Source organism: Cetorhinus maximus, chromosome 6, assembly GCF_964194155.1.
Source record: "Cetorhinus maximus chromosome 6, sCetMax3.hap1.1, whole genome shotgun sequence".
NCBI classification, from domain to species: domain Eukaryota; kingdom Metazoa; phylum Chordata; class Chondrichthyes; order Lamniformes; family Cetorhinidae; genus Cetorhinus; species Cetorhinus maximus.
The window spans coordinates 59,449,243-59,737,600 of record NC_135884.1 but is presented as its reverse complement, the minus strand read 5'-3'; the positions used below and the strand labels follow the sequence as shown (position 1 = coordinate 59,737,600).

The 288,358-nt window shown below is 42.7% G+C and overlaps 3 protein-coding genes and 1 long non-coding RNA gene across 8 annotated transcripts; 3 read left to right on the top strand and 1 right to left on the bottom strand.

The window, feature by feature from the left end:
* The first annotated feature begins 69,294 nt into the window (after positions 1-69,294).
* On the top strand, positions 69,295-109,413 carry LOC144682283 (F-actin-capping protein subunit alpha-2-like). The gene is made up of 10 exons (XM_078544760.1): positions 69,295-69,345; positions 80,974-81,037; positions 84,279-84,330; positions 87,438-87,501; positions 90,477-90,683; positions 91,980-92,059; positions 94,583-94,661; positions 103,191-103,262; positions 104,232-104,294; positions 109,234-109,413. The coding sequence occupies exons 1-10, from the start codon at positions 69,295-69,297 to the stop codon at positions 109,411-109,413; spliced, it is 912 nt and encodes a 303-aa protein (XP_078400886.1).
* LOC144681779 (acylamino-acid-releasing enzyme-like) lies at positions 108,960-171,252 on the bottom strand. Of its 5 annotated transcripts, none has more exons than XM_078543773.1 (22): positions 171,118-171,252; positions 167,679-167,808; positions 160,755-160,881; positions 158,896-158,986; positions 155,136-155,211; positions 151,618-151,784; positions 150,281-150,418; positions 148,391-148,482; positions 144,795-144,835; positions 144,259-144,380; positions 142,797-142,857; positions 136,698-136,795; positions 134,615-134,666; positions 132,412-132,500; positions 131,258-131,396; positions 130,095-130,175; positions 127,521-127,601; positions 119,521-119,609; positions 117,133-117,323; positions 114,553-114,655; positions 113,308-113,414; positions 108,960-110,607 (listed from the first exon to the last, which is right to left on the bottom strand). In XM_078543773.1, exons 2-22 carry the CDS (start codon positions 167,806-167,808, stop codon positions 110,490-110,492), a joined length of 2,193 nt encoding a protein of 730 aa, XP_078399899.1. In that variant the 5' UTR covers positions 171,118-171,252; the 3' UTR covers positions 108,960-110,489. The 5 variants fall into 5 exon arrangements, with proteins under 5 accessions (XP_078399899.1, XP_078399900.1, XP_078399901.1 ...); XM_078543774.1 differs by having other exon boundaries at positions 171,141-171,249; XM_078543775.1 differs by having other exon boundaries at positions 171,168-171,230.
* Positions 119,111-129,907, top strand: LOC144681780 (uncharacterized). Its single transcript, XR_013576853.1, has 3 exons — positions 119,111-119,152; positions 122,629-122,711; positions 129,863-129,907. It is a non-coding gene; the product is annotated as an uncharacterized LOC144681780 (long non-coding RNA).
* A 158-nt stretch (positions 171,253-171,410) lies between the features above and the next one.
* Positions 171,411-260,772, top strand: LOC144681778 (acylamino-acid-releasing enzyme-like). The gene is made up of 22 exons (XM_078543772.1): positions 171,411-171,578; positions 187,684-187,813; positions 189,659-189,785; positions 191,138-191,228; positions 191,793-191,868; positions 194,557-194,723; positions 197,938-198,075; positions 199,741-199,832; positions 202,210-202,250; positions 203,933-204,054; positions 209,099-209,159; positions 213,807-213,904; positions 216,598-216,649; positions 216,789-216,877; positions 217,701-217,839; positions 220,700-220,783; positions 222,909-222,989; positions 226,478-226,566; positions 246,775-246,965; positions 253,702-253,804; positions 254,639-254,745; positions 258,769-260,772. Exons 1-22 carry the CDS (start codon positions 171,558-171,560, stop codon positions 258,866-258,868), a joined length of 2,199 nt encoding a protein of 732 aa, XP_078399898.1. The 5' UTR covers positions 171,411-171,557; the 3' UTR covers positions 258,869-260,772.
* The last annotated feature ends 27,586 nt before the right edge of the window (positions 260,773-288,358 follow it).

Below are 288,358 nucleotides of genomic sequence, written 5' to 3'. Positions count from 1 at the left end.
GATTAGCAAATAAAGCTAAAGATAACCCAAAGATGTTTTACCAATATATTAATGCTAAAAGGTTAGTTAAGGAAAAAGTGGGACCTATCAGAGATGAAGATGGAAACTTGTGTGTAGATGCAGAGGCTGTGGGAAGGGTTTTGAATGAATATTTTGTCTCCGTGTTTACAAAGGTAAGGGAGGATGTAGATATAGTAGTCCAGGAAGAACACTGCGAGATAATGGACGGATAATCATAAAGAGAGAGGAAGTACTCGAAGGGTTGAAATCCTTGAAAGTTGATAAGTCACCAGGGCCAGATGGATTGTTTCCAAGGCTGCTGAAGGAAGTCAGGGAGGAGATAGCAGATGCTCTGAGGATGATTTTCCAATCTTCACTAGATACAGGGGAGGTTCCAGAGGACTGGAGAAATGCAAACATAGTTCCATTGTTTAAAAAGGGATCAAAGGAAATGCCAAACAATTATAGGCCAGTTAGTCTTACATCGATGGTGAGCAAATTAGTAGAATCAATCCTAAGAGATAGGATTAACTGTCATGTGGAAAGTCAGGGATGGTCAGCATGGATTTGTTAAAGGAAGGTCTTGCCTCACAAATTTGATTGAATTCTTTGAGGAAGTGACAAGAAGGGTTGATGAAGATAGTACAGTGGATGTTGTGTACATAGATTTTAGCAAGGCATTTGACAAGGTCCCACATGGCAGATTGGTCACGAAAGTAAAAGCCCATGGGATTCAGGGTAATGTGGTAAACTGGATAAACGGTTGGCTTTGTAACAGGAAACAAAGGATAATGGTCGATGGATACCCTTGCGTATGGAAAGTTGTCCCAAGTGGTGTTCCACAGGGCTCGGTGTTGGGACCCTTGTTGTTTGTGTCATATATTAATGATTTGGATGTGAACACGGAGGGCACAATTGGGAAATTTGCAGATGACACAAAGATTGGCCGATAGTGGATAGTGTAGAGGATAGCCATAATCTCCAAAACGATATAGATGGGTTGGTGGAGTGGGCGGTAAAGTGGCAGATGGATTTTAACATAGAGAAGTGTGAGGTCATACATTTAGGGAGGTCAAACAGTTACAGGGATTACATAATAAATGGGAATATGCTAAGAGGGGTAGATGAAGTGAGAGATCTTGGCATACAAGTACACAGGTCCCTGAAGGCAGCAGTTCAAGTAGACAAGGTTGTAAAGAAGGCACATGGAATGCTTTCCTTCATTGGCAGAGGTATAGAATATAAAAGTAAGGATATAATGTTGGAATTGTATAAAACACTGGTGAGGCCACAACTGGAGCATTGTGTGCAGTTCTTGTCACCACATTACAGGAAGGACGTAATAGCTCTAGAGAAAGTGCAGAGGAGGTTTACAAGAATGTTGCCAGGGTTGGAAAAGTGTAGCTATGAGGAGAGATTGGCTAGGTTGGGGTTATTTTCCTTAGAACAAAGAAGGTTGAGAGGTGACTTGATTGAGGTGTACAAAATTATGAGGGGAATAGATAGACTGGACAGGGTAAAATTGTTTCCCTTGGTGGAGAATTCTAGAACCAGGGGACATAGATTCAAGATAAGTGGCAGAAGGTGTAGGGGGGACATGAGGAAGAACTTTTTTACGCAGAGGGTAGTGGGTGTCTGGAATTCGCTGCCCAAGTTGGTGGTAGAGGCAGAAACTTTAAACTCTTTTAAAAAGTACCTGGATTTGCACCTAAAGTGCTGTAAGCTGCAGGGCTATGGGCCGGGTGCAGGAAGGTGGGATTAGAAAGGACACCTGGGTGTTCTCGGGCTGGCATGGACAAGATGAGCTGAATGGCCTCCTTCTGTGCTGTAACTTTTCTATGGTTCTATGTATTATCCAAGCTGAAACAGAAACAGAAAATGATTCTGCACTGAAAACTAGAAACTCAGTTTCAGGTGCAGGCAGCATCTTTGGAGAGAACTTTTCAGGTGAAGATCCTTTGTCAAGTCTGGAGTACGTTACTGAGCAGCATTTAATTAAAAAGTAGTAGAACGGAGGAAAGGGGATTGAACATAGGAAGAGAAATAGAATGTCTAGTAAACTGCTTAAGTGGAAATTAGAAGCTGGCTAAATGACAAACATGATAATAGCAGGAGATAACAGCAGGCATAATGAGAGGGATCAAGGAAATAGAAGACCAATGGGAAACAGTGCGAACAACTGAAGGAAGTGAGAAATGAAACAAGTAAATATGGATGCATGAAAGTTAGCAAAGCACAGCAAGTTTCAGCAGCTCAGGTGCCTGGCAGCAGAAGAAAGCATGTCGCCAGCAAGGGTGCAGATCAATTCAATAGCAAGGTGTTTTGACAGAGGTTAGCCACCCTAAGGACTACCTAGCCCATCCCCCATTCCTTTGAAATGCCGGCACACCAATCCCACATTGGAAACACTACCTGCCAAAGTGAAAATAGGAGTTATAATTAAGGTCTGAGGTTATTCATCCAGCACCTCCTTGCTGTTCATAAGTGTAGCTCTATCAGTTTCCATTTCACTCCGTATGACACTCACATTCTGACCTGGCCTTTATTCCAATTATGCTCAGTGTAGCCTCAGGAAAAAGCACCTTATTTTTGGACTTGGCACTTTGCACTCTTTAATATTCACTCTATTATATCAATAATTCAACTCCAGCGCCCTGTACCTCCAACCTTCTTCTCTTTGGACTGTAGAACTTCGGCCAGGATTTTCCCATCGGAGACGGGGGGGGCGTTGCCCGCTCGCCAACGCATAAAATGACACGCGGTGACGTCGGGCAGAACTCCCAACATCACCACGCCACATTTAAATTTTCAGCTAGGTGGGGGCTCAGCAGAATCAGCTGACCTGTCAATGGCCAATTGAGGCCATTGACAGAGTCATTTAAGTAATTAATGGACCTGCCTGTCCAACCTTAAGGTTGATGGGCAGGCCGGGAGCCCTGGCAGGCATTAGAAAAAGCATGAAACCTCATCCACGGGCGGGATGAGGTTTCATGTAGGTTTTTAAAAATTTAATTAAAGTGGTTTTAAAAGTTTTGGACATGTCCCAACTCATGTGACAGTGTCACATGAGGGGGCATGTCAGGGAACTTTTTTTTCTATTTTTAATATTTTTCAATGTGCAGCTGATCTCCCTGAGGCAGCACTTTGCCTCAGGGAGATGAGCGCGCTCTTTTGTGCGCATGCACGAAAGAATGCACTATCGGGTTTAGGGATTCCCCCTCCGCCCGTACAGGGAGCGCACAGCGCTTCCATGCGAACGTCACACTGGGCGGGCCTTAATTGGCCCGCCCATGTAAAATGGTGGCGCACCCCTGATGGGGGGCCCCAATCGGAGGCGCACCTCCACGCGCCTGCTCTTCAACTTCCCCCCCCAACGGGGGGAAGATTCTGCCCTTAAAGTTTCTCTAATCTTCCTTCACAGCCTGCTCATTTTGCAATTGGGATCATTCTTGTTGCCCTTCTCTTGCAGCCTCTCCAATGCATCTGTTTAGAAACATGATCAGAACTGTTTTTGGTGAGGTCTGACCAGTCAATTATAAAGATCTGATATAATTTCTGTGGCATTTACTCCACTTCTCAGATTATATAGCCTAATATCCTAATTTCTTTTTTAATTACTTCGCCACATTGCCTCAATATTGTAAGTTACAGTCCTCCAGTTATTTCCCAGTCACTTTATGTCTCCCTGTACTAATTATATTCTCTTCATTATCAACTATACATAATACTTTAAATTTGTTGGGTGTTAAATTTAATTTGCCATCTGTGAGTCCTGCATTCCTTCTGAAATTCATCAGCTATATCCTACATCCCTGCTGTTCTCCATTTTTAAGTATTGTCTGGAAATTTAACAATTAGCTCCTGTATCCTGTTATGATCCCCATGGAGACCAATAAGGTGAAAGAGCAGAACTTTCCAAATGACCCTCACAGAAAACCCTGACAGACAAGATTTCACTATTAAAAACTTTTACTGTAACAATCAAACTAAAATCGACCTAGATTAAACATGAATTAACAGGCAAATGGTATTCCATACGAACAATACAAGTGCATTTTAAATAGCCCATACAACAAAGGCAGGTGTCCCAAATTTATTCAGTGGTCCCTTCACCATATACGACATTAACCTCAGCTGCAAAGCTCCACAAAACTTTGTTCTTCCCAGGGTTCAGTTTCTTTATTCAAGCAGGATTAGGTCCAGAGTCCCATCCAACAACAGCTTTACCACTCCCAGGTTTCACAGGTACAATGTCCCCCAAAAGGCACACCTGGCTAGATCCTCACAGTGCTTCCCCCAGAATCAGCCATTTTTGGTCATCTTCTCCAGCTGTGCCACAACGTCCCATCTTAGTTGCCTCGCTCGCAAAGCTTCACAGTCACTGTCCTATTATCCTTCAGCTGGAGAACCCACTGGCTCACTCACAGCTGTTTCACAGCCTGTCTGAACTGTTCTCTTTTTCTGCTGAACAGAAACTGCTTTTTCCCCTGCCTGTGACTGTCCACAGGCTGAAATTCGATACGCAGCCCATTTCTTCCAAATTAGCTTTCGTTCCCTGAGCAACTGAGTCAGAATCTGATTTCTCAGAAATAAAGGGCAGCATATTATGGGGGTGGGACTGTGGATGGCTCATGCACCACCCCCCCCACCACCAGAAGCAAAGTTGGCATTGGCTGGATGCCAGCCCGACCTGTAATGCGCTGCGGGCAAGCTAACTCGGCTGTCAGTGGGACTTCCGCCCCTCAAGAGTCCCAATCTGATTGGCTGGGAGCTTCAGCTGTCCCAGCAACACTGAAAGTGCATAAGTGGCTGCTGCTGGGCCTTCAAGCAAAACCAAGAAGAAGGCCCATGGATCCCAAAGCCAAGTAAGCCTGGGGTATTGAGTGGGGAGGGTTTGGCACTTTAGGGAGGGGGGTGGTGGGGGTTGGGGTGATGTGTTTTATACAGCAGGCAGGTGGGAAGAAAGGGAAGTACTATCTTAGGAGGATTGCCCCTGATGCACAAAGAGCAGCCCTGAAGATAGCACCCACCTTCATTCTCGCCCTTTCAAAAAGTTTTTTTTTAACAACAGCTTGCCCACTCCCGCCCAACTAGCCACATTAACCGTATTATGGCATGGGCAGCGTATTACTGGGCTCAATTGCCTTGTTAACAAGCTCACTTGACCCTTGATTATTTATTTAAATATGGCGGGTGGGCTGCCAATTTTGGCACACGTGCACCCCTGTATTATGGGGGTGAGCTCGGAGGTGGGCAAGAAGGTGGTGAGGTTGGCATCCATCCTATTTTATGTGCCCCCCCCCCCCCCCCACCAAAAATGTGTTTGGTGTGTAAAATGCAGCCCAAGGGGCAGAATTGACGTGGGACATGCCCACCAGTTAGAGAACCAGTGGGAAATCCGCATCGCTTCTGTGGGGCCTCCCAACCAAAGAAGCTCCTGTGAGGCACTTATTTGGCCAACATCAAGCTTTCTCCAGGATTTAGGACACTGGTGGTGGAAACCCTGCCCACTGAGAGCTGCCGACCAATCAGAGATCAGCAGCTCTCCATTGTCAGCAGTGCCCCTGGGCGTAGTGGCTGCTGCTGGTACTGCTCCAGGAACTTCACTAGGGATCGTCATTGGATCCCTGAACTAAGGTGAGTGGGATGGAATGGGAATCGTGGGACGGGAATCCTGGGAGAGGGGGGAAGTGGGTTGGCTTTCAGTGTCCCCTCTTTCCAATGCTGGGTCCCTCAGTTGGGCACAGAGTGCTTGACAATGCGGAACACCCATTGATAGATGATTGCTGGCAAACACGACAGGGTTTGCTGGACTGCCTTTGCTGGACTCCCACCACTTAATTCCAGCAGGTTCAGGGGTAATTAGTGCCAACTGACTCATTAATGAGCCTAATTGACATCCCACCACAAGCAGGTGAGTACCTCCCGCTGCCCCTTCCCGTCTCCAATTTAATTGTGGAAGGTTTTCCCAGTGCAGGAAGACTGAGGCACGGCCTCACTTGCAATTGAGTGGGCCCAGCCGCCATATCCCCCACTTCCCACCATGACAGGCTGGATTCTGCCCAACATCATAGCCAGAAAAAACCCTTCCAGAAAACTAAAACTTAGTTTCACTTTTGTTTGAGATTGTCCCAAGTATACAGGCTTTAAAACCATGTCATCACAAGGAACAAGGTTCAAGCAATGACCTCTGCAGGATTCCATTGACGCTTCCCCCAGTCGCTGCACCTCTGAAAAGTATTTCCTGTACTTTTCCAATTTCTGATCTAGTCCCTCATTCTGCCCTGAATTCCCCTGGTTTCTAAACTGATTGGTCTGACCTAAAGCTGAGTGAAAATATAAATATACTGTATTGGGAGGAACCCTTTGTCAGAAAATAACATATCCTCAAAACACGCTTCTGGGGCAGTATGACCCTATTGTTTAACACAGCAATCAGCCTGCAGACTGTACACATGGTTCTGTTTCTATTTTGCCAAATTGGGATATCATTTAGCAAAATTTTTCTAAGAGGTTTAACAATTGTTGCTCTCAACCCTGAACCAAAATGCACAAGATTGAACACTGCACGGAGTCTTTGGGTAGAATTATCCCTGCCCGCTGGCAGCGGGTGTGATAGGTGGCATACATAGAAAATATGATGGGACCCACTTCATGATGGCGTGAAGCAGGTCGCGATCTTCCGCTCAGCCCGCAAACGGCGGGCCATGTTTCCCGCCATTGGTCGGCGGGGAGCTAATTGTAATAAATTAGCATATAATTAAAAGGCCATCTCGCCAGTCTCTTGGAACCCCACAGTATCGTCTGTCCATGTTGACGAGAAAGCACGCCAACGTGTTTTACAACAGCATGCAGGCGACATGCACTTGGCAGCCTTCAATTTGGGGGAACTGAGGTGAGTGAGCAGCAGCGTTCTCCATTCTCCACAGCTCGTCTGTTGTTTACAGGCCTGAGGGGCACCGGGTGGGTGGGGGGGGGGGAACAGATGCCTGGCCTCAGAGGCAACTGCTGAAGGATGGGGGTGTCTGGGGCAAATGCTGGCCAGCCTCGGAGGCGGCTGCTGAGGGGTGGGGGTCAAGTGCTGCCCTGGTGCTGCATCCCATACGCAGGCAATTGAGGTGGGGGGCAGGGTAAGCAAGGGAAGTGACCACGCTTTAGGGACACCTGTATAAACTGACCATGCCTCTGCAACTGAGACAGGTCAGGTGCAGCCAGAGTGATATAATTGGGGTCGGACTCTTAGCCTGCCCGCCCATGCAAGCAATGCGGAGGCACCAAAGGGCCACCATGCGCTCCATACCTTACCCCCCACCACAAGCCCCCACTGCACCCCAACCCCCCGGCACAGGCTTCAAGTCCACCACCACTTTATTGGACAGCGGAGCAGTTGGACTACACGCGTTGTACAATCTCCTCGCCAACGCCGGCCATGTAGCAGTCACTGCTGGAGGTGCTCACAGCCCCTTGCAATCTCAGTGTCCTGGTTTGGACCAGTGTCCCCCATGTCACAGGTTGACAGGGCAGCCATGCAGCGCACTCATCTCTGGCCATCTGAGGGGTGACCAGCACTCTTCGGGAAGCATTAAGGGGCGGTCACACAGGGCCAGGAAAGGTGCTAAGTACAGCCATGATAACCACGTCTCTCTCTCTCTCCCTCTTTCATGCTGCAGGAGGACCACATCAGGATCATGGATCCTGGTGACCTAGCTGTATGCCTGATGGCCTATAGAGACCATAAAAGACAGAGGAGAGAGCGACTGAGGCACCTGGCCGTGCAAAGGCAGGAGCAGCAACTTCATGAAAAAGGGGCACAGGGGCTCCTGCACACCCTGCCCAGGATCAAGAGTGAGCCATGGCTGGTTGGTGCCTAGCAACACCCAGGGTCTATAGAAGCCGCCTGTCATTCCTGCAAATGACTGAGAACCAGTGTCGCCGATGGCTGCACATGTCTCAGGACCTGGTGTCTCACATCTGCCACTTACTGCAGGATATGGCGCCAAGTGGTCATGGAGGGCATCCACTGCCAGTGGCTGTGAAAGTGACCGTGGTGCTCAATTTCTATGCCAGTGGCTCCTTTCAGGGCTCCACAGGTGACCTCTGTGGGATTTCACAATCTGCCACCCACAAATGCAGCCATGAGGTCACGGATGCCATCTTCTCCATGGCATACAACTTTGTGCATTTCGCCCAGGACCGGGACAGCCAGGATGCAAGGGCCATCGGATTTGCCCTGATCTCGGGATTCCCACAGGTGCAGGGTGCGATTGACTGAACTCTTGTGGAGCTCAGGTCTCCATCGCTACACTCAATGGACTCCATCAACCGCAAAGGCTTCCACTCACTGAACGTGCAGCTAGTATGCGACCACCAGAAATGCATCCTGCAGGTATGTGCGCGGTTTCCAGCGAGGGTGCACAATGCCTACATCCTGGGTCACTTGCAGATCCCTGCAAGAGGCTGCAGGGTTGGCTTCTTGGGGACAAGGGCTACCCGCAGAGCCCGTGGCTGATGATACCTGTGCGGCGGCCTCAGACTGCAGCAGAGCGACGCTATAATGAGACTCATGCAGCAACTCACAACTTGGTGGAGCAGACCACTGGGATACTGAAGATGCGGTTCCAGTGCCTGGGCTGATCTGGTGGAGCTCTGCAATACAACCCGCAGAGGATGTCATGCACCATTGTTGTCTGCTGCACCCTTTACAACCTGGTGCTGCAAAGGGGTGAGGAGCTGACTGAGGAGGAGATGGAGGAGCTGCATGTCTCCTCCACTGAGGAGGACGCTGATGGGGATGAGGGTGAGGGGGTCCTTGGTAGTGAATACAACAGGGATGAGGCTCTCTCACTGGCTAGGCAAGGCAGGAGCACTCGGGAGGCCCTCATAGCTGCCAGATTTGTGGAGGATGAAGACAACATGCAGTGAGGGCACTCCATAGATCTTCACGTAGCCTCGGAGAATCTCTGACTCCTGGCTGGCCGAGGGCAGCTCGCTTGCGCTCCATGATCAGGGCGATCTCAGAGACGCAGCCATAAAACTTAAGACGCATCTGATGCTGTGTCCGTCTTCAGCACCTCAGCCCTTCAGGAGCTGGTGCACAGCATCACTGGTCACAGATGCTGATGTGATGGGGGCCAGCCCCACCTTAAAGGTGCTGAGAGCACACAGAGTATGAGTGAACTCTGTGGCGCCTGACCACTACATTCTGGCAGCAATGACCAACACTGCCGAGGTGCAGGCATCGGTAATGTTTCCAGGGAGTGTGAGGCTGGACCATCACTGTGGTCTGAAAGCTGCACAAAGCACAGGGAAGAGGCCCTGGACTGAGAAACTTGCCTTTTATCCTGTGCAGAAAGGCTTCACATCTGAGTGACAAGAACACTGCTCATCTGAACAAGGAGCCACAGGCAGGGAGACATTCTTGGAAGTTTATTGACAATAGTGAACATTATGCTCAAGTGATCAATACCCATGCCCAGGCTGTGCAACTAATTCTCCTTAGCTGTCCTAACCCTGCCGCTACGTCTTGGTGCTCCCCGGACATCCACAGTGGAGGTGGAGACAGCCTGCTGACTGTGATGTCCTGTCTGTGATGACTTTGGCCGGAGCCCTCTGGAGGACCAAGACTTGGAGGGCCCCGATTTGTTTTCGGGGTCCTACTGTGTGGCAGTGGCACCCTCCTTAGCCTGTGAAGCTGGATCTGCGGAGGTCACAGGAAGAGGGGAGTCAGATGGTCCGGTCACTCCCAGAGTCACCAGGGTGGATGACCCCAGAGCGTGCACCTGCTGATCCTCCTCCCCATGGGTGCCCGAGGGCCCTTTGCTGACTCCGTGGGTGGAAGGTGTAGCTGGAGTGAGATCAAACTGCCCAGCACCCCTCTCGCGTACACACTGTTGGAGGCCAACTATGGCATCAGTGATGGAGTTATGCCCACGCAGCAGTGCAGGAGTGACGTCCTGGACCAAGGTCTCCATGGCGGCCGCCATCCTGCCAGTGTTGACCTCGGTGCGTTGCAATTCCGGCGCTATCACCTCAACCTGAAGACGGGGGGGACTCCTCCATCGTGCCTTGCAATCTGAGGAGTGCACCAGACATCCCTTCCTGATATTTCCAAGCTTGCCTTTGCAACTCCAGCAACTGTGACATGACCGAGTCCAGAGGCTCATCATCTGACTTAGAGTCAGCAACATTCTAGCCTCCAACAGTCCTCTGAGTGCCAGGGACGTGGGAAGTCCCTGCCCCTGCCTGCTGTGGATCAGACAGTGCGATTTGCTCACCAGATTGTGATCTTGTAAAGCTAGGTCCCACCGAGATGTGTGTGTCTTTGCGCTGGTGGAGGGTGTGGGGAGTGCTGTGAGGGGACTTCAGGGGGGGATGCCTTCACATTCCTCTTTAAAGGTTTCTTCAGAGCTTGCTTAGAGGCTCTGGGTCGTGGATTACATCGGTTGCTTCCCAGATGTGCCTGCGAATGCAAGGGGAGATAATTAGTGCATGGCAGTGGCCTGTGAAAGAGGACACATCACTCACAGCATGGTTATCTGATGGATGTTGCACTGCTGGATCCTCACTTGGTAGAACAGCGCCGACTTCACCGTCAGCACAGGACCGGTCCCGGTCATCACCGGCCAGCTGGATGGCTCTGTTTTCGAATTCTGTCAGAACTTTGAATTCTGGCATCCCTCCACCTGTCTGCGACCTTTCCCTCCTGTTGTGAGCCAGTTTGTCCTGCATGGATAGAGATGGGGAGAGTGTATCAGGACACCTGCTGGGCCAGATGATAAGTATGCCTGGCCTGTGTGGGTGATGAAAGGTCCCATGGATGGGATGAGGACAATGACGGTGTGTGTGAAAGAGTGAATGGTGATGTCCCTTACACTGGCAGTGAGTGAGGGCCCTGTGAATGTGTGATGGGTTTGTGAGTGTTTGAGTTGGGAGTGATGAAAAGATTGACACATCCTGGCGAAACGGAGGAGAATATTCATCCTTTTGCGGCACTGGTTGGCTGTCCTCCTCTGCAGGGTGTTTGTGCAGATCACCGCTGCCACCGCCTCTCAAGCCGGGTTGGTGACATTGCTACCCATCCTGCAGCCAGAGCGGGGATAGAGCACATCCCGGCGGGCCTCCACGGGACACTCGAGGGACCTGTCATTGAAGCCGGGGGGGGGCTGCAGTCTTTTTGCCTTTGCGGGCCGTGTCTCCCGGGCAGCGGTGGCGATGAGCGCTTAGTTGGCGGCTGCCTTTTAAAGATGGTGGCCAGAGTGATGCAACATCGGGGTGATGGTGCACGGATGAATGAGAGCCCGCCCGTCATGGAAACGTCTGTTTTCAGGAATGAATATATAATGAGCTGGGCTTGGGAAGATACGGCACGAAAACCTGTCATTTTCATCGGCAGGTAGGACTCCATTTTACACGCCCACAACCGCACTTAGTGTAATTCTGGGAAAATCCAGCCCTTTGTAACTTTATTAAATCTGAAATGTCACAATAATCCTGTCGCACATTTTTGCTCTGTAGCTATAGGACTGCTTTATTGATCCATTAAGATTCTTTACTTTTTATAATCCATTTTTTGATTCAAATGCACAGAAAACTTCTCACGGGCACATAGAATGTTATTTAAACTTTTTTTTCAGTCAGTAAAAGTTATATTTTCACCAATTTTTCAACAATCATTTGATAAAAGCCAGTTTGTGGATTTTCATCTGGTGTGTTGATTTTTTAATCTGTGTTTTTTGATTTATTCCAGAAACCAGAAGCCCTACCGGAATCATTGTGCTGCTGGAAGTTTGCAACATGATTTGGGTTATATAGTCATTTTCTGAGGCATCAACAGCTGAACTCAAACAATTAACACAAGCAACATATGTGCTTTGTTCAAATTCATGACATTGTGTAGGGCTAATAACTATTGCACAATGTTAATATTCATTACAATATTGTGACAGGATTATTCTATCATGAAAACTGTATGTGACTGTAAAGCGAGGAGGTCTATTAATCTGGGACACAGTATGAACCAGCTTCACCAAAGGCTCGGAAAGCAGTTGGTGCAAAGCACTTAATGTGAGTCTGAAGTGGCACAGCAACTATATTGGGATTTTCTCCCCCAACATAATTCACATTTGAGGAGAAAAGGTAAAAGTATTCTTTCTTAGCAGGTCCCTTCAGCAGACATGCTTACATGTCAACCCGTTTCAGTAGCCGCCGTGTGTCCTTCGATTCGAGGATGACATCTACTCAGGGTTGCGAGTTCCTGATGTGGGTCTTCATGTGACTCAACAAGTTGATTTTCAACCTTTTTTTTTGCAAAAATATACTTTATTCACAAAATATCTTCAACAACATTTCAAACCATTTCAAAATCACCAACACAAAAATACAATCAGGTTCAACTTTTACAACGTGTATCACGAAATGCATCGATACAATAAATGAATATTACAATCATTTGCAGACATTCATTTTGAGCTGTACAGCCCGAGGGGATTTAAACAGTTCCCAGTCCCTCGGTGCACTGTGGCAGAAAGGTCTTAGACAGCGACCCTTCCCCATTGCGCCTTTGCGGCGGCTGCCCCAAGCTTTAGTGCGTCCCTCAGCATGTAGTCCTGGACTTTGGAATGTGCCAGTCTGCAACACTCGGTCGGGGAAAACTCTTTGCGCCGGAAAACCAACAGGTTTCGGGCAGACCAAAGAGCGTCTTTCACCGAGTTGATGATCCTCCAGCTGCAGTTGATGTTTGTCTCGGTGTGTGTCCCTGGGAACAGCCCGTAGAGCACAGAGTCCTGTGTCACAGAACTGCTCCGGACAAACCTCGACAGAAACCACTGCATCTCTCTCCAGACCTTCTTTGCAAAGGCACAATCCACCAGGAGGTGAACAACGGTCTCTTCCCCACCACAGCCACCTCGAGGGCAACGTGCAGAGGGGGTGAGACTCCTGGCGTGTAGGAAGGATCTGACGGGGAGCCAAACTACGTCTTGGTGCTTGTTGGAAAGTTCTGGCGATGAGGCATTCTGCCAAATGACTTTGACAGTCTGCTCGGGGAAACATCCCACAGGATCCACCCTCTCCTTTTCCCTCAGGGCCTCTAAGACGTTACATGCCGACCACTGCCTGATGGACTTGTGGTCAAAGGTGTTTCTCTGCATAAATTTTTCCACGAGGGACAGGTGGTATGGCACGGTCCAACTACTCGGAGCGTTCCGCGGCAGCGTGGCCAGACCCATCCTTCGCAACACCAGGGACAGGTAGAACCTCAGCACGTAGTGACACTTGGTGTTTGCGTACTGAGGGTCTACACACCGCTTGATGCAGCCGCACACAAAAGTGGCCATCAGTATGAGGGCGATGTTGGGCACGTTTTTTCTCCCTTTATCTAGAGGCTTGTACATCGCGTCCCTGCGGACACGATCCATTTTCGACCTTCAGATAAAGCAGAAGATGGCTCGGGTGATCGCCACCACGCAGGAGTGTGGAATGGGCCAGACCTGCGTCATGTACAGCAACAGCGAGAGTGCCTCACATCTGATGACCAGGTTCTTACCCGCAATGGAGAGGGAGCGTCTCTCCCACATGCCCAGTTTCCTCTTTACCATAGACACTCGCTCTTTCCAGTTTCTAATGCATGCTCTGGTCCCTCCGAACCATATCCCCAGCACCTTCAGGCCGTCAGCCCTGACGGTGAAGGGGACAAAGGATCGGTCAGCCCAGTTCCCAAAGAACATGGCCTCGCTCTTCCCACGATTTACCTTGGCTCCCGAGGCCAGTTCGAACTGGTCGCAGATGTGGATCAGTCTGCACACTGGTAGCGGATCCGAGCAGAAGACGCCGACATCGTCCATGTGCAGGGAAGCTTTGACCTGAGTGCCTCCACTGCCTGGGATCGTCACTCCTCTTATGCCCAGATCCTCCCTGATGGACTCAGCAAAGGGTTCTATGCAACACACAAAAAGAACAGGCGAGAGAGGACAGCCCTGCCCGACTCCAGATTTAATAGGAAAGCTATCTGATTCCCACCCATTGATTGAGACTGCGCTACTGACGTTAGTGTAGAGCAGTTGGATCCAATTGCGAATTCCCTCCCCAAACCCCATTTTGGAGAGCACATCCACCATGTAGGTGTGCGATATTCTGTCAAAGGCCTTCTCCTGATCCAGGCTGATGAGGCAGGTATCCACACCCCCATCCTGTACATAGGCAATCGTATCCCTGAGCAGCGTGAGGCTGTCCGAGATCTTCCTGCCCGGCACAGTGCAGGTCTGGTCAGGGTGGATCACCAATTCCAGAGCGGATTTGACCCGATTGGCGATGACCTTGGACAGAATCTTATAGTCCACATTCAACAGTGAAATGGGTCGCCAATTTCTAATTTCCTCCCTTTCCCCCTTGTGCTTGTAGATGAGGGTGACGTTGCCTTTCCTCATGGATTCTGACATACTGCCGGCCAGGAGCATACTCTCGTACACTTCTAGCAGGTCTGGGCCGATCAAGTCCCACAGAGCCGAATACAACTCCGCCGGCAAGCCGTCGATTCCGGGAGTTTTACTCTTCTCGAAAGACTTAAGGGCCTTAGTCAGTTAATCAAGAGTTAGCGGTTTGTCCAGACTCTCCCGTGTACTGTCGTCTAAGACCTCCGTGATAGAGGACAGGAAGGACTGGGAGGCCGTGCTGTCTGTGGGCTTCACGTCATACAATCCGGCATAAAAGGATTTGCTGATCCTCAAAATGTTGGACCGTGATGACTTTACTGATCCGTCTTCTTCCTTCAGGCTGCTGATCATAGAGCTCTCTCTGTGTACCTTTTGGAAGAAGAAACGTGAGAACGTCTCATCCTGCTCCACGGAGCGGACTCTGGAACGGAAGATGATCTTGGAGGCCTCCGAGGCAAAAAGCGAGGCTTGTTGGCTCTTCACCTCTTAGAGTTCCTCCTTGACATCGACCCCCATCGACTGCAGCTGGAGCAGATTCTGCATGTTTTTCTGGAGTCGGGACGTTTCCCTCTGTTCCTTTCTAGCTTTCTGGGTGCCTTTGAGGATGAAAAACCTCTTGATGTTTCCCTTGATCGCTTCCCACCAGTGTGTCAGGGACTCAAAGAGGGGTTTCACGGTTCTCCAACCTTTGTAATCCCTCTTGAGCTCCTCAATGTTTTCTGGGGTCAGCAGTTGCACGTTTAGCTTCCATGCACCCCTGCCCACCCTCTGGTCCTTCTCTAAGTGGCAGTCAGCCAGTGGTCAGAGAAGAACACTGGCTTGACATCGGTGGATCTGACTGCGAACGCTCGGGACACAAACAGGAAGTCTATCCTGGAACGGATGGACCCGTCTGGCTGCGACCAGGTGTATCTACGCTGCGCTCCGTATGCAGGGTTGCTGAAGACGTCATGCAGCTTGACATCCTTAACTGTTTCCATCAGGGATCTGGACGTAGTGTCCAATCTGCTGTCGGCCCTGCTGGATCATCCAGCTGCATCGATTATGCAGTTGAAGTCACAGCCCAGAATGACCAGCCTGGAGGTCGCCAGCAGCAGTGGGAGCTACTGAAAAACCTCCAGCCGCTTGGCCCCTTGTGACGGGGCGTACCATTAATTAACCGGAGTGGAGCATTCTTGTACATTACGTCTGCTATGATGAGGCATCCGCCCACCACCTCCTTAACCTCGGAGACGGTGATGTTGCCTCCCCGCAGCAGAATACCCAAGCCGGAGGAACGAGAGTCGTTTCCGCCCGACCAGATCGATGGCCCGTGGGACCATTATCGTGACCATTGCCTGTAGGAGCTGAGGTGCGGTATCGCACACTCCTGCAGAAACAACAGGTCAGCTTTGACCTTGGCAAGGTAGTCCAAGGTCGCAACACATCGCGTAGCAGATTTAATGCTACACACATTTATGGATACAATCTTTACACCCATTTTAAAGCGTTTATTCTCTTACCAAACCTGTTGTCTCTGAGAGTCCCAGACCTTCAGTCTGCTCCTTCATACCCATAGTGAGCTCAAATTGCTTCACTTTGGATGGGCTGAGGAAATGGTCCTGAAACTCCCCATTGGAGATGTTCCGCTCAGGTGGCATCTGGGGGTTCGTGTCGAGAATGGAATTTGAACTGTCCTCTGTTGGAGAAGCTTCTCCAATCCTCTCCCCCTCTGGGGCGTTGCTGCTCCCGGCTTCCCGGAGCTGGGGTGCGCTGAGCGCCTCATCGCTCCCGGCTTCCCGGAGCTGGGGTGCGCTGAGCGCCTCACCGCTCCCAGATTCCTGGGGCTGGGGTGCGCTGGCCTCTTCGGGTTGTGGGCAAAGTTGGGGTGCGCTGGTCTCCTCATTGTCTCCAATGTTCTGGAGCTCGGGTGTCTCGTCCCCCAACTCCCTAGAGTTGCCGCTTCTTCTGTGGGTGCCGCCCTGGCCCTTCTTCATCCAAAGAGCTGCTGCCCTTGTCATCCGCGTCGGATGGGAGACGCCTCTTGCCACTTGTCTGGGAAGTGGCTTGGTCCCTTCTTAGCCCCTTCTTCCTTTTGGCTCTTTTCACCATCTGCCACTCCCCCTGCTGCTTTCCCACTACTGCCTCCTCCTCCTCCATCGATTCACTCTCCTGAGGAGTGGGAGGTTCAGGGGGCCGTGCTGTTGATAGAGGCAAACCTGTTGCCTCACTCTTTTCCTCCACCTTGTTTCTCTCTGTGTCTTCCTTTGTCCCATTGTTCTCCCTGGGGGCCTTGATGGTTGGAGTGGCGCGAAGCATTTCTTCTGCTTCCCCCTCATTGGCTTTGGCTGCCTGTGCATAAGTACGGCAGCGTTTGGGGCAGGTCCTGTAGAGGTGATCTGCCTCGCCACACAGGTTGCAGCACTTAGTCTGTTTGCAGTCTATTGTCTGTTGCCCTTCCTGTTTGCAGTTCTTGCAGAGGACGGCGCTGCAGTTGGCCGCCACATGACCAGACTTGCCGCATGAGCGACAAAGTTTGGGTTGCCCAGCGTAGACAAGGTAGCCACGGCTTCCCCCGATAGCGAATCTGGAAGGAGGGTGGAAGATGGCTCCCTTACCGTCGGTCTTGAGCGTGACCTTAACCTGGCGTTTGCATGTCCAGATCCCCAAATCGTCTCTAACCGCGGTGCAGCTCCCAACCTTATCGAAGTACCTGGTGAGGAAGGTGAGCACGTCGGCGACAGGGACAAAGGGGTTGTAAAGATGCACCGTCACCACACGGTCCCGTTGCAAAGGCAGAGCAAAGAGCGGCTCCGCTGTCAGGATTTTCATCTCCGGCAGGTCACTCTTCTCCTTGAACACCTTCAGGAGCTTGACGCAGTCTGCCACTCGCTTGAACGTCATGTCAAAATATCCAGCGCTGGGGAAATCCTGCAGGCAGTAGATCTCCGCAGCTTCGAAACCACACACCTTTGGCAGGATCCTCCTGGTGAAGAAGGCCCAGTCCATAGCTGCTCCTCCTTCTTCACTGCCCTTCACCGTGACTCGGACAGTGTTAGGTACCCCATGGTATGGGGTTTGATTGGTTATAGCCAGTTGATTTTCAACCAGCAACTCTCAGTGCACATGATGCAGCTTTATGGTCAAATTGTCGCCATTCTGAGGGATAGGTAGCAAGCTCCTCCCAGTCATTAAGGTCAATGCAGCTGCACTTCAAGGAGAGCTTCAGAGTGTCTTTGAAGCATTTTTGTTGTCCTCCTCTAAAATATTGGTCATTTGAGGATTGAGAAAACAGGGCATGGCAGCGGCTAGATGGGGTTAATTCACAGATCAGCCATGATCTCATTGAATAGCAGATTAGGCTCAAGCAGCAAAGTGGCCTATGTTCCACTAGATGACACAGATGTTGATGGGGCTGGAATGCAGACAGTCTGCATGCAACATTGATTCAAAACAATCCAACAGAGCACACAATGTTCCACCCTTAACAGCTCAATCTTTTTAACATTTGAATAATCACTGCTAAACTTTAAACAGAGCATTCTAAATGTAAAAGTAAAATACTGCAGATGTTGGAAATCTTGAAATAAAGACAGAAAATGCTTGAAAAACTCAGTGGGTCTGGCAGCATCTGTGGAGAGAGAAATAGAGTTAATGTTTCGAGTTGGCAGAGGAGAGCAGAGCTGGCAGAGCTCTGAAGAAGAGTCACAGAGACTCGAAATATTAACTCTGTTTCTCTCTGCACACATTCTAAATATAATAAGGCAAACTAAATACACATTAATAAAGCGGGGGAATCAACTCTGTCCTTTGTCATCAAAGCACTATTCACAGATTTGAAGAGAGCCATCATTATATACTCGGCATGTTTTGGGAAGTTTTGGTGAGAATATAATCCAGCAGATCCGAGGCTATGCTTCAATTTGAGGCTGAAAATACCAGTTTATAAAATTAAAGGTATACAGATAGATCCTTATCTGGTTTTGAATTTGATACTCAGTGGACAATAGAAGAGGCAATAGAAGAGAGTAGTCAAATACAAGAACAAACGTTATCAGAGAAGAAATCTCAATATCTGCATGGTACGGCATGAGAAAGCAACAGGCTAGTTAGACAAAGATTTCTGATACCATTTAATAGCGATAGGCTTGATTTATCGCACATTCCCAAAGGATGTGACAGGATGAGTGTCTCCAAAAACAATACACCGATTCCCACAACAATCACTCAACACTAAGAAATTCAAACAAATAAATGCCAAGCACACGGCTCTACGCCAGTTGTAGCCTATCCAGCCTCTGCCTGCCTCCGATGTAAGTTTCATAATCGTTTTTAGCAAATCCAGAAACTGCAGAACCACCACCAATGTTGGGTAAAATAGTGCTTTGATGCTCCTCCTACTGGGCCAAATGAAAAATCAGAGGGCCGTGTCCTGGCCTGTTCTTGGCAATCTCCGAGTGAGTGACTTGGAGCAGGATTCCTGTCTACTGACTAAGGAATGTTACAGAGCACATTGCAGGAAGAAAGAAGAATATGTGCACTCAGAAACAGAATTTGGAAACCAAGTGGCCAATACTTGGTCAATAGGGTTTGGGTTAGGTTTACTTATCTGATGTCCAGAACAGAGCCATATAATTCCCTAGGAATAAATAACAGTTAATTAACTGTTCACCATATTTTACATCAATACAAATAACCATTTTTTTCCATTATTGCCACCTGTACAACTCTTCGTTAAACCAGTTATCTTTCTGTTTCTGTGACACATTTCAATGAAGATTGGCTGTCCATAGCCCAGCAGTTCAGTGCCAATGCCAAAGAGAAAATGCCAGTAACTCCATCTGAATTATGCATCAGGAAAATCACTGCACGGAATCCAGTTACAAATTAGCATGCATTATTCTTTGTCAAAATTGAATCCTATCTGACCATTAACAATATTATAAACTCAATTTTAAGTATTCACTACTGTATAAAATTGCCTTTATATGTGCAGATAAAAGGAGTAAATGTTTCTTTCATTGATATTTCTCACATCTGCTCTCTTTATGAGTTGGGAGGATAAATTGGTATAGATATCTGCCATCTCTAATGAAATTTTACAGTGAGCTGAGAAGAGGAAACTGAGGGGAGACAGTGGAATGTGTTGTTTTACCAAATTTCCATCTCACCATCCCAGAAGTGATGGTGTGATTGACACCAGGAGACATTAACACCGGGGAAGCCCAATTGACAAGCAGGAAACCTCATCCATTGGGGATAAAAGAGTTCAACTTGAAGCCCAGGACAAGTTTCAACACAAGCCTTCATAACAAAACAGAGCACGCTAAACATTACAGCTTCTTGCAGCAGTGATAAAATGATCCGGGGGTCACCCTGATACTTAACAACTATTCTTTGCACAAATCCTAACAAGACCATCCAAACAGATTTCTTTAGAGAGTATTTATACATAGGAAGAGTTTAAACCATTTTAATACAGGTTGCCAAGTAATGCCATCAGGAAATGTTATAAAATATATTTTTTTTACAAAGTACTGAACTGATGCAAAACTGTTTTTGAAAGCGCAAAATAAAAAAAAAAGCTGTGCCATATTTTATTGAAAGAAATTTAAAGTTATTGGCTAGGCGACTGCAAAGAAAAAAATACAGAAACTCTTCTGCTCTAACTGGAACATTGAGTGCAGAGCAAATATATACTTACACTACTAAAAATCAAAGACTGATAATTGATATCTGAATTCAACCCTATCTAACAAAACTGTGGAGCTTTCCTTAAGTTAAATTGTTGCAGCTTTACTCTAATATCTCAGGTAGCAGAGGCAATAACAGTCACATAGACTAGGAGGTCCCAAGTTTGTTTTTCAATCTGTAATTAGCTAGCTTTTGTCGCTGGAATGATGGGTGAGGGGACTGTAACTGGCATCAGTGTTCTTAGGGGAGGGGAAAATATACTTGGGTTCCTTCTCCGGATCATCGTCAAGGAACCCGGACTGTAAAATACATATAACATTGAGGGGTAAATGGCCTAAAAGCACCACTCAATATAACAGCAAATCATATAGACCAGAAGGTGCTGTTCATGGTCTGTGCTGCGCTAATTGATCTCATTCACGGAAGCAGCTGGGATCTCCAACTGGCTGTAGTGCTCCTGGGCTAAGGAGGAAAACAATTTAGTCAATATTCCCATTTTGGACTGCCGTCCATAGCTGTTGCTGAAAGTCCACAGCTGATTCTCACTACCCACTACTCTTAGAACTGCGTCCCAGAAAAAGTCGATGCGATAAATGTTTACCTTCACTGCCTGAGTGACAATTGACACGTGAGATCAGCCATTGATTTCAATGGAATGAAAACCAAGCCATAGCAGGACCCTAAAGTTCTGCAGTGGATGGGTAATCCCTGCTGCCAAATTACCAGCCAACGGTGAAGGCAAAAAAATGTACCTCAGTACCTCCCAGAGGAGTAAAGAGGAAAGGCTAAAAGGCTCTGGACAAATAAAAAGGTGAGATTTTCTCAAAAATCTATCTGAAGCAACAATTTCAAATTACACAAGAGTTTTACAAAATCTAAAGTTTCACTAGCATTCATATGATGGATTTACAATGTGAACCACAGTGGTGTACCAAAAATGAAAACTGCAGAGGATGGGTGACCCAAGTCATCACATTGTTGTGATTGTGTCAGAACAAATGTCCATAAGGGGAAACAGAATAACACAAATTGAAGTTTTGAACAGGGCCTCAATAATGTTGGACACCTAATTGGTGTTAAGATTATTTTTAAAGAATACTACACATCAGCGTACTGTGAACTGTTTTGGTCTCTGTATTATAAGAAGGGATATAGAGGCACCAGATAAGGTGCAATAAAGATTTAGTAGAGTGATGCCAGAACTGAATGGTTACACCTGTCAGGAAAGATTGAACAAGCTAGAAAAGAGAATGACCTGCGACAGTTCGTAAGATTATGAATGGGTTTGATTGGGTATATGTAATGAAGATATTTCTATTTGCAGGGAATACCAGAATGAGGGAACATAGGTATAAGACGGTCTTCAATAAATCCAACAGGGAATTAAGGTGACACTTCATTACCCAGGGAGTGGTTAGAATGTGGAATTCACTATGACAGAGAATAGTTGAAGTGAATAACACAGATGCAATCAAATAAACGCTAGATAAACACCTGAGGGAGAGAGGAATAAAACAATGAACAGGCTGAGGAGTGACATAATAGAGGTCTTTGAAATTATGGAAGGTTTTGATAGAGTAGATACAGAGAGAATGTCTCCACATGTGGGGAAGAGCATAACTGGAGGCCATCAATATAACATAGTCACCAAGAAATCCAAGAAGAAACTTCTTTACCCAAAGAATGGTGAGAGTGTGGAACTCATGACCACACATAGTGGTCCAAGTGAATAACATAGATGCACTTAAGGGGAAGCTAGACAAATATGCAAGGGAGAAGGGAATAGAGGGTTATGATGAAAGATTTGGATAAGGAAAGATGGGAGGAGGCTCAAATGGACCATTATCACCAGCGTGGAGCCAGTGAGCTGAATGGTTTGATTCTGTGTTTTAAATACCATGTAATATATTTGGGATCCTCTTTTGTTAGAATCTATCAGTTATACTTAACTCATGTAGAGAACAGCATCCAGCACTTTAGCCGGCTAATATATATGCAATACAAGAGCAAAATATTGCATACGCCAGGAATCTGAGGAGAGACAGGAATGCTGGAAATACTGTTTATTTATTCATTTATTGGATGTGGGTATCACTAAAAAGGCCAGCATTTATTGTCCACCCCTAATTGTCCTTGAGAGGGTGGTGGTGAGCCGCTTTCTTGAGCTGCTGCAGTCCATGCCATATAGATACACCCACATGCTGTAGGGAGGGAATTTCAGGGTTTTGACCCAGTGACAGCGAAGGAACAGTGATGTCCCCCAAGTCAGAATGGTGTGTGACTTGGAGGGCAGTTTTATTAGAGAGAAGCAGAAAATGCTGAAATTACCCAAAAGGTCTGGAAGCATCTGTGGAGCAAGAAACAGAGTTAACATTCTAAGTCTATCCATAGTTGCCACCAGACCTGCTATTTCCTGCATTTTCTATTTCTCTCTACTTTATATACACAGACTATATTAGGAACATTGGGAGGCAAGATTGTACAAGCAATGCAGTTGTTCAGTTATTATTAAACCATCCCGAGTGTCATCTATCAGATACAAAAGACTGAAATGGTTTGGGTTCAAGTTGTAGAAGTCTGACAAGGAATGGTTACCAGAATGTTTTTTTTGACTGGGAGACTGGACAGAGAAAAGCCTGGGAGAGAAATACTGACTGTTGCCCTCATGAGGGAATTGTGAGGTATTGGCTTTGACCTTGAAAGAAGCCAGCATCCCAGCTAAAGACAGATCTATTGTGTTCATGTTATGCTGCCATGACAACAAGACTTGCTGATAAGAATGCTGATGATGTCAGTGATATAAAGCTAAATCTTGTAAAACAAACTGTGCTGATCATTTAAACCCCTTGCAACATCTTGTAAAACTTTGGCTATTAATTAAATGTTTGAAATAAAAAGAAAAAAATGCTAATGCTGGAAATCTCCAGACAAAATAATAAATGATCTTCTCGCTTTTCAGGTGCTGAGGGATTTGCTGTGTATTTCTGTTGAAGGCTGCAGGGTTACCGGGAGAAGGCAGGAGAATGGCACAAGGTGAAATGCCCATGTGGAGAGCTGGTACAGGCACAATGAGCTGAATGGCCTCCTTCTGCACTGTGATAATTCTTTAATCATGTGGTTCTGCTTTGATAGGCTCTGGAAATCTCTATGTAAATGACTTGTCTCCTATAAGAACACCCTATTGGCAATCATCTCTTCCTTATTAACTTTGAAAACATTGAAAGATTTTTTTTTAAAAATCATTTTTATGGGATGTGGGCATCGCTGGGTAGGCCAGCATTTACTGCCCATGCTTAATTGCCCTTGAGAAGGTGGCGGTGAGCTGTCTTCTTGAACCGCTGCAGCCCCTGTGATGTAGGTACATCCACCGTGCTGTTAGGGAGGGAGTTCTCAGATTTTGACCCAGCAACAGTGAAGGAATGGCGATATATTTCGAAGTCAGGATAGTGAGTGACTTGGGAGGGAACTTGCAGGTGGTGGTGTTCCCATGTGTCTGCTGTCCTTGTCCTTCTAGATGGTAGCAGTCGTGGATTTGGAAGGTGCTGCCCAAGGACCCTTGATGAGTGCCTGCAGTGCATTTTGTAGATGGTACACACTGCTGCCACTGTTTGTTGGCGGTGGAGGGAGTGAATGTTTGTGGATGTGGTACTAATCAAGCAGGCCGCTTTGTCCTGTGTGGTGTCAAGCTTCTTGAGTATTGTTGGAGCTACACTCATCCAGGCAAGTGGGGAGTATTCCATCACACTCCTGACTTACGCCCTGTATAAGTGGTGGACAGGCTTTGGGGAGTCAGGAGGTGAGTTACTCACCGCAAGATTCCTGGCCTCTGACCTGCTCTTGTAGCCACAGTATTTATATGGCTAGACCAGTTCAGTTTCTGGTTAATGGTAACCCCCCAGGATGTCGATAGTGGGGGTTTCAGTGATGGCAATGCCATTGAATGTCAAGGGGTGATGGTTAGATTCTCTTTTGCCTCACTTTAGGACAAAATATAAATCAGGAAACAATGGAGGTGTGTAAAAAGGGCACTACAATTGTCATGGATGATTTTAATCTGCATATTGACTGGACAAATCAGATTGGCAGGGGTAACATGGAAGACAAATTTGATTAGGGTGCATTAGGGATTGTTTCTTAGAGCAATATGTTGCAGAACCTACCCAGTTTAGATCTAGTAATGTGTAATGAGGTGGGATTAAGAAGAGATATCGTAGTTAAGGATCCTCTAGAGGGTAGCAAACAACAACATGGTAGAACTTCAAATTCCATTTGAGGGCGTGCAACTCAGGTCCCAAACCAGCATCCTCAACTTAATTAAGGGCAATTACCAAGGCATGAAGAAAGAGTTGTCTTAAGTGGGCTGGGAAAATATACTAAGGGAAAGTCAGTGAACGAGCAGTGACAGACATTTAAGCAGAAATTTCATAACACTCAGCAAAAATTTATCCCTGTCAAAAAGAAGGACTCGATGAGAAGGATGAACCACCCATGGTAAACAGAGGTGGCCAAGGAGACTATCTAATCAATAATTAAGGCATACAAAGAGGCAAAAACTACTGGTAGGCCAGAAGATTGGGAATTTTTTAGGAACCAGCAGCTGATGACTAAAAAGCTAATAAAGAGGGAGAAAAATTATTATTGAAAGTAAAATGGCAAGAAATATGAAAACAAACCGCAAGAGCTTCTACAGGTATATAAAAAGTGAGCAGCTAAAGTGAGCGTGGGACCCTTGGAGGATGTGACTAGAGAATTGATGATGAGAAACAGGGAAATGGCTGATAATTTAATCCAATATTTTGCATCAGTCTTCACAGTGGAGGACATTAGAAACATCCCAAAGATATCAGATAAGCAAGGAGCTAATGGGAGGAAAGTTCTTGTAACAGTCTCTATCACAAGGAACAAAATATTTGACAAACTAATGGGACTAAAGACAGACAAGTTGCCAGGACCTGATGGCCTGCGTCCAAGGGTTATAAAGGAAGTGACTGCAGTGATAATGGAAGCATTGGTTGAAACTTTCCAGAACTCACTGGATTCCAGGAGGTTTCCAGCAGATTGGAAAACCGCTAATGCGATGCCCCTGTTCAAGAAGGGAGGGAGACAAAAAGCAGGAAACTATAGGCCAGTCAGCCTAACATCTGTTGTTGGGAATATGTTACAGTCCATTATTAAGGAAGAAATAGCAGGACATTTAGAAAAGCTTAACATAATCAAACAGAGTCAACATGGTTTTGTGGAAGGGAAATCATGTTTGACAAGTTTTCTAGAGTTCTTTGAGGATATAACAAGCAGAGTTGATAAAGGCGAACCGATAGATGTAGTGTGTTTGGATTTCTAGAAGGCATTCGATAAGGTGCCACATAAAAGATTATTGCACAGGATAGGAGCTCACAGTATTGGGGGTAATGTATTAGCATGGATTGAGGATTGGTTAACACGCAGAAGACAGAGAGTCAGATTAATGGGTCCTTTTCAGGCTGGAAAGACGTTGGAGTGGGGTGCCACAAGAATCAGTCCTAGGGCCTCAATTATTTACTATCTATATTAATGACTTGGGGGAGGGGGCAGAGTGCAATGTATCCAAATTTGCTGATGATACAAAAATAGGTGGGAGGGTATGTTGTGATGAGGACATAAGGAATCTGCAAGGGGGTATAGATAGATTGAGTGAGTGGGCAAAAACTAGGTAGATGGGTTTAATGTAGGAAAGTGTGAGGTCATGCACTTTAGGAAGAATCAAAAGGCAGTCTATTATTTAAATGAAGAGGAACTCCAAAAAAGTGCAACACAGAGGGATCTGGGTGTTCTTGTGCATGAAACACAAAGTTAGCATGCAGGTGCAGCAAGTAATTAAGAAGGCAAATGAAATTTTGGCTTGTATTTCTAGCGGGTTGGAGTTTAAAAATAGGGAAGTCTTGTTACAACTATACAGGACGTTGGTGAGGCCGCACCTGGAGTACTGTGTACAGTTTTGGTCCTCGTATTTAAGAAAGGATTTATTGGCATTGGAGGCAGTTCAAAAGAGATTCATTAAGCTGATTCCTGGGATGAAGGGATTGACTTATCAAGATCAGCTAAATAGGTTAGGCCTTTATTCATTAGCGTTTAGAAGAATGAAGGGTGATCTATTTGAAACGTACAAGATTCTGAGGGGGTTTGACAGGATAGATGTTGAGAAGATGTTTCCACTAGTGGGGGAATCTCAAATTCAGCGACATAGTTACAGAATAAGGGGACGCTCATTTGAAAGGAATTTCTTCTCTCAGAGGGTAGCGAATGTCTGGAATTCTCTACCCCAGAGAGTTATGGAGGCTAGGTCACGGAAAATATTTAAAGAGGAGTTAGATTTTTGAAATATCATGGAGTTGACGGTTATGAGGAGCCGGCATGAAAGAGGAATTGAGACCTGGAGCAGATCAGCCATGATCTTATTAAATGGTGGGGCAGGCTTAAGGGGCCAAAGGGCCTACTCCTGCTCCTATTTCTTATGTCCTTGTTGGAGATGGACATTACCTGACAATTTGTGTGGCACGAATGTTATTTTCCACTTGTCAGCCCATCCTGGATATTGTTCATTTCTTGCTACATTTGGACATGGACTGCTTCAGTATCTGAGGAGTCATGAGTGATGCTGAACATTGTGCAATCATCAGCGAACATCCTCACTTCTGACCTTATGTTGGAAGGAAGGTCAATAATGAAGCAACTGAAGATGGTTCGGCCTAGGACACTACCCTGAGGAACTCCTGCAGTGATGTCCAGGAACTGAGATGATTAACCTCGAACAACCACAACCATCTTCCTTTATGCTAGGTATGACTCCAACCAGCAGAGAATTTTCCCCCCGATTCCCATTGACTCCAGTTTTGCCAGGGCTCCTTGATGCCACACTTGGTCAAATGCTGCCTTGATGTCAAGGGCAGTCACTCTCACTTCACCTCTGGAGTTCAGCTCTGTTGTCCAAATTTGAACCAAGGCTGTAACAAAGTCAGAAGCTGAGTGACCCTGGTGGAACCCAAACTGAGCATCAGTGAGCAGGTTATTGCTAAGCAAGTGATGCTTAATAGCACTGTTTATGACCCCTTCCATCACTTTACTGATGATTGAGAGTAGACTGATGGGATGGTAATTGGCCAGGTTGGGTTTGTCCTACTTTTTGTGTACAAGACATACTTGGACAATTTTCCACATTGCCGGGTAGCTGCCAGTGTTGTAGCTGTATTGGAACAGCTTGGCTAGGGGTGTGACAAGCTTCGGAGCACAGTCTTCAATACTATTGCCGACTTGTCAAAAGGACATGCAGGCAATAGACCATACGCACTGGTCTCCTGCTGCAACGTATATAAATCTACAAGGGTTTTTATTATGAAAGTAATTAAATTCTATTTCCCTCATTCAATGTTAATAAACTGAACATGTGACTTTACTAAAGTATTTCGACTTAATTTTTGGATGAATATTTCACACAGTATTTTGTAGCAAATTAACGTGAGTTCAAATTATTATTCACTGAGCCTGGCTTTTGTTTTCTGCCTCAAAAAGACAGTCAGTCAAACCTGACAGTAACTCTACGAGTATTCATTCTTGCAATATGAAGTGATTTTATTCTTACACTGTTAGGGTGGTAAGACATCCTAGTTTTCCCAAAACAGTCCCAGATTTTCATTGAACATTCCAATGTACCTACAATTTCCTCAAAATGGCTCAATCGTCCCGGTTTTCAGCTTTCAGGTTTATTCTGTAGGAGCGGAATGAGCTCAAATTGAATCGCTCTATTTGGATTTTGCGGATGCATCCTAGATTTGCCGCTTTGCCCCACAGCACGATATTACACTTCCAGGTAAAGCAAAAATCACTTCTGGGTGAGATGGGCAGAAAATGGGCAGCAGGAAGGCAGGAGGCGCTTGCCTGGGTTGTTTGCCTCCACAGAGCACGGTTTCCTTGGGAGTTGGCGGGGAATTGACTTTGAAGAGAAGAAAGCACTGATTTACTTCACTTCACAGAGGAGGTGTTGCACTTGAAGAGCTGCAAAGGGAAATCTCTTTGTGTTGTGAGGGAGCATTACCTCAGGGAGTAGGTAATTTGTTTTATGAATAATAATTTTCAATGTGTTCTAGTTTTTCCTTTTGAAAATCCGGTCACCTTATACATTATAGTTTTTGTTTGTATGTCTTTCTCTCCTGTTTCTTTTCCCCAGCTTTCCTGAACTAAGTGTGTGTGCCCACAATTAGTTACTCTTCACATACGTACAAACACACGAACATGTGAATTAGGAGCAGGAGTATTGGGCTCCTCATTCTTATCTGCTACAAAGCAGGTGGAAAAAAGTGGAAATTCCTATCCTAGGGGTCAAACCAGGAATATTCAACCCTGTATAACTTACCACCTGAATCATCTAAAGAGCTGCTGTCATTTGATAAGATCATAGCTGATCTGATTGTGGCCTCAACTCTACTTTCCTGTCTGCCTCCCATAACCCTTGTCTCCCTTGTCAATCAAGAATCTATCTAACTCAGCCTTAAAATTATTCAATGACCCAGCCTCCACTGCTCTCTTGGAAAGAGAATTCCACAGACTAATGACCCTCAGATAGAAAATATTTCTCCTCATCTCCATCTTAAATTGGAGACCCCTTCATTTTAAACTGTGTCCCCTAGTTCGAGTCTCTCCCACAAGGGGAGCAGCCACTCTGTCAAGTCCCCTCAGGACCTTATATGTTTCAATAAGATCACCTCTCATTCTTCTAAACTCCAATGGATACAGGCCCAACCTTTCCTCATTGCATAACCCCTTCGTCCCAGGAAGCAGTCAAATGAACCTTCTCTGAACTGCTTCTGGTACATGTGAACCTAAAACAATGAGCATTGGCAGGCTGTTCAACTATGAGATGCATCCTCCCAATGATGCCCCCCACGTGTGTTTTACAGCAAGACTTACTAAAAAAGAAACAAGTCCAGGAGCCCTGCTGATTTTTATCCTCCCTAAAGGACATTCAATTTAATTGCAGGGTTTGCTGCTAATCTGGCTGAGGTCCTCAGAGACCATGACATAGGTTTTCTTCTGTGTTGGAGTTCCCATGAGTATTGTGTCTGGGCCAGACTTCCAGCACTCAACCCCCTGAGCTTTACTAAGTCAAGCTAAAATCCATGTGGATCCCAAGGCAACCCCCAGATTCCACCAGGGTAGGTCACACTTCTCACGCTCTCAACTCACACACTCACAAACCCATCTGTGGTAATCTGAGGTGAAATACATCTTTAAGAGAAGGTGAGCTATTTGACCACATGATTGTATTACCAATTGCTGTGTAGCGCGTACTATATTGTTAATCAATAGTTTTAGAATGGGTTTTGGTCTGAGGAGCACACATGTGTTAGTTCTCCGTTACTTATGTGAATAAACAGCATTTGCTTCATTTTACAATGGTCTCTTCGTCTACATCGTCTTGATTACCAACTCACTCGTTAGCAGATAGGTGTGCAACCGTGTCCACTGTAAGTCCGGGACGTCGACTAATGACATGTTAAGAGACCGATTACTATGCGGGATCAATGAAGACACCATTCAAAAAAGGTTGTCAGAAACAAATTTAGACTTCAGCAAGGCGCTGGAGTTGGCACTCACAATGGAAAGCGCAGTCAGGGATTCAGAAGCAATTAAGGGAGCACAAAATGGCGCCGTCCTTCACGTTGGGAGGGAAGCACCGGTCAGAAATGGCGCGAAAGCACAGGGTTCCGCGGAAAGGCAGGAAACAGCCACCATTAACATACCAGCAAAAAACAACAGTTTAACAGAGAAAACTTACAATAATAATGACAGAAATGGAACCAGACAGCCTGCAAACGGACAATTTAAAAGAATTGAATGTTTCTTGACACATTGTGTGATATTGTAAAGACAGATTAAGACAAAACTTTAAGCAAAAAGGTAGAAATCATGAAATCAACATGACAGAGGAACCAGAAGAAACAGAGTCAGATATTTACTCACTATACAACTTGAAAATGGTGCCTCACAAATAACTTTCACCTTTTCTTCTACTGGGTGAAGGCTTATCGAGTCAACCCTATGGCTCAGGTAAACCACCTCTGTTGCTTGGAAGATACATTTTTCTTTTTCTCTTTTCAAATGTACTCCTGCTTGTGAGAAATGCTTTAACATCTCTTCCAGGTTAGCCAGGTGTTCTTCATCAGCTAATCCTGTTACTAGGACATCATCAAGATAAACCGAGGTGTCAGCTGTGGCTCAGTTCATAGCACCCTCGCCTTTGAATCAGAGGGTTGTGGGTTCATCTCCCACTCCCGGAAACCAAGAACTGTGATTGTACTCGAAAAGAGTTGCAATCTGTGACTGTTGATAACTCGAAAGAGTATCAAGATAAACCACAACATGGGGCAGTCCTTGAAGTAAATTTTCCATTGTCCATTGGAAAATGGCATAAGCCGATGAGACTCCGATGGGTAACCTAATATGTTGGTATAGTCCCCTGTGTGTGTTGATAGTCACGAAATCCCGAGAGGCCTTTTCTAGCTCGACTTGCTGGTAAGCATGGTTTATGATGAGCTTCGTATATGCGGTTCCCCCTGCCAGCTTGGAGTACAATTCATCAATTTTCGATATAGGATGCTTGTCTAGTCTGGCCACTTTGTTAACAGTCAACTTGTAGTCCCTGCATATTCGCACACTCTGGTCAGGCTTTAGAACTGGAATTACGGGTGCCACCCATTTGGAAAATTGTACAGGTTGTAAGACACCCCAATCTTTCTAGCCTGTCTAATTTGCCATCAGCTTTTTCTGTAATACATAGGGGATTGACCTGGCCTTCAAGAATCTGGGGGTTGGCTCGGGATCCACATAGATTTTAGCTTGCAGCCCCTGAATATTTTCGAGCTCCTCCCTGAAAACGGAGGCATATTTCTGTAATAATTCTTGCAGATGTTTTATTCTGAGTTGAAAAATCTCAGTCCTCTCCAACTTTATTTCCTTAAGCCAGTTCTGACCAAGTAGACTTGGACCCTACTTGCTGCTACCACTATCAGTGGTAAATTAACAGACTGATACTGGAACCTTGCCAATAATTCTTACTCGTATGTCTTCACCGGTATACATCTTTAATTTAGCTTCTGAATTTTCCAGATTTAATGAGTGGTCTCCTCCATTCAGATATTTGAATGTAATTTCCCCTATAATTGTTGTGGATGCCCCTATATCCACCTTTGTTCGGATGGGCTTCTCATTGATTTTCATTGTCACGTAGATTGGCTCTGTTTTGGTCTGATAATGGAACTGCATTCACCAGAGGCGAATTCCAGTGATTTACAAGTCTCAATGGCATATCACATGTTAAGACCTCACCATACCACCCTGCATCCAATGATATGGCCGAGAAGGCAGTCCAGACCTTCCAAGTCTGGAATTAAAAAACTGGTTGGAGACTCTATTGCAACTAGATTATCACGTTTCCTACTCAGCTATAGGACTACGCCACACACGACCACAGGTATTGCTCCTGGAGAGTTATCAATGAAGAGACGTCTCAGGACATGTTTGATTCTCATAAGGCCGAATTTAGAGGGGGGCGTAGAGAGAAGCCAGGAGGCCCATAAAAATGGATACAATTACCGCAGTCATGGAAGAAACTTCACTGTTGGAGACACAGTTTTTGCAAAGAACTTTGGAAATGGGCCCAAATGGCTATCAGGTGAAGTTAGTGCAGTGATAGGACCCCTTTCCTATCACACATCGGTCAAAGGTTGGTTAATTAGGAGACACTTCGGTCACCTCAGGAAAAGGGAAACAGATCTACAAGAAAGGATGCGCCAAGCATTCCCGTTTGAGTCTACACCACATGTGGAAGGAACTCCACTTGGTTTGGAAGTACTTGTAGAATCCACTGAGCCTGAGATTGTTAAAGAAACAAACTTACAGGTTCCTACTGGAGAGCCTAGTGGGCAGATAACTCTGGAGAGGGAGGCCTCGGGTAAACAATCCAAAGTTGTAGTACTACGACGCTCAGCACGTTTGAAGAAGCCTCCAGAGACACTAAATTTGTAAATGATTTATTTATGTAAATAGTTGATATATTGTAAAGGTAGTAATTTGTACCTTCGAGTAAAGGGGGAAGGATGTGGTAATCTGAGGTGCAATACACCTTTAAGAGAATGTGAGCAGATTGACCACGTGACTGTATTACCCATTTGCTGCGTAGTGCGGGCTACATTGTTAATCAGTAGTTTTAGAATGGGTTTTGGTTTGAGAAGCGCACATGTGTTAGTGCTCTGTTACTTATGTGAATAAACAGCATGTGCTTCATTTTACAATGGTGTCTTCATCTACATCATTTTGATTGCCAACTCACTCATCAGTAGATAGGCGTGCAAACATGTTCACTGAACAAAGTGACCTGATAGAAGAAACATGACACTATCACACATTCACAGGGATCTCACTCACTACCAATTCAAGGGACATCACCATTCAATCTCTTCATTGTTCTCATCCCATCCATGGGACCACTCACCATGCACACATGCCAGGCATACTTATCATCTGGCCTGGCAGGCATCCTACTTACACTCTCTCCATCTCTATTCATGCAGGACAAGCTGGTACCCAACAAGAGGGAGAGGTTGCAGACCAGTGGAGGAATGCTTGAAATCAAGGTCCTCATGGACTTTGAAAACAGAGCCATCCAGTTGGCCAGCGAGGATCTGGACCGATCCTGTGCTGATGGTGAGGTCGGCGGTGCTCCACCAAGTGCAACATCCATCAGACAACCATGCTGTGAGTGGTGTGTCCTGTTTCACAGGCCACTGCCATGCACTAATTATCTCTCCTTGCTTTTGCAGGCACACCTGGGAAAAAGCCAACGGAGTCCACAACCTAGGGCCTCTAATCAAACTCTGAAGAAACTTCTGAAGAGGAATCTGAAGGCACCTATCTTGAAGTCCCATCACAGCGCTCACTCATACCCACCACCAGCGCAGAGATACACACCTCGGAGGGATCTAGCTTTAGGCTAGCCTCAGGATCACAATCTGAGGAACACATTGCACTGTCTGATCCACTGAAGGTGGCGACAGGGGCTTTCTGGGTGTCCGGCACTCGGAGGGCTGCTGGAGGCCAGAAATTCGCTAAGTCCGAGTCAAATGACAAGCCTCTGGGCTTGGTCATGTCACAATTGCTGGAGCTGCAAAGGCAAGCTCAGGAACATCAGGAAGGTATGTCCGCTCCACTCCTCAGATTGCAAGGCACAATGGAGGAGTCCGTCCACCTTCAGGCTGAGTTGATAGCGCCAGCATGCCAATGTCAACACTGGTAGGATGGCAGCCACCATGGAGACCTTGGTCCAGGACGTCTCTCCTGCACTACTGCGAGGGCTCAACTCTATCGCTGACACCATAGTTGGCCCCCAACAGTGTGTACGCAAGAGGGATGCCAGGCAACTCGATCTCACTCCAGCTACCCCTACTCCTCAAGGAGTCAGCCAGGGGTCCTTGGGCACCTATAGGGAGGATGGTCAGCAGGTGTTGCCCGCAACCCCCCCCCCCACCCCGCCCCCCCAACCCTCCCCCCACCCCCGCCGGAGCCATCCATCTGGGTGACTGCAGGAGTGTCCGGCCCATCCAAATCCCCTCTTCCTCTGATCTCAGCAGCTTCAGCTGCACAGGCCGAGGAGAGTGCCACTGCCACACAGCAGGACCCCGAAAGCAGGCTGGCGCCCTCCAGGTCTTGGCCCTTCAGAGGACACCCACCAAGGTTGTCACAGACGGGGCGTATCAGTCAGCAGGCTGCCTCCACCTCTGCCCTGGATGGCCGGGGAGCACCAAGACATAGCGGCAGGGTTAGGACAATTAAGAAGATGTAGTTGCACAGCCTGGGCACAGGGGTTAATCACTTGAAAATACTGTTCACTATTGTTAATTAGCTCCCAAGAATGTCTCCCTGGCTCCTTGTTTTGATGAGCAGTGTTCGTGCCACTCAGATGTGAAACCTTTCTGCCAAGAAAAATGTATGTGTCTCAAGTCCAGGGCCTCTTCCCTGTGCTTTGTGCAGCCTTCAGACCAAAGTGATGGTCCGGCCTCACTGGACACATTATTGATGCCTGCACCTCAACGGTGCTTGTCATTGCTGCCAGAATGTCGTGGGCAGGCAACACAGAGTTCCGTCATTCTCTCTGTGTGCTGTCAGGACCTTTAAGTTGGGGCTGGCCCCCACCTCTTCAGCGTCTGTGACCACTGACGCCATGCTCCTGAAGGGGTCAGGTGCTGAAGATGGACAAAAGACCAGGTGCATCTAAAGTTTCATGGCTGTGTCTCTATGATATGCCCCTGATCACAGAGCGCAAGTGAGCTGCCTTCAGCCAGGCAGGAGTCAGACATTCTCAGAGGCTATGTGAAGATCTATGGAGTAACCTCACCTATTGTCGCCACCATCCTCCTGCAATCGAGCAACTATTAGGGCCTCCATTGCGTCTCCATGACAGGGACATTATCATGGAGTGTGTATGCGCTGCCATAAGCCAGACTGGAGTCAAACATTCGCAGATGCAATGTGAGGATCTATAGGGTCTCCTCAATGCATGCCGTCATCATCCTCCATAAATCTAGCAGCTATGAGGGCCTCCCTAGTGAGCCTGCCAGGTCCAGCCAGTGCAAGGGCCTCATCCCCGTCATTGCTGCCCTCGAGGACCCCCTCACCTTCATCACCGTCATCATTCTCCTCATCCGAGGAGACTTCCAGCTCCTCCAGTTCCTCCTCAGCCAGGTGCAGCGCCAGGTTGTAAGGGGCACAGCAGGTGACGACATTGCGTGACACCCTCTGAGGGCTGTATTGCAGGGCTCCACCAGACTGGTCTAGGCACCGGAACCTCATTTTCAGCATCCTGATGGTCTGCTTCACCAAGTTGCGAGTTGTAGCATGAGCCTCACTATACCTTCGCTCTGCTGCAGCCTGAGGCCACCGTACAAGTGTCATCAGCCGCATCCTCTATGGGTAGCCCTTGTCCCCGAGGAGGAACCCTGCAGCTTCTGTGGACCCTGGAATACATCAGGGATCTGTGAGCACCCCCACCAGTGACTGCTCCATGGTCAGCTTTAGCAAGGAGATTGTACAACGTGCCCAGTCGACCAATTGTTCTGCAGTCCACTGAAATGTTCATTATTTTACAGTCTGTGCCTGACGAGTGAAAAGCTCTGGAGCACCTGGTGGCACCTTGATGCCTCTGCATTGCTTGAGTGGGCAGATAAGCTAGAGGCCCGACTCCAATCATATCAATGGCTGCGCCTGAACTGTCTCAGCTGCAGAGGAATGGTCACTTTATACACGTTTTCCTAATACGTGGCCACTTCCTTTGCCCAGCCTAGCCCCCAGGGCTGCCCTTGCTGCCCCCCCTCACCGCCAACACTCCTCAGGCTTGAAGTCCAACAGGCGACCCTGGTGAGCGCTGTGCAACATTACTGTACACTCACCTCTGAGTTCCCCTCAAAGTGCATCCCGCCAAGTGCGCGCCTTATATATGCTGTTGTGAAACATGTCAGTGTGCTTTCCTGCTGATGTGGATGGATAATCCAGCAGTGGGGGATGATTCCAGCGGGCTGGCCTAATAATGATATGCAGATATATTACAATGAGGTTCTCAATGTCTGATGGTGGGAAATGTGGCCTGCCATCGGCTCACGCCACCAAACTTGACTGACACCAGCGGGCATGGAAAATCCCGGCCTTTGTTTTAACATGTTTTGATAAGCTAGTTTTAAGCTTTTCTTCATAACCTACAGCTCATGCATCACAACCCTGGCTCCCCCATGCTCCCCCACCCCCCGTTGCAACAGCTTTCTCCCCCCAACCTCCCAAGCAATATTCTTCCACCCATCCCCAAATCCCCCAGACCAATTTACTCCTCCACCACTTCCCACCCACCACGAGCAATTTTCTCCCGGACCACACTTTCCCACATAGCCGGGCCAATTTTTTCCTTCCATCCCCCCAGATGTTTTCTCCCCCACCACCTCCCTGAACCAATTTTCTTCCCCACCCCGCCCCCCAACTCCATTGCACCCCAGGTTGTAGCAGTTCTCTTACTCTATCTCTCTCTCCCCTCCCCATCTCTTCCCCCTCCCCTATCTCTCTCTCTCTCCCCCTCCTCTTCCCCCCCACTCTTTGCCCCTCCTTTCCCCTCTTCCTCTCTCTCCCCCTCCACTGTCTTTCTCTCTCCCCCTCCCTCCCCCTCTCTCATTCTCTCTTCCTCCCTGTTGTAGGGTGGCCGAGTAGTACTATTAATGATTGAGTTGATCTGCAGACACTTCTTGGGTGGTTACAATAAACTCAGCAACATCTACACTGTGCTTTCAATTCTAACTCTATCTCTACACTGACTACTGAGGTAGCCCAAGCTACCAGTTCACAGGACAGGAATCACCAGTTAACTTTTTCATACCTGCCATGAATATTTGAACTGCCCTTTCAGCCAGTCCATTTGAGGCAGGGTGGTACAGTGCAGTTTTCACAAGTGATACCGTTGAGGCTGATAAACCGTTGAAACTCAGCGTTCATAAATGCCGTGCCGTTATCAGAAAAGACTACTTCTGGTAGTTCGTGAATGGTAAAACTCTGACATCGTTTCTCAATTGTAGCTGCCAATGTTGGTGACTTTATCTCATATATGTCCAACTATTTTGAACGGGCATAGACAATGAGCAGAAAATTGTTTCCAGGAAAGGTCCAATGCAGTCAAAGTGTAATCGCACCCAGGGTCTACCTGGCCACTCCCATGGGTGTAACGGAGCTGTCACTGGCAATTTTTGCAGTTGCTGACATTGCACACAGTGCTTTACTAAACTCTCAATTTCGCAATCCATCCCTGGCCACCATAGATAGCTGTGTGCTATGGTCTTCATTCAGAAAATTCCTGGATGGGCACCGTGTAGTTCAATTAAAAGTGGCTCCATGGAGGGACTATCACTCGTGCTCCCCACAATAAGATGCCATCCTGACTGGTTATTTCATTCCTTCTGCTGAAGTATGGTTTCATTTCGTCAGATACGGGTTCCTGTGACCAACCATGTAGCACTTGTTCTCGTACCTGAGATAGGACTGGGTCCCAACTTGCCCAGTCTCTGATCTGTCAAGCACATACCAACGAGGAATCGAAGAAATTTAACAGTAAAACAAGTTTCTGTGGAACAGGGATGTGCTCATCATTTTCTTGTAAAGGCAAGCGACTAAGGGCATCAGCGTTTGCTATTTGATTGCCAGGCCTATGTACGAAAGTGCATTCGTATGCTGCCAGAATTAAGGGCCATTGTTCTATTCTTGCTGAGGTTATGGGTGGTACAGCCCTTGTCCTCACTAAACAATCCTAACAATGGTTTGTGGTCTGAAACAATTGTAAAATGGCGGCCGTGTACATACTGGTGAAATTTCTTGACACCAAAGATAATGGACAGGCCTTCTTTCTCTATCTATAAAAGCGTGTATCCCTTTTCTGCTGTGGTAAGCATCCTTGATACATAACCTATTGGCTGTTCCGTGCTGTCATCCATCCGATGAGAGAGCACTGCTCCCACTCCATAGGGAGATGCATCACACGTCAGCACCAATTCTTTCGTCTGGTCATAATGCACTAATAGGTTGGACAAGTGCAACAATTGTTTCACCTTTATGAAAACTTCTTTCTGGGGCACCTTCCAAGACCAACATTGGTTCTTTCTGAGTAGAGAATGCAGGGAAGTCAGCACTGTAGACAAATTGGGTAAGAACTGCCCATTCTTAGAAATTATTTGAGCTCTGAGGTGTTCTTTGGTGCAGGTGCCTCTCTTATGGCTCTCACTTTCTCCTCAACCGGGTGGAGGCCCTATGAATCGACCCAGTGATCCGAAGAGATTACCTCCCTTGCTTGGGATGTGCACTTTTCTTTTTTCTAGCACAGACTTTAACCTCGGCCTTCTTTTTGACTTCACTGTAAGCCAGACTTCTCTCAGACGCAAGCTCAACTTGTCTGAGCTCAGTGTCTGAGTCTCCCAAAATTTCTTTATCTGTCTGCTTCATGGATAATTCTGCGACTTTGCTCCCAAAGTCTCCATGGCTTCATTTAGCTGATTTTTCAGTTCTTCCGTATCATCTTTTGTATTTGTTTTCTGCCTCCTGGAAAATTGAACATTGTTGTGTCTTCTCTGCCAACTCATTCTTCAGTTTGTTCAGAGAATTCTTTCTGTTTCTCTTCATATTTTTCCAGAGGTACAAATTTTGACTTGAGGGAGCCTTGTAGTGTGTGAAGGTCTTTCAACAGGTTTTCTTTTTCCCTTCGAAGGTTGTTCACCTCATCTCGGACTCTGTCATCAAGCAGGGTCTCTTCGAGTTTCTTCTGCTGTTCTTCCAGATTTTAGCTTAGGACAGCCTGCATTTCTTCAGGTTGTTGAGTCCTTACACACTCCTTTTTCAAAACAGAAACACTTCCAGCTTCCTTTTGGAATCTCAGTGGCCCATCAAGGTTGATTTCCCTTAATCAATTTTGCCCTCTGCCTCTCAATACTAACACTAGAAGCTTTGCCGATTGGTTTCCGTAATGGACAGTTACTCTGCTTATGCCTTTTACTTGAATATCTTCACCCATATATGTTTTTAGCTTGGCATCTGTTTCACCTAACCTTAATTGATGTTCACCATTATTCAAGTATCTGAAGCTATATTTCCCAATTACTGTAGTGGAAGCTCCCGTGTCCACTTCCATTCTAACAGGTTTGCAATTTACTTTCACTGTGATAAATATTGGTTCTGTCTTTCCAACTTTCAGATTAAACAACGAGTAAATATCTGAATTGTTTCAGGCTCTGTAGATTTCATTGGGTTTCTTCTTTTGTTTACAAGCCTGCTTGAATCTTTCCTTGCATAGCCTCATCATATGTCCATTTCTATGGCAATAGTAGCATTCGATTTTTTAAACTGCCAACTGCTAAAAGATTGATTGTTTCCACCTCTATTAAAATTATTCTTCAATTTCGCTGCTGTTATTTTTCTTTATCCTTTGGCTAGTAGGGGAGCTTTCCTGCTTCTCGCTGGAGTCTTGCTTCTTCGCGTTTCTTTCGGCTGAAGTTTCCCGCCCGATGTGGAGGATGGCGCCATTTTGTGCACCCTTTATTGCTTTTGAATCTCTTACTACGCTTTCTATGGCTAGCACTATCTCTAGCGCCATCTTGAAATCCAGATTCACTTTGGACAATTATCTTATCTGAATAGTGTCCTCTTTCACACCACACACTAAACGATCTCTTAGCATGTCTTTAAGCGTCATACCAAACTCACAATGCTCCATTAGCTGCTTCAACTTTGTTGTGTAGCATGCAATTGTCTCACTCAGGGCTCTATTTCACAAATTAAACCTGAACCTCTGCATCGTGACTGAGAGCTTTGGTTGAAAATGACCCTTCACAAGGTCCACCAATTCATCGAAATTCTTTGAATCTGAGGCACTGGGTGCCGTCAAAATTTGAATCAAACTGTACGTTTGCTCCCACAGGTACTCAAGAGGATTGCTCACCTCTTCTTTTCCCCAGTAATCTCGTTCGCTTAAAAAAAGAATGTGAGGAATTCTATGTATTGAGACCAATCATCTGTGGCTGGATCAAAAAGATCAATTCTCCCAAATTGTGGCATTTTAAGAGGGGATAACTTCTTCAATTCTAACGGGGCTCACTACTTACAATCACTGGGGGATTTACAGTGCCGATTTTCTTTTTAACTTGATTTCTTCTGTTCAATCCTGTTTTACCCTCATCGCCAGTTTGTTGTAGGGTGGTCAAGTTGTACTATTAATGGTAGAGTTGATCTGCAGAAACGTCTTGGGTGGAAACATTAAGTTTATTTACAATATACACAACAGCAATTGCACGTGTACTTTCAACTCCAGATCTATCTCTGCACAGATTGTTGAGGTAGCCCAAGCTACTCTCCTATTGGTTACTACAGATCATGTGATCTTCTGAGCAAGCATTATTCTTAAAGTTACATTACGCACTAAATAAAACTTTAATTACTACACTCCCTCTCTTTCCCCTCTCTTTTACGCCTCCTCTCTTCCAGCCTCTCTCGCCTACCCACTTCTCTCTCTTTCCCACCAGAGCTAGAGATCAGTTTGCAGGGCTGGCCGGAACCAGGAGTGATTTTGCAGTCAACGTTGGAGCAATGAGGTCATTATGTTGGGGGTGGGGGAGGTGCATGTGGAGAGAATCGTTGGGGGGGTGGCAGAGTTCGGCAGGGCTTGGACCCTGCAGTTTGGCGGGGCCTAGAGTTCAGCAGGCTCAAAATTTGGTGGGACGTGGGGGCCCGGAACTCAGCAGGGGGGACGAATTTAGACCCTGAAACTGGGGAGAGGGAAAGAGAGAACAAGAGTTTAGACCCTGCGAGTTGGGGGGTGGGGAGATTTTAGATCCTGAGACTAGGAGGTGGGGTTGGGGGGAGTGAGTTTAGGCCCTGAGACTTTGAGGGTGGATAGATGGAAGTATAGACCCTGAGACAAAAATGAATTAATAACTGTTGGAGATCTGGTGGGTGCTCTCAAACATGAGTGGTATAATGGAAAGATTTTTTGGTCTAAATGAAAAACGGAATAATTCAGATATTATTTAAGTAATTAATTTCCTTGTATTTTTCAATGCAGGTTGCTTAGCATATTTGATAACTTTGAGTGCATTTGATATCTTTGAGCACCCTCAATGCTTTTGAGCGCCTTTTGCCATTTGATTGCCTTCGACGTTAAAGATGGCAAAACATTGCTGATCTGCAATCAAACTCATTCCAAATTAAAACATTTGATGTTAAATGATTGCTGATAATTTTTGAGTGCAGTAAACAAAAAATGATGTCACAATTTTTGGGTAAGGGCTTCTAAAACCTCCTCCAGCACTGTCCTATAATCATGCCCTCTGCCCACCAGTTTTCCTCTAAACATCTTTGCTTTGTTAACTCTCTGCATGCCATCTCAGCCTCCATAAAATCTCTTTTTAACTTCGATTCAGCTACTCACCTAGTTCTCCTGTTGCCACTCAGTCCATCTCCAAATGATGGCCCTTAAGATCAGATTACTATATCAAAAGTGCAATATAAGTTAGTTGGCGTTGAAGACTACAACTCCATCTATTTTCAAACCCAGTTTAACCAATTTTTGCTTCTGCATTGACAACAACAATTATTGAAGCCCTTTTAAAATGATATTGCAAAAAAAGCTTCCAAATTGGTCCAAATCAAAAGCTGAAAATGACAAAAATAAAAATGGAAATCGCATGAGTACATGTGAGTACATTACAAATATATTCCAAAGTCTTGAGGCATCTAGCAACATAGGACTTAGGAGTAACCCATTCACCCCTTCGAGCCTGCTCCGCCATTCAATAAGATTATACTTGACCTAGCTGTGGTTGCAAATTAATTTTGCCCTCTGCCCCCCATAATCCTTGACTCCCTAGTCTATCAAAAATCTGATTAACTCTGCCTTGAATAAATTCAATGACCCCGACTCCACTTTTTTCTGGTGAAGAGAATTCCATAAGCTAATGACCCTTTGAGAGAAAAAAAATTCTCCTAATCACCATCATAAATGGTATACCTCTTACTCTTGAACTGTGTCCCCTAGTTCCAGTCTCTCCCACAAGTGGAAACATCCTCCTGGTATCTACCCTATCAAATCCCCTCAGGATCTTATATGTTTCAATAAGGTCACCTCTCATTCTTCCAAACTCCAATGGGTATATGCTCAACCTGTTCAACCTTTCTCCATATGATAAGCCCCTCATCCTAGGAATGAGTCAAGTGAACCTTCTCTGTGCTGCTTCTAAAGCAATTATATCTTTTTTCAAATGAGGGAACCAAAACTGTTTCTTGGAATTGTGAGGACATTGATAGACAATGCACAATTTATAATATTATCTCTATCCCACCAACATATTACTTTTGGAGATAAAGGTGATAGCTTAAGTCTCTTGAATGAGACAAGGGAAAAAAAGGCAAGCCAGATGTAAGAGTGGCCGAAAGTGCACAAGGTTGCTTCAGAGAGCCATGGAGACAGTATATGGAACAGACTTGGGATTACAACAGCTTTCTTTTGACGTAATTCTACTTCCATGATTTGGTTTTTAAATCAATGGCAAATTACTTTCCACCAGTCTTCCCCCCTCCTCTCCTTAAGGCATGAATTCCTTGCTGGAGTTTGGTTTCACTAGCACCATTGTCACCTGGCCTAAGTACCCTATCTTCATAATGAAGCTTTATCATTGTCATGTTCCAGCATATTATGAACTTTCAGACCATACGTTAAAACTTTGAACAAAAAAAAAGCCTCAAAATGGCCACTGGAAACCATGTGACTTTAGGTAGTATCAGCTCCAGACAGTTCTGAGACTCAAGCCAATATCTAATTACATATGGACATTCATAGCCATCTAGGAAATCAGGACCATCAGGACATTAATCTGAATCTGATCATTCTTCCTCTCTCATAATTTTGCTTTCCATACCTGTTTTGACATTTAATTCAACATTCTAACTGACATTTCCTGGTCCAGACTCTGTGCTGTTCATTAATTTCAATTGGGCTGATTAAGGAAATAGGTAGCTGCTTTCCCTGATCTTGTAAATCCTATAACCCTTGTAGAGGTTGTTGTGCTGAAATGCCTTTCTAAATACTGTAAATTTAAATGCAAAATCCCATAGAAAGTCTGTGGGCTAAGTGTAAGTGGAAAGAATAGCTGGGGCAGGGTTTTTACCTCGTCGGGCGGGCGCAGCGGGCAGGCCAGGGAGCAGTCGCAAAAGGAACCGCCTCCCACGAATCCCTGGCGCGATTTCACGCTGGCTGGCCGTTAATTGGTGCACTGCAATGCTGAGCGCTGCCAGGGTGGAGGCAGGAGGAGCGCGAGCGCAGAAGTTTGCGCATGCGCATGGGTGCACTCACCGAAAGCTCCCTGAAGGCAAAGAGCTGCCTCGGGGAGCTGAAGGTTTTTTACAAACATAAATTAAGAATTGAAAAATGGTAAAAACATGTCCCCTCATGTGACTCTGTTATAAATGAGATTCACACATCTTTATTTTATTTTTAATTCCTGTTGAAAGCCTCATCCCGCCCATGGTTGGGACGCTGGCTCGATGTCATCGCACGCCATTTTATGCTTGAGCGGGTCAGGCGCACGCTCGCCCACTCAGCGAAAAGTCCTGCCCCTGGTGTTTTTCGTTCACCATTGAAAGCAAAATGTGGCCCATTAGGTGCATATATTATATGACATCACATATGCAATAATAGGAGTTATTGGCATTGTTTGACATCCTTCCATCTGTGAGAGATAATGTGAATGCAGCCTCAGAACTTTGGTAAGGTCAGGTGGGATTATCTGCTGCCCTCTTTTTAATGGCTAAACAAGCCAATTTAAAGGTGAAGTGTCTCCTCCATTTGTTTTTTGGCTGCATATCCCGAGCAGGGTTTGGAGATACACAGTTGCCTAGCATCTGCACCTCCCTCTCAACTTTATAGAGGGGAGAATTTTCTGCATGTCAGGCGGGCCAGTCGGAAGCGGGCGCAGGTGAGCCCGGAGTCGATCGCCGCCTGCAATCGGCTGCGCACTGCCATTTAACGTGGGCAGGCCAATTAAGGCCCACCCAGCGTGACACATGCCCATTAGCGCTCAGCACTACCTGTGCGGGTGGGGGGAGGAGGGAGAGTCGGGGCCTGCACTCTTTCACGCATGCGCATGAAAGAGCACAAATATCTCCCTGGGGCATGGAGCTGCCTCACGGAGATTAAATACATAATAAAAGTTTTTATGTAATAAAGTTAAAAATTATTTAAACATGTCTCCTCATGTGACAGTGTCACATGAGCTGGGACATGTTTGTGAACTGTGCAAAAATTAATTAATAATTTTATAAAACCTTCAGGAAACCTCAACCCGCCCGTGGATGAGGTTTCCTGAAAAACGCGAAAGCCACCTGGGCTCTTCGCCTGCCCACCAACTTTATGGTTGGACTGGCAGCATTGATAATTACTTTAATTGGTTTTTAATGGCCTTAATAGGTGGTTGACAGTTCGGCGGGTGGCAGCTGCCTCTGCCAAACGTAATATCTAAATGGCGCATGCCCAACATCACTGAGTGTCATTTTATGCTTCGGCGTGTCAGGCCAGCCCCCGCACACCGATGTCAAAATTCTGGTCAGAGTGAATTCAGAGGAAGTTCTGAGAGCCCCTATGCCCTAAGCCCACATGGTGCCAGGAGTTGCCGGAAGGTATTTGCTTAAAGGGATCACCAGCCACCTGTAGGACTCCACTTCAGTGCCTTTGACTCACCTGAGTCGGACCTACGAGGCAGTAGATATTATTTGATCCATAGCTCATGGGACATGGTTGGTGGATGCTGGGGTGTGGTCACATGCCAACAGGTCTGCATATCACATCTCTGGGGGCCAAGGGTTCCTCTGAGATCCTTTGCAGTTCAGCCTAGGGCTCTAGGGTGCCAAGTTGCCATGTGTCACCATGAGAAGGCACTATGGGGATCTTAGTGATGCAAAGGCTGTGTGCTGGAGGAGAGATTTACGCACTCGGCTCCCTCTTTGCAGTAGGGTAGTCAGCGGCAGTGGATCATGCACTCGACACATAACATCACCCTGCGATAAAACCACGGACACACAATAATAATAATAGTACACACAGTATAAAACAATGAATATGTATAGCAGATAATTAAGGCACATGGCATTTCTTCAGTACTACTGCCAGCTACTCCCTGTGATATTAGGATGCAAAGTCTCCACAGAATTTTAAATCATAAACAAGTGTCATGCATATTTTAGATTTGGATTCACAACAAGGCAGTTCAGAGGGTATTCAGTCTGCATTCATTTTAAAGTGCTTTGAAACACAGCCAAAGCATCTCCCTAAACAAAAAGGAGGTTGTTAGAATCAATCATCAGCGGCTGAAGTATGATGACCAACCTCCACCACACCCTTTCATCATGGAAGATTGTCTTCCCAGTGACACAGTGAAGTGGATCACAGCAAATGCAGTCTACCTGTCAGCAGCATCAGCTCTCTTTTTCTCCCCTGATCAAAGAGGCTCAATCATTTTTCTTGACAGTCTATTAGAAACTTGTCATCCTTAACAAGCACTCTCGAGATGGTTTTCAATTGCAGTTCAAGTTAAACACCTCAGTGAAACCATTGTCCTGATTTCTAGCTAGCTGGTTGAACAGGGCAGATTTTTCCCTAGTATTTTGATAAAATGTGTATTGTGCATTTGGGGAAGAGGCTTCTGTCTATTGAAGTAAGTGTTTGTCGGAATGTAGAAGCTGTCAAATCAGACTTTAAGCATGTTCTGTCAAGGTGAGACAGCTCCTGATTCAATATTCTAAAGTCAAAGGCATTATTTTCCAGTTGCTATGAATTCACAAATGTGTTGTTCCTGATATATTTTTAGTTTTGCTGCTGGATGAGACAAGACACCATAAAGCTGTTTTTCAGATAGAATTCTGTCATTTCCCCAGTGAAATTCTGTCTCATCAGTTGGGGAGATTTAGTTACTAAGATTTATTTAGGTTTCAATAGATTTTTTATCATGAGCAAGGATCAGAACTCCAACCACGAACCTACCTTTTTCCTCATCCCATCCTGCGTGCAATGTGGTTCTGGGCTTTGCAATAGGTGGTAGCTCAGGGAGTTTCCTGCAACACAGGTTGCAATGATTCTTCATCTCTCTCTCTCTATCTCCTGACAGTTGTAATTTGCTTTTTATGTATTCTCTTTAATTCTTTGCTGGGCTGCTGCATCCAAGTATTCATTATGTATTATGACAATGAATTTCAATAGTCTATTCAACTGTAGAGCACATCATGACTGAGACTGAGTCTGTCCATATCTGACATCTGCACATACGCACACATATATTCCCAGCAGGGGTTGGTGGTAGTACGTAATAGGTTCTGTTTGATGGATGTTAAATACTTAGTAGTTTAAGGTAATGAGGTGAACAAGTGTTGTGTATTGATTTGTTAATTATCCTCAAATGTGTATATAAGGAAGAGTCAGCCAGCATTGGGTGTCTGATGTTAGGGTGGAGAAGTAAGCTCTGTGGTGAGCAATAAACAGTCTCTACCAAAGCTTCTGAGTCTCAGTGTGTTCTTCGCAACTACAAAAACCGAGGGGTTCGGGAAAGATACCACTGCTTATTAAAAAGGAAACAAATCAAAACACCTTTTTGTTTATGGACAGGTGGGGACAGAAAAATTAGTGCTGCTTGAACAGACCCACCCTTCACCCCACCCCCTTGTCCCATCTTGCCATCAACTAATTGCTGATTCAACTTATCGTCTATCATTTTGTGATATCACTGACCTTGGTAGCAGAGGATGGCTGTGAAAAAGACACTGAGACTAGGAAGCTTTGGTAGAGACTTTATTTCTACATTCTTCCAACTCTGGTCTCATTCCCATCCACCACTTTTAGTCACCTGCCCTAGTGTCTCCTCCTTTAGCTTGATGTGGTTTTTTTTTGTCTTGTATGCTCCATGCGGATCGTTGACATGTTTTACTATGTTAAAGGTACTGTAAATTTTAAGACTGCTCCAAATAATTATTTTGATATTCAACAAATTCTTTGAACAGTGAACATTGCTTAATGTGCGATTGGTTGCAGCAGAGGGTGGTTGCATTTATATAGTGCCTTTCACATGTGTCCCAGAGTGCTCCACAGCTAGTGATTACTTATGACATGTTGTCATGCAGCAAAGAAGTTTGTAGGCTCAAGTCCTACTCCAGAGACTTGAGCACATATTCTAGTCTGACACTCCAAAGAAACCCTAAAGGGAGTACTGCATGGTCAAAAGCACCGTCATTTGGATGAAATGTTGAGGTCAAGTCTTGCCTCCCTAGTAGATGTAAGAGATGCTGCAGCACCATTTGAAGAGCAGCAGGGAAGCTCTCCCTGGTATCCCTCAGCCAGTCACATTAATAAAAGATTATCTAGCCATTAGCACATTGCCGTTTGTGGGACATTGCTGTGGGCAAAGCTGCCATATTTTCTACATTACAACAGTGAAGACACTTCAAGGAAACATCATTGGCTGTAAATTGCTGTGGAAAGTTCCAAGGGTGTTATAAAGTGCCTTACAAATGCAAGTTATTTCTCATAATGCAACTTTTCAAATAAAAAAGGCAAGGGGATCTAGCCTAATTGCAGTGGAGCAGCGAAGATGGACAGAAAACAACAGGAATCATGCCTTTCCTAGTGTAAACTGCCCAGACATTGGCAAAAAATAAGGAACTTGCTGTTTTAATTGGCCTGGCCTTATCTCACTGAGCAGTCTGTGTTTCCAGCCCTGTAAAATTATAGTTAAGCCACTGTCACATCAATTCTATTTTTTAATTAACTGATTACAATCATCATTGCTTCAGAATGAAATCAAGATTGGAGATACCTTCTCTTCAAAAATTGCCAACTCATTTCAAAAACAATGTGTTGAATAGAACCAAGAGAGGCAGGTTCTGAAGTCAGGATTATGGGATGTTTGCAAGCTTGCTGTTACAAGTGGTCAAAGGGAATGTGGTGGTGAGAGCAGGACTATCCCATTGGCCTTGCACAATGGAAAGTAGGACAACCCATTGCAGTTTGAACACAAAATCTCACCTGTGATCTCCTAATGCATGCTGCCAATGAACAAGTCTCCCCACCAAAATCAGCCCAAGTAAATATATTTAATTTTATTCATCAATAACACCCCCAATTCCTCCTGACCTACCAATTCTGAGATCCATGAATCATTGGCTGCTGTGCCCAAATACCTTTCTGTTGTGTGACAGGTGTACTCTCTCTTTTCCAGCTGTCTGTCTGGGACTAGAGTAAAGAAATGACTCAGTATCTAAAAAACTGAAGGTTGGTTTGTATTGCAACAATCAGCCTGAAATTAGGATTTGCAGTCTCCCTTCCAACCTACAGTACCTTCTTCACACTGCTTGACTCAGATCAGACTATTCCTCCCCAGGGCATAGCTCCAAGCACAGGCGTTTGATCAGATCTAACCTTCCTTCAGTTCAAATTCCTATTCTCTGTGAGTGTGAACATGGGGCAGAATTTTCTGGCTGGCGAGGGGGAGGGCGGAGCAGGAACGGGCGGGCACGGACTCGATTGCCGCCCGCGATTGGGTCCACTCAGGCATTTTACGCGGGTGGGCCAATTAAGAGCCATCCAGCGTGAATCGCGGCTCCCCGAGGACAGCGGGAGTGGGCGGGCGGCAGCGGGACTGCAAATACTGCTGAGTCCAATGGCGACCCGGGAGCCTGTTTTAAACAGCTGCTGCAGCCTTTCAAAGGCTGTGAATCATAGCCAGTGGAAGGGCTCCCCGGAGCGCTGCTGGTGAGCAGGCCAGGCAGGAGGGTAGGGCAGGGGAGCACTGTGCCCCTTGTTTTTCTGATGATTGCCTTGCTGCCCTCCTTAAGGAGGTGGCAACACAGCGGGAGGCCCTGGTACACCAGGACAGGAGGAGGAGGCCCCCCCCACATGACCAAATGTGCCTGGGAGGAGGTGGCGGGGGTGGTGAGTTCCCACAACGTGGTGCGGTGCACCTGCATCCAGTGTCACAAGCGCATCAACGACCTGTTGCGCTCAGGAAAGGTGAGTACCATGTTGGCATTCGTCACTTAACCCAGCAGGTAGGCTTTCCCCCCCTGGTGCCCCCCCCACAAGTCCAAGTGTAGTGACTGCATTGAATCATTGATGGCATGTGTCCTTCGTTGGGTGGGCCAGCAGATATTGCCCATGCTGAGGTCACTCTGAGAGGGTGGTGAAGAGATGGGTTCTGCCCCCGCAGCATGTGGGACACTGAGACCCACATTACTGTTTTGGGGGCAACCTGGAGGAGCTGCACCTAGGAGCAGTGCTGGAACTGCAGGACATGTCAAAGTCAGGGTGATGACATGCTGGGAGGGGAGCTTCAAGGTGGCATTGGCACCGATCGATCTGCTGCCCTCTGCGCTCCACGTGCTTGCACCTCCTTGCTATGGAAGGTTAGACTGTGTGGTGCCTAATGTGATGTTGGCAGCATTTGGCCAAGGGGCGGGGGGGTGGGGGGGAGGCGGGGACAGGCCTGGCATCTTTGTGTTCGGCAGCAGTGGGGTGAGAAGTCACTGGAGCCCTGCAGTGTCCCACTCTGGTTGGGGTGGGCCATCCGCAAAGAGAATCCAGGTACAAGTAGCACTAATCAATGCTCTTCTCTCCTTTTCAGGAGAAGAATGTACATAATGCCGCCGAGCAGGTGAGGACTGGTGGAGGGCCAGCCCAGTTGGCGATTCTCAGCCGCTTCGAGCAGAAGGCCCTTGATTTGGAAAGGCGCCATGCACCCAGGTCCACCGGTGTCGGTGAGGCTGGGGTGCCACAGGCAGGTATGTATGGCCAGCAGTGAGGTCACCATTGTTCTCCCAACAACAATGGCAGGTCTGAATGTTCAGTGATTGAAGTTTGCAACATGGTTTGACCATTGCTTATGGAAGGATGAGCGCATAATGATCTGGGAGACAGGGATGCACATTGACATTGTCTCCACGTTAACTGATCCAATGTCCTTGTTCTTCCTTTCAGCATCAGCGGAGCAGAGCTGGGAGGAGAAGCAGCAGAGGCTCCCTCTCACACCTGAGGGCCCTGGAGTCTCACCAGCATCACACCATCTCTGCCAGGCAGGCACCGGTACAGATACCAGCACCTCGGTGGGAATTAGAACATCGGCTCGTGTCCTGGGGCACAGCGGTGAGGGCACTTCACACTTGCTGGAGGAGCTGGCAGAGACAGAGAGTGCCCATGGTGCCAGCAGTTGGAGGACTGCAGGGGACCAGGCACATGCTCAGTCAGTGCCTGATGTGCCTCTGGAGTCGTCCGTGATGCAGCAAGCACAGGAAATGCGGCCAGGTGTGCGGGAGCATCTGGTGGAGATACATTGAGGCTATGCTTGGCTTGGTCTCCGTGGTGGAGGAGTCTCCGTGGACTATCACCAAAGCAATGAGCTTCATGGCCGAGCGCCATGCGTCCTCCATGGAGAGAGTGGCAACTCTCGTGGAAAGGCTCCTCCAGGAGACCCATCAGGGCTTCCTGGGGATGTGCTCGGACCAGCAAGCCCTCACATCAACATTGACCTCAGCTGGTCAGTGCCAGTGTGGGAGATGGTCTGGGCACAAAGTTTCCGAGCTCAGTGCTCGTCCATCCACGGTGAGCAGGAAGGTCCACAGCAACCTCACGTCGGCACAGCAGCTGCCTATCGTCTCTGCGGGCACCTCTCAGGGTGCTCCGGATGAGGGCAGCAGCTTCTCTGTCCTTCTCCCAGTGACCGTTGCATCCAGTGAGGCTGTGACAACTGGGGAGATGCCAGCTGTGGAACTGGCAGCTCCCTCCCAGGCGAGGCCAGCACAGGCTTCACGGGCCAGAGGACGACCGCCAAGGTCATCGAGGCCAACAGGACAGCAGAGTCAGCAGGCGAGGGGGCAGAACCAAGACATAGCACCCAAAATGTAAACATAAGGCACCTTAGGCACAGCACGGGTTTATCACTGGTGCTTATGTGTCGGCCCACAATGAGGTCTTTACGAGTTGGTGTGATGTTGAACACTTTTGTCATTTTGTTTCCTAAAGTTTCTTTGCTTATAATATTAAATTTAGACATGTCACCATGTCTGAGGGTGCCTCTTTTCTTCTGCAGGTGGATGGTTTCCAATAATGTAATGAGTGATTTGTGGGACATTCAGCTTTATTAACAAGGCCCTTAGTTAATGTTCCTAACCAGGCAGGTTTTGCACTTAGGTATTGAATATGGATCCTAAAGCCCAGGCTTGTCCTGGAGGTCCATTAGTGGTGTGCTAGCTAAAGATTCATTGGATTAAAGCCTCCCGGGTGTCCCTGCCTCCCTGGAGTATGCCCGGGTCAGCATCTATCCCCTCAGCATTTCCCTGTGCATGCTCATCCTCGGACTCAGTGCTGGACTCATCGTGTGCAGCCTCATCCACTGCGTCAATGTCTTCATCGCCTACTGCGTCCCCCCTTTCCAGCACAAGATTGTGGAGAGCGCAACATGCAACCACTATCACCAAGACACGATCTGGGAGGTACTGGAGTGCGCCACCTGATGGTCCAGGCATCGGAAGCACATCTTGAGAAGACTAATGGCTCTCTCTATCACAGCCCTTGTGGAGGCGTGGGTCCTATTGTACCGCTGCTCAGCTTCTGTTCTTGGATGGCGGAGAGACGTCATGAGCCACCTTCTGAGGGGATAGCCCTTGTCACCCAGCAGCCATCCATCCAGCCGGGCTGGAGCACTGAAGAGCCCCGGCATCTGGGAGTGTCTGAAGATGTAGGCGTTGTGGGAGCTGCCTGGGTACCTTCCACAGACTTGTAGAATCTGCATCCTGTGATCACACACTTTCTGCACGTTCATGGAGCGGAAGCCCTTCCTGTTGACGAAGGCACCGGGCTCACCTGCTGGCGCCTTGATGGCCACATGTGTACAGTCTATTGCACCCTGGATACGGGGGAAGCCAGCAATGGCCGCAGAGCCTCTGGCTCACTGTGTCTGACTTGCCAGGTCCCAACAGAAGTCGATGAAGGTCAATGCCCATCTGAAAAGAGCGTCTGTAACCTGCTTGACACAAGTGTGGACAGCTGATTGGGAGACACCGCAAAGATCAACCACCGACCCCTGGAAGGAGCCAGAGGCATAGTGGTTGAGGGAAGCTGTTACCTTTAGAGCCACTGGCATGGGGTGTCCACCCAAACAGTTCACGGAGATCTCAGCCCCAATCATCTGACAGGTATAATTGACTGTCTCCCTTGAGAGACAGAGTCTCCTTCAGCACTGCACCTCAGACATATTGAGGTAGCTGCTTCGCTGCCTGTTGTACCGCTGCTCAGCTTCTGTTCTTGGATGGCGGAGAGGCATCATGAGCTACCTTCTGAGGGGATAGACCTTGTCACCCAGCAGCCATGCATCCAGCCGGATGGCAGCCGGATGACCTTGGCAGCAGGATAGTGGCGTCTTCTATGGCCCCTTCCGCATTGGACTACCTTTTAGCCCTGCACCCCTTGTGCCTCTCCTCCCAAAGGTGGCTCCCCTGGAGGCTGAATGTGCACTCCTGGCCTCATCCCTTCCTCCTCAGAGGAGCTGCCTCCAGTGGAGATTTCAGCTCTTATTCCCAGGCTAAGGGGAGGCTTCCTGAAACCTGCAGGCCCAGAAAAGGTTCTTCACTGCAGAGTGCTGACCTGAAGGTTGTGAGTCCAAACCAAGCAGCTGGTGTGCGTTTTGAAGTATTCAGCAGCTCTCACAGGCAAGTATCAGTAATTTTGAAAAATCAATATTTGACAGTGCGCATTCACTACCCCATTGAGCCCTCTTATCCCGCCCGTGGATGAGGTTTATGCAAATATGTCCTACCCGCCTGCCCATTGCGCCCGTGCGCCAACCCAAAGATTGCACTGGCACCGTAAAATCGCTGTCGATTGGCACCTCAAGGGCCTTAAGGGTCCCGTTAATTAATGGTGGGCGCGCATCAGACATCAACGCCCGCCCAACGAAATATTACAATGTCGCGCGGTGACGTCAGGACACTCACCCAACTTCACCGCGCGTCATTTTACGCACGGACGTGCAGGGCCCGCCCCCACACGCCAACGGGAAAGTTCTGGCCGTGGATCTGGACTTCGTGATCAGTGTAAATTTCTCCATGGTCTCGCCCTCTCTGTCTCTCTAACCTCCTCCGTTCCTACAACCCTATGAATAACCTACCTTCCTCCAACTCTGGTCTCATTCCCATCTGCCACTTTCAGTTACTTGCCCTTGTGTCTCCTTCTTTAGCTTGAAGTTTTTTTTTGTCTTATATGCTCCCGTACATGTCTTTGGCATGTTTCACTATGTTAAAGGCACTGTAAATTTTAGGACTGTGCCAAACGATCATTTTAATGTTCAACAAGCTATTTGATTATTTGATACTTGATATACATTCAATGAAGATTTTAATTAAATCTGTATAAGTTTATAAAGAGCCTAGAGAAGGTCCAAAAGACATTTAAACCAGATTTGGGACTGCACAGAAGTACAATCCACGTAGTGACAAAGCCAAGTAGTACGAAACTGTTCCCTCACATCCCTCCACTTTGCAGGTACTGAAATTGCAGGAAAATGCACTCCTAGACCCAGATTTTCACCCCCAGGTTGAGCGGCAGAGTCAGAGAATTTCCTGACTCGGCACACCCGACCATTAAAAATGACTGCCTGCAGCTCGGATTTTCAGTCAGGGGGCTGGGGCTGAAATAGGAGTCAAGGTTGGTAACCCCCGAATGAATGCACAGACTGCCAAGTGCGGAGGCTAGCTGGGCACAAGGCCTGCCTGCATGCTCCAGCGTTGTATTTAAATAAATAAAAACAACAAAAGAACACCCCTCCAGCCCTCACCCTTCACCCTCCCCCTACCATGATGTCTATGTCCCATCCAAGCCAACCTAAGCCCCTCTACCCACCCCCCATGGCCCCTCAAACCCCCTATGCCAACTTAGTGCCCACTCATGCCAAATCATGCCCCCCCGCACACCAGCCTTTGCCCTTACCCTCTCCATGCAAACTCACCTAGTATCCTTGGACAATTCCTGGACAGCTTTAACAGCTTTGACATTTCCTTAACAGCTTGACAGTTCCTTGACAGCTGGACACTTCCAATGAGTTTATGCGTAGAATGTGCATAATCATGTTTAATTATAACAATTCCAAAGGGTGCCTTGCCTCCCACAAAGGTGTCCCAGAACCCTAGCCAAAGGAGTACCCTGGCTATCCAAAGAATCCACCAAATTCAGACTTCCTCTCACCTGGTCTACTCTGTGCACTCGGGATTCACACAGCTAGGGTTCAAAAAGAAGAGGTCAGTGGATGCAGCTGGTGATTTAAATGGCCAGTTGCCTCCACAATCCACGCATGCATGAACGCCGGCCCGATTCCAGTCCCGCCCCCGCAAAAGTGGAACATGCTATGGTTGGAGACAGGGCCTAGAAAATTCGGCCATTTCCAGGATTTTCACCATGACAGAAAGAAGGCTCTCCACTGTGGTGAAAATCTGGGCCTTCATCTTCTAAATAGAGATTTCATTCTCCAACTCTGGCTTCAGAGTATCTAGGATCCAACCAGCAGTATGCATTTAACTTGCTGACAGCTTTGAGTTGGAATTGTCTCTCCTAACTCTGGGTTGATGGAGTAGCAGTTGGTTCCTTCTCATTTCATCTTTATCATTCAAAGCCCCTTTTACGTGTTTTGTGGACTATGCCATTCTTTGCTGTTTTGTGCCTCTGTATATTTATCTTGTTGACTGGAAAGTCACTGTCCTTTAAAAAAGAGGGCAGAGCTCCTCTGATGTCTCGTGGATTAAAGACCCTGCATGTGCTGCATTATATGGCCAGAGGTACTAGAAGCTTTTGATTGCTGATCTCTCCTGAGTTAGATGATCACAGCCAAGGAGCAGTTGAGGGCAGGCATACAATTCACCTCAGGGCCTGGATTAAAGGAAAGAAATGTTTGTTAAATTCCTGCTCCCAGTGAGTATTTCAGTGGTGCTGATGAAAAGCGTGATACTCTATGTGATCAAATAGACCATTGATACTATCTGGACTCAAACATGAAAAATGAGCACTTAGGAGCAATAGTGGAGGACTGTTAACACCATGGAAACATGACCTAGCTACATACAGCACCTTTAGAAAAAGAGAGGAGAAAACTGGCAAAACACAAATTAAAACAGATAATGTTTCAAAATAAAAATTAGGTCAACAACTGTGATGCAGGGTCCTATGAGTTACATAATGGTTGCTGAGCATTAATCGTCAAAGGTGATTTCTTGGCATCCACGACTGTACAAATAAAGCCATCTGTTTTCTGCTGTTCAGTCATAACAGAAGCCGCACTGACTCCTTTCTCCTGGGAACAGTGGGCTTTAGGGTTTTTCTGGCACACTTCAGCTTGGTTCTGAATGTGGAGAAGAAAGACTTTGAAATATTTTCAGCAGTCATTCCCTAACTGCATCAGCAACTTGAGATGAAAAATATCTGCAAGAGTAATTGTTGAAAGCCCTCGCGTGCTTTGTGGGCAAACCTGCAGAATGCTGTTGGTTCAAAATGAATGTCTGTCCTGCAGGGGAGTTGTCCTGAGACATCAGTGAAACCATGAGACAGACTCCTATGTTAAATTACTGAGGGGGGTCCAAATTCCTGCCTCGCCTACTATAGGCAAATGCTGCTCCATCATCAACTTCTGTCACAAGGGAATTGAGCACAGTAGCCAGCCTGGTTTTCTGATCCATGCTCAAGTTAGTTGACCTCAAGCAGGGCAGAGATAAGTGATTGACAATGGGTTTAGACAATTGGCCATCCCTCAATAGTCTTCCTCTATGTCTTGACCAATCTTTTTCTACTACATCTTGGTTTTTTTTTCCTTCTCTTTTAAGCCAGGATTTTTGCTACTGCACAGACTCTTGTTTGGAGTACATTCCAGGGTTGGCTAACTGCACCTTTCCCATGTGGATGTTACCAATTAATCCAAAGAGTAGGTTATTTGAATATGGATATCAATTTGGCTGAGTGTGATCCCCTGTTTGTTCAACATCAACACTTGCCCTTCCAAGTAGAAATCCATAGATAACAATCAGGAATAGAAACTGGCTGAATTTTTTATCTCTCTAACCTGCAAATGTTGAGGTTAGCCATTGCTGCATTGAATTAAATTAACTAACAGACTGGAAGTGGAACTTGGGCTTTCTGGTCTGTCTACCATGCGTTACCTCATTGATTAGATAATTCATTGTGAGGCAGGACACAGAGAGTAGGGATAAAGGATTTATTCTCAGATTGCTGATACGTAAGAAGTATGTTTCCTAGGTACTTCCACTGGGGCCTCACCATATTCATTCATGGCGGATGAAGAATTAGTTTGCAGGTGATACTGTTAGGAGGCACAATAACTTGTGTAGATAGAAGCAGAAAGTAAAGACGTAAACAGACTAAATGAGTGGGCAAAACTACAGGAGATGTCATCTACTTTGGATCCGAGAGAAAACATTGGTACATTTTCTTAATGGTGAAAGATGAAGAGCTGTGAAGGAGCAAAATGATCGAGTGTCCATGGGAACAGACCACTAAAAGCTAGTGCGCAGGTACAAAAAGTAATCATGATCAAAATAGACTAATAGGATGTTGGCTTTTATCTTAAGGCGGAATACAAAGGGAATGAAGTTATACTTCAGTTGTTCAGATCCATCTGGAGTACTGCATTCAGTTTTGGGCATCAAATCACAAAAAAGATAAAATGGCCATGAATCAGGCACGGTGCAGATTCACCAAGGGTTAAATTATAAAGATAGTTTACTGAAACCTTGTAACCCTTTGAGGTGAGATGGTTGAAGGGTGATTTATTAGAGTTTTTAAATGATTAAGGGATTCAATAGGGTAGATCCTCTTGGGGAAATCATAGGAGGAAAGAATATTAAAATTAGAGAGAAGCCATTTAGGAGTAAAATCAGGAAGTACTTTATCACAGAAAGGTTAGTGGAAATCAGGAACTCTCTTGCCAAAAAGGCTGTAGATAATGAGTCAATTCAGAATTTCAAGACTGAGATGGATAGATTTTTGTTGGGTAAGGATATTAAGAGATAATAGATAAAAGAAGAGTAGATGAGATACAGGTCAACTATCATTAAACTCTATCAGTTACCATTGTTTTGATCCAAAATATAAAGATATATATATATGTATATAAATGTGTGTGTGTATATATATATATATATATTAGAAACAGCCTACAGTCAACGAGCAGGTTAAGGAACATTCTGAATGGCAAAAACAGCCTGAATAAATTTAAAAGAAAACTACTTTCAAATCTACACTAGGATTTGTTTAGACGCATGGCTTTATTTAATGCAGAACTTCATCCTCCATTGCATCCATCTCCATTTAATACTTTCCATGCACAAGTCATATAACCACACAATCCTTTCATTAACACAAACATAAATCTACTCTGGAGAGTTGTTTCCTGAGGGAGATAGAGGTGACCGGGTGCAGAGTAAAGAAAAGCACTACAAATTTCTTGAAATAAGCTAATGTTCTCGATGAGATGAGGCTTATATGCAACATTTTTTGGAACATTAACTTATGACTGTCACTATTGTATTCAGAAGGGAGCATTTAAAGGGAATCATGGTTAATGCTTCTCTGAAATGTCCATTTTTGTGTTGCTTTTTCAGATAATACAAATGTTAACTATCGATAAAATTCGTAGGGAAACTGGCTAGGCTGAGTTATACAGTCTGACAAAGCAAAAAAAAGTGAATTAACAGCTGAATCTAGCAGACATTGAGTTTATTTCTACTGATGGTTCCACCACTGCTAGTGTCCAGTTGCTCCGAGCAACAGCAGTAAGGTCATTGAGCTCTACCGTAATACTGTAATAAAATCAACAGAGCATCATATTGGTAGTGTTGGTCAGGGAGGGTGGCACATGTTGCTGCAGGGCCCGGGAAAGGTTCCTGATGGTAATATCATAAGAAATTAGAAAAGGTATAGGCCATCTGGCACTTCATGCTTGCATTGCCATTCAATAAGATCAAAACTGATCTTCTAACAAGAAAAAAAGCAGGAAATGACAGAGATTTTGAGCAATTATTTTGTATCTGTCTTCACGATGGAAGATGCTAAAAGCATCCGAAGAATAGTAGAAAATCAAGGGGCAAAAGGGAGGGAGGAACTTAAAACAATCACCACCACTAGAGAAAAAGTACTAGGTAAACTAATGGGGCTCAGGGCTGACGACTCCCCTGGACCTGATGGTCTGCATCTTATGTTTTAAAAGAAGTGGCTGCAGACATAATGGATGCATTGTTGGCGTTCTTCCAAAATTCCTTAAATTCTGGAAAAGTCCCAGCAGTTTGGAAAACTACAAACGCGATACCTCTTTTCAAGAAAGGAGGGGGCTAGTAGGAAACTATAGGCCAATTAACCTAACATCGGTCGTTGGGAAAATGCAGGAATCCATTATTAAGAAAGCAGTAGCAGGAAATTTAGAAAATCATAATACAATCAGGCAGAGTCAACATGGTTCAATGAAAGGGAAATCGTTTGACAAATTTATTAGAGTCCTTTGAGTATGTAACATCAGTGTGGATAAAGGGGAACCGGTAGATGTAGTGTATTTAGATTTCAAAAATGCATTTGATAAGGTGCCCCATAAAAGATTATTGCACAAGAAAAGAGCACATGGTGTTGGGGGTAATATATTAGCATCAATAGAGGATTGGTCAACTAATAGCAAACAGTCAAGATTAATGGGTCATTTTCAGGTTGGCAAACTGTATCTAGTAGTGGGGTGCCATTGGGATCAGTGCTGTGACGTCAGCTATTTACAATCAATATTAATGACTTGGATGAAGGCACTGACTGTATTTTAATCAAATTTACTGATGATACAAAGATAGGTAAGAAAGAAATGAAAACAGAAAATGCTGGAAAAACTCAGCAGGTCTGGCAACATCTGTAGAGAGAGAAACAGAGTTAATGTTTCAAGTACATATGACTCTTAGTCATACAGGTTTGAAACGTTGGGGGGAATTTTCTGTATGTTGGGCGGGCCGGATGAGAGTGAGTGCAGGTGGGCACGTGATCGGCTGCGCGCCACCATTTTACGTGGGCGAGCCAATTAAGGCCTGCCCAGCGTGATGCATGGCTGGTAGCGCTCAGCGCTACCTGTGCGGGTGGGGGGAGGAGGGAGAATCGGGGCCTGTGCTCTTACGCACATGTGCACGACAGTGCACAGAAATCTCCCTGATGCATGGAACTGCCTCAGTGAGATTAAGTACATAATAAAAGTTCTGAAATAATAAAGTTAAAAATTATTTTGACATGTCCCCTCATGTGACAGTGTCACATGAGCTGGGACATGTTTATGAATTGTGAAAAATTATTGATTTATTTAACAAACCTTCAGGAAGCCTCATCCCGCCCGTGGATGAAGTTTCCTGAAAAACGAGAAGGCCGCTTGGGCTCTTCACCTGCCCGCTAACCTTAAGGTTGGACAGGCAGTGTTGATGGCTACCTTAATTGAGTTTTTAATGGCCTCAATAGGCCGTTGACAGTTTGGCGGGCGCGCGCCTGCCAAACGTAATATCTAAATGACACGCACTGACATTGGGATGCATGTCTGACATCACTGCACATCATTTTACGAGTCGGAGTGCCGGGCCCACCCCGGCATGCCAACATCAAAATTCTGGCCGTTAACTCAGAGCTGAAGAAGGCCTCCTCCTTCCCAACCCCAGGGTCTGTGTGTGCCTCCGGGTCCTCACCAAACACCCTTGCAGTCCCTTCTACCGCAGCCGTTGAACCCGCACCGTCGCACCCTACCGCCTCACTCTGCCCTCGGTCATTCCCACCATTCCCTCATACCACGGCCACCCTCAGCTCATTCCCCAGGAGGCAGTCATGGACCCATCAGACCCCTCCCTTGCACATTTACCTGGATATCCCTCCCTCCGGACCCCTTCTCCCCCGAACCCTTCCCCCCTAGCCTTAGCCCTCCCACCTCCCAGGACTCCACCCACACTTAGTCCCTCCCCCTTCCTGACTCCCTCAGACACCCTTACTTCTTCCTCCACCCTTAGTCCCTCCCATCTCCGCTGTCCTTCCTCCTCCCAGACTCTCTCCCCTCTCCGCACTCCTTCATCACCCCGTACTCCTTCCCCTCTCTGCACTCTTTCCTCTCCCTGAATTCCCTCCCCTTTCTGCACTCCTCACCCACTCCGAACTCCTTCCCTTACACCTGCCTCCCCAGTTGCCATCTTCTCACCAATTACCCCCTCCTCCCCTGTACTCCCTCCCACGTCCAACCCCACCCCAGCACCTTCACTCCCCCCCCCTCCCAACTCACCCCCCGGCACCTTAATTCCTGCTCCCTTCACCCCCCGACACCTCCTCCTCCCCCAGCCTATCCTAGACCTTCCCCTCCCACCCCCTCAACCATCATCCGTTGTGAACATCAATGGTGACTTTCCAACTTCAGTGATCTGCTTCACAGCAGAGCCATGTCCATGAGAATCCACCCAGCATGCCATGGACGTTCCTTCAGTGTGCCGTTGGTGTTGGGCTCCAGCATCTTCTGCTACTCGGATGTCCGCGATGTGAGCAAGGCCCTGGCGGCAAGTTCCGACTTCTGCACGTCACATTTGTCAAGAAGTATTCTGCACCGGCGTGTTTTCCCGCTAACATGAGCAGACGATCCAGCGGATGGGCATGAGTCTGAGGGCTGGTCTTATAATGATATGCTGATGTATTACACTGAGGTTCCCAACGTCCGATGGCGGGGAATGAGGACCGCCATCGATGGACTGAGCAAACAATCGCAAACTGGTTTCACAACGTCGTGAAACTGATTTTTGGCCTTCTCGCCATATTGTCTGCTCACGCCACTGAACACACCCGATGCCAGTGGGTACAGATGATTCCGCCCACGGTCTCGGACCCACTCCTCTCTTCCTCAAACTGAATGCAAAATTCAATCATATTATGATCGCTGCTACCTTGGAGCGCCTTCAATATGAGATTATTAATTAAACCCGTCTCCTTGCACAATACCAGGTCTAGCATAACCTACTTTCTGGTTGGCTCCAGAACATGCTGTTCTAAGTAACTATCCTGGAGCATTCTATGAACTCCTCATCTAGGTTACCTTTGCCATTCTGACTTTAAAATCTCCCATGATTATCGCCGTGCCTTTCTGACAATCTCCCATTATTTCTTCCTTTATACTCAACCCTACCATGTGGTTACTGTTAGGGGGCCTGTACACGGCTCCCACAAGTGACTTCTTGCCTTCACCATTTCTCATCTCTACCCAAACCGTTTCTACATTCTGGTTTCCTGAACTTAGGTCATCCCTCTCTATTGTGCTAATACCATCATTAACTTTCAGAGTCTCCCTTCCTCACTTCCTGTCCTTCCTAAATGTCCTGTCTCCTTCATTGTTCTGGTCCCAATCTCTGTCCTCCTGCAGATATGTCACTGTAATGGCTAACAAATTGTCTTTATTTATTTCTATGCTCGCTCTCAGTTCATCTGTTTTGTTTCGAATGCTTCATCATTCAGATACAGAGCCTTTAGTTTTATCCTTTTATTCTTTTTATAACCTCTAGTTTCATCTGTTGATTTACTGTTAGATTTGTACTCTCTGGGAGGAATCATCTGTGTCCGCTGGCATTGGGTTTGCTCAGTGGCGTGAGCGGACAATATGGCGAGAAGGCCAAAAATCGGTTTCACAACGTCGTGAAACCTGTTTGCGATCGTCTGTTCAGCCCTCCTATGGAGGGCTTCGTTTCCCACCATCAGACGTCGGGAACCTCAGTGCAATAAACCTGCATATCATTATAAGGCTAGCCTGCCGGACTCATCCTGTCACGCTGGATCATCCAGCCACGTCGGCATGATTTCACACCGACGTGTTTCACAACTGCACATAAGCGACGTGCACCTGGCGAGCTGAACTTCACTCGGGACTTTGAGGTTTGTTTTCCTACGTTGCTTTGGGCAGCCCTTAGAGTCATCAGCTCCAGCAGACAGCACCACAGAAATTTTAGGGGGCTCGCGGGCAGGTCTCTACCTACCAAGTCTCTAGTTTTTAGGTGGGGGTGGTTTTGTAGGCTGCAGGGCTAGGGTTTGCTTTGTGGTAGAGGGAGAAATGGCCTCAGGCAAGGGAAGAGGCTGCAGGGTGAAGGCTGTACTGGGGAAGAGGGGTATTCCAGGGTGTGCGCGAGGGAACAAGTTGATCTGTGCAATTGGCCTCAAGATGGTGAGGGCTGAGGAGGCAGTCTCCAGAGGAGATGGGGCCAGATGGAGATGTAAGGGTGTGATGGGTGAAAGAGTGAGTGGTGATGTCCTTTGAGCTGGCAGTGAGTGAGATGCCAGTGAATGTATGATGGGCTTGAGTGTGTGAGTTTAGAGTGATGAGATGGTTGCCATACCCTGGCTGCACAGATGAGATCATTCATCCTCTATCTGCATTGAATGGCCAACCTCTTCGGTGCAGCATTAGCACAGGTCCCCACTACCATTGCCGGCCAAACTGGAGTGGTAATATTGCTGCCCCACTTGTGGCCAAAGCGGGGGTAGAGAACATCATGGTGGGCCTCCACAGCATCCAACAGGCACTCAAGGGATGTGTCACTAAACCTGGGGTCTGCAGTCTTCTTGCCTTTCAGGGCCATGTCTTCTGTGCAGCGGGAAGCTGGAAGCACTGAGAGGTGCTTTAAATGTGGCGCCTGGCGTGATGAAGCAGCGAGGTGACAGTGTGGCAGGTGAATCGGAGCCCGTCTGCCATGGAAATTAATTAATGTAGCGGGTTTGGGACAATACGGTGTGAGAAGCCGCCGTTGCAGCCAGCCGGTGAAACGTCATTTTACCCGCCTCCTATTGCACTTAGTGCAAATCTGGGACAATTCTGCCCTCTATTCCTTCCTGTCATGGGTCTGTTTTACATTTCCCCTAATAATACCTTCCTGCTGAGTTTTTCCAGCATTTTCTATTTTTATTTCAGATTTTCAGCATCCACAGTATTTTGCTATTACTTTAGGTAAGAAAGAAAGTTGTGAGGAGGATACAGAGTCTGCTAAGGCATATAGACAGGTTAAGTGAGTGGGCAAAAATTTGGCAGATGGAGTATATTGTGGGAAAATGTGAGGTTTTCCATTTTGATGGGAAGAATAAAAAAGCAGAATATTATTTACAGTTATTTAAATAGAGAGAGATTGCAGGACACTGTAGTTCAAAGGGATCTGGGTGTCCTCATACATGAATCACAAAAAGCTAGCATGCAGGTACAGCAAGGAAGACAAATGGAATATTGGTCTTTATTGCAAGTAGGGTAGTCTTGCTACAATTGCACAAAGCATTGGTGAGACTATGCTTAGAGTACTGTGTACAATTTTGATCTCCTGACGTAAGGAGGGATATGCTTGCAGTGGAAGCAGTTTGGAGAAAATTCACTAGGCTGATTCCTGGGATGAAGGGGTTGTCTTATGAGGAAATGTTGGGCAGGTTGAGCCTATATTCACTGGAGTTTAAAAGAATGAGAGGTGATCTTATCGAAACTTATAAGGTTCTTAGAGGGCTTGATAGGGTAGATGCTGAGAGGATGTTTCCTCTCATGGGGATATAGAACTGGGGGCACAGTTTAAAAATGAGAGGTCTCCTATTTAAAGTCTCCTATTTAAAACAGAGATAAGAAGGATTTTCTTCTCTCTGAAGGTCATTATTCTTTGGAATTCTCTTCCGCAGAGAGCAGTGGAGGCTGGGTAATTGAATTCAAGGCTAAATTAGGCAGATTATCGATCAACAAGGGAGTCAAGGGTTATGGGGGGCAGACAGGAAAGTGGAGTTAAGGCCACAATCAGATCACCTATGGTGGAGGAGGCACAAGGAGCTGAATGATCTACTCCAGCTCCTAGTTATTATGACCTTATGTTCTTGACTCCAATGGCCACACAGACCACATTTCCCTAATTCCCTTAGTACCAAAAATCTAGCAACCTCTGTCTTGAACATACTCAGTGACTGAACATCCACGGCTCCCTGTGGCAGAGAATTCCGAAGATTCACAATCATTTTATTGAAGAAATTTCTCCTCATCTCAGTCCTAAATGGCTGACCTCTTATTCGAAAACTGTGACCCTGTGTTCTAGACTCCCTGTCAAGGGAAAGATTTTCTCAGAATCTACCCTATCAAGCCCCTTAAAAATTTTGTGTTTCAACTTTTACCCCTGCTGGAAAGTAGGTGTTGTGCAGGTTGGGTGTAGACAGTACTGAGCATGCTTGTGCGGTTCATCTCTGCTCAGCCTGCCTATAGCCACTGTCCTGGAAGAACAGGCACACATGAGAGAGAGCTGATGGCTGCTGCCACCTGCAGTGCCAGACACCAAATGGACTTGAAAAAGATCTCCCTTTGACGTCATGTAGGTTGAACGAAGAATTATTAGTCCTGGTGGTAGCAGGATCTGGACAATGATACCATCCTTGGCACAAAAAGCCATTTGTCCCTCACCCTTTTTAATAAAAAAAAACATGAGCAGCATGTTACTGCAAGAATGGTGAGGTGCACCTCCCCATCCCATGAGTCACCCATATAGTGAGGTCTTCATATCTCCTGTTCTGTTGCTGCGAGGTGCTGATTGAAGACCGCATTCTTCCCAGTGAGGAGTGAGGGAAATCACTCAGAGGTTGTCACTCCAGCCTTCTACCATGTGCCACTTTTGGACTGATTTCAGCACTGCATTAGTGGCAGCTTAGGAGAAAAATTGCAGCACTCCAGCCTCAGCCAGGTATTGTATTCACCATTCTTTCAAATCTGAACAGTATAATTTTGGCCAACCTTTTCTTGATGTGTTTTCATGCTCCAGAGAGCAGTGGGAAGAAGCCAGTAAAAGAAATAGCGGAAAGTGAAGCATAGATTGCATTAAAAACAGTGATTGGGAGGTCCCGATTACATTTCACTAACCTCTATTGTGCATCAGGCAGTTAAACTCTGGCCCTGCATAAACCTTTCCTGAATTTAACCCATCTAATATACAGTGTGTAATTGAGATAGAAAGATGAATCCCAGGCAGGTTTTAGTGTAACTCTGGACTTTTATCGCCATCTACTGGCTGATATAATGCTTGCTGATTGTGACAAATCCTGATGTAAAGCAGGGACATTTTCATAAACGACAATTCGTTCCTGCTTTATCTTCTTCTTTTAAAAGCCATAAGAAAATAAGAAGTCAAGGACCAGAAACTGTCATTTGGCAGTCAAACTCATCTGTCAATCTCCAGCTATATTTGTTTTCCATCTCCTAATGTCTCCATCTCTGCTACTTTGCTTAAGCGATTATCACAATTCCCACTTCCTGTTAGAAAAAATGTATTTATCCTCTGGACATCTCTCTCACATGAAACATTCTGCTTGTTCATGTGGACCATGGAACTATTTGAAGAGAAGATGGTCCTGATGTCCTTAGTCAACATTATTCTCTCAGCTAATACCATCAAAATTAGATTATCTCATGGCTGTTTGTGTGATATTGCTAGATGGAAATTAGCTACCATGTTTGCATTCAAAATAATAGTGGTTAATGGTGATTTCATATAAGATTCTGAGGGGATTTGACAGGGTAGATGCTGAGAGGATATTTCCCCTCATGGTGGAATCTAGAACTAGGGGGCACAGTTTAAAAATAAGGGGTCTCCCATGTAAATTGGGGAGAAGGAGGAATTTCTTCCCTCAGAGGGTCATTAATCTTTGGAATTTTCTACCCCAGAGAACAGTGGAGACTGGGTCATTGAATATATTCAAGGATGGGTTGGACAGATTTTTGATCTACAAGGAAGATTGGGGGGCAGCAGGAAAGTGGAGTTGAAGCCAAGATCATCCATGATCTTATTAAATGGCTTGGGGGACAAAATGGCCTACTCCTATTCCTTATGTTCCTATGACTACACTTCAAAAATAATTAATTGACTTTGTAGTGCTTGGGCGGTCTTAATATTGCTAAAGTGCTACACACATAGCAATAGGGGAGCTGGTGGCATAGTGGCATTGTCACTGGCCTAGTAATCCAGAGACCCAGGGTAATGCTCTGGGGACCCAAGTTCAAATCCCACCATTTGAATTCAATAAAAAAAATCGGGAAATAGTAGTCTGACGATGATTGTGAAATTGTCAATTGTTGTAAAAACCCACCTGTATCACTAATGAAGGGAATTTGCTGTTCTTATCTGGTCTGGCCTACATGTGACTCCAGACCCACAGCAATGTGGCTGACTCTTAAATGGCCTAGCAAGCCACTCAGCTCTCAAGGGCAATTAGGGATGGGCAATAAATGTTGGCCCAGCCAGTGGTGCCTACATCCCATGAATGAATATAAAAACCATATAAGTTTCTTCTTCTCAGCCATCTGGCCCTACTCTGAATCAGTATTCTAGATTCCCTTTATGAAAACCCTTGATGAGGAACTGCTTCAACTTTTTCTCTCTGGACCTGTTGGGCTACAGAATGACATGCTATGCTGTCCAGAGATCAAAGTAACAGGTTTGGTTATTCCATCACTACCAGCCAACCCCCACTGATAGTTAGAAATGAATTCAGAATCACTAAATAGATATGAACACATTCCCACAACCCAATTTGCAAATTAACAGTTTAAATTTATTGAGATTGTTGGAATTTAGCAGGATTGTTTAAACTTGCAGGGATTAGAGTTTACCTGGGTAGTATAAATTTGCTGGAATTATTTAGACATCTCTGCTCTAGACTGTAAGACTTGATCCTCCTTAATTTCATTTTGCGTTAAATCTTCATTCCTTTGGAAAAATTATTTTGTACTTTTCTTTATCCAGATCTTGTCAGGTATGCCAGACCCCAAATGCAACTGAAACAACAGATGAGATGCTCTGCTTTTGCATCAGTTCCAAAGCCACCAAGGTGCGTGTGAGAATAGAGAGCCTATTCTTCGATTGTCCCTTGATGCTTTTGATGAAACACTGATCTCTGCTCAGTGCCTCTCTGCCTGCTTGAAGATGCAAATGAGAGCACGCTGGAACTAGCTGAGGACATAGTAATACCCAGCAAGTGGCCCTCATCAGTCAGGTATTTCTACTCAGTTTCTAAGCTGATCCCAAGTACTGGTTTCTGTGTTAATTCTGTAAATTACTCTGTGATGCAGTAACTCTGGGTGGCATATATATTAATGGGAGAATAATGAGTACCCCAGGATATCCTGAGAAAGTAGGAGAGACATGTATTGAACTTTTGTAAATTAGATTGATGGGGAGTTACCCTTTAAACATAATTACTTAGCTTGCCCTACTCATTTAATGCATGGTTACTTAAGCTCAGGCATCCTTAAATTGAAGCAATCATAATCAAGGCTGATACTCCAATGCATTACAGAGGAGGTGCTGCAATGTTAATGGTGCCATCTTGTTTTAATGAGATGTTAAATTATGGCCCTGATTTCAGTTATGCAGATAGAATAGAGAAGTTGGGACTGTTCTTCTTGGGGAAGAGAAGATGAAGAGGAGATTTGATAGAGGTGCTCAAAGTCACAAGAGATCTGGACACAGTAGATAAGGTGAAACTGTTCCCATTGGTGGAAGGGTTGCAAACCAGAGGTGGTAAATCTGCAAACCAGATTTAAGGCGGTTGGCAAAAAAAGCAACAACGATATGAGGAAAATATGTTTCATACAGCAAGGGGTTAGGATCTGGAAAGCACTGCCTGAGATTGTGATGGAGGCAGATTCAATCATGGCTTTTAAAAGAGCATTGGATCATTACCTGAAGCATAAAAATTTTCAGGGCTATGGGGAAAAGGTGGGGGAGTGCGACTATGTGAGAGCAGGTACAGACAAGATGGCTCAAATTCCCTCCTTCTGTGCTATAACCATTCTATAATTTTAATAGTTAATCATCAATCAACATCACTAAAGAATGATTATTTTGCCATAGGAAAAACTAGTTTGTTCTCCTTAAAGCAGAAAAGATTAAGAGGACATTTGATAAGAATAAATCAGGAGAACCTGTTTCCAATGACAGAAGTGTCGATAGCCAAAGGGCATAGATTTAAGACGGTTGGTAAAAGAACCAGTGATGATGTGAGGTGACATCTTTTTTACACAGTTGTTGTAATCTGGAATGCACTTCCTGGAAGAGCGATGGAAGCATATTGGATGGTAACTTTCACAAGCAAGTTGGACAAAAGCTTAAAGGGAAAAAAATAGAAAAGCTTTAGGAACGAACAGCGGTGCGGGATTAATTGGACAGCTCTGTCAAAGAGTCGGTATAGGCATTGTGGACTTAATGGCTCTCTCTGTGCTGTATAATGCCATGATTCTCTGATTATCACATTGCTGTCTGTGCCCACATTGCTTGTCATGTGTCCTACATTACAACAGTGATTACTTTTCAAAAGCAGGTCATTGGATGTATAGCGCTTTGGGCCGTCCTGAGGTTGTAAAGGGTGCTATACAAATGCAAGTCTCTCTTTACCTTTCCTTTAGATTATAAATACATTGAAGGCAGAACAAAGGGTGAAGAAAAATAATTAAAATGAATGGCCAAAAGTTAAGGACGCCACCAATCTGGCACGCTGGTCTCTGGAACCGATTCCTCCTTCCCTGCCTTCATTAAGCAAAGCTTCAGGCAGCGAACTTCGCAAAATTGGCCCTTGAAAATGCTGATATAATGCAAATGAAATTGTTGGCTCTAGTTCAAGACACAGAGAACCAAGCTGACTCCATTGTGAAGAAAGTCAATGAAGTTATGAAAGATGCCAGTACTGACAAGACAACCCAGATGCAGAACATAGTCTGTTGGAGTGAAGCAGAGGTGTCTGACATCAATGTGGATTTGTGAAGCTGACAGGAAGGATCTTATTTTCGCTTACATTTTATCATTTCCCATATCTGAAAAACATTAAATTTAAAAAGCAATTCCCACGGGTGCGCCTGAAAATCTAAGCCACTACTATATTTGAAATTAATTCCTACCGCCTCAGCATCGGCCAGTTCTTTCATTGGCAGAAGACGTTCCTGCTATTTAATTGTAATTAGAGCCAATGACACAAAGAGCTTGTCCAAAGAGGAGCTGAGTTACATGGGCCAGGATAGCCCCAGGTTTGAATCTTGGCCTTTGCTGAATGATGTTGATATCAGCGGACAATTGCCTCAGATTCCACGGATGTCCCATTCCTGATCGCTGATCCAGGAACTATAGCTGGAACAAGGCTTTGGATGCTGGAGGACAGGATTTGATTTGGCTGTAATGTCTCTCATTAGTGAGCATCACATCAACGCTCACAAATGAAAAGTGGCCAATTGATGAAGATACAGGAGGGCTGCAGGCGCCCATGAAATTTTACCCAGTGGTTTCTGGTCAAGAGAGTGAATTGGTGAGGAAAACAAATCTAGTTTGTTTTTATTGGGAATCTTTACATTTAAAACAGATTTTAACTATCAAATACACCTGATAAATACTTTACAGCCTACGAAAAGCCTAACGACAGTTTAGAATTCTTTCTATTTTGACAGAAGCTCAAACAATAGGGGGGCATGTCTGGAAAAGAAAGAAATAGAAAACAAACATGGTTGGATATGCGGAACAAAACAGAAATGGCAGCAATGAGAAGGGACAGGTGAATCATGGACTGTGGATATCTCCCAATACTATGATAGATCATCAAAGTTTCTCAGTGTCTGCTGATGTCCGAGTGTGCATCCCCTCTCGACTGCCCACTTACCCCCCCGCCGTCGTCCCACTGTAAAGAAAGAGCATGTATTTACATATCGTCTTTCAAGTCCTCTAGATGTTCAAAGGCACCTTAGCTAATGTAGCACTTTCGGGACACATGGCAGCCAATTTTGTGCACAGCAAGCTCCCACAAAGAGCTGCGATAATGACACAAAAAACAAGATACTGTGGATACTGGAAATCTAGGAAGGATCAAGCAAAGATGCAGTTGACATCATGGGTGCGGGGCAGGTTTGGTGGATCAAGTAGTTTCCTCCCTGTTTGTCAATTTCACATGTCGCCACACAGGGAAAAGCCTACTTCACAATGGCACTGCCCAATGCCATGTGCTGTGTGTAATTCAGCATTCACAGTGGGGGAAGGGGGAGAGTTGGGGGGGTGGTGGGGGAAAGAGAGGGATTGCCTGTGCTACGGAATCTTGTAGCCCTTCAGCTCCAGAACACTTGGAACCTCTGACTGTTGTGGTTTGAAATTGTCCTCCACCGGGTTTTGTTTTTAAAAATAGACTTAGTTTCTGTGGAGATGGCAAAAAACCTGCCTACCATCTCGAGAGAGAGAAAAGTAAGAGCTAAATTCTCTTTTCTGTTTGATTTAGTGGTGGTGACAGTTTTAATCATTCCAGCTTATTATGTAGTCCAAGGTGCGCGTAAGGAGCTCTGTTGTGATGTTTAAACAACCAGCTAGAGTTTCCTATGTTAAACAGATGATGGTGACTTCTTTGCTAGCTCACCTTCACAATTAACACCCTTCTGTTGACTTCCCACATCACACACCAATATCCTGTGAGGTTCTTTATAAGAACATAAACAAATAGGAGCAGCGGTAGGCCATATGGCTGATCAAACTGGCTCCACCATTGAATGAGATCATGGCTGAACTTTTTACATCAATTCCACTTTCCCGCCCTGTCCTCGCATCCATCCATTCCCCCAGTGCCCAATAACCTCTTGATCTAATACAATCAGCGAATGAGCATCAGCAACCCTCAGGGCTAGAGAATTATAAGATTCACAACCCTCCCAGTGAAGAAATGTCTCCTCATCTCAGCCCTAAATGATTGATCCCCTTATCCTGAGGCTATCACCCCTAGTTCTATCATGGCCCAATATCCTGTGTCATACCCAATGATCCACGAAGTCCAGTAATGCACTTTGATACTTTCTCAGGACTGATATCAAAGCTCCATTAATCATGATTTGGACCAGTCCGTTTCATTTCTAAATGCTTTCCTCATTGAGCTCCTGACTGCCACTTATCTCAACCTCAATTTTTAAAGAACATCATTCTTGTCCTCAGTTGTCATCTTAGGCCTCATCCTGTCTGATTGATCTTCTTCAGCAATGTATCCCACAATCTCTCCTTGTCTGACTTTGCATTACTACTTATTCCTTATTTGCTTCCACAATCATAAGGTGATGGGTGGAATCTTCTGGAGGCAACAGGGGTCTTGGCCACCTGCTGGAGAGCCTGCAAGAGCCTCACATCGCCTCTTTTCAGGAGAGCCTGTTGCACCTTCTTCCACTCAGCCACTTGATAGGCCAGCAGTAGGCCTTCCCTGGGATCAAGGACCCCAGCGACAGACTGTCGAGAGTTGCTGGTCAATCAGAAGACGGAAGCTCTATCGAATGGCAGAGCCACTGGGTGGGGACAGTGGCTGCTGCCAGTACAAGACCCACCTGAGGCCTAGGATCATTGCTGGGTCCTAGGCCACAGGTGGGTGGACGTTGCAGAGGAGGGCTGTTGCACCAAGGGCAGGGGGGTGGCTCTCAGTTGAAGCAGAATCTTGCCAACTTAGTCTTTTCACAGGCAATGCAATCATTTCCTGGTTGAAAATCTGAACACGCATTTGGTGGGTCCTCCAGTGCAACCATCAGGAAGGCATCCAAATAGGAACCTGCCTCTGGGATTGTTGTCCAGCTACGGATGGTGGGCAGGATGACGAGTCAGAAGCATTAATGATGCAAGATTTAAAAGTCACAGTGGCTGCAGTAAGATCAATGATGAATAGATTTGGGGAAGCAACATCTGCAGGATAGGGAAGTGCATTGGCGAACGGCTGCACTATGTTTCACTGATGCCTCCATGTTGGAGTGAAAGTACGGAGGCAAGTTTCCAGATGATGGGAGAAGGAAGCCAGCCAGCTGGACCAAGTAGGTATGGCTGCGGGTAGCTGAGGGGATCAGCAGCTGCAGTGTCATGAATATGATCTGTATATAGTGCAGGAAGTACTTCAATGACCTCTCGAGGACTGGCAAGCTGAGTGCCCTGCAACTATCAGCCATGACACTCTCATCTTCTTAGCAGTCCTCCATGCAGGATTAGGCACTCTGCATCGACACTGGGGAATGACTCCCTTTGTCGTCCTTCATATACACCAGCAACACTCTCATTCAGCCCTAAAATGATGACCTTGTGCCTCATTCCAAAGTGAATTCCATCAAATGTGGAAGTGTCTTATAATCCACACATGGAACCTTCATATTCCTACTCTTCTTTTTCTCATGCAAGGTAAGAGAGTGGATAACTCCCAGGAGAGAATCACAGAATTTTAATGGCATAGAAGGAGGCCATACAGCCCATCGTGTCTGCACCAGCTTTCCAAATGAGCATTATGGCCTAGTGCCATTGCCCTGCCTTTTCCCTGTACCCTTGCACATTGTTTCTATTCATTAATCATCTAATGCCCTCTTGAATGCCTCGATTGAACCTGCCTTCACCACATTCCCAGGGAGTGTATTCCAGAGCCGAACCACTCATTGTGTGAAAAAGTCTTTTCTCACATCACATTTGCTTCTTTTGCGAGTCACTTTGGATCTGTGCGCTCTCGCTCTTGATCCTTTTACGAGCGGGAACAGCCTCTCCCTATGTACTCTGTCCAGGAGGGGCGTCAAACTGGGGTGGAGTGCACTTACTGGCAATCCTGATGCCAATGGAGGAAGAAGCCCCACAGATTGGAAGGATGGCTGCAGGCAAGGCCTTTGCTGAGGGGAGATTGAAGAGCAGCGAGTGAAAGAATGACATATTAATAATTGAAATAAATATGAGCAGCTTCTCCAGTTGGACAATGGTATCCATAAGTATATAGTTCAAGATCAGCAGCATGTAAGGGTCTGAAACCACTATTGCCTATGTTCTTCATTAACTGAGGTTTCCTCTCTCCAAAACGGGCAATGCCAGAGATCACTGAGGAAGAGCAGCACTTTGACGATACACCAACACGTGTCATATGCGCCCTCCAGCAGCGCAGATACACTCACTTTGATGGGGCCTCATTCGTGGATAGAATGGGTGGCACAAGGCAAGGGGGATTTCATATGTAAGCTGGAGCAGTTGATAGGGGCAGTGATGACTGTGAGAATGCCTGCTGGAGGACTGAGAACAGCTCCAATCATGCCCAGCTTGAAAGACATGCTGAGCTTTGTGCGGGGAGGCAGGGGAAGTGAGGGGGCGGGGGGCTGAGGGTGGTTGGGTTGGTGCATATATACAGCAGTTTATTGCGGGGCAGCAAAGAGAGATGTGTGGGCATCTGTCAGAGTTTCCTAAGACAGTGCGCATCCTTCTGCAGAAAATAATGGAGTCCTTCCATGCTAGGAGTGCTGCGGTGACTCAGGCATATGAGCACACGCCTCCTCCATTGAAAGAGTGGCCACCCTCACCCTCATGGAGAGTCATATGTGGCAGTCCATGGAGTGGCTGCAGTGCCAGCGCAATGGCCCCACAGTATGTCAGCAGCCATAAGCAGTTTGATCAGTCAATGCAGGGATGGCTCAGAGCAGCATGGAAACCCAACCTGGTGGTTGCCCACTCTGGGTTAGCAGGGAAGTACAGGGGGGTCCTCAAAGGGCAGAGGGAGGCAGGGATAATGGCAGTGGAGGCTCTCCCCAAACCATCTGGCCCCCTCCCCCACATCCACAATCCCGTGTCTGTAGCCGACCCCTCAGCCCCTCTGACATAGCCCCAATTGCTATGCCTACCCCTAAGACTGAGGCTGCCCATGCACAGATGCAGGTGCGCTAATCTATGGTGGGGCCTTCGCAGGCACTGCAACCCAGAGGGCGTGTACCACGGGCATCTCATTCGATGGAGCAGAGAGATAAACCAGCGTTTTCCAAGTCTAACAGCCATATAAGTAGTACCATGTAGAAGTACGAGGAAGACAATGCAAAAACACTCTTGTTTGCACAATGGGATTCATTTAGGTGCCTTCTTTCATGATATTGTCATGATGGATAACTTTATTGGAATGAAACTATTTCCCTTGGCCACCAGTTTAGCCTAATATCATTCTTAGTGCCCCAGGAGTGCTGGGTTTGGCTGCAGCAGAGAGCTTTATTTGGAGATTAGTGTCTGAGGGAGTTTAAGGGTTAAATTAAGGGTTAAATTCTATCTAAAGTCTAGGCTTTCTTTAATTTAGCAATTAATTAAAAGTTGCTGTTGGGGTTGGAAGAATGTGAGTTTTAGACCAGAGAGGAGAGGCATACCCTCAGGACCTTCAGATGGCGGAATGTGAAGTGGTGTCATGATTCAAAAAGTGACATGATGCAGGGGAGGCAGCTGATTGGTAAGTAGGGTCAGGGGAGTACTTCTGCTTCTACTTTTTCTACTAATTAAACTGCTGAGCTTAAACAAAATAAGGTGAGGACTTTGGACTGTAGCGGGAGTATTTGGAGTGGAATAAGGCCCCTAGCATAGTTAATATTCTTTAAAGGGAGTAACTAACCAGCTTAATCGGAAGGGAAGAAGGCAAGTCATGCCAGCAGAGCTTGCACCAGTGGTATGCTCCTCCTGCGCTATGTGTGAAGTCATGGACACTTCCAGTGTCCCTCGTAACCATGTGTGCAGGAAGTGTGTCCAGCTGCAGCTACTAGCTAAATGCATTTTGGAGCTGGAGCTGCGGGTGGATTCATTGTGGGGCATCCACGATGCTGAGATTGTCGTGGACAGCACGTTCACACCGTGGTCATACCGCAGGTAAAGACTGAACAGGCAGAAAGGGTGACCATCAGGCAGAGTGGAGGAAGGCAGGTAATGCAGGAGTCCGCTGTGGCCGTCCCCTTCTCTTACTGATATATCGGTTTGGATACTGTTGGGGGGACTTCTCAAGGGAAAGCAGCAGGAGCCAAGTCCATGGCACTATGGGTGGTTCTGCTGCACAAGAGGGGAGGAAGAGGAGTGTAAGGGCTATATTGATAGGGTATTCTATAGAGAGGGGAATAGACAGGTGTTTCTGTGCCTGCAAGAGACTCCAGGATGGTATGTTACCTCCCTGGTGCCAGGGTCAAGGATATCTTGGAGAGGCTGCAGGGCATTATAAAGGGGGAGGGCAAACAGCCAATGGTCGTGGTGCATATTGGTGCCAATGACATAGGTAAAAAAAGGGATGAGGTCCTACAAGCTGAATATAGAGAGTTAGGACATAAATTAAAAAGTAGGACCTCAAAGGTAGTAATCTCAGGATTACTACCAGTGCCACATGATAGCAAGAGTAGAAATAACAGGATATATCGGATGAATACGTGGCTGAAGAAATGGTGTAGAGGGAAGGGATTCAAATTCCTGGGACATTGGGACCGGTTCTAGGGAAGGTGGGACCAATACAAACAGGACGAGTTGCATCTCGGCAGGACTGGGACCAAAGTTCTCGGGGGGGTGGTGCATGGTTTGCTAGTGCTGTCAGGGAGAGTTTAAATTAGAATGGCAGGAATGGCAAAGACAGAGGAGGAGGAAACAAGGATAGAAACAGAAGATAGAAAAGTAAGAAGCAAAAGTGGAAGGCAGAAAAAACAAGGGTGAAAAACAAATGGGGTCATAGTGCAAAATAAAGCTAAGATGACCAACAAGGTTAAAAAGACAAGTCTAAAGGCATTGTACCTTAATGCGCAGAGCATTCACAATAAGGTAGATAAATCAACAACGCAAATAGGTATAAACATTTATGATATAGCTGCAATTACAGAGCCATGGCTGCAAGGTGACCAAGGATGGGAACTGTACATCCAAGGTATTCAATATTTAGGAAGGACAGACAAATAAGGAAAGAAGATGGGGTAGCGCTGTTAGTAAAGGAGGAAATCAATGCAATACAGAGGAAGGATATTGGCTCGGAAAGTCATGATGTGGAATCTGTTTGGGTGGAGATAAGAAACACCAAGGGGCACAAAACATTGGTAGGGGTTGCCTATAGGCCCCCAAACAGTAATGGAGATGTAAGGGAAGGCATTAAACAAGAAATTAGAGACACATGTAATAAGGGTACAACTGTAATCATGGGTGACTTTAACCTACGTATAGATTGGACAAACCAAACTAGCAATAATACTGTGGAGGAGGATTTCCTGGAGTGTGTACGTGATGATTTTTAAGACCATTACGTTGAGGGACCAACTAGAGAGCAGGCTATCCTAGACTGGGTATTGTGCAATGGGAAAGGATTAATTAACAATCTTGTTGTGCAGGGTCCCTTGGGGAAGAACGACCATAAAATAATAGAATTGTCCATTAAGATGGAGCGTGAAGAAGTTGAATCCAAAACTAGGGTCATGAATCTAAATAAAGGAAACTAGGAGGCTATGAGGCATGAGGTGGCAATGATGGATTGGGGAACCTTACTAAAAAAGGGTTGACAGTGGATAGGCAATGGCTAATATTTAAGGAACGTATGCATGAGTTACAACAATTGTTCCTTCCTGTCTGGCGCAAAAATAAAACAGGAAAGGTGGCTCAACCATGGATTACAAAAGAAATTAGGGATAATATTAGATCCAAAGACGAGACACATAAAATTGCCAGAAAAAGCAGCAAGTCTGAGGATTGGGAACAGTTTAGAATTCAGCAAAAGTGCACAAAAAGATTGATCAAGAAGGGGAAAATGGAGTACGAGAGTAAACTTGCAAGAAACATAAAAACTGACTGTAAAAGCTTCAACAAATATGTGAAGAGAAGAAGATTAGCAAAGGCAAATGTAGGTCCCTTACAGTCAGAAACAGGGGAAATTATAATGGAGAACGAAGAAATGGCAGAAGAATTGAACACATATTTTGGTTCTGTCTTCATAAAAGAGCACACAAATAATTTCCCAGAAATGTTAGGAAACCAAGGGTCTAGTGAGAGGGAGGAATTGAAGAAAATCAGTATTAGTTAAAAAATGATGCTAGAGAAATTAATGGAGTTAAAGGCTGAAAAATCCCCAGGGCCTGATAATCTATGTCCCAGAGTACAAAAGGAAGTGGCCCTGGAAATATTGGATGCATTGGTGGTCATCTTCCAAAATTCTATAGACTCTGGAGCAGGTCCTGCAGATTGGAGGGTGGCAAATGTAACCCCACTATTTAAAAAAGGAGAGAGAGAAAAAACAGAGAATTACGGACCAGTTAGCCTAACATCAGTAGTGGGGAAAATGCTAGACTCTATTATAAAAGACCTTTTAACAGAACACTTGGAAAGCATTAACGGGATTCGACAAAGTCAGCATGGGTTTATGAAAGGGAAATCATGCTTAACTAATCTACTGGAGTTTTTTTAGGATGTAACCAGTAGAACAGATAAGGGAGAACCAGTGGGTGTGGTGTATTTGGATTTCAATAAGGCTTTTGATAAGGTCCTACATAAGAGGCTAGTAGGCAAAATTGAAGCACATGGGATCGGGGGTAATATACTGGCATGGATTGAGAATTGGTTGACAGACCGGAAACAGAGAGTGGGAATAAATGTTTTTTTTTTCCAGATGGCAGGCGGTGACTAGTGGTGTACCACAGGGATCAGTGCTTGGGCCCCAGCTATTCACAATATATATAAATGACTTGGATGAGGGAACCAAATGCAATATTTCCAAGTTTGCTGATGACACAAAACTAGGCGGGGTTGTGAGTTATGATGAGGGTGCAAGGAGGCTTCAGGGCGATTTAGACAAGTTGTGTGTGCAGGCAAAAACATGGCAGATGCAGTATAATGTGGATAAATGTGAAGTTATATGCTTCAGTATGAAAAACAGAAAGGCAGGCTATCATTTAAATGGTGATATATTGGGAAATGCAGATGTACAAAGGGATCTGGGTGTCCTTGTACATCAGTCAATGAAAGTAAACAGGCAGGTGCAGCAAGCAATTAGGAAAGCAAATGGTACATTGGCCTTCTTTGCAAGAGGATTTGTGTTCAGAAGTAGGGATGTCTTACTGCAGTTATACAAGGCCTTGGTGAGATCACACCTGGAGTATCATGTGCAGTTTTGGTCTCCCTACCTAAGAAAGGATGTACTTGCCTTGGAGCGGGTGCAGCGAAGGTTCACTAGGCTGATACCAGGGATGGCAGGACTGTCAACTGGGCCTGTATTCACTAGAGTTTAGAAAAATGAGAGGGAATCTGATTGAAATGTTTAAATTCTAACAGGGCTAGACAGACTAGATGCAGGGAGGATGTTTCCCCTGGTTGGGGAGTTTAGAACCAGGGGCCACGGTCTCAGGATACGGGGCAGGCCATTTAGGACTGAGATCAGGAAAAATTTCTTCACTCAGAGGGTGGTCAACCTGTGGAATTCTCTACCACAGAAGGCTGTGAAGGCCGGGTCACTGAGTATATTGAAGAAGGAAATTGATCATTTTTTGGATATTAGGGGCATCAAGGGGTATGGAGAGAAAGCGAGAATATGGCGTTGAGATAGAGGAACAGCCATGATCATATTGAATGGCGGAGCAGGCTCAAAGGACCGAATTTCCTACTCCTGCTCCTAGTTTCTAATTCTATGTTTCTATATTACACAATGACCATTTGCAGCTGAATGGATGTGAGCACATAGAATGTGATTGGTCACATTGTTAGAGGGTGGGGGAGTTGTGGCTTGGATTTACTTGAGGCAAAAGAATTGGTATGTGGGAAAGGGTCAGAACAGTTGCCATGGGGGCACGGGTACTAATAGTGTATTGCTGCATGCCTTGGACTCAGGTGAATCTTGCCTAGATGGCAGTGTCACAGACTTCCCTGCATGCAAGTTAATGGACATCAGCAGGATTTCTGAACTGACATGTTCTGTCTGCCAATCGGCATCTTTCACCTCCTCCTCTGAGGATGATGAGTGCTCAGCATCTTTCTCTGGCATCAGTTCCACTCTTCTCTGTGGTGCCTGGTTGTACAGAGTGCCGCACACCACCATAATACGGGAGACCCTTAAACAGCCACATTGCAGGGTACCCCTAGACCAGTCAAGGGACCAGAACTGCATTATCAACAAACAAACAGCCTGCTCAATGGTTCTCCCAGCCATAAAATGATGTCTCTGTGGTAGGGTTCCTGCATGAGTGACATCAGCCATGACTTCAGCAGATATCCACTGTCAACCAGGAACCATCCATCCAGGAACCATCAGTGGGCTGAAGAGTTGAGACACCTGAGACTGCTTCAGTATCAATGTGTCATGGCAGCTACCTGGGAACCTTGCACACACTTGCAGGATCCTTTTGCAGTGATTGCACACCAACCACATGTTGAAGGAGTGGAATCCCTTCCTATTTATGAATGCACCTGACTGATCTGATGCCACATGAGTACAGTCTATCACTGAGAGAATCCTGTCACATAGGCGAAGCCACCAATCCTCTGGGCTTGATTGGCAGCATCTATTTCAAATGCAATGTAGTCTGATGCCCTCGCATTCAAGGCATCCATCACCTGAGTGAAACAGATGGTGACCTGCTGCAGATGTTAGCAGCCTACCCCTGGAATGATCCAGATGCAAAGAAATTCAGTGTTACAGTCACCCTGACCACCATGGGCAATAAGCATCCACCAGTTTCTTCTGGCCTCAGGTTCTTCTCCAAAAATCACCTATTACTAGAGCTGCAGCCTTTGCAGGCACTGCTGCTCCAAGAGGTCCAAGAAGTTAATTCTATGTCTGTAGGCCACATAACAAAGGTAGTGCCTTCTTCTATCTGCCTACGTTCAGCTGTATATGGGTGCTCTATATGTTGCAGTTGATGCTCCTTTTCCAGTTCCTGGCCCTTCTCCCTGGGGTGAGTTGGGTGATGCTGCAGCTCCTCCCCCATTGAGAAGAACCTTCAGCAACTTCTTTTCCTCAACCCTATCAGTAACTATCTATCAATATATATTATTGTATATAATATATTAACTATCAAGGAGTTCCTTCTGAATTAGCATGCCTCTACCAATGGCTGACTTCAACCTTGACACTTTCCCCTTTTATAGTTCAATCAGTTTCAGGCCTCAATGATTTCCTGCTGTGCACTCTCCTCCCCTAACTTGCTGAGTTCCAGACACTAGGTGTGATCTGTGCACTGCTGGTAAAAAGCCACTGCCAAAAAAACAGGTTTGATTGCTTCTGGTACTGTTCAATTCTTTAATCTTCTCAGTAACTTATCCCACAGATCTACTGCCTAATAATGGAGGTTTCACCTCACTTACTGTCTTAGCTCTGTCTTCCAAAGTTTTAAATTTCATGGCTGGTTTTTAACTCCATAGTTACCATCATTGTTAATGATTTGCCACTGTCAACCTTGTTAATTCCCTCAGTAATCTGGGAAACTTGAATTAGACCATCAACTTGAATTAGGTCACCTTGCAGTGTCCCCTTTTCCAATGAATGCTGGCACTGGGGGTCTCCTTAACCTTTCCTCATAATCCAAGGCACATTTACACTTTGAGCAGTGGCTGAAGTTTGGGCTCCCACTAGTCATGCATTGACACAATCAATGACTGCATTCCCAAACTGATGGTGATATTCATCTTAAACAAAAACACCTGGAAAAACTCAGCAGGTCTGGCAGCATCTGCGGAGAGGAGCACAGTTAACATTTCGAGTCCGAATGACCCTTCAACAGAACTAAGTAAAAATAGAAGAGAGGTGAAATATAAGCTAGTTTAAGGGGGGTGGGACAAGTAGAGCTGGATAGAGGGCCAATGATAGGTGGAGATAACCAAAAGATGTCACAGACAAAAGGACAAAGAGGTGTTGAAGGTGGTGATATTATCTGAGGAATGTGCTAATTAAGGGTAGAAAGCAGGACAAGGAAGGTACAGATAGCCCTAGTGGGGGTGGGATGGGGTGAAGGAATCAAAAAAAGGCTAAAAGGTAGAGATAAAACAATGGATGGAAATACATTTAAAAATAATGGAAGTAGGTGGGAAAAAAAAAATCTATATAAATTATTGGAAAAAAAGGGGGGGGAATCTGAAAGGGGGTGGGGGTGGAGGAGAGAGTTCATGATCTAAAATTGTTGAACTCAATATTCAGTCCGGAAGGCTGTAAAGTGCCTAGTCGGAAGATGAGGTGCTGTTCCTCCAGTTTGCGTTGAGCTTCACTGGAACAATGCAGCAGGCCAAGGACAGACATGTGGGCATGAGAGCAGGGTGGAGTGTTGAAATAGCAAGCGACAGGGAGGTCTGGGTAATGCTTGCGGACAGAAAATATTCATCTTACTCCAGTGCATTGCATGAATGACATGGAATGGCTCCCTCTGTGTGAAATTCTAGCTACTACATTTTGTAATGTTGATTGCTTTTTTAGATTGACATCCTGAACAGCATTCTCTCGCAGGCCCCTCCTGGCGAGTTCAGCGAAGTTGTCAATGGTGAGTATCCATACTTGTCAAAAATTTCAGAGGTCTGCACCAGCACAGTGTGGCATGCAACAAAAATGGCGATTTTATATTTGAATAGCATAGAATGCTTTGATGGGAAGGTTAAAGTTGGATGTAAATTTTAGATAATTGAAGGGGGATAAAGACATAAATGAGGTTTACTCTCTTCTACAATCCCATAGCTCTTTAGTTTCCAACTCTCTAGACTACAAGTCTATTGTTAAAAAAGGAAGAAGTCCTTTTCATCCAGAGTACTCCAGAAGAAAATAACTCTTTAGAGATTTTTTAATAAAATGACCCCTGTACCTGCAGGCCAACAATGTCTAGGTAAGAGTCAAAATCTCTGTCGGCTGAACTCATTGAGATTTGGAATTGCACTCTGCTACTGGGACTGAACTTTCTTTACAACTATTTTTCTTATCAATTAAGGGCCAGGGTGCTGTTGCCACTCAGGTTGTTGTGGATGGAGGACATAAATACACACTGAGTTTGTGCTCCAAGACCTGGAGTACTCCTAAGCTATTTTTGCTACCCCAGATATATTGTAAAAAGGCCAATTCATGAATCTTGGACTCCTAGGGGAGTCAGCAGTAAAAGAAATAGAGGCCAGAGAAATTGCAATGTAGAGAAAGTCCCTCTGAAACGAATAACGTTTGACCATTATAATTTCACCTCATAGCCTTGTGTTTTATTGCAATTCCAGCTGGTAAGAAAAGTCTCATCCCTCTGCTGGCATTAAGAGGCACCTTCACAACCTCAACAGTGATTCGGCAGAGGGGTGAAAATCCAGTGGCTTCAATGACAGATGGGGGATCAGCCAGGCAGTGAAGGTGAAAATTACACCCAGGATTTTATGGCCGCGCACGCCGCTGGGATCGTCTGGTCCCACCGAAAGTCAATGGACTTTTGGGCCACCAAATCTCCCGCAGCAGTTTCCATCGCGATGGGGCTGGAAAATTCCAGCCTCTCAAGAGTGTCTTTATATTAGGTATCCTTAACTATTCAATTGTCCATCCCATTCAGAGGTGGCTGGTATGGGAATAATTGTGTCCCACTTTGTCTAACTGGGGAGTTCCCCCTTTGATCCTCAAAGACGCCTTATTTTTATTTGTTTGATAAACACTCAGATGCAATAACACCATGGACAACAAAAATCCCTTGCACCTGACATTGCCATGATGAAAACTATACCAGCTGATCAGCTGTGTCCTTTTAAGATACATTTTTTGGGTGGAGTAGAGAGAGCTTCACAGCACTTGTAGCCTGGATTGTACATGAGCTCAGAGTGTTTAATAGTGACACTCAGGGCAGAAATTTTCCAGCTCATTGGAGGTGGGTTTGGGGATGAGCAGGAGGTGAGAAAGTGCCAGAAATTGATGTTGGATCAGGATCTGGTCATGATCCTGCCCTCTTCCAGCTTTTCCCGGGGTGGCATTGAGGAAAATGGGGAACCCTCTTGCATCTGTCAGGTGAGTAATTAAGTGTTGAGGTTACTAAGAAGGTAATTTTGAGGTGCTTTAGCCCTGAACCCTGGATTTTCCAGCCATGGAAACCTCTTCCCCAATGTGTCAGAAACTCCCAAGGATTATCAAGGCGAGTGCACAGCGGGAAGAACTTCAGTGAAACTGACAAGCTGGAAACATTTTGATCAGTTACACTGAAGAGCTGCAGCCACAACCATTGAGAGACTTCTCCTCAAGGTACTTTGTCTCTCAGAGTGCGCTTTCACTGCTTGATAGGTGATTGTCCAATTCTTGGAAGGCACTTCTCCTGTTTAACACTCTACCTACCTTCAGCTGCACTTCTCTGTTGCCCACCTTCACCAAGGCATGGAAACAGCTTCTGCTGTTCCACCTCCCAACTCTGCTGAGGAGGAAGAGCAGAGGTCAAGCAACCGCTAACAACTCCAGCAGCCTTCGCCTCAGCCATATGCCTCTCCACGGGGTAGAGAAGATGGACAAAGTTTCAGCTGGATGGAGCCAACACAGGGTCTACAGGCAGAGGATCAGCTCTCTTGAGATGTCTGGAGGCTGAGGCTCTCACGGCAGGTCACTACTAACATCTGAGGCCCCCTGGAATTAGACTTCCTTCCCAGTGAATCAGTTGGGAATGCACTGCCACAGGCAGATAAGGTGGCAGTCATTGGAGGACCACCCATCCACCCCCTGCACCACTGCCTCTGGCCAAATTGTCTGCTCCCTTCTGCTGCAAGGAGAGAAAGCAGAGAGCTATGAGTGTTCATGATGGTTTGTGTGCAGAGGAAAAAAGACACCATTTGTGGAGGGTTTAGGAAGAATGGGTCCGAAAGTGCAATGCTGGAGATGAATGTGAGTGTTGGCTGTTCAGATGGGGATATATGGTGCCTGCAGAGAGGGGAACGAATGGAACCGCAAGGTGTGCTGTTCTGAGGAGTGCTGTGCAGGGGAATGCTAGGACAGTGAGAATGAGAGGTTTGGCACCTGAAATTGTTATGTCACTCATCTTTCCTGCCCTCTTGAGGTCCTGGATCAGTGCACTGTCCCCAGGTTTGAGGGAGCACACGCCTGCTGTGGACTTCCTCAGTCACTTCCATCCACATCTGCTTGGCTGGAGAGGTTGCCTTTTCTTGCTCTGGTAAAGAGCAACTGCCGGCCGCGCTGTGTAGAGGGTTGGATTCTAGACCTGAGAATGGTCCTGCCATTGCAGCAAGGACTAAGGTGGTAAGATTCTGCCCATGTTGTCAAAAGTTGATGATTGTTTAATTCTGCCAGAATGCCACCCCACATATCAACGAGCACAAAATGTATTCTGTTCCCCGCCGAATAAATGTTATCTTTCAAACTAAAAATTAGCACCACTTATCAGTCAAATTGGGAACTGCAATGCAAATGCTGCATCAATCAATGAAGTTGCCAGCTTTTCTATTCAGTGGTTGCTTGTGTGTATGCCTGAAGCTGGTGATACATCAGGGGACAGAGATTTGACTTTACTCTGGGTTCTATCCACAAATTCTTCTGCTCAAATTCTGACAAAGGCAACCCAATGTGTCTATCCTACAGTCCATTCTGTTTTCCTCATAGCTCCATTTGCAAAGGTCCGAGTGACATTGTGGTATAAACCCTGACGTTGAAGGCTCTCATTGGTGCCAGTGAATAAGATCTATCTTGAGGATTAAGTTCAGGCCTGAGCCACTTGCATGATTGTTGACATAATACTTGGTATAGTTTAGCAATTCTTCTCTTGGTTTTTGCAGATATGCGAACTTTGCTAAATGATGATGAACTGATATGTGAGAACATAGAACGGTGAGCATGAGCTGGAATAATATCTCCTGTATTTTGTTTTTTATGCAGTTGTCTACATTTATTTTATAAATTATATTAAAGGTGGACAAGGACACAAGGAATAGATCTCATAGATTTAATAGTATATCCAAAGTGATTTATCCCCCTCTAATCTGCACACGTTGATGCAATAATGTATAGATTACAGTACTTTCCAACAATGTCCCGTCTGCAATGTCATATGAACCCTGTTTCATTTCTGATAGAAGCCCCCATTGTCCGCTCTTGTTAAAGGCCTCCTCACCCATCCTCAACTGACATTCAAATAGGGTTTAGAATATGGACCAATTACATCAATTTAGCAAATGGCAATCCATAACCAAATTAACATCTCCAGACTGCCAGATAACTTATACTTACCAGACAGCACCTCTATACAGACCTTCTGGAACACTTTTGGAGTGTAGGAAGCCATGCATCAGCTAGATAACTTCCTATAGAAAAAAAATTGGTTACCAAAATTACCTATAGTCATTAGTCTGGCAGTAAATAAATCGCATGCCTTCTCTGAGGATAAATGTGTAAAAAGGCTGCGCTTCTCTTGACAGCCGGTTTGAGCATTGCGTCACCTCCTATAACAATATCTGCCACCCACAGCTGGCATTGCACTACCTGTGGCAGTCTAAGTCACTGCGGTCCTCAGCCTCTTTGTCTCTTGCTCCTTCCTGCCTGCCACGGGTACATCAAGCAACATCAGTCAGTCTGCCCACATCAAGCAGGTGACTGATGTTTTTTTTTAAAACAGGAGCAAGCACCTGTCTCATCTTTTCACCATGGGTATCTGGAATGATAGAACTCTGGGATTTGCATAGGCTGCAGGCTTCTCCTCAGACCAAAACCTCACTGACTGTACCCAAGTCATCCTATGGTGTCCTGCAAACACGCTTTCTGTCTTCATGAATCACGTCGGCTTCCAGTATAACGGCAGTGTGCTCACCAGCAGAGCATCATGCAGGTCTTGCAACAATCTTCCATTTATCACTCCTTGGCCCTGCACAGCAACTGGTTTTTTGAACATAAGGCCAATCCCCTACACAATTGGTTCATGGTTCCTCTCAGGAGTCTATACTCAGCAGTTGAACTGCAGTGCAGTCAGATTTATGGCTCCACTACAGCCCTCACTGAGCATAGTATTGGAGTCCTCAAGCAATGATTCCAATGCCTGAAGAGATCTGTAAAATAGCCTAGAAAGAGAATGAACTATGATTGTGATGTGCTGGACTCTGCATAATTTTACTCTGAAATAAAGACAACCCATGGAGTCACCACTGGAAGGTGTTCAATGCAATGAGGGAGATGACACGGATGACAGAGAATAACACAGAATACAGAGGACTCCAATATTTACCTACAGCTAAAGCTCTTTGGCTTCAACATTAGCACTTCAGCTGAACATTCCCTTCTATTAACAGTCATGTGTTCCGGTCCTTCTACCCTCAAATAAATTGTATTCATCCAAAGACCAACATTGGTATACATAAGAACATAAGAAATAGGAGCAGGGGTAGGCCATTTGGCCCCTCAAGCCTGCCCCGTCATTCAATCAGACCTTGGCTGATATGTCCCAGGCCTCAACTCCTTTTTTGTGTCAGCTCTTCATAACCCTCAACTCCCTGATATTTCAAAAATCTATCTACCTCCTCTTTAAACACTTTCAGTGATCTAGCCTTCACAACTCTCTGCAGTAAAGAATTCCAGACATTCACTATTCTCAGAGAAGAATATTCCTTCACATCTCAGTTTTAAATGAATGTCCCCTTATTCTGCAACTATGTCCCCTAATTCGAGATTCCCTCACTAGTGGAAACTCTTCTCAATATCTAGACTGTTAAGCTCCATCAGAATCTTGTACGTTTCAATAAGATCACCTCTCATTCTTCTAAACTCTATTGAATAAAGGACTAACCTGTTTAGCCGTTCTTGATAAGTCAACCCCTTCATCCCAGGAATCAGCCTAGTGAATCTCTTTTGAACTGCCTCGAATGCCAGTAAATCCTTTCTTACATACGGGGAGGTGTGGTTTCATCAACACCCTGTACAGTTGTAACAAGACTTCTAAGGCTTCTGCCATCTAAAATTGCAGAGCCATCAACTACTTCAGTAGCACCCCTGTGCACACAAAGATTTCAAAAAGGTTTACCATTTTCATGTCTTATACAAAGACCTAACCCTAATTATCACCCAGCTCTAAGACCCTGCTGCCTGTCTTGAGTGCCTTCTTACTTAGCCTAATGCTTCTACAAGGTGATTCTCCAGTGAATTTAGCATAAAGATGGAGTGTTGTTGTTGCTCAGTCAAGGGCTCTTGAGATGTGTATGGCCAGTGACCTCTCACAGATTGGGCCTATGAGAGTCTGACAGTTAACTATAGCATCTTAGTGGCTGCATCTGGCCCAGCTGACATTCTTGAAGGGACTGTGAGGGTCCAGCCACGTTGTTAACCTCAGAGATGGCAACGTGTTTCCTTCCCATTGCATGACTGCTCTCGCTATGGAGCTGCAATTGGCCTTAGAATGGTTATTATCGTGAAAGGTTAAGATGGGAGAAAATCAGTCAGAGTTCCTAGCTCACTCATTGTACAATAACAAATGCAGTAAAGTATTTGCATATGGATGTCTGATGAAATCTGATGATGTTTTGTGTTTGGTGGTCAATTATCCTGGGAGCACTCACTGTGTGGCTCACATACAATTGAGGTACCAGAGAGCTGCCAAGGGCTCTGAGGCACCACTCCAGCACGAATGAATGATTTCAAGAGGGGAAGAAAATTGTAATAAGAAACGTACAAGCAATCTGCAGTAGTGTTAAATTTTGAAGTGATTTGTATAAGGTGATATTTGACATATGCCAAAATTGAACAATAGGTTAAATGATAAAGTCCCTGGATATGTTGTGGGAAATGGATCAATACTGGGAATTAGATTTAACTCTGGAGCGTGATGTTTCTGGCAGCGATTGACTGATGGGGTGAATCTGACACTTTCTCATTCACCAAAGGTCACGATCCCTGTGTCTCAATCGTAACCCAAAGAAAGAAGCCCAGTGCACTGACGGTGTGTTATTTTACAGAATCACTGCAAAGTATAACCTGGAACAATTCATTCCTATTGCAGTAAAGGAACATAAGGGAAAGGTAGGTGGACAGTGATCGAGATTAATCTTTATTTACCGTTCTGTTTTAACTAAAGAGACTGAAAGTTAAAGCCCAACTAAATAACCTAAAGATCTGCTCAGTTTTTGTTTTGTTGCCTCTCACTTTTTATATTGTCTCTTTTCCTGACCCAGTAAACTGACTTTGTTTAAATATACTCCTTTCTTTAGACAGACACCTAAAACCAGTCTCCCTGTCCCCTGCCTGATGCCCGCCTATCATTAAAGCTGGGATGGAGCAAGCAAGATAGCTAGATCCAGTAAGGGGGAGGGGAGCGGAAAATGGTGGAAGAAGAAAGTGAAATCTCACTCCCAAAAAAGGCTTCTAGAACAACCACCTGCATTTATATAGCACCTTTAATGTAGTAAAATGGCCCAAGGCGCGTCACAGGAGCATTTTCAAGCAAAATTTGACACCTAGTCTCAAAAGAACATATTAGGGCAGATGACCAAAATCTTGGCCAAAGACAGAGGCTTTAAGGAGCATCTTAAGGGAGCAGCAGGCAGGAGAGAGGCAAAGATATTTAGGTGGGAATTCAATCCAATACCTTTTTCTCTCTAATCATTTCCTTGACTTTTTCACTAAGATAGAGTTTGATGTTTATTTTGTTTGGGAATGGCTCTAAACGGAATCCATCTGTACTCAATACTCGGTTTCCTATCTAATAGGGTTGCCCACAGTGAACTTTTACCAGATCTTTAGCAATTTTTGTAAAATTAGCCCTCCTGAAATCTGGGATAGCGTTTGATTACCCAATAGGATTAGGCCTAATTATATTACAGGGGCTGGGCAGGTATTCCATTCGCCCCCATTCCCCCTATCCACACACACACACACACACACACACACATATTAAGGCCTGATACAACAAGACTTCCATTTATGTGCAGTGGCCAGAATTTCCCATCCACTGACATAACTAGGGTCACAGCTAATAACCAAATCTGAAATTTGGCTAATGCTAGTCTTCTCAGCAACATAACTGTATCCAGCTTGGACTCAGCAACTCTAGATGGTTCACAATGGGATTATTTCAGCAAAGACTGAGAACTGAAGCTGTCGTCTGCACTGCTGAATAAATTTGCTCAGTGGTCAGTTGATCTGTTAAGATGATCATTGTGGGTAGGAGGGTGGGGTTAGTGAAGTTGCACCACCTTTACTTTGACCCACTTCTTTAAACTCTCAATGGGCTAATGAAATTCCTGTAAGCAACACAAAAACACAACTGCAGGCGAAGTGTATACCTGGGATACACAATTTTAACCAGCCACTGTTGTTTTGACATTCTGCCACAAGATGGCGAAAATAACAATTTGTGACCAAAAATCAATAGGTTTCAAACCTTTACCTAGGCTGGGACTTCCTACAAATATGAACAAATATTAACACATTCTTAGGGAACCCTTACAAACATTAATTAATTTCCATGGAACCCCTTGTATTAACAAACACTTGGTGTTTTCCTACAAATTATTAATTAATTCACAGAGAACCCCTTGCAAATATTAGCACATATTCAGGGACTTTGGTAACAATTAACACATCCTCAGAGATTCAATTTAAATATTAACACACCTCAAAGTCTCCCTCTAAACACACTATGAGCCCCCTGGACATATCTACACATTCTCAGAGACCCCTGCAAATATGAACACATTTTTGGAGACTCCCTGGAGATATTAACATCCAAGGGTTTAAATTTTAAACCCTTTTTTAAATTTTAAATTAAATTAAATAAAAATTAAATTAAATTAAATTAAAATTAAATTTTAAACAAGATTTAAATAGCAATACACCCTAAAGCACCCCCTGAAAATATCAACACTCTCCCAATGCCCCCTTGCAAATATAAAGACATTCCTGGACTTCATTTACAAATGTTAATGTGAGCTGCCCTAATTTTTTACCAAAATACAACAACAGAAATTAGATATTGATCGATCAAAAATGCTAAAAGATTTCTCAAAATGATGTCTTCTGAAACTCATCAGAGGTCTAGGAAATAAATCTTGCACCATCAGTACTTGTATCTCCTTTCAAAATGTCTAAATTGGCCATTGATATACTTTTGTACTTAAATGTATTTTATCTGAAGAACACAATTGATAGGGTGTTGTGGGCTCAAGTGGCTTCATTCAAAAAAAACCCATGTCTCACTGTAGTTTAAGTGCAGTTGCATGTTAGATTTTTGTACAGGGCTGTGTTTGAGGTAACAGCTTTTGAAGCTGCTAGTTTTTATTTGTGCTCCAGGTTAACCTATCTGCATCATTTTTAAATGATCCATGTGAAATGGGAACAAGGGAAGAAGTTCTGACTCCCCAAAGCTGTACACCATCTACAAGGCACAAGTGAGGAGTGTGATGGAATACTCCCCACTTGCCTGGATGAGTGCAGCTCCCACAACACTCAAGAAGCTTAACACCATCCAGGACAAAGCAGCCGCTTGATTGGCACCACATCCACAAACATTCACTTCCCCCGCCATCACCGACACACAGTAGCAGCAGTGTGTACCATCTACAAGATGCACTGCAGGAATTCACCAAGGCTCCTTAGACAGCACCTCCCAAACCCAACATCTAGAAGGACAAGGGCAGCAGATAGATGGGAACATCACCACCTGGAAGTTCCCAACAAGTCACTCACTATGCTGACTTGGAAATATATCACCGCTCCTTTACTGTCGCTGGGTCAAAGTCCTGGAACTCCCTTCCTAACAGCACTATGGGTGTACCCACACCACATGGACTGCAGCGGTTCAAGAAGGCAGATCACCACCACCTTCTCAAGGGCAACTAGGGATGGGCAATAAATGCTGGCTCAGCCAGCAAAGCCCACATCCCGTGAATGAATAAAAAATAAGTTATTGACATTCAAAAATAGGTAAGCAATACAAATGGCCTTATGATTCTGGAAAATCAGTTGTTCAGTGAACTCATGATCTGTTTATTCTTTAGGTGCTAATCACTGAACACGGTGACCTTGGGAACGGATATTTTCTGGATCCAGTGCAGAAGGTTTCTTTTAAGTTTGATCACTTGAACAAAAATGTTTCTGACATCCAGCCGTATGCATTAGATATTTCCATGGAGAGCTGGAGGGGAGCTATAGAAAGTGCACTCACTAGTTATGTGAAGAAGCATTACCCAGATGGAAACTGCTCTGTAAGTAGCCTCCAGAAACGACACTGTTCCCATTACCATACCCTGATGTTTGTCTGTGTGTGTGTATAGCCTGGAAAACCATGCTATGTGGTACCAATAAAATATGCTACCAACAAGGAATGTAGCAGTACTCAGGCTATAGCCTGAAGAAAAAAAAACCTTGCATTTATATGGCACTTTTCACGACCAGCAGATGTTTCAAAGCGTTTTACAGCCAATGAAGTAATTTTGAAGTGTAATCAATGTTGTAATACAGGAAACACAGCATCTAATTTGCATGCAGCAAACTCCCACAAACAGCAATGCAACAATGACCACATAATCTGTTTTTTTCTTGATGTAGATTCAAAAAAATGCCATGGGATTATTTACATCCATCCAAGGAAGGGAAGAGGGGGGCTTGGTTTTAACATTTCATGCAAAAGACAGCGCCTCCAACAGTGCAGCACTCCCTCAGTACTGCACTGGAGTGTTGGCCTTGATCCAGAGTGTCAGCTTTGATTTTTGTGCTCAAGGCCTGGAGTCGGACCTGAAAATGGAACCTTGTGACTCAGAGGCAAGAGATGCTACCAACTGAGTCATGGCTGACATACCTTGTTAAAATATGGGATTAACGGAGCAATCTCCTATCATCTTGCAGCCAACTCAGCCTCAAAAAGCCTTTACATGCCTCCCCAGCCCATGGAGAATAACCACTAGATAGTCATAAGATAGTGTGCTCTATGTAATGATGCGTGATAATATCCAAACCTGAAAGATTAATAATTATATCATAATCATTAGATCTTTGCCCCTTCTTCATCCTTTTCTGCCAATTTTTATCTCATCACAAGATGCTGGATCCTCACTGAGGTACATTTCCACCCTACTTCACATAAGTCGCTATTCCTCATATGTTAGCCTAGACAGTGAGTGTGTGAAGGTAGAGGAGGTATAGGGCCAGAGGGAAGACAAAAGAATCAAGCCCAATAATATCCTCACCCAATATTGGCACACAAGCACTTCCAACAGGAACTGCTGATTGGTAATCAGGAGGGGGAATGCTAACTGATTTTCACCTCTCTAATCGGAAGCGCTCAGGCCAATTGTACTACCACCCGACTGAGATCATTTAACTCAGCATTGATTGAACCAGGGAAGTCCTTGCTGATGTGGTTCAACAAGCAATTTCCCTAGGTGGGTGAGCTTTCAAGAGACCATTTCTATTTCACCTCATCGTGCATGATTATTATTTCATATTGCTTTTGATACTACTTGCACTCACTTCTGCTGAATTTTTGGCATTTTCTTTGGCAGGTATATGGGAAAACCTATGGCAATCAGAAAGTTATCACTGCCTGCATTGAATCTCACAAATATCAGCGAAATGAGTTCTGGTAAGTTGTATTTATGAAATGCGCTTAATTCCTCGCAATCTTGTATATTCTACTTGACATGGACTAAAAGTGATCCAAACAACTTTGTTATGTAATCGGTTAGACATCTCTAGTTCTTGTTGTCCCTTCTCCTCCCCTGATGGCATCAATTTCCTGCTGTTGTACATTTCCACCAGTGAGAATTTCCCTGGGGTACCCCATCCAACTCATGTGTGAGCCAAAACTGAGAGTGTCAAAGGGCTATACCACCTCGTGGGGCATCCAGGCCATCCAAGAATTAAAGGGGAGGAGCAGTCATACCTTGTGCCTGGCTAGAGTAGGAGCTATGGTTCTTCCTTGGCATGATATTAGCTCTTGTGCAGAAATAAAGGTTTTAACTAGTCTACTGTTAAAAATGATGAAACACTCATGATGGATGAATTCCACTATTGATGGGCTGAATGATCCCTTGGTACTGAGAACGCAATCGTGCCAAATGCACACAAGGTTTCCTCGCATGGAACATGCCACCAAAAGAAATCCAATATTAAATGATTGGCTGCAGCCCACCAAAGATATTTATAGGGCCAACATACGCACTGCTTGGGAAAGTTAAGTATAGCTTTTGTTGTTAAGGTGGTATTCTTCATGTTTAAGTGTTTAATGCAGAATACAGTCCCTAAACATCCTGGTGCAAGCATATCGCACTGCTTACCTGTCCAGCACAACATAAAACAGATTTAATATCGTTGGGCAAAAGACTTCCTGGCCATTCTCTTCACTTACTCCAAGTAGTCTATATGTTGTCAGTGCACAGTATCTTGATGGTATTCAGACCCTCCTTTCATCATCAGGTCAGAAGTGGGGATGTTCGCTGATGATTGCACGATGTTCAGCATCATTTGCAACTCCTCAAATACTGAAGCAGTCCATGTCCAAATGCAGCAAGACCTGGACAATATCCAGGTTTGGACTGACAAGTGGCAAGTAACATTCTTGCCACACAAGTATCAGCCAATGACCATCTCCAATAAGAGAGAATCCAACCATCGCATCTTGACATTCAATGGCATTACCATCGCTGAATCTCCCACTATCAACATCCTGGGGGTTACCCATTGACCAGAAACTGAACTGGACTAGCCATATAAATACTGTGGCTACAAAAGCAGGTCAGAGGCTAGGAATAGTGCGACGAGTAACCCATCTCCTGACTCCCTAAAGCCTGTCCACCATCTACAAGGCACAAGTCAGGAGTGTGATGGAACACTCCCCACTTGCCTGGATGAGTGCAGCCCCAACAACATTCAAGAAGCTTGACACCATCCAGGACAAAGCAGCCCGTTTGATTGGCACCACATTCACAAGCATTCACTCCCTCCACCACCAACGGACAGTAGCAGCAGTATGTACCATCTACAAGCTGCACTACAGGAATTCACCAAGAATCCTTAGACAGCACCTCCCAAACCCAAGACCATTACCATCTAGAAGGACAAGGGCAGCAGATAGATGGGAACACCACCACCTGGAAGCTCCCCTCCAAGTCACTCACCATCCTGACTTGGAAATATATCGCCGTTTCTTCACTGTCGCTGGGTCAAAATCCTGGAACTCCCTTCCTAACAGCACTGTGGGTGTACCTACACCACATGGACTGTCAGCGGTTCAAGAAGGCAGCTCACCACCACCTTCTCAAGGTCAAATAGGGATGGGCAATAAATGCTGGCCCAGCCAGCGAAGCCCACATTCCATGAATGAATAAAAAAAGATACTGCACTTGGAGGAGGGAGATTACGGATTAAAAATCTCACCCTAACTTCTCTTTACAAGCTCAGAAGATTTCTTAATCTTTTCCGGAACTTCCTGTGTCTGTCCAACATTAGGTTCTCGCATCCGATTTTTTTTTTAAATGTGGCATTACTTTCACTAATTGAAGACTCAACCTATATGCCACCCGTAATCAAACATGGAAAACCCAGCATCTGTCTCCACCTTAACCATAAATCTGATACAATCTCTGGAATCTCCTGGTTGTAACCCTGCTATCTTTCGTTCCCGGGCAATTGAAAACATGGAAAGATGACAAAATAGAAAATATCTAGTTAATTTGTCATCCCATTGATTACAGCAAGGCAGTATATCTAGGGATCAGTTAGAAGTTAATTGCAGATTGGGAAAGTCTTATGAATTCCAGCTCCAGGTTGGAAATCAGCATGAAATGGTGTTGTTTTTCATACTTCTAACATTATGAAGTGTTATGGACTCAATATTATATTTTAAAGGATTATCCCACTCTCTTTGACTAAGAACTGAGTAAGAATTGAATTATTTCAGCCAAGCTTCCCCCAAACTTATTTTTCATCCCTGTCACTATTAATAAGTAGGTTAAGTTCATTATCATGTATACTGTAGCTACTGCAGTTGAGCACACTTCCCTGAGAATGCTCAAAATCTATCTCAGAACCTTGCAATCACTTCCTTGCCCCCTCAGTGTTTAATAGATAAACTGTAAAATGTTTCTGTTATCAATTTTGCTTTTAGGAATGGCTTTTGGAAATCTGAATGGAAACTTGTGTTCTCCCCACCAAATGCTGAAGTCTCAGGCGCAATTAAGGTGCAGGTAAGTAAGAGGTCAGCAGTGGGTTACTGTTTTGGGGACATTGTGCAAACATTGTGCTGCTCAGGACTAATAATCAAATAGCGCCACTTCCCATCCAACCAGACAGAAACATTTCACAGATTCAAAGGGAGCTTGAATTACTGCTGCTGTTGCCCTTCAGTACATATAATGACAGAATTAACTTATTATGAGGGGAGTACTGACAAGCACACACATTTCACAGCAGTCACCTTATTGTCACTTTATTGTTCAATATCATGTAGTGATTCATACAATTGATGCCTTGCAAATATTAATAAAAAATGTCATTCATCAATACCATATCTTTCAAACCTATACCATGAGAGCTACAGCTTCAGAGGGCGGAACCAATTGTATCCAGGCAGGAAACATTGATCAGAAAGAATCCTATCAGTGTAAATTCTAAAATGGTGTTACCAGGATGGAAAAAATTTCCCCAAAGATTGTGTTGGTTTGGCAGAATGGATTCAGTGGACAAAACCTGCTGTAGAACAGTTTAGTTACAAGTCAGCATACATCAGAGAAACAACCTGCTTAAGTGTTGTCAGCAAGGCTGTGCTCGCAATAAGAACTTTGGGGAGGTTTTCCGGCCCTGCCCCGCCCGCTGCCAGGATCATCCAGTCCCACCGAAAGTCAATGGACTTTTGGCTGAGTTGCTGAATCTCCCGTGGCGGGGACTCATTCCTTTCTTCCATTAACTTTTCCATGCCCGCTTCCCCTTGGAGACTTTGATTTCATGGTTGGTCATGATTTCCTGGGGAATTCTGGTACCTCACTGAAGTGACCATTATTCACATGAGCACAATAAGTGTCAGCAAGTAAGTCAAAGTTCATACACGAGAATGTGTAGCACATGTCACCAGATAGTAATCAAGAGTGGATATCATACTTAGTTGAGCACACCCTAACCTAGAAACACAGATCTATCAGAGCCCACTTTTGACCACCTCAGTGGAGATCAACCAACTCTATACAGACCAGAAATCAAACCTGAGACATACGTTTTTTTAAATTAATTCCTGTGCTGTGAATATCACTGGCAAGGCCAACATTTAGTACTCATCCCTTGAGAAGGTGGCATTAAAACATATAAGATTCAGAGGTGGTTTGACAGAATAGATGCTAAGAGGACTTTTCCCCTTGTGGTAGAATCTAGAACTAAGGGGCAGTTGCAGAATATGGGATTGCCCATTTAAGACAAAGATGAGGAGGAATATGTTCTCTCAGAGGGTTGTTAATCTTTGGAATTCTCTACCCAAGAGAGCTGTGGAGGTCAATTTGTTGTATAAGTTCAAGACTGAGTTAAACAGATTTTTGAGGAGTCAAGGATTATGTGGGACAGGCAGTAAAGTGGAGTTGAGGCTAAAGTCAGATCAGCCACAATCTTATTGAATGGCAGGACAGACTTAGGGAGCCGTATGGTCTACTCCTGCCCTGATTTCTTAAGTGGCAAGCTGTCTTTTTGAGCCACTGGAGTGGTGTAGTTATGCCCACAGTACTGGTGGGGGAGGGTGTTCCAGGATTTTGATCCAGGGACAGTGAAGGAACACCATTATATTTCTAAGTCAGGATGGGGTGCGACCAGGAGGGATATTTGCAGGTGGCGATGTTCCCTTGCATATGCCACCCTTGTCATTCTAGGTGGCAGAGGTCATGGGTTTGGAAGGTGCTGTCGAAGGAATCTTGGCAAGTTGCTATAGTGTATCTTGTAGATGATATACACTGCAGCCACTGTGTGCTGGTGGTGGAAGGAATGAATGTTTAAGGTGGTGGATAGGATGCTGATCAAGCGAGCTGCTTTATCCTGGTGTTAAGCTTCTTGAGCATTGTTGGAGCTGCACTCCTCCAGGCAAGTGGAGAGTATTTCATCACACTCCTGACTTGTGCCTTGTAGATGGCAGATAGGCTTTGGGGAGTCAGGTGAGAATTCTGCAGAATTCCCAGCCTCTGACCTGCCCTTGTGGCCACAGTATTTATATGATTGGTCCAATTCCATTTCTGATCAATGATAAACCTACCCAGGATTTTTTGCTGGACAATTTAGCAATGGTAATGTCATTGAATGTCAAGGAAAGATGGTTAGATCTCTTCTGTTGGGAATGATCATTGCCTGGCACTTAAGTGGCAAAATAAAAATTCACACCACACATCAGCCCAAGCCTGAATGTTGCCCAGGCCAGTATCTGAGGAGTTGTAAATGATACTGAAAACTGTGCAGTCATTAGTGCACATCTCCACTTCTGACGTTAGGTTGGCAGGATGAGTTGAAGCAGCTGAAGATGGTTGGGCCTAGGACAATAACCTGAGGAATTCCTGCGGTGATGTCCTGAGACTGAGATGATTGGCTTCCAACAACCACAACCATCTTCCTTTGTGCCAGATATGACTCCAACTAGTGGACAGTTTTCTCCAATTCCAACTGACTTCAATTTTGCTAGGTCTCTTTGTTGCCACACTTGGTCAAATGCTGCCTTGACATCAAGGGCAGTCACTCTCAGTTCACCTCTGGTATTCAACTCTTCCTTTCATGTTTGAACCAACACTATCATGGGGATTGAACTGTGCACAGTCTGTACTGGGAGGCCATGCTGACTTAAACTGTGTTGCTTCCCCAAACTTATTTTCTACAGAGACTACAGAGAGATCTTTTACCTAAGTGCTAATAAACTGAACTTAAAACTAGGACCTAATTATCTGTGCTAAATCACTATCCTACCCTATTTCCCTCTCAAGGACTTTTTTTTTTTAAAAGATGACCTAAAGACTTTACATTTAAAGAATAATTATTTTCTTGCAGTAAGTTTCAACAATTTAGAAGCTACTGCTGACATTAATAATCTCTAACCTCTAGAGTTAGTACCTAATAATTTAGTTAGCCTTTTGTTGTTCTTTAAGTCTTTCTTTCATTTATTTGTAATGGCATCAAACAGCAGTGGACAAGAAAATGTATACAAACCAGCCTATTGTGGATTTTATCCAACCTATATAGTTTCCTATGATATGGTTCACAAAGCTAAAGTAAATAAAGCAAAACTCCAGATACCTATAAACCTTACATCTTATATTGTAAAGGCCTTCACTATTTCCTTTCTGGTTCCCAAGATTATGGAAATCTAATGTCCCAAACAGCAGTATCATGAAAGTATAATGATTCTCATAACATTATTGTGATTTATTGTAAAAGTAGGTTAATAGTAGGGTTTGGATAGTTTCTGTCTGCGCGCGTGGGATTTAATTGAATTGGAGACAGCTAGTCTGGAGGCTTTGACTCATCAAAATAAGCTAGGTTTGAAATGCTAAATATGTAATCATGGCTAAAATCTTAGAATGTATGGTGATGAGAATTTGCATTTTTAGATAAATCAGGGCAATTTGAATTTCAAAGAGATGGTAGGATGTTTACACCTAGCCAGAGAAGCTAGGCCAAGCAGTGTGTATATTTTTCCCAAAGGTTACTGCCAATATTAGCACCATGAAAAGATTTATATTATGAGAAAAGTCAAGTTCCAAAGACATATGGGAGCAATGGAATTTACATTAAAAGGGAGAAACATGTATAAAGGAGAATAACGCCATGTGTCAGGAAAGGCATTGTAAGATCTAACAGAAATGTGAGAAGCCTCCAGTATTTGGGCATTAAGCCTGCCGTCTACAGAAACCAAAGCTGAAAAAAGCCACTTTGAATTCTACTGTCCACGGTATTGTATTGACTTGCCTGGATCTGGTTAAAATCTTTTTTTTTTACTGTCGCCTTAATGGGGGGGTGTAACTGGAAGTAGATTGATCAGGGGTTTTAGGAGTTATTATATTAGTAATTTGTAGATCTTTGTATGTGCTTGAAATCTTTTCTTTTGCTAATAAATGTTTAATTTAATTTTTTTTAAATCTCTGAAGTCTCGGTGGACTTATTACTTCTGAATTCAGGGCACGCATCTCAAAATAAATACAAATTGCAAAAACCGTTGTGATAGTGGGATCAAATGGATTTGATCCGCCTGGCACACATCATCTGCTGCAGCATAACAGCAGTCATCTTTATCTGTGTTCGTCCTTATGACCTTTAGTTTTATTTCTAATGTGCTATCTTTAGAGTTCTTTTAAGTAACATAACATTAACTGTTTTATGTGAGTGTCTGCATTTAAGCACAGGTCTCTTGACTGTCTGCTAACTGACTACCCTATTCAATTCCCTATTGCACAGCTGTAAAAATGAATTTAGATGAAGTGCATGCTATATAAGAATAATAAACGTTTGGCTGTAAGTTTCAGATGATCATTCTTAGATTAGCTTATTCGCTACGTTGTGGAGGCAGGAAGAGTTTGTTCACTAATCTTTAGCTGTGCCTTCACTGCTCAAGTTAAGTAGCCTGCTTGCACTTACAACAGGTATTCCAGTCAGTACTTTCAAAACCAAGATCATTGGGGGTAGATTTTTATCTTCACAATCCAGCTGGCAATCTGTTGGGGAGATTGGATACCCTTGCTAGAACCTGTCTGATTTTCCTACCATGGAATAGAATAAAACTGGGCTGAGTCAATAAAGAACAAGAGATCTGACAACACCACCCCCCTCCCTCCAACCTCCACCATGTCAAACACTATCTCTGTGATGAAGACCAAAATCTAACCTAACTCTTCTATCATCTTTTGTTTTGTATAAACAAATTCAATTCTGTAAAACTCTCATTATGACTAAGGGCATTTAGTCTTTTCAATAGATCAATTTCCTTCAGAAGTGAAGGGGAGAAAAATCATATTGGGTAAATGTTGTGATTCCGCACTTACAGCAGGAAATTATTGATGGAGAGCGCTTGGGTTGGTAATGGGATTATGTTGTTAAAAAGATGGATGTTTTCTTTTTACTTTAGTATCAAAAATAGTCAATGCTGAGAGGTGCAATGCCTCAGCTACTTCAGCAAACAATTTACAGGCAGAGTAGCTATACAGAGAGAATATGACACATGCATGCTCTCGCTGTACTGATTTACAAAGCACAATATGTTGTCTTTTTTTTTACACATTGCAGACTTGATTCTGCTTCCTTTCCATTGATTTGTTTTCTTCTGCCACCTGACCTCACGAGTCTTTCCTTATTTCTTTTCCACTGCTTCCAGATGGGTCCAAAGTCCAAGTTATTCTGCACGTATTCTATTCCCTTGTCTGCCTGCTCTCACTCCCTATCTTTTTTATGTGAAACTGCAAAGGGGCAGCTATATCTTTAATCACTCTTTTGGCTTTCAAACTTTCAGAGCCATTTGATACAGCTGCGCATAAGGGAATGTTAGCTAAAGTTGAAGCTCATGGAATTGAAGGCCAATTATTGATCTGGATAGGAAATTGTCTGTGCTGGAGGCAGAAAGTAGTGGTATTGGGCAGGTTCTCAAATTTGCAGGATGTGATTAGTGGAGTACAACATGGATTTACCAAAAAGATACTTGGACTCCATGGGTTAAACTAAGAGGAGATTAGACAGAATCACTGAATCTTGACAGTGCAGAAGGAGGCTATTCAGCCCATCGAGTCTGCACTGTCTCGCTGAAAGAGCATTCTACCTAATCCCATTCTCTGTCTTGTCCCCGTAGCCTTGTGCATTCTTCCTTTTCAGATAGCAATCCAATTCCCCTTTGAATACCTCAATCAACCCTGCCTCCACCACCCTTTCAGAAAGTTCGTTCCAGGCTCCAACCACCCTCTGGGTGAAAAAAATTTTCCTCACATCACTTATACTCCTTTTTGCCCATTATTTTGAATCTGTTCCCTCTCGCTCTTGATGTACTCTTGAGTGGGAACAGGTTCTCACTATTTACCCTGTCCATGCCCTTTAGGATCTTGAACACCTCTAACAAGTCTCCTTTCAGCCTTCTTTTCTCCAAGGAAAACAGACCCAACCTCTCCAATCTATCCTCATAGCTACAGTTGTTCATCCTTGGATCATTCTTGTGAATCTCCTCTGTATTCTCTCCAATGCCTTCACATCCTTCCTCAAGTATGGAGCCTAGAACTGGACGCAGTACTCCAGATGAGGCCTAACTGGTGTCTTACACAAGTTTAACATGACCTGCTTACCCTTGTACTCAATGCCCCTATTAATAAAGCCTAGGATACCATATGCTTTATTAACTGTTCTCTCAACATGCCCAGCCACCTTCAATGACTTATGTACATATACACCAAGGTTCCTTTGTTCCTGCACCTCCTTTAGAATTCCTCCTTACACTTTGTATTGTCTCTCCACATACTTCCTGCCAAAATGAATCACCTCACACTTCTCTGCATTGAACTTCATCTGCCATTTGTCTGCCCAATCCACCAATATGTCCATATCACCCTTCTTCAATCTGAAGAAGGGTCATACAGACTCTAAATGTCAACTCTATTTTTCTTTCCACAGGTGCTGTCAGATCTGCTGCGCTTTTCCAATATTTTCTGTTTTTCTTTTAGATTTTCAGCATCCACTGTACCTTGCTTTAACCACCAATATGTCTATGTCCTTTTGAAATTCAAGACTATCCTCATTACAATTGACATTGCTTCCAATCTTCATATCATCAGCAAATTTTGAAATCCTGCCATTCACACCACAGTCTAGGTCATTAATATATATCAAGAGCAGCAAGAGTCTCAACACTAACCTCTGGGAAATTTCACTACAAACCTTCTCCAATCTGAAAAACAACCATTTATCACTACTCTGTTTCCTGTCACTCAGCCAATTTCTTATCCAAGTGCCTATTTTCCCCTTTATTCCATGAGCTAGAATTTTGTTCACAAGTCTATTGTGTGGCACTGTATCAAATGCCTTTTGAAAATCCATATACACCACATCAACAGCATTGTCCTTATCAGCCTTCTCTGTTACCTCAAAAAGTTCCAGCAAGTTAGTTAAACATGATTTCCCCATAATGAATCCATGGTGGCTTTCCATAAATATCTCACACCTGTCACTTGACGATTGATTTTGTCCCAAACTATAGTTTCTAGAAGTTTCCCTACAATTGAAGTCAAACTAACTGGTCTGTAGTTGCTGGCATTGTTCTTGCACCCCTTTCTGTACAAGAGTGTAACATTCGCAATTCTCCAATCCTCCAGCAGCACCCTTGTGTCTAAGGAAGACTGGAAGATTATCACCAGTCCCTCTGAAATTTCTACTCTCACCTCCCTCAGTATCCTCAGATGCATCTCGTCCAGTTCTGGTACCTTATCAATTTTAAGTAAAGATAGCCTTTCTAATACCTCCTCCTTAATTATAAATTTGAGTGTACCAGTTACCTCCTCTGTCATCCTCTTCTTTTGTAAAGACAGATGCAAAGTACTCATTTAATACCTCTGCTACTTCTCCTGCCTCCACATGCAAGTCTCCTCTTTTATCCCTAATTGGCCCTACCCTTTCTTTTACCACCCTTTTATTATTTATATGCTTATAGAAGACCTTGGGATTCCCTTTTATGATAGCTGCTAGTCTCTTTTCATGCTCCCTCATTGCTTTTCTGATTAGTTTTTTGATTTCCCCTCTGATCCTTCTATATTCAGCCTGATTCTCCATTGTATTTTCTACCTGACATCTGTCACACACGTACTCCTTCCTTTTCATCCACCTCTATCTCTCTCTCGTCATCCAGGGCGTTGTATATTTATTTGTTCTACCTTTCCCTTTCAAGGGAATATACCTTGACATTGTTTGCAATATTATCTCTTTGAAGGTAGCCCATTGTCCAGCCAGCATCTTTTCTGCCAACATTTGATTCTACTCACTTGACTCATGCGCATTCTCATTCCATCAAAATTTGCTTTCCCCCAATTAATTATCCCTGCTCTGGGTTGCTCCTTGTCCTTCTCCATGACCAACCTAAACCCTATGATACAATGGTCACTGTCCCCTAAATGCTCTCCCACTGTTATTTGATCCACTTGGGTCAACTCATTCAGTACTGTTGATTATACATCTTGAGCAACAAATCATGATACAGAAAGCTAGATTGCCATTTCATCAAAAAAATCATGGATTTAAAAGATTCTCCAGCTCTCCCTTTACCAATATCCATCTTGTGGATGATGCTTGGAAAGTATTGTTTCTCTGTCCCTCAACTGTCCCAACCCAACTTTTATATCACTCTTTGTTTCAGTTTTAATTAACATAACATTAACTCATGGGAGAGAATTTAGAGAAAACAATTTTCTGGGTGGCAATTCAATGTGACATTGCAGGAATGTAGGGTCAGTTCCCAGTTCACTGAGTTCCAGATCCTTGCCTCGCTACACAAGCAGTGTTGAATTCCTCACAAGGGGAATGGCTGTATCAATGGATAAGTCATCCTCAGCCCACTCTTGTTTACCTTGTGCCAACAGCTTGACTGTTAACATCGATCAGAATGTGGAGAGCAGTTTTCCCAACTCTCTTGGTGAAGTTAACTTGTAAGGAATATTGGTAGAGAAGAGAGGAAATGGAAAAGTTTACTCTTATAAACAGATTAAGTTTTTCAGTTTTCTTTCTAACTTTTCCTCCCTCAGGCTCATTACTTTGAGGAGGGTAGCATCAATTTGACCAGTAATGTTGATCTGAAACAGAATCTTTCTCTAAAGGTAAGGAAAGCATGCATTACACTTAAGAGTGTGTACATGTAATTTTACACATCAGTGAAGGATATGCTGTTATATAACTAGTTATAAACCCTATCTCATACAGCAGAACCTCTGACTAATCAGAGTTTCCAGACTATTCTGCACACAAGCAGCAATCCTAATCCTACATGTGCACTTTGTTCTCATATCCTTTTATTCACCTTTCCTTGAACCACCTATCTAATGTGTTAATTGATGTGGTCGCTGCTTCGCGAACACTGGCAGTGCATTTCACAGGCTCATGACACTCTGTGTAAGAAAAACCTAAAACTCTTATATTTAATTTTAGATCAACATGCCCTTAATCACTAGAAACAGTTTGAAAGTGGGGCGGGGGTGGAGGTGAAGGTAGTGTAGAGTAAAATATTAACTCTACCACTCCTCTAATAATAGCCACTGAGGATGTGCATAAGGAGATATGTCATAATAATATGTCTGAGAGAGAAGAGTGAGAAGAATCTAGGAGCAGAGCAGCAGCTCTGTCCTAATGTTCTGGAATCTTGTAAACAGTTAATTATGTAAATAGAAGTACTTTGAGGAAATGACAGGGGGGGAGGGGGTGGTTGGGGTGAGTTGTGCCAGGTGGAAGAACTACAACTGATCATGGGAAGGTGGAAAGGGACCCACATAAGACTCCCATTTTTCCTACAACCGCCACCCCAAATGCAATTATTGGTGGCACCTTATCCTGCCACGCCATAGCACATCATCTATCACCTTCCAAACAAAAGGAAAGAACTAAAAAAGGTAAGGGGAGAGAAGCAGCAAAGAGAAAAAAAGAGACAGAAGCAGAAGAGGAGGCAAAATCAACAAGACAAAGACAGCTGACAGGTATGAGTGTGCTCACATTCTCTCACTCGCTGTGCAATGCCATGGGAGGTTGACTAGTTGTCTTAAATTTCCATCTTTAACTTTTCTTTCTTCCACCAGAATGAATGCGAAGGAGCTGCAGAGTTTGTGAAAATGGTTGAAAATGCTGAAAATGAATTCCAGGTAGCTCATGGCTGGTGTTTGTATATTTAATACACACGTAATGGGTGGAATTTTACAGCAGTGGGATTTTACATTCCCACCGAAGCTAATGGAGTTCAGGATGGCTCTCGCATTTTTCAGCCCTGTCCCCGCCACAACGGGGATATAAAATTCCGGCCAATATTTAGGTGGTCCTTGGTCAAGCCGCATTTAAAAAACAAAGCACATCTTATCTTGGCCTTCAAAATATTGCTTTGCAAAAACTGATCTTCAGATGCATTGATGACCTGTTTATTATGTTATATGACATTCACCAAGTAAAAAAGCTTTTTTAATGGCACTCATACTGGTGTTATCATTTTACCCAGATGAATGGAATCAAGAAAGAGGGTAATTAGGAAATAGGGTGACAGAATTATTGCCCATCCCATCTCTCTCATTTTATTGGAATCAGTGGTGACAAAAGTACATAGAGGCAGTCTTTATCAATACATCATTATTAGAATTTATGCTTTAATGGTCCTTCCTTTTTCAGTACAGTTAGTCATATGCTTAAAGAGTATGACTTCAACCATGTTTTTACATGGCACTTATGGTTAATAATACATTGAAAATTGTGTGTTCTGTCACGCACCTCTCTACAGACCTTGCCATCAACCCACCTCTTTTGCACTGCAGCTTTTTTTTTGTAGTTTTAGACATTTAACATTTATAACATAGGCTAACTGCCAACTGAGTGAAAAGACTCTCAATGGTGATGTTAATAAAATGCTGCAGTCCACCAGCCTGTTTAGAGCTAGGATTACAGTCTCTACTAGGTAATAAATTGTTGGATAAGTCTCATGGCATCAGGTCAAACATGTGCAAGGAAACCTCCTGCTGATTACCGTGTACTGCGCTCCCTCAGCTGATGAATCAGTACTTCTCCATGTTGAACACCACTTAGAGAAAGCACTGAGGGTGGCAAGGGTGCAGAATGTACTCTGGGTGGGGGATTTTAATGTCCATAACCAAGAGTGCTTCGGTAGCACCTCTACTGACTGAGCTGGTTGAGTCCTAAAGGACATAGCTGCTAGACTGGGTCTGCGGCAAGTAGTGAGGGAACCAAGAGGGAAAAACCATACTTGACCTCATCCTCACCAACCTGTCTGCCACAGATGCATCCGCCCATGACAGTATTGGTAGGAGTGACCACCGCACAGTCATCATGGAGACAAAATCCCACCTTCACAGTGACGATACCCGCCATTTTGTTGTGTGGCACTACCACCGTGCTAAATGGGATAGATTTCAAACAACTCAACTCAAGACTGGGCATCCATGAGGCACTGTGGGCCATCAGCAGCAGCAGCAGAATTGTACTCGAACACAATTTGTAACCTAATGGCCCGACACATCCTCCAGTCTACCGTTACCATCAAGCCAGGGGATCAACCCTGGTTCAATGAAGAATGCAGGAGGGCATGCCAGGAGCAGCAACAGGCATACCTAAAAATGAGGTGGCAACCTGGTGAAGCTATAAAACAGAACTACGTGCGTGGCAAACAGCATAAGCAGCAAGTGATAGACAGGGCTAAGTGATCCCACAGCCAACAGCTCAGATCTAAGTTCTGCAGTCCTGCCACATCTGGTCATGAATGGTGGTGGACAATTAAACAACTCACTGGAGGAGGAAGTTCCACAAATATCCCCATCCTCAATGATGGAAGAGCCAAGCACATCAGTGCAAAAGATAAGACTGAAGAATTTGCTACAATATTCAGCCAGAAGTGCCAACGGATGATCCATCTCGGCCACCTCCGGAGGTCCCCAGCATCACAGATGCCAGTCTTCAGCCATAAGACCATAAGACATAGGAGCAGAAATTAGGCCATTCGGCCCATCGAGTCTGCTCTGCCATTCAATCATGGCTGATAAGTTTCTCAACCCCATTCTCTCACCTTCTCCCCGTAACCTTTGATCCCCATACCAATCAAGAACCTACCTATCTCGGTCTTAAATACACTCAATAAATTCACTCCACGTGATATCAAGAAACGGCTGAAGGCACTGGATGTTGCAAAGGCTATGGACTTTGACAATATTGGACTGAAAACTTGTGCTCCAGAACTTGCCGCACCCCTAGCCAAGCTCTTCCAGTACAGCTACAATACTGGCATCTACCTGGCTATGTGGAAAATTACCCAGGTATGTCCTGTCCACAAAATAAGGCCAAATCCAACCCAGCCAATTACCGCCCGTTCAGTCTACTCTCAATCATCTGTGAAGTAATGAAAGGGGTCATCAACAGTGCTATCAAGCGGCACTTGCTTAGCAATAGCCTGCTCACTGATGCCCAATTTGGGTTCCGCCAGGGTCTCTCAGCTCCTGACCTCATTACAGCCTTGCTTCAAACATGGACAAAAGAGCTGAACTCCTGAGGTGAGGTGAGTGTGATTGCCCTTGACATCAAAGCCGTATTTGCCGAAGTGTGGCATCAAGGAGCCCAAGCAAAACTGGGGTCAATGGGAATCAGGGGGAAATCTCTCCACTGGTCGGAATCATACCTAGAACAAAGGAAGATGGCTGTTGTTGTTGGAGGTCAGTCATCTCAGCTCCAGGACATCAATGCAGGAGTTCCTCAGGGTAGTGTCTTAGGCCCAATCATCTTCAACTGCTTCATCAATGACTTTCCTTCCATCATAAGGTCAGAAGTATGGATGTTTGCTGATGATTGTACAATGTCTGCCACCATTCGCGACTCCTCAGATACTGAAGTAGCCCATGTCTAAATGCAGCAAGACCTGGACAATATCCAGGCTTGGGCTAACAAGTGGCAAGTAGCATTCGCACCACAAAAGTGTCAGGCAATGACCATCTCCAAAAAGAGAGAATCCAACCAGCACCCCTTGATGTTCAATGACATTACTATCACTGAATCCCCTACTATCACCATTTCTGGGGGTTACCCATTGACCAGAAACTGAACTGGACTAGCCATATAAATACTGTGGCTACAAGAGCAGGTCAGAGGCTAGGAATCATGTGATGAGTAATTCACCTCCTGACTCCCCAAAGCTTGTCCATCTACAAGGCGTAAGTCAGGGGTGTGATGGAATAATCCCCACTTGCCTAGATGAGTGCAGCTCCTACAATGCTCAAGAAGCTTGACACTGTCTGGGACAAAGCAGACCGCTTGATTGGCAACACATCTACAAACATTCACTCCCTTCGCCACCGACGCACAGTAGCTGCAGTGTGTACCATCTACAAGATGCACTGCAGAAATTCACCAAGGCTCCTTCGACAGCATTTTCCAAACCCACAACCACTACCATCTAGAACGACAAGGGTAGCAGATAGATGGGAGCACCACCACCTGCCAGTTCCCCTTCAAGTCACTCACCATCCTGACTTGGAAATATATCATCATTCCTTCACTGTCACCGGGTCAAAATCCTGGAACTCCCTTCCAAACAGCACTGTGGGTGTACCTATACCACATGGACTGCAGCGGTTCAAGAAGGCAGTTCACTACCTTCTCAAGGGCAACTGGGGATGGGCAATAAATGCTGGCCCAGCCAGTGAAGCCCACATCCCGTGAATAAATAAAAATAATTTTAATAAAAACTCAGTCACGTAGAATGCCTTATGCTGTAAATCTAATATACATTCGAGAGTAGAATTTGTGTTTTGCTGCATCTAAAAATCTGCAAGGACCAAAATCCTCTTGCTGCCTATGCAATATTGCTTTCTTCTATCAGAGAAAATAAATCAGTTCAGCTGCAAGACAACAGTATTTCTCCACCACCACCACCCCCCAAACCCGCTTTCTCCACTTTTCTTAGAATACAGCTCCGGCTTCCACCTACATGGCCCTTCTCCGTGTATGAGCTCAACTGTGTTCCGAAGATTCAACGAACAGGGCATCACAACTGAAGCTACTGGGCCTCTCATAAATATACATATTCACCTCCAAGTCTCAATCCATCCATCCAAGATGCTGGAACTCTCTATTTAACAGCACTATACAAGTACCTTCCCCACACAGACTCCAGCTGTTCAAATGGGCCACCAACAGCTTCTCAAGGACAACTAGGAATGAACAAAAAAATGTGAGCCTTTCTGGCGACACTCTCATTCTGAGAAGGACTTGAAGTCATCATATCTGATTAAGTAGTTCCAGATGGCTGCCTGTCAAATTTGAGCCAGCTAACTAATTGGTATTAAAAACACAAATTTCTGGAACTACATAGCATTTGCAAAAAGAAAAGGCAGGTGACTATGTTGCAGGTGTGTACCTTTACGAATCTGTTCTTTGTTTTATTTCCACATTTCTAGATTTTCCTTTTTAAACAAATATTTTAGCCAGTCAGCATTGTCCAGGTGATGAACAGTTCAAGCTAACTTATTAGACTTTATATCATCTCACCCCCATAGATTGGCTCCTTTGTTATTTACTGGCACATATCCTCCTAAAGACTAGATTTTAAGATTACATTTTTAAAGAGGTCACTGTTTTTATTACAAAGACTTTCTTCATTTGGTCACAAAGGTAGGACATAGTGATATAAATTGTGTAGAATGAAAGTGATTATATAATTTGCATGTAGAATCATCCCAATGATGATGCACAAATCATTTCCAGCCTAATACCAAAGTGCTTTGCTTCATGAAGGCAGAAGCCTAAAAAACTTTAAAAGCAACAACTTTGTCAAAAAGAAGAATTGTTTATTCACATATATTTGATATCTTCAGCTCCTCTTCACAGTTCCAAAACTCCAAATGACACCAAGAGGGACATTAGCATCTCAATAAATAAAACTGTAAGGCTTCCAATATTTAGACGAAGCTTTGTTTCTTTTATTATAACTGAAAATCATTGTAATTGGCTGAAAGCTTGAAACTTTGCAATGATAGAAGTGCAATCTTTTCTATTGAGCAGCAAATGAATATCCTCTTATTCTCTGTCTCCCTCCAGCTAGGCCTAATGGAGAATTATCAAAAGCTGGATTCTCTGCTCAAGGGTCTTCGGCGCCAGCTGCCATTTACACACACGACAATTGACTGGAACAAAATCATCAATGCCAAGATTGTCAGAGAGATGGACCTGGCACAGGCAATGCAAGATTCTAAAGCTGAACGTCCAAATTTTCATTGATATCTTTGACTCATAACATTACAGTCATTATAATGCAAAATTGAAGTGCATGAACAGAAATAAAATATGATCTTACCTTCACTTCTACATTTATGTCATCCATGTGCAAGGAAAACATGATACATTGAAAAAATAAACTTTGTACTTAAGGTCAGGCATCAACTGTGGGAAACAAACTCTTTTCCAATGAGTCGAACTTTTGGTACAGTCATCAGTTATAATACAGGTTAATGTTTCCACTGATTCAACCCCAACCATGCACTAAATATTAAGTTTTGGAAAACCACCTTTACTACACTACAGGAGCACTTCCAGTGCTATCAGTTAGAAAGGGAATTTTTATTCTGTAATTTAATCTGGATTTTGAACATTTATGCTGATCTGATACACTCATCCAAAATAGGACATTAAGGCAAACAGAAGGATGGGTCAACTACAGTCAGAAAGATTAACATGTTTGAAATTTGCAGGTTTATAAAGACAAGAGAGACAGTGTATTTATATAGTACCTTTAACATCTTCAAGATGTTCCAAAGTGTTTCACAGCCAATAAGTTTCTTCTAAGGTTAATCACCATTTTGTAGGAAAATATGGCACCCAGCACATGCGCAGCCAGGTCCCTCAAAAAGCAAATGATCATATAATTTCTTTGTTGGTTATGGCTGAGGGATGAATGTTGGCAAGGACACCAGCAGAACTTCTTGATCACCTTCAAATAATGGCATGGGATAATTTCCACACACCTGAACTGGCAGATAGATCTCTATTTAACATCTCATGTAAAATAGCCCACCTCTAACAAAACCCTATGCACACGCTATCACACAGAAGTGCCAACTTAGATTATCTAATCAAGTTGTAGAGTAGGGTATAAATTCATAATCATTGCTTCAAAGGAAAGGGTGCTACCTTTCAGCCAATCTAATAGTTGAATGAATTTCATATAAAGACAAAGGGTTGTGCAGTCCTACCATATGACTAAAAGGAAATCCATTGTAGACACCTTTTCATTAGACTAAAATTAGCTGCACACACATTCAAATTGAGTTGGATTGTCATCCACATGTCAGATTGTCTCAAGCTGCATTAGTAATGTCCAGCGCAAAGACAAACCACAAAGCAATATTCATAAACACATCAGCTTCGGTGCCAACTTTGGAGAGCGAGTGGTTGTCATCAGGATACCACAATAACCTGAGGAGAAAAGGTCAAATATTTTATTTCTTATAAGGAGGAGTCCCTTTCTCTTTCCTGCCCTTTTTTTATTTTGGTCATCCATTATTTTACAGGATCTCTGCCAATCGGCCAATCTTAGATGCTTAGGACTGGCCTCAGAGATGACGACCTCATTTAAGGAAGCTCCTGGTATTTAGTTTTCAATCAGGTTTCTTCTCCCAGTACAGCCAGGATCAGAAAATCCGCAGGCTGAGAAGGGAGCTAAAGGCACAAATCCAAATGGAAGTAGTCGTCATCAAACTGACCAGAGAACTACAGAACACAGCACAGGTTTGCTGTTGTACAAGGATAATATTCTAACATATTTATCAGTTGAATATTTCCACAGATCACATGTTAAAATAAGGTCTGAGAGTTAAAAATACCCATGCTAACAAATACCTGGGATCTTGCGTCCTCATCAATCCCGAGCCAAGTTAAGATTAGGGCTTTGGTCACATACGAGGCAATGGCCAGCGAATAATAATAATAATGATGATAATAATACAGATAAGGGGAAAGTTTCTTCAACAGGATCTTCCAATTATAAGACGTGCATGGTACAACTTCACTACTCTTTTGAGATTTATTCACTTTTGCTATCTTCAGTTAAATCTGAGTGACAAGTTTTTTACTTTGTAATGGTTGGTCAGTATCAGGAATTATTAACAGTCGATCACAAAACAAGTGTTTCTCTATGACTGCATTGCCAAAACACTATTTGGGGTTTTATTTTTTTCTGGCACTTGATTGTGATTTAATGAGGCTTTGTTCTTTAGCACGCCATTATGGATTTAAAAGATTGGAACTCCATTGTAAGCCTTGGAGCTGATAAGATTTGCTCAGACAGTAATGTCCTGGATCTGTTCAACGACAATTACATACTTTCACTGTGATGACACTTTTTACTTTAATCAGAATCCAAGCAATATTTGTCCTTTTTTGCAAATAGATGGGATGTATAGTTATTGCAACTGTAAGCACGAAAATGTCCAGCTCTTGTACCTCTTCCACCCCGCTCCCCCTGCCATAGGCTGTAAACTCAATTAATGCATAATTACCACACCTGTTGGCACAAGTACACAAAGTAAATCAAATGTGTGATTCATTCATAAGAGCTGATTGAACTCACTAATACCATGCCTTTATCTGCACGTATGCCTCAAAAATTAGATTATTAACAGCACTTTGGCTCACCTATACATGTTCCTTTAACCTTGACTGTGCACAGAGGAAAATAATGTGGGCTGAGTTTCAAGATGGGAGGGCTGGAAATACCAGCAGTCTTAGCATTTTCCTTTACAACAGGCCCAATTGACAGTGTAAACGAGATGAGACAATTGAATTTTCCTCTTTCCCCCTTCTGCTTTTACATAAGAAATCAGGTTGATAATGAGCTTGTCACAAAAAAACTTGGTTTTAAATCTGAGGTGCTGGGCTATCAATAATTCCAACCAGAAAAAGGCATCCATCCCATAAATCCCTTCTCAACCTGTCATTACTTGCGGTTCCTCACCATTCAAACTGTTACTGATCTTGAGTAACAATACAGAGAAAGGCCTGTTCTCGCTGCTCAGTGGATCAGTGTGCCTTATCGTAAGTTGCGAGGACATGGGCTCTCTTCTAATGATTAGTCCTATGAGTTCCCAGTCTCAGCCAAGCAGAGAGAAGGGGTTTCCCAAGTGGGATGAGGGACAAGATGAGATGGTGAATCAGTTACACCACAATTACACAGTCCCTGATGGCTGGTTTATGAACAGCTTTGGCCAAGGTTTGCAGACCAAGCTCTGCAAATGAAGTCACCCAACCCTCCCTTTGGTTGCTTAATAGTAGGAGGCAAATGAAGATCTAAAGTGAAGGAGACATTCGTTTAAAATAAGGAGAATTTAAAATGAAATTCACTGCAATGCTGTCTCAATCAAACATTGTAGGGGGAAACTTCAACTTCACCAGAGGTACAAATGGACTGTGGCAGATTGGTTGCACGTTTAACCTCTTGCCTGATATTCCTCTTCATTGCCTTCAATAGGAGTGACAATTGAGTGGGATATATAACCGGTGGCAAATCCATTGCTGCCCATTTTATGCCCCGACCACAGTGAATTTTACCACCCCTCCCCACCACTGACCCTTTAGCTGGCAGGAGCACAGTGAGTCACTCACTACCTGTATGAAGCTGAACTGTGTAGCACAATTTCTGAACAGAGACTTTCGCCCTCAGTAAAAAATAAGCTCTTTTATTTCTCTTGTTAAAACCTCACTGGGAATGTGCCATGTATTAAAAATATAAACAAAGAAAAAGAGTTGAGATTTAATACAGGAACCATTAGTTGAATCACTTGTCACAAGATGATTCATTAGGAAATATTTTTTCTACTGGACTTATAAGCTTGTGACAACCTCCTGTGTACTGGATCACTCAAAGCATTGAAACACAGCTCAGACCCACAGGCTGAATATGTTGGCAAAGTGCTATTGGCTTTGAGCATTCATGGCTAGGGTTAATAGCTGGGCAAAGTGTTCATAGACATTGGTTTACTGTGTGGACAAAGCATTCATAGCTTTGGGTTTCATGGCTGCTGGTTTAAAATGAGTAAGAGTCCTTTACTGCCAGCTATAATGCCTGTCAGCAGTTTCATGAGCCCAAAGGAAAGTCACATGTCCCACTCTTTAACTTACCGCACAGGAGCACTTCTGGCTCTCAGCGCACGATAGAGCTCAAGACCTTGTGTTGGGTGAATGCGTTTGTCTTTTTCACCCAGCATTATCAAAACTGGAGTTCTCACCTGAGAAAACAAATGTAATACATTTACATACCACAAAGAGATACAGAACTACATTTAATACGATTGAAATGCAATTCCCAGGAATTAATACCCTTTGATATTAATTTTGCTCAAAACTGAAAACCTAATGACTTCCCCATCCCCCACTGCCATCTCCTCATTGTTGAAGTAATAAGCCCTCAGTGCTCAATATGCGCTGAAGGTGGAGACAAAGTGTAAAGGAGTGTGATTTTATTTCAGTAGTTTTAAGTGGTTTTATTCCACGTTGCACATTTTGTTTTTCAGTCAAGTGCATGTGTGATGTTCCTTCAGGGGAAGCTATGTAGAAAATCAATTGAACCTGATTCTGTTTCTAAATGTAGGATCATGGCCAAAAAATGCAGTAATATTTTAATGAATGTCTGTCAGTCAGTATAAGTAATAACTTATGATTTCAAGACTGATGGGAAAATGGCTATTGAAGGTTTGCCATCTCTGGGATTTTGTGTATAGGTTATGCTGCATCATTCACACATATAATGGCCTCAAATCAACGTCCTACTGCGCACACCATAAAGTTTCCATTGGTCTGTCAATATGTAAAGATAAATAGGTACCACCTTAGCTAGGCAATTACCCACAGAGTTCCTCCTGTCTCATCAAAGATATATGCTTACAGGTACAGTTAGCTTTCCCTTTAATTCAAACAGCATTTGCATCAATTGACATGCATTTAAAACCACCATATAATTTCACTTTGTTACTATATTTAGCTTGTTTGCAGGCTCTTGCTATCTTGCTGTCAGTAGATTTGAAAGAATGACATGGCATTCTTCTTTCTCCTTCAGGACAGGCCTTCTGTTTATTTGGATTGTTTTCCCTGGATGGCCTATTTGTAATCAGTATTTCACATTGTTTAAAACTGGAGCTGGTGGGGTGGGTGGGGGGCGGGGGGGCACGATGGCTGGACGGTGCTTAGGATTCAGTCAACAGAACTTTAGACCACAATGAGACTGCACACTGCAGCATCATGCCACAAACTAGGAAATTCTACACTTTCACTGAAACATAAGCTGTCCTCAGTTCAGATAAGTCTTGCAGCTTCCTGTAGAATAAGCTCTTGTTTTAAGTGCAGCAAGTACAACAGTTTACTTCTTACCTGAGAGACACGGGTGATAGGTGATTTGCTCAGCAGTGCTGTCAGCACAGAGGGAGTTGGCAATTGATCTGGGGCAAAATCAAAGCCAGCTTGCACCATGGTACTGTTGGGAAAGCATAGCAAAAATCACAACACTAGGCTTGAATCAGAATTTCCATTTTTTTTTGCATTTATTATTCCATGTATTTTGCAGCTGCACTTTAAGTTAAGGTTGGCCTGAACTCATGTCTCTCTTGCTGAAATTAGCAATTAGCTCAAACCTCTGCAATGCCCTTTGCCCCAGGAGCAGTAAATGTCAGCCAGACAGGAAAACTCCTTTCAATTTGCCCTGCCTCTGTGAATGGTGTGAGTGGAGCACTGCAGCCTACACCAAGTACCTTCCCAACCAATATGGTCTAAATTAGGAACAAAGTTAATATTTTGCCACTGTTGGCTTGATCCGGGGGGGGGGGGGAGGGGGGGAGAGAGAGAGAGAGGGGGCGGGGTTTGTTCACTGCTGTAGTGCACTGTACTATGGCGCCACCAGCATAGTGGCTCTTAGCATAGCCAGGACCCAATTCAATAAAGTTACTGAACTGATACAGGGGTGTTTCTGGAAAAATGAATCCCATCCACCTTTAAAATGTATAAACAGTATGCACTGTTGCGAAGTATTTACAAAAAACAGTAGAAATGCAATCAATTGACAATAGTGGAGTTGGTAAAAGTGCTAGAGACTGAAGACCTTCATCCACAGCAAGCTAAAGTTATTGTAATAATTATGAATGCAGGCCCCTTGGAGTCCTATATCCAACTATTGGAAAGCAGTAGATATGCTCAGTGCAGAGCTTGGCAATTCCTTTGTGGTATGCTGGTTCTGTACCACTGCCATCAGTTGGAGTGATCTACTTGGAAGTCAAATGGGTTTTCGGAGGCAATTTTTGATCTCATTTGAAGATTTCTAAGCTGCACTTATTGAAACAAAATTAAACTCCCAATGATTGGTCTCTGAACATGAATAATGAAATTCAGCCTCAGAAAGCCCTGCAAAGAGAAGATACTCCTCAGGGATGCCTTGGACAATATTTATTCCACTGGGGGTTCTGGATCAAATAACACATCAAGTATCAGTTTCTTCCGTTGGGTAATCATGTCTGAGGGAATATAGTAATGTTCATAATGTAATGGTCCCTGTCCCTGATGCAGGAGCTAAAGGGAAAGAAAGAGAGAGAAGAAAAAAGGCATACCCTAAAGGCAACATCATTACCATTACCCTGTCAATTTAATCCAGGGAAATATCTTATAGAAATACTTACTGATCACCAAAGTTAATTAAATTAGTTTCTTCTGAATTCCAGGTTTACTTAAAGTCTGTGCACCCAACTCAAGCCAAATGGCCTGCTTACATCTACATCACCTACATCTCTCACCATTGTGAAGACCTGCCCATTCCCAACTTTCTTAATGAAACGTTCAGCTATGCAAGCTTTTTCTTTCAACTTAGAACCACAAGTTCCAGAATCATCCTTGTCACTCTACACTGGATCCCCTCAAATGCATCAATGCCCATTTGAAGGTAGAAGATAGAAGGGAGTTCCATGGAAGAGTCATATTTGATTCGAAATGTTAGATTGTTTCTCTCTCCACAGATGCTGCCAGACCTGCTGAGTATTTGCAGCACTTTGTTTTTATTTTATATTGTATTGAAGGTAGAACTTCCTTTTTTAAATGTGTGCTTTTCCCTTGGCGTATGGGCATGTAATGATTGGACGAACAATGATGAAACAAATTGGTTATACGCTGAAAGGGTTACTAACCATTTAAACACCCAGGCATACTTAACATAGCTGCAGATGGTACAATACATGGTAACAACTTCAAAGAATACAATGCATACTGAAAACATTCCAGTAAAAATCATAGCTCATGGTCTCAGCAATGCAGTCTGTGGTATACAGTAGTTATAAATATTACGACAAGTCAAGGAGGTGGGGAAGTGCTTCAACTACTATTTACTAGTGACAGGTTCATTCAACTCCTCGCACTTTGGACAAAAAAAGGGCTTTTTGTGCTTTTTATAATGAAAGGTTTCCCATTTCAGGCACATGGTGATGCTGTTGTTAACACTGAAGAATTCCAGGTCAGGTCAGGTGCAGCCAGTTAACCTTACAGCTTGAACAATTTGCCTTAGCTTGAAAATGAGAACAGCACTTGATGACACCAGTGTGACATCTCCCTTTCCTGCACTAGCCATCCTTATGATTCCTTTGTGTTAGACTGCCGATTTCAAACAATTTAATGCTATGAGCCCAAACTGTGTTGTAACTTTTTCAAGTTCAGTTCACAGAAGAGGGTCCTTAGATCCAACAGAAAGAGGCTTTCATCAGACTGCACTGGGCTGGAATAAAATCTAGGTCCCTGGGGTGAAAGACTGGTGTTAACTCAGTAAAGTGCCAGAATCTTACTCTTCACCAGAGCAGGAATCTACCAATGAATGCACTCTTTACACAAGCATTTATACCTGGCAACACCCCTGGAAACAAAATCTAAAGTATATTATTTAAAAACATACTGAATCCAGGAAGGAAAGTCTGCACTCACTGGTCAGGAATGTCTGTTGTCCCCAGCTTGGAAACCAGATTAATGACAGGATTCCTTGTCGCAAATGCCTTGTAGAAGCCAGGATATTGGCTAATCAGATGACAGCCAATAAAGCCTCCGTGTGAGCCACCAATCAGTAACACCTTGTCAGAATCCACACACCCTTCTTTTAACACACTTTCGACAGCATACTGAAATAAAAGTGAAGCTTTTGGAACAGCAGTACAAGAACAGACACTGTGCTGGAGTATTCACTCACTAGCACCTCACTGTAATACTCCGGTCAAACCATGACTGACATGCATGGCTGATTTCTTTTTCCATTCTTTGTGAGGACAAGGTTTCTTTCCAAACCCTCCAACCAAACTCCTTTAGCCAAAGACAACTGGCGTGACATTGAAGAAAGTTTCTTTGTAAATTTACACAACTCCAGTTCCCATAATCAAGCTGGAATTGTTGGTGTTCAATACAATATTACATGATTTGGGTACAAGACACAGGCTCTGGTTTTCCCTGTGAATGACTAAGCTCTTTATGCAAGTACAAGCAGGTTGTGACTGAAGTCAGCATCAAGGAGTCTCATTCTAATTCCATGGCTAATGCAGGTGCCAACGCTCTTCTTCTCTTCACCTCATGCACATGCATATATTGATTTCAGTATTCTTCAATGTACTCAATTTTAAAGCTTCATTATACATTCTATGGTATGATAATAATTGCAAAATGAAAACCACCAGAAAGGAAAAAGCACACCTGTAATGCATCTCACTGAAATTAAATAAACGTTGTAAATTTTCATAGTTGCTCTCCATGTCCCTCCCCTTCAGAACTCACCAAAGTGGCCATTATTCATATGTGAAGCTTGGCAATGAGTACTGATAGGCAATTCAGTCATAAGGAGCACTGCAAGCAAGCCCAACCATGTCCTAAACTGACATTTCTCAAGCATAAGTCCAACAGAAGTCAGTAGATGGTGGTCAACCCACCAAGTATCAATGTACCAGTCCTACTATTGCCCAGCAGGTACAGTGGATCAAAAATAGGATTTTTCTGGTCTGTATGGATGAGATACTCGCTGGATAAACTATGAACCATCAAGGAGGCTTTTCCATTAGTTAGTCCTGGGTTGATGGGGCACACATTTATTTCACTTTCCGCACAGTCACTGCATAGTGGTCAGGAGTGGAAACTCTTGACCAGGACAAAAAGTGCCTCCTAAAGCACCCTCACTGCTGTGCAACCCAAGGTCAGAAAATTTAGCACAAACCGAGGATCAAACCTGAGACCATGGAGTTAGCAGGAACAAGTCAACATAAATTTAATGTGGCACAGGAAGTGGTACAAATGAAATTTCATGGAACATTCTCCGGCATTTGAATCTCAGTAACCCATCAACTCCATTAATTCTTAAATAAGCACACGCAGGGCAGGGGGTAAAGACAACTGGGTAGCAATTCTGTGATTTAGTTTTAAATTAATCGGGAGCAGTAACTCCTCTGGACCCAAGCACCTTTTCCAGCAAAATCTTCCTTGGACACTGGGGGATTGACACGCTCTAGAATTAAATCCTAATTAACTAAAGTTAATGTGACTGTACTATAGAATAAAACACATTGCTTGTGTTGCAGCACTCAAATTAATTTGGAATCTATATCCGCTCCACTCTTATACCCACACTGTGCAAATAAAATCTCATCTTACTGCCAACAGCTATACAGTCAACAACTAGAATTCTTGGAACCGTCTATTAATAGGAATGCCTGTGGAAGGAGGACGACAACATTATCAGATATCCAGTCATATGACTAAATAGGAAAAGTCATGCTCTAAGGTACTGCACTCTGCAGAAACAGTAAAGAATGTTGATGTGCTCTCCTACAATAACAGCCACTTATAGACAAACTAACTGTGTGCCTTGGCTCCATGCCTTCCTTCCAACTCTTAACAGCTGGCATGAGAGGTCTCTAAGCAGGCAGACAGCAAGTGAACAAAATTTGCTACTTCTCCTAATGAATAATAGGTAAGCCTACAAATTATTTGATACAGGAGGGTAATGCTTCCATAATGTTTCTGTTTAACTGTTAAATCATGGTAAAGGAGCTATAATTTAACAGACTGCATTTACAAGTTGAACAACAATGCTACACAGAAACCCAGCAATAAATGTTAGTGCCCTCATTTTAATCTTTAAAGTAATTGGGTCAGCTTTACTCACTAAAATAATGTATAGGATTTTGTGTTTTCCTCTTTTAATACTGCGACACAGCAATTTATCATTGGCCCACCATACCTAAAGCAAACATATTTATTGTTGGGTTGAGCTGAAACTCTTTTGCAGTGTTATTCTGTGTTATCTACTCATGTGAAAGCTGTTGACTAACTCCTTACCTGTACATCCTTCACATCTTGACTTCCTATGTTACCAGGCAGTGAGCGAATGCTGTCTTGTCCAAAGCCACTGGATCCTCGGTAGTTCACTGCAAAATACATAAAATAATCCCATTAAGAAATGGCCTGACTTTTGCTGATTAAAGAAATTTCTCACAGAATATACACTCAACCTCCCTAAAGATAATAAGAAAGGAAAAAGAATGTTTCCACTGCATCATAACTGCATCGGTCTGAGAACTGACCAAAAGCAAGCAACATGCTACAAGAAAATTATTTTTTCAGCTTTTTTAAGGCTTTATCAGGAAATTTAAGAAATTAAGCAGGCTGTATTTGGCGTAATTCAATCCCCATAGGGGAGGCGGTGGCATAGTGGTATTGGCACATCGTGGTATTCCAGAGACCCAGGGTAATGCTCTGAGGACCAGGGGTCGAATTCCACTATGGTGAAAATTGAGTTCAATAAAAATCTGGAATTAAAAGACTAATGATGACCATGAAACGATTGCTGATTGTGGTGAAAACCCATCTGGTTCACTAATCTGCTGTCCTTGTCTGGTCTGGCACATGTGACTCCAGACCCTCAGCAATGTGCTTGACTCTTAACTGCCCTCTTAACAAGGACAATTAGGGATGGGCAATAAATGCTGGCCGAGCCAGCAATGCCCATGTACAAATAATAAAAAAAGAATGTGGTGGGGAAACTATTGGAAGCAATTCTGAGGGACAGAATTAATCTACACTTGAAGAGGCAGGGGTTAATCGAGGACAGTTAGTATGCTTTTGTTAAGGGGAGGTTATGTCCAGTTTGATTGAATTTTTTGAAGAGGTGACCAGGTGTGTAGATGAAGGCATTTGATGTAGTCTACGTGGACTTCAGCAAGGCTTTTGATAAGGTCCCGCATGGGAGACTGATAATGAAGGTAAGAGCCCATGGGATCCAAGGCAATTTGGCGAATTGGATCCAGAATTGGCTGAGTGGCAGGAAGCAAAGGGGTGATAGTCGAGAGGTGTTTTTGTGACTGGATGCCTATGTCCAGTGGGGTTCCACAGGGATTGGTGTTGGGTCTTTTGCTGTTTGTGGTATATATAAACGATTTAGACTTGAATGTAGGAGGGTTGATCAGTAAGTTCACGGATGACATGAAAATTGGTAGGGTGGTAAATAGTGAGAAGGATAGCCTTAGATTACAGGAGGATATAGACAGGCTGGTGAGATGGGCTGATCAATGGCAAATGAAATTTAATCCGGATAAGTGTGAGATGATGCACTTGGGTAGGACAAACAAGGCACGGGAATACACGATGAATGGTAGGACCCTAGCAAGTATCGAGGGTCAGAGGGACCTTGGTGTGCATGTCCACCGGTCCCTTAAGGTAGCGGGACAGATAGATAAGGTGGTTCAGAAGGCATATGGGATACTTGCCTTTATTAGCCAAGGCATAGAATATAAGAACAGGGAGGTTATGCTGGAACTGTATAAACGCTGGTTAGGCCACAGCTAGAGTATTGCATGTAGTTTTGGAATCCACATTATAGGAAGGATGTGATTGCACTGGAGAGTGTGCAGAGAACGTTTACCAGGATGTTGCCTGGGCTGAAGAGTTTTAGTTATGAGGAGAGATTGGACAAACTGGGGTTATTTTCCCTGGAGCAGAGGAGATTGAGGGGATACATGATTGAGGTGTATAAAATTATGAGGGGCATAGGAAGGAACTTTTCCCCTTGGTGGAGGGATCAATAACCAGGGGCATAGGTTTAAGGTAAGGGGCAGGAGGTTTAGAGGGGATGTGATGAAGAATGTTTTCACCCAGAGGGTGGTGGGAATCTGGAACTCTGCCTGAAAGTGTGGTAGAACCAGAAACCCTCAACATTTAAGAAGTATTTGGATGTGCACTTGCGATGCCATGGCATACAAGGCCTAGTGCTGGAAAATGGGATTAGAATAGTCAGGTACTTGTTTGACTGGTGCAGACTCGATGGGCCGAAGGGCCTTTTTCTGTGCTGTAGACCTCTATGACTCTAATAAGTTCATGTGTCCCAGTTCTTGCTATTCACAGTTGTTATAGTTCAGACAAGATAGGTTAGATCTGTATTGATGTTACAGCATAACTGCAATTTTATTTAAATTAGTTAGCAGCTGGCTTTTAAGAGCCAAACAAGCACAGATGGAGCGAATTATCCAAATTGTAACACTTATTACAAAGCTCGGAGGGCAGGGTGGGGCCATATGGTAATCTACAAGGCAAGCGAACATTACAAGAAAACACTGTCAGGGTATCAGTTTCTGCCGTTCAGATCAGAATAATGCATTGTATCTGAGGGAAGTGGTGAATGTTTTATTTTTTACTGCCCTGTTTGATTCCATTTCTCCACTGCTTTAACTATAGTTTTGAAGGAGTGAAGGGGCATGGGGAAATTAAGGCTTCATGGTAGCACAGTAGAACTAAGCTAGACTAATGATTTAAGATTAAGATTTCTCAAGGGTCCCACAACAAGGTCAGGCAAATAATTTACTTCCCTGGGCTCGACAGTCAATCAAAATTATATGTTATAAGGACTGCCCACAAGAGTAGTTTAATTTAAGTCAGAAATAACCCTAGTTGCCCTTGAGAAGGTGGTGGTGAGCTGCCTTCTTAAACCACTGCAGTCCATGTGGTCTAGGTACACCCACAGTGCTGTTAGGGAGGGAGTTCCAGGATTTTGACCCAGTGACAGTGAAGGAATGGCGATATATTTTCAAGTCAGGATGGTGTGCGGCTTGTAGGGGAACTTCTAGGCAGTGGTGTTCCCATGCATCTGCTGCCCTTGTCCTTCTAGATGGTAGCAGTCATGGGTTTGGAAGGTGCTGTCTAAAGATACTTGGTGAATGCCTGCAGTGCAGTTGTGTGGCAAGTGGAATGTCAGTGTTGGGCAATTGCATCAACATCAATGCAAAACATACCTAGGTTACAAAACAGAGTTGTCCAACCTATGACCAAAAGGTAGTTACCTATCACATAGCACAGCCCTAGGATAGCTATCCTTTCCTTCCTCAGCAACTCTTCATCCCAATGATGTTGATCTTCATCTCCATACATCTTATCCTTTTTTTCTTCAATTGACAGCCGCTCTCCTACCCATATTCATGGCCACCTCCTTGAGCTTGCTTTCTTTTAGGGCCTCTCTACTTCCATGGTCTCAATCATAGGTAAGGCCATTTCCAATCACTTCCCCGTTTCCTTCACCACATACAACCCCTTATCTCCTTCCAACACCATTTCCTCCACATTTATCCCTGGAACAAAATGTTCATCCAAATGCCAAATGTTTGGCATTTCCATTCACCATTAAACTTCTGCAGTCACTGATATTTTTAACCAACTCATTGGAGTTCTTTGAAGATGCAACATGTGTTGTGGATAAAGGGGAACTGGTGGATGTACTGTACTCAGTTGTCCAGGAGGCATTTGATAAGGTGCCACATCAAAGGTTATTGCAGAAAATAAAAGCTCTTGATATAGGGGGTAACATATTGGCATGGATAGAAGATTAGCTGGCTAGCAGGAAGCACAGTAGGCATAAATGGGTCTTTTTCAGGTTGGCAAAGGTGTAATGAGTGGTGTGCCACAGGGATCACTGCTGGGACCTCAATTGCTTACAATTTATATACATGACTTGGATGAAGGGATGGGTGGGATGGTTGCCAAATTTGCGGATAAGACAAAAATAGGTAGGAAAGTAATTTGTGAAGGGGACATAAGGAGGCTACTAAAATATATGGATAGGTTAAGTGAGTGGGCAAAGATCTGGCAGATGGAGTATATTGTGGAAAAATGTGAAATTGTCCATTTTGGCAAGTGAGTCCACATCTGGAGAACTGTGTACAGTATTGGTCACCTTATTTAAGGAAGGATGTAAATGCGTTAGCAGTTCTGAGAAGATTTACCAGACTAATACCTGGAGTGGGCGGGTTGTCTTACGAGGAAAGGTTGGCTAGGCTTGTATCTACTGGCGTTTTAAAGAGTAAGAGGCGACTTGATTGGAACATATAAGACCCTGAGTGGACTTGACAGGGTGGATATAGAGAGGATGTTTCCTCTTGTGGGAGAATCTAGAACTAGAGGTCACTGTTTAAAAATAAGGGGTCACCCATTTAAAACAGAGATGAGGTGAAATTTTTTCTCTCAGGGGGGTCATGAGTCTTTGGAACTCTCTTCCTGAAAAGGCAATGGAAGCAGAGTCTTTGAATATTTTTAAGGCAGAGGTGGATAGATTCTTGGTAAGCAAGGGGGTGATAGGTTATCGGGGATAGGTGGGATGCAGATTTGAGGTTACTATCAAATCAGCCATGATCTTATTAAATGGTGGAACAGGCTCGAAGGGCCGAATGCCCTACTCCTGCACCTTGTGCGTATGTTCAATATGCTAAACTATCGCCATACCTCCACTATTGATGTGCTTGTTTCCAGAAAGATCTTTACCCACTTCTATCCTGGTCATTCCCTTAGTATGCCCATCTTTGCTTCCTCAGTTCCCAGTGGTGCAGACTTAGGAGTGATCTGGAAAGCAACTGATAAAGCCATCCATCACTAGATGTAGCTGGACCATATCAAGCCTCATCCTCCCCTACTAAAACCATTCACTACAGGTGGTACATCACAAATCCAGCCTTTCCAAAACTGAAATTTTTGAAAATATTCCATTTGATATTCAGTTAAATGAAATTCGGACTTATTGCCCAAATATCGGGACAATTCAACTAGGCGCTTATTCTTGGTGATGAGGCAGGCTGGTTATCAGCTTCACCGCTTGTCTACAGTGGCAGCTGTTCTAGTTTCCACACTCTAAGTTGACCTCAACAACCTGCAACCCCACCCCACCCAGCCTAGCCCGAACTGCTGTTGCTGTACCGGTATCATTTTCTGTGATTTCCTGTGCTTTTTACCATTGCAATCATGTCAAAGGCCAGCAGATATCCTCATGGGCAGCACTGAAAATATGAATCATAATTCATGGTCTGTAGCTAAGAAAGTGGAATTACTACAGAAATTAGATAGCGGTGCGTCCATGCGAAAACTGAGTGAGGAGTATGGGTGGGTACCTCCACCATTTCGGATTTAAGAGAAAGACCAGATTACAAAAGTTTTATGCTGAAAGTCATGTTCAGAAAGAATTGAATAAATGAAAAATGATGCAAAAATCTGGAAATGATGATCGAGACAGAGTGCTGGTGGAGTGAATGTGACAGTGGAAAAGTGAGAGGATGCCATTCTTTGGCAGATGTTGGTTAAGCAAGCCAAGATTTTCTGCAATTAACTGAATATTTCAACTCCATGAGACTACATTTCAGGTTGGTTAACCAAATTTGAAAGGCATCATGGAATATAGCAACTCAAGGGGCAGAATTATCCCCTCATTGGGGGGTAAGGGTAAGTTGATGAGCTGGCGCGTGCGGGCGTGCTTCCGATCGGTGCCCCCGATCGGAGGCGCAGCACCAATTAATGTGGGCGGGTCAATTAAGGGAGCTATGCGCTCCCTGTGCGGACAGGGGGAATCCCTAAAATCGAGAGTGCGCTCTTTCGCGCATGCGCACGAAAGAACACACTCGTCTCCCTGAGGCTAAGTGCTGCCTCAGGGAGATCGGCTCTACTTTCAACAATATTAAAAATAGGAAAAAAAAAATTCCCTTACATGTCCCCTCATGTGACAATGTCACATGAGCTGGGACATGTTCATAACTTCCATAACAACTTTATTCCAATTTTTAAAACCCTGCATGAAACCTCATCCTGCCAGTGGATGAGGTTTCATGTTTTTTCTAGTTGCCGCCGGGGCTCCTGGCCTGCCCGCCACCTTAAAGTTGGACGGGCTGGTCCTTTAATTGCTTAATTGATCCTGTCAATGGCCTCAATTGGCCACTGACAGTTCGGCGGGTGTGCAGCTGATTTTGCTACACCCCCGCCTTCCTGAAAATTTAAATGGGGCGGGGTGATGTCAGGAGTTCCACCCGACGTCATCCTGCTTCGGCGAACGGGCCCCGCCCCCGCCTCCGCTCGCCAACGGTAAAATCCTGCCCAAGATGTGCGGAGATAAAGCCTCAGCAGATCGTGAAAATTAGCTGATGAGTTCGCCAAGTTAATTGCTGATGAAAACCTTTCAGCTGAACAAATCTATAATGCCGATGAAAAATTCCTATTTTGGCATTACATATCAAGGAAAACTTTAGCAACAACTGATGAGATGGCACCAACACATGTAAAAGAAAAAGATAGGCTTACTGTGCCTGGTTTTGCTAATGCAGCTGGGATAAATAAGTGTAAGCATCAGAAAAAACCAGCGTCCAAGATGTTTCAAGGGGGTAAAAATATTTCCAGGTCATTATTATGCTAACTAGAGAGCATGGATAACCAGGCAAATTTGTTTGGACTGGTTTAAGAAGTACTTTGTTCCTGAGGCTTACGCTCAGTCAGTTGGGCTTGATGAAAAGTGTAAGGTATTGTTGTTACTTGACAATTGCTCAGCACATCCTTATGCTGAACTTCTCATGAAAGACACTGTGGCCAAATATTTACCCCAGAACATAAAATGACTTGATCCTTGGCTGTATCAATGATATTAAGGTCCATGTAAGTATAAAGGCAAAATGATGAGGCAAATGCCTAGTACTGTGAACCGAGACCTGTGGACAGAAAGGTTCCAAAAATAATTTTCAGTGAAGGATGCCATCTGGTCTGCGGCACATGCGTGAAATCAAGTGACTAAAGACACCATGACTAACCCTTGGCACAACCTGTAACCGGCAACTATGTTTGATGCTGATGAAGATGCTGCTGCTGATTTTAAGGATTTCACGTCTAATGAGAAAGAAATGATTTCTGAACTGTTAGAGCATGCGAAAGGGTTGTCTTCTCAAGCTATGCAATCATTGAATGAAACATGAAATCGAAGAGCTTATGAACATAGACAACGATGCTCCAGTTATTCACACACTTATGGTGAAATTGTGGAAATAGTTTTACATCCAGATGAACAATTAAAAACAGTGAGAATGACGATGATGACACTGGTGATCAAGCAGAGAAAGTGTCCATAGATAAATGTATAAGTGTGAGTGAAGATTTAATTAATGCTCTAGCTTCATATTGGAACAAGAGATAATGTGGGTTGACAAGATTCTAGAGAAGCCAATCAAAGAGAAGCCAACATTTATGAAGCAAATTAAATAAGCTGATCTCTTTAATAAAGCATCCCAGCAGAGTACTATTGACCTGACTTCAACTGCCACTTCAAATACAATTTCCTGGCTTGGAAAATCCTATTGCTGGCCTGTCATCAACCCCAGACATCTCAGCTGAGCCCTCTCCCTCAAGAGCTCTCTCAAGCTCAACCTTCAGTGAGATGTAAAGGACTCAGTGGCCATTTTTGTGCATCTTACTTTGGAAGAGGATCACAGGAAGAATATTTGGTAAATACAAAAAACATTTTCTTTCAAACTTTATGTATACATTATTATGCATTCTTTCTCATACTTTATTAAAAATATATTGGTTACTCTTTTACAAACTGTATGTAAACGTTTGGTTATTTTTCATCCATCTCTTATTCATTGAATTTGGCCTAGGATAGGCTACCTGACTTTATTGTCCAAACCCCGGGAAAATCCAAAATCCGACAAGGTCTCAGTTCCGAGGGTGTTGGATTTTGGACATCCAATCTGTACATGGGAATTATCCTGGAGAGCAAAGATAAACCCCCAATTGCAATGTCCTCAGAGCCCCTAAAGCAAAAAAGGAAAAATAAACCAGGTTTCCCACTTGTGACTCACTGACTGGTCCCTTTTGTGCATTTGCTGAATGAAGACAAGGCTGGATTCAGCTGTACAGCCCCAGGGATCGAATTATTTTTTGGATAAGGTACTATAGAATGCTTGGCTAACGCAAAACCACACCCAAAGTGGATACAAAATGGAGTAAGGGGGGAAATTGTCAAAAACAGAATTACCAAATCTGGTACTAACCGAGCAGCACTGCATATCCCAGCTTACAAAGAGCAACAGGCAGCAATATCCAACTGACAACAAAGATCGAGTTAGGTCCCCCTGCAGAATGAAGCAAACAGACAGAGAGCTGGCATTAAAATGTATGTTAACATGGCTGAGTGGGCTACTGACACGAGGATAAACCTGCAGCTCCTTTCCATTTCTCCTTTTTGGTTTGTCTACAAATGGATAGTCACTGCACCCCAAATGGCAAACAATTGTGCGAAATGTGAAGTCAAAATCCCACACAAAAAATATTCTTGAGGAAAGATTTCACAAGGCTCTATTAGAACTGCCCAGTACAGCAGGCATATACAATTATTGGTTTGCTCATTATTTGCTAAAAATGACAATTGTAAAATAGGCAATGCCATATTATATACATTTTACATCTATTTTCCTGCTAAACTGAATGAATGAGAAAAATGTATCTCATGGTGACAGCTATAAAGTCCACACTAATTTCTGTAATGTTTCTCCTGCCGTGAGGGGGGTGGAATTGACCCTGTTTGTTCCAGCAGTACAAAGGTAAACTCATTGTTTAGGCTTTCAATGTCCGCAGAGGCAAAGTATCAAAAAATGTCCCTTCCTTATGAGAGGGGACAAGGAGAAAACAAGAGGGTAACAAAAAACATTAAAAAGTGATAATGTGACTTCACTAAACACAATGTAAAACCACAGGTCAGAGGGATGCAAAAGGAGGGGTGCTAAAAGCTGAACAGTTAGAAGAGCTGTTTCAAAATGAAAGGATATTTAACTAAAATCTTCATTTAATTGATGCAATTTAGTTGAATAATCTCATTGGATCAAATAAGCAGTGCAAGCAAGGGATTCTACCTTGGACATCAATGGTAAAAGTGTTCATTATAAGCAGGGGTGAAAACATTGGTCAATAATGTACATTGAGGAAACTTATATTTTAGGTAAATCCTCACGAATGACAAATGCCTGGAGGCATGATCCAACAACATGAGTTCAAATCCTACCACAGCAGCCGGAAAATTTAAATTCAATTGATTAATAAATATGGCATAAGAAGCCAGCATTCATAACGGTGACAATATAATTACTGCATTGTCATAAAAATCCAGATGTTTCACTGGTATCCTTTAGGGAATGAAACTTGATGTCCTTACTTGCATTGTAGCCAAATTTGCTGATGATACAAAGGTAGGTAGGAAAGCGTGGGAGGAGGATACAAATAGTCTGCAAAGGAATATAGGGTGGGCAAAAATTTGGCAAATGGAGTATAATGTGGGAAAATGTAATTTTGTCCACTTTAGGAAGAATAGAAAAGCAGAATATTGTTTAAATGGAGAGAGGCTGCTGAACGTTGCAGTACAGGGGGAACTGGGTGTCCTCCCATATCAATAACAAACAGTTAGCATGCAGGTACAGCAAGTAATTAGCTAGTTATGTGGAATATTGGCCTTTATTGCAACAGGGATGGAGTATATATGTAATGGGGTCTTGCTACAACTGTACAGAAAATTGCTGGGGCTACACCTAGAGTACTGTGTACTATTTTGGTCTTACTTAAGGGGGGATTATACTTGCATTGGAAGCAGTTCAGAGAAGGTTCATTTGGCAGATTCTGGAATTAAGAGATTGTTTTATAAGTAAAGGTTGGGCCTTTAAGAGGTGATCTTATTGAAACTTATTCTGAGGGGCTTGATTGGGTAGATGCTGAGAGGATGTTTCCCTTCATGGGGGAATCTCGAACTAGGGGTACAGTTTAAAAATAAGGGGCTGCCCATTTCAGACTTAGATCAGGAGGAATTCCTACTCTCAGAGGTCGTTTCTCATTGGAGTTCTCTTCCACAGAAAGCAGTGGAGACTAGGTCATTGAATATACTCAAGGCAGAGTTAGATAGACATATAGATAGATTAGATAGATTTGATCTACAACAGTTATCGGGGGCAGGCAACAAAGTGAAATTAAGACTCCAGTCAGTTCAGCTATGATCTTATTGAATGGCGGAGGCAGCACGAACTACTCTTGCTCCTATTTTTATGATCTTACTCAGTCTGGCCTGAATGCAGTTGACTCTTAACTGCTCTCTGAAATGGCCTAGGAAGCCACTTGGTCGTCAAGAAGGAAGCTCACCTCCACCTTCGCAAGGACCATTAATGCTTAAGAATGGCCCATAAACACCAGCTTTACCTTGCCAATGATGCCCACATCCCGTGAATGAATTAAGTAAAATTTTTACTTTTCTGAGAGCTAACAGACAAGTCCAACAACTCTCCTATAGTTTAAATATTCCCAAATTTAAATATTAATAAAATCTGTATTGCTTCTCATAATCTTTAATCTGCAGTCTTAATTTAAATGGAGGAAGAACTTCAGGTATGGAACATGAGGCAGATGATCCTTCCAGGTACAATCTACCTTAGTATGAGGAAGTTCTACAAGGTTTCTCCCCATCACCCAAAGAGCAGCCCCTATTTAACCAAGAAACAAATGTAAACAGGACAACAGTTCAACATTTTACTCCTGTTTCCTTTCATGCACATTTTCCAGAGCAAAGTGTGGCATGTGCTTCTACTCACCGTGTGGAATTACAACGAGTGGAGGTTTGACTTCCTTTTCATGTCCAGGTATGAGTAAGATACTTTCAAATTGGAGGCCAGCTATCAGCAAATCGAGAAAGAAAAAGCAGTTAAAATAAAACAAAATAACGTGGATGTTATGAAATAATTCTCAGCTCATTTCTAGGTGACTCATGGTGTCCCACATCTCCCTATTCCTCAAATTAAAAACAATTTGACTGTGAGCACAATATGGGAAGTCACAATGGATCTTTTGTGGTGGTGGGAAGTAAATCAGGGCTTGAGTTCTAACTGTGCACATTAACCAGTTTCTGGCATTCCAGCATAAGCAAATCATGATTGTGCCAGATAAAAGGATCTAGGCAAATTCTTGCATGACAGAGCTCAATCTCAATCTTTCATCCTTTTAAAAAAAATATATTGATGGGATGTGGACATCACTGACAAGGTGAGCATTTATTGTCCATTCCTAATTGCCCTTAAGAAGGTGGTGGTGAGCCGCCTTCTTGAAACACTGTAGTCCATGTGGTGTAGGTACACCCATAGTGCTTTTAGGGAGGGAGTTCCAGGACAATAAAGGAACAGCAATATAGTTCCAAATCACTGGTGTTACTCCTTTACCCTATTAGCAAACAAGACCAAGAATATGAAATAATAAAAACAACATGAAACTGATTAAGAGCTGTCTCCTGATGACCCAGTAAGTAATGGCTCATTTGGTGTAGTATTATGCCAAACAGACTAGATGTTTCTGGGAACTTCTTGCTAATTATCTAGTGAGCCCTGCTGTTGTGTACATGTATGAAGGTTGGGAGAACATGGGATCAAGCTTGGCTGTGACACCTTCCACAATCAAATAACCCATTAATGTTTGGTCCATCATATAAATATTGTCCTAACTTCACAGGTACAGACATTTAGGAATTAATCATGTGGAGAAAAACGGCTCCGAGCAATTTATGCGTGGGTGTGAAATTGGCATGTGAGGCAATTAAAACACAGCAACTTGGAAAAATGTCAAGTTTTTCATGAAGTAAGGTTATGGGTAGCTGTGAGCAGGCACGGATAATCGAGGGATAAAAAAGATTCATTAATAGAAATATAAATAACCTCAGAATTAGGGTCTGCCAGAATGGCAATGCAAATGGTCCCAAGCTACTTACGGAATTTAGGATTCGCCTGTTCAAATGGAGGTGTAAAAGTCAGGATTTTCCAGTCTATTTCGGGCAATGGTTCCGCTTCACCTAGCGCCACCCAAGCGATCCCTTGTTCTTTGCCTGCAGCTGGCAGGAAACCTACTTTCTATAGAACCAAAATAGCTTTTACGCAACTTAGCAATTATGGTCTGTTATGTCCTGTCAAAAGTGTGTGGTTATGGCTTTGGCGTGTGCTGTGTTGAGTTAGCAGGTCAAGGTCAGGTTAATGGGGAGGAAACCATTCTCTGCAGTGTTGGACCTTTGATGCTTCGATAGCGACTCACTCAAATTCTGTAGAGCTCAATAATTATTCATGCCATGCAGTGAAATTAAAGAGGCTAAGCAATGCATTGTAGGGCATTTTGCAAAGCATTTTGTGTACAGGGGCACATGATATTGTCATCGGTAATGCACCTTTTTCATTGTCTCAACAACTGTGACTTCTTTTTAACTGAAAACACATTCAAAAGTTTACATTGCAGGAGCATTTTTGGCTTATGATGGATTTGCTTCTTTGAAGTAAATGTGAGTATGGAGATACAAAAATAAAAGTTTCTTGTGCAGACTTGGGATGCGACACAATGAGATTCTCACCATTGTAGCAAACATCATGTGGCATTGGTGTCTGGAACCAAATTACTGGAGTTGAGCAGCCTCTCAAAATGTTTTGTATCCTTTTCATTGAACCTTTGGACTCAAGGTGAGGTCTGTTAGTGCTGAGGACTGGAAAAAGCTCAGGTGCAGCACAAGAAAGATGTAATAATGAGCCTCAGCTTAATCTCAGGCTGCCATCTGTCAGCACATAAGGAAAATTGTGCTAGTGCAGGTGCATTACTGAGCTAATTTGCCTAATGTGAACATTCAAAATTCACAAGTGCCACAGACTGGGATAAAAAAAAATCAATAAAACACTGCACAGCGAGTTTTAATATCATTTGGCTAATAAATGATAAAATTGAATATTTAAAAATGTATACTTGGTTAATATTGTCAGACTCTTTATTACCCCATACCTAGGTGCTTTCTGTAGTTACACTTGCGATAAGTATTATATTTCAATTTTCATACCATCTTAAAAACATAAGTAGTATGGGTCCAATTTAACCCAAAGGCCTCCTCACCAAAGTGGGCGGACAGTTAGGGGACGAACAGCTGACCACCATCAGGTCTTGGTGAATGTCCAACAGCGTCCAGCTCCCAGCCTCTGAATCTGTAGTACACAAAACAATGTTCCGGGTATTCATTGGAAAGATATCAGACTCAGCTGCTTGCATGTTTTAACTTAAGAATGGAGCTCTGTAAATATTCAGAATTTTTCTATGTCTACACCAACTGAATTCGGAAGATTGCTGCATCCAAAGACTGAACAACACTTCAAATGGGGTTTCCTTCCTGGGGTTGAAAACCTTAGACTTGATCAAGAGTTAGCTCAGTTACGTGATTGGGAAAAATGCAGGTTTTTTTTGGGACGGGCCAAATATATCTGTCTAATTATTCAGACAACTGGTGTGATCTCAGTGCTAAGGTTAAATCCTTCTTTTTAAACTATAGAGCCTGGGGTGAGAAGGCTGCATTGAACATATGATAACCTCTCCAGGCTCAGAAGAAACACACCAGGTGACATTAAGACTGTACCACTACTGCCTTGAAGCTTGCCAGCCCCATCTCTTGAACAATTCTCTGTAGGCCTATGCTGCTCAGCATGCACACTTGCTCAAAAAAAACAATCAACTATTGTAATTCTTTCACAGGATGTGGGCTTCGCTGGCTAGGCCAACATTTATTGCCCATTCCTGATTGCCCTTGAGAAGGTGGTGGTGAGTTGCCTTCTTGACTCTGTCATGAAGCTACTAATGTACATGTTATTGGAAAATATTTTTCTTTCAAAATAGAAGTTTAGTCTGTGGGTATGTCTTCACTGGATTAAAGCCAGCTAGTCTGGGTGTTTTGATGTGTATTAGTTTTGATATGTAAGAGAAATAGAGCATATTTATATTTTTTGAATCGAGCATTCAAGAAGTGGGGTGAAAACTGACATCTAGCTAGCAGACACCAAGCAATATATTTATATTACTAATAAAATTGGTATGATGAAAAGGGGTTTTATTGTTAAAAGGTGGAGTTCAAAGAAGCTGGTGATACAATAAGAATTTACATTCAAAGAGCAGTGCTAGGTATAACTTCAGCAGTTTTGTGTGTGCAGAGCTGAGGCAATGCGAGATCAAAAGGCAGCTGCAAGCCTCCAGCTGTCTCCACAGGAACCAAAGTGAAAAGAACCTCATTTTGAATTTGTAAAGTGAAAATGCTTTGCCTGGTTTCTGGTTAAGTCTATGGGTTGCTGTTGCCTTAATGGAGATTAGTTTGGGAATTTGTTAAAAGTTATGATAGTAGTAATTTGTAGCCATGTGTATATATATTTTAACCTCTGTAAATTAATAAAATGTTTCATTTAGTTTAGTGTAAAGCCTTAAGAACTGGTGGTCTGATTCCTGAATTTAGAGTTGCATCTCAAACATAACACTTAAAATTATAGATTAAGTGGTTTGCTTAAAATTTCCCTCTGGAATTTTTAAATAACTCAGCTTTACCAACTGCTCAGTCATAACAAATCACTGCAGTCCATGTGGTATAGGTTCACCCACAGTGCCATTAGGGAGGGAGTTCAAGGTTTTTGACCCAGCGACAGTGAAGGAATGGAAGGAAGAAGAAGCTGATTCTTGAGAGTGTTGATGATAGGATTGTAACGTATGCAACAAGTTATCTTACATTTTAACAGCTTTTGTTTAAACTTGGTTTAAGATGGTTTTGTAGAGCACGATTAATGTTGAAGCAATCAATTTTAGGTCCAGTGGGCAAGCTGCGATATTTGTTACATACTTCCAAAGTGGCATTTTAAACCATACACTGATGCAGTCTGCTGTTGGATTGGAAGATGACTGCGAAAAAATCCTAAACTGTGTACTTTAAAAAAAAAACTGTGCTGTGATGTTCAAAATTTGATAAATCATTTCCATGTTACGATGTATGGACCTGTCAATCTGCAATTTTTATTTATAAGAAGAACTGGAATTAAGGTCTACATTTGAGGTGGCAGCGCCCATTTTTGTTGCACAAGGTACTTTTGCCAGCTTGGAATGTTTACATCCTGTTTCTTCTTTTAAACAGCAGACTGTGACTGAAAAGGGATAGTGAGAAGTGTATTGAGGAGATAAGATCAGCGGCATGTAAAAGGCAAGGCCTGTATCATGAAATTTTCCTCCAAATAACTCTAGATGCATGTGGGGATGCAATGGAAGATAAACAAGAGGGACAGGCAATGCTTACCAGTAATGAGTGATGTCACAATTCCTGTTGCACTGTTCACTATGATTAGATCCTGAGAATGTAAGGCACAAACACAGATCAGCATTAGAGATTAAGCCATGTTCATTGAATATGTGAATATTTTCTTCATCATGCGTGAGTTCAAATAATGAAATATTTTCCACATCTTAGTCAAGACAGCATTTAGGAGCAATTCAATTTTCACCAGTACCCCTGGGCTAGTGAGGAGGGAAAAGAAAAAAGTAGCTCATATTCTCACTTTCCATGACATGTCTGGAAAGTACCATATATAGATGCTGGGTGAGAACAGAATCAAACAAGCTCTCCATAAAGCAATAGCTATCAGTTACTCATTGCTAGGGCTCAGATATAAAGAATGGCCATTTGGGTGAGGAATGAGATTGTTGGTTGCAACAACAGAATAATATCCGCCCCTATTCCTCCAATGTCTAGCAAGAAGATCATGAATTGTTCTGTGATTCAGCCCATGACTGAGCATCTTCTCCAGATGATTCAAGCGTGATGGTGAAGTCGAAAGTGACATAGCTCCAGTGTATGATCCCACGAGGCCTAATTCTGAAATAAAATCCACATTGTGAAGCTGGCATATTATTCATGCCAGTTGATAGGCCCAGAATGCTGACACAATTCAACCAAAGTGAAGTGAAATAGAAAATCAAATCAATGCATACATTCATTAAATTGAATAAATATAAATTTGAATTGAGCTGCTTTTAATCAACATTTGATTATAGAGTGATTTTTTAAAAAAGGGAACAGTTGCTCATAATTCAATCTTCATGCACTTGCTTAATTGGAATGATTAAACAAAGGGTACAATTTTACTCAACCACAACTTATATTTGGGTTATGCCTTTAATGTAATAAAATGTCCCTAGGATCATTACAAAACAAAGTATGATGCCATGCCACATAAGGAGATATTAGGTTAGATAAGTTTGGTCAAAGTGGTAGGTTTTAAGTGGTCTCCTCAAGGAAGAAAGAGAGGCAAGAGGGGTTTAGGGAGGGTATTCCAAAGCTCAGGACCTAGGTGACCATTGTCTTCAGTTGTCAATTTGTTGAGCAATCAAAATCAGGGATGCTCAAGAGGCCAGAGCTAGATGAGCGTAGATATGTTGGAGGATTTTGAGGTCAGAGAAGATTACAAAGATAGGGAGGGTGAGGCCAAGGGAAGATTTTATAACGAGGGTGAGAATTTTCGAATCAAGGCATTGCTTGACCAGAAGCTAATGTAGGTCAGCAAGCACAGGGTGATAGGTGCATGGGACTTGGTGTGAGTTAGGACATGAGAAGCAAAATTTTAAATGACCTTAAGCTTATGGAAGGTAGAAAGTGGGAGGCCAGCCAGGAGTGCATTGGAATAGTTAATTCTCAAAGTAATAAAGGCATGAATAAGGGTTTGATCTGGGGGAGGGGCAAAGCTATAAAATGGAAATATGCGGTCTTAGTTAGGGTGTGAGTATGTGGTCAGAAGCTCATTTCGAGGTTAAATATGGGTCATCCAGGTTGCAAAACGCCAGGTTAAGTCTCAGACAGTTGTCAGAGAAAGGGATGGAGTGAACCTAGAATATGGAAATTGCAGCGGGCACCAAAAACAATGGCTTCAGTCTTCCCAATTTTTTGCTGGAAGAAATTTCTGTTCATCCAGTACTAGATGTCAGATTAGCAATAATTTAGCAATATTGGAGGAGTTGACAGAGGTGGTGGTGAATTGGAGCTGGGTGTCGTCAACGATATGTGAAAACTGACCCTGTGCTTTCTTTCGGATGATGTCACCAATAATGAATACTCGTCAAACATTGTTCACATTAAGAGTAGTGTGGGATTTGCCAATGCACTTGGGCACATTATTCAATTTTCTCTCAATATTGTACTGCTAATTTATCTATTTTTCCTCAATTTTTTCGATCCTCTTCAGAAGCTGTGAAACCTTGTTGACATACAGGGAGCATTATCTGGAGCCTTCTGGTCTGCATGAGTGAGTATCACAACATGCAGGGCCTCCCTCTGTCTGCAATTATGAACATAACTCTGTGGCCCCTTTCCGCCGGGTCCTAGTTACCTTTCTGCTTCTCTGGGCTGTGTCAATTATGACTCTTTGGCTGTCACTTGCCCAGCAGTTCAGTGCCAGCTCCGAGGAGTAAATGCCAGTAAATCCATCTGAAACATATTAATGGCTATCATTAATCAAAAATTATACCTCATAGCACCATCAACTTGAATTTGTGTCCTACAGTTCCTAATGTTCAGTGGGTGACTATTTCCTCTATGTAACAGATTTATAGATTTGTTCTTTATAAATGGGTTTAGGATTTTGTTACACATAGGGCAGAATTTTCCCGTAGGCGTGCGGGGGCGGGACCCACACACCCATGCGTAAAATGACGTGCGGTGACGATGGATGAGCGTCCCGACGTCACTGCATGCCATCGCGATATTTGGGATGGTGGGCGCACTTTAAGTTCAGATGCGCACCCACCATCAATTAACTGGCCAGTAAAGGCCCTTGAGGCAGCAATTGATCTCGATTTTTGGCAGCCCATGCGATCTTCAGGATGTCGTAGGACGTCAGGCGGGTAGGAGACATTCATATAAACCTCATCCACGGGCGGGATAAGAGGGGTGAGTGGGGTTGCGAATGTGATGTTTGAGGTACTTAAGTGTGAAAGTAACTTTGTGTGAGCAGGTAAAACTCATACCAGCTGCTAGGACAGGAGCAAAAGCCTTGGTCAGAACTCTACAGTAAAGATCAACTCTGGGGCCTGCAGCTTTCAGGGAGCTTCCCTTAGCCTGGGAATGGGAGTTGTGCCTCCACTGGAGGCACCTCCTCTGAGGAGGGAAGGCCAGAAGTGGGAGGAGGCCAGGGGTCCACATTCAGCCTCCAGGGGAGCCACCTTTGAGAGGAGAGGTGCAGGTACAAGGGGTGCAGGGCCAAGAGGAAATGTAAGGCGGAAGGGGCCACAGAAGACACTAATATCCTGCTGCCAGGGTTTACAGATGGTGATGCAGCTACCTCAATATGTCTGAGGTCCAGTGCTTAAGGAGGCTGCATCTCTCAAGGGAGATAGTCACCTCCATCTGTCAGATGATAGGCCCTGAGATCTCCGCAAACTGTGTAGGTAGGCACCCCATTCCAGTGGCTCTAAAGGTCACAGCTGCCCTCAACTTCTATGTCTCCAACTCTTTCCAGGGCTCGGTGGGTGATCTCTGCGGAGTTTCCCAATTAGCTGTCCACACTTGTGTCAAGCAGGTGACAGACACTCTTTCAGGCAGACATTGACTTTCATCCACTTCTGCTGGGACCAGGCCAGCCAGACAGAGCGAGCCAGAGGCTTTGCAGCAATTTCTGGCTTCCCTCGCGTCCAGGGTGCAATAGACTGCACACATGCGGCCATTAAGGTGCCAGCAGGTGAGCCCGGTGCCTTCGTCAACAGGAAGGGCTTCCACTCCATGAACGTGCAGATAGTGTGTGATCACAGGATGCTGATTTTACAAGTCTGTGCAAGGTACCCAGACAGCTCCAACGATGTTTACATACTCAGACAGTCCCAGGTGCTGGGACTCTTCAGTGCACCAGCCCGGCTGGATGGATGGCTGCTGGGTGACAAGGGCTATCCTCTCAGAAGGTGGCTCATGACGCCTCTCCGCCATCCAAGAACAGAGGCTGAGCAGTGGTACAATAGGAGCCACGCCTCCACAAGGGCTCCACATCGGTCTTCTCAAGATGCACTTCCGATGCCTGGACCGCTCAGGGGGGGGTGTACTCCAATACCCCCCAGATCGTGTGTCGCTGATAGTGGTTGCATGCTGCACTCTCCACAATCTGGCGCTGGAAAAGGGCGACGCAGTGGACGAGGAAGACATAGACCCAGTTGCTCCGGATGCACAGGATGAGTCCAGCAGTGAGACCAAGGATGAGCACGCACAGGAGAACGCTGAGGGGGTAGACGCTGACCCGGGCATACTCCAAAGAGGCAGGGACACCCAGGAGGCTTTAATCCAAAGAACCTTCAGCTACCACACCACAGATGGACCTTCACATGCCACGGATGCAGGCTCCACACTCGATACCTAAGGTGCCTTAAATTTACGCTTATGGGTGCTACGTCTAGGTGCTATCCCCTCGCTGGCACTGGCATCTGAGACAGCCTGCTCAATGTGCTGTCCTGATGGCCTCGATGACCTTGGCGGACGTCCTCTGGCCTGCGAAGCATTTGATGGTCCGGCCTGGGAGGGAGTGGCCAGTTCCACAGCTGGCTTCTCCCCAGTCGCCGCAGCCTCATCGGATGCCATGGACACTGGCAGAGGGGCAGAGGAGATGCTGCCCTCATCCGGAGCGCCTTGAGAGGAGCCTGCAGAGACAACAGGCAGCTGCTGCTCTGACGTGAGGTCGCTTCGGACCTCCTTGCTCACCATAGATGGATGGGCACCGAGCTGGGATACTTGGTGCCCAAACCATCTCCCACACTGGCACTGACCTGCTGCGAGGGCTTGCAGGTCCGAGCGCAACCCCAGGAGGACCTGATTGTTCTCCTGGAGAAGCCTCTCCATGAGAGTCACCACTCTCTCCATGGAGGAAGCATGACGCTCAGTCGTGAGGCTCATTGCATCACTAATGCTCCGCGTGGACTCCTCCAGCACGGGCACCATGCCACGCATAGCCTCATGTATCTCCGCCAGATCGTCCCGCATACCCTGCTGCATTTCCAGCATTCACTGTCTCACAAACGACTCCAGAGGCACATCATCAGCCACTGACCGAGCATGTGCCTGGTCCCCAGCAGTCCTCCGACTGCCGGCACCCTGGGCATACTCTGTCTCTACCTGTACCTCAAGCGAATGTGAATTGCCCTCACTGCCATGCACTGGGACACTGGCCAAATATCTAATTCCCACCGAGGTGCTAGTATCTGCGCTGGTACCTGCCTGGCTGAAATGGTGCGACGCTGGTGAGTGCATTTGCTCGGGGGTTTCAGGGGTGAGAGGTGGGCCCTCTGTCTCTTCCTTCCGGCCCTGCTCAGGTGACGCTGAAAGGAAGAAAAAGGACATTTGATTAGTCACAGTGCAGACAATGTCAACTTGCATGCCACTCCCCCAGATCACTATGCACCCATCCTTCCATAATTAATGGTAAACCCATGTTGTTAAGTTCACTCACTGAGCATTCAGCAGTGCCATGGCTTCTGTGACACACATGGTGACCTGAGTGCTCACCAAACATACCTCCTCATGGCACCCCAGCCTCACAGCCACCGGTGGACCTGGAGGCATGGTGCCTCTCAAGATCTGTGGCCTGCTGCTCGAAAACCGTTAGGATGGCCAACTGGGCCTGCCTTCCACCAGTCCGAATTCATTCCAACGCATTGTCCACAGTCTTTTCCTGAAAAGGGAGAAGCATTGATTCGTCCAGCCTGCACCTGAATTCCCATCGCATCCCTGCCAACCCAGCTAGAGTGGGACATTGCAGGACTCCAGTTCTTCATCACCCCGCAGCTGCCGCACACTCACCCAAGCTAGCCATGTATGTGTCACTTTGCTAAGCAAAGGGGCACAAGCATGTGGAACGCAAACACCAGCAGATGGGTTGGTGCCCCACCAACTGAAAGCTCCCCTATGACCTACCCTCCGGGCTTGCGTCACCAACATTGCCCCTCTGCTGAGCCCTTCTCCCAGCCACAGTGAGCAGCCTTTTGAAGGCTGCCAGGCCTTCATTTATACAGGCCGCTGGGTCGCCATTGGACCCAGCAGTCTGTGCATACCCACTGCCCCCCCGCCCACTTCCACTATGCATGGGAGTTGTGAACTAAGCTGGGCGGGCCTTAATTGGCCCGCCCGCATAAAATGGCGGCCCGCCCATGGGGAAAATTCTCCCCATAGTGTGCAGAGAAATTCTTCCCCTCTGAAGAGGATATTTTCCATGCATTCCAGACATTGTTGTTTCTGACAATGGGCCACAATTCCCCAACGAGTGTTTCCATTCCTTTGCTGCATCATGTGGATTTGTCCACATCACGAATTCACCGAGGTACCCTCATACCAATGGAGAGGCAGAGAAAGGGATACGTACCATAAAAGGCCTTCTCAGAATAAAAATAAGGATTTTAAGTTAGCCCTGCTCAGCTACTGCTCTACACCATTGCAGAACAGCTTCACTCCACGGACCACAAGCTAAGAACACAACTTCCTTCCCTTCCTCACACATTAACACCAAGCATCACATTGGAGGACCATGACTGTGCCTGACAGGAGGAAGAAGGTTATACAGGAGGCCAAGCCTGCACTTTCAACAGTGAGCTTTTTAATCAGTCTGTGTGGAGGCAGCTAAATGGAGTAGTACGTGGAACCTTCTGGTCTGTGTGACTGAGTGCCACAACAAGCAGGGCCTTTATCCTCTACACTAGAGCAGGGCCTTTATCCTTTACATTAAAGCAGGACTTCCTCTATCTGCACTTACGAACATGATTCTGTGGTCCCTTTCCATTGGGTCCTAGTTACCTTTCTGCTTCTCTGGGCTGTGTTGATCTTACTCACTGGGAGGGAGGAAAAGAAAATCTGTGGGCTACTACTCCACCTGCTCTTGTATCTCCCATAGTAGTTGAGGTACAGATGTATAAATGTTTTTAGGGAGAGGATAAATAAGTATATGAGGGTGAAGGAAAATAGAGGGTTATGTAGATAGGGTTAGATGAGGAAGGATAGCAGGTGGCTGGAATGGAGCATAAACACCAAGATTGACTGGCTGGGCCGATTAGCCCATATCAACAGCTTTTGTGGATGCTTTCCATCAAGAATAATAAAAATGTTAAAGATATGTGGGAAAAACACAGCAACTTGTATCTAGCAGAAAAGAAGGGCATATTTGTCCTAATGTATATTTAAAAAGTGAGATCGAGTAAGTCCAGAGAGCTATAGAACTAGGGGCCATAAATACAAAATAGTGACTAATAAATCCAATAAGGGATTCAGGAACCACTTCTTTACCCAGAGCGTGGTTCGAATGTGGAATTCACTATCGCAAGGAGTAATTGAGGCGACTAGCATAGATGTATTTAAGGGGAAGCTACATAAAGACACAAGGGAGAAAGGAATAGAAAGATTAGATGGTTTGTGCTGGCTGATGTGGGCCGGCTGGTTTTTATAGGCTGAATTTATTTTATGCACCTGCAATAACTAATCAGTGCAGCCTTGCTCGTCCAGGTGCTTTTATGAGTATACTAATTGACCAAACTCTTCTTCAGCTTTACAAGAAAAAGACAGGTCACAGCTGGCATCAGCGACTGGTGTGCAAGGAAAGACTAGTTGATTAGTCATTTATTCAAGTAAAACCGAATGTTAAAAGTTACATACATGTCGACAGATCTTTTTTCAGAAAAATAAAATTTTGGATTACGGTATACAAGCAATTTCAGTCATGATGTGTTGAACTGCAGCAATCATGTGTAGACAAAGGTGACTTTGGATCAATGATTCCCAAAGTTCTCACCACTGGGATTTTCCTTGCACCATTTCTGGGTCTGTTGCATACTAATTGATGGAGGTTGATTGCCCTGATTAGTCTACAACTCCATTATCATTATATCAGGTGACGAGCAGAATGGGGGAAGGAGAACTAGATAGACCTTGGTCTTTTCTTGCTTGGAAATCCCTACCTTCCAATGGTTTCAGCACTACCAGTTCAGAAATAAGAAGTCAGAAATAGAAAAAACTTAAATAGCAATTTAAATAAAACTTGGAAGTCTACTCTGTTTTAACTGATGCTGACTCAATGTGTAAATACACTTTTGGCACAATAATGACATCTGGCAGGGGCTGGGTTCATTCTCTAGTCTGTGTTATGTTGTCTGTGCTGAGTCAGGTACCTGCAGGGACACCCTCATTTACCTATAGTGCTGTCAGGCTTGGGAGTGAAAAACATGCCATGGTTTCTGCTGCTGATCATTGTCCTGTGACTTCACCTGGAAAATGTGCATATGAAGTACAAACAAATTGGCTGCTGCCAATCACCTTCCAGACTCACAAGTGCACATTGGCACTTACAAGCACTGAGGGGCATCTGATACTTGTGGAACAGTATCGCAGTACAACTTACAACTTCTTTAAAGAGAAAAGACGATTGCAAATTTACAAAACAAAATAAAATGATAGACTTCTCACCACTCACCCACAATTGGATAATCCACAATCTTCACCACAGTTGATATTACTTTATTGTCCAAGTTATACTGAAAAAAATACATGATCCATTACAAAAAGGAAAACTTCATTCCTAACATCCCTGAGCATACCTACAGCAGATGGACTGCAACAGACAGATCAACGCCACCTTCTCTAAGGCAATTAGAGATGGGCAACAAATGCTGGCCTTGCCAGTGACACTTACATCCCAGGAATAAATTTTTTTAAAAATCTCAGTTCTTGCAGTAGCCGTTCAATGCATGTGCAGCATAGTTGAATTAATCCATGGCCCCAGTCATGTTGGGATTGGGTGAATGTCATCAAGACAGTTTTAATATCAACAAGTCAGGAACTCATTTCAAAAGTTTTCTTCTCCAATATTGAAAAATTAAAACAGCTAGAAAGGGTCATTGTGAGTGTCTGAAATTCTTCTATTGGAAGGATCAAGTTCAACTCATTTAACTGGAGATCAGCAAAGACATCAAGAGGAGAAACAAGGGATTTGACATCTTGACTGGGAATTTGACTTTATGCCAAAAACTGACAAACAGTTAGAGATGCACCTGCAGCAAGTGCCTGGAGTTGAAAGCCTTCAGCTCACTGGAAATTGGTCCTCGGACCTCATCTATACAATACCAGTGAGCCAAGGACACCAATTGCATGATCTGATGCGATTCTGCTAGGGCCCTACAAAATTCACTGGCAGCAATACAGGCCTCCAGGTAAATTGTTGGAGGAGAGGTGGGGGAAGGTTGTGGGTGGTGGGGGAAGGTTGGGGGTGGTGGGGGAAGGTTGTGGGCGGTGGGGGAAGGTTGGGGGTGGTGGGGGAAGGTTGGGGGTGGTGGGGGAAGGTTGGGGGTGGTGGGGGAAGGTTGGGGGTGGTGGGGGAAGGTTGGGGGTGGTGGGGGGGGGTGGAGGGGCAGCTGGTCACAAGCATGGCCAGCAGAAATTGCTAGGTGGCTGTAGAGCCAGGAGGAGCACCCTGTTCCACCTCTTTCACTAAACGTTTGCTCACCCCTCCTAATACCTCCTGTGTTGAACGAGAATGCATTTTTTCTCCATTTTAAGTATGTGGGAGATTTTTGAAGTTGTAGACGCTATATAGGTTGTTGATTTTCACAATTATTATAATTGTTGCAAGTTCAGGCAAAAATAAAGAGCCACTGGAAGCTTTAAGGCTCATAATTCCTGTGGCTGAATTCTACGGTAAAAGCATAGAGTTTGAAAAATTCTCCAATATAGTTTTTTTTTTGTGTGATTATTACTGGCACCCGTCCATCTCAGGAGATGATAGACTGCGCCCAGGGTGTATGTCACTTCTGTATTTCCAGAATTAGAGAGGTAATGTTAAATATCCAGATGCTTTCTTATATTTTAGAGAACTGTAGAAGATTTATTCATTCACAACATTCTTGGAATAAATTGGACACATCAAAAAAGATACGAACCAAGGACAGGCTGTGACACTGATGGTGGGTCTTAACATTGCCACCTTCCAGGTAAATAACATGACGCTGGTCAGGACTAAGGCGTGGGGAACGTACAGAATTTACTCCTGAAGAAATCTGCACTGTAAAAGGTAAAATCAGCAATGTCAGAATGTCTTCACAAACAGGATTACAATTCACTATGCCACAAAAGCAAGCCAATTTGCCAGGAATAAATGTGTCTAGATAATTTGGAGGGATTGTGGGTTTGGTGTTTGGGAGGCGGAATTAGCATTTGAAAGTGAGTCCATACCGATTACTGGGTACATGTTAGTAAGTTTCACTGAACATACTTTGAATGGAACTGAATTACAAGGCATCCAATGCATAACTAAATGTAAATTACATAGCGTGTACATGGAAGTGAGGGAGTTACACTAGGCCTATTCGGGTTCCCGGAATACTTCTTTACATGGAGGTAATCGCATTAAAATTGTCAAATTATTCATGGTCAACTGGACACGAAGTGCACAATGTGGCTGAGAAACATCACTTACGACATTCACTCCCCGTTAGGTCGACACAGTAAAGTGCTGATCTGACATGGAAACAGAAGCGTATGAGGTCATAAGACAAAATGGTAAATCAAGTGACACATTAATAATAAAAAAAATAGAAATAGATAGAAGTGTAATCCACCAATACACTGCATCATTGAGTTTGCACCCTTGAGTCTCTTACACACCATGGGTTTCGATCATGCGTTACCACCCAGGCCGTTCTCACCATGGCATGTTATAGAACAGCATTGGTAGATTCCTGGAAGGCAGCTGACTGCCTTTTCTTTCAGTCAGATAATCGTACACGCTGCAGTAAGAAGCTAGGGAAGAAATACCATTCAAGTTTATATTTCCTGTTGTATTTTTCTGTGTGCATAAAATGATGCACAAAGGTGATAATGCTGAAAGACTTACACCTGTTGATAACATTTAGGGGAGATCAGAGCTAATTTTGGCAACTATCAGACACGTTAAAGAGCGGGCTTTCTGTCTCTAAACAACATTGAAAGTGCTGCTCCTAGGATTCAGCTTCTTTCCCACAGTTCTTCTGGTGTGTTTTTTGAGTCTGTCAAGAAATCAAGATGACAGATATCAGTGCTGGTGAATTAACCACTATTTCATTTCAGGCAATTGATGTCAGCATCAAGATTGTCAGGTCAGATATAGCACAGCCATCTGCAAGATAAGGCTTCCTCTGATACAAAAGCAAAATACTACAGATGCGAGAAATTTGAAATAAAAACAGAAAATGCTAGAAATACTCTGCAAGTCTGGCTACATCTGTGGAGAAAGAAACCATCATCATACTGAAAGGTTAACTCTGTTCCTTTCAGTACAGATGCTGTCAGACCTGATTATTTTAGAACATTTTCTGCTTTTAAAGTGTCCTCTGTTCTGTCTTAGCAATGTATCCCCAACTAGATCTTAGATAAGCTTCCTTCAACAAAGATTTGGTATCTTTTCATTTCCCAAACTAGGCATTGCCATGGTATTTCAGTTTTAATTTGTTCTGTCTATACATTCATCTTTGCAATTTTATTCATTGACTTTGTTGACTGAAAGCTAACTGTTGCTGACTCTCCTAAATTTGCTCAGGAGTAAACAACGACAATAGATAACAGTATTGCCAGACAGGTCCAGCGTTGATGTTTTCTTTTTGCTTATTAGCTGTTTGTTAAACAGGAATTAATGGAAACATGCAAATTTACTCTGAATTTAGCTAATTTACACTTCCCAATAATTTTCTATAATTTTGCAGGGAGAGTTTGAGAGTTGAGTGAGCAAAACATGAGGTAGTTTCTGGTCAAGGAAGAATTTTTCTTCCTTTGCTGAAGATTTTGGAGAAGCAGCAGCTAGAACAAAATATGATCACAAATCTGGAAGTTTGGGGGATGTACCAGGAAGATCTGCAGAACTCAATTAACTAAGCAGCTTGAGTACTGCCAACATGCCATCAAATTCTATCGCAATGAGGAACAGGAGACAAGGAGGCTACGCTGACAGGGACATGACCTATAACTTGTGCCAACTTCTGACCAAGACCAGCAACAAAAGGAAATTAGCCAGACAATATTCTCTGTAAAGTGAAAGTGTCTAGTACATTAAATTTTCAAACCTCAGGAAGAGACAAGATTCAGACCATCATGTATGCAGTTCACCAATGGAATACATTATTCCTGCCTCTGTGCAGGGTAGGGGGTGGACACCCACTCCATCGGTTTGGACCATGAGAAGGCTTTTGACAGATATGCACACCTTCTCTCTAAAATGGGGAGGGAATCGACAATTAGATCCAACTGCTCTCCTCAAATATCAGCAGTTTCAATGTGTGGGAACCGGAAAGTTTTCCAATCAAACCTGGAGTCAGACCGGGCTATTCTCTCTCCCATGTTTTGTTTGTGTGCTGCATTGAACCTTTTGCTCAGTCCATCAGGAAGGATGCATACATAAGAGGGGTGACCATCCCAGACAGCTGAGGCACTCAGGTCAAACCCTACCTGTACATGGGCAACATCACCATCTTCTGCTCAGATCCACTATCAGTGTGCAGACAGACGACCACCTGCGACCAGTTTGAATTGGCCTCAGGAACCAAAGTAAATTATGGCAAGAGCAAAATCACATTCTTTGGGGGCTACATCAATCACAGTAAAACAAATCTCTAGACAAGAGGGGGGAAAGATGTATCCAACATCACCCTCATCCACATGGCCATTTCTGTGTGCAGCTGCATCAAGCTGAGTGGACCCTTGGAAAGCAAACGTCAAGTGTCACTGAGCTGAGCTTCCATCTGTTGTGAAGGATGAGTCTGGCCACATTGCTGCGGAATGCCCCATTCAGTTGGACTGTGCTGTACCACTTCTCCCTCGTGGAAAATCTACGCAAATAAGGCACCTTTGAACACAAGTCCATCAGGCAGTGGTCTGCACGCAACTTCCTTGAGGCCCTGTGGGAAAAGGAGTTGGCGGATGCTGTCAGATAGTTCCCTAAGCAGACTGTCAAAGTAATTTGGCAGAATGCCTCATTGTCAGAACTTTCAAAGCACCACCAAGACATGGTTTGGCTGCTGGTCAGAAAGGTCCTCCCTGTCAGATCCTCCCAGCACGCCCAGAGTCTCACCCCCTCCGTCCCCTGCCCTTGCAAAGAAGGTCTGCAAAAAAATGCAATGGTTTTTGTCGAGATTCATGCCCAGCAGCTCCATAACACAGGACTCTGTGCTCTATAGGCCATTTCCAGGGACACACTCCAAGACAAACATCAATTGCTGCTGTAAGACCATCAACTCAGTGAAAGATGCACTTTCCTCTGCCCAAATTTTGCTGGTCTTCCAGTAAAAAGAGTTGACCACAATCGAGTGTTACAGACTGGCACATTCCAGGACCCAGGAATATGTGATGAAGCTTGGGGCAGCCGCCACAAAGGCTCAGTGGGGAAAGGCCACTGTCTGAGACCCTCTTGACATTGCACACTGAGAGGTTGGAAATCCCTCAGGCAGTATCTTAGTCATAAAATGTATATTGTAAAGATCACGTGTAATTGCAATTCTATTGAGGCACCTCAGAGTGCAACATACAATATGGAAAGAACTTGAACTGTCTTGCACTTTCAGTAATGCCCAATTTGAATGATTATGGAATGTTAATTTATAATTTTTTTAAAATAAAGGACATTTTTGGAAAAAAATACTTTATTCTGGTCTCAGTTTGCACCATCATCCAAAAAAATTGCTAATAATTAGAAAGTTAAACCTCTGATTGGAATACAGAATGATGGCAATGTTACTACCAGTTTGATTAGCTTGGGAGAATTGCTACATTGAAAGGACTCAACTCAAAAATCAGGCGCCCTGGTCAATATTTACCCCTCAACCAACATACTAAAAAACTGGCCATTGGTGCTTGTGGGGACTTGCTGTGTGTAAATTGGCTGCTGCATTTCCAACATTACAACAGCGACTACACTTCAAAAGTACAGCATTGGCTTAAAGTGCTTTGGGGCATCATGAAGTCATGAAAAGCACGATAGAAATCCAGTATTTTTTAAGACTTTAAGTGTTGCCCGAACTGCGTTAGGGATATCATTCAGTGACTTACTTGCGGTTGGTGCAGTACTTGAGACCTAGTCGCCAAGGCATATGCCACCAGCCAACAAATATGATGCCAGTGTCCTTCGGGGCCCAGATTGCCTGAAAAACATAGCAATAAGCAGATCTGCTTATGTTGTCCATAACCTTTGAGATACAGAAAAAGTATATTTGTAGCCTTCAAATTTTTGGATATAAAGGAACATTTATTTGTTACAACCATATTCAAATTTTGTCCTCGGTATTCTGGAAGCCAGTCAAGAACTTGGCATTATAGAACTGGCATTAACTCAAATGTCATACTCCTAATATTAACCTCTTGCTACAAATTGCTTTATAGCAATAGCTGCTCAGATGGCCTCCTATAGTCTCTCACCCATACATAAAAATAAATTCCAACAACAGATGGACAATGTCAGGTAGAGTTTCACTTTGGGCACAATTGGAGATCTGGGCACAAATTGCGCTACTTTTCAGAAGAGTGTCTTTTTGGCCAAATTGCTGCTCAAACTCATTTGAATATCGCCAAACGTAAAAATGTTCCATGTATCAGTGCAACCGGGCAGTGTTTTAAAACTTAATTTCTTTGCATTAAAAATATTCTTGGATATAACATGGCACAGCTTTAATATTATAGCTGAAAATGGGTTTATCACAAAAAAACAGCATTTTTAATCAGTGTCTAGTGCTTCATCGGATTTTAAGTAACTGAAAATAACACGAAGAAATGATACAGTACCATTTATTGGTTTCATTGATGTACTACAGTCGGTATTTCAGCTGAGTTGCTCTATAATTCCTGACTGTTAATAAAAGGACATAGCCAAATCCCTTGTCACTGCCCTTGCTATTTTTTTATACTTTGTAATCAGAGGCAGTCAAGAAGCAGTAATTTGCAACTCCCTCCTTTCCAGCTCCACTTCCGGAAAGGGGGAAGTGGCCCTCTACTGCTGATGTCAGAGACAAAACTTTATGTCACAAATGAACTTGCTACAGAAAATATCTGCTAACAGTTCTACAGCACGAAGCACAATGGAAGTGTCTTAGACAGCGCAAGGAACAGATATATCTTCGTGTAAGACTTAGCATTGTGGGAAAATTCATTGTTTAGTTCACTATAAACATTATCACAGATAAAATTAAATGTTTATTTTGACCTTCAACATGTATAGAATACCAATGGTGGAAGGAATACAAACTACTTTGAACATGGCATCTTTTTGTTACATTTTTCCTACTTAAATTACATCTCCAAAATGTTAATGGAGGTATCTGCTTTCTAATCTGCAACTAAGAATAGAGGGAACAGTAAACAGTCTGGTGCAAAAGCATCATCTGGCATTGCTGCTGTCATATCAACTCCTGCAGATGGTCAGTGTACATTCAAATGCTCTCATCATTGGAAATAACCAAGGCTCCTCTAGATACTGAAAATGGTGAAAAATCAAAGACAATCAGAGGCCGCAGTAAGGTTTTACTAATTAGATCAAATTCCAATTTTCTACCTCAGATGAACAGATTTTTTTTGTAATTGGTATAAGAATTTCATTCCTGTGACGTTATTTTTTTCATTCACCCACGAGGACAGGCTGCAAGCATGCACCAATACTGTTGTAGGCCAGGTAACTCAAGGACGTTCTAGTCTATGTCTGGGTTACCAATACTGTAATGTTTTACATCTTACGTGGTGTGGTGAGGGAGAACAGAACCTCCACTTAGGGATAACACTGACTGTATGGGAGAGATCAGAAAACACATAAAACAATATTATCAGTCTATCCCACAGCACATTCATGCTCTTAATATATCTTGCCACCTCAAAGAGCACAGTTCTGATTTATGACGTTAACACTTGAAGCCTAATAAAAGAGAGATGTGAACAATGAAGAATTACACCAACCTGCCCAGGAGAAATGTGTTCAGGAATTCCTTGCAGTATAAAGATGTTGCCACTCTCAACATCCAATACACACAGTACCGGGGTGTTCCTTTTCACCAGGGTTTCCCCCCAGTCCTCCCAATACAGATACTGATCCCCCTGCAAGATAAGATCACAAAGATCATTTGGCCAAGTAAGAATGCTTCACATGTAAACTGTCTTATTCCGCACACTACTCAAGCAGATCAAGCAGCTCTCCTGTGTTTGACAAGATCATCAGGCAAAAGACCATATTCTTCCATCTCCTTCCTAATGATCAAGAGCTCCCAAGGGTATGCACTGTGGCAGTAATTCCCTGACATTCTTCTTGATGGAGGATGTTATGACCAATGCAGTTGATAAAGCAGAGTTATTTAAAAATCCCAGAGGGAAACTTTAAACATCTGTCATAACCTATAACTTTAAGTGTTATGTTTGAGATGTGACTCTAAATTCAGAGTCAGGCCACCAGTTCTCGAGGTATTACATTAAACTAAAGGAAACAATTTTATTAATTTATACAGCTTAAAAAAGATATACACATGGCTACAAATTACTACTATCATAACTTTTAACAAATTCCCAAACTAATTTCACCGTACGAATTCAAAATGAGGTTCTTCTCACTTGGTTCCTGTGGAGCCAGTAGGAGGCTTGCAGCTGCCTTTTGATCTCAAATTGCCTCTGTCCTGCACACCCGAAAACTGAAGTTATACCTGCCACCACTGATTGAATTCAAATTCTCATTGTCTCATCAGCCTCTTTGAACTTCAACTTTTAACAATTAAACCCCTTTTGTAGTACCAATTTTATTAGTAATATAAACATATTGCTTGGTAGCTGCTAGATAGGCTTCAAGTTTTCACCCCACTTCTTGAATGCTTTATTCAAAAAATGCAAATGCACATTATCTCTCTTACATTCAAAACTAGTACACATCAAAGCACCCGGGCTAGCTGGCTTTAATATAATTAAGATACACCCACAGACTAAACCTCTATTTTAAAAGAAAAATATTTTCCAAAATATTATACACATTAATAGTTTCATGACAGAGAACAAGAGATCACTATGAAGGCAGAGTTAGCCCAGTATTTTTAGTTGTAGTGAAAATCAACTACCAAAACACAGACAGAAAGCTAGAGGTAGTTCATGCTGACTTGTAATTAGCTAGCCAACAGTGAGTGAGAGGTTAAAGATTGTTCAGGGAACATAGCTCCCATTTGTCTCTGAGCTAACAAATGGCAGTCTTGTGGAATAAGAACATCAGGTCTAATGTTTTTCTGGAGGCATGTCTATAAATAATAACAGCACTGTACTTGCACAGGTTTCTGACATTTTTTCGATTTATCGCTGTTGTAATTCTCCTCTTCAGCACTGAACGCTGGTTTAGTTTGGAAGAAGGATGCTGTTTTGGGTCTTTTCTTTTCAGCAATGTACAGAATATGAGTCTCAGAATGAGACCATGCAAGACAACCAAACTGATCTGGGTGGTGAGAGCAGAGGGAAAGACAACAAGAGAAATCAGTTACTGGTTAATATCTAGCAAAAAAGACAGCACACACGCCAATCTTAGAAGCTGCAATCAAAATAAATGACAAAGGACCTCGAGAAAAACAACAGATATTCCCTCATTAAAAATGTAACCAAATCTTTTGATAATCATCTTTGGAAACCTGAATAAAATATTTAAAATAGCAAACTGATAGTGTAACATATAGATCACAGCACAATTTCTTCCCTAAAAAGATTCTATTCTTATAATTACATTAATTGGGTTGTGCAGAATTAGATATTACTGAAAAAAACAGACAAACTGTCGAAGCTTTCTGAAGTGCACCCATCAGGACAGAATCACAAGAATACCAAATCTCAAAGAGAACAATAATTTATACTGCATGAGAAGAGGGTGCTGATTGGTTGGCAAGTAGACTCTGATGGGTAGCCATGGAGAATGCACCAGTGAACAGTTAGCTGCCAAGCTTTTGTTTAAATTAAAAACAAGGAAGTTGACTCTGATTGGTCAAGGCATTGCCATTGGGAATGTCCCCCAAGCTTTTGTTTAGTTGAAAAAGGCGCAATGCAGCCCACCTTCACTTCTCAATACATACGTTGAGATTCCTATAATTCCATGTGCTATAAGATTGGCTTTATTGGCAACCTCGTAAATAGGGCCTGAGCCATTTGCTCACTGTGCAAGCTTGATGCTGAAATAGGGCACAACAAAGCTATCCTGCAGAATAATAGCTACCTCGGTCAGATCATTGCTTGCCATATCTCACACAAACTCATGGATGGGCCTAAGGCTGCCCACGTTCCTGAACAGTGCCCAGTTTACCTCAGATTACCCTGGAAGGGTAAGGTATGTTAGAAAGAAACATGTCTAAGCTTTTTGTCTTGAACTCATTAGGACATTTGCAAGAACACCATTATATGGGGGGAAAGCAACAATTTATACTGTATGTGCTGATAGATTGGCAAGTGGCATTGCCAAGGAGAATGCACCATTGTTGGTGACTGACATGTCATTTATTCAGCAATACTCAAGTTCTGTACTAGCAAACAACTATTTGTATCTCAAAAATTTAAACAACAGATGTAGCTAGCTGTTTCACGCTGCTACTATGCAGCGGCAACAAAAGTGGTATGTTCCAGTAACAGGATCCTGTCATCAAGCCAAATGACACTCTGCCTATCACACAGATGAGTAATGTGGTAAATGAATTTCAATGCCGGTGTGATACCAGGTATATAGGCCGTATTCCCTAACGATAGGTGGATCATATGAAACAGTGCATCCCTTTGGCTGCTCGCAACAGGCAAATTACTGACTGTATTCAACGAACCCGTGTTTGCAAAACTCAGAACAGTGCCCAATTTTAGATGTGATTCCGCAATTGGACAACACTTACTAAACAGTCCTGATTGTGTTAAGAATTACATGAATAACCAATTAAAGCTCAGTTGGGCTCGCCGTATGGCTCACTTATGTGTGCTAGAAGCTACATATATTCACACACAGGGTCCTGCCCTTTGCCAGCACAAAGAACATGTCCGTGCATTGCTACTTTTACTACCAAATTAAAGCTTCGGGGACATTCTTGCAATTCTGTCCTAATGAGTGCAAGGCAAAAAGCTCCAACATCATGTCTCCTTTTTTTTCATAATACTCAAGTTCTGTTCTACCAAGTGACTAAAATTAGATATCCCACAAGTGTGCATTCAATAAGCTAATTTGATAAGATGTAAATGTGTGTTCAGGGAAACAAAATTGTTCCAGACTAAACCAGTGAACTATGAACAGACTTAGTATCAACAACAACTTATATTTATATGGCATCATTAACATAATAAAACATCCCAAGATGCTTCACAGGAGCAGTACAAATTAAAACATGTAACCAAGGCACAGAAAGATATTAAATTAGATGACCAAAAGCTTGGTCAAAGAGGCAGTTTTTAAGCTATTTCCTCAAGGAGGAAAACGAGCTAGCGAGGTGAAGAAGTATAAAGATGGTATTCCAAAGCTCGGTCTCAGAAGCTGAAGGCACAGCCACCAATGGTGAAGAGATTAAAATTGAGAATGCTCAAGAGGCCAGTATTAGATGATTGCAGATATCTTGGGACTCGAGGAGATTACAGAAATAGGGAGGGGCAAGGCTATGGAAGGCTTTGAAAACAAGGATAAGAATTTTAAAATCAAGACATCGCTTGACCAGAAACCAATGCAAGTCAACAAGCACAGGTGGTGTCAGGTAATCGAAACTTGGGGTGAGTTAAGACACGGGCAGCAGTGGTTTGGAAAACCTCAAGTCTACAATAGGTAAAATGTTGGGGACCAACCAAGAGTGCTTTGGAATAGTCAATTCTTGAGGTAACAAAGGCACAGGTGAAGGGTTTCAGCACGAGGTGCGACTGGAGCGAAATCAGACAATGTAACAAAAGAGGAAATAGGCCATCTTAGCTTTAGGTGCAAATATATGGTTGTAAGCTCAGCTCAGGGTCAATTTTTTTTTATTCTTTCATGGGATGCGGGCATTGCTGGCTAGGCCAGCATTTATTGCCTATCCCTAATTGCCCTTCAGAAGGTGGTGGTGAGCTGCTTCCTTGAACCACCGCAGTTCATGTTGCGTGGATACACCTTCAGTGCTGTTAGGAAGGGAGTTCCAGGACTTTGACCCAGCAACAGAGAAGGAACAGCAATATAGTTCCAAGTCACGATTGTGTGTAGCTTGGAGGCAAGCTTGCAGGTGGTGGTGATCCCATGCATCTGCTCTCCTTGTACTTCTTGGTGGTAGAGGTCATGGGTTTGAAAGGTGCTGTCAAAGGAGCCTTGGTGAGTAGCTGCAGTGCATCTTGTAAATGGTACACATGACTGCCACTATGCATCAGTTGTGGAGCAAGTGATTGTGGAAGGTGGTGGGTGGGGTGCCAATCGGGTGCGCTACTTTGTCCTGGATGGTGTTGAGTTTCTTGAGTGTTGTTAGAACTGCACCCACCTAGGCAAGTGTAGTGTTCCATCAAACTCCTGACTTGAGCCTTGCAGATGGTGGACAGGTTTTGGGGAGTCAGGTGAGTTACTTGCCACAGAATTCCCAGTCTCTGACCTGCTCTTGCAGCCATGATACGACACAAAGATTGCAAAAAAAAAAAAATTGGTTTAGTCTCATACTGTTGCCAGCTGGAGGAAAGGAGCTGTAGCTAGGAGACAGAGTTTGGAGTGGTGACCAAAAACAATGTTCAATCTTCCCAACATTTAACTGGAAGAAATTTCTGCTTAACACTACGTGGCTCTCAGACACTTGCAAAGTGTGGAGATGATTGAGTAAACACATACCATCTTCATACACTTTGCCATGCTTGTCAAGTGCTGTCAGGTTTATGCTCCTCTCCTTTGAGGTTTTGCTCCAGATCTGTGGGTAAGAGCAATCAATCCACAGCAAAAGTATTAAGACGTTATGCATGGAACATTATAGCTAAATAACTGTACACTCTGCTTTTAACATTGCCAGGAAAATGGTTGCAACATTATGCCAAACGACTGAGAGCTCCCCTGTGTTGACTGGGCAACAATGAAGAGAATTAAGTAATAATGAAGTACTTTACGTTACAATAGTTCTTCAAATGTAATGTGGCAACCAATCAGCATGCAGCAAGGTCCCACAAACAGCAGTGAGACAAATGACTGATCTGTTTTAGTGTCGTTGGTTGAGGGATAAAGGTTGGCAAGGGCACCAGGAGCATTCTGGTGCTCTTCTTCCTAATAGTGCCATGAGATCTTTTATATCCACCCAACAGGGCAGACTGGGCTTCAGTTTAATCCAAAAGACTACATTTTCCTGCAGTGCAGTCCTGTAATACTGCGCTCAAATATCAGTGTAGATTGAGCGCTCAAATCCCTGGAATAGGGCTTGCATCTATGACCTTTGAACTCAGAGGTAAGAGTGCAAACATGTTCAAGCTTGACACTATGGGCTGAATTATCAATGGCCCATGGCAGAGGGTCTGGAAGCAGGGAAGCCAGAAAATGGGAGGAAATTCCTATTGGGCTAACTCCCCGCTCCATGGGATTTTCAAGAAGAGACGGTGAGAGAAACGGTTACCAGTCCAGCTGTGGTAGGTACTTAATTCGGGCACTCTCCCGACGTGAACTGGATTTTTCATCCAGTGCACTGGGGGTGGGGGGGGACTATCGTGTTCGGAGGTTGCCCATGAAATCATGGTGGCCCTCCAGCAGTTGAGCGAGCAGACAATTTGGAAGCCTCCGCTCCGAGAATTGACCACAACTCTAGCAGTGCGCCTAACGGTGGGGAATTTCCCACTTATCTCCGAAGGCCCTATCTGGCTTTGTGAATTAGTTGATCTATGGCCGGTGACCAGGAATGGAGGCACACTTGAACCTCCCTACATACTTGTGTAGCGTCCATCTCTGATGGCTTCAACATGTGTGATTTCACAACCCACAATTCCTCCAGATGGCAGGAGCAGAACTCAGGCAAGAGAATTCAGCCCTATATGCGAGGCTTACAACATACCCTAGATAATGTGCATTGTGCTGAATTTAACTTTAACGCTATGCAAAATGTGGTGGGAATCCTATGTATTCTCCAATAAATAATCTTGTGTGATTCAGGGCTGATTGTTAAGGTTCGAGTCACACAAAACAGGACATACATGTTGACTGACTTCAAAGACCTTCAGTCCCATAGCTTCCCGGATTTTTTTTTTTTGTCATTCAGGTATCTGAGATTCAAGGGTACCTGTCAACATATCTAGAAATCCACAATCATCGTTTTGATTTGCCTGATGTAGAGCTCATCCTTTTCCTACTTAAGCAAACAAACTTGGGTCCAAGTTGTTAAAAGTCAAGGTCAAAGCTGATCAAGGTTAGGGGCTCAAGTATGCAGTCACTGCTAGAAATTGAAATGCTTTTTGGCAGCTTTTAAGTAGCCTTTGCTTCCTACAACTTACAGATGTGCTTCAAAATGGTTCAAATCCACAATTACAGTCAAATGGCAGGAGACTCATGGGGAGCATAAACACCAGCATAGGCTTGTTGGGTCAAATGGCTGCTTCTGTGCTGTCAATTCTAAGAAAAACACTTAGAAAAATTTTATCAATTTTCTCTCCTCTTCTTAAGGTAATGACTTGGAGTGCATACAGCTACAAGTGCCGGGAGTGCTGTGAAATCTTGCCAGATAATCAATCTTCATGCAAAAATGGACAGTGAATGTTGGTGGGCTATTCATTCATGGGTGGCATCACAGCTGAACCGTTTTCATGAAACACTCCTATTTGTGCTCATTCCACTGTAAAGTATTAAATATATCAGATGTGGCAACACTGGCTGTCTTTCCACTTTCCTAGCTCAGGGCATTCAGATCAATTGATACTGTCTTGGCTGAAATCAGCCAACACAGCATAGGCAGGTTTTCAAAAGCAGGGCCTTGGCATTCTATCTGGCTCACTACCATGACCAAGAAGTGCACTTGTATACTAAACCATCAGGAGAGCTTTATTTATTTTTAAACTCTTAAATTTATCCAGACAATTATACATGACGCTCATACATTATGGCCAGGAATTTCCTCAGAGCTGGTCCAACTCCGCCAATATAGCAACCAGAAGTGCTGTAATCGGGGTTTTCACTTCATTTTTGATGATGTTATAGCAGCAGAATGCAATATCTCAATTAATCAGCATCAGATGAAGGAAGCAGTCAAATCCGAGTTCAGGAACAACATGAATTTAAAACAAAATTGGTATGTTTATTCCCTGAAGCAGCTCCCCCCTCAACAATGAATGCAAGCAATTATCATTAAAAAGAACCTGGGGCATAGGAAAGCAAAAAAGTGTACAGCAAGAAAGACCATTTTGGACAATCAGGGCATCAAGCCTGCTCCTTCCACAAGTTACAGTGTCATGGATTCTTTCCAGCCACTTCATTTCCTGAGGAAATGTTTTGCAACAGTTTGTCCATATTCAAACTTAAAATCAATAAAATTCCTACACTACATTATTCATCGCAGACCAACTGCCTTCCTTGGCTGATAGTCCCCAGTATTTAAGCCACCCACCTTGACACTTGCAGTCATTTACATTAGCCAAAAAGTGCTAACAACTTCCATTTCCATTATAATCAATGATAAAGTTGCTACTTACAGTGCATTAGGTGCGCTGGGTATATTGGGTACAAACATGGGTTCACTCTGGCAATCTGAAACTCTCTCCTCCAATAAGTTGTTGAGGCAAGGTCAATTGTAAATCTTAAATTGAGACTGATAGGTTTTTGTTTGGTGAGGGTAGTAAAGTTTACCAAGCTGAAACAGGTAGGCAAAATTAAGATACAGATCAGCCATGGTCTAACCGAATAACTGAGTAGGCTCGTGGGGTTGAATGGCCTATGTGTATTCCTATGTTCCACTCAGTAGTTGACAGCTTGTTAAAGTGCAACCTCTTTATATATTTAATCACCTGTAACTGGTGCTTGGTTACAGTTTACACTACTCAGCAATCTTTGTAGTAATAAACATGTTCAATAAACAGATAGTACCTCATTAAAATCCAATTATTTTGTGTGCTTAATCCCCTCTAAATGGTGTGGGATTACAGCTTCCATTGTGACTTTCAATAGTAATAGTAGTATTTCTTCCAACCTTCCAATGCACATAGCAGGCAAGTCGCATTAGCGCCAATGCAACTACTAGAAGTGGTGAGGGCTGTACTTTCATAATCCCAGAAAATCAAAAACCATCATGTTTCACATAGCAAATGATGGTTCCGAGTGGAACATGTCCTTACAGAATAATTTTATAAATTGAGACATTCCTCGTGGCTTTTCAGGAGTTGATGGTGAATCTGCACAAACTAGCACACGTTAAATCCTAGTGAGATATAATTTGATTTCATCTGGGAGCCACCTTCAGCCTTAACAAGCTTTTTTAGGGGACTTGTAGGGTGGAGGGGAGAAAATATTCCGTCAATTTTAATCTTTTCTGCTTACTCCATCCAGTGCTGCAGTACATTCCAGCAGATAATGCACCCACACACTTAAACTAAGCTCCTTCCCTTCTTCATGGTGCCTTAGCCTTAATTACCTCCAGATATTGCTGTTCCTCCCCCTTCTTGTTGGTATGCCCCCTGAGGACAGCTTTCAAAGTGCCAGAGGGTGAATCTCTATTCAGTAATCTGTGGGTCAAAGTTCAGAATGATGTTAATTCTGATGTAAAATCTAACAAACTCATTGTCGTAATGCTAATTCATAATCCTGTCAGCTAATGATTCAAGCATTCTAATATAGAAAAGAACATCAAAATCCTTTCATGGAACAGAAGAATTAGATCTAGAATTGTTTTATTCCTTCACCCCCATTCTCAACAATTCTACCATAACATCAAGACAATAAATTGACCACTGTATAAGAAATTATCACAACTATGCCATTGAACCATATACACAAGGAGCTTCGTAGAAACATACAAGAAAGAAGGCTGTTTTACCCATCATGCCTGTACTGGCTCTTTGAAAGAGCAGTCATATTTAGTCACACACTCTCACTTTATGTCTGCAACCCTGTTAAGTTTGTCATTCTCAAGTGCCTGTTCAACTGCCTTTTCAAATTATTTATGGAATCAGCTTCCACCACCTTTTCAGGTAGATCATTCCAGATCCTGACAATTTAGCGAAAGAGATGTCAGGTTCCAATCCCTGGTCTGTATTATGTCAGTTGATATCACCCAGTATGGTAATAGATACCACCGCTCCCCAGATGAAGCACTGGAGTTAAACTTGCCAGAGGTAGAGCTTAAATCAACAGTCAATGACCTTAAGTATTGCAGAAAAAAAGAGACACCCAATCAAAGCTTTTCATCTTGCATTCATCAGAACAGCTATGCAAGATAAACAGTAAAAGGAACAACAATTTATACTGCATGAGGAGAGAGTGCTGACTCATTGAACGAGGCGTTGCCATGGAGAATGCAGCAGGGAATAGTTAACTGCCAAACTTTTGCTTCAAATTCAAACCAGGCAGGTCAACTCTGGTCAAGGCACTACCATGGGGAATGAACCAGGGAATGGCTGTCCCCCAAGCTTTTGTTTAGTTGGAAAAGCCATAATGCGCAGGCATGCTCCTTCTGCCTGCAAAGGACAGAGCCCTATGTGCGAATATATGTGGCTTCTAGCATGCGTAAATGAGCCATACTGTAAGCCCGACTGATAATCTTAAATTGGTTTTCAGTGCAATTTTTAGCATCGCCAGGACTATTTAGCAAATTGCACCAATACAATGTCGTCTATCTTTGTATCATCAACAAATTTGGACATGAGGTTCCCTATCCCATCATCTACGTAGTTAATACTTCACCCACTCAGCTCACTCCAGATCTCTCTCAGACATTCTGCAACAGAAATTAAGCATCATTTCCCATCTATACATGACATGAAGCAAAAGGCAAACTTTCAAACTTTAAAAAGGACAAAGACATTTTTGTGGATCTGTGCAAAAGCCACATATATTCACACACAGGGCCCTGTCCTTTGCAGACAGAAGGAGCATGTCCACACATTCCGCCTTCTCCAACTCAAAAAAAGCTTGGGGAAACCACCATTCCCTTGTTCATTCCCCATAGCAATGCCTTGGCCAGAGTCAACTTGCCTGGTTTGAATTTGAAACAAAAACTTGGCAGTTAACAGTTCTCTGCTGCATTTTCCATGGCAATGTCTCTACCAATCAGAGTCCACTTGCCAACCAATCAGCACTCTCTTCTCTTGCAGTATAAATTGTTGTTCCCTTTACTGTTGGTTTATCTTTACTGTAGCTGTCCTGATGATTGCAAGAGAAAAAATTTCGACAGTATATCTTTTTTTTTCAGCAATACTCAAGTTCTGTATTACCAAACAACTATTAGTCAATGATCTCTTGATCTGTGCATAGCACTGCCCTGGTTATACTCACTCGCCCTGGAATTCTGTGCATTTTCCTGAAGGGCAAGTGTGCACAATGGAATTTTCATCACAGAATACAATGTACTCTCGGCAGAACTTCACCCACTCAGCTCGTTCCAGATCTCTCTGAGACCATTCTGCAACAGAAATTAAGCATCATCATTTCCCATCAATAGATGACATGAAGCAAAAGACAAACTTTCAAACTTTAAAAAGGACAAAGGCATTTTTGTGGATTGGGAAGACAAGTGGCAGATGAAGCTCAATGCAGAGAAACGTGAGGTGATTCATTTTGACAGGAAGAATATGGAGACACAGTATAAAATAGAGGGAGAAACTCTAAAAGAGATGGCCTCAGTCTATATGTACATAAGTCATTGAAGATGGCAGGGCATGTTGAGAGAACAGTTAAGCAAACATATAGTATCTTAGGCTTTATTAACAGGGGAATTGAATACAAGAGTAAAGAGGTAATGTTGAATTTGTATAAAATACTAGTTAGGCCTCATCTGAAGTATTGTGTCCAGTTCTGGGCACCATACTTGAGGAAGGATGTGAAGCCTTTGGAGAGAGTACAGAGGAGATTCACAAGAATTATTCCAGGGATAAAGAACTGTAGCTATAAGAATAGATTGAAGAGCTTGGAACTGTTTTCCTTGGAAAAAAGAAGGCTGAGAGGAGATTTGGTAGAGGTATTCAAGATCCTGAGGAGTATGGACAGGGTAAATAGTGAGAAACTGTTCCCACTCAAAAGAGCATCAAGAACTAGAGGGCACACGTTCAAAATAATTGGCAAAAGGAGTAACGGTATGTGAGGAAAATTTTTTTCACCCAAAGGGTGATTGGAGTCTAGAATGAGCTTCCTGAGAGGGTGCTGGAGGGAGGTTCAATCGAGGTATTGGATTGCTATCTGAAAAGAAAGAATGTGCAAGGTTACCGGGACAGGACAGGGGAGTGGGACTAGGTAGAATGCTCTTTCAAAGAGCCAGTGCAGACTCAATGGGCCAAATGGCCTCCTTATGCACTGTAAAGATTCTGTGATTCTGTGTACCTCCAGTGGGGTAAGAATAGGTCTGGTTGCTATTTGCTGTGACACTGTAAATGTGTTAGGCACATAGGAACATGAGTTGGTAATTTAGCCCTTGATCCTGTTCTGCCATTGAACGAGATCAAAGCTGATCTATGACCTAACAGCTAAGTTGCCTTTGCCCCGATCTCCCTTAGCACCTTTTAGTAACAAAGTCAATCAATCTCAAATTTAAAATTTACAAATTATCTAGAATCAATTCCAATTTGCAGAAGGGAGTTCCAAACTTCTACTATCCTTTACATGTAGAATTGTTTCTTAAATTCACTCCTGAAATGTCTAGCTCGAGTTTGTGTGATCTTGCCTCAGAATTTAACCCTCGGAGTCGAGATATCATTCTGGTCAAGCTTACGCTGTCTTCCCTCCAAGATCAACATATCCTTCCTAAGTTGTGGTGCCCAAAACTGCTCACAATGCTCTAGGTGTGGTTGAACCAGGGGTTTATATAGTTGAAACATGACTTTTACCCCCTCCCCCCTTCTTTGTATTCTCACCCTCTCAATACAAAGGTCAGCATTCCATTGGCCTTTTATTTCACTGTATGTACCTGTTCATGACATTCTAATAATCTCTGTACCCCCAAGTCTATTTGAACCTCCACTGTTTCGAGCTTTGCACCATTTACAAAGTGCCTTATTCTACCTGTTATTGGTCCAAAATGGAAGACCTTACATTTGCCTAAATTGAAATGCATTTGCCAATTTTGCCAATTCATTTAATCTTGCAGTACCTCTATAATTTTATGCTTCCACATACACTCCTTACAATTAAAGGAAGTGTCTGCAGAGATAGTGGAGGCATTGGTCAAAATATTCCAGAACTCACTCGATTCTGGGAGGGTCCCAGCAGATTGGAAAACTGCTAATGTGACGCCCCTATTCAAGAAGGGAGGGAGACAAAAAGCAGGAAACTATAGACCAGTCAGCCTAACATCTATCGTTGGGAAAATTCTAGAGTCCATTGTTAAGGAAGAAACATCAGGACATTTAGAAAAGTTTAACGCAATCAAACAGAATCAACATGATTTTGTGAAAGGGAAATCATCTTCAACAAATTTGATAGAGTGCTTTGAGGGGGAACCAGTAGATGCAGCGTATTTGGATTTCCAGAAAGCATTCGGAATGCGGAAAAATGTGAGGTGTTACATTTTGGAAGGTCAAACCAAGGTAGGACATACAGAGTAAATGGTAGGGCACTGAGGAGTGCGGAGGAACAAAGGGATCTGGGAGTTCAGATACATAATTCCCTGAAAGTGGCGTCACAGGTAGACAAGGTTGTAAAGAAAGCTTTTGGCATACTGGCCTTCATAAATCAAAGTAGTGAGTATAGGAGTTGGGATGTTATGGTGAGGTTGTATAAGACATTGGTGAGGCCAACTTTGGAGTATTGTGTGCAGTTCTGGTTGCCTAACTACAGGAAGGATATCAGTAAGATTGAGAGAGTGCAGAGAAGATTTACTAGGATGTTGCCGGGTCTTAAGGAGTTGAGTTACAGGGAAAGATTAAACAGGTGAGGACTTTATTCCTTGGAGCGTAGAAGAATGAGGGGAGATTTGACAGAAGTTTACAAAATTGTGAGGGGTATAGACAGAGTAAATGCCAGTAGGCTCTTTCCACTTAGATTAGGAGAAATAAACACGAGAGGACATGGCTTTAGGGTGAAAGGGGAAAGATTTAGGGGGAACATCTTCACTCAGAGAGTGGTGAGAGTGTGGAACGAGCTACCATCTGACGTGGTAAATGCGGGCTCACTCTTAAGTTTTAAGAATAAATTAGATAGATACATGGATGGGAAGGGTCTAGAGGGTTATGGACTAGATGCAGGTCAATGGGACTAGTGGAATAATATTTCGGCACAGACTAGAAGGGCCGAATGGCCTGTTTTCTGTGCTGTAGTATTCTATGGTTCTATTCGATAAAGGTGCCACATAAAAGGTTATTGCACAAGATAGGAGCTCATGTGATTGGGGTTAATGTATCAGCATGGATTGATGATTGGTTAACACACAGAAGACAGAGTTGGGATTAGTGGGTCTTTTTCAGGTTGGGAAGATGTAACTAGTGGAGTGCCACAAGGATCACTCCTGGGGCCTCAATTAGTTACGATCTATATTTATGACTTGGAGGAGGGGGCAGAGCGTAATGTATCCAACTTTGCTGACAATACAAAAATAGGCATGAGGGCATGTTGTGATGAGGACATAAGAAATCTGCAAGGGGATACAGATAGGTTGAGTCAGTGGGCAAAAACTTGGCAGATGGAGTTTAAGGGAGGAAAGTGTGAGGTCATGCATTTTGGAAGGAAGAATCAAAAGGCAGACTATTATTTAAATGGAAAGAGGCTGCTTAAAAAGTGCAGCACAGAGGAATCTGGGTGTTCTTGGCATGAAACACAAAAAGCTAGCATGCAGTGCAGCAAGTAATTAAGAAGGCAAATGGAATTTTGGCCTGTATTGCTAGGGGGTCAGAATTTAAATATAGGGAAGTCTTGTTACAACTGTACAGAGTGTTGGTGAGGCCGCACCTTAAGTACTGTGTACAGTTTTGGTCCCCGTATTTATGAAAGGATATAATGGCATTGGAAGCAGCTCAAAAGAGATTCACGAGGCTGACTCCTGAGATGAAGGGATTGACTTATCAAGAACAGCTAAACAGGTTGGGCCTTTATTCATTAGAGTTTAGAAGAATGAGGGGTATCTACTTGAAACATACAAGATTCTGAGGGGGCTTGACAGGGTAGATGTTGGGAAGATGTTTCCACTAGTGGGGGAGTTGCGAACCAGGGGACATAGTTACAGAATAAAGGGATACTCATTTAAAACTGAGAAGCAAAGGAATTTCTTCTTTCAGAGGGTAGTGAATGTCTGGTATTCTCTACCCCAGAAAGTTGTGGAGGCTAGATCACCGAAAGTATTTAAAGAAGAGGTAGATAGATTCTTGAAATATTGGGGAGTTGAGGGCTATGAGGAGCTGGCACGAAAGAGGAGTTAAGGCCTGGGGCGCATGCTTGTGGACTAAATGAAGGTGTTCTGCAAAGCAGTTACCCACTGTGAGCTTGGTCTCCCCAATGTAAAGGAGATCATATTGAAGGATGAATACAGAATACTGAATTGAAAAAAGTGCAAATAAATTGCTGTTTCACCTGGAAGCAGTGTTTGGGGCTCTGGATTGTGGGATGGGAAGAGGTTCATCTCCTGCACTTACATGAAAAGGTGCCATGGGCAAAAGATAGAGTAGGAGAAAGTGTGGTCTAGGTAGTTGTGGGAATCAGAGATCTTTTCATGGATGTTGGTCAATAGCCTACCCCTGAAATGGACATGGAATCAAGGAAGGAAAAAGTCAGAAATATACCATGTGAAGACAAGGGAAGGGTGGAAATTGAAAGCAAAATTGATTAAATTTTTAAGTTCATGGAGAGAGGGAAAATGGCATTGATACAGTCATGAATGCACTGGAAAAGGGTAAGGGAGGGGATCCATGTAGGACTGTAACAAAGAACATTCCACATATCCCACCAAAAGACATGCACAGCTGGGACCTGTAAAGGTTACCACAGCAACACCTTTTATTTGGAAGAAGTGAGTGAAGTCAAGGAGAAGTTATTCAATGTGAAAACGAAGTCAGGCAGGCAGAGGATGTTTGATTAGGACTTGTCTTACATTCAAGGAAGCAGTAGAGGGCCCCTCAAGCTGTCATGAATGGAATTGGATTCATAGAGGGATTGTACGTCCATGGTGAAAATGGAGATAGTTAGGGCCAAGAAACTGGAAACGCTTGATGTGGAGGAGAGTGTCGGAAGAGCTGTGAATGTGCGTGGAAAGAAACAGGACAAAGGGAACAAAAATAGGGTTGAGCTGGACAGTTTTGTGGAGCTAGAACAGGCTGAAATGATAGGCCTACCAGGGCAGTCCTGTTGTGGAAAAGAATGGAAATGGACTGTGCGGGGCTTCTTCCATGAAACTGGAGGCTGTCCGGGGTGTCTCCTTGAGGAGATGAGACCTGTGACAGTCTAGGAAATTCTGGCTTGATGTTCAGTGATTATGGCCAGGAGGAGCTAGGAGGAGGTGGCAGTTTTCTCAAGGTAGAAGGCGGTTTGTCAAACAACATCATCACCCTTGCCTGCAGGTTTAGTGACAATGGTGTGAGAGAACGAGTGCTGCAAGCTCAGCGGGAATTAGGTTAGTATGAGTGAGCAGAGTAGAAAAACAGATGGCCAATTTACAACGGCAATGAAAAGATCTAAAAAGGGTAAGAAGCCAGAGCAGGGCCTAGAGGGACAAAAATTCTGAAGAAGAGAGAAAAATCTTACTGTGCAGGAGGCGATGAATACTGGCCAAAGAAATGGGTGCAGAGGCAAAAGTGTGGAAGGAGAGCTCAGTGCCATGTAGAGCTCGAAATTCATTGAGATGACAACATAGGGGATGAAGTTGAGGCCTTTGCTGATGCACCTCAAAGCCTTGCAAGTTTAACAATTTCAGATCATAACCACTGCCCCCATTTTTCCGGAGAGCAATTCTTGGTCACAATTCTGCTATTATCATTAAAACGTCCCATGAACATCTCCTTTTGCTCTGCAGCATCATTCCTTTAGTCATTTAATCTCTCCTGCCTTCCAGCCCATCACAGATCTTCCTCTTTATTTCTTTCCCTGCCTCTGTACTTACTTGAAACTAGTGAACCTCATAACTTTATCCACTTCTGAAGAAACATAAACTCTGTTTCTCTTCCACAAATGCTGCCTGACCTGAGTATTTCCATTATTTTTTCTTCTTACACAAACGTGGACACTGCTGAGTATCACAGTGATGTAAAACAGGGCTTTTTGTTAATAAGAAGGCTAATCCTCTCAAGTTAAATTCAAACCCAAGACACAAATCATTCTGAAATATGAAGGCATTAATTTGTGTTAGCAAAACTGTGCCAAACTTGTTTTCCATTCAGCCAATGCCCCTTTAATTTTCATTGACATTACTAAATAAGGTTTTATCTTACTACAGAAGAACTCTTTTCAGGAGTCCATCCAAGAGATTTAATGATTTTGAATGCATTATCCCATCTCACTTAACCTCAAACCAAAGAAATTCATAATAGTGTCTGTAAATATCCACATGCTAACACAAAACCCAGTTATACTTTCACTGCATTTATAAGATCACCATACAAGATCAAACAAGCACTTCTAGGTGTCAAACAGAGAAACTGTGTTAAGGTGCCTTAATTCCCTTTCAGGTGAAAACATTCAGTTTGAGAACCCAAAGCTCAAATAACTCTTGTAATGAGATAGGTGGAACAACTTCAGAGGATTAGCTCATACATTTTCCACACCTTAATTTTACTGAACTTGTACACAGAGTTTACATAGAAGAATATTTTTTATTTATTCTTGGATGGAGATGACATGGAAAAGGCCCATCCTTAACTGTTGAGAACAGTAAAAAATCATAAAATGTGGGAATGGAAATACATATAACTTATAGCAAGGATGGCTGATTCCATGTCCTTAAGGACATTGATGATCACATGGATTTTTAATCCAGCATTTTTCATGGTTATTCTTCTGATACTAGCCCACAAATTATCAGGTTCATTAACTCTAATTTTACAACTCGACATGTTGTAATATTATCTCATGCCATAACCACTCTACTGTATTATTCTTCAGTGCCATAACCACTAGGTTACCCATTGTTGTGACTCAAAAGAATCTATTTAAAAACAATAAAGGCACTTCATCCCTTGCAAGGCTTATTTCTGGGATTTAAGGGAGGACACCATAATTACATAAGGCACAATCTAATCAACACATATACCTTGATGCTCCCCTTCTTCAAATCAATCATTCTAATACCTGAGTAGATAGTGCAGTATTTCCCCCCATGCTTCAAAGAAACCTGTGGTCCAATCCAGCCTTTCAGTGGGTTTGGGAATTTGCTGATCTCTTGGTAGATCCCAGCAATCTCTTCTGAATCAGTTAGCATCTGCAATAAAAAAGCAAAAACAGCTTATTTAGCAAGTTAGTCTGCATGCCTGCACTTATTACTGTATAACAATTACAGCAGCTACAATTTAAATGCTGCTTCAGGTCCTAAACAGCAAGCAGAATTCAGAAATTGTCATGTTCCTGCTTAGAAACAGTTGCCAATTTTTTTTTTGTATCTATAAAGCTCAACATTTCAGATTTGAGGATTATTTGTACAATAACAACTTGACACATGGCAGCAACATGGTTTTGGAAGAGGAAAGTTTTGTTTTTATCTTAATTTACTTTTCAGGTGGTAATATTTGAAATGAACTGTGGAAAACTTCATGTTGTTGAGTGTTTGGCTCTTAAGAAAGACTTTGACAAAGGTGCTCATGAAAGGCTGCTGCATAATCTCAAAGCAATGGGAATTCAAGGAAAAATATAGAAATAGATAAGAAACCAGTGGAAAGGAAGGTAGCAACGGGGTTTATTAAGGGAGTGATCAGAACATAGGAAATACTGTGGATTATCCCAGTGCTCTGTGCTAGGAGCTCTGTTGTTCCTAATTTACATCAGTGACATGATTAAATTTGCTGATGATATGGCAAGAAGAATTCATTGTGCACGTGAGAACAATCTGGTGGTGAGTTTGTGTCGGGGAAAAGAGCATTGGAGCAACAGAAGTTAGACACAACCTGTGAATGGACAGAATAGATTAAATTTATTACAAGTATAAACTGCTACATACTAAAATAAAGGACAGGTGATGCCACTTGGAATGGCTCAACATGAAAACCTTGAACAGAGATGACTACAAAAAAAGGCCATCTGTCACCTGCAAATTGAACCACCTTGTTCTGAGTTAAGCTCATTTATATGAATTATAACTTAGTACATTTCTTAGCATGGAGATAATCCACAGTAATTCTTGTAGAGGCATATAAGATATTAAATCATAGAGAATATAAAACTAGAACATGACTTCAAAGTAAACCAGGAGGAAAGGCACAGGGCAAGCAGATATTCATTCAAGCCATGTAAGGGCAAGTTTAGGACTGACATCGGGAAGGTTCTCTTTACCCGAGAATAGTTAGCACTTAGAACAGACCTGCAAAAAATACCTTATAGCTATTTAAGAGTCAGTTAGATGTGGTGGTTTAGGGGGAGACAGTGGCACAGTGGGAACGTCACTGGACTAGTAATCCAGAGGTCCAGGCTAATGCTCTGGGGACGCGGATTCAAATTTCACCATGGCAGCTGGTAGAATTTAAACACAGTTAATAAATCTGGAATATAAAGCTAGTCTCAGTAATGGTGACTGAAACTACCAATTGTTGCAAAAACCCATCTGGTTCACTAATGTCCTTTAGGGCAGGAAATCCGCTATCCTTATCTGGTCTGGCCTACATGTGATTCTAGGTCCACAGCAATGTGGTTGACTTTTAACTGCTGTCTGAAATGGCCTGGCAAACCACTCAGTTCAAAAGCAATTAGAGATGGACAGCGACATCCACATCCAATGAAAGAATAAAGAAATAAAAGTGAGAGACCATGTTAGATAAATAAGTTAAGCGGGGCCAAAACACCTACTTTATCTGTACTCCTTTTGTTATGTTAGGGAAGGTTTTCAAACCAACTAACCCATGTGTTTGACAGGGGACCTAACTTTAAGTGATTTCTTAACCCACCAATCTCAGTTAAGTATGAGATATGTCAATTAATCTCAGTATTTCTGTTGCATTCTCTCTTTATAGAGAAAGAGTTGGGAAAAGATAGGGCTTTACTAGCATTCATAACTGTTGTGAAAATTCCCTATTAATATCTAATGACAAGAATAAATAGACAAATCTAGTAATGCATGGGCTGTAGAAAAAGAAATACCAGAAAATAATAAAACCAAATTGAAGATAGAGAAAACAGGATGCATCTATGCATGAGAGAGAGAAAAAAGAGACCTAATTGCCATTTCAGTATCCCTTGCAGCCATCTGAAAAAATGCAGCTTCAAACAAATTGGTAGAATGAAAATCAATCACAGCCTAAAATTCTCATTTAGGGTTAGTCATCAACTCTGGAAGATTATGTCACATGAATAACCAATTAACAACCTTTCCACATTTTGGATACACTAAAATTCCAAGCAACACACAAATCCAAGTGGCGGAAGATAAAATGAAATAGTCACATATCTGAATTCTCTGGTAGTAACTTGTGAAGTCTATCATATTTCCTTGCCCTTATTCTACAATTAATCTCATTGTTTGTCATACTACAGCAGTTCAACACTTCAAATTAGATTTTTTTTTACAGCAAATGACAAATACCTCTGAACAAACTTCATACAAGCCTGAAAGTTTATTTGCAAACCATTACTTACCCAGTGTTATTATCACTTACCACCTTAACTGACAAAACCAAAGCAAATAGAATAGCAGAATGGGAAGGGGAGGTACACCACTTAGACTGCCCTGAACCAACCAGCATGAAACATATTGGGGAAAAAAATAACAGGAATTACCACAACAGACTTCAATGTAAGCCTCCAAAATGAGGGGCACTTGGATGTGACAAAAGTAAGGTTTTAAAAGCCCGTAAACAATAAAGAGATATCTGAATTAAAAAGAGTGTCTTTAAATCAGATGCAGGAGAATGTGGACAGTTCATATCACTTTTGTAGTGATGATGAAACACTAAGAAAGTGTGTCACTGAGTCGAAGTGTTTTACCAAGGGTTAACATTAACTGGTCTGAGTCGGGATAGAACAAGCCTTCTACAATTACCAGTGCTGAGGAAAGATCACAACAGCTCCTAATAAAGGATAGAACAATCTTGCACAATATAGTGATTTTTGATAACCACCAGATGTTTCAATGCACTTTACACCCAATAAGTAGTGTTATTGTTTATTGTTGTTATTATACATTGTATTATTACATATATATTATGCATATTATTATATATTTATTACTGTTGCAATGTAGGAAGCACAGCAGTCAATTTGTATCCATCAAAATCCCACAAACAGCAATGCACTAACGACCAGATAACCTGTTCTTCTGTGATATTGATTGAGGATAAATAAATATTGACAGAACACAAGGGATTGCTCTTCCTCCAAATGGTGCAATGGAATCTTTTACATCCACCAGAACAGGCAGATGGAGCCTCAGTTTAACATCTCATCTGAAAGACTCCCTCAGTACAACTTGACTTTAGTACTTAAGCCCTAGAGTGGAACTTGAACCCAGGACTTCTGGTAATGCCCACCGAAAAGTTATCCTGTGGCTCTCAGGGGAACAAGCAGACACTAGCAATTCCTCCCGTACCTATTAGCGTGCCCAAAACTCACTTTCTGAACTCGCAACAGAGCAATAACCGGTTGAGCAGCCAACACCCACAAGGTGACATTACAACCCTCAACACTGAGCCAGCTGACTCTCCTCCCCACGCACTGCGCCTGCGTCAGCTACCGCCTGCGACGTCTCCACAAGGAGACGCATGCGCAGAGCAAAGGTTCGGACTTTCCCACAGAGAAAAGGGACTTAATCTGCGAAAGACCGTATTGCAACATACAATGCTTAACGATAGCATTCAAAAATATTTACAACTGTAAATGAATAAACTTCAGTGAAAAAAGCCATCATGAAATACTTGTTTAACTAGAGATTATTTTACAGTACATATTCCTGGTCTCCCCTTCCCGCCTGAGTGTTGGTAAATCCTTACTCCTCTCCCAGTGGCGGGGGCTCCGGGTCGCTCAGTAACCATGGAAACTATGGCCTCGGAGGTAAGAGAGGAGCGAGGCTGCGGCCTGCTCTGTGCTGGGAGCAGCGGCTCGGCTCTCATTGCGATGTCGTCGGAACCTGCAGCAGCGCCCCACCGCCCACCTTCCCTCCCCCCACCCGAGACCTAGGCCGGAGGCATCGCCTTTCATTTCACTGCAGTTTGGAACATGTCCGGCGGCTGTTGGCCCCGGGATCGCTTCCCCAGGGAAGGAGGGGATGAGGCGGTTGTCCCGGGAAGGGAGGGGAGCCTGAGTAGTTTGAAAAGCCCAGCACCTGCGGCCCAATCTCTCACCATTGATTCGAGGTTGGGGAGGAGGGGGAAACCCCAAAAGCACACCTGTTAGCTCCAGCTTCAACCACCCACCTCCTAAACCAGCTCATTAACAGAGGTTGACCCTGAATCGCTCTGTCCAGTGTTTATCCTTCAACCAAGCATCACTAAAGCAGATTATGTGAGCATTATCCCACTGCTGTCTGCAGGACCTTTGCTGTGGCCAATTTAGGCTGCATTACAACATTGACCACGTTTCAAGGTTGTAACATGCATTGGGACGTCCAGAGGTCGTGAAAGACCTTATATGGGTGTACGTCTTTTTTCATAGATCCCCTTTCCTTTACTGGAAATAATGTGTTTTGCTGCAGAGCCAATCCAGGACCAAAACTCAACTTGGCCGAGTGAAAAACAGTCACATTTGGGTTGAATTATTGTACTTTTCTGTTTGGGGTAGGGTAAATTATGGGTTTCATAGTATTTGTCAGCTATCCTTTGGGGGGCACCAGCTTTTTTGCTCCCAACTATGCTGTTCAGCCACCGCTGACTGCACCAATTTTTCATGCTTCCCATTTATCTACCTAACCCCCTTTATTTATTCTCATGTGTTGTTTTTTATAAGTTTTTTACTTGTATAATGATGTATGCTTTTGTCTTGTGCATATTTCGCTTCTCTTTTACCATATCCTATGTTCATCTAAGGATTTTACAGATCAATTTTTTTTCTATCTGTGCCTTTAGCTGTGTTCCCCAAGCCTGCCGCCCCTTCCTTTGATCTGTTTCTTTTTAAATACTGTTCATCTAAAATACTTTGCACTTCTGAGGAAAAGTTCCATATCTATAACAGGACTTGTGTTCTCTTGACAAATGCCTGATCTGAGCATTTCCATCATTTTCTGATTTTGTTTGATCTTTCAGTATCTCTGGTATTTTGTTTTTTGGCCGTGCATTTATTCTCCTGCCCATCTTACTACCTCTATCTACCACATTTTTAAAAATTAATTCCTAGGATTTGAACATCGCTGGCTGTTGCCTATCCCTAATTGCCCTACTGCCAATTCTCATCCATATCCAGTGTCTAATGAAAACCCTTAATCATCTTTTCTGCTTGATATAATACTTTTACTGAAACTTTGGATGCTTCAGTGTATTGTTTTCACTCAAGGCACAAAATTAAATGAATATATATTCATGTCAATGGAAGGACTAGATGGTTAATGGCTAGCTCTTTGCAATGACTGCAGCAGCCATGTGGTGTGCAATCTGCTGGCAGTAGTTGTAAGCGAATCCTAGAATTTACAGCATAGAAGGAGTCCATCTTGCCTTGCTAGCATTTATGTAGTCTAATCTTACTTTCCAACCCTTGGTCCATAGCCTTGTAAGTAATGGCACTTCACTTGCACATTTTTTAAATGCCACAAGGGTTTCTGCCTCTACCACCTTTCAGACAGTGAGTTCCAGACCACCACCCTCTGGGTGGAAATATTTTTCCTCAATTCCTGTCTAATCCTTATAGCAATTATTTAAAGTCTATGCTCTCTGGTTATTGACCTCTCTGCAAAGCCAGATAGATCATATGAAATGGGAGCAGAAGTAGGCCATTCGTCCCTTTGAGCCTGCTCCACCATTCAATAAGATCATGGCTGATCTGTTTGTGTTTTGAATTCCACATTCCTACCTACCCCCCGAAACCTTAGATTCCCTTGCCCAGCGAGAATCTTATCTACCTGTGCCATAAAAATATTCAATGACCCTGCTTCCACTGCCTTCGGAGGCAGAGGGTTCTCTGAGAGAAAAAAATTATCCTCAACTCTATCCTAAAACAGCAACCCCTAATTTTAAAACATGGTCCTTCCTATCCACTCTATCGGAGGCCCTCATAATTTTTTACACCTCAATTAATTTGCCCCTCAGCTCCCTTTGTTTCAGTGAAAACAATCCCAGCCTATCTAATCTTTCCTCATAGTTAAAATTTTCCACTTTAAGTGACATACTCGTAAATCCTCTCCGTACCATCTCTAGTGCGATTATATCCTTCTGGTAATGCGGTGACCAAGACTACATGGTACTGGACAGGGGAACTTTTCAAGAGTTTCTGCCTAGACAGGAAAAATTGATATTGTGGTAACTCCTGAGGTGAAGGATCAGGCTCTCTCTTGTTGAGAAGCTGTAGAATGGGAATAAGTTGAAGGTGAGTTCTGAGGCTTGGGTTTTAAAAAATTACAAATTATGAGAGACAACAAAGACTGAAGAAGTTAAGGGGTTCAAATTTGAGGTCTCAAAGAAGTTCAGGTCAGATCGTTAGTAGAATAAGTGAGGATGTGGACAGATTATAAATTATCAATAAAAAAGCAAAACACTGGATATTGGAAATTGAAATAAAACAGAAAATGCTGGAAATACTCAGCAGGTCTGGGAGCACCTGTGGAGAGAGAAACAGTTAGCTTTTCAGGTTGATGGCTCTTCATCGTTTCATATTTTATATATTACCGTAAGCTGCTTTTACCAATATACAGCCTTAGGAATCATACTATTTTAAAGAGTGTCCTGGTCAATTGTATAACTAGGACTGTGGATATCTGCAATAAGATAGATGAATTAGTGGCACAAATAGGTAAATGATTTAGATCTAATTGCCATTACAGAAACATGATTACAAGGTGCTCAAGGTTGGAAAATAAATATTCCAAGGTGCACAATATTTTAGAAAGACGGAGAATGGTCAAGTTGGGGTGGGGTAGCCTTTATAGTAAAGTATGACACACGAACATTAGCAAGAAAGGATCTGGCCTCTGAAGATCATGAAGTTGAATCAGTACGGGAGGAAATTAGGAATAGCAAGAATCAGAAAACGCTGGTGGGAGTAATTTATAGGTTCCCTAACAATAGTTATACTGTTAGGCAGAGCATTAAGCAAGAAATGATTGGAGCCTATAACAAAGAAATGTAGTAATTGTTTTTTTCCATTAATTTATGGGATGCAGCAATCGCTGACTAGGCCAGCATTTATTGCCCATCCCTAATTGCCCTTGAGAAATTGGTACTGAGATGCAGCCTTGAACTGCTGTAGGTACACCCACAGTGCCGTTAGGGAGGGAGTTCCAGGATTTTGACCCAGCGAGAGTGGAGGAATGACGATATACTTCCAAGTCATGATGATGAGTGGCTTGGAGGGCCAGGTGGTGGTGTTTCCATGTATCTGCTGCCCTTGCCCTTCTAGATGGTAATGGTCATGGGTTTGGAAGGTGCTGCCTAAGGAGCCTTGGTGAGCTTCTCCAGTGCATCTTGTAGGTGGTACAGTGCTGCCGCTGTTTGACAGTGGTAGAGGAAGTGAATATATGTGGAAGAGGTTCGACTCAAGATGGGTGCTTTGTCCTGGATGGCGTCAACCTTTTTGAATGTTGCACTCCCAGGCAAGTAGAGAGTATTCCATCACACTCCTGTCCTGTGCCTTGTAGATGGTGGACAGGCTTTGGGGAGTCAGGAAGTGAGTTACTTCCTACAGGATTCCTAGCCCCTGACCTGCTCTTGTAGCCACAGTATTTATATGGCTAGTCCAGTTCAGTTTCTGGTCAATGGTAACCCCCCAGGATATTAATCTTTAATCTTAATATAGACTGGGACAATCAAATTGGCAAAAATGGTCTAGAAGATGAATTTGTAGAATGTTTTTGTGACAGTTTCTTGGAGCAGTATGTAGTGGAACCAATTAGGGATAAAGCTATCGTAGATCTAGTATTATGTAATGAAGCAGGGTTAATTAGAAATGTCACAGTAAAAGATCCAATGGGAAATAGTGACAGTGCATTCAATTCCATGGTAAGTTTGAAAGTGACATATTACAGTCGCAAACAAAAATCTAAAACTTAAACAAAGCCAATTACATAGCTATGAGGGGAGAACTGGCTAAGGTTAATTGGGTAAATAGATTAAAAGGTATGGAGGTAAATTAACAGTGGGAAAGATTTAAAGAATATTTCAAAACGTTCAACAAAAATACATACCATTGAAGAACAAAAACTCAGCAAGAAACTCACTTAGGGAATTAAGGATAGTATTAGATTAAAAGAGGCTTACAATGTTACATAAAAACAGTAGCAAGTTTGAGGATTGGGAGTGTTTTAAAAAAGGGCCACCAAAAAGTTGATGATAAGGGAAAAAATAGAATATGAGAGTAAACTAGTCAGAAATATAAAAACAGGTTATAAGAGCTTTTATAAGTATATAAAAAGGGAGGGAGTAGCTAAAGTAAACATTGGTCCCTTAGAAGCAGAGATAGGAGAAATTATGACAGGGAATGAGGAAATAGCAGAGGCATTGAACAAATATTTTGTCTGTCTTTACAACAGAAGACACAAGTTCCATATGAGAAATAGTCAATAGACTAAGGGCTAAAAAAAAATGAGGAAATTTCAGAAATTAACATCAGCAGCGATAAAGTATTGGAGAAACTTAAGGGAATAAAATCCGACAAATCCCCGAGTCCTGATGGCCTTCGCCCTGGGGTTCTAAAGGAGATAGTTGCAAAGATAATGGATGGTGCTAGCTGTGATTTTCCGAAATTCCTTAGATTCAGGAATGGTCCCAAGAGATTGGAAGTTGACAAATGTTACACTGCTTTTCAAGAAAGGAGGGAGAGAGAAAATAGTGAACTACAGGCTAGTTAGCCTAGCCTCAGTCGTTGGGAATATGTTGGTATCTATGATTAAGGAAGTCTTGTTATGCTTTTCTAAGTGCATTATTATTAGAACAAATCAACATGGTTTTACTGAAGTGAAACCCTGTTTAATAAATTTTTTGGAGTATTTGAGGAGGTAACTAGTAGAGTAGATATATTACACAGATTTCCAAAAGCCATTTGAAAAGGCGCCACACAATGGTTAATAGGCAAAATAAGCTGGAGAGACGGAGTTTTTTCAAGTTAGCAGGCAGTGGATAGTGGAGTGCAGCAAGGATCAGTGTTGGGGCCTCAGTTATTTATAATCTATATCTATGACCTGAATGAAGAGATAGAGAGTAATGTATCTAAGTTTGCTAATTATACCAAAATAGGTGGAAAGGTAAGCTGTGGGAAGAACAGAGAGGCTACAAAGAAATATAGGCAGGTTAGGTGAGTGAGCAACATGATGGCAGATGGAGTATAACATCGGGAAGTGTGAAGTTATTCACTTTGGTCGTAAGAATAAAAAAGCAGAATATTTTTTTTAAATGAGAAACTTGTAAGTGTTGATATTCAAAGAGACTTGGCTGTGCTTGTACGAGGAACACAAAGTTAGCATGAAGGTGCAGCAAGCAATTGGAAAGACAAATGGCATGTTGGCCTTAACTGCAAGGGGATTGGAGTACAGGAATAAAGAAGCATTGATACAGTTGTACGGGGTTTTGGTGAGACTGCACCTGTAGTAGTCTGTGCAATTTTGGTCTCCACATTTAAGAAAGGATACATTTACCTTGGAGGCGGTACAGTGAATGTTCACTAAATTTTGTCCCTGGATAAGGGGGTTGTCCTATAATGAGAGGCTGAGTAAATTCAGCTTATATTTTCTGGAGTTTAGAAGAATGACAGAATTGAAGGGGCATGAAAGGGTGGATGCTTGTTTCTGTTAGTTGGGGAACCTTAAACATGGGGTACAGTCTCAGGATAGGGGGCCGATCATTTAGGACTGAGATGAGAAATTTCTTCACCCAAAGGGTTGTGAATCTTTGGAATTCTCTACCCCAGTGGATTATGGATACTCCATCATTGACTTGGATAGACAAAGTTTTAGTGTCTCCGGGAATTAAGGGATTATGGGGAGGGGGTGGGAAAATGGAATTGAAGCCCAAGATCGTATTGAATGGTGGAGCAGGCTTGATGGGCCATGTGGTCTACTCCTGCTCCTATATCTTATGTTCTTAGTTCATGATTGCGCAACATTTTTTTGACATGCAGAACTTGAGTCCACTTCTTCAATTATAACTGGAAGTTAATCTTTTTGAAAGATTAAAATTATTTTTATATTGCTCCAGTGCTCTGCACAATCAAGGTAATTAAAAAAGGACCTTTTGATCTCATCACATAGCAAGTGCTTTAGATTCAGGAATTTTCCCTTTAGATTGGAAAATTGCATATGTAATGCCAATATTTGAGAAAAGTGAAAAACCTGCTCGCCTAACATCTGTTGTGAGGAAGATATAAGGGGGGGTTGTACGGGGGTGGGCGCGGACCCAATCGGCGCCCCCAATCGGGTCCTCGCCACCATTTTACGTGGGCGGGCCAATTAAGGCCTGCCCAGCATGACGTGCACCCGAAAGCGCTCTGCGGTCCCTGTGCGGGCAGCTGGGGGGAAGGGGGGCGGGGGGGGTGGGGGGGGGTGGTCCCTGAGTCGGGAGTGCGCTCTTTTTAAGTTTGAAAGATAAAGAAAAAAAATTTTTAAGACATGTCCCCTTATGTGACAGTGTCACATGAGATGGGGCATGTCAATGAACTTTAATGAAAAATTTATTTAATTTATAAACCCTTCATGAAACCTCAAGCCACCCGTGTATGAGGTTCCATGAACAATGCAAAGGCCCGCCTGCCAACCTTAAGGTTGGATGGGCAGCTTTCTCAATAGGTTTAATTAGTTAATTAATGGCCTTAACAGGCCTCTGACAGTTTGCCGGGCGAGCAACCGAGTCGGCTGCACGCCCGCCAAACTGAAAATCTAAATGACGTGGGGTGACGTCAGGACGCACGCCCAATGTCACCCCGTGTCATTTTACACCTCGGCGAGCAGGCCCCGCCCCCGCTCACCGAGCTGAAAATTTTCCCCGTAGAAATCTGTAATTAAGGACAAAGTGACTGAGTGACTTAGAGAAATTTGTACTGATTAGACAGAGCCAACATGATTTTGTAATGATTAAATCATGTCTTAATGAACCTAACTGAATTTCTTTTGTGAAATCAACTATAATAGTGGATAGGGGACTGTTTATGGATGTAATTTATATGGACTTCCAGATGGTATTTAATAAAGTTCTAGCCAAGGGACTGTTAACTAAAATTAAAGCTCATGGAGCTGAAGGCAAATTATTGACCTGGTTAGGAGATTGGGAGATTTGTTAGGCAATAGAAGACAGCAAGTCGAGATAATGGATGTGCACTTGAAATGGAAGGAAATGATTAGTAGTGTTCCACAAGGACCTGTGCTGGCATCTCAAGTATTCACTATTTATGAATGACTCAGCACAATTAACCACATATCCAAGTTTGGCGGTGGCATAAAGAATGGTGGCATGCTAAGTAATGCAGACAGGAGCATAAAATCACAAAGAGACAAGGATAGCTTCATTAATATTCATCTACAAAAGTTTTGCCCACTCAATGCAGGCAAGTATGAGGTCATTTGTTCTGGACCAAAAAGCATAGATGCTAGTGTGTTTTAAATAGTAAAAAACAAGAACAGTGGAGGCACGAAAAGACCTGGGCTTCCCTGTACGTAAAAATGTAGTGGTCAGATACAAAAAATAATTAAAATGGCTAATCAAATGTTGTTATTTATACCCAGAGGCCTTGAATGTGGATGGGAGGATGGCTGGGTACAGCTATACAAATTCCTGGTGGTTCTTAGGCTGTCTCTTGAAGTCAGGGATGACTTGCTTCCACTCCAGTTCGATGGTTTCTGAGGTATCTGAGAGGTCCAATGCATGATCTACAGGCTCTTCTGCGTGTGAGGGCAGGTGGTGCTTGAAGGATCAGGTAGATGAGGTTCTTAGAGACTTGTGCATTCTCTCCAATGCCTCAATTCCGTCTGTGTTCCTGAAAATGTCTTGATGCTTCCTCTGCCTTCCCAAATGAACCCTCTTCACTTTGGTTGGTCACAAGCCAGGGACTCCCTTGGAGTTGGTTGGGATGTTTGATATCTTCAGGGATGCTCTGAGGACGTCCCTAAAGTGTTCCCACTTTCCTTCTGTGAGTCCCCTGCTGTGACTGAGTTACGATAGAAGTTACTTCGGGAGTCTGGGGTCAGGCATATGAGAGGAGATTACAGCTGGAATACTGAGTGCCATTCTGGACACCACATCTTAGAAAGGATATATTGGCTTTGGAAGGAGTGCAATGAAGGTTGACCAGAATGTTATCAAGGCTCCACGGGTTAAATTAAGAGGTGCGATTACATAAACTAGGCTTGTAATCCCTGGAATATAGATAACAAAAGGGTGATTTGATTGAGGTTTTTAGAATTTTGGAAGGAATTGATGGGGTAGATAGAGAGAAAATTTCTGCTGGTAGAAGAGTTTGGGCCGTAACTTTAAAAGAGCCAGGCCATTCAGAAGAGAAGTTGGGAAACACTTCATAGAAAAAGTGGTAAATATGTAGAATTCCCTCTCAAAAAGCAGCATATGCTTAGCTCAGTAAATAATTTTAAATCTTAGGTTGATAGATTTTTATTAGTCAAGGCTATTAAGAGATATCGAGCAAAGGCAAGTGAATGAAGTGGGTGATAGATCAGTCAGGATCTATTGAATGGCAACAGAACAGGCTTTAGGGGGCTGAATGGTTTTGACATTTCTATGATGTTGCTAAGTGCAAAATTTTGGATGCTGTGTTTCCTGTCTTCCAGCAGTGACAACACACTGGTAATATAGCATTTTCGGATGTCCTGAGGTCACAAAAGGCACAATATAAATGCAAGTTTGATTGTTCTTTCTTGGTGTTCAGGAAAACAGATTTTTTTCCCCCTGAGGACCAACTAGACTATCATGGCCCTGAATCAGTATAAATCAACAAAAATGTACATTATGGAGCTACACATGTTTGCAGCAAATAGGCTACTGAGGAGTAGGCAAATTTCACTTGATGGATTCAACATCAAGAGAAAGCTATGAGGTCAGCTGTAAGGACATGTGGTGCTTGTTTCCCAGTTAATGAAGCTGCAGAGTAATTAGGCTCTGGGAAGCTGTTGACCACAAGACCCTAACCTGATTTCTTTGATTTCTGCAGCATGGTTATGTTTATAAACCTTAGAATTGTGGCAAAGTGTAAATAGCTATTATTTCCCTGAGTATGTGAATAATTCACAATTTTTTTTCTGTTGCTCAACTGTCACCTGGAAGTGGACTGTACTGTAGGGTCAGTACAATGAGTAGTTACGAAATGTTTGTGTTGAGCCTTTTTTTCTTAATTTTAATTGTAGATATGCAGAGGGAGAGCTCTTTGTAGTCTGTCCATTTTAATGGAATATTTGAATTAAATAATGTGGATCTAGAGCATCTGCTCTACAAATATTCAGAATTATGATTTGCTAATGTTTGCAGTCGGTTTATCGTCTGTTCTTAGGCCATTTGATTTTTAATAAACCCATTGGGTATTTGCTCTGGAGAATGTCTGAAAAGCTGGCTTAGCCTGATTAGCCTCACTGCAAATGTGTGTCTGAATTTCAGTTTGTAGAGAGGCCAGCAGTTCAGACTTTCCAACTCCTGGCTGTTGGACCACATTTTCAACCTGGCTTATAATTTATTTACAATTGTTTGATGTGAGATACCAAGTGTAGCATTTCCATTGAATCTGTGGGCGGTGTATTGAGTTGTGATATTTTGCCCTCTGCAGTGGTTTAACAAATCCAGAAGCATGCTGTTTATAAATGTTTAATGGGCTTTCTTGCAACTAACACAAAGAACAAAACATTGGGGAGCGTGCCTTCACGTCTCAAATTTTGCTGAGACAGATGGAATGTAGGCTTTGTTTCGCTGACTGCTGTTAAGATCTTAAAATATCAATATTGGTCACTAATTTAGAGATCTTGCTCAGTATTGATAACATACGAACATAAGGAATAGGAGCAGGAGTAGACCATATAGCCCATCGAGCTTGCTCTGCCATTCCATACAATCATTACTCATCTTCTGACTCAACTCCACTTCTCTGCCCACTCCCCAAATCTGTGGATTCCCTGAGAGACCAAAAACCTGTCTATCTGAACCTCTGGGGTAGACAATTCCAAAGATTCACAACCCTCTGAGCGATGATATTTTTCCTTATCTCGGTTCTAAATGATTGACCCCATATCCTGAGACTGTGCCCCATGTTCTAGATTGGTGTTCTCCAACAGAGTTTCAGTGCTTGCCAAACTTGTGGTCATCAGGTCACCTTTTTCACCACATGATAAAAAATGTATGCAAGATTAACAAAAGAAATGCACAATTTTGTGGAAATGGGTTTAAAGTTTTAAACTGTCAGCAATCAAGATCGATAAAATCACTCACTGTCAGAGCTAGGAGAACAGCTTCCAAACAGTCCAACTATTCTGCAAAGCAAGTCTCCTGTATACACTGAAATTAATGTCCTGTTTCTGACAGTGTGCTCCAGTTTACTTCAAACGAAAATGTTCGAATAAACTGTCTCTATTTTATCAAAATTGGTATAATAAAAGACTGTGGGAGGAGGGGGGTGGCGGTGCAAAGGATCAGCAAATCTCTATGTGCTAGCTTCTGGACTCTGACTTTTGCTTAGCTTACGCTCTGTCGCCTGCCATTTCCAAACAGAGTCCGGAATTTAATAGACCTTTGGCTCATGGTCAAGCTCTTGTAATTTCTCCTTTTAGCACTCTGTTCCTTTTGATCGCTATTTTCAACAGATCTATTAGGATGAATGCTGAGCACATTTTCATGTTGCTGCACTGCCCCAACTTGCCAAAATTGCACATTTCAACCCTCATTGGCAGCCATGCAATGCTGTCCATCATTCAATCATCTCAACTGTTTTGCGAAAACCGCCACCTACCAGCTAAATAAAAACCAAGCTCTTCAGTTAGCATCCCTTGTGTCATTAGATTCCAAAAGAAAATTTCGAGAGCAATCAGATGGTTGTCCTTCTGAAGGCTGGCCCTCCTTTCACAGCTTCACAGAGTGGTCCTGCCAGTCTAAATGTATCATCATTTAGAGGAACCCAGAGAGAACAGGAACAGAGAAGGTAACATGGCAGGCTATTTTTCTTGTTTCATTAAGCAAGTGGCCCTTCAGCTTTCAAGTCACTAGAGATCTAACAACTGAACTATTTTCTGCTAAGCACAATTGCAGTGTGTCTCCTGTCTAATAGCAATGTGGTTAATTCTTCCTTGCTCAATTAGAAATGGATGAAAAGTAACACTCTAATGAGTCTGAACCATACTCATATGCATCTCTGCAACTTTGCCACAACTCAGTATTGTGTGGTTCTAAAAATTAACAGCATCAATTTGCTGCATGCCTGTGGCTGATTTGTTGCATTGGACAACACTGGTCTAGATTCCCAGCCAGGAGAAACAACCTCTTGGTGCCTATTTATGATGAAGAGTCATTTAATCTCAAAACATTACTCTGTTTCTCTCTCCACAGATTCTGCTAGACCTGCTGAGTTTTTTCTGTTTCTATCTCGGTGACTACCCTGTCAAGGCCCTTAAGAATTTTGCACGTTTCAGTGAGATCACCCCTCATTCTTCCAAGAGGGTATGGGCCCAATTTACTCAGCCTCTCATCATAGGACAACTCTCTCATCCCAGGAACCAATCTAATAAACCTTTGATGTATTGCCTTCAATGCAAGCATATCCTTCCTTACTGTGGAGGCCAAAACTGCACACTACTAAACCTCTGTGCAATTGTAACAAGACTTCCTTATTCTTGTACTCCAATCTCCACACAATAAAGGCTAACATGCCATTTGCCTTCCTAATTGATTGCTGTACCTGCATGCTAACTGTGTCCCTTGTTATAACTACATCCAATTCTCTCTGAACATCAGCATTTAGAAGTTTCATATTTTTGAAAAAATATATTCCCACATACTGCATCTGCCACCTTGTTGTCCACTCACAATCTAGCTATATTTTTTTGCAGCCTCTTCGTGATCTCCTCGCATCTTATATTCCCACTTAGCTTTGTATCATCAGCAAACTTGGATACTTTACTCTCGGTCTCCTCATCTAAGTCATTAATGTAGATTATACATAGCTGAGGCATTAGCTTTAATCCTTGGAACACTCCATTAGTAACAGCCAGCAAATGTGAAAACACTCCCTTTATCCCTGCTTTCTGCCTGTTAACCATTCCTCCATCCATGCTAATATATTATCCCCAACTCCATGAGCCATATCTTAAGTATTAAGCTTTTTTGTGGCACCCTATCAAATGCCTTTGAAACTTGAAGTATACTACATCTACCAGTTTCCCCTTACCCTACCAGTTACATCCCCTCAATACATTAATCAAACATGATTCTCCTTTTGTAGAACCATGTTGACTTTGTCTGATCGTACTATGATTTTCAAAGTGTATTGTTAAGACTTCCTTAACAATAGATTCAAGCATTTTCCTGATGACTAATGCCATGACTAACTGGCCTGTGGTTCCCTTTTTTTTCCTCACCCTCCTTACTTGAATAGTTGTGTTACATTTACTAGCTTCCAATCCACTGAGACCATTCTAGAATCTAAAGAATTTTAGAAAATCATAAACAGTACATCCACTATCTCTACAGCTGTCTCTTCTAGAAAGTAGGCTATAGGCTATCAGCTGCTCAGGATTTGTCCCTTCATTTTCTCCAATATGCTTTCTCTGCTGATACTAATAAAGTTCCTCACTCAGATTATCCCCTTGGTTACCCTCTTTTTCTGGTATGAACTTGCGTTTTCTTCTGTGAAGACAGGCACAAAATATTGTGAATTCAGTTCAATTCCCCATTTTCAGCTTCTGCCCCCCCACTCAAATCAAAACCATAGAGAACTACAAAAGGTAAACAGTTACAAAGGTTTAATTGATGAGACATTTCACTTTTTAGACTTGAGCCTAGCCTGGTGCAAGCAAAACTGATTCAATTTGTGTAAAACAAAATTAATTAAAAATTAAATGGATAGTAATCATGGCAAAGGAAAATTTATTTTGTGGGAGCTCAACTAAATGCTGAAACCAAATTTGGTTTCAAAGAGTTCCCTCAATGTTTAAACTCCACTGATGTTGTGAATATGTTGTGGGGAAAAATTGCACAGCACAGTTTGTACCAAATGCTTTTAGTACAATATTATTAATTCATCATCTTGGCTCGATTCCCACGTATCACTGGTGACGGTGTTCTGCTGTTTCAACTGTTGCTGACACCCTCATCCTTGCCTTTGTTACCTCTAGACTTTACTATTCCAATGCACTCCAAGCTGGCCTTGCACATTCTATCCTCCATAACGTCATCCAAAACTCTGGTGCCTATACCCTTCTTCCCACCAAGTCTTGTTCACCTATCATTCCTGCGCTCTTCGAACGACATTGACTCCCTGTTAAGCAACAGTTTGATTTTAAAATTCTCATCTTTGTTTTCAAATCTCTCTGTGGCCCCCACTTCCAGTTTCTGTGATGGTCTCTAGCGCTACAGCCCTCCAAGAGATCTGCACTACTACAATTCCAACCTCTTGAGCATTTCAGATTTGAATTGCTCCACCATTGGCTGTCATTCCTTAAGGTGCTAAGGCCCTAAACTCTGGAATCCCCTCCCTAAACTACTCCAGCACTCTTCCTCTACTTCCTCCTTTAAAGGTGTGACTTAAAACTTACCTCTGTCATCACTTATGGTCATCTGCCCTAATATCTCCTTGTGTAGCTGGTGTGAAAATTTACTATGTAGCTCTCTCGTGAAGCACCTTGGACTTAGTACATTAAAGGCACTATATAAATATGTTGTTATTGACAAACCTGGAACTACCAGTGCTTCACCCTGGTATTGTGTAGCTCAAAATGTTCTTTCCAGATACAGCCCAAATTTAGAAGGCAAAAAATTATGAGAGAACATTTTTTCACAATTTAAATGGATGTATTATTTAACTTAACACCTTTCATTGTACTAAAACCCTAGTGACAGCACTGTCTGTATTGTCCTTAATGTTGGGTGGTGGTAGTGGTCTCAGAGAAAAGAAGTGTCGAATGGTGTACCACAGGGATCAGTGCTTGGGCCCCAGCTATTCATGATATAGATAAATGACTTGGATGAGGGAACCAAATGCAATATTTCTGAGTTTGCTGACGACACAAAACTGGGCAGGATTGTGAGGAGGATGCAAGGAGGCTTCAGGGCAATTTAGACAAGTTGTGTCTGTGGGCAAACACATGGCAGAAGCAGTATAACATGGATAAATGTGAAGTTATATGCTTCGGTGTGAAAAACAGAAAGGCAGAGTATTATTTAAATGGTGATATATTGGGAGATGTGGATGTACAAAGGGATCTGGGTGTCCTTGTACACCAGTCAATGAAAGTAAACAGGTAGGCACAGCAAGCAATTAGGAAGGCAAATGGTATGTTGGCCTTCATTGGAAGAGGATTTGAGTTCAGAAGTAGGGATGTCTTACTGCAGTTATACAAGGCCTTGGTGAGACCACACCTGTAGTATTGCGTGCAGTTTTGGTCTCCCTACCTAAGAAATGATATACTTGCCATAGAGGGAGTGCAGCAAAGGTTCACTAGGCTGATACCGAGGATGGCAGGACTGTCATATGAGGAGAGATTGGTTCAACTGGGCCTGTATTCACCAGAGTTTAGAAGAATGAGAGGGGATCTGATTGAAACGTATAAAATTCTAATAGGGCTAGACAAACTGGATGCAGGGAGGATGTTTCCCCTGATTAGGGAGCCAGGGGCCACAGTCTCAGGAGACGAGGCAGGCCATTTAGGTCTGAGATGAGGAAAAATTTCTTCACTCAGAAGGTGGTCAACCTGTGGAATTCTCTATCATAGAAGGCTGTGGAGGCCGGATCACTGAGTATATTCAAGAAATAAATTGATAAATTTTTGGATATTAGGGGCATCAAGGGATATGGAGAGAAAGCAGGTATATGGTATTGAGATCGAGGATCAGCCATGATCATATTGAATGGCGGAGCAGGCTCGAAGGGCTGAATGGCCTACTCCTCCTAGTTTCTAAGTAGGAATTGGTATTAATAAAGCGTCATACCATATTCTCATGACATCTGGAAATATTTTGCAAAGAATTAAAACTTTTAGAAGTGCTGTCACTTTTGCTTTGTAACCAAATATACCAACCATGACAGCTGGTGAAATTTAAATTCAATTGAAAAATAAGGATATAGAGCTCATCTCAGTCATTGATTGTTGTAGAAACCCATCTGGTTCATTACTGTCCTTTAGGGAAGGAAATCCACCACTCTTAACTGGCCTGCAAGTGACTCCAGACCCACAGCAATGTGGTTGACTCATTTTTCCTTCTGAAATGGCTTAGTAAGCCCTTCAATTCATAGGCAATTAGGGATGGACAACAAATGCTGGCCTTGCCAATGAAGTCAACATCCCATGAAAGAAAGAAAAAACAAGTATGCACACGTAAGGTCCCACAACCGGCAAGCAAATGAATGAACATTTTGGTGAATAATCTTTTTGATTTCTTTGAGGGAAAAATATTTGTAAGAGCACAAAGAGAACCTCCTGTTCTTTAAATAGTGTAATTGGATCATTTATGTTTACCTGAACAAGCAGACAAGGTCTTGGTTTCATGCCTCCTCCAAAAGAGTGCAACTGACAATTCAGCACTTTAGTACTGCGCTAAAGTGCCAGTCTAGATTATCTGTTCAGTTCTGTAATGGTGCTTGAACCTTCTGACTCAGCGCAAAGCGTACTACCAACTGAATCACACTGACATAAATACTGTAAGGGAAGTTATTTTACATTGGTATGGAGAGGACCTGTTCTTGTGTTAAAACTTGCAATGAGTTTAACTGATAAATAAAATATACCTAATGCCATATGTAAACCAAATCTAATGTCAGGCACTTAGTGATGATCAATTTCAAAATTGTACTTGATATCATGAATAAATCATACTACTACTTCTTATTGAAGGTGGTCACCAATCCCAAGGAGATTGCTGGGATCTACAAAGAGCTGAGCAAATTCCCATCTTTGTCAAAAGCCTGCATTGGACCAGAGGTTGTTTCCCAGTATGGGGGTAAACACTGCAACATTTATACAGGTAAATGTACAGGAAAAGAGGTTTGCTGTCTACATCTAAACAGGTTAAGTAGAGTAATATACTGTATCTTTTTGGAGAGAAAACAGTTTCAGGTCATTACCACTCACTGGTTAAAAAAAAAGTTCTTCTTCACATCCCCCTGTATCTTTTTCGAAAACCTTTAATCTGTGTCCCTCATCTTTGTACCATCAGCTACTGGGAACAGCTTTTCTTTGACTACCTTATTTAAACCTGTTATAATCTTGGACACCTCTATCAAATTTCCCCTCAATCTTGTTTGCCCCAAGGAGAACAACTTCAGCTTCTCTAACCTAACTTTGTAACTAAATTCCCCCCCTCAGTTACCAGAACTGTTCTGGTAAATCTCCTCTGCACCTCCTCGAGGACCTTCACATCTCCCCTAACCTAGTCACCAGAACTGGACACAATAATCCAGTTGTGTCCTAACCAGATCTTCATGAAAGCTCAGCATAACTTTCTTGCTTTACTACTCAATACCTCTATTTATGAAGCTCTAGATCGCATATGATTTGCTAATTACTCTCTCAATATATCCTGCCACTTTCAAAGATTTAGGCACATGAAACTCCAGGTCCCTCTATCCCTGCACACTCTTTAGAGCTGCATCGTTAAATCCATATTGCCTCTCCCTATCCCTTCTGCTGAAATGCATCACTTGACACTTCACTGTCTTAAATTCCATCTGCCATTTGCCTGCCCATTCTGCTGGCTTCCATAGGTCCTGTTGTGGTCAATTAGTGTATCTTCACTGATTGCTACACCTCCACGTTTGATATCATTGGCAAATTTTGAAATTTTCCTCTGTATTCTAATATCCAAATCATTTATATATATATATATATATATATATATATATATCAAGAAAGCAGCGGTCCTAGCACTGACCCTTGGGGAAGACCTACCATCCTCCAGTCTGAAAAGCAACTGTTTACCATGACTCGCTGTTTTCTGGTCTTAAGACAATTTTTTATCCCAGCTGATATTTATCCTTCTATTCCATGAGCTTCAATTTTGCTAACTAGTCTTTTGTATTGTAGTTTGTTAAACTTTGTCTTAAAATCCATATAGACAACATTCACTGCATTTCTTTCATCAACCTTCTCTGTTACTTCAAAAAAATCAGTATGATTAGTGAAACAGTGTGTCTTTTACAAATCTGTGCAGGCGCTCCTTCATTCACTCAAGCCTCTCTAAGTGCCTGTTTCTTTTTTTCCTCTGAATATTCTTTCTAAAACCTACCCACCACTAATGTTAAACTGATGTTACATAGTTACTAGGAATGTCCTTCCACCTTTCCTTGAACAAAGTTTCACATTTGCCACTTCCCAATTCTCTGGCATCTCACCAGAATCTAGGGAAGATTGGAAGATTATGGCAAGCCCTTCTGCTATCTTCACTCCTATTTCCCTTAGAAACCTGGGATACAAGCCATCAGAGCAGGCAACTTAACCAATCTAAGAATAGCCTGACTTGCCGGTATGTCCTGCCTAACCATTATCTTTATCATCTCTGTTTCTATCAATATTTTGTCAACACCCTCTTTTGTAGTATTGCTCTAACTTTAACTTTTAATCGTACAGCAAAAACTGTATAACTCCCCTTTAAAAGACTTTACCGAAGCACAGAACAAAATTAGGTTGTTTTACTTCCGGATCAGCTTGATGCTACTAAATATATCACAACTGTGGGCATTCCTGAGACAGCCTCTCTCAAATAATCCCTTCCCAGGAATAGGATTGTCCAAATGTTGGCTATCTTCTTGACACTGCACTAAATATTTAGTGCATGATGCTTTAAGAATTGTTAATTATTTTTCTCTTTTAGAATGGTCTCAAAGAGATCTGGAGCGAGCTGAGCGGGTGAAATTCTGCCGACAGTATATCATGTTTTACGATGAAGATTCCATTGTGTATACGGGCCCCTCTGGAAACTGCACAGAGCTACAGGGCGAGTGAGTAGAACATTATCTATCTGTACAGTAATCACTCCATCATGTAGCGTTCTCCCAAAGGTTCAGTGAGTATTTGAAGCACAGAGCTCATGCAGAGATAATTTACAGTGTGACATTAAAGGCACAACAATTCCAAAACTTGAGCACATATTTTAAGCTAACATCAATGCAGTATTGAGGGAATACTACATTGTCAGAGCTACCAGCTTGCAGGCAAGATGTTAAAATGGCAACCCTATCAATTAGGCTGGACTTAAAGGTCCCTTGGCACTATTCAAAGAGGTGAAGAAGACTTGCCAATAACACAGAAACTAATGGCATGTTAAGTAGTGTAGATGGGAGCATAACATTTACAAAGAGACATTGATAGATTAAGTGAGTGGACAACACTAGCAAATGGACTCTGGTGCAGGTAAGTATAACCCAAAAAAAGGATAGATCTGAGTATTTTTAAATGGTGAAAAGCTATGAAAAGTGGGGGTCCAAAGAGATTTTGGGGTCCATATACACAAATCACTAAAATGTAGTGGTCAGGTACAAAAATAAATCAAAAAAGCTAATGGAATTTTGGATTTCACATCTGGAGAGGTAGAATATAATGGGAAAGATGTTTTGCTATAGCTGTACAGATCCCTGGTTAAATGACATCTGGAGGACTATGTACAGTTCTGGGCACTCTACCTTAGAAAAGAGATAAGAGGTATTGGCCTTGTAAGTTGCCTGGCAAAGATTCGCTAGAATTTTACCAGGGCTTCCAAGTGTTAAATTATGAGGAGAGACTACACAAATGAGACTTATATTCCTTGGACTCTGGAAGGTTATGGGGTGACTTGATTGAGGTTTTTAGGATTTTGAAAGGAATTGATAGGGTAGGTTATGTAAACATTTTCTATTGGTGGAAGAGCCTAGGACAAAGGAGGCATAACCTTCAAATCAGAACCGGGCTGTTCAGGAGAAAAGTTAGGAAACACTTCTTCACATAAACAGCGGTAGAAATGTAAAACTCTTCCCCCACAAAAAAAAGTAGATACTACCACAGTTCATAATTTTAAATCTGAGATTACTAGATTTTGTTGGCCAAGGGCATTAAGGAATATGGAGCTGAAGGAGGTGGATAGAGTTGCGATGTACATCAGCCATGATCTTGTTGAATGGCGGAACAGGCTCCTGTTCCTGAGTTCCTATGCCTGGCTAATGTTTGTCCTTCAACCAATACCACCATCTAATTGGTGTTTATGGTGACTTGCAATGTTTACGAGGCTGCACTCAAAGTAATTTATTGGCAGTAAGATGTTTGGGACATAGTGAGGTTGTGAAATATGCTGTTTAATTACAAGTTCTTTCTTCTGAAGGCTATTGAGCAGAGAGTCTCCCTCTGGATTTTTAAAGGTTGTTCTCCGGGACCACACCAACAAAAGGGGAGAGGAGAAGCAATTTCTGGAGGTAAGTTTGCAACTGCAACTTATTGCTTGATTTATAGCCGATTGTGCTGTAATACTTACTTCGTAAAAACTTAAACTGAACATAGGCCATTGTCACCTTTTGACAAAAAAACCAAGAATGGAAACATTTTCACGTGTAATTGGAATCCCCGTTGTTTATTGTGTGTTCTTCAAACATTTCCCAGCTGAAATTTTGTTTGTCAAGGGCCTATACAGAGCCAGTGCTTAGTGGAAAATGATGCACGTGCTTTCTGCAAATTTCTATCCATTGACATCAGTCCCTAACCATTTTCTGATATTCCTTTGTCAATGGTGTGGGATCTCTCAATTTACCCTGTGGTGCTCTCTGAAACTTTTGGTGAAATTATCACCTTGTGGCCATTCATGGGCAGCTTTTGCTGTACTATTTTTGTAAGATTTTATAAACCAGATTTTATCTAGAAATTGTTGCTCTCACCTTTAATGTCCTGATCTTGGATTTGACATTAAATTTATCACATTAATTATTGAGCTTTTGTGAGTATGTTGTGGTCAGCACTCTTAAACTGATTGATCCCACTTACAGATCTGGAACAAAAACTCCAAGGAGAAGAGTATAAACCTGACTGCACTTGACAAACATGGCAAGGTGTATGAAGACGGTACGAATTTAGCTGGAAGCAAACAGTATTTATTCAGAAAGGCAATGCTTAGCTCTATTGATTTTTTAAATAAGACTTGCAGTATATCCTGTTGTTTGCATGTGGAAAGAGTAGGGAAATTGAATTTTATTCTTCTGCTGTATTCAGCAAAAGCAGACAATGACATGGTAGGATTTAGCTCTGGCTATTAAAAACTATAGGTATAGCTTTGGAAAAATGGAGATAGAAGCAAGAGCAAATTTCACAATTTTTTTTAGTGTATGTCCAGATGTGCATTCTCTTACACCTAGCCCTAACAGTCAAAACTGTATCCTGTACAAAACTCCCCTTTCCCAAAACAAAATGTAGATTTTTGCATACACCAGAATAGGGACCTCTGCAATACAAGATTCAAAATCAACATGGAGCTTTGAAGATGCATTAGGCCTCATTACAGTTGAAAATTATATTTTTTTAAATTCTAGTTTTTTTAAGAAATATGAAGTTTAATACTGCACTGGCCATGGGATGATGTGATATAAATTCAATGCAGAATCTTATCAATATTTTGGCAGCTGACATCAATGTTGAAATTCATTTTTAATGATGCTTTTGTTGTGAATATTTTGCCCACGGTGAGAGTTGTCAGTGCTGTGGAATGGAATATTTCCCATTTTGGGCATTCAGCATCAAATGTTCCAAGATCAGGTAGAGTGTAATTAGATGTCGAAGAAAGCTCCCTTCACTTTCTAAATGTCAGAATAATGATTCCAAGTTTTAACTTCGTATGGACACTTTCCCATTGCCTACATCAGAGGACCCCGAACAGAGGTTGCAGAGCTGTACTTGACTTCCTGGAACCATGCATTCTGGTCCTCGAAGTCCCAAGCTGCTCAGTCCTATTTACACATTTCTTATGTGCGGTGCATTAATTTGTGAGCCTGGAGGTTTTTAAACTACTCTTTTTAACACATCACTGGTAGATAAATCTTAAATCAAAACAAGGTTAGTATCAGCACCTTTATAAAAATTATGGATATAAAATGATTATGTGGTCTCAGACTCTATGGGCAGAATTTTAACTGGCAAGGTAGGGTAGGGTTCAGGTGCAATTCGGGGGTTAACTCTGTAAAAAGTGTCAGAAACCTGACATGATCCTGCTCTCTCTTCTGGCCATTACCAAGTCACATTCAGAGGCGCATGGGAAACCCCCATGCAGGTTTTGGATCTCTAACTTAAATTTGCTAAAAGACAGTTAATTCAGTTTAACTCCACATTCTGGCTTTAACATCCGGCACACAGGTTTCCCAAGATGTCTGAAACTTGCAGGATCAACAAAGTAACAGCAGAGCGGGGATTGATTGCTCTGTACTACTGAAAGGCTGAAAAGCTGTAAAAACTGAACCTGCACAGCTGCTTCCCTGCTTACATGAAAGGCTTGACACAGAACTATTTCTGAGCATATGCTTTCAGTGCTTTAAGCGTGATGTCCAATATTTTTGACTCTCCATCACCAATGGCCATGCACTCCTTTACCCTGCCAATCTCCAATGCTGCTGCCACCGCTGCAGTTAGGGTGGCTCTTACTGGAGCGCCAGCCTGGTTCTGTTTCTTCATAGAGTTCTCTGCTTTCTTCTGCAAAGAAGAAATTAGGAGAGTTAGGAGTGTGTGAGATGGATTATGTGGAGAGGATGGAATGACAACATCTGTGGAGGGTGACTAAGATGGATGGTTGTGAGATGGCAATAGGGCGAGTGTCATTATTGGCTGTTCACATGAGGCTATGAGGAGTTGGCTCAAGAGAAAGGGGAGTGAGTGGAGCTGCAAGGTGTTGATCTGAGGAGTATTATGTAGGAGAATGCTGGGAAAGTCAGGGTGTGGAGGTTCACACCTAAAAATGGGATACCTGTCATGCTGATGAGGTCATTTAACTTCTTGTGGCACTGACTCCTCCTGCTCTCTTTCTCGGACACTTCCAGCTATGCCTCTTTGGGTTTTTAGGCTGGCCTATTCCTAACACCTGCAAGTGTAGCACTTCTACTTTTCTAATAGCCATCACAGGGAACCCTGAGTCGAAGAACAGAGAGCTTTCCCAAGTTGTGCTTCTATTCCTATGCTTTCTGAAGTCTCTGGGACCGATATGGAATGCAGCAATTTCGACCCTTGCAGGGGTCCCTTTAAATAGGAATCCTTCTATTGACAATGTGGGTTGTCACCGCACCTGCACTCTGTTCTTGGTCGGGGAACCTGAAAGTGATATGCTAATACTGTTGGTGAGTTAGACAGCCACAGCAAAGCCCATTTCTCTGACAAATAGGTTACCAACACACTGCCAACAAGTCAGTTTGCCAGAAGAGAATCTGTGGCAATCTTGAACAAAGGGCATTGACATTATCTAGTAGAAGATCAATGCTATGCCAGTCTTCTGTTTTATTATAATAAAAATAGAAAATACTGGAAAAACTCAGCAGGCCTGGCAGCATCTGTGGAGAGAGAAACAGAGTTAACGTGTCGAGTCTGTATGACTCTTCAGATCAAAAGAGAAGTAGAAAAGTTTCATTATATTTGCAGCAAATGAATAATTTTTGGAAGCTTTGGTCCCTTATTGTGGTTCCTTGATGTGTTATTTTAAGGGCTTCTTTCTGTACTGTTATGTTCTTCCATGTAATTATTCTTCATGTTTTCTTTTTCTTCCCCACCTCCCACCAGATCATTTTGGCTGCCTTGTGTGGTCTCACTCTGAGACTCATATTCTGTATGTTGCTGAAAAGAAAAAACCCAAAGCGGAATCTTTCTTCCAAACTAAACCAGAGCTCAGTGTGAATGAGGAGGAAGAAGACAGCATCAAGCCAGAGAAACAGGAGAAGCCTGTGAAAGTACAGTACTGTTCTTCCCTCCAGGCACCTTGTGCAACTCCCATTGTCACATGTACAATCCAGGAAGATTAGCATTTAGACAGGGGAGTGTGTTTCAGTGAAAGGTTTCAGGTTTTAAAGTAATATTATGCTGTGAGTGTGTCATGAATTATAACTGTTGGGTGTGAAGATACCTTTTAACAAAGAAACTCAATTTGGTATTACTTTTGTCATTGAATATTGAAAGCAGTGATGTCAGGGAGAGAAGAAAGGAACAGTGTCCTTGGTGAGGATAGTGGCTAAGCTGGGTGGAGGAGTGCCAGATGAGATGGTCCAAAATAGAACTGTTGTCATAACAGTGACCATTCTTCATGTCTGAAGCCTGAAGGTTATTCAAATGTGGTGGATGCCCAGTCTTCTCCTCTCCTGCTCTCCAGACATAAGACTTGCAGCAGTTGGTGTGAGGTGGCAATTGGGAATGGTAACCCAGACATTTTTACCCTTCCTAAGGTGCTGTATCCCACAGTAGAACGAATACTGCTACTTCAGCTGAGAGCAATTGCAACCAGGACTTTGGTGTGTGTGGCTGAGCTATTCTCTGTCTTCAGGCAGCATGAGCCACTGAGGGAAACAGTCCCAGTCAATCTTTCATCCCTTAATGAAAGTTAATCAATGCAACACTAATTGTTTTTAATAGGAGTTCATTCTCCCTTGTCTACTACATGTGAGCAGGAATTGAGACTTTGTAGCGGTTTGATGCAATTGGAGTGGCTTGCTAGGCCATTTCAAAGGGCACTTAAGAGTCAACCACATTGCTGTGGGTCTGGAGTCACATGTAGGCCAGGAAGAATGACAGATTTCCTTCCTTAAAGGACATTAATGAACCGGATGGGCTTTAACAACAATTGATGGTAATCATTTTGATTCCAGATTTTTGTTGAATTCAAATTCCACCATCTGCTGTGGCGGGATTCGAACTTTGGAACGTTACCCTGGGTCACTGGATTACTACTCCAGTGACAATACCACTACACCATCACCTCCCCTGAAGGGAGGGCCACTCAGCTCCTGACCTCATTACAGCCTTGGTTCAAACATCAACAAAAGAGCTGAACTCCTGAGGTGAGGTGAATGTGACTGCCCTTGACATCAAGGTCACATTTGACCGAGTGTAGCATCAAGGAGCCCTAGGAAAACTGGAGTCAATGGGAATCAGGGGGAAAACTCTCCACTGGTTAGTCATACCTAGCACAAAGGAAGATGGTTGTGGTTGTTGGAGGTTATCTCAATTCCAGGACATCACTGCAGGAGCTCCTCAGGGTAATGTCATCGGCCCAGCCATCTTCAGCTGCTTCATCAATGACCTTCCTTCCAGAAGTCAGAAGTGGGGATATTTAGCATCATTCATGAATCATCAGACACTGAAATATTGCATGTCCAAATGCAGCAAGACCTAGACAATATACAGGCTTGGGCTGACACGTGGCAAGTAACATTCGTGCCACACAAGTGTCAGGCAATGACCATCTCCACCAAGAGAGAATCTAACCACCGCCCCTTGATGTTCAATGAATCCCCCACTATCAATATCCTGGGGGTTACCATTGACCAAAAACTGAACTGGACTAGCCATATAAATATTATGGCTACAAGAGCAGGTCAGAAGCTAGGAATCCTATGATGAGTAACTCGCCTCCTTACTCCCCAAAGCCTGTCAACAAGGCACAAGTCAGGAGTGTGATGGAATACTTCCCACTTGCCTGGATGAGTGCAGCTCCCACAACACTTAAGAAGCTTGACACCATTCAGGACAAAGCAACCCACTTGATTGGCACCGCATCCACAAACATTCACTCCCTCCACCACCGACGCACAGTAGCAGCAGTGTGTACCATCTACAAGATGCATTGCAGGAATTCACCAAGGCTCCTTAGACAGCACCTTTCAAACCCACGACCACTACCATCTAGAAGGACAAGGGCAGCAGATAGATGGGAACACCACTACCTGGAAGTTCCCCTCCAAGTCACTCACAATCCTGATTTAAGAATATATCACCGTTCCTTCACTGTCGCTGGGTCAAAATCCTGGAACTCCCTTCCGAACAGCACTGTGGGTGTACCTACACCACATGGACTGCAGCGGTTGAAAAAGGCAGCTCACCACCACCTTCTCAAGGGCAACTAGGGATGGGCAATAAATGCTGGCCCTGCCAGCAAAGCCCACATCCCGTAAGTGAATTTTTAAAAATTCTAATCTCAATTTGAAAAGGCAACCTTGCATTGGTATCCTCTGCAGTGATAGTAACAAGTTAATTAACCAATCAACATCACTGTTTCAACATTTGAAATCTGGACTGTCTTCTCTCCCAATCACCAGTGTGTCACCAGTAGATGAGAGGAATTAAGGATTATGAGGGCCAATGTGAAAAACAATGGTTTGTCAGACTTTGAGACAAACACATAAGAATTAACTAGATAATGGGAATTGGTAACCCCATGGTGATGTAGGATACAACCTTATTGTTTCATTGTAAAGGATGGCACTTCAAAGAATGTATCACTCCCCAGAAAAGATGTATTTATATTAGATAAATCTCTATGCATGAAAAGGTTTTGACAAATCACAGAATTTTGTTTGTTTTTGCTGTTATAACAGCACAGTTTCACTGTGAAGGTTATGTATTGTAAATTCCACAGCATTCCTATTTGCATATGCATCAGAATTTGCAAATCTGCTGAAAAATAAACCACCAAGTAATGTCGCAGCAAATGATTCTGGAACCCTTGAACTTCGTAGGACCTAGCCGGGGTGCAGTGTTTCATTAAACCATCAAACTTTACTTTATATTCAGTTTAATGCATTTAACATCTTTCATTATCAACTCAAGCTCGTTTAAAATTACACCAGAAATGAAGAATATTCAAGCTCCAATTTGTAATATAATACTTGAATGTAAATGAATATGACACTGAAAAGGACCAGGTAAAATATCAATTGGAAGAGATAGGAGTGGTGAATCCTCTGACATTTTGCATTTGATTACTTTGTTTATTTATCAACCCTAATGTGTATGTAAAAGGATTGCTTGTTTTAATACTATTAAATTTACACTACCTCCTAGAAACAGAACTGTTGCAAATATTCTAAGCTGACTTTGGGAGGATGGGCATTCCACTTGTGTCCTGTTCAAAGCTCTAGATAGTGTTTATATTAATTGTTTCTTGTACTGCAGGGGGATGAGTTTGTGTATTGGGAGGACTGGGGAGAAACCCTGGTGAAGAAGACCACCCCTGTGCTGTGTGTGCTAGATATTGAGAGTAACAACATCTCTGTGCTGGAGGGAATTCCTGAACACATTTCTCCTGGACAGGTTTGTATTTAGCTTCATATTGCAACTGTTGTATGCACTTCTATATTAAGTAAGTGCATTGAATCATTTTCCTCCTGAGTTTACCCCTCTCTAATCGTGGTTTGTGTAAGATGACTCAATTTCAGAACTTAACCAAAATTGTCTCAAAATGCAAATCTTAACAATGAAATCAATGAAAACTCTAGTTATCTGAGATCTACTATGTTCCTTTCTGTGTACCCAAAGCTGGAGAAAGCACACAAGATTCAGTATGCACCTTATCAGTTCCTGTTAATTTTTTGCACTTGGCAAAAAGTTCAGATATTTTTTAAATTTGCATTGTTAGATTTTGATAACTAATTTGAATATTAAATTTGTGAATATCTCCAGTATCATTACTGCTTTTTTGCACAAACTTGTGTGCTGTGCCATGTTGAGATTTCAGCCACATTACATGTACATTTTGAACTTACTGTTAACAGTGAATGCAAGACTACCTTTAAGATGATCTTACATTGTTTTATCACAGTATCAATATAAATGCCTGTCAAATTTGCTTCAAGTGCCAAAAATAAGATTTGATGGCGTCTTCTATTTTTTTTTAGTAAATATCTCATTAGCAATCTGCGTTCCAGAAATAAATTTACGCATGTGGGCATTGAGTCTTCCTAATGCAAACTATATAACAGTGAAAATCAACACTGTGGCCACAGCTCCAACATCATTGCTTCACAAATGGTGTAGGAGCGCTGCAGGTTCAATCTTAGACTTGGTAGATTAATTGACTCTAATGTGAATTTTTCTCTCCCAACTTTTTTAATGAATGGGAACATTTTTGAACTTTCATAATCCTGCAGTCTGTTAATCTGGATTCAGTTATGTGAAGAGGTGCAGTTTGGCCAGTTTTGTTGGTAGTGGTGCAGGCATGCCATGCAGAATGAGGGTTGGATGCATTGAATTCGGAGGAAAAGAGTTAACTTGAAACGCAATGCAATAATGTACTATACTCTTCCATTGATTGAAACATTATCCACATTATGTAAGCATAGTAATTTATCTCTTTTTGGACAAACGATTTAATTTTATACTGATTTAAGTGGAAAATACTTGGTAATTATTCGTAAGGGATCCATGAGCAAGGAGGCCTGCTTTTATTAGAGTTCAGTGTCCAAGACAAAGATATGGTCAACAGCATGGCATTTATTTTAAAAACAAATGATCAAGAGCTATTGCAGAACTTCTGACATTCCAGCACCTGAAAACGCCAGTAGTTTTGGCGGTCTTGCCATCTTGAAATGCCACTTACCATGGGCACTAGCAGTCACGTGTGATCCCACATGTAGGCTGAACACGTTACTGGTGCTAATATTTTTCTGTTTCTATGCTTCTACACTGTGGAGCTAGCTACACCAAAAGGCTGTGCCTGAGAAGCTACGGGTAAACTAGTTGGAAGGGCAATGGAATTTGCGATCTAGCCAATTGCTTTTTAACATTTTCACTTTTAAGTTTAGTTTTAGTCTGTGATTTTAAACATTGTATTTTATAACTAAGTTGAAACGTGGTCTATCACGCCTTTTAATCAAATTTTCAACAATCATACTACTCACACCCTCCTAGAATGGAAAGGATCTGCTTTGTAACATGCTGCTTTTATCTTTGGTCTTCAACCTTGTGTTTGTATTTCAGGCATTTTGGGCTCCCAATGACACTGGAATCATATTTGTTGGATGGAATCATGAGCTTCAACGGTTAGGTCTCGCATACTGCACTAATAGAAAGTAAGAGGAAACTTCTAACTGAAACTATGAGAGGTCATTCACTTACCCAGCATAAAGGCAGTGCCAGGTCTACCAATAAGCTAGACAGATCAGACAGTCCCTGGTTATTTTCCTGATTTTTTGTTGAGCTTGCTAATCTCGGATGGGTCAGTAATTGGACTGCTAGAATTAGCTTGTCGCTCTCAGGGTCCAGAATGAGAACCATACTGGGTTCTTGCTGTTGATTTGCTGACTAGGGAGGGTCTCCTGTGGGGAAATGCACGCGTGGATGAAATGAGACCTGAGTATAGCGCCCCTCAATCAAAAACTCACTGCCCAGGTTTTCACAAGGATAACAGCTACTTGGGCAGGAATTTGGAGGGCTGGCAGTATCCACAATATTGGACTAATGAATACACTGTTTAAAATGCAATGCTAAAATGAACATTTGCTATTTTTTTTTTTGTTTGAAGTTTCCCAATGATGATGAATGCGTTTAATAAAGTTGGGGTGGAGGATGACGATGGAATAGCAAGCAAATTGTCAAAGAATATGGCAGTATTTTTGTAAGAATATTACATAGGGCATTAAACACTTTAAAGTTTCATTGCTAAAGTTCAGTTGGACTGAACCTTGAGAAAGGAATTGGTTATTCGATGGCTATCTGCAGAAAATTGTTCCAAAGATGCACTAAAGATTCATAACGACAATTGAAGGATCCAATATTTTACATTACCCAATTTAATATTGGGTTATATTTCTGAAATCCATAGTTTTATGGTAATGGACCATTTATGACTATCTGGAAATTCAGATCTAGGTTTTTCATTTGCCCATTGCAGTGGTGGAGCTGAATTTGACACAGGGAACTGAAGAGTCAAGACCATAATGACTACTAATTTCTATACAACAAAATGAACAATTGTATTAATTTTTAGTCATTTCATACTTCTTAGCTCTCTACATTTCTGGAAACCTAAGCATCATATTAACTGTTTTCTAGCTTTTCCTGATCTCATGAGTTGTCCCCAGCTGCCTGGGAGGGATGGGGGAGGTTAAAATGGAAACACTGTACCAGCCATGCTGTGTCACAAACACCACCCTCCAACTCGCCCCCCCCCCCGCCCCCACTCCATTTTACTGGAGTTTTCAGTTCAGTCAAGGCCGCTGTCACAAAGATCCTCTATTATTGAAATGTCAATGTCCAAAGATGTGATTCAAACCTGTTTCCTCGGGCCTCTGGAAGCGATCTGCAGCTTTCAGTTTCCTTCCTCTGCTTGCCAACCATCACATCATTCCCATTATTTTTGGGTGGGAGTCTGATATCTGAAATTAAAATGACCACTCCAGCATCTTCATTCACTATTACCCCAGTGCCTGCAGGCCACGCACCCATCCCAGGTTAAAATCAGGGCTTCAAATTCTGTTTAAGCCTGATATTAAAAAAGTAAATTTAAAAGAAAATAAGTGTTGTCTCAGGCAGGACAAAAAGTGAAAAGACTAAAATTTGGGTAAAGAAAAATAACCAACAATCAAAGCTGCATCTGCCACCCATTTGCTCCTTTCTTGTTGCCTCCCACCATCTCGTGTGCACCAATGAAAATTTTGTACTGCATTTATACGGTTCATAACTGTTCATATGATGGAGGAAAATTTTCAGATTACACCATAAGTTTGCCACAACTTTTTCCACATGTTGTAACTCATCCTGATACTAATAAAAACAAAATACCACAGATGCTGGAATCCTAACATAAAACTGCAAAATGCTGCAAATGCTCAGTAGGTCTGGCAGCATCTGTGGAGAGAGATAACAGGGTTAACATTTCAGGTCAATGATCTTTTGTCAGAACTGTCCCTAACTAGATAATCCACGAGTGAATTTCTTCTTGCCTTGCTCATGATTAATAGGAGCAAGTTCCTGAGTGAAGTGGGAAAGTGGGAGGTTTTATTTTTTAAAAAAGTAATAGTAATTTTGAGCAATTTATGGCAACCCAGCTGTCATATTGTACAAACTCATAATTATAGAACATCAATTATTGAGCAACATAGTGTGATACCTTTAACTTTGAAAATATCCATCATAGCACCACCTACAGGAGTAACAGGTTTTGCAGGTACTTAAAATGAGTTTCCAATGAAACATGTACAACTCAACTCAAATTTAATATAAACAGCTTAATTTTCTTAAAGATCTTGTCGCAAAAGCAAATATGTAAAAATGTTCTCCATAACTTTCCCTTTGCCATAATACTTTTTCAGTGCCTTTCCAAAATATTTGTAGAAATCATCTGGAGCTAGCTGATTGGACCAAAATGTTTTTGCAACCTTGTACATCCTTGTGTTCCTTTCTAATGTATTTATTGTCATTACATTCACCTGTTGTTCTTCCTTCTAGGTCTGGACTATACTATGTGGATCTGACAGGTGGTAACTGTGGTAAGTGACTCCTTTTGAGTAAAATGTTTTTCTTAACATCTTTATACTGTTGGTGGTGCTTTATTCACTTTGTAGACAGAACACATGGGCCTGAATTTTCCCGTCAGCAATTTGGGGGCGGGGCCCGCTCGCTGACGGGAAAATAACGTGGGATGACGTCGGGAGGAACCCCCGACGTCATCCCAGTCCATTTAAATCTTTGGGAAGGCAGGCCGACAGCGAAATCAGCTGTCCGCCCGCCGACCTGTTAATGGCCAATTGAGGCCATTGACAGGTTAATTAAGATAATTAAAAACCCTGCCCATCCAACCTTAAGGCTGGCAGGCAGGCCAGGAGCCCCAGCGGGCTTCTGATAATACATGAAACCTCATCCACCGATGGGATGAGGTTTCATGTCCGTTTTTAAGAACTTTAATAAATTTTATGTGATATTTATTAACATGTCCCATCTCGTGTGACATTGTCACATGAGGGGGACATGTTAATAATTTTTTTATTTTTCTATTTTTTAACTTTGCAACACTTTCACTGATCTCCCTGAGACAGCACTTAGTCTCAGGGAGCAGTGCATGTGCGTGAAAGAGTGCACTTTGACAGATGGAGAATCCCTCCCCACCCGCACAGGAAGCGCATAGCAGGCCGCTGGGTGGGCCTTAATTGGCCCACCCACTTAAAATGGCAGAGGGGCCCGCTTTGGTGGCGGAGTTCGGCTGCCCGCTCGCCGCCAAGCCAGTGGGGCCCGCCCACCAACCGAGGGCAAAATTCTGCCAAATGTCTTGTGGAATGAGAATTGGCACAGGTGATGCTAGCTTCCTTTTCTGTGCTGTGCCTACAATGTGAAATTGCTGTTTAGCAATGTGGTCTGAGAATAAGCACCATTTCTGAACTGAGGAAATAATGGCAGAATTATATCTATGCCAGTGTTGATGAAAAATGCATCATACAGTGCAGAATAAAGGCAGTATAAATGTCATTGAATCAGGCTAAATAGGACTTTGTTGTGAATGGGACACAGGATGGCATGACACTTCAGTTAGCAATTGTAGCTATGACAGCATCATCGATTGATGGACTATCTTGCAGCAGTAGAGCTTTCCATTTTAGAATGCAATATTGTGTGTAGGCAGCCTGTTCAACCCCATGCCATGCAAAGTTCCAGTCAGCTGAATTGTAGAGCGAAACTGAAATAAGGGGAATACTATACTGAACTGCTCACGATAATATTATTGCCATTTAATGATGATTCTATTGGAACACTCTTAAAGGTGCAATGCCCTTGTAAAAATGTGTTTGACAAACCTTTTACTTGGGAAAGGAGAAGACTTCAAGGGTCAAGCATCATTTTCATATCAATTATAACACCTGTTAAACTGCACTTTACTGCAAGTAATGACATCCTAAGTGGAGCAGAACCTCTTTTTTTTTTTTGCAAGTTTATTTTCAGGAAGACATTGAGCTAAATTCTCTAAGGTGCAGTCCCAGAACTGGCTTGCTCAATGGAAGCATAGATCAGAGAATTATACACAGGTGGGACTAATTCATCAAGTACCCGATTCTCTGATCCATGCCCAGATAATGAGACTTCACGCTGTGTGCAAAGTCTCAACAAGTTTATCCTTGTCTCCTTTTGAAATATGTGTTTCACTTATGCTGATGTTTAGCTTATGGCTTTTCCCTCACAGTACAACTTTCATCTCAAACAAATGCTGTTTGGTCTCCTCGGCTCAGTCCTGACAAGTGTCGCATTGTCTACTTAGAAGGTGATGCAGGTGGACCCCACCAACAGTGTAGCAGACTTTGTATGGTTAGTATTTATATACAAAATAGGCAAATACACCACAGAGTATATTTTCTAAAAATTGTCTCATCTATTTCGGCAATGGATTATGAACAGCAGTACACATGTACTTAATGTGTTGCATTGTTGCAGCTTTTAATTGCATAATGTTACAATACACATTTGGAATGCAGAGCTGGCACCTGGCAGCAGTGCAATCCTAAAAATTTATTTAATTCTTTCTACCATAGTGATACAGTTACAAGCTTAAATACTAAAGTTGATTTTCCTTTTCGGATTGTAACTTATTCTTTCTAGAAAATTGAATTTTTAACATAAGTTTGAAAAAATGTCTCAGGATGTAAAGCATGCTTTTTTTCTCCCTCCTCTGTTGAAGGCATGGAGTCTTGCTGAAGTAGTCAATCTTCAACACCATATCTAAATGGAAATGATTTGTCCTTTGAGTTGAGACACCAAAAAGCTTAAAATCTGTTTGGGCATAGCCAGTTCTGTTTTTCCCCACACAGGCATATCCAGTGGTGGTCCCTGAATATTGAAGAGTTAACCCACCACAGACCAACACCTGGTTGACTAAGTCATTGGAGACAATTTGAACTCCCAGAAACTGGTGGGTTTGGGTCAGGTAAAAACCTCAAACCTGAACCTAACCCACTATGAATCCGCCAATTCAATACTTCAGGTTTTAACGGGGATGTGAGCAACAAGCCAGCCCACTCCCAAGAGGCTCACTGCTCGTTTAAATATTTTCATGAGGCTGTATGCCTCAGATTTTAGTTCTTCCATATTTAATACTGTGCCACTGGGCTTCCTTGGCTTGAAGAAACCCAGCAGCTAAAAGGAAGTGAGGATTCCTGTATGGAAGATATGTATTCCAACACTGCTTGTTGACCAGGAGAAGTAGGAGTGCTTCCTTGTACCCAGTTTCACAAGCCACCTTGCTTCCCCCATACCCATGATCAGACCCCCTCACCCTTTAGCACAATCAGATGCCCCCCCCCCAAAAGTCTTGGCATAAATGGGCTCCTCCACATACATCCTACTTGCACCTGGACTGCAGCCTTTACTGTAGCGTTCCCTACCTGACAATTAAAATTCCACACTGTTTCACAGAGCTCCTTCCTCCCTGCCATTTGGAAATTCTACCCCAGTAATTATTGGCGCCATTATTAGAAATGCAGACTTTTCCAGTAAGCTGCTAGGGGCGAGTGTTTTGCAGGGACATAGGGCTCCATCTCCAGGTTTTAAAAAAAAGGCAGGAAGAGCCAATTCCAATGTGTAATAAGGCACCCCTGTTGCCTCAGGAGAAATTTCTCCTGGAATCTTTACTGAAGGTAGGTTGCCACCTGTCTACTTGTGAATTGGATATTCTAGTTTCAAAAATTCTCGTTCCACCTGGAAAAACACTATTTTTGTAAGAATTTAAACTCTAGGTTGTTGAAAAGATCGCCCCATTTCACTTTTAAAAGACTAGAAGTCCCCTCCTCACTGTTGTACTTTATGCTGTGCCTTAATTGGACATTCTCCCAGAACCAGTCCAAAGCTATTTTCCTCTCCCGATGGCCTGCTTTCTTTTTCCTTTCCCAATGGTGTAACTTATAACCCCAGGACTGACACTCGCGGTGAAGGTTACCTTGGAGATTCCTCCCTCTAGCCAAAGCTAGGTGAATTTTCCAGCCTTGTTTAAATCCTCACGAACTTGGTCTCTTCAATCTAGTGCGAGCTCCCACCTACCTTCCATGTGGTGAACAAGAAAAATAACATAAACAAAAACAGAAATACCTGGAAAAACTCAGCAGGTCTGGCAGCATTGGCGGAGAAGAACAAAGTTGACGTTTCGAGTCCTCATGACCCTTCAACAGAACATATAACAGAAAATAACATTTTTCCTACTTCATGTGTGGGCCTAGCTACCCCTATCTCTCTGCTCTCCCTCTTTCCGATTGACCCTGTCTGTGATGTTTAGTGATATTTTTATGGATTCTTCTCCTTTCAAGGCCCATCCCCATGACAGTGTGAATCACATGGGCCTTGTATCCATGTAGAAATACTAACTATCTATCCTCTAGTTCACCAACTCCATTTTTTTCTTGGAACTAAATAGACAGTTTAAAGTATAACCATTTATAAAACCTGACATTCCTAACACGTCCCTGTGAGACTTGGAGTCTAACAGTCTACCCACAGTCATCACAGAAGCTCTTGCCATTGTCTACAGGTATGAACATCCTGCACTTTCTTCCCAATAAAACAATCCAGGCCATCTTTAACAACCAAGCCACCCGAGCTTGCTGTTAGGCTGAATTCAGAACAGGTCACATGATCCCTTCATTTCTCCATTTTACCCTAAATTAAAGTGACATTCCCAAAACGTAACAATCTTATAAACTTTGCATTTGTAACACCCTGACTATGTCAGTTCTATTTCCTGAATTTCTGCTCTGACCCCTTCTCTCACCCCTTCCCCTAGAACCACAATGTGGTTCCCCTTTTAATAAAACCAAATACTGCGGATGCTGGAAATCTGAAATAAAAACAGAAAATGCTGGTACAACTCAGCAGGTTGGGCAGCATCCGTGGAGAGAGAAACAGAGTTAACGTTTCAAGTCCAAAAGACTCTTCTTTAGAGCTAAAGAGCATATCTCTTACCCTTATCCCTTATCCTCACCTTCCAACTCACCAGCCTCCAGATTCAATTCATCATCGGCCATCTTCGCCACTTCCAACATGATTCCACAACCAAACACATCTCCCACTCCCTTCCCCTTTCAGCATTCCAAAGAGACTGCTCTCTCTGTGAGACCCTCATCCACTTTATAATCCCCTGCAACCCTGTCCATTTCATGCATGTGCAGGAAAGGCAGCACCTGCCCATTTCCCTGCCCCCTTCCCATCATCCAATGCCTCAAACACACTTCTAGGTGAAATTGTGCTTTGCTTGTACTTGTTTCAGTTTAGTATATTGAGGTGAGAGGACTATCCTTGACATCAAGGCAGCATTTGACTGAGTGTGGTATTAAAAAGCCCTAGTAAAACTGGAGTCAATGGGAATCAGGGGGAAAGCTCTCCGCTGGTTGGATTTATACCGAGCACAAAGGAAGATGGTTGTGGTTGTTGGAGGCCAATCATCTCAGCTCCAGGACATCACTGCAGGAGTTCCTCAGGGTAGTGTCCTAGGCGCAACTATCTTCAGCCGCTTCATCAATGACCTTCCTTCCATCATAAAGTCAGAAGTGGGGATGTTCACTGATGATTGCACAATGTTCAGCACCATTCCTGATTCCTCAGATACTGAAGCAGTCCATATCCAAATGCAGCAATATCTGGAAAATATCCAGGCTTGGGCTGACAAGTGGCAAGTAAGATTTGCGCCACACAAGTGTCAGGCAATGACCATCTCCAACAAGAGAGAATCTAACCATTGCCGCTTGACATTCAATGGCATCACCATCACTGAATCCCTCACTGTCAATATCCTGGGGGTTACCATTGACGAGAAACTGAACTGGGAAAGCCATATAAATACTGTGGCTTCTAGAGCAGGTCAGAGCTAGGAATCCTGCGGCAAGTAACTCATCTCCTGACTCCCCAAAGCCTGTCTATCAACTATAAGACACAGGTCAGGAGTGTGATGGAATACTCTCCACTTAACTGAATGAGTACAGCTCCAGCAACAGTCAAGAAGCTTGACACCATCCAGGACAAAGCAGCCTGCCTGATTTGCACCCCATCCACAAACGTTCGCTCCCTCCACCACTGTGCACAGTGGCAGCAGTGTGTACCCATCTACAAGATGCACTGTAGGAACTCACCAAGGCTCCTTATACAGCACCTTTCAAAACCACAAACATCACCATGTTGAAGGGCAAGGGCAACAGATGCACGGGAATGTCACAACCTGGAAGTCCCCCTCCAAGCCACTCACCCTCCTGACTTGGAATTATATCGCTGTTCCTTCACTGTAGCTAGGTCAACATTCTGGAACTCCCTCCAGAAGAGCACTGTGGGTGTACCTACACCACATGGACTGCAGCGGTTCAAGAAGGCAGCTCACCATCACCTTCTCAAGGGCAATTAGAGAAGGGCAATGAATGCTGGCCGAGCCAGCGATGCACACATCCCATGAGTGAATATTTTTAAAAAATTGTTTATATTGCTATTCACAATGCAGTCATCTCTACATTGAGGAGAATGAACACAGATTGGGTGGCTGCTTTACAGAATACCTGCATTCAGCCTACAAACCTATGCTTTCACCCATAGAATTAAAACCATTATCCACTCACACTCTGACTCCTCTTTCCCTGGCCTCCTACACTGCTCTAATGAGCACAGTGTAAATTTGAGGAATAGCAGGACTCAATGTTGAGTTCAACAATTTCAGATGATAACCTTTGCCCTAATTTTGTTTTGTGTTTTCTGGTTTCGTTTTTGGATGGCAGATGTTGGAAATGATTCTGCATGTTCCCATTGTAGCTCGAGACACATCTTTTATTTTTTTCCTTGTCCTATCAGCACCCACTTTTGCCTTGCACCATCATGCCTTTTATCATTCTCCGTCTTCCATCTGATCACAGATCTTCCCCTTTTTTCTATCGCTTCCTTTGTCTCCCTTTGCCTCTGCATGCTTTTAACCTGTCACATCTCTAATTTTTTTCAGTTCAGATGAAAGGTCAATGATCTGGAACATTAACTCTTTTCTCTCTGCGTGCTGCCAAATCTGTTGAATATTTCCAGCATTTTTTTGCTTTTATTTCAGACCTTCAGTATTTTGTATCCTCAGTATTTCAGTATCCTCAGTATTTTGCTTTGCCCCTGTATTTAAGTGTTTTGTGTTAGTGGCCTTTTTTTTTAAGTGCAGTCAACTTCATGCTGAGGCATTGCTCTTGTCCAGCTTCCTGCCCCTCCCTAGTTTTGGGCTGGCCTAAGAGTAACCCAGGTAAAGGATAATAACAGTGGACACCTAATGGAGGGAAAAAGGGACTTTGTCATATTTTACTTAAGTCATACGAAAAAAGCCGACAACTGTAACATAATGTTTGCTTTTTTTCAGTATGACTGGTACACAAAGGTGACCTCTACTGTGGTGGACATTGTGACTCGACCAAATAGTGGTAAGTTTTTAAAAATTAATTCATGAGAGGTGGGCATCGCTAGCTAGGCCATCATTTATAGCCCATCCTTAATTGTCCTCGAGAAGGTGGTGGTGAGCTGCCTTCTTGAGCTGCTGCAGTACGTGTGGTGTAGGTACACCCACAGTGCTGTTAGGGAGTTTCAGGACTTTGACCTAGCGACAGTGAAGGAATTTCCAAGTCAGGACGGTGAGTGGCTTAGAGGGGACCTTCCAGGTGGTGGTGTTCCCATGCATCTGCTGTCTTTGTCCTTCTAGATGGTAGCTGTCATGGGTTTGGAAAGTGCTGTCTAAAGAGCCTTGGTGAGTTCCTGAAGTGCATTTTGTAGATGGTACACATTGCTACCATTGTGCATTGGTGGTGGAGGGAGTGAATGCTTGTGGAAGTGGTGCCAATCAAGCAGACTGCTTTGTCCTGGATGGTGTCTTGTGTATTGTGGGAGCTGCACTTGCCCAGGCAAGTGGAGTGTATTCCGTCACACTCCTGACTTGTGCCTTTTAGATGGTGGACAGGCTTTGGGGAGTCAGAGGCGAGCTGGTGCAAGATTCCTAGCCTCTGACCTGCTCTTGTACCCACAGTATTTATATGGCTAGTCCAGTTCAGTTTCTGGTCAATGGTAACCCCCAGTGGGGGATTCAGCGATGGTAATGCCATTGAATGTCAAGAGGTAATAGTTAGATTCTCTCTTGTTGAAGATGGTCCTTGCCTGGCATCTGTGTGATGCGAATGTTACTTGCCACTTGTCAGCCCAAGCCTGGATATTGTCCAGGTCTTGCTGCATTTGGACATAGACTGCTTCAATATCTGAGGAGTTGCAAATGGAACTGAACATTGTGCAATTATCAGTGAACATCCCCACTTCTGACCTTATGATGGAAGGAAGATCTTGAAGCAGCTGAGAATGGTTGCATCTAGGACACTATCCTGAGGAACTCCTGCAGTGATGTCCTGGAACTGAGATGATTGACCTCCAAAAACCACAACTATCTTCTTTTGTGCTAGGTATGACACAAGTGAGACTTCAGTATATAGATTTTTAATTTTCGTAAACCCTTTGTTTCAAATGTCTATTGTGGATATATTTTTGTTTAAAACACAATCTTGCATTTACATTTTGACAGTTTTCTTGCCTTTTCCTCTTTCTCCTCCAGAAGATACCAGCTATTATTCGTGTGCAGTTTCATGTGTAGCCCAGACAGTGAGAATCAGCAGGCTGTTGAGTTGTGGGCTTTCATGACAGGTCTGTGGACAACAGACAGAAGTGGAAATAGTGACTAAATAGTTTTCCTCTCTAGTCCACGAGCACTAAAGCCCATTGTGGTCCACAGCTGCTGTCCTAGCTAAAATCAACTAATGCAGCATAGACTATGGTCAGGATTTTCCTTGCAGGCTTCTGAACCTCACCATCAGGCTCAAACTGTGTGAGGAACAGTCACTCAATGTGATTTTCTCAGGAGCGACCAGTTAATGGCCAGAGGGCAAACTCGCCATCCAATTAGCGACGACAGGCAGGCTCTCGAAGCTGGAGGGCTAATCAGGCTAGCTTGAAAGCAACAGTGGGATATAATGGAGGGCAAGTGAGGGAGCAAGCACGTCAAAATGGAGATTAAATAAAACATTGCTTTTGCAGCCAGGACATCATTGTTGGTGGGCAGGGTCTTGGGTTGGATTTGGCTGTGAGGAGCTCCTTGTAAGGTGGCCTCCTGTTGCTGCTGCATCTGAGGCAAGGACAGCCTCTCAGCCTGCCTGGATTGCTGGCCCCTCAGGAGGCAGCTTTCAGGCAACTAAACTGGCCCCCACCACCTCCAGGAACCTGGAAGCTGACTGGAAAATCCCACGGCCTCCTTTAAGCGGCCCTTACCGAGCCTGATTGGTTACCCGCCATGTGCGGCCGAGTACCCCTCCCAACTCCCATCCTACCTCCATGAAAATGGCCTGGGGGCGGGATTATGCAGGGTGAACCTGTACATCAGCCACCAGTGTTATTTTTATCACCCACCTGCCTCCACTCTCAGCCCTAATAGGAGCTACAAAATAAAACCCTTTGAATCAGACAAGGCACCTTCTGGTCTGATATACTGGATGGTGGCTTTTTACCATCATTGTTACATGCATTTTGTAGACTGGGTCACTTGATAGTGTCCAGAAAAAGAATTCATGTACTTTATTCCCCTCTCCTAAGAATGCCGAGACCAGGTACAGTACTCTTACCATCACTAGCTGACAGAGGTTAATTCAGTATAGACTAGAAATCAAACATAAGGCCTCCTGAGGCAACATTTTCCCCCCCATCGGTGGGGAAGTGCGCAAGTGGGTGGGCTTCCAATTGGCGCCCCCTATCGGGAACATGCTGCCATTTTATGTGGGCAGGCCAATTAAAGCCCGCCCAACGTGATGTGCGCCAGGAAGCGCTATGCGCATGCATGCGAAAGAGCTCACAGATCTCCCTGAGGCAAAGTGCTGTCTCAGGGAGATCGGCTCCGATCTAAAACTTTGAATAAAGATTAGAAAAAAATTTCCCTGCCATGTCCCCTCATGTGATACTGTCACATGAGTTGGGACATGTCCATAACTTGTAAAATATTCAGCATTTTTTTAAATCACTCATGAAACCTCATCCCACCCATGGATGAGGTTTCATATTTTTTCACAAGCCTGCCTGGGGTCCCGGCCTGTCCGCCAACCTTAAGGTTGGACAGGCAGGCCCATTAATGAGTTCAATTGGTTTTCTAATGGCCTAAATAGGCCATTGACAGGTCAGCAGGCATGCATCCGACTCAGATGCGCACCCGCCGAACTGACAATCTAAATGACACAGGGTGACGTCAGGACGCACGCCCGACGTCACCCTGCCTCATTTTACACGTTAGCGAGCGGGCCCCGATCTTTATGCCTGATATATGCTGGCACTGCTACCTGAGATATTTGTAGTAAACCTACAATTATTTCCCTTAAGGAAAGCTCCACAGTTTTGTTAAATATGGTTAGATTCAATTATCAGTTTTGATTTTCAGTAGAATCATAGAATGGTACAGCACAACAGGAGGCCATTTGGCCTGTCGTGTTCTGGCCTCCGAAGGTGCCTTTTCGCCGTAGCCTTGCAAATTTTTTCTTTTTGTGAAATGATCCAATTCCCTTTTGAAAGCCTCTGTTGAACCTGCCTCCACCACACTCTCAGGCAGTGCATTCCAAATCCTAACCACTCATTGCATGCAAAAGGTTTTCCTCATGCCACCATTGCTTCTTTTGCCAGTTATCTTAAATTTGTCCCCTCTGTTTCTCGACCCTTCCACCAATGGGAAGTTTCTCCCTATTTACCCTGTCCAAGCTCCTCATGATTTTGAATACCTCTATCAAATCTCCTCTCAACCTTCTCTTCACCAAAGAGAACAGTCCCAACTTCTCCAGTCTTTCTACATAACTGAAGTTCCTCGTCCCAGGGATCATTCTTATGAATCTAATCTGCACCCTCTCTAATGCCTTCACATCCTTCCTAAAGTGTGCTGCCCAGAACTGGACGCAATGTTTCAGTTGAGATCAAACCATTATTTTGTACAAGTTTAACATAACTATCTTGTTTTTGCACTGTTTACTGCTGTTGATAAAGCCCAGGGTGCCATATGCTTTAACCTCTTTCTCAACCTATCCTGCCACCGCCAATGATTTATGCACGTATATGCCCACGTTTCTCAGCTCTTGCACCTCTTTTAGAATTGAACCCTTTATTTTATATCATCTGTGGCGTTCTTCCAATAAAAATGAGTAAGTACATTGTTTGCACTGCAGTTTTCCAGTAACAGAGCAGAGGAGCCTGTGCAATTGTTTTTTTACAGTTATCTTGCCAATAATTTTACACTTACTTTCAATGGAACATATGTCAGCTTTTTTTTAAAATGTTGAGCTTTCTAAAACATAATTATCAATTCAGTACATTGCAAAAATGTACTTTATAGCATTGCCTGATGGCATTACTTGACGAGCTGTCTTGTAAATTGGTATAACCACCTCCTGTGTGTGAATGCTGTACAAAGAAACCTGTTTGGATGTCCTTGTTCGGATTTGTGCTAAAAACTGCTGTTAAGTACAACATTACATTCCTGGAAGGTCATTGTATCATTACTCCTAGAAGCTGTAATGTTTGAATGTTTGATTTCTGTTCGCGAGTCCATGCTTGAAGCATATCCTGGGCCTCTAGCTGAGCTCTTTTACCCCCAATGGATTAGGTTTCCTGCTTGTCGGTTGCCTAGTCCTTAGAGTCAATCACACCATCGCCTCTGGGATGGAAATTTGGTAAAACAACCCATTCCACTGCCTAAAGTTTCCTCCTCTCAGTAGACTAGAATTTTGTTAGCGATGGCTGATATCCAAATCAGTCGACCCTCCCAAATCACAAAGAGTACGGATGTGGGAAGTAACAGTGGGAAAAACATTTAATTTTTGTCTCCATTTAAAAATTTACAATTTTATACAGCAGTGAATGCTTAAAATTGAATTTATGGTATTGTTAATCGCCAGATAGGATTCAATTTTGACAATGACATTGTAGATTGCAAGATTGCACCTAGGAGAATAATGTAATTTGCAATTGGATTACATACAGTGATTTTCTTGGTGTATAATATATTACAGATGGATTTACTGGCATTTACTCTTCGGCACTGGCACAGAACTGCTGGGCTATGGACAGCCAACGGGTCCTCGTCGATACAGCTCAGAGAAGCAGAAAGGTAACTGCCTGACAACTAACAATGCCTATGAGCAAGTGGTAATAGTGGGGGAAAAAAATTATTGGATAGAAGTTAAATACAGTAAACATTTAATTATTCCTAGGAAAGTTGTATGGCTTTCTTCTGGGCATCAGATAAGTAAACCTGAAATCTTATAAACAGTAATCACTGTTTATTTTCTGAATTCTCTTTCCCATAATATATATACTACTTTCTTTCTCTGATGTACGTTCCTTAGTCAGTACAGTAAACAGGGGTCCTGCTCCAAGTCAATCACTTGGATATGGCCAAGAACAGAGCAGGTCACTGCCCTCTGATTTTCCATTACCCTCGTTTTTCTCCCAGTAGTAGGAGCACCAACATACTATGTTGTCCACCATTGACAGTAGCTGCATGATTTTTGAATTTTCCCTCACGTTAATAAAATTTAAATCAGAGGCAGTCAGGGGCTGGACAATTAGAAATGGCATAGAAATGGAGACTTAGCTTCTTATTTGTTTAAATTTCTTTGCATTGAGTAGTTGTTTTTAGAGATACTGCTATCCAAGCATCCTGTGACATCCTTTGGGAACGCTCACTAGAATTGGTGAATTGAATCACGATTAAATGTCATCAGCAATCTTCAGCTAACTAGCCTGTAACCTGGGCCTCTGACCTTTTGTCATGTTACATCTTGGACATGGTTATGATCCCCATGGAGACCAATAACTTAGAAAGAGATATGAATTTTCCCTGTGATCGATGGAAAGCATCACACAAGATTTCATGTTTTAAGACTTTTGCTGTAACAATTTTGTTAAAATCAATGTAGACTAAACATTACTTAGTGGTCAACTAATACACAAAACTGCAATAAAGGTACTTTCCCAATAAACTAATTAGCATAATGGAAAACCCCATGCCACATTTATAGGTTACGTAACACTTTCAGCAGATAGGTAGCCTTGTAGTTCAAGCCCTAAATTCCTGCTGGCTATCCAACAGGTTCTTTTTTCCATGATACACCAGGGCGAGTCTTTCAGCCTCTTTTTAAAGTTCCTTCTCTCAATCTCCTGAGTATAATCAAACTGATTTCCAATATCAAGACATCCTCTGGTGACTCCTTGATTGTTAAAATCTCTACAAGTTCCCTCTGTTCAACAGGGAATGCGTTCCCACCAGCCTTCTGCTTGGTGGTTAACGCAAAAACAGACTTTCCCTCTGCCCAGCACAGCAGCTGCTGTTTTCAGTCTTTCTTTCTTGGTGTCTCTGTCTGACTGAGGACCAGCTGCCCTTCTTTTGTGTCAAGATGTGAAAACAGGCACTTGAGTTTCTGAGTTTCAACCAGGGCTCTGACCCCATGACAACCAAATCACATAGGTCTGTTTCCAGTCAGAGTTTAGCACGATTCCCATCCTCCATTCCAAGGCACTCTGTTTTACCTTAAATTAAAAGAGACAGTTTAAAACATAACCGTCTTATAAAGTCTTGCATTCATAACAACATATCTGAAGTTCTTCTTAGTATTTGTTGACAGCTTTGAGGCCTTGTTGTTTTGTTTTTGTGGCTGTGTTGGCCTCTACTGTCTGTGGGAAAAGTGGCAGATTAAATTCGCAATCGGTTAAAGATCTACCTGATCATCTTTAGTTTTACACACTAATATTTTCAGCATCAAGCTGCATTACTGAAGAATCACAACCTCAGGGTATTTAATCTGGTAGTCTTCACTGACATAGGGCACTATAATGAAGTATATACACTAGTGGCTCATGCTGACCCAGTATTGAACTGGGCCTATCCAGCTTTAGGGTATCCTTTGGTAATCTAGAAAAGGTTTGGTTTTCATAATCTCAAGTTTTTAAGATTCCATAAGTGAATAAAACTGGAGCCAAAACTGCACATGCAATCAGCACCATTCTGTTTGTGTACAATCTGACTCAGTTCGCATGCTTTTGAAAAGTTCACTGTGCTGTTTGGTTTTGGCCTGTGTAAACTATGGCCCTCGAGGCTGGTGGATCTTATAAAGCTCCTATTGCAATATTCTTGTTGGACCCTTGCCAACTGGCAGTCCGGAGATAAGATTTGTAGAACGAATGAGAATTGCTACGAAAATAATCTGGCAGTGATGGTGTGATTGGCACTGAGTACAGACGGGTCATGTTTCTGTACCTACCCATGGAAATTTGTTGAAGTGGTGGCCTTGATAGGGAGGTTAACCAATTCAAATTTGTTTTTAGAAAAAGTTTTACCAAGGCCCTGCATTTGAATTATTCAGACTAGGTCACTATGGAACCTTATCCTGGAATGTTATATTAACCAATGGAATGAGTTCCTGAAAATGAACAGAAAAAGATCTCTAGATTGAGTAAACCTATCCTTTTTCAGGTTCAGTTCTACCATACTCACTTCCCATCATGTCCAACAATCCTTTTACTCTCCATAAATGTATCAAATTGTTTCTTGAATTTAGTTATACTCTTCCACCCCAACTAGATTTCAGGGTAACTTACTCCACATCTCTGTTTTCATTAATATTAAAAATAAACCCATTTAACTTTCTTATTCGTAACTTGCTGATTTAAAAGAAAATTGTAACCATTACCATTTGAGCCTTATGTCATAATGAGCAGTTTTTAATTATGAGCAGAAGAATGATCTGAGCCACTTTTTGCAATTCAACTACAAGTTCTAATCTTTGCCTCTGCTCTCCTCAGGACCTCCTCGTAATAAATATTACAACAAGGAATGTGACCTCACTTACCAGTGGTAAATTTCTGATTTTCGTATTTTACGTCGACTACATTTAGTTTTCTACTTTGGCTTCAGTTCATTTAGATGCCGTCTCTCCATTGGCATCCTAGTGACCTGGAAAGTCCTCTGACACCTTCAACTGTTTGTATTACAGGTTCAGGTACTGGGAGCTGGGCGCTGCTGGCTATTCACCAAGATCTGATGGTAGTTACATGCTCATCCCCGAACTGTCCACCCACTCTGGTAAGAAGGCTGTAGACTGTGGAGCATGCCTTGAATCTTTGTAATCCATTGTAAATACAAAAAGGTGACAGCTTGTTCACAAACTCATGTCACTGTCTGATTGTGAGTTGGAAATTTTTTGTACTGGCCATGATTTTATGAATTCTGGAAAAACACACTATCTTTTCGGAATTTCAGAAGAGCTCAAAAGTGTATAATATTTAATCAGTTATTTCCATGGAAAATGTAGGAAATAATGGAAATTCGTGTAAATTAAGGGCAATAATCTAATCTTGGGAATGAATTTCATAAACATTGAGCGCAGCACTTCAACAGTTTATGCAACAATTTTGTTTTGGAGTCACGTTGGATAGATGTAATAGTCCACTTCATACAATACAAAGTGACCCTGTTCAATGGTAACATTATTGATAAAGTGGACATTGGCTGCCAGTATGTTCTGTTACTGAATCATAATTAGGTTCATCAAGAGGATTGTGACTATTACTAGTATTACTAGAAGTTTGTTCAGAAATAAATTGAGGCAGATTACCAGGAAATAAACAGTCATGATCTATTGTATAGCACTCCTACAAGTTTCTGTGTAGTTAGTTAGTGGTAGGAATTGTTGCAAGATTAATGGAATCCTCTGCTGCAACCGCCCGCCCCCCCAACCCCACCCCAATCTTCTGCTCCCATGGATGTCGCACTAATCACTTTAGCACTTTACAAGGAATTGTTTCTTTATTAATTCATCGGGCTACTTTTCAGGTGCATATTTAAGAAAATAGTAAATTAATGTAGAACTGTGAGATTTTAAAAAGTGTTGTTTCATTCCTCCTAGAAAGTGGGCTTTCTGCCTGCTGCAGGCAAAGAGCAAGGAATCACTTGGGTGGCACTAGATGAAGCTGAACCATTGCCAGGCATAGAGTGGAAAATCCTGACTTTCACACCGCCATGTGAACAGCAGAACCCTAAATTCTGTAAGTGGGGAAAGAAGAAACTACAGCAAGGAGCTCTATATTCCAAAGCTTGTTTTCCATTTCCTTACTCAACATAGTATATCTAGCTTTCGGTTACCCTTTATTCTTCATTCATCTCTCCTCTCGCTTCCCATTAACTGCTGGATCTTCTCCCTGTACTTTTGGGTGCTAATAGGTGCTTTGGTCAGTGGCTGCCCTAATTAAAATGTGTATTCAGTAATCCTGTGAATAATGGACATCCAGGCAACAAAAATCCTGGGTTTAATCCTCACCTGTGCTGATCCTAGTTGGGCTGTCCCTTGGTTAGCATGTGCTATGATGGGGATCTCTGATATCAGATTTGTCTTTGGTGTTTGCTTTAGTCAACACTCTGTCAAACCTCACGCATGAATAATAGCAACTTTGGCAAGATTCCAGAAATCAAATGGCACCTGTAGAGCTCTATATCAGCAGAGAGTCAACACCTTCAGGAAAAGTGGGAGGAAGCTGGTGAGGAAGTTGTGACAATTTATTGTTGTTGTTCATTAACAGAAAGGAAAAGGCCATTCCTGGGAAAGCCACCCTTTATTCGGTTTCACTCTATACTGATATAGGAGTCATCCTGGCACAGGCACGATGGTCTGAATGGCCTAATGTGCTGTATGCACATGTATGTAAGAATGTAAATGATTTGGGATTCAGTCAGATTTAGCCTAAATGCGACATTTCTGACAGGCTAAGTGAATGAAGGGCAAGAACATGGCAGATGGAATACAATGTGAATAAGTTTGAAGTTATTCTCTTCGGTAGAAGAAACAGAAAGGCAGAGTATTTCTTAAATTGAGAGAGGTTAGAGGTATTGACGTCCAAAAGGAATGAGTGTCCCTGTTGATGAGTCACTAAAAGCTTGCAGGCGCAGCGAGCAATTAGGAAGGCAAATAGTCTGTTGGCCTTCATCGCAAGGGGATTTGAATACAGGAGTAAAGATGCCTTGCCGCAATTGTATAGGGCCTCGGTGAGACCACACCTGGAGTATTGTGTACAGTTTTGGTCTCCTTATCTGTATGTACTTGCCATAGAGGGAGTGCATTGGCGGTTCACCAGACTAATCCCTAGGATGGCAGGATTGTCTTCTGAGGAGAAATTGAGGAAATTGGGACTGTATCCTCTAGAGTTTTGAAGAATAAGAGGTGATCTCATCGGAACTTACAAAATTCTTACAAGGCCTGACAGGGTAGATATGGATAGGACGTTTCTCTTGGCTGGCGAGTATAGAACCAGGTGACACAGTCTTAGAATAAGGGGCATGTCATTTAAGACTGAAATAAGGAGAATTTCTTCACTCAGAGAGTGGTGAATCTTTATTCTCTACCCCGGAGGGCTGTGGAAGCTCAGTCATTCAGCATGTTCAAATCAATAGATTTCTGGATACTATAGATATCAGGGGATAGTGGGAAAAAGGGCGTAAGAGGAAGATAATCAGCCATGATCGGTTTAGATGGCAGGGGAGGCTTGACGTGCCAACAAGCAGTCCATGTCCAAATGTAGCAAGACCTGGACAATATCCAGGCTTGGGCTGACAAGTGGCAAGTAGCATTCGCGCCACGCAAGTGCCAGGCAATGACCATCTCCAACAAGAGGGAATGTAACCATCACCCCTTCACATTCAATGGCATTACCATCACTGAATCCCCCACTATCAACATCCTGGGGGTTACCATTGACCAGAAACTGAACTGGGAAAGTCATATAACTACTGTGGCTACAAGAGCAGGTCAGAGGCTAGGAATCCTGTGGCGAGTAACTCACCTCCTGACTCCCCAGAGCCTGTCTGCCATCTACAAGGCACAAGCCAGGAGTGTGATGGAATACTCCCCACTTGCCTGGATGAGTGCAGCTCCCACAACACTCAAGAAGCTTGACGCCATCCAGGACATAGCAGCCTGCTTGATTAGCACCACATCCACAAACATTCACCCCCTTCACCAACACACAGTAGCAACAGTGTGTACCATCTAAACGATGCACTGCAGGAATTCACCAAGGCTTCTTAGACAGCATTTTCAAACCCACGACCATTAACACCTAGAAGGGCAAGGGCAGCAGATAGATGGGAACACCACCACCTGGAAGTTCTCCTCCAAGTTACTCACCATCCTGACTTGGAAATATATTGCCGTTTCTTCACTGTCGCTGGGTCAAAATCCTGGAACTCCCTCCCTGACAGCACTGAGAGTGTACCTACACCACAGGGACTGCAGCATTTCAAGAAGGCAGCTCACCACCACTTTCTCAAGGGTAACTAGGGATGAGCAATAAATGCTAGCCCAGCCAGCGAAACCCACATCCTGTGAATTAATTTTTTTTTAAATGGCCTGCCGCTCCTATTTCCTATGTTTCTACGTTAGCTCATTAAGAACTGAGGAACCAGAGAACTGCTTGACAAGTTGGACTAATTTTTCTCTGAATTTTTGACCTTGCAAGTGCTTCCACTTCCTTATAAGAGAGGTTGCTTTGTTAAACACTTAATGGATGTGTTTGATCTGAATTGCTTTCTGATGGTAGAAATTATGTTCAATTGGTAACATATTCTTTCTACCCCAACATTTGCTCCCAATTTGTTGCACTATTTCAGTTTCCCTCCAGAAACCCAACGTTGCTGTCTGATGTTAATCTGACAACAGCAGAAAGTTCCCAATTTCAACTATGCAATTGGCCAGCTTGAATTTGAAGTGTCAAGGCTCTTGTGTTTTGCTTTGTACCCTTTCAGCTTAATCTGTTGCATATGCAGGAGAGGCAGCTGACTGCTGGAATGATTTCTGGTGCTGCTGATTATGTGCTGTTGTACCTTCCTTTTCAGTTTTTTATCCTTTTCATTCAGGTGAGATGGATTTTGAAGGTATCCTATTGCTGCCGGGAGAGAAGAAGGAAAGTGTTTCACCTCCATTAGTTGTTTGGCCACATGGTGAGTTAAAATGATTGTGAAATGCTCTGTAATGAATTATCTGAAATGGAACTATATAGTGTGAGTCAGGCATATGGTATTGAAGAACCACTAAAACTGACCATTATATATTAGTTCCTGATCAGCTGTTCGCTGGTATTAACTCACCACTGTGCAGTAATGACTGATTTTTAGACTTTTATTGTGTAATTGAATTACTTTTAAATAAGAATTTGATTGAATCTGATCTGCCTCCCATCACAGACCTGACTTGAGCAGACACTGCAAACACATAGCAAGTCAGCCAGCATCCAAAAGAAGAAGAAAAGCTAACACTACAGGTTGGAACCTGATAAAGGGTTCCTCTAGAAATAGTCATTCTTTCTCTTTCAGATACTGACTGACTCGCTCTGTAATTGCAGCATTATTTTTGTTGTTACACTTCCAATATTTGTGATTTTTTTCCCTTGCACCCCTTTCTTTGTTTCCTTTGAATATTTTTAAAAAGCAAAATACTGCAGATTCTAGAAATCTGAAAGAAAAACAGGAGTTTCTGGAAAAACTCAACAGCTCTGGCAGCATCTGTGGAGAGAGAAACAGAATTAACGTTTTGAGTCCAATTTGACTCTCTTCGGAACTGGGGAGATGTAGAAACATGACGGCTTTTATGCTGTTGAAAAAGGGGGACGGGCAGGTAGAACAAAATCCAAGGCCAGGGATAGGTTAGAGAGCAGGAGAGATTAAGTGACAAAGTTGTCATGAAACACAAGACAAGGGGAATGGTAATGATAGTATTGAAGACTAGAGCTTTGGTCCATAGTAGGTGTTGAAAGAAGAATTATTAACTGAAAGCGATATAACAGAATGTGCTATTTTGCTCTTCCTCTCATGCTCACATTTCTGTCCTCGGCCTGCTACAATGTTCCAGTGAAGCCCAACGCAAGATGGAAGTTCAGCACCTCATCTTCCGATTAGCGCTTTACAGCCATCTGTACTCAACATTGAGTTCAACAACTCCAAACCATGAGCTCTGTCCTCCATTTTGAATTTTTTTCTCCAAGTGCCAGTCTGTATCTTGTTTTCATATTTTTTGCTTTCAGACAACGCTGAACCCTTTTTCTGCTATTAACACACAATGCTATTTTGCTTTCAGACAGTGCTGACCTTTATTCTGCTTTTTACACCTACTCTGGCTTAAAGCATTAGTCTTCAGTATTATCATTACCACTCCCTTTGTCGTGTGTTCTGTGACAGCTTTCTCATTTACCCTTTCCTCCCCTCTAAACTATCCCTAACCTCCTATTTTGTTCCACCTCGCCCACTCCCCCCTTTTTCAACAGCATAAAACCCATCACATTTTTACCTCTCTCCAGTTCTGAAGAAGAGTCGTATTGGACTCGAAAAGTTAACTCTGTTTCTGTTTCCACAGATGTTGCCAGACATGCTGAGGTTGAATATTGTGTTTGTTTATAGATAATTTTAAAGAGACTATTTGGTTTACTGGTATGTCTGCTGAATTTTAGCCTTACTACCGAGCAAGTCTCCGGCAGTAGACATAATTGCCAGTTTTATGCTGTCATTATTAAAAATAGGATGACTGAATTATTTGGAGTTGGTTAGTAAGTGTAATCTAGTGCAGAGGAACAAAAGAAATGGAAAATGGAGTAAAATATCACCAGAGTAAAATATCACCAGAATAAATAAAGCCAGTTTCCTTAGTTGGTTATAAAGGGGGCACTTCCTTAGAGTTATATTTGAAATGGTACAGTTGTAGCTTGATCCAAGTACAGTCAGTCAGTGAATTAGGACCAGAAGTAGGTCACTGTGCAAAGTTGTTTCTTTGTAAGGTTCCATTGGATGTTAATTAACTGTCAAATGCTTTTTTTTTGCACCTGACGTGAGAGGTTTAACTCTTTTACTTCTGTTCTTTTGAGTATGCGGTATCAGTATAGAGCTATACTGAATAAAGTCAGCCTAGTCAGACCTTTGTACGCTGGCACTGGCCTGTAGCTGCTTTGGACACTTCCAATCCCCTCTCTCCCCTCCTGTTGCTCCCATACAAGAAATCCAAGAATAGAGGAACAAAATCAGAGAAATGCATGCAGAGCTGCTGGTGCTGTCTGACACTTGTGTTTTTCTTGTATAGGTGGACCACATTCAATTTTCACAGCAGAATGGATGTTGTATCCTAGCACACTCTGCAGGCTGGGATTCGCTGTGCTACTCGGTAAGTAGTGCACATGACTAACTTGCTGTCCTCTTACAAAGGCTGAGGTCATATTCCAATGCTAAATTGTAAATTATCTTCCCAATCATAGCTGCGTTGTGTCCTTGGGATGGTGCTGAGTTCAGAGGCTGAGTGTAGAGGAGGAGTTCTTACACATGTAAGGAGGGAAAAATTAAATAGGCAAGTTAACTACATTACTCATGTTCACCTCTTTCTTACTGACCATTGAAGATCAGTTGGGATCAGATTATTTGACAGGTCTTCTCAGATTGGAGTGTCTTCTGATAGAGGTACAGTTTAAAAAACGGGTTTATAAATTGATACTATAGTAGAACAGATAAAGTATAGGCAAGGTTTTTGATCAAATATAAAGCATTTTCTTGATTACATACAGTTTGTACCTGTTTTCCTATGTTTCTTTGAAGGAGTGCACTTGTCTGGTGTAAGGGGGATCCGGGGACAGGTGGAGAGGGCAAAACGGAGTGGGACCCTGTTATGGTGTCTAAATCACAGGATTGTGTTATATATGAGAGAGTGCTATAACAATCTTCTTTCAAAAGTCGCAAGCGAGTAGCCAGAACAATAAAACAAAATGAAGACAAATCAGTTCAAATAAATAAGATCTTTTTTCCCGTAACTGAAATGTGAATATCTACTTATATATTATATATACACTCAGTCATTATTGAATGGATGGATGCGTTTTCAGGAATCAGTTATTTTTAACTGTTCACATTTAGTCCTCGCCTCTCCCTTTGCTAGATATAGGATGTTTTAAAGTTGAGCCAAACTTAGAGCAGTTGATTTTTTTTGTTGTCTTCAAATATCTCAGCAATTGTTCTAGGTATTGGATGACTATGGGATGATGGTAGTGGCCCAGTCTTGTTGTCACAGTAGTCATCATCATCTTAGGCTTGCTGGACGTCTTGAGGGTTTGGATCTGTTACACTGCCAATATTTCATCATCAATTGTTGTCTCATTGGTAACTTTTTGGGCGTCAATATTGAGCCAGGCATTGATGTCATCAATATCTAATTTGGCTCTAAGTATAGAACTGACATTCTAGATCGTGTTCATTGAATCCATCATAGTCCACAACTCTTTTCACAACCTCAATATTTCTTATTTCTCCTTCAGTGAAGCGTTCGGAATCCTCCTTGTCGTTGCTGTTGATTACTGTGTTAAATATGCCACCCACAGCATGTCTCTAGGAATTTTTGACCCAGCCGATTATCACTTCTTGCCGGGCATGGTCGCATTAGTAAAATTCCCTTTTTCATGTTGAATTTCTTCAGGCAAGTTGATACGTTATCCTCACTGTCCACCATTCCGTTGATCAGTTCTCTTCTGTAGTAATGTTTGAAGGTCTAAACAATGCCTTGGTCAAGAGGTTGAATTTTGGTGTTGTGTTTTTCGGTATTTAGTCACACTTGTTGCTCACATTTCCTGTTACCAGGTTCACTATGGGCGTACAGGGCAGTTGTCAAGATTGCCATCTTCGGTAATTTGTTCTGTCTGTTTTTGTTTTCTGACATTTGGTATCAATTTATTGTGGAACCAGTCTTTGAAAATTGATAGTGTCATGCGGGCATTGGCGCAACTTAAGTCTTTGCGTGTTAGTGATTTTAGGTTTAGATGATGGAAGCATGACGAGTGGAGTCAGCTTGTGTAGACCAGTTTTGTTGCAGCAAAAGAAGAATATCAACCTTGCTTTTATCTGTTTGCATCCAGACATTTTGTTGGCGGTGCATTTTCTCACTAGCATTTTCTTTGGTAACGTTTTATAGTACGGGTCTGTCCCACGGTTGTGGATTTGTTCTTCAGTTTATCCCCCTTAGTGTAAAATCTTCTTCCATTCAGCAGGCAATGATGTTGCGACTGGCTTGTCCAAGAACAGTTGTTCTCCTCTTAAAGTAACTTGTGAAGTGCCAAATCTGTTTTTCAATCTTGCTAACTATCCTTTGCTGGCTTGAAACTCTACTGGGGCATTGATATTTCATCCACTTGGTGGCAAAACTTCTTAATATGAGCTTGAAAAACAGGATGCAATTACACCCTTGGCTGTCTGCTGGGTGGGCTACACAAAGGTCTTTTGATGGCATTTCAGGCTTTCTTACTTGGCCATATTTATCTGTCTCTATCGACATCCTTTTCAATTTCTCTGCTTACGTCAACCACAAAACATTGATTCTGCAATCCTCATTCTTTGTGAAATGGATGTTTATGTAGCGCCTTCCCTGATCTGGGTGATGATTTTCAATTTCTTAGTGATGGTGTAAGATGTTTTCTTTCATGATTCAGTACACATTTTGTATTAATTATGTGGATATCTGTACAAGTTTGACCAGTAGTTATACAGAGAAAAATTATGTATTAATTAGTTATGAGGCTACCATTTCATTGGCTGGTTCTAAATCATTTGTTGCAATTGTACTTTAATAATGTTCTGAAAATGTGTCCTGGAAAGATAAATTTAAATGAAAAATTTTGAGGTCCAAGATGGATCCATTTAATACTGAGTTCAACACTATGACAGATTGCATTATAACTGGATCCCAGTGTATTAATTTAAATTTTGGATTTCCAGCATCCGCAGTTTTTTGCTTTTATATTAATTTAAAGTAATTTTTCTCCAATTCTTGAAATGGAAATACCTATTTCAGGTCACCTCGGGTAGCCTGGCTTCAGCTGACCAGCATTGCTGACAGCCATGGTGCCTTTAAGTTCTCAGCTGAAAAAGCTCAATACCCATACCAATAGATTTTTGATTCACAAGGGAGTCAAGGGTTATGGAGGGCAGACAGGAAAGTGGAGTTAAGACCACAATCAGATCAACCATGATCTTATTGAATGGCAGAGCAGGCTCGAAGGGCCAAATGGCCTACTCCTGCTCTTAAGTCCCACGTTCCTATGTACCAACAGAGGCTTGAGACCTTTTAGAAATAAAGTGCAGTTCTTCAGAGTTAAGAACTGGAGTGGGATTGATGGCAAGTGTCAGATGGTATAATGAAAAAGGCCATAACCACGTATGCTGCATCTGTGCTCATTGGATTTCAGTGACCGTAAACAACATAACTGATTCACTTTACAGTGAACAGTAAATATAGCAAAAATTCCCTTATGACCCACAGTATCAGAGTGAAGTGTTTACTTTGTAGAATGAGTTGCTTTACAGGGCTTGTGGGGGTGTGGGGGCTTGATTCCTGCACTGTTAAGGGTGAAAGAGGAAAGTTGGAAATACACATTGGGCCCATCAGAATCTGAAAAGATAGGTTTTCATTTTGGCTGCAGACCCCCTCATTCATACTAATGAAGCGTTTCTTGTCCACTCCCACCACCCCTGAAATAGTGGTCAGTTCGCTTAACTGGTGGAGACTTAGGCGGTGTATATTTCCAACACTTTCTGCTTATATTCGATTTCCAATATTTTCAGATTTCCTTTCTATTCTCCACTATGCAGAATAATCTCACTGACACTATTTTACAGTAAATTACAGAGGCTCCACTGGCTTTGGACAGGACAGTATCTACTCTCTGCCTGGAAATGTAGGAAGCCAAGATGTAAAAGATGTGCAGGTAATGAACTGTTCAGCTCAGATAATTTATGCATAAATAGATGCTGGCTCACTATTCTTGGAAAATTAATGAACCATACTGCAACTCACAAAGGACAGTTTTGGGCTGGCAATTGGGAATAAACTGAGAAGCTTGTTTACCATCAGAGTTGTTTATTGCTTATGTCCCAGTCAAGCAACAGTGTTAAAATCTTTGCATAGTAGAGTTGCCCAGCAAATAAAAATGTTTGAGAAGGTGACTCTCAAGCTGAAAGTTATTTATTGATTTGAGTCACAGGGCCATCTGTCACTCAAACCATATTGTTAAGTTTCATTTATTTATTTGTTCAAAAGTAACATTATAACCTGGTTGTGGGAAGAATGTATGAAGCTAATAGCACTTACAAAAAGGAACTAATTTTTCTGAGCATTAGTGGGAGCGATTTCTAAGTCCCAGAGCCATCTCTCTGATATTTTTTATTATATTACGATGCCCAGAATTTCAAAGCTATCTTTGCAGACAAGTTACACAGGTTTCTAATGACCTATTTTGTTTTGCTGTATAATCCAGTCATCTTGAGATGTATCTCCGTGCATAAAATTATTAAAATTCTGGTAGGGAAGGTGTCCATTGGCACAAGGTGTCTGCCCCAGTCTTAGCTTTCCCACCAGAGCTATCCATCCTAACCCCACTCCCGCCTACCTATTGCAAGATCAACCGGCACTTGTGTACAATGGTGAGGGATTGCTGAGGTGCTGTCTTTCAGATGTGGCATGAAACCAAGCCTATCTTTGTGTTTTGAGCGATTCTATGACATTCACTATGCAGAGGAGTGAGAGTTCTCCTCAGGTCCTGCCCAACAATTATCCCTAACAGTATAACTGGTTATTTTGTTTGCTGCATGTGAGACCTTTCTGCTGAATTTGCCTCCTCATAACAATATTGAATTTTCAAACTACTTCACGTATAATTATTTTTGAATATCCTGAAAATATAAGGAACCACTTAAATGCGCAAATGTTGAAATATACACCAGGCCTGTCAATAAATAACCCTTCAATTCCTCAGCCTCACCTATTTCAGTAAATACAGCACTACTTTAAGTTTTTCATCATAAATATATCCTTTGATCGTTCTGAATCTATATTGCACTTTTTTCATGGCTCCAATACCTTTTCGAAGTTGGATGACCAAAACCCCAACTACAGTCTGAAAAATATCTTGTTCCAATTTTTCACCTGTTCATTTCTTTACCTTTTAATATCTCTACATATAAAACAGAAATCCAATTTGCCTTTTGTGTATTTTCTTAATTTACAGTAGTGGTAGGGGGACTGTATATTGAGGGGGATTGACACTGTTCTCTGCAGCAAAGAGTGAGAGTCCAGACAGCTGTGTTTGCCTGCGTGGTTCCAGGGTAAGGGGCATCTGCTTAGGGCTGGAGAGGAACTTGCAGTGGGAGGGGGAGAATCTGGTTGCCATGGTCCATGTAGGTACCAACGACATAGGTAGAACTAGAAAAGGGGTTCTGCATGGAGAGTATGAGGAGCTAGGTACTAAATTGAAAAGCAGAAACTCAAAGGTTATAATCTCTGGATTATTACCTGAGCCACTTGCAAATTGGCATAGGGTACATAAAATTAGAGAGATGAATATGTGGTTCAAAGACTGGTTGGGCGAAATGGGTTCCAGTTTGTGTGGCACTGGCACCAGTACTGGGGAAAGTGGGGGCTGTACCATTGGGACGGTCTACACCTGAACACTGGTCCCAGCACAGTTCTTGGGAACTGCATAGCTAGGGACATAGAGAGGGTTTTAAACTAAATAGTGGGGGCAAGGGATCAAATGTGGAAAGATGTGGTATAGCAAAGAGTAGAGACAAGATAAGAGAGGAAAATAGTAATATGGGAAATGAGGGTTGGAGAATGGCAGGAAGGGATAGAGAAAAGCCTATGAATGCGCCAACAATCAAGACAAGATGTTGCAAAGATAACAAAGAAAGAACTATAGGCTCTGTATCTGAATGCATGTAGCATTCATAGCAAAGCAAAAAATTGAAAGCATACGTTCCAGTAAATAAATATAATCTGATAGCCATTACAGAGACGTGGCTGGAGGATGACGAGGATTGAGTCCTGAATATTGAGGGGTATATGACATTCAAGGAGAGTAGGAAGCTAGGTTAAGGTGGAGGGGTAGCGCTGTTAATCAAGGATGGTATTAATGCAATAGTTAGAGATGATCTTGGTTCAGGAGATCAGGATATAGAATCAATTTGGGTGGAGATGAGGAATAGTAGGGGAAAGAAGTCACTAGTGGGAGTGGTCTACAGGGCCCCTAACACTAACCACAATGTGGGACAAAGTATACAAGAACAAATATTGGGTGCTTGTGATAAAGGGACAGCAATAATGGGTGACTTTAATCTACATATAAACTGGAAAAATCAGTTTGGCAGTAGTGGCCTGGATGAGGAGTTCGTAGAATGCTTTCGAGATAGCTCCTTGGAGCAGCAGGTTCTGGGACCAATCAGAGAGCAGGTTATATTAGACTTGGTATTGTGTAATGTGACAGGACTAATTATTGATCCTAGATAGCAGTGACCACAATATGATTGAATTTTACATCCAGTATGAAAGGGGGAAGAGTGGGTGTAAGACTAGTATTTTACACTTAAATAAGGGCAGCTACGTGGGCATGAAAGCTCAGCTAGTTGAAGTTTACTGGGATACTAGACTAAGGGATAAATCAATAGAGAAGCAGTGGCAGACATTTAAGGGGTTATTTCAGAATAATCAGAATAAGTATATCCCTACTATAAAGAAAAATTCTAAAGGGAGGACCCACCATCCGTGGTTAACTAAAGAAGTTAGGGAAAGTATCAAACTTAAGGAAAAAGCGTATAACTGCGCAAAGATGAATGGCAGGTCAGATGATTGGTCAGAATATAAAGAATGGTAGAGAATGACCAAAAGGTTAATTAGGAGAAAGAAATTAAAGTATGAGAGGAAGCACGCTAGAAATGTAAAAACGGATAGCAAAAGTTTCTCCAGGTATTTAAACAGGAAAAGAGTAGGTAAGGTAAGTGGTCCTCTAGAGAGTGAGAATGGGGAGTTAATAGTAGATAATAAGGAAATGGCAGGTGAAATGGACAAATATTTTGCTTCTGTCTTCACTATAGAGGATACAAAAAACATTCCAGTGTTGCTGTAAATCAGGAGGTGGAGGGGAAAGAGGAACTTGGTGAAATTGCAATCACTAGGGAAGCGGTACTGAGCAAACTGATGGAGTTGTGGGCTGACAAGTCTCCGAGTCCTGATGAACATCATCCTAGGGTTAAAAGAGGTGGCTAATGAGGTAGTAGATATGCTGGTGCTAATTTTCCAAAATTCCCTAGATTCTGGAAAGGTTCCATCAGACTGGAAAGTAGCAAATAAACCCCTCTATCCAAGAAGGGAGGGAGGCAGAAAACCGGAAACTTTAGGGCAGTTGGCTTGACGTCTGTTGTGGGGAAGGTGTTGGATTTGATCATTAGAGAAGTTATAGCTGGGCTCTTAGAAAAACACAAGGTAATTGGGAAGAGTCAGCATGGTTTTTGAAAGGGAAATCATGTTTAACCAATTTATTAGAGTTCTTTGAAGGAGTAACATGTGCTGTGGATAAAGGGGAGTCTGTAGACGTACTGTACTTGGGTTTCCAGAAGGCATTTGGTAAGGTGCTACATCAAAAGTTATTGTGGAAAATAAAAGCTTATGGCATATGGGATAACATATTAGCCTGGATAGAAGATTGGCTGGCTGGCGGAAAACAGAGTATGCAGAAATGGGCTTTTGTCGGATTGGCAGGATGTGATTAGTGGGGTCCCGCAGGGGTCTATGCTGGGGCCTCAACTTTTTACATCAATTACTTAAATGAGGGGAGAGAAGGCATGGTACCTAAATTTGTAGATGATACAAAGATAGGCAGTAAAGCTTCTTGTGAAGAAGACACAAGGAGTTTGTAGACTGTAAAGAAAACATCATTCTTTTTCCAATATTACTATGGGATACTCTGAGGCAGGCTTGTGGGATCTGTGTGTATGTTTGTGTGACTAAGGTAATTAAACTGAAGGCATTCAGACTGCAAAGTTTAAATCATCAAAGGGATGTGTGAAAAAGCAGGCATTTTGAAGTGGAGATGAACAAGCTAAGATGGGATACAAGTAGGTACAGCATGAATAGGACTTTGCATTAGGAGATAAATGAGAAGTTAAATTTCAAAGAGAAAAAAAGGCAGTTTTACAACTGGCAAAGATCATAAATGAATATAGCAAAATTATTAAGTTTATTTTTCCTGAAAGTAGTGGCCATAAAGCCAACATGAAAGATTTTTATATTCTGGGAAAGGTAACTTCGAATAAAGTTAAGAACAACTGGCTTAAAAATGGAAGAGGAGAAAACATATTTAAGGAAAGATTAAAAACTGTATGGGGTGTGGCCATGTGATATTGAAGATGGTGCTGTGGGAGGACAAACCTGTGAAGTAAGCAGCCTCTAACCACCCCAGAGAAGTGTGTGTTTGTTCCAGAAAGCAAGGTTTTGTTACAAACCTTGGATTTTCCATTGTCGAGTGAGAAGGAGAAGAAATCCTGTGAAATACCTCCCCTATCGTGGGTGCCTTGCAGTAATAATACTGTATATTTTTAATAGATTAAGAATCTATAGGGACTAATGTCTGGAAAATGGTGTTTATTTGTGAGTCTAGCTAAGTAGAAATCTTTTTCAAAATGTAAGATAAATTTAACTATGTATCTGTAATCTTGTGTCTTTAAGCTTTCTTTTCTTTTAATAAATGTTTTAATTTAATATTTAAAATCTCCAAAAGTAGTAGTGGAATCTTTACTTCTGACTTCAGTACACATACCTTCTCTTAATAAATACAAATTGCAAAATCATTGTGATAGCTTGACCAAGTTTCCCTTTGAGGTTTGGTCAACCCAGCAATTATCATCTGCCTTATCATAACAAGACGGATATAGATAAATTGAGTGAGTGGACAAAAATCTGGCAGATGGAGTATAATGTGGGAAAATGTGAAGTTGTTCACTTTGGCAGGAAAAATAAAAAAGCAGAGTATTACTTAAATAGAGAACAGCTGCAGATTTCCAAGGTGCAGAGGGATCTAGGTGTGCTTGTGCATGAGCCTCAAAAGTCAGTATACAGGTACAGCATGTAATGAAGAAGGCCATCCTTTATTACGAGAGGAACTGAACATAAAAGTAAGAATGTTACGCTTCAGTTGTACAGGGCAATGGTGAGACCACATCTTGAATACTGTGTGCAGCTTTGGTCATCTCATTTAAGGAAGGATGTAAATGTGTTGGAGGTGGTTCAGAGGAGGTTTAAGATTGATACCTGGAATGAGCCAGTTGACGTTTGAAGATAGGTTGAACAGGCTGGGCTTGTTTCCGCTGGAGTTTAGAAGAGTGAGAGGCGATTTGATTTAAATATATAAGATCCACAAGGTGGACAAAGAAAGGATGTTTCCTCTTGTGGGTGAGTCCAGAACTAGGGGGCAGTGTTTTAAAATCAGAGGTCGCCCTTATAGGATAGAGATGAGGAGAATTTTTTTGAGGGTTGTGTGACTTTGGAACTCTGCCTCAGAAGGCAGTGGGAGTGGGGTCACTGAATATTTTTAAGGCAGAGGTAGATAGATTCTTGTTAGGGAAGGGAATCAAAGATTATTGGGGGTAGATGGGAATGTAGAACTCGAAACAAACAGATCAGCCATGGCAGAGCAGGCTCGAGGGGACAAATGGCCTCATTTTCTCCTATTTCGTATGTCCTGTTTTTAAGAATCAGCATATCAATGCTCGTAGCTCTTCATTAGGCTACTTGCCGAGAACATGGCAGTTTAGCACATTTTTCAATTCTGTCGCATCTTTCTAAAATGTAAATCTTTGCATTTATCTACATTGAATTAGGTTTGCAACTACCCACCCATTCTCCTATTGTGTCAGTGTACTAGCATTATTTTTCTGTTTTGCTATGCATGCTATTTTGGTATCATGAAATTTTGATATTGCTTCCCCGATTAACATGACCAGATCTCTCATATATAAGAGAGTTTCCAACACCCGTGGATGTGTTAATTTGTCGTGATCTGCATTCAATTGCAAAGACAGATTTTAGTCCAGCTAACTAATTAGTCATTAATTACATAGCCGTTATGTTTTTTAAAAGCTCCACATGAGGAGCATTTTCACTCAAAAGCCTTCATATGTTCTTGGAGTGAAGATTTATTACACAAGAAAAATCTTGTTGGTTGGTCATTCCTTATTTACTGTGCCGTAATAATTCAGATTCATTACATACTCATAACGTGCTTGTGGTTTTTAATATTGTTCTCCATTTTCAAAATGGAACCTTTAATTGTATGGATAAAGTAAACAAGAAATGAACACTCCACAAGGTTAAATGAGCCATAAACTGTATTTGAAATCGTTTTCACATTCAGTCATTCTCAGCAAGAAAATACCATAATATGATTCATCACCAAGCAGTTCTTGTAATTGATTTTTCAAATGTACAAATATACAGATTTATCTTTTTCTTTAAGTCTATTTCTTGAGCAGTAAGAAAAGCGCTTGAGCATGTTAATGTTAAAATGATCTATTGAACAACATTTTTCTATCTAATCAAGCACCAACTCTGTCAAATGTTGTTAATGTCTGTACTGTGCTTGATGCATTCATAATGTGTGAACTTAGCAAACATTGTAGTACTGAATTATACCCACACTATGGCTTCAGAAAAGCAAACAAAGATCCACCAATGTTATAACATGCTTATACTGCAGACCAGAACATCCCCGCTTTGATTCCTGGTCTGCTCTAATTCAACTTATTTTAGCTAGCATAGATGGAATATTACAGTTTATCTCAACATCCCTTGATTAAAGAGATGTGAATCAGCAATGGTTCTCACTCCTAATCACTATCCAGTGACTAATGATGGAATGTGTGTTTGGCACTAGATGAGGGCAGGTACAGTTTTGGCTACCATAGGCTGCACAGTCGAATATCAGTTATTGCTTATAAATGAAGAATGGCCACAATTTGAGACGTTCAGGACAACATGTTCAGCCACTGCAGAGCAGCAATCACAAGGCTCATAGAATATTCAACTCTACAGCCAAAGCAGTAGAGTACAGGTCAAAAGAAATCATGCTCAAACTGTATACAGCTGTGGTCAGATAGCATCTAGAGTACTGTGTCCAGTTCTGGTCACTAATACACAATAGTAAAACTCAAACAGGGAAGATGGTACAAAGAAAAATCACAAATCTGATTCCTAATGTTAGGTGACTGATTTGTAAAGAAAATGGGAACAGTTGGCTTTTCAATCTTGAAAAGAGGCACTTGAGAGATGAATCTTTTGGAGTATATACAGTGGTAAACAACAGAAAAAGGGAATTTGGAAAATTACTTCAAACTGAATTGCAGGAGTATGTCAAGGGAGCACAGGTTCAGATTATTGATTGATATCCTTGTAAGGAACATATCTTTTTATTTTCTGTTGGATTGTGGATTAAAATTACAGTGGCTGCAGGTTGAAAGACATGTCCACTGGAACAGGATGAGAGATATATACAATGCTGCAGTCCTGGAACAAAGTGTGCCATGAAGGACAGGATGGTGCTGGAAAGGAGTCCTGGACCTCAGGAGCTGGACCATGGGAGCAATTAAACAACATTTAATTGTCTCCTGACCAGGTTTGTGTAAGAAACAGTGCAGCAGAATAGCTCCTGGCCTGAAAGGAACAAGACCGAAAACCACCTCCTGTGTGGAGAAGATTCCAGTAATTCCACAATAATGGCTGGCTGGCTTTCTCTTCTCATATCTCTATAACCTGCCTTCTCTCTGAAAACCCCTGTCAAAGGCAAAGGGGAAAATCACCGTTAGAGACATTGAAAGATAAGTGCTCAACCAGTGAACTAAATGCCGAAAGTGCTGGAAGACCACCTTGTGTGATCAACATGAACAGAAAGGAATTTGGAAGACATCAATCAAAATCAACGCACCAAATCCTGTACTGTGGAATTGGTGCTATTGAACTGTTTTATCCCACCCTTAAAATCCATGTTTTTGTGTGTCTTACTTGTGTGTATTAGGATTTAAGAAGGGGGTAGAGTTTAAGTTATAGTGTTAAAAATTAGCAGTTCATATTTCTTTTGCCACTGGTTAGCGACAGTTTGTTCAATAAACAGTTATTTACTTATTAAATTTACAAACCTGGCGCTTGTATTCTGTTATCCTAAATTAAACAGGTAGAATTAGGGCAATCTGGTGGTTTGATCAAACTACTTTCACATTTGTCGCGGCTCAGGGAACAGTGAGACTTGATATTAAAGCGCACTATCCCCAGTGGGTCGTGACAAAGTTTTGGGGCTCGACTGAGATATTTTAGAATAAAAGACAATAACGATTTGGGTGTAGATTTAGTAAGTAATAAAAGCTAAAAGGAAACACCAGATTTGTATTGTCAAAAATAAGATGGCACTGGAAACTGCTAAAGCTTTCCTGCAAGTGGAAGAAATGTTCCTGACCATTTTACAAGAGATCCCAAAAGCCAGGTTAATCAAATTGGCACGTAAATTAAGAGTAGGATTGCCTGCTAAAGCTAGGAAGGCAGAAATAATCGAAGAGATGCACAGCATTTGAAATTGGAAGGAATACCCAAGAGACCAAGTTCTCCAAGGGGTGTTCATTGGAATGGGCTCAAATTCAGTTGCAAATAAAAAAAAATTGGAACTAGAGGTGGCAGAGAAAGAAAGGGCATTCCAAAGGGAACAGGCAGCAAGGGCAGAGAAAGAAAAAGAAAAGGAAAGAGAGAGAACATTACAAAGGGAGTTAGAAATGGCGAGGTTAGAAATGGAGAAACATAAACTTGAACAGGAAAGAACAGAAAGAGAAAAAGAGTATGACAGAAAATTCCCGCTTAAAATGCTGGCAGTTAAAAAAGAGACACCAGTGGGTGAGGTAAGACGTATTTCCAGATCAGAACCCAGTGGGAAGATGTTTAAATTTGTACAAGCTCTTACAAAATTTGAGGAAAGGGATGTTGAAGCATTCTCTATTTCATTTGAGAAGATAGCTAAACAGATGAATTGGCTAAAGGAAAACTATCCATAGCCCATGCAGAGCAAATTGACAGGTAGAGCACAGGAAATTTATGCTTCACTGTCAGAAGAGGTTTCTAGGGGTTATGACATGGTGAAAAAGGCCATTTTGAGTGCATATGAGTTGGACCCTGAAGCATACAGACAAAAGTTTCGAAATTTAAGGAAACAGCTTGGGCAAACTTACATTGAATTTGAAAGGATTAAGCAAAGTAGTTTTGACAGATGGATATAAGCTTTAGGAGTTGAAACTATCTATGTAGTTCTCAGAGAGACCATTCCCTTGGAAAAATTTCAAAACTCCCCACCTCCTGTAGTATAAACCCAAGTGGAAGACCGAAGGGTTGCAACTGCTAGTCAGGCGGCAGTAATGACTGACGATTATGAGCTTACCCATAAAACTAAACCTTTTTTCCATCACCCCCATAAATTTGAAAAGGATAGAAAGTGGGAGAGTGAAAGGAAGGCAAGTAGCCAGGGTAAAGAATGGATAGCTGGGAATACCTTTAGATCTCCCCAGATCAGGAAGCTACTGATGGTGGAGATGAAACTCAAAGCCGAAGTGTTTTGCGAAGAACCTATTTTTTATTTTTCTTGGACTGTGACTTTAAAATTGGACTGTGGCTTTCAAAACTGCCATGGCTGCAGTTGAAGGACATGTTCACTGGAGCAGAAAGAGGAATATCTACAATGTTGCTATCCTGGAACATAGTGTGCCATGGAGGAATGGGATAGTGCCGGAAAGGAGTTCTAGACGAGGTGGAACTGCCTAACGACAGCATTTTAATTGGCCCCTGACCAGGTGACCAGGATTTTGTGTGGTAACAGTGCAGGCAGAACAGCTGCTAGCCTGCAAAGACGGAAGACCTGAAACCTCGCTCTCCTGTGTTTGTAACCTGCTTTCTCTGAAAACGCCTGTCAAGAGGAAAATGGGAAACAATCACCAGTAGAGACATTGAAAAGCAAGTTTTCCAACCAGTAAACTAAATGCTAGGAGACCACCTCATGTCATCAACAACAAGCTGCAAGGAATTTGGAAGACATCAATCAAACTCAATCCATCTAATCCTGTACTCTGGATTGGAGCTATTGAACTTTTTTATCTCACCCTTAAAATCCATGTTTTGTGTATGTGTTTGTGTATAGGGGTTTAAGAAGGGGTAGAGTTTAAGTTATTGAGTTAGAAGTTAACAGTTCATATTTCTTTCTTTTACCACTAGTTATAGGCAATTTGTTCAATAAACAGTCATTTACTTATTAAGTTTACAAACCTGGTGTTCCTATTCTGTTAACCTAAATTAAATAGTTAGGTAGAATTGGGGCAACCTGGTGGTTTAGTCAAACTTTTCACATTTATCATGGCTCGGGGAACAGTGGGGCTTGATATTACAGCGCACTATCCCCAGTGAGTCATGACAAAGTTTGGGGGCTCGAGTCCGGGATATATTGGAACAAAAGACATCAACGGTTTGGGTATAGTTTATTAAATAATAAAATCTGAAAGGAAACACCAGGTTTGTACATTCAAAAATAAGATGGCACTGGAAACTGCTAAAACCTCCCTACAAGTGGAGGAGATGTCCCTGACAATTTTGCAAGGGATCCCAAAAGCCACGTTAATTGAATTGGCAAGTAAATTAAGAGTAGGATTGCCTGCCAAATCTAAGAAGGCGATGATGATCGAAGAGATGGCACAGCATTTAAAACTGGAAGGAATACCTGAGAGACTGAGTTCTCCAAGGGGTGGTTCATTAGAAAGGGCTCAAATTCAGTTGCAAATGAAAAAATTGGAACGAGAGGCAGCAGAAAAAAGAGCATTCCAAGGGGAACAGGCAGAAATGGAAAGAGAAAGATCATTCCGTAGGGAACGGACATAAAAGGAAAGAGGGCATTCTAAAGGGAACAGGCAAAATTCCAGGCAAGAGAGAAGGATAAAGAAAGATAATGCCAGCTTTGAATGCTGGCAGTTAAAAAAAAGAGAGACCAGGTGGTGAGGCAGGAGATGTCCAGATCAGAATCCAGTGGGGTGATGTTTAAATTTGTACAAGCTCTTCCAAAATTTGAAGAAAGAGATGTTGAAGCATTCTTTATTTCATTTGAGAAGATAGCCAAACAGATGAATTGGCCAAAGGAAAACTGGACATTGCCTGTGCAAAGCAAATATGCCTCACTGTCAGAGGAGGTTTCTAGGGATTATGATGTGGTGAAAAAGGCCATTTTGAGTGCATATGAGTTGATCCCTGAAGCATACTGACAAAAGTTTCAAAATTTAAGGAAAAAGCCTGGGCAAACTTACATTGCATTTGAAAGGATTAAGCAAAATAGTTTTGACAGGTGGATAAGAGCATTAGAAGTTGAAACTACCTATGAAATCCTCCGAGAGACCGTTCTCTGGAAGAATTTAAAAACACTCTACCTTCTGTTATAAGAACCCATGTGGAAGACCGAAGGGTTGCAACTGCTAGACAGGCAGTAGTAATGGCTGCTAATTGAGCTGATCCATAAAACTAAACTTTTTTTCCATCACCCCCCCCACAAATTTGAAAAGAATAGAAAGTGAGAGAGTGAAAGGAAGACAAGTAGCTAGGGTAAAGAATGGATAGCTGGGAATACTTTGAGATCTCCTCCCCAGATCAGGAAGGAAGATACTGAGGGTGAAGGTGAAACTCGAAAGCCTAAGCGTTTCCATTGTAATAAAGTGGGACACATTCGTTCAGAATGCTGTAAGTTGCAAGAGAAGCACATGGGACTTACTGGAGTTCGTAAGAGTGAATCCGAAAAGGGAGCTCAAAAAGAAAATGCCATGGATCAAATTGCAGCTTTAACTACAAATAAGGGCCTGAGGTAAACACTGCTTTGAATGCAGGTGAAGTAAATAAGGTAGATGAGAGATATAAAGGGTTTTTGTCTAAAGGGAAGCTAACCCCTTTTTCATAAAATCGTGGAGCTAAACCCATAACTCTATTAAGGGACACAGGACATACTCAAACTCCTTTGCTGGAGAAGGACCTAGTTTTCCCTCCAGGGAGTTCAATGAAAGCTAAAATATTGGTAAACGGGATAAGTGGAGTGTATATCCCGGTTCCATTGTACAATGTGCAATTGGAATGTGATTTATTGTCTGGATTGATGTTTGTAGGAGTGGTTAAAAAAATTACCCCTAGATGGAGTTGATTTACTCCTGGGGAATGATTTGGCAGGATTGTGTAAAGGCCGAGAGAGGCTAAATGGTCAGAGCAGTTACAAGAACAAGTTCCTGGTATTTTTCCGTCATGTGTGGTGACCAGCGCAATGGCTCAACAAAGTCCATCACCAGAGGTCAAGGGAATACCACGAGCAGATGTTAAAGTAGCCGAAACTTTCTTTAAGGATGAAGATAATTCAAAGGAAGTGTTTGACAGGTCTTCATTAATCGAGGCTCAGAAAGCAGATCCAGAGTTAAACAAGTTAGCACACTCAGCTCACACTGAAGCTGAGGTGGAAGGAGTTCCGGAGTGCTATTACCTTAAAAACGGAGTTCTGATGAGGAATTGGAGGCATCCTGACAGACCTGCGGATGAGGAATGAATTGTTGTTCATCAGATAGTGATACCGCCCAAATATCATAAGGAGATATTGAGAGTAGCACATGAAATTCCTATGGCAGGACATGTGGGAATATGGAAAACCCAAGCATTGATAAACAGGCATTTTATCTGGCCAAGACTTCATAAAGACGTAGTACAATTTTGTAAAACATGTCATACATGTCAGGTAGTAGGTAAACTTCAACATGCAATCAAGCCAGCACCTTTAATATCCATACCAGTTTTTGAAGAACCATTTAGTCGGGTATTAGTAGATTGTGTAGGGCTATTACCCAAAACGAAAGCAGGACATCAGTATATCCTTACAGTCATGGATATGACCGCCCGATTTCCAGAAGCTATTCCTTTAAGGACAATTACACTAAGATGGTAGTGGAAAAGTTAACTCAACTTTTCACTTGCTATGGCCTACCAATTGAAATACAACCCAACCAAAGTTCCAACTTCATGTCTAAAATTTTCCAGGACATAATCAGTTTGGGTATCAGACAACTAAAGTCTACTGCCTATCACCCAAAGGCACAGGGGGCTTTAGAGAGAAACCATCAGACTCTCAAAACCATGATTAAGTCCTGTTATTGTGAATACACAAAGGATTGGGACAAGGATTAGATTTCTTACTATTTGCTACCAGAGATTCTCCAAATAAATCTACTGGATTTAGTCCATTTGAATTGATCTATGGTCATGAAATAAGAGGTCCATTAAAAGTGTAGAAGGAAAAGTTTCTAAAGCAAAGAGACAAATCCTCCATGTTGGATTACCTGTCCATCTGTTTTTAGAAAGACTCACAGAAGCATGTAAGTAGCATGAGAAACCCTGAGATTTTTGGGAATATGTGGGTTTTATAGGAAGTTTGTGCCTAACTTCAGCACATAGCTGTACCTCTCACCAATTTGTTAAGAAAACAAGCAAAAGTGGTATGGTCAGCAGAATGCCAAGCAGCCTTTGAAAAGCTGAAGGCAATCTTAATAAATGAACCAATGTTGGCCACCCCTGACTTTACCAAACCTTTTAAAATAGCAATTGATGGTGGCGACTTGGGGGTAGGTGCAGTCCTATTACAAGATGATCAGTTAGATGTAGAGAAGCTGGTAGGGTAGTTTTCCAAGAAACTCAATCAATATGCGCTGGTAAATGGGATTAGGTAGGTAGGTCAGGTGTTTCTCACGTGTCGGTGCACTCGATGGGCTGAAGGGCCTCTTCTGCTCTGTGAATATCAGAGGAACTACTCTACAGTAGAAAAAGAAACTCTAGCATTGTTGTTGCCTCTTCAGCACTTTGAAGTTTATGTCCAACACGATAACAAAGAAACACTAACCTACATGAACCATAATCCGCTGGCGTTCATTGAAAAGTTTAAAACTCCAAATGCGAAACTGTTTAGATGGAGTCTATTGTTTCAACCATTCAGTATAAAGATTGTTCACATTGCCGGCAAAGATAATGTGATCGTAGATACATTGTCCCAGGTGTATAATACTAAAATAAGTTAAAGGGATAGAATGCTAAAGATTGGATAAGATTGTATAAGGGGGAGGAAGGATGAATGAAACTAAGTCTCATGTTTTGTATTCCATGTGTCACATACCTTGTCATGAAATGCATTTTTGAAATGGCGTTTCGTCTCTTTTAAGGGTGGAGTCATGTAAGGAACATATCTTTTTATTTTCTGTTGGATTGTGGATTAAAATTACAATGGCTGCAGGTTGAAAGACATGTCCACTGGAACAGGATGAGAGATGCAGTCCTGGAACAGAGTGTGCCATGAAAGACAGGATGGTGCCGAAAAGGAGTGTTGGACCAAGGGTACTGCCTGACGACAGCATTTAATTGTCTCCTGACCAGGTGACCAAGGTTTTGAGAGAGAAGCAGTGCAACAGAATAGCTCCTAGCCTGAAAGGAACAAGATCTAAAACCTCTTTCTGCTGTGTGTGGAAGATTCCAGTAATTCCACAATAATAGCTGGCTTGCTTTTTCTTCTCGTATCTCTTATAACCTGCTCTCTCTCTCTCTGAAAACCCCTGGCAAGAGGCAAAGGGGAAAATCACCGTTAAAGACATTGAAAGGCAAGTGCTCAACCAGTGAACTAAAATACAGAAAGTGCTGGAAGACCACCTTGTGTCATCAACAACTTAAATGAATTTGTACGGCAGCGATCAAAATCAGCCTATCGAATCCTGTACTCCAGAATTGGTGCTATTGAACTGTTTTATCCCACCCTTAAAATCCATGTTTTTATGTGTCTTGTATATGTGTGTATTGGGATTTAAGAAGGGGGTAGAATTTAAGTTAGTGTTAGAAATTAGCAGTTCATATTTCTTCTTTTGCCACAGGTTAACGACAGTTTGTTCAATAAACTGTTATTTACTTAAGTTTACAAACCTGGTGCTTATATTCTGTTAACCTAAATTAAACAATTAGGTAGAATTAGGGCAATCTGGTGGTCTGATCAAACTTTTCACATTTGCCACGGTTCAGGGAACAGTGGGGCTTGATATTACAGCGTACTACCCCCAGTCAGTCGTGACAATCCTGATGATCTTCACAGAGTGATTGGTATTTCTAATGGACTCCCCGATAGACTAGTGGAGTTGAGGAACATAAATCATTTAAGAACCAATTGGCTGTTCCTATGTTGGGATTGTAAGATCTTCTTGAATGGATGAGCAAAAATGGACCAAATGACCTTCCTGACCTGTAACAATAGATTCTTTATGCCAGTCTTCACAATGAAGGACTAGAACAATTACGGTAGTGGTAAATGGAGTTGGTTAATCCATAATGTTTAGGAGGTCAGATGGGATATATCCTAAAATCCACTAGGAATTAGAGGAAACTGCTGATGTTTAGGTTGATACTTTTCAGTGCTCTATTAGAATTGGAGTGCCAGAGAATAATAAATATGGGCTCAATATTCAAAAAGAATAAGAGACAAAGCTGGCAATTAAAGGCCAGTTTATCTAACACCTCTAGTGGGATAAAATGTTTGAGGACTGTAAATGCAAATTTAAAGAGTACAAGCATCGTAGATGGCTGGGCAGCATGATTTTAACAATATATGATTCCTTACAAATTTACTAGAATTTTTGGGGGCTGGTAATTCAATTGGTGGATTAAGTTAATTCAGTAGATAATGTTTACTTTGGTTTTTAAAAGTCAGTAAACAAATATTTACATCAGGACAATAGGAAAAATTGTGGAATAGATGGAAAAATGATATGGTAAAACTGCTCTGAAGAAAAAGTAACTAGTAGTTTTCCATAGGGATAGGTTTAGATATTTCTCTGTTCATAATGGCCCAGGATTTGCTGGAGCAGGGGCATCTCATGGCATGCCCTGTTAGTTAAACTTGTTCCTGCATCCTTCAGCTTAATAATGTTTTGCTCTCAAAGCTGCTGGAAGTGCGAGCTGACTGTGTTGCAGCGAGGGCAACAGGGCATTTGGGACCTTGATGGACAACAGGACAAACAGGGTGTCTCAATCAATTAGATTAAACTATTGAGAAATAAACAGAACAACAGAGAACACAGTTGAATTCAATGTCGCAGAAGGAGAAATAAAGAGGGAAAGAAAGATTGGATCAATAGAGAGAAAAAACGACAAAGGAAAATTGATTTTAAAAATTTGTATATTTTGAAATCACCAACAACAATTCACAACCTTAAGGAATGAAATTCCCTGCTTTTAATTGTTCACTTTTTGGGCAAGAGGTAAATTGGTAATAACAATTATCACATCTTCAAAATAATGCTTGCTCTGTTAATTACTAGACTTAACTTTGTGGCGAGTTTAATTATTAATACGCCAATGTAGCAACTTCATAAAATCATGGGGTGGCTAAGAGTAAGCTGTTGTATATGAAAAGCCAACGGCAGAGTAGTGCAAATCAACCAACAACCTGCTCCATAGAATTTGCTGACAAAATAATGGAGTATGAACAATGCATGCCTTTACTAAACCATAACTCATCTGGTGACTTGCGGCAAAGCAAAGATACTCCTATGTTATCACAATCATCACAAGTCATTAGACAAATGATACTTATCACACCATTATTTTGTCAGCAAATTCAATGAAGTAAGGAATCTAGTATATTTGTATTAAATTTACTGCTGACAAAAGTATATGTGCAACAAACAAGTAAAAGGGAAATTATCTTTGAAGAAACCTAGAACAGTTAAGCAGATGGACACATATTACAGAAATACTTCAATGTTGATTTATGTAAGGCAATGCATCTGAAAAATATGTAAAACATGAAAGGATTAGGGGGTGATCATTGACCATACCCTTAAAGCACCTAGTCAATGTGCAGTAGTTATCAGTTTTGGTCTTTCAGTTACTGAGATGCATTTGGAGAGCATTGGATTGGAAACCAGAAAATGTTGGTCCAGATCTTTCGATCTCAGGATCATCAGAGACTGGACATATGACCAAAGATGCATGTCAGGAACCCGCAGAAGTCCTGTCACGCTGACCTCCATGGGAATTGCCAGGAGAGTTTGAACTTCAGATGGATAATTCCCCTGCTACCTGGGATCCCCGTTCCATCCCGTGAATGTCTCTTAACTCTGAGTTAGAGTCGGAGACTTTGGACAGATCCGCAGTACCTACCTAGATAGTTAACCAGGAAATGTTAGATTAAAACCTAGTCTAACTCCTGGGTAACTATACAACTGGCATCCCAATCACTCACTCTGACCACATTTTTCATCCCCACCCCCCCTCCATCAACCAACTACACCCCTGACCCTGCCCCCTTTGACCTGTGTACATTTTAAAAAAGGGTATTTTGATAAATTTAGAATGATTTAATCTAGTTGCGTGCATCCTAATTACTGGATCCCAAATTAACCCTTTAAACTTTTAGTTTGGCAGAGATGTGACCATCAGGCAAAGAGTTAGACACTGAATTTGCAAATAATACTAAAGTTTATTGAATAAACAATAAAACAAAACAACAATACACTTAAGCAATTAAACAAAAAGGTATACTTATCAATAATACATAACAAACTTTGACTTCAAATGGATGGCCAATCCAGAAGAAGCAGTAAACAACATCAACCCTTCTCACTGACAGGAATTCCAGAAGGAAACCACACTATCCTGGGCCCACGTCAACAGCAATTCAGCCTCTGTCTCTGAGAAAACACAGTACAGGGTCCCTTCACTTGGTGTACACAAACAAGGTGGTTCCTGAAACCCTTTTTTATACCTAATTCTGGCATGCCCCACCTTGATCCAAAGTTGTTGTTAATAGCCAATTGGTCAATAATGTTGTAATCATTAATTTCATTGGATCTGTCCATCTGCACACATTGCCTTAAACAGACAATGGATTACTTCAATATGTGTTCCTTATCTCAGTACTGGACAGAATCCTTATTCATTAGGCCTGGCACTAGACCAGTCAACGACAGTGTATTCCAATAGGGGACTTGTCAGAATAATGCAGTTGCTTTCCACAGATACTCACGAAACATGTTTAAATTGCAGATAGGGATGTTAGTAGAAGAACAGAAATAAATAAAACCAAACTCTTTTTAGCTACCTGATTAATTACTTACCTTCAATGAAAGAATGATTGAGGTACTTCTAATAATCATCTGTTGCTGTCCAGTTGCTACTTTACAATACTAGAGGTTAGTGTACTGAAATGTTGCATAGTTTGGCAGCAGGTGTTCAAATCACAAAATGGCTCTTTTTAGATAAGGTGTTAGTACAAAATGGTGGCCTGATTTTGTTGGCCTATTGCAAAATACATCTGTTTACAAAAGCACCTAAAAATGTTTAAATTAAGCAGGCAACGTAAATCCTTCTAAATTAAAATGTGAAATCTAAGCCAGCTTACACCTGGCCCGACCCAACTACCAGCCCCCTTCCCACCCTGCCCGACTACTCCTCCCAACATAACCTCTGCTCCACACCCTGACAACTGCTCCTGACCTCGCAACTAATCCCCAATCCGACTATCAGGAGGGCCCACCTCCCCCGACTATCCCACTGACTCCCACTCCCCCCTTCCCCCCTCAACCAGACCTGACTACCTCCACCTGCGACCTGACTGCCTCCCCGACCCAACTAGCCATTCACCCAACTACCCACACCCACCTTCCAGCCCAACCTACTCGTCTATTCACCCATTCACTGACGTTCATTCTGGATATTTAAACTTACCATATGGCAGCTAATGCCATAAAAAGGGTGCACCTCCTGTCTTCCTCCCGACTCTACCCTGTTGCAGTAGAGTTCTTCAAGGGACCCTGCGCTCCACATCTCTGGAGAAGCTGGGCTCAGAAGACTTGGCAAAAATGCCGAGTGGCGTCAAGGTGTGTAAAACCTCAAGTGGAGCAGCAATCAGATGATGACTGCTGCTCCTTGAAAGGTCTGAGCATGTTATCTAGATACTATGCAGATAAATGGATGAATGCATATAATTTTTGGCGACTGGATCTTAAAAAATGCAAATAATTGAGGGAAGGTTCAGAGAAGAGTGATCAAGGTGATTACAGGTCTTGGGTATCAAATTTAGAGAAGGCTATTCAGTCCATCGAATCCATACTGGCTCTCTGTAGGGCAATCCAGTCAGTCCCATTCCCCTGCTTTATCCCCCTAGCCCTGCAAATTTACTTCTACCAAGTACCCGTCCAGTTTCCTTTTGAAATCACTCATTGTCTCTGTTCCACTACCCTCATAGCCAATGAATTCTGAGTCATTACCACTTGCTGTGTAAGAAAGTTGTTCTTCACAAGCTCCCTAAATCTCTTGTCCAAAACCTTAAATCTGTATCTGCTGGTCCTTATACCATCAGTTAATGGGAACTGCTTTTCTTTGTCTACCTTAACTAAACCTGTCATAACCTTGTACACCTCCAGAAAATTTTCCCTCAACCTGCTTTGCTGCGAGGAGAACAAACCCAACTTCTCCATCTTAAAACATGTGGCTAAAATCCCTCATCCCCTACAAACAAAGTGACCTAACACTGGGAGAAGACTGAGGGGAGAGTATTTGCAGGTTTTTAAAAGAATGAAAGGTATGGATGAGGTTGAAATAAGGAAGCTACTTAGCTTGGATATTGGGCATGTGAGGCCCAATTTTGTGCAGACCATGTTTTAACATTTGAAATCTCTGACTGAGTCGTAGAGCATTTTCGTTTAAATAATCAATATATTTATTTCAAAAGAAAATGTATTGAACTCGGAGCTAGGAAGACTGAAATCATCTGTAAAAGCAGATGTGTATATTCTCACAGGGCTGAGTTGAGTCTTGTCCTGCAGTTGATTTGTTTTTCCACAGCTATCTAAGGAAGGTAGTCTTGGATTCAGTTCTATTACTATGCAAGACTCCTCTTGTTTGATATCCCTAATATGCAGCCATCCTGCTGTTGTAACATAATGTAAATACATATCAAATAGCTTATTACACAGTTTTATGCTATTTAGTGTAATCAAAAGTTAAATGTTTACTTTCCTTTCAGTTTTCAGTAGAACATGTGCTGAATGAAAGATTTGCTGATGCTTCGAAGGCTTTCGTAATTGGTGGCTCACATGGAGGTTTTATTGCTAGTCACCTGGTTGGACTGTATCCTGAATTTTACAAGGCCTGTGTGGCCAGAAACCCAGTCATTAATATTGCTTCTATGCTAGGAACAACAGATATCCCAGATTGGTGAGTACTAATTTCAAGGGGGAGGAAGAATGTCTTTTTTTTAATATATGATGTTTTTCTTACAGTTGTTTCTTTAAAACCTTTTAAAGAAAGGATTTTTAATTATTTAGACAGAATTACAGCACTAATTACAAAACCCTATAAACTAAAATTTGACTGTTTCCACAATACATGTTACTGCAGTTTCCTTACAAATCATTCACAATGTATACAAGTTGATCTCCAATGGTGTTGCATTGGGGGCTTGAGATCAAGTGTAGTTTTTGGATGAAGTGAGGTTAGGAGATGAGGGTTAATTGGATCCTGCCACAGCCATGTATTTCAGATCCCGTTTTGAAGTCAAAAGTAAAATACTGCGGATGTTGGAAATCTGAAACAAAAACAAAAATTGCTGGAAAAACTCAGCAGGTTTGACGGCATCTGTGGAGAGAAAGACAGAATTAACATTTCAAGTTCATAGGACTCTTCTTCAGAACTAAAGAGCAGTAAAAATGTGGTGAAATAAATACTGTTTGGGGGGGGCGGCAGGAGGGGACAGTGAAGCTGGATAGAAGGCCAGTGATAAGTGGAGGCAAAGGAGAGATTGCAAAAGATGTCATAAATAAAAGGTCAAAGGGGTGTTGATAGGGGTGATACTGGCTAAAGGAGTTGCTAATGGTGACATTAAGAGTAGAAAGCAGTTTGAGCAAGTGATAGATGGTCCTAGTGGGGACTGGGTGGGGGGAGGGGACTGTGTGGGAGAAAAGATCGAAATAGGTTAAAAAGTGGGGATAAAACAATGAATGGAAATAAATTTTTAATAATAATAGAAATAGGTGGGGGAAAACAATATATTATATATATATATAAATTTTAAAAGGGGATCAAAAAAAGGTGAGGATGGAGGAGAGTGTTCATGATCTGAAGTTGTTGAGCTCAATGTTAAGTCCGGAAGGCTGTACAGTGCCTAATCGGAAGATGAGGTGCTGTTCCTCCAGTTTGCGTTGAGCTTCACTGGAACATTGCAGCAGGCCAAGGATGGACATGTGGGCATAAGAGCCAGGATGGTGTGTTGAAATAGCAAGCGACATGAAGGCCTGGATCATGCTTGCGGACAGACTGAAAGTGTTCCGCAAAGCGGTCACCCAGTCTGCGTTTGGTCTCTCCAATGTAGAGGAGACTGCATTGGGAGCAGAGAATGCAGTAGACCAAATTGAGGGAAGTGCAAGTGAAGGGTTGCTTCACCTGAAAGGAGTGTTTGGGCCCTTGGACGGTGAGGAGGGGGGAAGTAAAGGGGCAGGTGTTGCACCTTCTGCAATTGCATGGGAAGGTGCCGTGAGAGGAGGTTGAGGTGTAGGGGGTGATGGAGGAGTGAACCAGGGTGTCCCGGAGGGAACGGTCCCTACGGAAAGCCGACTGGGGCGGGGGGTGGTGAAGGGAAGATGTGTTTGGTGGTGGCATCATGCTGGAGTTGGCGGAAATGGCGGAGGATGATCCTTTGAATGCGGAGGCTGGTGGGGTGAAAGTGAGGACAAGGGGGACCCTTTCATGGTTCTGGGAGGGAGAGGAAGGTGTGACGGCAGAGGCGTGGGAGATGGGTCGGACACGGTTGAGGGCCCTGTCAACCACCATGGGTGGGAAACCTCAGTTAAGGAAGAAGGAAAACATGTCAGAAGCACTGTTTTGGAAAGTGGCACCATCGGAACAGATGCGACAAAAGCAAAGTAACTGAGAGAATGCGATGGAGTCCTTACAGGAAGCAGAGTGTGAGGAGTTGTAGTTGAGGTAGCTGTGAGAGTCAATGGGCTTGTAATGAATATTGGTGGACAGTCTATCACCAAAAATAGAGACAGAGAGGTCAAAGAAGGGAAGGGAAGTGTCAATGATGGACCATGTGAAAGTGATAGAGGGGTGGAAATTGGAAGCAAAATTAATAAAAATTTTTCCAGGTCCAGATGAGAGCATGAAGCAGCACCGAAAAAGTCATCGCTGTGCTGGAGAAAGAGTTATGGGAGGGGGCCTGAATAGGACTGGAACAAGGAACAATGCGGTCTCCTCTATATTGGAGAGACCGAACGCAGACTGGGTGACCGCTTTGCAGAACATCTTCGGTCTGTCCACAAGCATGACCCAGACCTCCCTGTTGCTTGCTATTTCAACACACCACCCTGCTCTCATGCTCACTTGTCTGTCCTTGGCCTGCTGCAATGTTCCAGTGAAGCTCAGCGCAACCTGGAGGAACAACACCTTATCTTCCGATTAGGCACTTTACAGCCTTCCAGACTTAACATTGAGTTCAACAATTTCAGATCATGAACTCTTCCTCCACCCTCACCCCTTTTTGATCCCCCTTTTTATTTTTATATAATATATATATTTCTTTTTCCCAACTCTTTCTATTATTACTTTTTAAATTTATTTCCATCCATTTATCCCCACCTTTTAGCCTGTTTCAATCTTTTCTCCCACACTGTCCCCTCCCCCCACCCCAGCCCCACTAGGGCCATCTGTCACTTGCTCAAACTGCTTTCTACTCTTAATGTCACCATTAGCACCTCCTTTAGCCAGTGTCACCACCATCAAAACCCCTTCAACCTTATGTTTATGACATCTTTTGCAATCTCTCCTTTGCCTCCACCTATCACTGGCCTTCTATCGAGCTTCACCTGTCCCACCGCACTCCCCTTTAAACATTATAAGTTTCACCACATTTTTACTTCTCGTTAGTTCTGAAGAAAAGTCATATGGACTCGAAACGTTAACTCTGAGTTTCTCTCCACAGATGTCGTCAGACCTGCTGAATTTTTCCAGCAATTTTTGTTTTTGTTCCCATTTTGAAGTCACCCGGTCTCTTATTTTCATCTTCTGTTTAATTATAAAGCATAAAGTAAATCAATATATAAGATTGGTATCTTGTTTACTAGCGTTCGGTATACTGAATTATATTAAAATATTACATACTAGGAAGTAGAGTTTGTTAGAGCACACAAAACTGAGCAGCAAAGAGTATCAATGCACCTCTCTGCTTATTGCCTGTAATATACCCAAGTAATAAAGTATGTTTTTTTCACTCATTCATGGGATGTGGGTTTCGCTGGCTAGGCTGGCATTTATTGCCTATCCCTAATTGCCCTTGAAAAGGTAGTGGTGAGCTGTCTTCTTGAACCGCTGCAATCCATGTGGTGTAGGTACGCCCACAGTGCTGTTAGGAAGGAAGTTCCAGGATTTTTACCCAGCGACTGTGAAGGAAGGGCGATATATTTCCAAGTCAGGGTGGTGAGTGACTTGGAGGGGGACTTCCAAGTGGCAGTGTTCCCATCTGTCTGCTGCCCTTTTCCTTCTCGATGGTAGTGGTCATGGGTTTGGAAGGTACTGTCGAAGGAACCTCGGTGAATTCCTGCAGTGTATCTTGTAGATGGTACATACTGCTGCTACTGGAGGGAGTGAATGTTTGTGGATGTAGTGCCAACCAAGCGGGCTGCTTTGTTCTCGACGGTGTCAAGGTTCTTGAGTGTTGTGGGAGCTGCACTCATCCAGGCAAGTGGGGAGTATCCCATCACACTCCTAACTTGTGCCTTGTAGATGGTGGACAGGCTTTGGGGAGTCAGGAGGTGGGTTATTGATCACACGATCCCTAACCTCTGACCTGCTGTAGTAGCCACAGTATTTATATGGCTAGTCCAATACAGTATCTGGTCAATGGTAACCCCCAGCTTGTTGATAGTGGAGGATTTAGTGATGGTAATGCCATTGAACATCAACGGTAAAAGGTTGGATTCTCTCTTGTTGGAGATGGTCATTGCCTGACACTTGTGTGGCGCGAATGTTACTTGCCATTTGTCAGCCCAAGCCTAGATATTGTCCAGGTCTTGCTGCATTTGGACATGGACTGTTTCAGTGTCTGAGGAGTCGGTAATGCTGCTGAACATCATGCAATCATCAGTGAACATCCCTACTTCTGACCTTATGATGGAAGGAAGGTCATTGATGAAGCAGCTGAAGTTGGTTGGGCCGAGGACACTACCCTGAGGAACTCCTGCGGTGATGTCCTGGAGCTGAGATGACTGACCTCCAACAATCACAACCATCTTCCTTTGTGCTAGCTATGACTCCAACCAACGGAGAGTCTTCCCCCTGGTTCCCATTGACTCCAGTTTTTCTAGGGCTCCTTGATGCCACACTCAGTCAAATGCAGCCGTGATGTCGAGGCTTGTCACTCTCAGCTCACCTCGGGAGTTCAGCTCTTTTGCCCATGTTTAAAGCAAGGCTGTAATGAGGTCAGCAGCTGAGTGGCCCTGGTAGAATCCAAACTGGGCGTCTGTGAGCAGGTTATTGCTAAGCATGTGCTGCTTGATAGCACTGTTAATGACCCCTTCCATTACACTACTGATGATGGAGAGTAGACTGATAGGGCAGTAATTGGCCAGGTTGGATTTGTCCTGCTTTTAGTGTGCAGGACATACCTGGGCAGTTTTCCACATAGCCAGTCTTGTACCTGTACTGGAACAGCTTGGCTAGTGGCGCGGCAAGTTCTAGAGCACAAGTTTTCAGTACTATTGCTGAAATATTGTCACGGCCCATAGTCTTTGCAGTATTCAGTGCCTTCAGCCGTTTCTTGATATCACGTGGAGTGAATCGAATTGGCTGAAGACTGGCATCTGTGATGCTGGGGACCTCTGGAGGAGGCTGAGATGGATCATCCACTCGGCACTTCTGGCTAAGGATTGTAGCAAATGCTTCAGCCTTATCTTTCGCACTGATATGCTTGGCTCCTCCATCATTGAGCATGGGAATATTTGTGGAGCCTCCTCCTCCAGTGAGTTGTTTAATTGTCCACCACCATACATGACTAGATGTGGCAGGACTGCAGGGCTTAGATCTGATAAGTTGGTTGTGGGATCACTTAACTCTGTCTATTGCTTGATGCTTATGCTGTTTGGCATGCAAGTAGTCCTGTGTTATAACTTCACCAGATTGACACCTCATTTTTAGGTATGCCTGGTGCTGCTCCTGGCATGCCCTTCTGCACTCTTCATTGAACCAGGGTTGATCCCCTGGCTTGATGGTAATGGTAGAATGGGGGATATGCCAGGCCATGAGGTTACAGATTGTGTTCGAGTACAATTCTGCTGCTGCTGATGGCCCACAGCACCTCATGGATACCCCGTGTTGAGGTGCTAGATCTGCTCGAAATCCATCCATTTAGCACAGTGGTAGTGCCACATAACACGATGGAGGGTATCCTCAATGAGAAGGCAGGACTTCGTCTCCATAATGACTGTGTCGTGGTCACTCCTACCGATACTGTCATGGACAGATGTATCTGCAGCAGGCAGGTTGATGAGGATGAGCTCGTATGTTTTTCCCTCTTATTGGTTCCCTCACCACCTGCCGCAGACCCAGCCTAGTAGCTATGTCATTTAGGACTCGGCCAGCTTGGTCAGTAGTGGTGCTACCAAGCCACTCTTGGTGATTGACATTGAATTCCCCCACCCAGAGTACATTCTGCGCCTTTGCCATCCTCAGTGCTTCCTCCAAGCTTTGTTCAACATGGAGGAACACTGATTCATCAGCTGAGGGAGGGCAGTAACAGGAGGTTTCCTTGTCCATGTTTCTCCTGCTGCCAGGAGTTGATGTTGAGGACTCCCAGGGCAACTCCCTCCTGACTGTATACCGCCACCTCTGCCGGGGCTGTCCTGCCGGTGGGACAGGATATACCCAGGGATGGGATGGCGATGGTGGTGTCTGGGACATTATCTGTAATTCCGTGAGGATGACTATGTCACGCTGTTGCTTGACTAGTCTGTGAGACAACTCTCCCAATTTTGGCACTAGCCCCCAGATGTTTGTAAGGAGGACTTTGCAGGGTCGACAGGGCTGAGATTGCCGTTTTTGTTTCCAGTGCCTAGGTCAATGCCATGGGTAGTAGGAATGTCATGATGACACAGGTTTTCTAGCATTGGAGTGCAATAGCATGTTATGTGCCCAGAAACTGGAAGCACCACACTGAACACCCCCCGCCCCGCCACCACCACCAACACTACCACTATGTTAAAATCCTAAAATTTGAGGCACGCTTCCTTTAACAGTAATGAATTGTGTTCTGGTTTCATTCCTTTTTTGTGACTTTGTAGCAGTTTGTTACAACTAAGTGGCTTGCTAGGCCATTTCAGAGGGCAGTTAGGAGTCAACCACATTGCTGTGGGTCTGGAGTCACATGTAAGCCAGACCAGGTAAGGATGGCAGGTTTCCTTCCCTAAAGGGCATTAGTTAACCAAATGATTTTTACAACAATCATTTCATGGTCATCATCAGGCTTTTAATTAAATTTTTATTGAATCAAATTCCACCATCTGCTGTGGTGGAATTCGAACCCGGATCCCCAGACCACTACTCTGGGCCTCTGGATTACTAGTCCAGTGACAATACCACTACGCCATCACTTATAATGAGATAATAAGAGCTTTGTGCTGTCTACTGTGGACTCCAAGTACAGTGGTTCCATTTGTACCTTAGAGTGTGTAAGTGCTTTATTCTACTGTTGGCCATTTGAAGTCAGTGTTGTGCTTAAAATAAAATTGAAATTACTCAACTTAGATTAAAAGGCATAAATAAGACAGCATTGTGGGAATTTAGTGCAGCAAACTTTGATTGAAGATTATTTAAATTTAGCAACTTTGAATTATGAGTAGATTATACTAAAATGTTGGTGTGTCAATGCATTACAAAACCTCAGAAGCTATCTTATGTTTTTTAGGTGTACAGTGGAGGCTGGATTTGAGTACACAGCTGATCAGCTTCCAACTCCTCCTTTGTTGGAAGCAATGTTGAACAAATCACCAATCGCATATGCTTCTCAAGTAAGCAATTTGCAATTGTTTTGCCTTATCATTTGTTCGATACACTTGAATGCATTTCCACATAAATTTATAAATTGAAGCAGATAAAACCATTGATGTTTTTGGATGCATATCAAGTGTGAGGGATGTTGGTTCTGCACTTTTGACCAGCATTCAAGGACTATTAGGCCAGGACAGCGTGGGCCAGATTGAGACTATAATTCCTACCCATTGAAATAGTGGCTTTATTTACCCCTATTTGGCACTCCTGTAGGAGCTGAATGAAATTTCTAAATTGTGGGCAGTTTTGTGTAGTGGGCCTTTGTCCGTTAGTTGCTAGCAAACTTGGGCTAAACTTGTATCACTAAGGATCATTACAGCCCATCAGCCTCGACAGGGCTCAAACCCAGATGATAGAGGTGATGGGAGCTTTCCCCTCATTCTCCACTTCTGCCCTCCTTCACATTACATTTTTGACAAATGTCCTGTAGATTAACTCCATAACGCTGCATGCTGTTTAGAAATTCAGTTGAATATTGGTAATGACTCTTCTGAAACAAATACCTGAATAGACAGTATTTTTCCGTGTACAGGGTGAGCAAAGTTATATGTACCTAATGCATACGCAGATTGCCAGTTTGTTGCAAAGGATTAAACTGTTATTTTGCAAAGATCGCAAATGACATGTACACATTATACAATGCATGTCACAGCAGACTTGCTGAGAGATGAGAGTTTTTTTCTGTTGATGACTTGGATTGTCTCGTGTTATCAGCAGTTGAGGAGTGAAGCAGACTCTACCTTTTAACTCTGTTTTCCTAATCTATATGGTAAATAATTATTTGCTTCCTGCAGGTAAAATCTCCAGTGTTGATCATGCTAGGTGAAAAAGACAAACGCGTTCCTCCCACTCAAGGCCTTGAGTTCTATCGAGCACTGAAAACCAGAGGGGTTCCTGTAAGGTATGTTTAAAATTAAAAAGAAAAGGAATAAGAATTTTTCTTTATTTCTTGGATCTAGTTAGGGGTGGGCAGAATGGCTTGATGAAACAGGTTTTCTAGCACTGGAGTGCTATAGCATGTTATGTGTCCAGACACTGGAAGCACCACACTGCTGCACCCCCGCACCCCCCCACCACCACCACCACCATGTTAAAATCCTAAAATTTGAGGAACGGTTTCTTTAAGCCCTGAGCAGTTATGAATTGTGTTCTAGTGGCAAGATAAACACCAGAAGGGAGAAAGACTTTGCAAGGCAACTATTGAGCCAGTAGTGTAGGATCGCCAGGGTGTAATGCCTGTCAGGGCGGAAGTATTTGAATTGCTATTTTATTGCTGAGTTTCTTGGTTAGAATACTTAACTTGAAAGAAAGCTGCCTTTAATGCATCTAATATGGAACACTGCTTTTTTTTGAGGTGAGAGGAGAGCAATACCTTTAACGTATAGTTTGAGGTTAATAACCTTATTTTGGGTGCAGCTTCCAGTATTGTATGGGTGAAGAGAAGAATTTTATGTTGTGGGGAGAGTATATTAGGCCTATGTAGCAAAAGAAAATGTTTGAAAATTGTGGTAGACAATGGATGTTGGGAAAGTGACAAGTGCATATTGGTCAAGAAATACATGTGAATATCAACTTGTGCGTACTTTGTGTACAATTTTAAGCTGCTGGTATTAATTGAGGTGAATCATTCTGATGGTAGAGCAAACATTGAATGCTTTATGGATGTTGGCAGAACAAGGAGATTAGTATCCAGATTCTCTATCAGACCAATATCTCCATTTACTTTGTTCATATTAAAATTTAGCTGAGGGTGCCACCTTGGTAATAATAAAGTAAACAACTTCCTGTGATTCAAAATCCAGAATGACACTTGCTACTTTTGGTGTATTGTTGAATAGTATAAGTTACATAATAGTGTTTGCTCTGGATCAGCACTGAGCCAGAAACTGCAGAATTGCCTATTCATGTAAACATAATATACATAGCACAACTACTAATCCCCAAATCAACCAAGACCTCAACAACCCTTCATTGTTACACATAGACTAGAATAATTGACAGTATTTTACCCTGTAATAATTTTTAGACAGTGGTCATTGGAAAATATTGCTGTAATGGCGATAATGATCAGTCTGTAGTCTATTGTAAAGGAGTACACCCCATCAACCCTCAGCTCATCAAAAAGCTCCAAGTTAGTTAAACACAATTTGCCCATTACAAATCCATGCTGGCTTTCCTTAATTAACCTGCTTTCACCCATATGACTATTAATTTTGTCCCAAAATATCGTTTCTAGAAGCTTCCCCTTCTACTGAGGCTAAGCTGACTGGCCTATAGTCACTGGGCTTATCTTTACACGTTTTTTAAAACAAGGTTAACATTTGCAATCTTCCAGTCCTCTGGCATCATCCCTGAGTCTAAGGAATTCTGGAAAATTATGGCTCGTGCCTCCACGTTTTACACTCTCGCTTCTGTCAGTATCCTTGGATGCATCTCATCCGGTCCTGGTGCTTTATCAACTTTTAAGTACAGGCAGTCTATCCAGTGCCAGCTCCTTATCAATTTTAAACCCTTCAAGAGTCACCATTATCTGTGGAGCATCTTCTTCCTTGGTAAAGACACATGTAAAGTATTCATTTCATACCTCAGCTACACCCCCTAGCTCCATGCATAAATCTCCTTTTTGGTCCCTTCTTGGCCCCACTCCTCCTTTTACCATCCCTTTACTATTTATATGCCTACAGAAGATTTTTGGATTGTCTTTTATGTTACCATTCTCTTTTCATACTGTCTCTTTGCTTTTCTTATTTGCTTCTTCACTTCCTATTTGAACCTTCTATATTCAACCTGGTTTTCGGTTATATTATGCACCTGACATAAGCACACATTTACGTCAACTTAATTTCTATCTCTTTCATCATTCAGTGACTCTGGACCATCTCACCTTTAAAGGCAGCCCATTGTTCAGTTAATGTTTTGCCTGCCAACCTTTGATTCCACTTTAACAATAATACCTGGAAAAGCTCAGCAGGTCTGGCAGCATCTGTGGAGAGGAGCACAGTTAACGTTTCGAGTCCGCATGACTCTTCAAAAGAACTAAGGAAAATTAGAAAAGGGGTGAAATATAAGCTAGTTTAAGGGGGGGTGTGGGACAAGAAAAGCTGGATAGAGGGCCAGTGATAGGTGGAGATAACCAAAAGATGTCACAGACAAAAGGACAAAGAGGTGTTGAAGGTGGTGATATTATCTAAAGGAATGTGCTAATTAAGGGTAGAAAGCAGGACGAGCAAGGTACAGAAAGCCCTAGTGGGGGTGGGGTGGGGTGAAGGCATCGAAAAAGACTAAAAGGTAGTGATAAAACAATGGATGGAAATACATTTAAAAATAATGGAAATAGGTGGGAAAAGAAAAATCTATATAAATTATTGGAGAAAACAAAGAGGGGAAAATCGGAAAGAGGGTGGGGATGGAGGAGAGAGTTTATGATCTAAAATTGTTGAACTCAATGTTAAGTCTGGAAGGCTGTAAAGTGCCTAGTCGGAAGATGAGGTGCTGTTCCTCCAGTTTGCGTTGAGCTTCACTGGAACAATGCAGCAAGCCAAGGACGGACATGTGGGCATGAGAGCAGGGTGGAGTGTTGAAATGGCAAGCGACAGGGAGGTCTGGGTAATGCAAAGCGGTCACCCAGTCTGCGTTTGGTCTCTCCAATGTAGAGGAAACCGCATTGGGAGCAACGAATGCAGTAGACTAAGTTGAGGGAAGTGCAAGTGAAATGCTGCTTCACTTGAAATGAGTGTTCGGGCCCTTGGACGGTGAGGAGAGGGGAAATAAAGGGGCAGGTGTTGCATCTTCTGCGGTTGCATGGGAACGTGCCGTGGGAGGGGGTTGAGGTGTAGGGGGTGATGGAGGAGTGGACCAGGGTGTCACAGAGGGAACGATTCCTACGGAATGCCGCCAGGGGGGTGAAGGGAAGATGTGTTTGGTGGTGGCATCATGCTGGAGTTGGCGGAAATGGCAGAGGATGATCCTTTGAATGCGGAGGCTGGTGGGGTGATAAGTGAGGACAAGGGGGATCCTATCATGTTTCTGGGAGGGAGAAGAAGGTGTGAGGGCGGATTGCCATTTCAACACTCCACCCTGCTCTCATGCCCACGTGTCTGTCCTTGGCTTGCTGCATTGTTCCAGTGAAGCTCAACACAAACTGGAGGAACAGCACCTCATCTTCCGACTGGGCATTCCGGGCTGAATATTGAGTTCAACAATTTTAGATCATGAACTCTCTCCTCCATCCCCACCCTCTTTCCGATTTTCCCCCTCCTTTTTGTTTTTTCCAATAATTTATATAGATTTTTCTTTTCCCACCTATTTCCATTATTTTTAAATGTATTTCCATCCATTGTTTTATCTCTACCTTTTAGCCTTTTTCGATTCCTTCACCCCACCCCACCCCCACTAGTGCTATCTGTACCTTGCTCGTCCTGCTTTCTACCCTTAATTAGCACATTCCTTTAGATAATATCACCACCTTCAACACCTCTTTGTCCTTTTGTCTGTGACATCTTTTGGTTATCTCCACCTATCACTGGCCCTCTATCCAGCTCTTCTTGTCCCACCGCCCCCCTACTAAACCAGCTTATATTTCAGCCCTTTTCTATTTTTCCTGAGTTCTGTTGAAGAGTCATGCGGACTCGAAACGTTAACTGTGCTCCTCTCCACAGATGCTGCCAGACCTGCTGAGTTTTAACAGGTATTTTTGTTTTTGTTTTGGATTTCCAGCATCCGCAGTTTTTTGCTTTTATCTTTGATTCCACTTTATCTGGCCCAGATCCATTCCATAAATAATTATTTTGTCTTTAATTTACTGTTACAAGCTCCTTCTCCTTGGATTTTTTTCGCCTATTTATTTATGTCATGAATGCACTGGTGAAAGCGTTCAACTGTATGATTTTAGGTTTTAAAAGAAAAATCTATTTTACTTTTCCAGATTATTATGGTACCCCGATAACAACCACTCACTATCCAAAGTAGATACAGAGGCCGACGGATTCATGAATATTGCACTCTGGCTTGTAAAACACCTTTAATCCTGATTCTTTTCGAGAAGACAGTCATTGTGATATGGTGCAAGGTGAATTACTGGAGCTGTCGTTGATGATGTGATACGTGGCAGCAATCAAGAGTCAACAAGATCCAAAACCCAGGTGGTTAACTCAAGCAGTACAGAGACATGTTTTGTACATTCCATCGCAGCCCTTTGTAGCCACAGTATATAGATGTGTTTCACACTGAACCAGTTCAAACTAGCCAGAGTTTCAACAATGCATCAGCATCACTTTTATTTAGAGGAAGGATTTGCTGGTACATCCGTCAGTTTTACTGTAGGCAACAAATGGCTACTTCAGTTGTTGCCAGTCATTTTCTGATAGTCCATCCTATTCTGCAATGTGTTTTACTATATGATATAATCCACATATAATTAATTTATTTCCTACTCATTTTCCAGAATTAACTTATGATGCTACATTACAATTTGCATCATGCCATGTAGTTTTGGGTAACTATTCAATGCATCATTTAATGATACCACCTTTGCAAGATCTTCAATTCCCCTGCTGCACCATAGTAAAAAGAAAGATCCAAACTCTCCTTTTTAAAAAGATTTATAAAGTGTATGTAATAATGAATAAATAACTGACAATTCAATGTTGGGATTCTAATTCTCTATTATATGCTCATGCGATGCTTCTACAATTTGTGAATTTAGAGATCTTGTTTGCGCATTAATAGTAACCCATTGTCCTCTTTCTTTCTGTCAGGCTACATGTTACTTTCCAGTAAGCCCTCATAGGTGGCACCACAAATTCCTTAAAAAAATTGCTGTTCTAATGCCCTCTGTTTTACAGTGAAAACCTAATCAGCCTGAGGAACACAACAACTCAGAAATAATGCACCTTTTTGTCGCTGGTTCTAAACTGGAGAAAAAAATTTGATCTACCTGTACATTTTATACATTGACTGCTGCATGAAAGATGGTTTCTTGACTTGCATTGTCAGACAAAAAATATACTTAAAAGTTTCAATATCATTGTGGCTGACAAACTTCATTATTCTGACTGTAATTTAATCTCCGGATTCAGATGACGCTCATAAACCACTTAAGCTCTATTCTTGGTTCTTATACTGTCATTTCAATCCCCAGATAGGAATACAGCTACGTAATTCCTCCCAGCAATCTATTATTCTCTAACTGTTCTCTGAAAGTGAATGATGTGACTGGCCACTAATCTGAGAATTAACTTTTGTCAGGCAAGGTATTACTGGATTGATAACACCTTGCCTGGGCAGATGCATAACCTGTTTATAACTCATGAAGCTTCTGTGCACAGAACAAAATATGCAGGTGAAAATCTTTTCATATGGTGCAAAAGTGTGCCTTGGTGACTTCTACAACTTGTGACTGTTAAAATCAGGATTATATAGATCTCATTTAAATGCTGTCAATAAATCCAGAAGTTTTTACGCACTGTCTACTACTGTGTCACAAAGCACACTGAGATGAAAGAATTATTCAAATGTATTCTTAGAATTAATTTTCTACACTGAAGTGAAGGAAGCACACATATCCCAAAATTTTATTAAATAAATGTTGGGAAAAGAGAGACTGCAGAAATCTTTGGATACAAATGTGAAGCAAAACACTGTGGGTGGAGAGGGGCCTTCTTATCTCAACTCTTTTACGAACCGAATGCTAGAACAAGGATTGCTGCACTTAAAAAGTTTAGTTTTAGGAAAATTGTGCTGATCTGATTGGGTAAGAATTAGTGCAGCTGAGACTGGTAGAAGATTATTTAAATCTACTAGTTAATTGATTTTTTAAAAATCGGTAGTGCTTACAGCTGGTCATTTCACATTTAAACCTCTGGTTAAACAAATGTAATTCACAACTACAACTGATCTCAGTGCCACAGAATAAATGAAGTAAAACTTATTGTGTTTTGTATTGTGTTTTAATTTTAATTTAGCTTGGTGATGGTGTGGCCTGGGCTCAGTGAGGTTTTTATCTTCAGTTTTCTATACACTTGTAGAAAGTTTCTAGTGAGTCTTTTGTACTCTCTCAGACATGTCCCAGAGCTCAAAACAAGAAGCACAGACCCTAGCAATCACAGCAATACTACACATCCTAAGCTTGCCCATAGCAGCTTTTGCCTGACCAAGCCACACTGAAAGATTCTCTGGTCTGCTTTTCCTGCATACCGAATGGAAAAAATGAACAATGATTTGGTTGACATGCAACCAAATGATGAAGTCCTTTTAAACAATGAAACAACCTACATCTTATGGCACAGTAGATACTGTGGAATATGCTTTCATCTTGGCAAGGAATAAATAAGCAGCCAGGTTGTAAACTGACTCAGAAGGGCGTTTAATGTAGCACTTTTCACCCCAGCTTTCCAATGGTGAAATAAGGGATGCTGAAATACAGAGCTTTACAGTGGGCACGTTTGCCTGTGCAAATGGCAAAATGTTCTGCCAGAGGCACCCCTGGTAGAAGACAAAGGCAGAGAATTTGAGTGTGCAGCGACAAATGCAGGAAATCCCTTGCAGGGAGTGGAAAGGCACAGAAGAAATTACCAAGATGGCACAAAGAAGTACCTTGGGACCTTGCAACAAACACTAACTCCAGACACCAATTGAAAGCCATCTTTGCACATGCACAAGGAAGGAGAAGGCATCAGAATGGTGTCTGTAGTTAGAAGCTCCCTCCTTGCAGTTCCAGCTCCAAGATCAATCTACATATGGGTGCAGTTTAATATAAAACTTAATGACCCACTTAAAGCATAGACCCCAGTGAACTTTTATTAGTAAAGCCACTGGGGGAAGAGTCACTATCTGCCTGAGCACTCCATAAAAATAATTGCTCCTGTCTATAATATTCTTGGTCTTGTTGTGCTAACACAATATTTACAGAGTCTGCTGAGATAAGGTAAATATTAACTTTATTAAGAAACAACTTACTCTGGCTTCTTAGCCATGAAGTCTACAAGAGAGAGCAAGATCATGAGACATTGCATCACTTTCTGTGATGTATACTGTCTCATAAGCATATCAAACAGTTAGAATTAAGCCTTATATTACATTCCCCACCCCACCCCCCACCAAATCTCTGATTTCCATTTTTTTTTTATAGGGATAACCACAGTGGCGGTTTGGCTAGCCTACCTGAACGAGTCCTCAGCTCCTTTGGAAGAGATTGGGGGACTTGAGTCCTGCGGATGATCTCTGACTCTGCTGAGCAGAAGGAGATTTAATAGATGAATCCGATTCACCAGTCCAGTAGTCATCTGGATTGGTAGATGAATGCAGCATCTCTGCTCTGTCCATTTTGGTAGATGACTGCTTTGACCTTGTAGATGTTTGCTTCTGTGTAGTAACTAGTGCATGTCTGTTCTGTCTTACTGCATCATTATGTGTTTGGATGAGGTAGGACCATGGACATGGTGTCTATTCAACTGCCTGTCCAGAGCAAGCTTTGTCTTGGATCCAAACTTGCTCTCTTGGATTGGAGATCTGGCAGATTGCATGCTTTGTGATGTTTCTTATGGTTCCATATTTGGCTGGAACAAAGCTCAACTGCTTTCTCCCTCACCTTGGCCAAGTCATAAGCTTGTAAACATGGCATATGTGTGTGTGAAGAGTAGGGGGTTGAGTACTCCGTTTTCTTCCCATTAGGAGTTCACATGGTGCTAGGCCATTTTGGAGTGGAGTTGAACGATAGCTCAGAAATGCAAGTTGGATGTCATCATTCTTCAGCAGTGCTTTCACTGTAAGCACTCCTCTTTCAGCTTCACTGTTGACTTGAGGATATCTTAATGAGCTGTCAGTATGGTCAAATCCACATGATGCCGTGAACTCTTCATTCATTGGCAAACTGTGGTCCATTGTCTAAGATTACAAGGTCTGGGATTGCATATGTTGCAAAAATCTCCTTCAATGATGTAATCATTGCTTCAGAAGTATGACCCTGCAGTTGCTTCAATTTATCCATCTTGATTAGTAGTCTACATCATAGTAGGTCAAGAACATCTTGCCTCTGTGAGGAGGTGCATTCCTAAATGTTCCCATGGTCTTGATGGAAAGGAAGATGACATCAACAGTTCTCTTGATGATGATTAGCACAAGTAATACTGCTTGATATCATCTCTTCCAATGATTTTGAGAAACCTGGCCACCACAGAATTTCTTGCTTTGGCTCAATATTTTCTGATACCCCAATGTCCTTGGTGCACCATTGCTGTATATTAACTCTCAGAATGACCAATCTCTCATCAAAAATAAATAAATCATCAACTATTCTGAGGTGCTTTCTCTATTCTTAGTACTATCTGAGAATTGGATTATGTGGCATGTATGCTGACCATCCTTTGATGCAGTACTCTCTGATCTGAGCACATTCTTTATCAGATTTATGTGCATTTCTGATTTCATTCAAAGAACAAAGAAAAGTACAGCACAGGATCAGGCCCTTCGGCCCTCCAAGCCTGCGCCAATCATATTGCCCGTCAACTAAAACATTTTGCACTTCCAGGGTCCGTATCCCTCTATTCCCATCTTCATGTATTTGTCAAGCTGCCTCTTAAACACCACTATCGTACCTGCTTCCACCACCTCCTCTGGCAGCGAATTCCAGACACTCACTACCCTCTGCATAAAAAACTTGTCCCGCACATCTCCTCTATAGTTTTCTCCTCTCACCTTAAATCTATGTCCCCTAGTAATTGACTCTTCCACCCTGGGAAAAAGCTTCTGACTATATACTCTGTCCATGCCACTCATAATTTTGTAAACTTCTATCAAGTCACCCCTCAATCTCCGTCGCTGTAGTGAGAACAATCCAAGTTTCTCCAACCTCTCCTCATAGTCACTGAGTCATTGTTGTTAGAGTTGTAGTTGTTAATGCAAAGGTTTTTATCGCTTCATCAAGGGTACATCACCTTGTTTGAGCCTTGCTACTGGGATATAGGGCAAAGCATCTGCTGTGGCCTGATGTTTCCCTGGAACATACCCTGTCTTTGCAACAAACCTTATCATCCTCAGTCTGAATTGTTGCACTTGTGGAGACATTTTTGCTAACTCCTTAGAATTTCAGAGTGTCATTAGGGTTTGTGGTTTGTTTCTATCTTGAAGTGGAGACCAAAACATAATTTGCAAACTTTTCACAAGCCCATGTGGCAGCTAATGTCTTTTTCTCTATCACTGCATAACTCTGTTCAGTTTCTGTCAGTGAACAGGATGCCTAGTAAACTGGTCTACACTTTCCATGTGTCTGTATCTGAAAGAGTAGACCCCCCAATCCTGTAGAAGATGCACCTGCAGCAATAACAGTGGGTAAATCTGGGTCATAGTGAGCTATCAGCATCTCAATATTTTTCTCAAAAGACCTTTGTTGTACTTCCTTCCAGCACCATTATTATGACCCAGCAGTTGGTAAAGCTGAGTTATTTTTTAAAAATCCCGGAGGGAAACTTTAAACAACTATCATAACCTATATTTTAAATGTATGTTTGAGATGCAACTCTAAATTCAGGAATCAGACCACCAGTTCTCGGGAGGTTTTTATATTAAACTAAATGAAACATTTTATTAAGCTACAACACATTAAACCTTGCACATGGCTACAAATTACTACTATCATAACTTTTAACAAATTCCCAGGATAATTTCCATTAAGGCAACAGCAACCCATACCAGACGCAAAGCATTTTCACCTTATGAATTCAAAATGAGGCTCCTCTCACTTTGATTCCTGTGGAGACAGCTGTCGGCTTACAGCTACTTTGATGTTACGTTGCCTCTGCGCTGCACACACAAAACTGCTGTCTGGTATACCTAACATAGTTCATTGAATGTAAATTCTCATTGTATCACCAGTCCCTTTGAACTCCACCTCTTCTAACAATAAAACCCCTTTCATAGTACCTATTTTATTAGTAATATAAACATTGCTTGGTCTCTGCTGCTAGATGCCAGAATCCACTCCCCTTCTTGAATGCTCTATTCAACAAAATGCAAATGCACTCTACCTCGCTTACATCTCAAAACTAGTATACATCAAAGCATCCAGACTAGCTGGCTTTAATCCAATTAAGACACACCCATAGACTAAACCTCTATTTTAAAAGAAAAAATATTTTCCAATAGTATTACATACATTAATAGCTTCATGACATCATGTAATGTCGTAACAGCTGACGTGGTGCCTCACTGATGACAGTTAGATTGGACAAAAACTTTATGACTTGCTTTACCATAACCATGGATCTCTGGAGCTCAGTCATGTTGCGAAGAACTGGAAACTCCTTGATTGCTCCTGTCTTCTGTGGATAAACTCTGACACCAGATGCATCCGCAATGTGATGTAAGAAAATACTTTTCCACGCAAGGGGTAGTTCAGGTCTGGAATGCACTGCCTGGAAGTTTGGTAGAGACAGGTTCAATTGAGGCATTCAAGAGGGCATTAGATAATTATTTGAATAGAAACAATATGCAGGGGTACAGGGAACATGCAGAGCAATGGCACTAGGTCATAATGCTCATTTGGAGAGCCGATGCAGACACGATGGGCCAAATGGCCTCCTCCTGTGCCATTAAAATTCTATTTTTCTGAGCAAAACATTATGATATTCTGTACCCAAGGAACTTGACAGTTGACTGCAAGAATTTCCCTTTGTTAAATGTAAACCCTGCTTCCTGTAGTCATTGGCGCACAGCTTGCACTGTAATGTCATGTTCTGTTTTGAGTGGATCCGTGCTTCAGGACATCATCATGTGTCATATGACTCCTCCAGTCCATCTAGGATACTTGACACTATCCTCTGATGTGATGCTGAAGGGTAGTCGGTTGAAACAAAACTTTCCAAACAGTATAATGAAGGTTGTAAGTAACTTAGACTCTTCATTGAGGGATAATTGCCAAAAAACACTTTTTTCATCTAACTTTGTGAAGATTGAACTCTTTCCCAATTTAGCTAAGTTCATGTCCACAGATGACACAGGATGAACTTAGTGTTTAACAGCTTTGTTCAGTTGGGTAAGATCTATACAAATTCCGACCGACTCTTTGGTTTTGGCACTTGGACCATCCCTAAGCACCAGCTTGTTAGTTCCATCACGGGTGAAATAACCCCTTGCTTCAACATACAGTCAGTTTCCTTCTTTACCTTTGGCAAGAGTGGATGAGGAACTTTTCTCAATGTAAACAGACACACTGGCTTCTTTTCAGGATGTAGTGTGATGTATACACTATCTACAGATTTCCTAGTCCTGTGAACAACTGTGGAAATTCAGCTCTGAAATTTTTAAGCTGATCATCTTGGCTTTTGGTTCCTCTAATCTGCAAATCAGGTGCAAGTCAGTACGGCATTCTACTTAAGAGTGAACAGCTGTGGTTCAGTATCACCTATATAAGGTTTCAGTGATTTTTCTCTATATGTATTGAAGGGTTACATTTAGTTGTCCTATGACCTTTGAGTTCTATACCTCTTGGCCATTGTAGTTTTTTGAATGGTAGCTGAAGGGAACTTTTCTCCAATCGCAGTTCAGCATCAGAAGAACTGAAACTGTTGCACTTGTGTCTAACTTAGTGTGTCTTGTTTTCCTCTACCAGTATATCAACATTCCAGTGGCTTACACTTGGCTCTTGGATCTCTCCAAGGACAGCATCTCAATATCATTAATAACTTCTATTTCATGGATCTTGCCACCTTTCAAAGGCTTCTCTTTTTTGCTTATTCTGTTCTGCGAGACACAACCTGGAAGTGACCTTTTTTACTGCAAAAATGGCATTTTGTCTCTTTGTCAGGCTAATTTCCATGCCTGTGTTTTTTCCCACTCCTTGGGAAGTTGATGGACACTCTTCCTGCCTCCCCTACTTTTGTATGGCCACCTGTCTGCTTTTAAGATTAACATATTCCTCTGGATCAGTCATATTTGGGATATGGTTCTCCCTGTCACCCCGCATAAACAATTGATTTTGCTTCCTGACCTCAGGTTATCTGCTCAGTTGAACTGCCTTTTTTCACATGCTGCCATCATATATTCCTGGTCTCACTGTGCTAACACAGAATTTTTACAGAGGCTGCTGAGGTAAGGAAAACATTAACTTTATTGAGAAACAAATTGCTATGGCTTCCTTGCCATGAGGTCTAGCAAGATCATGAGATGTTGCATCACTTCCAGTGATGATGTACACTGTCATTAGCATATCACAGTGAGAGTTAATCCTTTATACTACACTGTCGTGCCCATTTATGTGGTTTTCCCTTCACTTCTGGCAAAGTTCTAGGTACTGTAGCGGGAGCTTTGAGGGAATTCCTGGGCATTATCTCCAGGGACAGACCCCAAATGCTTTTCAGGAATCTAATGAAATAAAGAAATAGAGTGGAAAAGTCATCAGCAAAGTTGAGAAAACATATCCTGAAGTAATGATTATATTTTGCATTCACCAAACCAGACGCAAGAATGCCAAATTTCAAAGGAAACAACAATTTATACTGCATGAGAAAATACCTTCATATTTCCATCCCCTTTGAACTACAACTCAATTCAGAAAATACTCCTATTATTGTTTTCTGTAAAACACTGATTGAAGTTCCTCTTGGTTTATTAACATATCAAAACAACTTCTTACTGTTGACTTTGCTGTCATTCTAGCTGGTAATCCATTTATAGCCCAGCTTTCAGTACATACAAAAATATGCCAGGGTTATCACCAGAAGAAAGATATTACAATTTTTTGTTTTCTTGACACTGCTCTTGAATATAGGTCATTTCTAGCAAGCATAAATGAGCCACGTTGCAAGCTGACTGATAAATTAGTTGTTAGTGCAATTCTTAGCACACGCAGGATTGTTCAGAAAGTGCTGTCCAATCGTGGGATCACTTCTAATGTTAAATATTATACCCTGATTTCTGGAAACATGAGCTGGTTGAGCACAGTCAGGGCTCTGTCTATTGTGAACACCAAACATGTCATTTGATACAATTTGCCAGTCGCTGGGATGTACGGCCTACATATCTGGCATCACAGCAGCACTGAAATTCATACACCACATTACTCATTCGCGTGGTAGGCAGAACATATTTTTGGCTTGACGACAGCACCCTGTTAGTGGAAAGCACCACTTGTGTTGCTATTGCGTAGTTGCAGCGTGAAGCAGTTAGCTTCACCTGTTGCTCAAATCCTTTGAATTTCCTACCCTTCCAGGATAATTAGGGAACTTTTCAGGTCCAAAGGTGGCGGCCTTAGGCCTTTTCATGAGTATGTATGATAGACAGCGAGCAATGACCTGATTGGTGTAGCCATTATCCGGTAGGATAGGTTTGACGCTGCTGTCAAGCCATACGTCCCAAGCCACTGGCTGTACATCCCAATGACTAGCAATGTATCAAACCGAATGTCCCTTCAGCTGCTCACAATAGGCAGAGCACTCACCAAGCTTAACCAGCCCGTGCTTGCGACACTCAGAACATAATGAATAACATTAGGTGTGATTCTGCAGTTGAACAGCACATGTTGAACAATCCCGAGTGTGCTAAGAATTACACCAACAACCAATTTAAGATTATTATTTGGACTTGCAATGTGGCTCACTTACACTTGCTTGAAGCTACATATATTCATACACAGGGACCTGTCCTCTGCAGGCAAAAGGAACATGCCTAGGCATTGCACCTTTTCTAAATTACACAAAAGCATAGTGGACAATAGGTCCATGGCAGCACCTCAACCAACCTGCCAATCAATCAGCACCTTTTTCTCAAGCAGTATAAATTGTTGTTCACTTTAGATTTGGTATCCTTGCAAACCTGATGAGTGCAAGGCAAAAAGCTTTAATAGCATGTATCCTTTTTTCAGCAATACTCAAGCTCTGTACTACCAAGTTACTAATAATTATATGATGCCAAATCTGGCTTTCACAAACCTGGGAAAGCTGAGCTCTTAAAACTCTGTTGTGGGACAGTGGCCCAAATCTTCTGAATGCATCAGAACCGCTGCACCCGATGCTGATTGGACCGAAAACTATCCACTTATCTGGATATGTTTAAAAAGATAAGACCTCTGATCCATGATGCAGAAGAACTCCCTCAGTGCAAGGATCCACACAGAGCAGTTAAGAGAATCAGCGCAGAAAAAACACACCTTTTTTAACAGCACTAGCTGCCATGAGGTAAGTTTGAATGTTCAGAGTGAATGGTAGTGATTGGGTATTGTGGGAAGTGTTGCAAGTCGGTGAGGTGTTAGGTGGGTAGGGTGGTACTGTGGCAAGTAGGTGAGGTAAGTGGGGTGGGTAGGGTGGCAAATGTGTGAGGTGGTACAGTAGCAAGTGGGTAGGTTAGCAGGTGGGTAAAGGTGGCAGGGTGCTAGGTGGATAAGGTGGCAGGTGGGTGAGGTGGTAGGGTGGATGAATGGGTAGGTGGGTTAGGGCTAGTCAGGCGGCGGTGGATAGTCAGTTGGGTCAGGGGGTAGTAGCGGGGGGTCAGTGAGGGTGGTCAAGGGGAAGGTCAGGGCGGGGGTCAATGTGAGTGATTGGAGGTCAGCTGTATAGTTACCCAGGAGTTAGACAAAAAAGCCCTAGTCACTAACATTTCCTGGGTAACTATTCACATAAATACCATGGAACAGTCCAAAGTCTCTGACTCTAATTCAGAGTTGGAGACTTTTGGGAGGGTTCCAGGGGTCAGGGGAATTGCCCATCAGAAGTTCAAACTTCACTAGCAGTTCCCACGGAGTCAGCATGTTGGGACTTCCACGGGGTCCCGATGCACATTTGGGTCGTACGTCTGGCCCCTGACAATCCAGATACTGGGTCTGGACCATTATTATACTCATGTTTCAAGCTTTGTTCAATTGTTTACTTAAATCAGCTAATACCTCAGTTAAAATAACAAGGGAAGGCAATGTTTGTGAAAGTATGAATCATTCATATGCAAGTATTTACACAAAATAATTTGAAAACTCTTTCTCCCCTAATTACACACCCTTGCCCAGCTCTCTCTCTCTCTCAGAATAAAAATAAAAGTGAAGTTTTTGTCAGTTCATAGATTTTTCATTGATTGCAACTAAGGGTACCCTCAACAATGTGCCCACTAGAGAAGAGTGTAATCGCTGATGACTACTCCTGGATTTCCACATTATTCTGTGCATGTGCAAATTTCCAAAGTCGCTGTCAGTTCAATGGAGTAATGATGGCAAATGCTGACAGTTTTGCTATTATTACCACCGCAAAATCTGGGTCAATGTTTTATAGGTGCTAGTAGACACATTTTAAAAGTTTTTAAATATTCAAAAATAATTTAATAAGAAACTGTTCTGTGTACATCAATGAAACTAGTAAATAATTCAGTATATATTTTTAAGGGCATTTACAATGATTTGAATGTCAGGTTACTCAGAGGTGGTGACTATTTTAAAATGCTTATACTTTGTGATAAACGCATTTTCAGCTGTATTAATAAATTTAGATTTCCACTTTAAAATGCATCAATTTTTTTTAATGTAAAGGAAAGAAACAATTAGGTTCCATTCTGCGGGCCACTTGGGCTGGTTCATGGAGCGTTTTACATTTGGTAATGCAAATAAGTTTGAGCCAAAATTTGAACCATAACTTTGGAAAAAAATGTGCCATTTAAAATGCAATTTGTCCCCAGCTTGCCAATTATACCAAAAATGACAACTCTACCTCTTGTATTTGCAAGCAAGGTATTGTGCAGGCCATATGCAGAGTAACACAGATGGGAACACCACCACCTGGAAGTTCCCTCCAAACCACTCACCATTCTGACTTGGAAATATATTGCCATTCTTTCACCATTGCTGGGTCAAAGCCCTGGAACTCCCTCCCTAACAGCACTGTGGGTGTACCTATGCCACATGCTGACAGTTTTGCCATTGTTACCACCACAAATCTGGGCCAATATTTTCTAAGGTAGAAAGGTACTAGTAGATACATTTTTAAAAATTTGAAATATTAAAAAATAATTTAATAAGAAACAGTTGAGTGTACACCAATGAAGCCAGTAAATGATAAGGTCACTTACAATGATTCAAATATCAGGTTACTCAGAGGCAGTGACTCCATTCACAATGGTCTGTCATGATGAAATGCATGCTGATGCACTTTCTACTCTGCTATAACAATGTGGCTTAGATTCCAATATTCCTTATCCTTTCCCTCTTTTCCGCTTTTAGAGAACAATCCTTTAACCAACCTCTGATGACAGCTGCCCGAATATGTTTGAAGATTTGTTTAAATTTGCTGCAGAAATGGGCTGACAATTATCGGAACATGTTACCATGCAGCCAAACCAGTCAAAGACTGCCAATCGAGTGGCTCAAAGGGATTGAGCACGAGAGCAGTTGCCATGCAGCCAAAGTATAAAATCAGGCCTATAACCCTCATCAAGACGGCACCATTAAGAATGAGACCATTAACAGGAGAATCCCACTCAAAGTGGATCAGTCCTAGTCGGAACGGATCCAATCGGCCTGTAATCAACCTAGTCTGACTAACCAGAGGGTAACTGTATGTTTTGAATCATTTTGTATTGTTTAAAAGTTTAAGCTTTTGGCAATAAAGCTGTTGGATTTGCGGTGAAATTGTGTCAGTTGTGGTTCTCAATCGCTTTGCTGTTACAATATGTCACAAAACATTAACAAGTTGACCAGTTTTGGAAATTTACATTACCGCTGGGCACTGGTTCCTGCAGTATAACTTCAATTTTTTTTTAATCTGCATTGTTCCCAACTTCAAAAGTAAGTTTGATATTTAGGAAATAAAGTGGAAACATTATGATCTTGTACTAAGTGTGAATACACTCTCGGCCTGATCAGAGATGCAAGACTGAAGGGCATTGTCAAGTTCACACAAAATATACATACGCCCCTTCAGGGGCCACTGCATTTATCAAAATGTTTTCATAAGAATATAAGGTCACTTCATAGAATAAGTCTCAGGAGTGTTATAAATTTAAAATGGAATAACAGGAACGTGGTGATGCAGAAACCAGGCAGATTGTAAATTTTCAGAACTGATCAGCCTATTAATTTTTCATAGCATAATTTGTATGGGACTAACGAGAAATCAAAGCCAATTTATGATAAGTGTCAGCTGGGGTTTGTATAAAGTGTTTCCCAAAGGAGGAAAACAAGGAATATTAAGTAAGCTCAGCATATAAACCCAAGACATTGAATAGACATAGACGCCTGTGTTCCATCTTCGAAAGAGCCATCCCCTTGGCCCTAGCTGTTTCTATGCCCTTTCCCCTTAGCCTTTTAAATGTATCTTTTTAAAAATATTTATTCATATCTCTTTTAAAAGGTAAAGCTTGTGCTTGATCCATCCAATTGCTAACAACCTTGTGTGTTCAAAAAAGTAGTTCCTCGTATTTTATTTGGATATCATAAATTTATGCCCTTCTGTTATTGATACATTGACCATTTACTTTAATTTTGAGCACCTCTACTGATCTGCTCACACAGGTTAAATTGTGGTACTTAAAAAATGGAAGACAAAGCATCAGTTGGTCCATCAAGCATGTCCCCAGTCCTTTACAAAAGTTCCTAACTTATCCAATCAAACTGAAATGAGACAACCAACTGCAGACAAAGCCTGCCGGGACAGTTATCATCTAGAAAGCCACCTGTCCCTCAATTTTTATCTACAGATAGGGACTAACCATCAGGCCACAGGTCAGGCAATTACCGAGACACTTTCAACAAATTTATCCTCTGACTAATTGGGCAACCTTTCTACACTGTCTTAATCCGAGGCAGGCCTTCAGGTCTTTTCCTTGTACAGAAGAGACAGGAATGCAGACACACACAGACAGGTTAGTTGTACAAAATCCTCGTCAAATGCTGTTGTCGTAGTCTGGAAATAAACTCCTAGACAGTACAAAGATTCAACTCTGAAATTTGATTGGAAGGCATCTGGGACAGATCTGTGGCAAAATTGGTGGGATGGGATTGGATAGGGTGGGGTGGCGTGGGGTAAAAGACATGGGTGAGCCAGAATTTCCCATGCCCCATGAATGTGCTGCAGATCCCATCCCAAATGCTGAGGTCATTCATTTGCATATTGCAGGTGGGTGCCTGCACCAGGAGTGGAACAACTGAGTCCCTGTCTCCAACAGAAGAGGGGTCCAGGAGCAGAGTCTAGCTATTGTGTATTTGGAGCTGCATCATTGGCTCAAGACAATGAGGACATACGAAACCATTGCTTTCAATGGCAGCCAGTTCTCTGAAAGCAATCAGCCTTTTAAAGTATAAGCCTCACCTCCCTGGGATCTTAGCAAAGCACAAGCATCCCTTACTCCCGGCACTGGTAGGGGGCACAAATGGAGGGAACCAAGACATCTAACATATTTCTCCCATTTGCATAATGCAGTTGTGAGCATGTCATCCAACTCCATACAAATTTCTACCCTTACCCACCCTGGTACTGATATGGTCGTAAAGTCTTCAGATCCAACATCTATACATAGCTCTAAGTATTGCTGCTAATGACGAAGATGGAAAATTTTGTTCATTAAACATGTGTGTATGTTTCAGTTGTAACCAACAATAAAATGGATTTGTTTCTTTTTCGTAAAATACTGAGTAGGCACTAATCACTACCTTATCCTTTGGACCGGAGTTTAATTATGTTCAGCAGCAAGTACCGTATATTTAGGAAATAATTACTTGGGAGTGATGGAGCGATCTTCTGTGTGGCAGACACAAAGGTTGATGTGGGTCCTGGTTTGGGTGTCAAGAGAAGGTGAAGTTCAAAAATATGCCAAACTGTTTTCCTTGTTTAATTTTTTTTTAACATAGGTTATATATGATACTTTAAGATATTTTAAATTAGAGATTAATCTCAAATCAGAACTGTGATAAGGATCTTCAGCAAGGTAATCCTCAGGACACATACCATAAAAGAAGTAACCAAATATAACTTGAGGAACATTGATTGGATGTTTGTGTTCTTAGCCAGCCAAAATATTGAAGATAAATTAGTCATCAATGTAAATGATATTTACGATTTTCCTTTATACCCACCTCTTGTCTTAAGCTGATTACTGTATTGGTACTCTATCATTTCATTTCTTTGTTAAGTAAATGTCAGGATCTTTATAGCAATTCCATCATTTAATATTTCCATCTTTCTGAATTGATTGAAGGTGTATTGTGACCACAGAATTGATGCCATTTTGTCCAATTGTGAAATACAAAAAAATTGCAAGGTTATGGGACAAGAGCTCTTCCAAAGAACCAGCAAAAGTGCAGAAACAATGGGCAGAACGGCCTTCTTCTGCATGGTGTGATTCTATGAATTAGGTTAATTGATACCTGTAGGCTATGCTAACCTCTGAAAAAGCAGAACAGATAGGCGCACCTCTCTGGTCCGTGTGCAACAAGATATCCTGTATGAATATTAAAACAGAACCTTAAACAGCCAAACTGTAAAAATGCCACCTCCATGGCCACTCTTGTACATTTAGAGCAACTGATGAAATTTTATATTAAAAAAAGTGAAGAGATAATATTGTTTGTGCACAACCATAGGATTTTTATATTCCAAATTCCATTTGTCAGTGTACACTGAGCAGCAGGTAATGAAGTGAAGCCTGTTGTGCAGGAACACAAATCTGCCACATGAGGGCGAGTGTAGGCCAGGGCATTGGTAAATATTTCTTCTTTAAATATTGGATCTTGATGGATCACAAGGTCAGGCCAATACAAAAATGAAGTAATGGTTGGTTTAGTTCACAGAAGAGAAATTGTATGTACGTTCAGCCAAATCACAAATCCTGCTTTAAGCAAAACTGCCAGCTATGAATCAGCCTGAAATCAAACTCAGCCCTGAGCCAAGATCTGGAAATCTCGAGTTATTGGGAGAAAATAGCTGTATATAAACAAGACAGGGGAAGGGAGGGGAGTCAGTGTATGAAGTATAATGAGAGAGGCCAGCAGCAGAACACTAGATTATCTGTTATCTACCCTTTTATTATCTATATTTAATTATTATCCAATTTCATTCCGTTTCAAAATAATTTCTTCACCATTTGTCTTGAGCCCCAGAATACCTTCTACACTTATGTAACTGTTTAAAAACTTGCTTGCAAGCAGGCCCACCTACTGACATCATAACTACTGTGTACATCCCCAGCACAAACTTGCACCCCAACAACTTCCATTAACCCTTAATCCTGTCTGGTATCTGCCAAGTTTAACTCCAACACAAACCGTCCCTCTTCCAAATGGCCTCTAAAAACACTGCAACATTATTTAATTAAAACAGTGAATGTTGGAATTTTACAGCAGATTCCAAAAAACAGGCTGAGGTCAGGTTGAGACTCTTTTTTTGCAAAACATTGACATTAACTCACCTTTTTTGTCAGTTTCTGACAGATCTACTGCCAATTTCCAGCACTCAGATTTCCAGTATCCAAGATTTGCATTCTGTGCCCACACATCCTTAAGTTAAAGGCAATTATTTGGAAGTTAACTTGTTTCTTTTTAATTCGTTCATGGATGTGAGTATTGCTGGCAAGGCCAGCATTTATTGCCCATCCCTAATTGCCCTTGAGAATGTGGTGGTGAGCTTCCCCGAACCTCTGCAGTCCATGTGGTGTAGGTACACCCACAGTGCTGTTAGGGAGGGAGTTCCAGGATTTTGACCCAATGACAGTGAAAGAACACTAAGATAAAATCAAAATACTGCAGATGCTGAAAGTCTGAAATAAAAACAGGAAATGCTGGAAAAACTCAGCAGGTCTGACAGCATCTGTGGAGAGAGAAACAGAGTTAATGTTTTGAGTCTGTATGACCCTTCTTCAGAGCTCTGAAGAAGGGTCATACAGACTCGAAATGTTAACTCTGTTTCTCTCTACACAGATGGTGTCAGACCAACTGCAAAGGAACGATGATATAGTTCCAAATCAGGATGGTGAGTGGCTTGGAGGGGAACTTGCAGGTGGTGGTGTTCCTATGTGCCTGCTGTCCCTGCCCTTCTAGGTGGTAGAGGTTGCTATATCCATTGGAGTTTAGAAGAATGAGAGATGATCTTATTGAAGCATATAAGATCTTGGGGGGACTCGACAGGGTGGATGCTGAGAGGGTGTTCTCCTTTAAGGGTGAGACTAGAACTAGGGGACACAATTTAAAAACATGGGGTCTCCAATTTAAGATGGAAATGAGGAGAATTATTTTCTTTCAGATGGCAGTGGAGGCAAGGTCATTTAATATTTTTAGGTCTGATTTAGATAGATTCTTGACTGACAATTGGAGCCAAAGGGCATGGGAGCAGACAGGAAAGTAGAGACCACAATCAGATCAGCCATGATCTTATTAAATGAAGGAGTTGGCTTGAGGGGCTGAATAGCCTACCCCAGCTTCAAATTTGTACGTTTGTTTGGTCATATCATTTGGAAGGTACTGTCAAAGAAGGTTCGATGAATTGCTGCAATGCATCTCATAGATGGTACTCACTGCTGCCACAGTGTCCTGGTGGAGGAGGGAATGAATGCTTAAGGTGGTGTCTGTTAATCAAATGAGCTGTTTAGTCCTGGGTGGCATCAAGCTACACGAGTGTTGTTGGAGCCGCTCTAATCCTGGCAAGTGGAGAGTATTCCTTCACACTCCTGACTTTTGCCTTTTCAATGGTGGGTAGGCTTTGGGGAGTCAGGAGGTGAGGTACTTGCTGCTCTTGTAGCCACAGCTGGTCCAGTTAGATTATGGTCAATCGTAACCCCTAGGATGTTGATGGAATGGGAATTCAGCGATAGTAATAATGTGTAATGAGGCAGGTTTAATAAATGATCTCAGGGTAAAAGATCCCCTAGGAAACAGTGACCATAACATGGTGGAGTTTAGCGTCCAGTTTGAGAGTAAGAAACTTAGTTCGAAAACAACTGCGCTAAACTTAAAAAAAGGGTACTTACAAAGGAATGAGGACAGAGTTGGCTGGAGTGGACTGGGAAAGGAGTTTAGCAGAAAAGACAGTTGATTAACTATGGCAGATATTTAAGAAAATAGACCATGATTCACAACAAAGATATATCCCAGTGAGGAAGAAGGACTGTAGGAAGGGGATAAACTAACCATGGTTAACCAAGGAAGTTAAGGATAGTATCAAAGTGAAAGAAAAAACATACAATGTGGCAAAGATTAGTGGTAAGCCAGAGGATTGGGAAAGTTTTAAAAATGAACAGAAGATGACCAAAAAAAAAGAGGGAGAAAATAAACTTTGAGGGTAAACTAGCAAGTAATATAAAAATGGACAGTAAGAGCTTCTTTAAATATATAAAAAGAGGGAGGCCAAAGCCAATATAGGGCCCTTAGAGAATGAGGCTGCGGAAATTATAATGGGGAACCAGGAAATGGCAGAGGAAATGAGTAAATACTTTGCATCAGTCTTCATAGTAGGAGATACCAATAGCATACCAAAAATACTAAATATTCATGGGGCAAAAAGTGGAGGGAGGAAATAAATACATTAACTATCAGTAGAGAAAAAGTACGAGAGAAACGAATGGGGCTAAAGGCTGATAAGTCACCTGGGCCTGATGAGTTACATCCTAGGATATTAAAAGAAATAGCTGGAGATAGTCGATGCACTGGTGTAATCTTCCAAGAATCCTTAGATTCTGGAAAAATCCCAGAGGATTGGAAAACTGCCAATGTCACACCTTTATTCAAAAAGGGAGGGAGGCAAAAAACAGGTAACTATGGGCCAGTTAGCTTAACATCTGTCATTAGGAAAATGCTAGAGTCTATTATAAAGGATGTAATAGCAGAGCATTTAGAAATGCATAATATAATCAAGCTGAGTCAGCATAGCTTCATGAAGGGGAAATTATGCCTGACAAATGTATTGGAATTCTTTGAGGAGGTAAGAAGAAGGATAGATAAAGGGGAGCCAGTAGATGTAATATATTTGGATTTCCAAAAGGTGTTAGATAAGGTACCACACATAAGGCTACTTAATAAGATAAAAGCCCATGGTGTTGGGAGCAGTAGATTAGCATGGATAAAGGACTAGCTTACTAATAGAAGACAGAGAGTTGGGATATGGGGGCATTTTCAGAATGGCAACCTGTAACTAGTGGAGTGCCACAGGGGTCAGTGCTGGGGCCACAATTATTTTCAATATATATTAATGACTTGGATAAGAGAAATGAATGTACTATCACCAAGTTTGTGGAAGACACAAAAACAGGTGGGAAGGCAAGTGGTGAGGATGACACAAGGAGTCTACAGAGGGATATAGACAGGTTAAGTGAGTGGGCAAAAACGTGGCAGATGGAATATAATGTGGTAAAATGTGAGGTTATGCACTTTGGCAGGAAGAATAGAGGAGCTGAATATTACTTAAATGGAGAAAGACTGAAGAAAGCTGCAGCACAGAGGGATTTGGGGATTCTCGTGCATGAATCACAAAAAGTTAGCATACAAGTACAGCAGGTAACAGGGAAGGCAAATGGAAAGTTGGCCTTTATTTCAAAGGGAATGGAGTATAAAAATAGGAAAGTCTTGCTAAGACTATACAAGGCACTAGTTAGGCCACACCTAGAATACTGTAAACAGTTTTGGTCCCCTTATCTAAGGAAAGATGCACTGGCATTGGGGGCAGTCCAGAGAAGTTTCACCAGATTGATCCCGGGGATGGAGGGATTTTCTTATGAGGAGAGATTGAGTAGATTGGGCCTGTACTCATTTGAGTTTAGAAGAATGAGAGGTGGCCTTATTGAAGCATATAAGATTCTTAGGAGGCTTGACAGGGTAGATGCTGAGACATTGTTTCCCCTTGTGGGAGAGTCTAGGACCAGAGCGCATAATCTCAGAGTAAGGGGGCGTCCATTTAAAACAGATGAGGAGGAATGTCTTCTCTCAGAGGGGAGTCAATCTGTGGAATTCTTTACCGCAGAGGCTGGGTCGTTAAGTATATTCAAGGCAGAGATAGACATATTTTTAATCAGTAAGGGAATCAAGGGAAAAGGCAGAAAAGTGGAGTTGAGGATTATCAGATCAGCCATGGCCTCATTGAATGGCAGAGCAGACTCAATGGGCCTAATGGCCTACTTCTGCTCCTATGTCTTATGGTCTTATGGTAGTGCAATTGAACGTCAGTAGCTGAGGAGTTCCAACTTGTACTGAACACTTGTGCAATCATCAGTGAACATCCCTACTTCTGACCTTATGATGGAAAGGTCATTGATAAAGCAGCTGACGATGGTTGGGCCCAGGGAACTACCCTGAGGAACTCCTGCAGTGATGTCCTGGAACTGAGATGATTGTCCTCCAACAACCGCAAACAGCTATCTTTATATTAGGTTTGTCTCCAATCAGTAGAGAGTTTTCCCTTATGTTTCCCTTTGACTTCAATTTTGCTAGGGCTCTTTGATGCACATTCAGTCAAATGCTGCATTGATGTCAAGGGCAGTTACTCTCACCTTGCCTCTGGAAACCAAGTCTTTTATCTATGTTTGGACCAAGGCTGTAAACAGATCTGGAACAAAGTGGCCAAGTCAGAGCCCAAACCGAGCCTCAGTGAGCAGGTTATTGCTGAGTAAGTACTGTTTGATATCTCTGTCAACAACAACTTCCAATCAACACCATTCATGACTGGATGTGGCAGGATTTAAGACTTCTGATATGATTCCTTTGTTATGGGATTGCCTAGCTCTGCCTATAAAGCTGTTTAGCATGCACACAGTTATGTTGTAGCTTCACCAGGTTGGCACCTCATTTTTAGGAATGCCTGGTGTTGCCCCTGGCAGCCTCTCCTACATTCCTACCAATACTGTCATGGGCAGATGTATCTGCGACCGATAGATTGGTGAAGATGAGGTCAGGTAGGTTTCTCCCTGTTGTTGATTCTCTCACCATCTACTGCAGGCCCAGTCTGGCAGATATGTCTGGAACCTAGGTTGATGCTGGGTGGTCCATCGATTTTATTCTTATTCAACTTTTCTGTAGCAGCTTGATACAACTGAGTGCCTTGTTAAGACCATTCCAGAGGGCAATGAAGAGTGAAGCACATTGCTGTGGGACGGGAGTCATATGTAGGCCAGACCAGGTAAGGACGGTAGATTTACCCCCAAAAAGGATATCAATGAAGCAAATAAGTTTTTAAAACCATTAAATAGTTTCATTATTACTGAGACTAGCTTTCTATTCAAAATTTATTTATTGAATCTAAATTCCCCCAGCAGCTCTCACAATGCTTTATTATCTGCCAATCATCTATGCCATCCTTATTTTAAAGGGAAAGTAGAGAGCAAGAATATCTCCTGGGAGATTACATCTGCTATCTGGGGCCTGGCTGATGACACCATTGTGACAGCCATGAGCTCTGAAATGACAGGGCACATGCAACCCATCAAAATCATTCCTCCCACACTGACCACATGGACGGCAGCTGTTCAAGAAGGCAGCTCACCACCACCTTCTCAAGGGCAACTAGAGATGGGCAATAAATGCTGACTCAGCCAGCAAAGCCCACATCCCATGAATGGATAATAAAAAACATTACTCCCACCTTCCACTTTCCTTAAACTTGAGCTCATTCAAAACTTTGTTGCCCATGTCCGAAGTCACACCAAATCCTATTCACCCATCCACCTTTACTCGTTGACCTACATTGACTCCTGGTTAAACAATGCCTTGATTTTAAAATTCTCAGCCTTGTTTTCAAATCCCTCCATGGTCTTGTTCCTCCATATCTTTAATCACCTCCAGGCCTACAACCCTCTGAGATATCTCCATTCCTCCAATTTGGCCTCTTGCATCAGCATCCCCAATTTTAATTTCTCCACCACCGGCAGCCTTGTCTTCAGCTGCAAATGTCCTGAGTTCTAGAGTTGCCTCCCTAAAGCTCTCCCCCTCCATAACTCTTGTAAGGTGCCCTTTAAAACCTTAGTATAAGCATCTAGCACATAAAGCATTAACTTGGGACTGAGTACAGTACTGCATATACAGTGATATAAGAGAACACATGCCCTGCACCTAGGGGTCAGTGTAGTGTTGGACTGAGCCATGCATAGAAGCAAGCATGGAGACCACTCCTAGCTTGGACCTTTACTGTACCTATGTATATAGTTTCTAGTAGTTAATAAATACTTACTGTTGAACTACCTAAGAATATGAATACCTTAATAAGACCTAATGAACTACACCCAACACCTTATAAAAAACCTATCAAGATTTTGGCTATCTGAGCTAATATCTCCTTATGTGGTTCTGTATCAAATTTTGTTTGCTAATGCTCCTATGAAGAGCCTAGGGATGTTTTACTATGTTAAAGGTGCTATCTTAATGAAAAAGTTATTGCTGTTGAGCAAACCATTGTCATATTGAAGTAGTGTCTCAGACACCTTGGACAAATCAGAGGGACCACATTATAGACCCCACCCTCAGGTCAGCAGGACCATCATTGTATAAGATACTCCATTACCTTGCTCTCCAAAGAAGTAAAATTTGTGGAAGAAGAACATGCAAGCCAACCTAAGAAAACTAGCAGAAGGTAAAAAAGAACCCTCCCTCGGGAACCACTGTCTCACAGGAATTCTGCCTGTGCCAGGCAATTCTTGATGGAGGGATTTCCTGTATGGGTCGCTCCTGCACACTCTCCACTTTGTCGCCTTCATCTTCTGTCCGGACACATCTGCCATTTCAACTTGCTATCTAATGGAAATAGAAGACATTATGACAGAGCCTCTCTGAAGCACCCTTCCCTGTACCATTTGGGACTTGGGCAGGGTAGGGGAGACAATTGCACAGAGCAGTGGCATAAATTATTGTTTTTATATTTCATTGAATATACAGCACAGAAACAGGACATTTAGTCCAACTGATCCATGCTGGTTTATGCTCCACATGCTTCCTCCCACCCTACTCCATCCTACCCATCAGCATATCCTTCTATTCTTTTCTCCCTCAAATATTTATCTGGCTTAAACATGAAAGGGCATCTTAAATGCATCTATGCTGGATGCCTCAACTACTCCATGTGGCGATCACTTTCAGATCTTTTTTGCCACACTTTGGGTTAAGTATCTCCCGAATTCCTTATTAGCTTTATTTGTGACTATCATATTTGTGACCCCTAGTTTTGGTTTCTTCCACATGCCACTTTAATTTTAAGCCAATTTACGGATACCCAGGGTACTCACAGCTGCTGCACCTGGATAAATCCTCATTTCACATCCATGTGAACAATGAGAGGTTTCAGCACCTATTTTGCTTATCTAAGGATACTGCTGAATTTTAGGTTGAATTTCTGCCCCACGCCCTGATTTTGGCTACCCAATACTGTCATGATCCTGTAAGGGGCAGTTAACATTTGAAGAAGAAACCCAAACAACTAGCAATTAACCAACAACACCATGCCACAAGATTTCATGTTTTAAAACAAAAACAAATTTTATTGGATATCAAAAAGAACTAAACAAAGTAAGCACTATTAACTTAACACTATAGTTTATAAAGAACTATAAACTCAATCTACTTCTACTTCCAAGAGTTCCCTCATCTTAAGAAACCTTGAAGGTTCATTCACTTTTTCTCTGGGATCAAGCCAAAGGTATATCCCTGGAATTCACTCTGATTTCTCCTTAGTGTTCCAGCTCTTCTCCAAGGCACATGATTTCATGGGGTCCTTCCCATTAGCTTTTAGCTAAGCGATCATTCAATTCATTTGCCGATCTCACGACCTTGAATCCCACAGCTCAAGCATGGATTAAGAATTCATATCCCCATCCTCAATGATGGAGGAGCCCAGCACATCAGTGCAAAAAATAAGGCTGAAGCATTTGCTACCATCTTCAGCCAGAAGTGCCGAGTGGATGATTCATCTCGGCCTCCTCCGGAGGTCCCCAGCATCACAAAATTCAGCCAACTCGATTCACTCCACGTGATATTAAGAAACGGCTGAAGGCACTGAATAGTGCAAAGGCTATGGGCCCTGGCAATATTCCGGCAATAGTACTGAAGACTTGTGCTCCAGAACTTGCCATGCCCCTAGCCAAGCTGTTCCAGTACAGTTACAACACTGGCATCTAACCGGCAATTCTGCAGGAATAATACTCACAAACTCACATCAGGAGAACTGTGAATACCTGTGATTTTTACAGCTTCCAGTAACTTAGAATAATGTACAATTTACTCCTGACTAGAGGAAGAGCAACAATTTTTAAGCTTCTAGCTCATTATCAATGAGTAAGGTAAACTCAATTCAGGCTTGGCTTGGCTGATGAAACACAAATTTGCTTTTTGAATACATAGATACCTCCAGGGTCTAACAAATTGCTTACCGCATATCACTAAACTCTCTAGCGAGCAATCAACCTGCCTGGTGAATTTTCAGGTTGTCTTTCTGGCGAGTAATTCATTCTGTTTATTGGCTGGAGGGATACTGTCACTCAGTAATTTATGAACAGCTGGTTCATAAATTACCAAGTGCAGGCCTCAATGTTGTACTCATATTTTTGACATTAGCACAACAGCCACTTGCTAATGACAGAACACCAAATTGAATTCAGCAAAATCATCAAAATTGAGCTACACTTCTTAATGTTAGAGGGAACAGAAAGCTGAATATTTGTCTTGCAAGGCAAGTATTCTGAATAAAAACAAAATTACCTGGAAAAACTCAGCAGGTCTGGCAGCATCGGCGGAGAAGAAATGAGTTGACGTTTCGAGTCCTCACGACCCTTCAACAGAACTGAGTATAGTTAGGAGAGGGGTGAAATAACTTCTGTTGAAGGGTCGTGAGGACTCGAAACGTCAACTCTTTTCTTCTCCGCCGATGCTGCCAGACCTGCTGAGTTTTTCCAGGTAATTTTGTTGTTGGTTTGGATTTCCAGCATCCGCAGTAGTTTTTTGTTTTTATCTCTGTATTCTGAATAATTTGGTAGAACTTTCTGCACTAAGGACAGTGATAAGATTGTCAGTTTGTAGTTTTGCTCAAACAATAAATTAAATGCCAAGTGAACTGTGGTTTTGTTAGCTTGGCCTGATGTATCACTACTTGGTAGGATTGAGTTGAATCCACAGATTCCAAGTCCATTGAATTTAAATGTCTTGCAGTGATAAGCAGGGCGTAAGCCTTCCTTATGAGAATAGCCCATTGGAAGGGAGTTAACTGTCTTTTACCTCAGATTAGTGACAACATGCACATACAATATAGCACCTTAAATAGTAACACATCCCAATCGCTTCACAGAAGCGGTGACACTGAGGCACATGCATGTTAGGTCAAGTGACCAAAAACTTGCTAAAAACAGAAGCTTTTAAAGAGCATCTTAAAGGAGGATTTGTAATAGATATTTCATGCCTGACAAATCTGAATGAATTATTTGTTGAGGGGACTAAAGAAGCTGGCAGGTGAATGTCTGTGGATGTTATTTATATAACTTCCACAAGGCATTTTCATAAAGTCCCTCATAAGAGACTGTTAGCTAAAGATAAAGGTCATAGAATCATAGAATGGTAACAGCAGAGGAGGCAGCCATTTGGTCTGTTGTATCCATGCCTGATCTCTCTAAGAGCCACTCAGCCAATTCCACTTGCTGTCTTTTCCCTGCAACCCTGCAAATTGCTTCTCTTCAGGTAATTATCCAATTCCCTTTTCAAAGCCAAATGTGAATCTGCCACACTTTCAGGCAGTGCAACCAGATCCTAACCATTCGCTGTGTAAAAAAAGTTTGTCCTCATGTTGCCTCTGGTTCTTTTGCCAATCACCTTAAATCAGTGTCCTCTGGTTTTCGACACTTCCGTAATCTAAAATTACAAAGAGATATTGATAGATTAAGTGAATGAGTAAAACCGGCAAATTGATTTGAACATAGGCGAATGTGCTATCATCCACTTTGGATCTAAAAAGGAGAGAACAGGGTACTTTCTAACTGGTGAAAAGTTAGAAACAGTGAAAGTCCAAAGAGACTTCAGGGTCCAGGTACATGGATAATTTTGAAATCTCATGAACAGGGTCATAAAATAATCAAAAGGCGAATGGAATGCTGGCTGTTATATCTAGAGGACTAGAATATAAGGGGATAGAAATCATCTTTTGGTCATACAAAGCTCCAGTTAGACAACAACTTAAGTTATTTGTGAACAGTTCTGGACACCACACCTCATGAAGGATGCATTGACCATGGAGAGCGTACAGTGTAAATTTGCCAAATGATACCTGGACTCCAAGTGTTAAGCTATGAGGAGTGATTAAACAAACTGTATTCCTTGGAATTTAGAAAACCTAGGGGTGATTTGATTGAAGATTTCAAGATATTAAGGGGAACAGGTAGATAGGTAGAAACTATTTCCATGAGTTGGGAAGTCTAGGGCCAGCTTCATGGGTTTGGGGACATAGTTTAAAAATTAGAGCCAGATCATTCAGGAGTGATGTTAGAAAATATTTCTTCACATGAACGTAGTGGAATTTTGGAACTCTCTCCCGCAAATGGAAATTTACTCTGGATCAATTGTTAACTTTACAACTGACATTGCTAGGTTTTGGTTAACCAAAGGTATTAAGAGATACGGGGCAACGTTCCCTTTAATTTCTGTTTGCTGTGTGCTGATGGTTTGTCGCACGGCTGTGCATGTTGCTTGTTTGCCATTCCCTTTGTTCCCTGCATGGCACATCCCTGGTTGCTGCATGGCCTCACACATATACAGCTTAGAGGGAACATTGATACGGGGCACAGGCAGATATGTGGAGTTACATCATAGATCAGCTTTGATTTCATTGAACTATGGAGCAGGTTCAAGGAGCTTTTTTTATTCTTTCATGGGATGTGGGCATTACTGGCAAGGCCAGTATTTGCTGCCTATCCTTAATTGCCCTTGAACTGAGTAGCCTGCCACACCATTTCAGAGGGCAGTTAAAAGTCAACCACATTGGCGTGGGTCTGGAGTCACATGTAGGCCAGATCAGGTAAGGATGGCAGATTTCCTTCCCTAAAGGTCATTAGTGAATCAGATGGGTTTTACGACAAGCAACAATGGTTTCATGGTCACCATTACTGAGACTAGCTTTTCAATTCCAGATGAATGGAATTTGAATTCCACCAACTGCTGCGGTGGGATTTGAACCCATGTCCCCAGATCATTGTCTTGGGTCTTATGAAACTATCATATTTTTCATAATAATATTGTGGGATATTGCAAGGTAGGTGTATGGTTGTGAGTGTGGATGGTTCGTCTAATGACTCTTCTAATTAAATTAGAATCAGATAGACTGCAAGTTTGAAATTACCAGAAGAATCAGGTGCAAAAAGGGTATTTGAAATGCAAATGAATGAGCTAGATTATAAGGGTCAGTAGACAAGGTGTGAATGAAATTTGCATTTTAAGATAAGTGGAAAGGTGTTTGGGTTTTCAAAGGGATAGTAGGATGTTTACAACTAACAAGGTAAGCAAGGCCAAGCTGTATGTTTATTTTTCCCAAAGGTACTGACCGTATTGGCCTTTGGCATTCAACTGTTGAGTGGGTGCTGTGGTAACCTTGCTGGATTGCTTATTTAAATGTACAACCTATTTTGGACTGTTGCCTTAAAGGGGGTGTGTAGTTGGGAGCCAGGTTAATTAGGAATTTTGGGATTTGTTATAATATCAAGTGACTGTAAGCTTATGTCTGTGTTTGAAATCTTTTCTTTGTTAATAAATATTTTAATTTAATTCTTAAAATCTCTGAAGTTGTTTGTGCATTCAATACTTCTAAATTCAGAGCACAAATCTCCTTGTAATAAATACAAATTGCAAAACCATGGTGACAGCGTGGCCAAGTTTCCCATGTGGATTTGATCCGCCTGACACATATCACCTGCCCCATCATAATTTAGGGCCTTTGAATTACTAATCCAGTGACTGGTAATCACGCCACCATCTTCCCGCTAAATGGTCTACTCTTGTTCCTACATTTCTATGAGGAGAGTAAAGTAGAGCAGCAGAGAGGTTTAGGGAGGGAGCGCCAGCGCTTGAAGCCCAGGCAACTGAAGACGTGGCTGTCAATGGTGGAGTGATTAACATCAGAGATGCGTAAGAGGCCAGAACTGAAGGAGTGCAGAGATATCAGAGGGTTGTAGCTGTGGAGGAAGTTACAGAAATAGGGAAGGGTGAGGCCATGGAGGGATTTGAAAACAAGGTTGAGAATTTTAAAATCAAGATGTTGTTGAACTGGGAGTCAATATAGGTCAATGAGCACAGGGGTGTTTGGCAAGCAGCGCTTTACGTGTGTTAGGATACGGACCACAGTGTTTTGGAGTTGCTTAAGTTTTTGTAGTGTGGATGATGGGAGGCTGGCCAGGCAAGTGTTGGAATATTCAAGTCTTGAGGTAACAATTTTACAGGGGTGACATTGCAGTCTTGTTGATGGAGTGGATAGGAGGTCGGAAGTTCCTCTCATGGTTAAATTGAACACCAAGGTTGTGAACAGTCTGGTTCAGTCTCAAGCAGCAACCGGGAATGGGGATGGACTAATTGGCTGGAGAACAGAATTTGTGTGTGGGGACTGAAAACAATGGCTTCAGTCTTCCCAATATTTAATTGGAGGAAATTTTTGCTCATCCAATACTGGTTGCTGGACAACCAGTGTGATAATTCAGGGACAATTGTGGAGGGGTGGTGAGAGGGGAGGTGATGAGGTAGAGCTGGATGTCAACAGCATACATGTGTAACCTGGTGGTATATTTTTGGATGACATTACCAAGGGGAAGCATATAGGAGAGGGCCAGTGATAGATTCTTGGGTGACTCCAGAGGCAATGGTCAGGAGTGAGGAGTCATTGCAGATGAATCTCTGGCTATGACTGGATAGGTAAGAATGGAACTAGGCGAGTCCAGTACCACCCAGCATGACGATGGAGGAAGGGCTTTGAAGGAGAATGGTATGCTAAACTACCTCAAAAACTGCAGACAGGTTGGGAAGGATCAGAAGGGATAGTTTACTATGGTCACAGTCACATAGCATGCCGTTTGTTATCTTAATAAGAGATGTTTCAGTACCAAAGTGGGGTGGAATCCTGATGGAGTTGCAGGGAAGAGGGACATGGATTTGAGAGGCTTTGGAGAGGAAAGGGAGGTTGGAGATGGGGATGTGGTTTGGAAGGACAAAGTGGTCAAGGGGGGTTTTTTGATAAGGGGCTTCTGACTTTATTTGAAGGGAAGGGGCAGCACATGAGGAATGGGAACCAGTAACAATATCATCAACAATTGCTTCCAATTTCCACCCCTCCATCACCTTCACATGATCCACCTCTGACACTTCCTTTCCCCTCTTTGACCTCTCTGTCTCCATTTCTGGTGATAGACTGTAAATCAATATTCACTACAAGCCCACCGACTCCAACAGCTACCTCGAATATATCTCCTCACACCCGGCTTCCTGTAAGGATTCCATTCCATTCTCTCAGTTCCTTCACCTTCGTCGCATCTGTTTCAATGGTGCCGCTTTCCAAAATTGCGCTTCTGACATGTCTTCCTTCTTCCTTAACTGAGGCTTCCCACCCACTGTGATTGACAGGGCCCTC

Bases quoted from the DNA above. Each gene is read 5' to 3' on its own strand.
- LOC144682283 (XM_078544760.1), top strand. From the start codon at position 69,295: ATGGTTGGATATGCGGAACAAAACAGAAATGGCAGCAATGAGAAGGGA. The intron at 87,502-90,476 runs GTAGGTGGACAG...TTTATTCTTTAG, and splicing joins TAAAGGAACATAAGGGAAAG to GTGCTAATCACTGAACACGG. The intron at 94,662-103,190 runs GTAAGTAAGAGG...TTCCTCCCTCAG, and splicing joins CAGGCGCAATTAAGGTGCAG to GCTCATTACTTTGAGGAGGG.
- LOC144681779 (XM_078543773.1), bottom strand. From the start codon at position 167,808: ATGCTAACTGATTCAGAAGAGATTGCTGGGATCTACCAAGAGATCAGC. The intron at 148,483-150,280 runs GTTGGTGTAATT...TATGTTTTTCAG, and splicing joins AACACATTTCTCCTGGGCAG to GCAATCTGGGCCCCGAAGGA. The intron at 144,836-148,390 runs GTAAGTCACTGA...TTTCCATGTCAG, and splicing joins AAGTACTGCACCAACCGCAA to ATCAGCACTTTACTGTGTCG.
- LOC144681778 (XM_078543772.1), top strand. From the start codon at position 171,558: ATGGAAACTATGGCCTCGGAG. The intron at 187,814-189,658 runs GTAAATGTACAG...TTTCTCTTTTAG, and splicing joins ACACTGCAACATTTATACAG to AATGGTCTCAAAGAGATCTG. The intron at 204,055-209,098 runs GTTAGTATTTAT...GCTTTTTTTCAG, and splicing joins AGTGTAGCAGACTTTGTATG to TATGACTGGTACACAAAGGT.